This window comes from Emys orbicularis, chromosome 7 (genome assembly GCF_028017835.1).
Source record: "Emys orbicularis isolate rEmyOrb1 chromosome 7, rEmyOrb1.hap1, whole genome shotgun sequence".
NCBI classification, from domain to species: Eukaryota; Metazoa; Chordata; order Testudines; family Emydidae; genus Emys; species Emys orbicularis.
This window is the reverse complement of record NC_088689.1, coordinates 76,216,330-76,495,162: the sequence shown is the minus strand read 5'-3', so window position 1 is coordinate 76,495,162 and position 278,833 is coordinate 76,216,330. Positions and strand designations below refer to the sequence as shown.

At 46.2% G+C, this 278,833-nt stretch overlaps 1 protein-coding gene across 1 annotated transcript; it reads right to left on the bottom strand.

Annotated features, from left to right (window-relative positions):
• Positions 1–58,195: 58,195 nt before the first annotated feature.
• USP54 (ubiquitin specific peptidase 54) lies at positions 58,196–183,518 on the bottom strand. Its single transcript, XM_065407975.1, has 22 exons — positions 183,372–183,518; positions 178,032–178,124; positions 155,421–155,555; positions 145,065–145,178; positions 144,469–144,551; positions 141,360–141,465; positions 125,748–125,894; positions 123,761–123,910; positions 121,546–121,714; positions 117,385–117,555; positions 113,441–113,572; positions 112,840–113,211; positions 101,569–101,800; positions 95,773–95,912; positions 81,307–81,480; positions 76,904–77,023; positions 75,546–75,738; positions 71,619–73,054; positions 64,490–64,608; positions 61,782–61,919; positions 59,973–60,159; positions 58,196–58,851 (listed from the first exon to the last, which is right to left on the bottom strand). Exons 1-22 carry the CDS (start codon positions 183,516–183,518, stop codon positions 58,196–58,198), a joined length of 5,214 nt encoding a protein of 1,737 aa, XP_065264047.1.
• Positions 183,519–278,833: the final 95,315 nt, after the last annotated feature.

Sequence of the window (278,833 nt, the reverse complement as noted above, 5' to 3'; positions counted from 1 at the left end):
CAAATCTGACATCAGGAATCATAACATTCAAAAACCAGTAGGAGAACCCTTCAGTCTCCCTGGTCGCTCAATAACAGAGCCTAGAAGTGGCAATTCTTCAACAAAAAAACTTCAAAAACAGACTCCAATGTGAAACTGCAGAACTGGAATTAATTTGCAAACTGGACACCATCAGATTAGGCCTGAATAAAGACTGGGAATGGTTGGGTCATTACAAAACCGAAACCTAATTTCCCCAATAACAATTTTGCTAGGCAGGAGAGAGCCAGTGGCAGAGGGGATGGGGAGGGGGATGACAGAACTAAGGAGTTCTTGGCTCCACCTTCCCTTGTGGTCAAGCTGCTACACAGCAGCCATGACTTGACTTAGGTGAAGTGGATGACCATGTCACAAGTCCACTTGGCCACTCACTCAACTGCTATGACGGGACCAACTTCCTGGATCCTGTGTGTTTTAAGCCTCTGGAGTCTGAACAGAGTCTAGGCACTGGCCTGGGCTTGGGTGCCTAGGCACATGCTCAGAGTGCAGCTCCTTTTTCTACAAAAATAACAGGAGTACTTGTGGCACCTTAGAGACTAACAAATTTATTAGAGCATAAGCTTTCGTGGGCTACAACCCACTTCTTCGGATGCATATGCATCCGAAGAAGTGGGTTGTAGCCCACGAAAGCTTATGCTCTAATAAATTTGTTAGTCTCTAAGGTGCCACAAGTACTCCTGTTATTTTTGCGGATACAGACTAACACGGCTGCTACTCTGAAACCTCCTTTTTCTAGTACCTCCTCCTGGGAATTTAAATGCTGTGGCCTACTATACAGCACCCTGGAACTAGTGCTGACCCTCAGGCTCCTGCATAGCTTAGATACACCCTCTCCCAAAATCCCACCAAAAGTGTGAGCCTTATGGATCACAGTTTAAGCCTTCCAGGGGGCATACGCTGAAGTGTAGGACACAGCGCATACAGACTTTACACAGGACTCAAACACAGCATTGCTCTTTCTCTAATAGCATGAGGAATACACATATCTATATAAAAATAATAAACCCTGCACACATTTCCCTGCCTCAGCTTTCTCACCACTCCAGAGCATTCTTTGAGTTGGGAATAGGGTCAGTGTTCTTTTGTTGCAGTGCATGGCTTGGGCTCTGAAACATGGAGTCTCCTCTGATCTTAGCCAGTCCATCCCCTACCACGCTGATCTCCAAACTTTCTGTGCGTCTTCCCCATTTTGTATATGTTCCCCTACTTCCAACAATATCTGGCTTCTTCGTTCTGCCTTTGGCAACTTTCACTGCTCCAAACCTCCATCCCTGCAGACCAACTTGGCTGAACCAGTTTCCCAACTAGGGCATCCTCTTTAGCATAAACTATTGTGTGGTCAGAGTACAGGCCTGAAAGTTGACAGCTCTCCCTTATCCCTGGTTGGGGGAAGATATGACACAACCCTTCCCAGCCCGTAGTGGTGTCCACATTTATCTAAGGGCAGTCAATGACACAGCTATTTTCATAGTAACAACTTCATAATATCAACCAAAATTCAAAATGCGTCTGATGAAGTGGGCATTCACCCACGAAAGCTTATGCTCCAATACTTCTGTTAGTCTTAAAGGTGCCACAGGACCCTCTGTTGCTTTTTACAAAATTCAAAAGTTATACATAGGTTTCCCAAATCATCACAGATCAGCACTGTCTTTGGTGTCAGGCATTGGTAGTGAGATGGGTTCAGAATGCAGAGCTGTCATGTCTAACCCTTACATTTAAATTCAAGAGATATTTAAAGCCTTACTACTTCATCCTAGTGGGAACACCCATTATCATGCTATATCTGGACAAGCAGTTCTGTACAATAAATTAATAACAAACCAATAATTAATCTGAAGTGCCCAAGTGCAGTTCACATCACTTTACGTCACACTACTACTAGATTCTTATATTGTATGCATCGCTGTAGTATCTGAGAACCTTTCAGTAGTGCATTAAGCAACTTGACTGACATATCACAGTTTATTATCTCATCTTCTCCCTTGGGGGAGAAGTGTGGGAGTGAAATGTGTTGCTTTGGATTTTATTTTAATAGTAATAGATACACATACATATACAAACACGGTGCTATATGTTTATGTTAGAGAAGGTAAGCTCAAAGAAATGCACCTTGCACTTAGAGTGAAAGGTGGTGAGGTTTGTAATGGTCCTTAGTTCCCATGGAAGTCATTTCACAGTCTCAGGCCTGGTCTACACTAGAGAATTAGGTCAACATAAGGCAACTTACATCGACCTAACTCTGTAAGCATCTACACTACAATGTAGCTCCCACTGATGTAACTTGTCCACTACACCAACTTAACTCCACCTCTGTGAGAGGCATAGCGCTTAAACCAATGTAGTTAGGTTGATGCAGTGTTAGTGTAGACACTGTGCTGCTTACATCGCCAGTTGCTGCCTTTCAGAAACCGTCCCACAACATCCCACACTGGCAGTTAAATCGGTACAAGTGCTCCTGGTGAGGATGCGCACTGCCGACACAAGGAGCATAGTGTGGACATGTAAAACAGATTCAATTACTGCAGAGTCTGTACATCAACGTAACTTAGGTCAACTTAATTTTGTAGTGCAGACTTGCCCTCAGACTGGCCCCTGAGAAAGCCCTGCTTCCTGCACAGATAAGCTTTACCCTTATTGTAGAAAGTTCCATTGTGCCAAAGGTGCGAAGTAATCAGTCACAGTCTTCATGCTAGAGCGTTAGTCAATCTTCTAGATTTTCTGGACCCAGGCCATTGAGCGCTTTGAACATAAGAATTGAGACCTTGAACATAAGAATGGCCATACTGGGTTACACCAAAGGTCCATCTAGCCCAGTATCCTTTCTTCCAACAGTGGCCAATGCCAGGTGCCCCAGAGGAATGAATAGAACAGATAATCATCAAGTGATCCATCCCCTGTCACCCATTCCCAGCTTCTGACAAACAGAAGCTAGGGATACCAACCCTGCCCATCCTGGCTAATAGCCACTGATGGACATATCTTCCATGAACTTATCTAGTTCTTTCTTGATTTGGTATTCTGTGGGAAGCCAGTGTAGGAAGTGGAGACCGGAATGGGGGGGGGGGGAGGGATGCACAATACCCCTGGGAGTGGGGAGATTGGGGTTTGTTGCAGAGAGTCAAATTTGATGTGTTCACAGTGGCCAGTGTTGCGGAGATGTCCTGCAGCATTCTGTACCAGAGAAGGATGGGGTATGAGTTGCTTTTCTGTTTCCTAAGCTCTGAAGAATTCATGTCCAGGTCTAGTGCATTGCTGTTGTGCATCCAAGAGATGATGAAGGCATGAATAACTGAGGCCAAGTCATCGTTTACCAGCATGGGATGGATTTTCTAGCCAATTGGAGATGTTAGAAAATATTATTTGCTATGTGAGAGCTTAGCCCCAGGAGCAATCCTAAGCTACAGACTGAATTGACCAATTGTGGGTGGGAACCTTCAACCAAAGGAGACTTGCACCATGACTGCAAACTCTTAAGAATATTTTCATGTGCCCACCTTCAACCAACTCTTCATCCATGAGCTGACCTTATCCAAGCATTGGCCATGTTGGTGGAAGCAGTGTGGTTGTATGTAGTGAAGAATAGGTAGAGCTGTGTCAGCTGCATATTGCTGACACTTGAGTCCAGGTCTGACCAGTCCACAGTGGCTCCGTGTAGATGTTGAATAGGACCAGAGAGAGAATTGATCCTTGTGGCACTACACAAAAGAGCAATTTAGTGGTGAAGGTGCAATTTCCCGTTAATACTTATTGGATTCAAAACATTTTAGGACATTACCCCGGACTCCTGCTACCTCTCTTAGGCAAGACAGCTGTATCTTATAGTTAACAGTGTTGAATGTTGCAGAGAGGTCCAGCACAAGATCATTTGTAAGTGCAAATAAAGCAATTTCAGTTCCTTGTCCTGACCTGAATACAGATTGTGCTGGGTCTTCAATCTGGCATGTTAGCTTCTCTATGATCTTGCTCAGGAACAGAAGATTTGATTCTGGGTGACAGCTGGCTAGAATCAACATAACCAGAGTGGGTTCTTCAGTGTTGGTTGGACTATTGCATTTTTGAAGGAGGAAGGGCAGATTCCTTCCCGGTATAAGACCTTAGCTATTTTGGTCAGGAGTGGTACCAGTTGCTCATGACTTTCTTTCACAAACCAAGAATGTATGGGTCAGATTCATAGGTGTTGGGTCAAGACTCCTTTGGGGGGGGGTGCAAAATCTCTTGATTTGTGAATGTACTGAACTCCAGGAATGCAGGTGAGCTGTGGGTTGGTGGGTGCAGGCAGAGCAGATGCAGATTGTTTTGGGAAACTTTCCTGAATGTGTATCTTTTTAGCCAAAGAAGATGATGGTTCCTCATAGCACTTGGTACTCTGTTCTGATGCAGGCACTAGACACTCAATCAGCACTCATGAAAGCGGTTTACCATGCAGGATAGCTTCTTGGGGCAGGATTTGGCTTTTTTAAGTAGAGCTGGTCAGAAGATTCTCGTGCCTGTAATACAGTTGAAGCATGGGCTTGGAGGAATCCATTATGTTTTATACTGGCTGTATCAGCCTTCATTTCCCCACATTCAGCACTCAAGTATCTACCCCTCTCTCCACCTACTTCAGGGTGTCAGAAAACCAAGGAGATCCGCGTGTGCAATGGGGATGAAGGGGCTATTTGGGGCCAGCAGTTGATGGCAGAGGCTAATGTACAATTATGATGATTCATTAGATCTTCAACTCCATGTCCTGTGGGCAGAGTGCTGCTGTCTTTTACCATGCTTTGGAATTTGATGGAGTCCATGAGTCTCCCTGGTAGAATCAGGATCATGGACCTTTTCTACATTTATCCTCACGTGATCTCATCTCTGTCCATTACTCATTTGTAACTCCTAAAGACCCTGGCCAAGATTTTAAAGAGTGCCTAGAGATTTCAGGAGTCTCAGTTTTGGGGCACCCAACATGAACATGAAGTTTAACATGTGGGTAAGGTGAGCATCCACCCGCTGAAAATGAAGAGTGTTTAAAAGGTATCAAGTTGGCCACCTATAAACTGAGGCAACCAAAAAATCACTAGGCACTGTCGCACCCCTCCATGACCTCAGTCCAGACCAGGACCCCACTGTACTAGATTCTGTACAAACCCATAGGACAGGGACTGAGCATGTCTCCCAAAAAGCCTACAATCTACTGAATGACAAGACACGACAATTCCAATTCCTATTCCAATTCCATGGCAGCATTTTCTCTTCCTTCCCTCCTGCAAATTCACAGCTGATGTTATATGCCACACAGAATGTGGAGGTTGTTGAGGTTTGGATCGAAACTTGAAATTTCTGTCACACAGAAAATTCTAACATTTTGAAATTTGTTTTAATTCTAAATCAGAATGAAAACAAGAAATTTCCTGTGAAATTAATTTTTTTTGAAAATTTTATTTTGGGTCAATCGGAACATTTTATTTTGACAAAATTGAAATATTTCATTCTACTTTTTAAAATTTCAAAACAAAAAGGCATTTTGAAATCAAAACATTCCATTCCGATAATGTCCCATTCTGACATCAAAATGCTTCATTTAATTTTTGTTGTTGTTGAAATCAACACATTCCCTTGAAATGTTTCAATTTCAGCTAAAAGGCATTTTCTGATGGAAAAATGTTCCACTGGAAAATTGTCTACCAGCTCTAGTTTTTAGGATGCCTTTGGGAAGATGGTGGGGGGAGAGAAGACAGACACACACTAAAACACATTTCTAGTATAAAGTACAAATCAGAGCTCTTTTACTATTTATACTCCAGCCCTCCACGGAGAGGTGGGGCAGTCAGCCTCGGACCACGTAAGGTGCCCCTTAACATCCCGTGTGCCCCCACCCCCATTTCTGCCCAGGCTGGGGGGGTAAAACTCTGCAGATAAACTTTTGAACTCTGGGGCGGCACTGACCAGGGACAGAGACTTTGGGGTTGTTGGACTTTGGGGTGATTGGACTTAAGACCCTGAGGGGAAAAGGACACTGCCAAACCTACTTGGAGGTGGGTCTTTTGCTCATGGTTTGTGTTATGAATCCTGTTTGTGGTGTTTCCCCAACATAATGCCGCATTGTTTCCCTCCTTTATTAAAAGGCTTTTGGCTACACTCAGATGCCGTGCGAGTGGGGAAGTATTGCCTCCTTGAGGCGCCCGGGGGGTGGTATGTAATTATCCCAGGTCACTGGGTGGGGGCTCGAGCCGGTTTTGCATTGCGTTATTGAAACGGAACCCCTAGATACTGAACCCGACTCTTGTTGTTGCCAACTCAGAGGGGCAGAAGGGTTACAAAAACTTCAGACTTATAGCAGCTTTAGAATGACACTGGTTTAACCTAGGGATCCTTTACTCTTTCAGTAACAGACTTAATAGGTTTAGCATCTACTTTGGGGAACAGTTAACACACAGAGACACACACATACACACTGGAGAGGTTGAATTGCTGTATAGAAGGGCTTTCACACCTTCTTCTCTTCAAAGTTTCTAACGCACATGATTGGTCTTAGCTTGTACTCAGGGGCGGCTCCAGGCACCAGCGCACACCTGGGGCGGCCTGCCGGTCGCCGTGAGGGCGGCAGTCAGGCTGCCTTCGGCGGCATGCCTGCGGGAGGTCCGCCAGTCCCGCGGCTTTGGCAGCAATTCGGCAGCGGGTACGCCGAAGGTGCGGGACCGGCGGAACTCCCGCAGGCACGCCGCCGAAGGCTGCCTCACTGCCGTGCTTGGGGCGGCAAAATACATAGAGCCGCCCCTGCTTGTACTTAGGCTGACATTTACCAGTATCTTCATCGATAAGATGTGATCTGCACTTTCGCACATCGTGGGGTTTGTTCTTCACTCCCTATCTTGGTTTCACCTCAGGCTTGGGTTGGTCAGTGTTCTTTACTTCTCTGGGAAGCCAGTCCAGGGAATGGAGCAGGATTCAACTTCAGGTATCTTGCTGGTGCAAGAGAGTCTCTCTCACCTTCTCCACATCCGTTGCATCTTTTGCAGGGATCAGTGATTCCTCTACCCTGCCCGCAGGGACACTTTTGTCCAGTTAGGGAATCCAGCAAGCAGGGCCGCCCAGAGGATTCAGGGGGCCTGCGGCAAAGCAATTTCGGGGGCCCCTTCCATAAAAAAAAGTTGCAATACTATAGAATACTATATTCTCGTGGGGGCCCCTGTGGGGCCCGGGGCAAATTGCCCCACTTGCCCCCCCGGGCAGCCCTGCCAGCATGTTGGTATAGGTCGGGGTGGCCAAACGGTGGCTCAGGAGCCACATGCGGCTCTTTACAGTTAAAGTGCAGCTCTCGAAGCCCTCTATGCCGTCCCCATTCTCAGCCTACCAGACTGTTTAGGGGAGCTCAGGGCTTCTGCCCTGCAGCGGCGTGCTGGGGCTACGGGCTTCTGCCCAGCAGGCAGGGGTGCTGGAACAATGTGTGTAGTGGGGGTGCTGAGAGTCATTCAATCAAATTAGAAACCCTGGATATAATGGAAACCACTTCAAGCCAGAGGGTGCAGTAGCACTCCCCCAAACTCCTAGGTCCAGCACCTATGCCAGCAGGGAGGGAGGTCTTGGGGCTTCAGCCCTGCAGAAGGTGCCTGGCAGGGGTCTTGGGGTTTCAACAGGAGTGGAGCTGAAGGCCTGGCAGGCACGCCCCATGGGGCTGAAGCCCTGAGACCCCCCAACCCCACAGGGCAGAAGCCCCGAGCCCCACCACCTCACTGCAGGGCTGAAGCCCCAAGCCCTGGCAGACATGCCCTGGCTCTCAAACAGTTTGCATATTTGGCAAAACACCAGACTGCAAATAACCGATTGCTATGTTACAGGGATGTGAGCCTACCTATAGTGGAGAGCCTTAGGCCTGGTCTACACTACGAGTTTAGGTCGACTTTAGCAGCGTTAAATCGAATTAAGCCTGGACACGTCCACACGATGAAGCCCTTTCTTTCGACTTAAAGGGCCCTTTAAACCGGTTTCTTTACTCCACCTCCGACGAGGGGATTAGTGCTAAAATCGGCCTTTGCAGGTCGGATTTGGGGTAGTGTGGACGGAATTCGACGTTATTGGCCTCCGGGAGCTATCCCACAGTGCTTCATTGTGGCTGCTCTGGACAGCACTCTCAACTCAGATGCACTGACCAGGTAGACAGGAAAATCCCCGCGAACTTTTGAATTTCATTTCCTGTTTGCCCAGCGTGGAGAGCACAGGTGACCACGCAGAGCTCATCAGCACAGGTAACCATGATGGAGTCCCAGGAGCGCAAAAGAGCTCCTGCATGGACAGAACGGGAGGTACGGGATCTGCTCACCATATGGGGAGACGAATCAGTGCTAGCTGAACTCCGTAGCAGTAAACGAAATGGCAAAATATTAGAAAAAGTCTCCAAGGCCATGAAGGATAGAGGCCATAACAGGGACGCACAGCAGTGCTGCGTGAAAATTAAGGAGCTAAGGCAAGCCTACCACAAAGCCAGAGAGGCAAATGAAAGATCTGGGGCAGAGCTGCAAACATGCCGCTTCTACGCAGAGCTGCATGCCATTCTAGGGGGTGCAGCCACCACTACCTCAACCGTGTGCTTTGACTCCATCAATGGAGAAACACGCAACAGGGAAGCGGGTTCGGGGTACGCGGAAGATGATGATGATGATGAAGACAATGAAGATAGCTCACAGCAAGGAAGCGGAGAAACCGGTTTCCCCAACAGCCAGGATATGTTTATCACCCTGGACCTGGAACCAGTAACCCCCGAACTCACCCAAGGTGTGCTCCCAGACCCTGAGGGCACACAAGGGACCTCTGGTGAGTGTACCTTTGTAAATATTACACATGGTTTAAAAGCAAGCGTGTTTAATGATTAATGATTAATTTGCCCTGGAAATCGCGGCCAGTACAGCTACTGGAAAAGTCTGTTAACGTGTATGGGGATGGAGCGGAAATCCTCCAGGGACATCTCCAGAAAGCTCTCCTTCATGTACTCCCAAAGCCTTTGCAAAAGGTTTCTGGGGAGGGCTGCCTTATCCCGTCCGCCATGGTAGGACACTTTACCACACCAGGCCAGTAGCACGTAGTCTGGAATCATTGCATAACAAAGCATGGCAGCGTATGGTCCCGGTGTTTGCTGGCATAAAGACAACATCCATTCCTTATCTCTCTTTGTTATCCTCAGGAGAGTGATATAATTCACGGTCACCTGGTTGAAATGGGGTGATTTTATTAAGGGGACATTCAGAGGTGCCCGTTCCTGCTCGGCTGAACAGAAATGTTCCCCGCTGTTAGCCATGCGGTGGGGGGGAGAGGTGAAGTGATCATCCCAGAGAATTGGGTGTGTGTGTGGAGGAGGGGGGGTAGTTGGGTTTGTGCTGCATGTTAACCCGGAAACCCCAGCCCCTCCTTTTACATTGCAAACCCATTTTAAATGGCCAACCCAACGGGTCCTTGGTATGGGAAATGAGGGCGCTGCTGTTTGAAACCATTCCCACATGTTATGAAGGTTAAAAAAGCCAAAAGACTGTGGCTTACCATGACTGCCTGCAAGCCAAATTCTGTTGCCTGGTACTGCGTGAGTGATCTCTCACACCAAACCGGCAGGCCCTCAATATAAGAGGAAAAATGCAACCTTGTAACGAAAGCACATGTGCTGTGTAATGTGAACAGCAAAATTTAACGTGAAAGAGTGTACCCATTGTTCTCTAAAATGTGTCTTTTTTAACCACCTCTCCCTTCTTCTCCACCAGCTGCAAATGTTTCTCCTTCGCAGAGGCTAACGAAGATTAGAAGGAGAAAATGGCGGACTCAGGATATGTTCACGGAGCTCCAGATGTCCTCCCACGCTGAAAGAGCACAGCAGAATGCGTGGAGGCAGTCAATGTCAGAGTGCAAAAAAGCACAATATGACCGAGAGGAGAGGTGGCGGGATGAATCGCGGGCTGAACAGAGCAAGTGGCGGGCTGAAGATGATAGGTGGCGTCAGCTTGCAGAGAGAAGGCAAGAGTCGATGCTCCGGCTGCTGGAGCATCAAACTGATATGCTCCAGCGTATGGTTGAGCTGCAGGAAAGGCAGCAGGAGCAGAGACCGCTGCTACAGCCCCTGTGTAACCAACAGCCCTCCTCCCCAAGTCCCATTGCCTCCTCACCCAGACGCCCAAGAACACGGTGGGGGGGGGCCTCCGGCCACCCAGTCACTCCACCCCAGATGATTGCCCGAGCATCGGAAGGCTGGCCTTCAATAAGTGTTAAAGTTTTAAAGTTTTAAACTGCAGTGTGTCCTTTTCCTTCCCTCCTCCCCCACCCATCCCGGGCTACCTTGGCAATTATCCCCCTAGTTGTGTGATGAATTAATAAAGAATGCATGAATGAGAAGTAACAATGACTTTATTGCCTCTGCAAGCGGTGCTCGAAGGGGTGTGGGGAGGGTGGGGTGGTTGGTTTACAGGGAAGTAGAGTGAACCGGGGGCGGGGCCGGGGGGCGGAGGGTTCATCAAGGAGAAACAAACAGAACTTTCACACCGTAGCCTGGCGAGTCACAAAACTCATTTTCAAAGCTTCTCTGATGTGCACCGCGCCCTGCTGTACTCTTCTAACCGCCCTGGTGTCTGGCTGCGTGTAATCAGCGGCCAGGTGATTTGCCTCAACCTCCCACCCCGCCATAAATGTCTCCCCGTTACTCTCACAGATATTGTGGAGCGCACAGCAAGCAGCAATAACAATGGGGATATTGGTTTCGCTGAGGTCTATCCGAGTCAGTAAGCTGCGCCAGTGTGCTTTTAAACGTCCAAATGCACATTCCACCACCATTTGGCACTTGCTCAGCCTATAGTTGAACAGGTCCTGACTACTGTCCAGGCTGCCTGTGTACGGCTTCATGAGCCATGGCATTAAGGGGTAGGCTGGGTCCCCAAGGATAATGATAGGCATTTCAACATCCCCAATGGTTATTTTCTGGTCTGGGAAGAAAGTCCCTTCCTCCAGCTTTCGAAACAGACCAGAGTGCCTGAAGACGCGAGCATCATGTACCTTTCCCGGCCATCCCACGTTGATGTTGGTAAAACGTCCCTTGTGATCCACCAGGGCTTGCAGCAGCATTGAAAAGTACCCCTTGCGGTTCATGTACTCGGTGGCTTGGTGCTCCGGTGCCAAGATAGGGATATGGGTTCCGTCTATCGCCCCACCACAGTTTGGGAATCCCATTGCAGCAAAGCCATCCACTATGACCTGCACGTTTCCCAGAGTCACTACCCTTGATATCACCAGGTCTTTGATTGCCCTGACAACTTGGATCACAGCAGCCCCCACAGTAGATTTGCCCACTCCAAATTGATTCCCGACTGACCGGTAGCTGTCTGGCGTTGCAAGCTTCCACAGGGCTATCGCCACTCGCTTCTCAACTGTGAGGGCTGCTCTCATCCTGGTATTCTGGTGCTTCAGGGCAGGGGAAAGCAAGTCACAAAGTTCCATGAAAGTGCCCTTACGCATGCGAAAGTTTCGCAGCCACTGGGAATCGTCCCACACCTGCAACACGATGCGGTTCCACCAGCTTGTTTCCCGGGCCCAGAATCGGCGTTCCACGGCATGAACCTGCCCCAGTAACACCATGATTTGCACATTGCTGGGGCCCGTACTTTGAGAGAGGTCTATGTCCATGTCAATTTCCTCATCACTCTCATCGCCGCGCTGCAATCGCCTCCTCGGCTGGTCCTGGTTTTGCTTTGGCATGTCCTGGCTCTGCATATACTCCAGGACAATGCGCGTGGTGTTCATAGTGCTCATAATTGCCGCGGTGATCTGAGCGGGCTCCATGATGCCAGTGCTATGACGTCTGGTCTGAAAAAAGGCGCGAAACTGACGGAGGGAGGAAGGGGCGACTGACGACATGGCGTACAGATACAGGGAATTAAAATCAACAAAGGTGGCTGTGCATCAGGGAGAAACACAAACAACTGTCACACAGAATGCCCCCCCCCAAAGATTGAACTCAAAACCCTGGGTTTAGCAGGCCATTGATTTCACGGAGGGAGGGGGAAGCAAATGAATACAGAACAAATCTGGTCCATCTACTTTTTACATCTTAAGCTGGCAGCAGACGGTGCAGCATGACTGATAGCCCTCGGCATCTTCTGGGTGCTTGACAGAAGATACTGTACTACGACTGCTAGCCATCATCGTCAAGACGGTTCAATAGGACTGCCGGCAGGACTGAGTCTCCAGGAGACAAAGCATGTCTGCCCAGGTGCCTCTGATTGAACTGGAGTACGACGATGACGGATACCAGTTGTAATACACCATCTACTGCCAAAAGGCAAGGGGCTGCTACTGTGTAGCAATGCAGCCCCACGTCTGCCGGCACCCAGATGACATATGGTGACGGTGAGCTGAGCTGAGCGGGCTCCATGCTTGCCGTGGTATGTTGTCTGCACAGGTAACCCAGGTAAAAAGGCGCGAATCGAGTGTCTGCCGTTGCTCTGACGGAGGGGGAGGGGCCTGACGACATGTACCCAGAACCCCCCGCGACACTGTTTTGCATCATCAGGCATTGGGATCTCAACCCAGAATTCCAATGGGCGGTGGAGACTGCAGGAACTGTGGGATAGCTACCCACAGTGCAACGCTCCGGAAGTCGACGCTAGCCTCGGTACTGTGGACGTGGTCCGCCGACTTCATGCACTTAGAGCATTTTATGTGGGGACACACACAATCGACTGTATAAAACCGATATCTATAAAACCGGCTTCTATAAATTCGACCTAATTTCGTAGTGTAGACATACCCTTAGAGTTAGCTCAGTGTTCCCAGGAGCCACCTCTTTCCTTCACCTGACATGCAGCTGTGTGAGATGCCTCTCCCTGCTCCTTCCATGACCAGTAGCTTACTTCTCTCACTAGCTCCTGGTCTCCATGTGTTTTCTCCTGATATAAGAAGGAGAGGGGGCGGGTTGTGGCTGCAGAAAGAGGAGAATGAAAAGTTCCTTCTTACTATGATGCTGGTGGCAGGAAGGAGGCAGCTTCTTCCAGGAGCTGACTCAGGCCTCATCTGCTCTAGAGAAATTTTCCAGGCTAGCCACCATGCACTATCGCTTGCAGCCCTGTTGCACATCTTGCATCAGCACAAAGAAGAGCTTACAATAGCGCAAAAGTGTCACTCGTACTGTTTGGATTTGATTTGATTTGAGCAGGACTTACCACCATGTCAGTTTCCACTAGCTCAGTGAGATTGCTAATGTAATAGCTACAGTGAATCAAACAGTCCTCCCTCTATCATCTCACAGTGCTCTGGGTACTGATTAGGTGGCTTGTCTGTACCACCTTAAGCACTCCATTGCACAGGGATCAAGCTGGCAGGAAGCCAATTGCTTGTTAAATTACCAAACAGTTAAGGCTGCATCAAAACCCACCTTGAAAACCAGTTCTTGAAGGCATGGTATGGTATTAACAAGCCAAGGGAAAAAACTTCAGCATAAGAACGGCCATACTAGATCAGACCAAAGGTCCATCTAGCCCAGTATCTTGTCATCCAACAGTAGCCAATGCCAGGTGCCCCAGAGGGAATGAACAGAACAGGTAATCATCAAGTGATCCATCCCGTCGCACATTCCTAGCTTCTGGCAAACAGGCTTGGAACACCATCCCTGCCCATTCTGGCTAATTGCCACTGATGGACATATTCTCCATGAATTAATCTAGTTCTTTTTTGAACCCTGTTATAGTCTTGACCTTCACAACATCTTCTGGCAAAGAGTTCCACAGGTTGACTATGCGTTGTGTGAAAAAATACTTCCTTTTGTTTGTTTTAAACCTGCTGCCTATTAATTTCATTGGGTGACCCCCTAGTTATGTGTTATGACACTTCCTTATTTACTTTCTCCACACCCATCATGATTTCTAGACCTCTATCGTATCCCCCAGTAGTTGTCTCTTTTCCAAACTGAAAAGTCCCAGTCTTATTAATCTCTCCTCCTTATAAGGAAGCTGTTCCATACCCCTAATCATTTTTGTTGCCCTTTTCTGAACTTTTTCCAATTCCAATATATCTTTTTTTGAGATAGAATACATTGGTATGCAATATTCAAGATGTGGGTGTACCATGGATTTATATATAGGTAGTATGATATTTTCTGTCTTCTTATCTATCCCTTTCTTAATGATTCCCAATATCTGTTAGTTTTTTAGACTGCTGCTGCACATTGAGTGGATGTTTTCAGAGAACTATCCACAATGACTACAAGATCTCTTTCTTAAGTGGTAACAGCTAATTTAGACCCCACCATTTTATATGTACAGTTGGGATTATGTTTTCCAATGTGTATTACTTTGCATTTATCAACATTGAATTTTATCTGCTATTTTGTTGCCCAGTCACCCAGTTTTGTGAGATCCCTTTGTAACTCTTCACAGTCAGCTTTGGACTTAACTATCTTGAATAGTTTTGTATCATCTGCAAATTTTGCCACCCCACTGTTTGCCCTGTTTTCCAGATAATTTATGAATATGTTGAATAGGACTGGGCCCAGTACAGACCTGTGGGGGACACCACTATTTACCTCTCTCCATTCTGAAAACTGACCATTTATTCCTACCCTTTGTTTCCTATCTTTTAACTAGTTACCAATCCATGAGAGAACCTTCCCTCTTATCCCATCACAGCTTACTTTGCTTAAGAGCCTTTGGTGAGAGACCTTGTCAAAGGCTTTCTGAAAATCTATGTAGATGATATATATCCACTGGATCCCCCTTGTCCACATGCTTTTTGAGCCCCTCAAAGATTTCTAGTAGATTGACGAGGCATGATTTCTCTTTTTAAAAAAACCATGTTAACACTTCCCCCAACATTTCATTCATCTATATGTGTCTGACAATTCTGTTCTTTATTATCATTTACTATACTTTACTATAGCATTTCTTTAGGCATTGGGATGGAAACAAGGCGGGCAGTTACACTTCACAAAAGGTACCAACTTCCATCACTGATACATATGGAAAAGCAACTCATACCCCATCCTTCTCCAATACACCCCGTCGCACAAAACCTTGATGGTGACTACATACTCTCGTGTCAACAGATCTGACTGGCACATGGGCCATTCATTTGGAAAGTTACTCTGCTTTAACGCTCCTCAGCTCACCAGGAAGGTTTTGCATGACAGACTGAGCTGGATGAGATTGGGGTACATATTATTTTCATTATGTGTTGGAGGTGGAAGTGAATACCCTGTGGCATGTCTTTGCTCAGACCATGCAGTGCCCCAGTAGCGTTTCTCCCCTGACCTGGAAAGGTCCCTTCAGTGTCTGACCCTCCCAAGGTGGAATCCTTAACACAGGTGTAAGGGGTGTATATTTCCCTTCCTGCAGCTAGAGTCCTAGGATGAGGCGCTGAGTCTTGACAGAAGACATCCTGACAACAACTTCTCCAGCCTTCATCCAGTAAATGGAGACCATTGGGACTGGGCAAACACAAACTCACCATTAAACTGAGTGTGAAAAGGAAGTGTGTGAGAGAGAGAAAGGGGAAGATTTCCCACAGTTGAGGGTTCATGTGTCCTGCAGTTTTCATTTCGGTTTGGCTGTAGTGGAAGTGGCACTTGGCACAGAGTTACAGAAGTTTTTTAAGAAAACTTATGTTAAACTGGATTTTCTATAGAGTCCATTTGTAGGGTAATTTCTGATGAGATTCCAGATCATGTCAGGTTTCAGAGTAGCAGCCGTGTTAGTCTGTATTTGCAAAAAGAACAGGAGTACTTGTGGCACCTTAGAGACTAACACATTTATTGAGCATAAGCTTTCGTGGGCTTCAAAAACAGACTCCAACAAGAAACTGCTGAACTGGAATTAAATTTGCAAACTAGATACCATTAATTTGGGCTTGAATAGAGACTGGGAGTGGCTGGGTCATTACTCAAATTGAATCTATTTCCCCATGTTAAGTATCCTCACACCTTCCTGTCAACTGTCTGGAATGGGCTACCTTGATTATCACTACAAAAGTTTTTTTTCTCCTGCTGATAATAGCTCATCTTAATTAATTAGCCTCTTAGAGTTGGTATGGGAACTTCCACCTTTTCATGTTCTCTGTATGCATATATATATCTTCTTACTATATGTTCCATTCTATGCATCTGATGAAGTGGACTGTAGCCCATGAAAGCTTATGCTCAAATAAATTTGTTAGTCTCTAAGGTGCCACAAGTACTCCTGTTCTTTTTGCAGATCATGTCAAAGCTTGTCTCTGGGTCAAGTCCACCCTAGTACAATTCCACTGAGTCAATCTCTCTTTCAGGTATCTTCAGCCAGCTGATAACAGATGAAGTCATGTGCTGTCCAGAGCAAAGCAGTGCTGCAACAAACTGCCATGAAAAATATTATGCTCTTTTCTGGATTATTGCCCCTTCCAGAGCAGTAGAGAGTTCTTCCATTTTTTAAAATCACCTTCCTCCATAAACTATCTGCTGTTTTTATGTCTCTGATAGACACAGTATCAGAACCTGAATAAGAGAGAGATGGAACATAGTCCGATCTCTCAATACTTAGCCTCTTGTTGCAGACTGTTTTGGTGTAAACACTGTCTCCAAGTTGACTCCCAGGGACTTCTGAAGTGCCATTCAAAGACCAAATAAAGCTCATAACTTTAGGGCTAAGGCAAAGCTGATCAACCCCACATATCTAGCACTGGGTGCACTCAAACAATTTGTATTAAAACACACAAGTGTCACAGTTCAGGGCTACTGCACTTGTATTCCCCCTCTATGGTCTAGGAAGGGCACAGACTCAGGCTTCTGGCTCCCCAGCCACTGCCTCTCTTGCGGAGACATGTATCAATCTCCTTCCCGACTGGGATATTTCCAGGCTGCACAGCTCCCTGCCTACCCTGTGAGATCACCAGCAAAGTCAGACTGCCTAAACAAGACAGCTTTACTTTTCTCCTTTGAGATGGTAAACAGTGCCATTGCCACAGTTATGCTACCACCCAGCTCTTTCTAGGCAAGCACATTTATTCTTAAAGTAAAAGCATTACAGAGAAAACATTAAAAACCAATAAAAGATACTACACGCATGCTAATAAGCTTACCAGAGATCATCACCCCCTGACTCCAGCAAAGGCTCTAGCTGGGGAACAGTCCTTCAAACTCACCAGGAAGTTTTTCTGGGGGTTACAAATTCATCACAGCTGTTAGCTCACAACAAGAACACTCATGAATCTGCAGTTCCTTCTTTATACAGTTTGGGGTTTTTTGATCTGTCCTCATGTAACAGGTGATCAGCAGACAAAAGATAATGTGCCTCTCCCTGGGACAAAGCTTCAAAAGGCTGAGTTTTTGCAAAACTGGAGTCAGTGTATTTGTATACCCCTCCTCCTAGAAATTTCCTGGGAAACCTACTTAACTTCAAAACGTCATTCTTGGTTTCAAATAGCCCTTTGAAGCTCATAACATTTCCCGTAGTTTCAGATGTCACATACAATCCCACAATAACACACAAACATTTGCATTTTTAATACGAGCTCCTAAGATACTTAAACTGAATTTAGTAAGATATGTCCATGATACTGCAGGAAATTGCCATGCCTGTCACAAGCAGCACAGGCACATGGGTGTAGACAAAAAATTAGGGATTACAGTAATGAAGGAAACACTGAGTTTGGAACAGAAGCCCATTTTATCTCACTTTATTAAAAGGACAAATTTAGTCATGGTACAAAACTACTCATTAAAATGATATTAAAACAGATATTTTATTTTTTTAATTCTAGATCCCTAAAGTACAAAATTCGTCTACACCCGCAAGCAGGTATTGCAGTTATGTGAATTTAAGAATGCAAAAACATGCCTAAATGTGGCCTAACTGTACAACTTGTGTGTGGCCTTGCCCTCCTGACAAGTTGTCAACACAGCCCTGCTTCCCACAAACTTTGGGCAAATGGAAAAACTTCTGAGACTCTTCCTGAAACTGAGAAGCCATGTTTCACTTCCTATTTAGTGCTGTCACCACATGGCCATTTTATTCCATGAACTTTGATTTGTAATTTTTAAGAATGTCTGTAATTATCTCTGAATCTTCCCTCCTCTGCTTTACTTAATGTTAAATGATTATTTGAACAATAGATGCGCTTTTCTACCACCACTGAAGATCCAGAGAGAAGCTTAGGGTATATCAAGCCAATCCACCTAACCCCATGCCAGTGGGGAAGGAAGGTTTGGGATGCAATTGATTCAGCTCTTCCTGCCCCCAGGCAGAGGCATGGCATGTTTGAGGTGCAGACAGCCATTTGTAAGCTAAAAGGGCATTATGTTAATAAGAGGACCCTCAGACTGAGACATCCCCTGCTGTACCGGAAACAATAATAAATATATTTTGTTTATTAAATATTTACTCAAATCATCTGATTGTGGAATTAATTTTCTCCAGGCAGGATAAGAAATGTGGTTTAGTTTATCATTCAATCACAAGTTGCTGGGTTAAATGCCAGTCTGGTGACATTCTATAGCTTACTTTATGCAGGAAATTAGGTTACATGAACATAATGGTTCTTTTAAAATCTATGTATCTATTACTTGTGCCAGTTTTGCTGTCCTAGAATCATCTAATTATCCAAAGAGGACTTTTAAAAACTTTGAGAAAAAAAGTGAAACACTGAGAGAGAGACATGTATTCCAGATCCCAAGAGACAAATACCCAGAGCAATCCTTACAGTGACAAGCTAGGTCTGACAAGGGAAGCTGAGATAGACAGGAGAGTGATATTGTGAAGGCAAGACTAAAATGAAACATTCCATTCCAGTGCATCTCTGTAAGACCTACCTATAACATTCCTTACTGAGTTTCTGGGAATGGTGCCCCCACTGGTAGAACAATCTGTGAGATTGTCATGGAAGGAGCCATAACTTAAATTTTTTAGACAGTTTGGCCAACACACTCACATTGCTGCATCAGGTTTGAACATACGTACACAGCTGTTTTATTTAGGTATAAAGATTCTCTCAAACAAAGGGCAAGAAATCTCCCTTCTTTCCTATCTATGGTCTTTCTGAGAAATGCTGCTCAAGATGAGAACCTCCATACCTATGGGACGCATCCCAGCAAAGCAGGAAATGTCGTCTCAGTTCAGTTTCTCTGTCATCACAAAAATACTGTCACTGTGACCTGGCCCCCTTGTTGGCACTTTCATCAAAAAAATCAATACACGAATGGGGATGGAGACTGAACACTCCTTACACACCTCAATTCTGTGTAAGGATTGAGGCATGCTGGCAGTGCAGTGTGGAGGATGAATGCCTTGCTGCCCACCAGGTGGTTCTCTGTTATGTTAATATGTGGAGGACTTCAGGCTTCGTGATGGGAACTGGGTGAATAAGGGATTTTTCAGTTCACTGGCAATTGTGAAAAATCAAAAAAAGGTTTGTTTAGTGTTGAACTGAAAATGAAGTTTGTGGTGAATTGAACAGTCATTTGGCCAGGGAAAGAGAGTGAGAATGACTCTGTAGCCTGGTAGTTAGGGCATTCACCTAGGATGTGGGAGACCCAAGTTCAAAGCCATGTTCCAAATGACTATTTATAAAAAGTGGAATAGCTTCAACTGGACAGACTGAGGAAGTCCATCCCAGAGTCCAGTGGCTAGGGAAAGGACAGTTACCTGTTCCGTAACTGGCGTTCTTCGAGATGTGTTGCTCAGGTGTATTCCACTATAGGTGTGCGTGCTCGCCACTTGCACTGGTACCAGAAGTTTTTCCCTTAGCAGTATCCGTAGTGGGGGAGCACCGCTGCGACCCCTGGAGTGGCGCCTGTATATCACGCCATAAAGGGAGCTGCGTGCTCCCCCCACCCTCAGTTCAGTCTTGCCAGACAACTCCGACAGAGGGGAAGGAGGCTGGGACGTGGAATACACCTGAGCAACACATCTCGAAGAACGCCAGTTACAGAACAGGTAACTGTCCTTTCTTCTTCGAGTGATTGCTCATGTGTATTCCACTATAGGTGACTCCAAGCTATCCCTGATGGAGGCGGGAAGGAGTTTCAAGTGTAAAAAATTTTTTAGGGGTTACCCGGGCGGAGCACCGCTCTACCAAACCCAGCGTCATCCCTCGTTTGGGAGACGATCGCATAGTGCGATGAAAAGGTGTGGACAGAGGACCACGTAGCAGCCCTACAGATGTCCTGAATAGGGACATGAGCCACATAGGCCGCCGACGAGGCCTGGGCTCTCGTCGAATGAGCCTTCACTATAGGAGGCGGGGGAACCCCTGCCAGGTCGTAACAGGTGCGAATGCACGAGGTGATCCAGCGGAAGATCCGCTGGGTGGAAACCGGTCGTCCCCTCATACGCTCGGCCAAGGCAATAAAAAGCTGGGGGGGACTTCCTAAATGGCCTGGTTCTGTCCAGGTAAAAGGCCAGCACTCTGTGCACGTCTAACATGTGCAGGCGGCGTTCCTCATTGGAGGAATGGGGCTTAGGACAGAGAATCGGGAGGAAAATATCCTGATCCATGTGGAAAGCTGAGACTACCTTCGGCAAAAAGGCAGGGTGAGGGCGGAGCTGAACCTTGTCTTTATGAAAAACCGTATACGGCGATTCAGAGGTCAGGGCCCTGAGCTCGGAGACCCGGCGGGCTGAGGTGATAGCCACCAGGAACGCCACCTTCCACAACAGGTGGGACCACGAACACGTGGCTAATGGCTCAAAAGGAGGCCCTGTGAGGCGGGAGAGTACCAGGTTTAGATCCCAGAGTGGGACCGGCGGTCTGGTGTAAGGAAATGCCCGATCTAACCCTTTCAGAAACCGGGCCGTCATGTGATGTGAAAACACAGACAGGCCCTGCACCGGGGGATGGAAAGCCGAAATGGCTGCCAGGTGCACCCTGATGGAGGAGGGTGCCAGGCCTTGGGTCCGAAGGGACAAGAGGTAATCGAGGACAAGGTGGATAGGCGCAGAAGAGGGAGAGGAACCTCTATCCCTTGCCCACATAGAGAACCTACACCACTTAGCCAGGTAGGTTCGCCGCGTGGAGGGTTTCCTGCTTTCCAGCAGGACCCTTCTCACATCCTCAGAACACCTCCTCTCCTCCTCATTTAACCACGAAGCAGCCACGCTGTCAGATGGAGCGCGGCTAGGTTGGGATAGAGGAGGTGACCTTCCTCCTGGGAGAGGAGGTCCGGGCATAGGGGCAGCCTGCAAGAAGGGGCCACTAAGACTTGCAGCAGGGACCCGTACCAATGCTGACGGGCCCAGTCCGGGGCTATGAGGATCATCCTCGCCCCGTCTGACTTCACCTTGTGTAGGACCCTGTCTATTAAGGGGAAGGGCGGGAAGGCGTACAACAGGGGCCCCGACCATGGGAGCAGGAACGCATCCAATATAGCTCCATCGCCCTCTCCCGCTCTGGAGCAGAATCGAGGACACTGTCGATTCTGTGCGGTGGCGAACAGGTCTACCTGGGGAGCACCCCACTGTAGGAAGATCCACCTGGCCACCTCCTTGTGCAGGGACCACTTGTGTTGCTGGGAGAATACCCTGCTCAGGTGGTCTGCGAGCGTGTTGCTCCTGCCAGGCAGGTAAAAAGCCCGCAGGAGTATATTGTGGGCTATACAAAACTCCCACAGGCGCTGGGCTTCCTGGCATAAGGCCCGGGAATGCATGCCGCCCAGGAAACGGGAAAGAGGGGGAGGGAGGGAGGTAGCTGAGACCTCATGCTGCAGCCTGCTGTGAATGGAGAGCTGCACTGTGAGTAGGGATACCATATTTTAACATTCAAAAAATAGGACACTCCACAGGGAGGGAGGGTAGCCCCACCCTGCCCCCATCCACTCCCTCCGACTGCCCTCCACAGAAACCCCAACCCATCCAACCCCCCTGCTCCCTGTCCCCTGATCACCCCCTCCCGGGACCCCTGCCCCTAACTGCCCCCCAGGACCCCACCCCCTATCTAAGCACCGCTGCTCCTTGTCCCCTGATGGCCCCCTCCTGGGACCCCCCCCAACTTCCCCTTGGGACCCCACCCCCATCTAAGCCTCCCTTCTCCTTGTCCCCAACTGCCCCCTCCTGAGACCCCCTCCCAACTTCCGCCCTAGGACCCCACCCCTTACCTGTCCCCTGACAAACCCCCAGGACTCCCATGCCTATCCAACCGCTGCCTGTCCCCTGACTGCCCCCCAGCCCCTGACCCATCTAACCCCCCCTTCTCCCTGCCCCTGACTGCCCCCCCGAACCTCCGCCCCATCCAACCCCCCAACCCCCTTACTGTGCCACTCAGACCAGCGTGTCTGGCTCCGCGCAGCGCCAGACACACTGCTGCATACATGCTGCCGTGCTCCCTCGCAGAGCCAGAGCCCCCTTCCCGCCCCCACCTCAGCACCTGCCTTCCAGATTTGAACACCTCAAAATTCAGGCGTGCTCAAGCTCAGTTTGGGCAGCTGTTACTTCATTTCTCCCAAATCAAATATACTGATCCACAGTAACTTGCTGTAGGAAAAGTAGGATAAAATTGAGCAAGAAATGCTTCCCAGTGGTTATTAGGACTGGAATTGCTATTTTCAACAGCCATTGCCTTTTGTTTGTTTGTTTGTTTGTTTGTTTGTTTGTTTGTTTGTTTGTTTGAAAGGAAGACAGTGATGTTGCATTGGCAAATTCCCCATAGAAAGAAAGAGTGGAACAAAAGAATAATAAAGGCACCTCAACTTTTCTTCATTTATGTAGGACAGTCTTATAATATGCATCCAGATATCCTCCAATCACACAAGCTGAAGATTGTTCCACTTTACTGCAGTTCTGTAACCATATGGGAACCAATCCTGTGTTCTGTGTTCTGTGCACATCTAAAATTCCTGCTGAATGACCTGCCGTGGGAGCGAGTTACCAGTGACCCAGGGCTGCGGTGGAAGGAGGGTGCAGGTGTCGGGGGGAGAGAGCCCAGGGCTGGGGCGGCAGGAGCTGTATGTGGGGGGCAATGGTGGGGAGGAATGAGGGAGCCCAGAGCTGGGGCGGCAGGGGGTGTGGTTGGGGGGGGGGGAGAGCCCAGGGCTGGGGCAGCAGGGGGGTGCGGCGAGGAGCCCAGGGCTGGGATGGGGGGCAGCCAAAAATTTTTTTGCTTGGGGCGGCAAAAAACCTAGAGCCGGCCCTGCCACCGCCATACACTTTGTAAATACCCTGGGGGCAGTAGAAAGGCCAAAGGGAAGGACCGAAAATTGGAAGTGGTCCTGACCCACCAGGAAACGGAGGAAGCGCCTGTGACCCTCGAAAATGTGGATGTGAAAGTACGCATCCTGGAGGTCCAGCGCCGTAAACCAATCCCCCTTGTCTAGGGATGGAATAATAGAAGCCAGGGACACCATGCGGAATTTGCAATGCACCAGAAACTGGTTGAGATTCTGCAGGTCGAGGATGGGCCGAAGCCCGCCCTTCGCCTTGGGGATGAGGAAATACCTGGAGTAAAAACCCCTGCCCTGGTATTCCCGAGGCACCCTTTCCACCGCTCCCAGAGAGAGGAGGCACTCTACCTCCTGGCAGAGGAGGAGGGCATGCTCCGGGGCCCCGTCCGGCTGCCCGGACGGGGGACAGTTGGGAGGGTTTGAAACAAACTGCAGCTTGTACCCTTGGGAGATGGTGCTGAGGACCCATTGGTCCGACTTTATATGGGACCACTGCAGTTGGAAGTCCGATAAACGGTTTAGAAAAGGCAACTTTATTAACTGGGTGGGGGGTACACTGGCAACAGGCCCGGTGACCCCCGTCAACGAGTCAAAAACGCCGTTTTCCCTGCCGCTTGGCCTTTGAGGGCCCAGGCTGTGGGGCCGAGCGGGATTGGCGCTGGAATTGAAGCCTTTGATCTCTCTGCCGGTTAGGTGGGGGTTCATATCTGCCCCTAGCTTGCGGAGCAGAAGGTTGAGGCCTGGGCGTGTCCTTGGCAGGCGGGACGTACAGGCCTAGCGTCTGCAGGGTGGTGTGGGAGTCCTTCATCCCGTGCAGACGGGAGTCTGTCTGGTCCGCGAAAAGGGCCTTGCCATCAAACGGCAGGTCCTGCATTATGGACTGGGATTCTGACGACAGCCCCGAAAGCGAGAACCACAACGCCTGTCGCATGGAGACAGCGGTAGCCATCAAACGAGCGGCTGTGTCTGCCACGTCCGAAGCCGCCTGGAGAGCCGCTTTAGCGGCGGTCACACCCTCCTCGATCAGCGCCCGGAACTCCTTCGCATCCTTGTCAGGAATGAGGGGCTCAAATCTGGGGAGGGATCCCCAAAGGTTAAACTCGTAACGGCTCAGAAGCGCCTGATGGTTGGCCACTCTGAGCTGGAAACTCGCTGACGAATAAACCTTTTTCCCAAAGGTATCAAGTCTACAAGCATCCTTGTCCTTTGGCGTGGGCTGGCCATTCCGCTCGTGGTGGTGGAACGACTCGACCACTAGGGAGTTTGGAGCTGGGTGGGTGTAAAGGTACTCGAAACCCCTTGCGGGGACGAAGTACTTCCTCTCGGCCTTCTTGGAAATAAGCCCAAGGCCTGGTCTACACTACGACTTCAATTCGGATTTAGCTGCCTTAATTCGAATTAACGCTTGACCCGTCCACACAACGAAGCCATTTAATTCGAATTAAAGGGCCCTTTAATTCGATTTCTGTACTCCTCCTCGACGAGAGGAGTAGCGTCAAAATCGGTATTGTTAATCCGAATTAAGGTTAGTGTGGCCGCAATTCGATGTTATTGGCCTCCAGGAGCTATCCCACAGTGCACCATTGTGACCGCTCTGGACAGCAATCTGAACTCGCATGCACTGGCCAGGTGGACAGGAAAAGCCCCGGGAACATTTGAATTTCATTTCCTGTTTGCACAGCGTGGAGAGCACAGGTGACCACAGAGAGCTCATCAGCACAGGTAACCATGCAGGCTGATAATCGAAAAAGAGCACCAGCATGGACCGTACAGGAGGTACTGGATTTGATCTCTATATGGGGAGAGGATTCAGTGCTAGCAGAACTGCGTTCGAAAAGACGAAATGCCAAAACTTTTGAAAAAATTTCCAAGGGCATGATGGAGAGAGGCCACAATAGGGACTCAGATCAGTGCCGCGTGAAAGTCAAGGAGCTCAGACAAGCCTATCAAAAAGCAAAGGAGGCAAACGGTCGCTCCGGGTCAGAGCCGCGGACATGCCGCTTCTACGCTGAGCTAAATGCATTTCTAGGGGGGGCCGCCACCACTACCCCACCTCTGACTGTGGATTCCGAGATGGGGATAATCTCATCAGGTACACCTGATGATTCCGTGGAAGGGGAAGAGGAGGAGGAGGAGGACGAGCTGGCAGAGAGCACCCAGCTCTCCGTTCTCCCCAACAGCCAGGATCTGTTTCTCACCCTGACTGAAGTACCCTCCCAAGCCTCCCAAGCCAGCACCCAAGACCATGACCCCATGGAAGGGACCTCAGGTGAGTTTACCTTTTAAAATATAAAACATGTTTTAAAAGCAAGCATTTTTAATGATTAATTTGCCCTGAGGACTTGGGATGCATTCGCAGCCAGTACAGCTACTGGAAAAGTCTGTTAACATGTCTGGGGATGGAGCGGAAATCCTCCAGGGACATCTCCATGAAGCTCTCCTGGAGGTACTCCAAAAGCCTTGCCACAAGGTTTCTGGGCAGTGCAGCCTTATTCCGTCCTCCATGGTAGGACACTTGACCACGCCATGCTAGTAGCAAGTAATCTGGTATCATTGCCTGACAGAGCCTGGCAGCGTATGGTCCCGGTGTTTGCTGGCATTCAAGCAACATCCGTTCTTTATCTTGCTGTGTAATCCTCAGGAGAGTGATATCGCTTAGGGTAACCTGGTTGAAATAAGGGAATTTAATTAAGGGGACAGAGGTGGCCGTTCCTACTGGGCTGTTTGCCTGTGGCTGAAAAGAAATCCTTCCCTGCATTTAGCCAAGTGCAAAGGGGGGGGTGGAGGATTGGCCCAGAGCTTTTCGCGTTTTGCTAGCAGGGATCTTCCCTGATACCAGCCACGCGGTGGGGGGAGGGAGAAAGCACTCATCCCAGAGAATTCATGGCGGGTGGGGGGGGGGTGTTAGTTTGGTTCCTGCAGGGATCTTCCCTGATACCAGCCACGCGGTGGGGGGAGGGAGAAAGCACTCATCCCAGAGAATTCATGGCGGGTGGGGGGGGGTGTTAGTTTGGTTCCTGCAGGGGTCTTCCCTGATACCAGCCACGCGTTGGGGGGAGGGAGAAAGCACTCATCCCAGAGAATTCATGGCGGGTGGGGGGGGGGGGGGTGTTAGTTTGGTTCCTGCAGGGATCTTGCCTGATACCAGCCACGCGGTGGGGGGAGGGAGAAAGCACTCATCCCAGAGAATTGGATGGTGGGGGGGTGTTAACCTTCAGCAGCAGAAAACAAGCTAACAGAAAAACTGCAGCACAACAGGCTTTGCTTGGTATGTGGGAAAGCAGGGCGCAGAAGCCTAAAGACAGTGGCTTACCATGGCAGCATGCAAGGTGAATTCTGTTGCCCGGACCTGCGTCTGTGATCTCTAGCAGCAAAGCCACAGGCACTCAATATTAAGAGGCAAAATGCGACCTTGCACAGAAATCACATGTGCTATGTAATGTGAATAGTATACACCGTGAAAGAGTATAAGCATTGTTCTGAAAAATGTATCTTTTAAAAAAATTCTCTCCTTTTTTCACTCCCTCCAGCAGGTGCAAATGTTTCAAGCCTCCCTCCTCCTTCCCGAAGGCTATCCCAGATAAGGCGTCGTAAAAAAAAGACGAGAGAAGAGATGTTTGCCGAAATCATGCAATCCACCAGGAGTGAAAGAGCTCATCTGAATGAGTGGAAGGAGACGGTTTGCAAGTATAGGAAAGAAGCCAGTGACCGTGAGGACAGGAGGGACCAACGTGAGGACATGAGGGACCAACGTGAGGACAGAAGGGACCAACGTGAGGAGAGGAGAGACGCTCGAGATGAGAGGTGGCGGCAGGAAGATCAGAGGAGTCGGGAAGCAACGCTGGGGCTGCTGCGTGAGCAAACAGACATGCTCCGGCGTCTGGTGGAGCTTCAGGAATGGCTGCTGGAGAACAGAGTGCCGCTACAGCCCCTGTATAACCCCCCTACCTCCTCACCATGTTCCATAGCCTCCTCACCCAGACGTTTAAGAACACGGGGGGGGAGGCTCCGTACACCCTCCCATTCCACCCCAGTGGACAGCCCAAGCAAAAGGCTGCCATTTTTTAAACCTTTTTTTACTGGGCTTTTCCTTCCCGCTGATCCTCCTCCCAAACCCCACTCAGGTTCTCTCCCTCTTTTTATAATCAATTAATAAAGAATAAATGATTTTTAAACAATGGTGACTTTATTTCCTTTGAAAGCAAGCTGGGGGAAGGGGGAGGGTGGGTTCCTTACAGAGAATGAGTCAATAAAGGGGGCGGGTTTTCAGGAAGGATAAACAAACATAAATTTCACACTGTAGCCTGGCCAGTCATGAAACTGGTTTTCAAAGCTTCCCTAATGCGCAGCGCTTCCTGGTGTGCTCTTCTAATCGCCCTGGTGTCTGGCTGCGAGTAATCAGCAGCCAGGCGATTTGCCTCAGCCTCCCACCCTGCCATAAAGGTCTCCCCCTTGCTCTCACAGAGATTGTGAAGCACACAGCAAGCAGTAATAACAATGGGGATATTGGTTTGGCTGAGGTCTGAGCGAGTCAGTAAGGATCGCCAGCGACCTTTTAAACGGCCAAATGCACATTCTACCACCATTCTGCACTTGCTCAGCCTGTAGTTGAACAACTCCTGACTCCTGTCCAGGCTGCCTGTGTATGGCTTCATGAGCCATGGCATTAAGGGGTAGGCTGGGTCCCCAAGAATAACAATTGGCATTTCAACATCCCCCACGGTTATTTTCTGGTCCGGAAAGTAAGTCCCTTGCTGCAGCCGTTTAAACAGATTGGTGTTCCTGAAAACGCGAGTGTCATGAACCCTTCCCGGCCAGCCCACATGGATGTTGGTGAAACGTCCCTTGTGATCCACAAGTGCTTGCAGCACCATTGAAAAGTACCCCTTGCGGTTTATGTACTGGGTACCCTGGTGCTCCGGTGCCAAGATAGGAATATGGGTTCCATCTATCGCCCCACCACAGTTAGGGAATCCCATTGCAGCAAAGCCATCCACTATGACCTGCACATTTCCCAGAGTCACTACCTTTCGTAGCAGCACCTCCGTGATTGCTTTGGCTACTTGCATCACAGCAGCCCCCACAGTAGATTTGCCCACTCCAAATTGATTCCCGACTGACCGGTAGCTGTCTGGCGTTGCAAGCTTCCACAGGGCTATCGCCACTCGCTTCTCAACTGTGAGGGCTGCTCTCATCTTGGTATTCTGGCGCTTCAGGGCAGGGGAAAGCAAGTCACAAAGTTCCATGAAAGTGCCCTTACGCATGCGAAAGTTTCTCAGCCACTGGGAATCGTCCCACACCTGCAGCACTATGCGGTCCCACCAGTCTGTGCTTGTTTCCCGGGCCCAGAATCGGCGTTCCAAGCCTATAACCTGGCCCATTAACATCATAATCTCCAAAGCACCGGGGCCCGCGGTCTCAGAGAATTCTGTGTCCGTGTCCATGTCCTCATCACGCTTGTCGCTGCGCTGCAGTCGCCGCCTCCTCCTCCTCGCCTCTTTTTTCTGGTCCTGGGTAAGCATAAACTCCACGAGAACGCGCGAGGTGTTTACAATGTTCAAGACTGCGTTCTGGAGCACAACGGGATCCATGCTTGCTGCGGAATGGAGTCTGCAGAGTTCACTCAGGAAAAAAGGCGCGAAATGGTTGTCTGCCGTTGCTTTCAGGGAGGGAGGGGGAGGCTGTACCCAGAACCACCTGCGACAATGTTTTTTGCCCCATCATGCACTGGGGTCTCAACCCAGAATTCCAAGGGGGGTGGAGACTGTGGGAACTATGGGATAGCTATGGAAAAGCTACCCACAATGCAACGCTCTGGAAATCGATGCTACTATGGTAGCTTGGACGCACACCACCGAATTAATGGTGCCTAGTGTGGCCGAATACATTCGAATTTATAAAATTGGTTTCCTAAATTCGAATTATATAAATTCGGATTAATCCTGTAGTGTAGACATACCCCAAGAGAGGCCGGGGTCTGCCATAGGCCAGTGGTGATGTTGGCAACTCCCTGATGGAAAGGGAGCGCCACACGCCCCGGTACCGAGGAGGTGAGGACATTAAAGAGGTTATCGGAGGGCTCCTCCATCTCCTCGGCCCGGAGCTCGAGGTTGGCAGCCACCCTCCGAAGCAGCTCTTGGTGTGTTTTAAAGTCCTCTTGGGAAGAGGGAGGCGGTACCGCAACCGAATCGCCCTGCGCCGAAGAGGTGGATGGTGTGGCGCCTTCGGTGGCCAATGGCATCGTGGGCTCCACATCGGGGTTCGGTGCCGGAGTCGGTGCCGGGGGTTCGGCACCCATGGCCTGATCGCGGTGCCAGGAAGGTGATGCGGGTCAGCCTTGAGAGGCTCCCGCCACGGAACGAGGTCCCGGCTGAGCAGGTGCCTGAGGCCACGGTGCTCACTGGCACCATTGTCCCTGCCAGGGCATGGCCTGGAGCAGAGGCGCATCGGGCGCCGGCAGGGCAGGTTGGTCCTGCGGTGTGGTGCGTCCCTGGGAGAGACAGCTGCGCGCCAATGCCGAGGTCCGGGAGGAGTGCACGGTGCCGTACGAACGGCTGGAGCGGTCTCGATCGTGACGGCTCCTGCCCCAAGACTTCGACCTAGAGGAGGTCGAGATATATATGTCCGAGGAGCTGTCCCTGGATTCCTTGCGGCACCTGTGGCCACGGTGCCTCGGTGTCGGGGACTCTTGGGATGCGCCGCGAGCATGGCGTCTGTGACGGCGGGCGCCTGAGTAGGAGCGTCGGTACCGATGGTGTCGCGACCTGTCCCTCTTGGACTCGCTGGAAGAAGAACGGCGCTGCCTCTTGCCACCTCCTCAACGGCGCTCGAGACCGGAGGAGTGGGATCCGCTCCTCGAAGAGTCCGGACGTGGAGTCGACGCGCATCGTGGGGCTCTGATCAGCACCTCAACCCGGGAAGGTGCCTCGGCCTCTGACACCTCCGGGGAGGGCTGATGGGCGCCCAAGGGCGGCTTCCCATGGGACTGGGGGCCCAATATAGGTGGTGCCCCCAGCACTGGAAGCGTTAAGATGTCACGCGTGGCCTGAGCTGCCTCTGGCATCGAAGGCATGCGTATTGCCGGCGAGGCTCGCGCAGACGGGACTGGACTACTCCGCTCAGTCCGAGTCGGAGGACTCTGTCCCGGTGGGGATCGCGGGATGCCCAACTTGGATCTGGCCTCACCCCTGTTCTTCTCTCGGCGCCGCTGAGACTTCCCTTGCTTCTTAGCTGGGGAACAGTGCCGGGACGTCGACAGCGCCTCGCTGCGCACCAAGGATGTGGTACCCGGTTCCAATTCGGAACGGCACACCGGAGGCACTTCGCCACGTGCCGAAGACGCATAGCTCGGCGCAGTGTCAGCTTGACGCGCCGGTGCCGGGGCCAATGCCGACTCCATTAAGAGAGCTCAGAGTCGGATCTCACGCTCCTTTTTCGTCCGAGGCTTGAAGGAGCGGCAAATCTTGCACTTATCACTAACGTGAGACTCGCCCAGACAGCGAAGACACTGATTGTGTGGATCGCTTCTGGGCATGGAGTTGCGACAGGAGTCGCACGACTTGAAGCCTGGGCATGCCCCGAGCCAGGCACTCGCAAAGAAAGTTCAACAAGGAAAGTTCAGTGAAATTGGATACCACTAAGCTAGAAACGCTGCAGCTAAGCTGAGCTGTAGCAAGTTCCGACTACCTTCACTGGCGGCAAGAAGGAACTGAGGGTGGGGGGAGCACGCAGCCCCCTTTATGGTGTGATATACAGGCGCCACTCCAGGGGTCACAGCGGTGCTCCCCCACTACGGATACTGCTAAGGGAAAAACTTCCGGTACCGGTGCATGTGGCGAGCATGCACACCTATAGTGGAATACACATGAGCAATCACTTGAAGAAGAACTCATGTTCCAATCCCTTCTCATCAGGCAGAGGATAGAATTGAACTAAGGTCTCCCCATCCTGGATCAGTGCCCCAACCACCAAGCTAATGGTTATAAGGGAGACCTCCTTCGCCTTGCCCTATGCTTTTGTCAGAATCTAGACCTCCTTTGCTTTTCTCACAATGGCTGAAACCAGAATGAAACATTTCAAGTTGGGTCAAAGCTAAATGTTTTGTTTAGATATTTCTCAAAACACTTCTATTCCTTCAGTTCAGTTGAAACTATTCAGCAAGCTCACTTCAAATTCACAAATAGTTTCTGGTCAACCGAAACTTCATTTTTTGGCAAATAAATTATTGCACCCAGCTTTATTCACAAATTTCTATCCCTTCTTCCATCCTCCTTTCCTATCACCCTATGTCCCTTCATCCCACTCACAGCAAAACCTCTTCTGGTTTGCTATGAACAGCCTATTGCTAGATGGGATGCAATTAGAGTTAATCAAGCAATCAGCACATTCCACATCATATCACAATCAGAGCAGATTGGCCCATGCTGTGTTGCTTGACCCTCACGTTTTGCAGGACTTCTCAACTCACCCCCTCACACATTTATCTAAGGCCTGGCCTATGCTTAAAAGTTAGGTCGACATAGCTGTGGTGTGTGAAAAATCCACACCCCTGAGTGCCATAACTGCGTCAACCTAACGCCAGTGTAGGCACAGATAAGTCAATGAAAGAATGCTTCTGTCAGCCCAGCTACGATTGCTCAGGGAGGTGGTGTTCGTACAGTAATGGAAAAACCCCTTCAGTCGCTGTAGACTGCCTCCACGCTGAGTGGTTAGGTCGACGTAGCTGTTCCACTACAGTCCCCATAGCACAGACATGGTCTAACTTTGCTCTCTAATCTCTGCAGGCATGGTGCCTCAACCTCTTCCAGGGGCTGCTCATAACACTACCCACTTGCTCTGATTTAAGCGTTCTTCCCCTTCTCCCCTTAATATCTAGTTCAAACTTTTCCTTCCTTAGCCTCAGGCATTGATCCTTCTACCATCTGAGACTAAGCAATTCCCTTCCTTCATTTATCTTGCTACCTACAAGGTATTAATAGACTGTAATCCTATCTCCCCTGGATCTCCTCTTCATTACACTGTACAAATTTAGTTCACTCAGATCAGTGCCGGCTCCAGCTTTTTTGCTGCCCCAAGTGGCGGGGGGAAAAAAAAAAAAGAAGAAGAAGAACGCGATCGAGCTGCCGCTGAAGTGCCGCCGAGGAGCAAGACAGCGAGTGAAGGACCCGCCGCCGAACTGCTGCTGATATGGAGCGGGTCGATTGAGCTGCCGCCGAAGTGCCGCCGCCGCCGATCCAGATGTGCCGCCCCGACAATGGACGCACTGCCGCCCCTTTCTGTTGGCCGCCCCAGGCACCTGCTTCCTTCGCTGGTGCCTGCAGCCGGCCCTGACTCAGATGTTTGTTATCCTTCTTTGTATTTTCTCTAGTTTTTCAACAGTCTCCCTAAGCAGGTGGATTGGAACTGAGACAGTATTCAAGATAAGCAGAACTATGCACAGCGGGCATTATCATCTCCCTCGTTAATGTATCCAAGGATAGCAGCAGAAATAACATTTTATATATATATCCCTTTAACAGCACTACACTGCAAGGAGCTCAGGTTTCATTTGCCATTACCCACAGGGCTCTCTCAGAAAGACTTCCCAGGCAGCTGTCCCACATTTGTCTTTATTTCCTTCCCTTAGGTTATGTTACATTCATCATTGTGTTTCATGAATAACATTATGTATATCTGTAGACTGTAGACCTCAAATCCACATCCAGCAGACGCAGGCAGTTTCCAGGTTGAAACACAACTAGCCTGTTAACTACAAACTCCTGGTGAATTTTTTTAAAAGGAACTCCTCCCTCCCCCCCGGATTGATTTACATTTAACTATGGAATGAGTGTTTAGAGTTATCAAATTTGATACTGTTGAGATTACAGAAATCAAACTCTTTTACAAGAAATTAACCTTCTATAAAGAAAAGGATTAAGGGCAGAGAAACAATACTGAGACTTCAGACTACACTGGACGCTCACTAGAATGCGCGTCTATATAGCGCGAATTCGCATACAACGCGGTCGTGGCCATGGACCCCAAATTTAATTACTTTAATTGCAATTCATTGTAACGCGATCCCCGCGTTAACGCGGTACCGTGCATGGATCCCAAATTCCGCATTCTAGCGAGGGTCCGGTGTATTTACAGCCTTCTGGACACTCGAGAGAGCTTTGTTGCTACAAGACTTGAACCATGATGATGTGGTGTTGTTTTTTTAAATAAGGTATGCTAAACAATGTACAAAGGTATGAAAGCTGGACAAAAAAATTTGGCCAAATATTTTTTCCACCAAAAATATAGATTTGAGTTGACCAAAACAATTAGCAAATTTGGATCAATTTCAGCAAATTATTTTGGTTGAATTTTTTTTTTACTACTACTACTTTGGAAATGACAAAATGTTTCAATTCTGTACTTCCAAAACAAAACATTTAGACTTTTTGTTTTTGGAATTCCCTTCAATTTTATTTAAAAACAAACAAACCACCACAGTAAAAACCGCTTTAAACCCCTCGAAATAAAAATTAAACATTTCATTTTAGGTTAAATGAAATATTTTGTTCAACGCAAAACAAATTTTTTTGACTCTTTGGTTTGCCAAATTTTTTTTGTTTCTAGTTGACCCAAAATGAATGTTTTTCCCCCTCTATTTTTCTGTTCAGCAGCCAAAACAAAAAATGGGTTATCCACATAGCTCTAGTATGTATGTTGGATCAAAGACCATGTGAAACATTTCAATAATACATACACAAAAACTTCATTTTGAAGTAGCAGAGACAAACTCACAAAAGCAAAGACGGAAAGTTAAGCCAGCCAATAGCACAGACCCGCTACTCCTTCACTCACAGGCACACACCTTGCCATTACTACAAGTCCTGGACACCACATCCCTAACTCTACCACTCCACAATCCACCCTTCTTCACTGGTTCGCCAAGCTACCCTCTCCCAAAACTATTAGTGGTGGATATTTGGAACAGTAATTTGATTTACTGGAGAGGGTCCTGTGGCACCTTTAAGACTAACAGAAGTATTGGGAGCATAAGCTTTCGTGGGTAAGAACCTCACTTCTTGCATCTGAAGAAGTGAGGTTCTTACCCACGAAAGCTTATGCTCCCAATACTTCTGTTAGTCTTAAAGGTGCCACAGGACCCTCTGTTGCTTTTTACAGATTCAGACTAACACGGCTACCCCTCTGATACTTGATTTACTGGGAGTGGGTGGTTTGGTAAAGGAGGTGATGAAGAGTAGACACTCTAACGTGTAGAACTAGGGTCATGGCTAAGAAATTAAGGTTCTGAAAGCAGAAATGGGACAACCCACGAGACACTCACATGAAGATTTAAGGATGCTCCTGTGGGTTTTGTAGCAAGGACTCAATGGGCAGTTACAATTATGAAACCACAAAAGAGACAACCTCTTTTCTCACTGGACTGTGAAAAGATGCCACATGAAACACAACTTACTTTCTGATTGTAGGAAGAGCTGAGTTGGTTCAAACAGTAGATTGTATCCTGACTGGTCCAAATCAGCTTTTCAAACAGAGAATCTGTCAATGAACTGTTCATTAAAACTAAATGAAATTATCTTAATGCCTTCAGTAAGACCCTCCCATGCATCTGAAAACGCATGGATGAGATGAGATGAGAGCTGAAGGCACTATCTGGCCCCAGTGACACCTCCTATGGATACCAACAAAGAGTTGTCACAGATAAGTCCCTTACTTCCTCTTTATGTGCCTAAGGGAAGACAACAGAAATACCAGAACAAAACTACAGCTGAAATACCACCGTAAACTGAAGCTTTCATCCATCTTGAGAGATCAGCCGTTGCAAACTACCAAAGTGAGCTGGAGAATTTAGTTACTGTATGAGCCAGTTTCACCTGATAAGTAACAAAGTGACAATTTGGTTAGTCTATATTAAATACTTCTGAGAAAGTATGTATCTGAGTTATCAAAATTGTACCCTAAGGGTATACGGCGGGTAGCAATCGATTTATCCGGGATTGATATATCACGTCTCGTTAAGACACGATATATCGATCCCCGAACGCGCTCACCGTCGACTCCGGAACTCCACCAGAGCGAGCGGCGGTAGCGCAGTCGATGGGGGAGCTGTGGCCATCGATCCCGCGCCGTCTGGACCCCAAGTAATTCGATCCAAGATACTTCGACTTCAGCTACGCTATTCACGTAGCTGAAGTTGCGTATCTTGGATCGATCCCCCCCCCCCCTCAGTGTAGACCAGCCCTTAGTTATGTGTTACGAACTTGTGTTTGACTAACAAGTTTAACTCTACCTGTCTGGAAGTAATTTTCAGTCAATCCATGGTTAAGAGTACTAAGGCTGGAAAACTTATTACACTATTTCAGCACAGCACTGTTTAAATAGCAAACGGTTTACATGCAATGAAAAATAGGTGAAAGACTTGTAGCTCTACAGCAAACAGAACCTAGAGATTTTTTTCAGACAGCACATTATTTGTGACACCACACAAACCCAGCTGCTATCAGACAAGAAAAAGAAGCTTGAATTACTTAGTTATAAGTCAAACTAAACAGCACACTATTGTTGTAACATTTAGATAGGATTGCAGGTTACTTGGCATTACCTACTAATTTCTCTTGAAATTCTGTGTGTGTGTGTGAGTGTGTGTGTGTGTGTGAGAGAGAGAGGGGGGGGGGGGAAGGTGGCTACATATTACTGTTTAGAAAGGCAATTTTGAATTGAATTTTCAGTAATTAAGCAGTAGTATACATTTCTTAATTCCAATGTTCAGAATTATTTTTCATGGACAGTCCCATCATATTTGATTGATAAAAGCTTGATCAACAAACTGATAAGAATCCTTAGTTCCATACTGGTTTCAAAATCAATTCCCCACAACAGCTCAGAATTAGAATAAATTTACTTAACATGTGATAAGACTTTGACTTATTTGTGATTTGAGCTATTACTTTAAGTTTAACATCCTAGGTTAAAGTCATTTATTTTAACTTTGTAAAAACTATCATATCTTCATTTCACTTTTTGTATTTAACTTAAAATTCTATTTTGCTTAATAAAATGAATAAATTGATAAGATTTCTCAAGTCTTTACTTCAGCTAAACCATCACAAATTCAAAAGAAATATGGTATGATTAAACTGGTTATTTAAAAGTCACTTAGCTATTCTGTGCTTTATATGGTAAGGAATAGTAATATGCTCACATGATTGAATACTAAAAAAATTGTTAACTTTTGCTTAAATAAAAATGTTCAACTTGCTTTAACTGTGTTTATATCTTTGTAATACTTCCATGAATGCTCCAGCCACTCACTAGCAGAATTTTGGTGGGACCACTGTTCTGAAGTGAATGTTCAGCTAATCTTAGCAGAGGTGTTTCTGTTTGTGTATGGTTTATCATCACTATCAAAGGAGTAGAATGATCTTTGTATTTCTTAGTTTATCATTTTTTAAGTTTTTGAAGGATGCGTTGCATTAAAGATGTGGAAGGGGAAGGGTTTCAGTATATAAGTGAAGATGTGGATTAGTACAGGGGCCTGTCAAGTCATTGTGCCCAGCTGCACCAAGACAGTGTTATTCAATGCGCTTTGGAACTGACTAATGGTCATTTAAACCTAGGCTGTGTCTTCACCAGACTTTGAGGAAATCTCCACCATTGCATTAATACCAGTGCAACTCCACCCCTGGTAGCAACTGTAGAAACACTAGTATAGAAAGAGAACATATGGTGTTTACAACATCTAAACTTGCTCAAAGTGGGTTTTGTTAACACAGTGGCAAAATGCTAGTAGCACGTGACCCTTGTCTACATAAGTGATCCCACTAAGGGCATGTCTACACTACAAATTTAAGTCAACCTATGTTAGGTTGACTTACAGCCCCCGCAGTAATTACTGTGATGGCTGGTGTCCACACTACGCTCTTTCGGTGGGTGGTGTGTGTCCTCACGAGGAGTGCTTCCACCGACTGAAGAGAGGCAGTGTGGGGGGCTGAGAATCAGGTTCTCAGCTCTGCTCGGACTTCTCGCCTCCCTGCTGGGAGTGGGGTGCCAGACGCCCAGGCTTCTTGACTTCCTGAGTGGGGAGCCAGGCAGGTACAGCCCAGCTAGAAGCAGGGAGCATTGGTCCAGCATAGACCCCTGAAATTAACAAGACAGCCAATAGCCGATGTAAGTAACAGTGTCTGGGCATCACCCTAACTACACTGACATAAGTGCTATGCCTCTCATGGAGGTGGAATTATTATGTTGGTGTAACTGTAGTAAGGTACTTACATCAGTGGGACCAGGCTGTAGTGTAGACACTGACATAATTAGATCGAGGTAAGCTGCCTTAGGTTGACCTAACTGTGTACAGTAGACCAGACCTAAGTGGCGCTACACCAGTGGTAAAGCATTTGAGAGAGATTTTCTGAAGGAACGTAGTATAAAAACAAGCAAGTTTATTTTTGCCCCATTTGGTCTAAATACCTACTTGACTTTTACACAGTTTGCCCAAATGTCTCTCTTCACTCATACACACCAAAGGTACATGAGCAGTGTCTCTGTATAGTTTAATTTACAGTGGAACATTTATACTCATTCTAGTGGTATGAACAAAAATATATTAAAATGGATCTATAAACAAGACCACATATTGCCACAATCTGCTGGTCAATCTTCCCTTTTCATAGCCCTATCGGACAGACTGGTGCTAGGAACTTCCTAAATCCCAACTATTTTGAACAAAAGAAAATTGACAATATCCAAGCCCTATGCCTCCTGCAATAAGGTTATGCCCCCAAGTGACCTGCACTCAAGTTGCCTGAAGTGCTTGGGAGAAGCTCACATTGGGGATTGCTGCCAGATCTGCAGAGACTTTAAGACTCGCATGAAAAAGGACCAGGAGGCCAGGCTACGTTTCTGGTCATGGAGGTGGCACTGAGATCTCCATCTCATCATCCAGACTGGTCAGACTCGGCACAGAGTACCTTGGTGTCAGTAAGGAGTGCTTCTCCTACCATACCGGAGTCCCAGCACTATTCACTGTCCCTAGTGCCTAGGAAAAGGCACAAGAAACCGTCGGCCGAGAAGGGTCAATCCCCGGCACTGAAAATGGCCAGGCATGGGGCCAGAGTAGAATGGGACCCTAGTTAAGCCACTCCTCTGCTTCAGTACTGCAGAAGTCGGCACCACTGACTCCCAGCACCTATGCAGGCACCATTAAGTCTAGTACCGGATGAACAATCTACATCTGCGATACAGCGCGGTACCAATACTATCCTGATGCTGACCACGTTGGAGGTGTTTGCTGCAGCCAGAGACCTTCTAGCACTGTCAGTACCAGTATCACCAGCAGTATCAGTGCTTTAGGACAGGACAGAGTGCATTGCTTCAGGTCATCGTTCTGTAGCCATGACAACTTACCCGCCCTGACCCCCTCTGTTACAAGTGAAACCTGATGGTAGTTCACTAAATTATTAAAAACAAAACGTTCCACTGCTGATAAATCACTTCCACCTCAGGAATGTACCCACCAACAGTCACATGGAAAGATAAGCTAATGCTAAGGAATTTTAGGGAGGGACTGGAAAAACCCAAGAACTGGTCATAGATTAGATAAACCTTGGAAAATGTCTTGTACTGACCATCTGGAGAAACAAAGTCACAAAGATAAGCTTTAATACGTAAAGTAATAACTAAATGTAAGACACAAGGGAACTTGCATATGATTGGTTCAGGAAGGACAAGACTGTTCAGGAAGGACAGGCAGGGCAGAAACCAGGGGGAGTTGCATTGTATGTAAGAGAGCAGTATGACTGCTCAGAGCTCCAGTATGAAACTGCAGAAAAACCTCAGAGTCTCTGGATTAAGTTTACAAGTGTGAGCAACAAGGGTGATGTCATGGTGGGAGTCTGCTACAGACCACCAGACTAGGGGGATGAGGTGGACGAGGCTTTCTTCAGGCAACTAACAGAAGTTACTAGATCACAGGCCCTGGTTCTCATGGGGGACTTCAATCACCCCAATATCTGTGCACTGCTGTATTGCTCTCCCAGCAGACAATCCAGGAAGTTTTTGGAAAGTGTAGGGGACAATTTCCTGGTGCAAGTGCTGGAGAAACCAACTAGGGGCAGAGCTCTTCTTGACCTGCTGCTCACAAACAGGGAAAAATTAGTAGGGGAAGCAAAAGTGGATGGGAACCTGGGAGGCAGTGACCATGAGATGGTCAAGTTCAGAATCCTGACACAAGGAAGAAAGGAGAGCAGCAGAATACGGACCCTGGACTTCAGAAAAGCAGACACTGACTCCCTCAGGGAACTGATGGGCAGGATCCCCTGGGAGAATAACATGAGGGGGAAAGGAGTCCAGGAGAGCTGGCTGTATTTTAAAGAATCCTTATTGAGGTTGCAGGAACAAACCATCCTGATGTGTAGAAAGAATAGTAAATATGGCAGGTGACCAGCTTGACTTAACAGTGAAATCCTTGCTGATCTTAAACACAAAAAGGAACTTACAAGAAGTGGAAGATTGGACAAATGACCAGGGAGGAGTATAAAAATATTGCTCAGGCATGCAGGAGTGAAATCAGGAAGGCCAAATCACACTTGGAGTTGCAGCTAGCAAGGGATGTTAAGAGTAACAAGAAGGGTTTCTACAGGTATGTTAGCAACAAGAAGAAGGTCAAGGGAAGTGTGGGCCCCTCACTGAATGGGGGAGGCAACCTAGTGACAGATGATGTGGAAAAAGCTAATGTACTCAATGCTTTTTTTGCCTCTGTCTTCACGAACAAGGTAAGCTCCCAGACTTCTGCACTGGGCAGCACAGTATGGGGCGGAGGTGACCAGCCCTCTGTGGAGAAAGAAGTGGTTCAGGACTATTTAGAAAAGCTGGACAAGGACAAGTCCATGGAGCTGGATGCACTGCATCCGAGGGTGCTAAAGGAGTTGGCGGATGTGATTGCAGAGCCATTGGCCATTATCTTTGAAAACTCATGGTGATCGGGGGAGGTCCCTGAAGACTGGAAAAAAGCTAATGTAGTGCCCATCTTTAAAAAAGGGAAGGAGGAGGATCCAGGGAACTACAGGCCAGTCAGCCTCACCTCAGTCCCTGGAAAAATCATGGAGCAGCTCCTCAAGGAATCAATTTTGAAGCACTTAGAGGAGAGGAAAGTGATCAGGAACAGTCAGCATGGATTCACCAAGGGCAAGTCATGTCTGACTAACCTAATTGCCATCTATGACGAGATAACTGGCTCTGTGGATGAGGGAAAAGTAGTGGACGTGTTATTCCTTGACTTTAGCAAAGTTTTTGATATGGTCTCCCACAGTATTCTTGCCAGCAAGTTAAAGAAGTATGGGCTGGATGAATGGACTATAAGGTGGATAGAAAGCTGGCTAGATCATCAGGCTCAACGGGTAGTGATCAATGGCTCCATGTCTAGTTGGCAGCCGGTATCAAGCGGAGTGCCTCAAGGGTCAGTCCTGGGGCCGGTTTTGTTCAATATCTTCGTTAATGATCTGGAGGATGGCGTAGATTGCACCCTCAGCAAGTTTGCAGATGACACTAAACTGGGAGGAGTGGTAGATATGCTGGAGGGTAGGGATAGGATACAGAGGGACCTAGACAAATTAGAGGGTTGGGCCAAAAGAAATCTGATGAGGTTCAACAAGGACAAGTGCAGAGTCCTGCACTTAGGACGGAAGAATCTCATGCACTGGTACAGACTAGGGACTGAGTGGCTAGGCAGCAGTTCTGCAGAAAATGACCTAGGGATTACAGTGGACGAGAAGCTGGATATGAGTCAACATTGTGCCCTTGTTGCCAAGAAGGCTGTCATAACTATAAAGGGAAGGGTAACAGCCCTCCTGTGTACAGTACTATAAAATCCCTCCTGACCAGAGACTCCAAAATCCTTTTACCTGTAAAGGGTTAAGAAGCTCAGGTAACCTGGCTGACACCTGACCCAAAGGACCAATAAGGGGACAAGATACTTTCAAATCTTGGTGGGGGGAAGGCTTTTGTTTGTGCTCTTTGTTTTGGGGGTTGTTCGCTCTTGGGACTGAGAGGGACCAGACATCAATCCAGGCTCTCCAAATCTTTCTGAACAAGTCTCTCATATTTCCAACTTGTAAGTAAACAGCCAGGCAAGGCGTGTTAGTTTTTATCTTTGTTTTCTCAACTTGTAAATGTACCTTTTTGCTAGAGTGTTTATCTCTGTTTGCTGTAACTTTGAACCTAAGGCTAGAGGGGATTCCTCTGGGCTCTTTAAGTTTGATTACCCTGTAAAGTTAGTTTCCATCCTGATTTTACAGAGATGATTTTTACCTTTTTCTTTAATTAAAAGCCTTCTTTTTAAGAACCTGATTGATTTTTCCTTGTTTTTAGATCCAAGGGGATTGGATCTTGATCCACCAGGAGTTGGTGGGAGGTAGGAGGGGGGATGGTTAATTTCTCCTTGTTTTAAGATCCAAGGGGTTTGGATCTGTATTCACCAGGGAATTGGTGAAGAGTCTCTCAAGGCTACCCAGGGAAGGGAATTAGCATTTTGGGAGTGGTGGCAGCGGACCAGATCTAAGCTGGTAGTTAAGCTTAGAAGTTTTCATGCAGGCCCCCACATTTGTACCCTAAAGTTCAAAGTGGGGAAGCAGCCTTGACAAAGGCTAACGGCATTTTGGGCTGTATAAATAGGAGCATTGCCAGCCGATCGAGGGACGTGATCATTCCCCTCTATTCGGCATTGGTGAGGCCTCATCTGGAGTACTGTGTCCAGTTTTGGGTCCCACACTACAAGAAGGATGTGGAAAAATTGGAAAGAGTCCAGCGGAAGGCAACAAAAATGATTAGGGGGCTGGAGCACATGACTTATGAGGAGAAACTGAGGGTATGTCTACACTACGAGAGTACTTCGATTTTAGTTAATTCGACTATGTGGAATCGATATTACAAAGTCGAACGTGTGTGTCCACACTAAGGACAGTAATTCGACTTTGTGAGACTTTGTGAGTCCACACTAACGGGGCAAGCGTCGACATTGGAAGCGGTGCACTGTGGGCAGCTATCCCACAGTTCCCGCAGTCCCCGCTGCCCATTGGAATTCTGGGTCGAGCCCCAAATGCCTTCTGGGTAAAAAAATGTGTCGAGGGTGCTTTTGGGTGCCTGTCGTCATCCGTCCGTCACTCATACCCTCCCTCCCTCCCTGAAAGCACCGGCGGGAAATCAGTTCGCGCACTTTTCTGATTACTGACAGCGCGGACGCCACAGCAGTGCGAGCATGGATCCCGCTGCGACCATCGCTGCAGTTGTGGCAGTTCTCAACGCATCGCAGCTTCTCATCCACCTTTACCAGAGACAGCTGCAGATAAATCAGGAGAGGAGGCTACGGCACCACCGTGACGGCATGAAGTCGGACACTAGCTCCGACCTCTCAGAAAACATGAGACCCAGCGCCCAGGACATCTCGCTGTCACTGGGTCTTGTGGATACTGTTGAACGGCGATTCTGGGCCCGTGAAACAAGCACGGACTGGTGGGACCGCATAGTGCTGCAGGTCTGGGATGAATCCCAGTGGCTGCGCAACTTTCGCATGCGGAAGGGGACTTTCCTCGAACTGTGTGAGTTGCTGTCCCCTGCCCTGAAGCGAAAGGACACCCGGATGCGGGCAGCCCTGACTGTCCAGAAGCGAGTGGCCATAGCCCTCTGGAAGCTTGCAACGCCAGACAGCTACCGGTCCGTCGCTAACCACTTTGGTGTGGGCAAGTCTACCGTGGGGGTTGCTGTCATGCAAGTAGCCAAGGCAATCGTCAAGCTACTGCTATCAAAGGTAGTGACCCTGGGAAACGTGGAGCTCATCATAGATGGCTTTGCCGAGATGGGATTCCCAAACTGCAGTGGGGCTATAGATGGGACTCACATCCCTATCCTGGGACCGGACCACCAGGCCAGCCAGTACATAAACAGAAAGGGATACTTTTCCATGGTGCTGCAAGCACTGGTGGACCATCGGGGACGTTTTACTAATATCAACGTTGGATGGCCTGGAAAGGTTCATGACGCTCGGGTTTTCAGGAACTCTGGTCTGTTTAGACGGCTGCAGGAAGGTCTTTACTTCCCGGACCACAAAGTAACTGTTGGGGATGTGGAGATACCTACAGTCATCCTCGGGGACCCTGCATACCCGCTCATGCCCTGGCTCATGAAGCCCTACACTGGCGCACTGGACTCAGGGAAAGAACTCTTCAACTACCGGCTCAGCAAGTGCAGAATGGTGGTGGAGTGTGCTTTTGGCCGTCTCAAGGGGAGATGGAGAAGCTTACTCACTCGCTGTGATCTCAGCGAGACCAATATCCCCATTGTGATAGCTGCTTGCTGTGTGCTCCACAATCTGTGTGAGAGCAAGGGGGAGACCTTTATGGCGGGGTGGGAGGTTGAGGCAAATAGCCTGGCTTCTGAGTACGCCCAGCCAGACAGCTGGGCGATTAGAAGATCCCAGCGGGACGCGCTGTGCATCAGGGAGGCTTTGAAAGCCAGGTTCCTGACTGAGCAGGGTCTCCAGTGACTGTTTACTTTGTGGACACAGATGCTGAACCTGCCCCCGTTTCTTTACCCAGTTACTGTTGACTATCCTTCAAGTTACATACCCCCTTCCCCACCTTCCCAACAAATAAAATCTGTTCCATTTTGTTAATGAACAAGGTTCTCTTTCTTACTGTTTTCGCGGGAATGTTTTAAACCGGGGACGCAGACTGTGGCGGGGGGCGGGTTTAGTGTTCTGATGCAAATGATGCTTCTAAACTCCGGGACTGACAGGCTCCGCAGTGCTGGATTGGTTGTTTCAACGGAGCCTGCCAGCAGTCCTGGGCGGGACTGCGTGTATGTGTCGGCCAAGTGACTTTCTGGCAGGGGGCGGAGGGTAACAGACCCCCTGCTGCGTGGCTCTGTGATCCAGGATAAGGACCGCGGCATAAGATCTCTAACTGCCCTCCCCCGCCACAAAGTCACAGATCAACCCCCTCGCACCCCAGAACATGAAAACCGCCTCCCAGACTGACCAGGGTAACTGGTGACTGCACTATGTATGTGTCCTGATGCTGGACCTGCCCCCGCCTCTGTAGCCTGCTAAAGGTGACTGTCCTGTCCAAGTAACAAACCCCTTCCCCCCCTTCAGACAGTATCCCCTCTAAAAGACACTCTCGGAAACAGTACTTAACAGAAACAGATGTTTTATTATGAACCGCACATGAAAAGGGGGGGGAGGAAACTTGGACGTGGGCTTCTGTGAGATGGGTAGGAAAGGACTTTTCAAACTTTGTGGAACGAGAGCCTTACATTGCTGCAGCAGTGTGCAGGGGCTGACTGAAAGTTTTAACGGCCCTTGCCGCCCCTCCTTCTTTGGACTTTTGGTGAGGGGGGTGTGGGACTTGGTGGCAGGGGAGGGCGGTTAGAGATAGACAGCAGCAGGGCTCTGTCCTCCTGCCTCCGGTCTTGCAGAACATCCACTAGGCGCCGGAGCGTCTCCGTTTGCTCCCTCATTAGTCCAAGCAGGGTTTGAGTAGCCTGCTGGTCCTCCTGGCGCCACCTCTCCTCCCGTTCCATGACTGCTCTGTGCATTTGTGACAAGTTCTCCCTCCACTGTGTCGTCTGGGCTGCCTGCTCTCGTGAGCAGTCCATAAGTTCATAAAACATGTCCTCACGCGTCTTCCTCTTCCTTCTCCTAATCTGCGCTAGCCTCTGGGAGTGTGATGCCAGGCTGGGTTGGGAGACAGTCGCAGATGTGTCTGTGGGAATGGGAAAAAGGGAGTGAATTCCTGAGACAGATAAATGAAGTTGCTAACAAAGAACATAGTCTTTCTCTGTGAACAACACCATGCACTGCACCTTTCACATGCGCACTCAGGACAAGGTCGAATTTTCGGCCCTCGCCTTCAGTGCCTGGGGTCTTGCAGTTGCGATCAGAGAAGCGTGGCAGGACACCTCTACTTTTGTTGCAGGAAAACATGGTAAGCCGTAGACTTGTGGCAGCTTAAAAATGTAATAGTAGCACTGGGCTCCTTTCGCACTGAATGCAAGGCCACTCTCTGCTGGCAGCAATCAGGGAAGCATGAGCTCTGCCCCTGTCCCACCACCTCGCGGCTGTCCCCGGGAAAGATCACTGTATGCTGCCCCTCTGCCGCCTCCACCGCGTGGCTGTAAAGCAGTCCCAATACTAACATTCCCCTCCCTAATTTAAAGCAGGGCGTCATGTGCGATATAACTCTAATGAGGATCTCGGAGAGCGAGAGGGGAAGAATGCTTCGGGAGACCATGCAGAGGCCAGGGCCGTATGCCGCCATGCTGTGCCGTGCCATGATCCCGGACTACTTAATGGACTCATGGCGTGGGAACGTGTGTTACCACGGTGGACCGAACAAGATCGCCCTGCCACGGAACCTGATGCGCATGCTTGAGCGGTACCTCCAGGAGAGCTATGCTGAGCTATCCCAGGAGGACTCTCTGTCAATTCCCGGGCACATTGACCGTCTTTTCGTTTAAGTGCAGTATAAGGGACTACAGAGTGGAGCGTCTTGTGGTGGCCTAATCATGAATATCCGGACATTATTTGATTTTTTATACATAGTTAGGACTAAATAGTTGACTAAGCCAAATAAATCATGAACACCAAATTGCTAATAGAGTTAATATTCCTGTTTTGTTATAAATAAAAGTTTCTATGTTTAACTGAGTGAATGAAAAGCCCATTCTTAACAATATAAATATTCCAGTTATGTTAAAATTACATGTTTAGATGTTTAAAGCACTCACTGCTTGATCCTTCCCCTGATTCGGTGTCCGGGGTAACGGCTGTGGACGGTTGGTAGGGGATCTCGGTAAGGGTGATGAAGAGCTCCTGGCTGTCGGGGAAATCAGCGGTGCAAGCGCTGTCGACTGCCTCGTCCTCCTCATCTCCTTCCTCATCTTCCCCGTCCGCTAACATTTCTGACGAGGAACCGGCTGTGGACAATATCCCATCCTCTGAGTCCACGGTCACTGGTGGGGTAGTGGTGGCGGCCGCACCTAGGATGGAATGCAGTGCCTCGTAGAAACGTGATGTGTGGGGCTGGGATCCGGAGCGTCGGTTTGCCTCTTTGGTTTTTTGGTAGCCTTGTCTCAGCTCCTTGATTTTCACACGGCACTGCGTTGCATTCCGGCTGTATCCTCTCTCTGCCATGGCTTTAGAGATCTTCTCGTAGATCTTTGCATTCCTTCTTTTGGAGCGCAGCTCTGAAAGCACGGACTCATCGCCCCACACAGCGATGAGATCCAAGACTTCCCGATCAGTCCATGCTGGGGCCCTCTTTCTATTAGATTGCACGGCCATCTCTGCTGGAGAGCTCTGCATCGTTGCCAGTGCTGCTGAGCTCTCCACGCTGTCCAAACAGAAAATGAGATTCAAACTGCCCAGACAGGAAAAGGAATTCAAATTTTCCCGGGGCTTTTCCTGTGTGGCTAGTCAGAGCATCCGAGCTCGAAGTGCTGTCCAGAGCGTCAACAGAGTGGTGCACTGTGGGATAGCTCCCGGAGCTATTACCGTCGATTTCCATCCACACCTAGCCTAATTCGATATTGCCATTTCGAATTTAGCGCTACTCCTCTCGTTTTCGAGGAGTACAGAAGTCGATTTTAAGAGAGTTCTATGTCGAACTAAATAGCTTCGTGGTGTGGACGGGTGCAGGGTTAATTCGATGTAACGGCGCTAAATTCGATATAAACTCCTAGTGTAGACCAGGCCTGAGGGAACTGGGATTATTTAGTCTGCAGAAAAGAAGAATGAGGGGGGATTTGATAGCTCTTTTCAACTACCTGAAAGGGGGTTCCAAAGAGGATGGATCTAGACTGTTCTCAGTGGTACCAGATGACAGAATAAGGAGTAATGGTCTCAAGTTGCAGTGGGGGAGGTTTAGGTTGGATATTAGGAAAAACTTTTTCACTAGGAGAGTGGTGAAGCACTGGAATGCGTTACCTAGGGAGGTGATGGAATCTTCTTCCTTAGAGGTTTTTAAGGTCAGGCTTGACAAAGCCCTGGCTGGGATGATTTAGTTGGTGTTGGTCCTGCTTTAAGCAGGGGGTTGGACTAGATGACCTCCTGAGGTCTCTTCCAACCCTGATATTCTATGATTCTATGGTTGAAATGTGTTGTTTAAAGGTTCTTAGAAATGTGATAGGTTAAGGTATAGATAAAATAGTAGTAGTTTTACCTATAGAATGTGTGTAAAATAGGAAGCTCCTTGGAACTTAACTCCAGGACACAGCCCAAGACCAGAGTTGCCAGAGCTCAACACCCTGCCAACCATACTGTGCAGAAGCAGGGGTCCTCATATAATCTATTCTTGACTGGCCATCAAGAAAAATTCATCTGCCTTATTGGGAGTGGTGAGCACTGTATGCTTAGCATGTGTATTCTGATGATTACTTGTTAGTAAATAGAGGTTTAAGGATATTACTGTGTAAGGCTTGTTCACTGGGAAAAGGTCCTGGAGACCCATAGTGCCCTGAGTCCACTGGAAGGGGTGTTAGCCCTGAGCTTACAGAGCAGTAAAGTTGGGTCCCTTACTTCCTGAGTACCCAAAAGAGAGGGTAGGGGGGTGAGAGCCCTAAATTGTGCGGGTAACAGTTCAGCAGCAGGCCCTTTGGTATCATCAAAAGGGAAATCAGCTATGATGACCTCAGTGAAGGCACCACAGCACTGGTCTCCGGCACTAGTGGGAACCACACCTCCATGGTCACAGGACAGGGACTCATTATTCTCAGAGTCAGAGGTATGATCATGAGGCACCAGAGGGCGCTTGAGTCACTCCGATGGGTACCACTGAGGGAAAAATTTCCAGCAACTGTGCTCGGGGCACGCACACACAACAAGAGTGAAGTGCACAGGTGCAATCATTCAAAGAACTATTATGTTTGAACACAGTTACTGCTTGGCAGGATTCAAGCACAGTTCCCATGACTTGTGCTAGGTAATTCCTTGCCTTCATACCCAGTAGTAGCCTAGGGTAGTGTTGACACCAGTTCTCACTGTTAAGGCACCAGTTACAGTTCTATTTTAATACAGTCTAGTTTTCCCTTCATGGATGGAACTATATTGTATTATAACCACATTAAGGAAGCACATTACATAGCATGTTTGGTGAATGTGTGCATACTATTTCTAGGAGGCCTGAAATGAAAACATTTTAAAATCTAAACTCAAAATTAATTTTTTTTAATTAACAAACCCCATCCATTTTAATCTCCCTGCATCCAATGGTAAAAAAATGGGAGATTTTAGTAATGAAATCCTATTATGGAGTAGGGCAAAGGCTGCATACCTTTTAGAGTAAAAAAAAAAAAAAAAAAAAAAAAATCAGCCCTCCTGGGAGAAAAGTCTTTCCCTTATAACCATGTTAATCCTCAGCTTAAGCCTTCTCCTCAGGATCCACCTGTCCAAATCCTAGTTCCCTCTGCTGCAGGGCTACTCTCGCCTCACTCATATTAGAACATAAGAACGGCCATACTGGGTCAGACCAAAGATCCATCTATTCCAATATCTTGTCTTCTGACAATGGCCAATGCCAGGTGCTACAGAGGCAATGAACAGAACTGGTAATCATCAAGTGATCCATCTGCTGCCGGCCATTCCCAATTTGCTGGCCATTCCCAACTGGCAAACAGAGTCTACAGACACCATCCCAGCCCACCCTGGCTAATAGCCATTGATGGATCGATTGTTCATGAATTTATTTAGTTCTTTTTAGAACTCTGTTACAGTTTTGGCCTTCACAACATCCTATGGCAAAGAGTAGTACAAGTTGACTGTGTGTTGTCTGAAGAAAAACTTTGTTTTAAATTTGCTGCCTATTAATTTCATTGGGTGACCCCCTAGTTATGTGTTTGAGGAGTAAATAACACTTCCTTATTTACTTTCGCCACACCAATCATGATTTTTTAGGCCTCTATCATATCCCCCCTTAGTCATCTCTTTTCCAAACTGAAAAGTCCTAGTCTTATTAATCTCTCCTCATATGGAAGCTGTTCCGTACCCCTAATCATTTTTGCTGCCCCATTCTGAACCTTTTCCAATTCCAATATATCTTTTTCGAGATGGGGTGACCGCATCTGCACACAGTATTCAAGATGAGGGCATACCATGGATTTATACAGAGGCAATATGATATTTTTTGTCTTATTATCTATGCCTTTCTTAATGATTTCCAACATCTGTTCACTTTTTTGACTGCCACTGCATATTAAGTGGACGTTTTCAGAGAACTATCCACAATGACTCCAAGATCTTTTTCTTGAGCGGTAACACCTAATTTAGACCCCATCATTTTATATGTATTGTTGGGATTATGTTTTCCAATGTGCATTACTTTGCATTTATCAACATTGAATTTCATCTGCTACTTTGTTGCCCAGTCACCCAGTTTTGTGAGATCCCTTTGTAATTCTTCACAGTCAGCTTTGGACTTAACTATCTTGAGTAGTTTTGTATCATCTGCAAATTTTGCCACCCTACTGCTTCCCCCTTTTTCCAGATCATTTATGAATAGCACTGGATTCAGCACAGACCCCTGGGGGACATCACTATTTACCTCTTTCCATTCTGAAAATTGACCATTTATTCCTACCCTGTTTCCTATCTTTTAACTAGTTACTGATTCATGAGAGGACTTTCCCTCTTATCCCATGACAGCTTACTTTGCTTAAGAACCTTTGGTGAGGAATTTTGTCAAAGGCTTTCTGAAAATCTAAGTACACTATATCCACTGGATCCCTCTTGTCCCCATGCTTGTTGGCCTCCTCAAAGAATTCTAGTAGATTGGTGAGGCATGATTTCCCGTTACAAAAACTATGTTGATTCATTCCCCAACAAATTATGTTAATCTATTTGTCTGATAATTCTGTTCTTTACTATAGTTTCAACCAGTTTGCTTGGTACTGAAGTTAGGCTTACTGATCTGTAATTGTTGGGATCGTCTCTGGAGCCTTTTAAAAAAATTGGCATCACATTAGCTATCCTGCAGTCATCTGGTACACAAGCTGATTTAAATGATAGGTTACATACCACAGTTAGTAGTTCTGCAATTTCACATTTGAGTTCCTTCAGAACTCTTGGGTGAATATCATCTGGTCCTGGTGAATTATTATTGTTTAATTTATCAATTTGTTGTAAAACCTCCTCTAATGACACCCCAATCTGGGACAGTTCCTCAGATTTGTCACCTAAAAAGAATGGCTCAGGTTTGGGAATCTTCCTCATATCCTCATGTGACGTTATTGATATAATCTGGAACCATATAGATCATTGTTGCAACCAAGGTCCTGTAGTGGCACCCAAATCTTGTATAAAGGGGGTCAAATGGGGTGTCTAAGACAAGGTTATGGATTACTGGTTATAATTATGCTGTCTATATGTGTCTTTCAGTGTTATAGTTGAAGTTATGAATATTGGCTCTATACTGTCTGTATTGCAAACTTATGCTATGCTTCTGGGTGACATCCCAGACAAGCTGGTGTTAGCTCTGCCTAGCCTGCTTGATGGCCCATTAAGAACCATCAGCTATACAATGGACTCATTGAGAAAAGGCAAATATGCCTTGAGACTCAGCAAAGTATGCAGGGACTGGCCCATGTGACTCCAGACTCCATTTTGCTGTAATTTTCCACAGTAAGAACAAAGGGGTGTTCCTTCACCTGGAAAAGACTATATAAGGCTGATGCCTCATCTCCATTTTGTCTTCAATCCTGCTTCTTACCTCTGGAGGAACTTTGCTACAAGCTGAAGCTTTGAACAAAGGACTGAGGACCCATCCCAGCGGGGGATGTATTCCAGAGACTTGATTTGAACCTGCAGTTTATTCTATCGCTGCTGCAAGCCTGAACCAAGAACTTTGCCATTACTGTATGTAATTGATCCCATTTAACTGATTCTAACTCTCATCTCTATCTTTTTCCTTTTATGAATAAACCTTTAGATTTTAGATTCTAAAGGATTGGCAACAGCGTGATTTGTGGGTAAGATCTGATGTATATATTGACCTGGGTCTGGGGCTTGGTCCTTTGGGATCAGGAGAACCTTTTTCTTTTACTGGGGTCTTGGTTTTCATAACCATTTGTCCCCATAACGAGTGGCACTGGTGGTGATACTGGGAAACTGGAGTGTCTAAGGAGATTGCTTGTGAGACTTGCGGTTAGCCAGTGGGGTGAGACCGAAGTCCTCTTAGTCTAGCTGGTTTGGTTTGCCTTAGAGGTGGAAAACCCCCCAGCCTTGGGCTGTAACTGCCCTGTTTGAGCAATTTGTCATGAGTTGGCACTCTCAGTTGGGTTCCGCCAGAACCGCATTGTCACACCTCAACCGTGCAGACTGATGCAAAGAATTCATTTAGTTTCTCCGCAATGGCCTCATAATCCTTGAGTGCTCCTTTAGCATCTTGATTGTCCAGTGGCCCCACTGGTTGTTTAGCAGGCTTCCTGATTCTGACGTACATAAAAAAAAGTTTGCTATTACTATTTGAGTCTTTGGCTAGCTGTTCTTCACATTCTTTTTTGGCCTTCCTAATTATATTTTTACACTTCATTTGCCAGAGTTTATGCTCCTTTCTATTTTCTAAATCCTCACTAGAATTTAACTTCCACTTTTTAAAGGATGCCTTTTTGCCTCTCACTGCTTCTTTTACTTTGCTGTTTAGCCACGGTGGCACTTCTTTGGTTCTCTATTTTTTTAAATTTGGAGTACACATTTAAATTGAGCCTCTATTATGGTGTCTTTAAAAGTTTCCATGTAGCTTGCAGGGATTTCACTTTTGGCACTGTACCCTTTAATTTCTGTTTAACTAACTTCCTCATTTTTGTGTAGTTCCCCTTTCTGAAATTAAATGCTACCATGTTGGGCTGCTTTGGTGTCCCCCTCCCTCCTGCACAGGGATGTTAAGTTTAATTATGTTATGGTCACTATTACCGAGCGGATCAACTATATTCACCCTTGGACCAAATCCTGTGCTCCCCTTAGGACTAAATGAAGAATTGCCTCTCCTCTTGAGGGTTTCCAGGATTAGCTGCTCCAAGAAGCAGTCACATTTAAGTGTAAAGAAACTTTATCTCTGCATCCTGTCCTGAGGTGATATGTACCCAGTCAATATGGGGATAGTTGAAATCCCTCATTATTATTGATTTTTTAATTTTTATAGCCTCTCTAATCTCCCTGAGCATTTCACAGTCACTATCACCATCATGGTCAGGTGGTCGGTAGTATATCCCTACTGCTATATTCTTATTATTCAAGCATGGAATTATTATCCATAGAGATTCTGTGGCACAGTTTGCTTCATTTAAGATTTTTACTTCATTTGATTCAGGGTGGAGTATGAGCCACAGTGAAGCCAATGACAGACCACTAATTAATCTGCAGGTGTCGATGCCCAACTCAAACACTTGATAACAATGTTCAAAGGATTTATACTCAATTGAAATTACGTCAATTGAATTACATTTCAAGTGATGTTAAGACGGTCAGATCATCAAACGGCATGACTTCCAAATAAAGCGTTTTAGGGAATTGAGTGCCACTTTAATAGAGGAAGCACTGCTTTCCCCCATTAATTTATGTTATTAAATCCATTTCAGGTTCTTTGCGTGTGATTCAAGACACTGTTGGAATCCCTGTTTGTTCATTTCAGCCCTCTAGTTCAGGTTAATAAATTATCAATTTCCCAAAGAGTAATAAACATACATAATAGGTTTTTTTCACCCAATTTTGAATTGAGGTGCCTTCAAGCATGACTGAGGAAGAATGAAGGGATATTTTCCATATGCAGATAAAACAAAACAATTTGGGCACTATAAATGCTAGTATGGTTTAAAACAAATTGCACCAATTCAGAAGCCGTTGCTCTTCATGGCTTTGAGACAATGCAGGAGTATTCCTCACTTTTGAGTTGACAGGAGGAAAAACATGAAACATACTTTTCCTTTTTATTTGCAAATACAGCATACTTTGAACCACTATTTGGAAAGTTGATCTTGGTCAACAAGTTTTGCTTGGCAGATTGTGTTTTTCGGACAGCTGAGCCTAAACTGTCTGAGCCAGAACCTGAGGTCTGACTGAAGCACACAACAAAGGGTGGGGGTGTATGTGTGCAAAAGTGGTATAAAGCTCACCTTTTCGTTCACCTTCTCCTGGGGCTGCAGTAACTTCCTCTGGCTGCTAAAGGCACCAAGGGGCTGAAACCACAGCCATGGATTGGTCCCAACCCCATACCTATCCTCCATAAACTTATCTAGTTCTTTTCTGAACCCTGTTTTAGTGTTGGCCTTCAAAACATCCTCTGGCAAAGAGTTCCACAGGTTGACTGTGTGTTGTGTGAAGAAATATTTCCTTTTGTTTGTTTTAAACCTGCAGCCTATTAATTTCATTTGGTGACCCCTAATTCTTGTGTTATGAGACATAGTAAACATTTCCTTATCTACTTTCTCTACACCAGTCATGATTTTATAGACCTCCATCGTATCCTGTCTTAGTCTTCCCTTTTCCTAGATGAAAAGTCTCAGCCTTATTAATCTCTCCTCATATGGAAGCTGTTCCATACCCCTAATCATTTTTGTTGCCCTTTTATGTACTTTTTCCAATATATTTTTTTTGAGATGGGGTGACCACATCCTGCACACAGTATTCAAGATGTGGGCTTACCATGGTTTTATACAGAGGCAATATGATATTTTCTGTCTTATTATCTATTCCTTTCTTAATGATTCCCAACATTCTGTTTGCTTTTTGACTGCTGCTGCACATTGAGTGGATGTTTTCAGAGAACTATCCACGACGCCAAGATCTCTTTCTTGAGTGGTAATGGCTAATTTAGACCCCATCATTTTATATGTATAGTTGGGATTATGTTTTCCAATGTGCATTTCTTTGGATTTACCCCATCCTCATCCCCAACAGCAGGTTAAGGGAGATTGGGGTAGGCATAGGCGCCAACTTTCCCCAACACGGTGGGTGCTTGCACCCTCCGGCCCCGCCCCAACTCCACCCTTTCCCCGCTCCTGCCCCACCCCCATTCCAACCCCTTCCCCAAAGTCCCCGCCCTGCCCCTATTGGACTCCTTCCCCAAATCCCTGCCCCGGCCCCGCCTCTTCCCCGAGTGCACCGCATTCCCCCTCCTCCCCCCAGCGCTTGCCGGGGGAAAAAGTAGGCACGCGGTGAGCCCAGGGGAGGAGGCGGAGGCAGGGCGGAGGCAGAGCGGAGGTGGAGGTGAGCTGTGGCGGGGGGCTGCCGGTGGGTGCTAAGCACCCACCAATTTTTCCCTGTGGGTGCTCCAGCCCCGGAGCACCCACGGAGTTGGCGCCTATGGGGGTAGGAGCCTCTCTGCCAGCTCTACACCACCAGGAGATTCCCCTTGCACTGGAGTTATCCTCCCATAGTGGGATACGCCAGCCCTATAGCCAGAGTCTGCCAGCAGTGCAGCACAAGATGCTCAACCTGCACCAGAGGACCTGGCTTTTTATGTGTACAATGCATGACACTAATGATGAAATCCCAATCAAGTATTTGCTTAAGACAATGTTCAATGGATTTACAGTTTAGTACAAAGTTCTGAGTGATGCTATTAAAACATACAGATCATTAAATTGGCATGATATCCAAATGAAGGGGCTGTTTTTTGTAAATGGATGTTAACAGAGGAGCATACTACAGAAAAATGTGAATGGCTACATGTGACACAACCTCCAAATGTAGTTATTTTTATCAAAGAGGCATTACAATGGCAAATATTTAGATACAAAAGAAAAAATAGATGACTCCCAAACTCTCAGACAGCAGAAATATTGATAAATTTGACCTCTGTGTTTAGTATAATCCTGAGAAGAGAGAGATGGGAATGAAAATTAAGACATTAAACAAGAATAATGAAGATACTAGACTAAGCTAAACAAACAAGTAGCATTCTAGACACAATTGTAATACGAGTACCTTTTAAAATGAAGCAGTAGAGGGCACTAAAGTGCAGTCTAGGCTTTCCAATGGCTGTTCAGGGGGGAAAAAAAGAATTGGATTTAAAGTCCAACTCTTAATTCACACCTGTTGTAACACACATCTGCCTTTGTTACAATATCTCCAACCCCTCGATAATTTGGCATGCAAGAAACTAGATATTCTGGATATCTCACGGGAAATGGCCAAATCCAGCCTCTTCAGGACAAAACAGAGAACCTGAAGAAAATCCTTACCTCCAAGATGAAGAAACAAGTGTGACAGGATTCAGAGTGGTAGCTGTGTTAGTCTGTATCAGCAAAAAGAACAGGAGTATTTGTGGCCCCTTAGAGACTAACAAATTTATTTGAGCATAAGCTTTCGTGGGCTAAAACCCACTTCATCGAGTGTGAGTGTTCCTAGGCTTAGTGAGCTATTACTGCCATTTGATACCCCACTCTTCACCTTTGACGGACCTCACAAAGAGACAGCACTGAAGCAGCGGATAAGGCAGTGTGAGGAAATCTTTCAAAAGATCAGGGACATTTTGCAGTGGCCCAGAGATTTCTCGTTACCATTTATTCTGCAAACCAATGCATTGAGTGGGCCTAGGAGCTGTATCATCACAAAACGTCCAAGGAATGGAGCACCCAATTCTTTATTTGAGCAGAAAATTCCAAAAGCGAGACACAAAAAAGACTCCCCCATAGAGAAAGAATGCTGGGCTATAAGGTGGGCTGTGATGACAGCAGGAGTCCTGTTTTATGTAATAATGGATCATACTCCCTTATTACAGTGGATGCAGGCAACGAAGGACACAAGGTGATACTCAGCGCTGGATCTCTGTGCTTCCCTAGTACTACAGCATGAGAATGCAGATTTCTTTTCCCGGGCAGGAGGAGATATTAAAATTTGTGATGTGAAGACGAAACCCCCAGGCCCATTCTGCCAGGGAAGTTATGTGACAGGATGCACCAGGCATTTGCTGCCTCCTGCTGGAGACCCTGCTGCCTTGGTGCACCCTGCCATAGGAAGTGTCCCTATAGGAAGAGAAAGGCAGTAATTTTTGGACATCCCGGATTACCCAGAAAGGCCTCCCTGGGTCAACCACTGATGGAATCAACAATACTTGGTCCTTCAATGGTTAGAAGGGCTAAGAGCAGGAAACAGCCAATATGGGCCCAGCAGGGCAAATTAAAAAAAAGGGCTGCTGTCTCTATGAAATGGCAGTTGCTGAGTGTAGCCAGAGAAGGAGGAAGGCTCTTCCCTCTACCCCAGTGGTTCTCAAACTTTCATACTGGTGACCCCTTTCACATAGCAAACCTCTGAGTGCGACCCCCTCTTATCAATTATAAACATTTTTTATATATTTAACATTATTATAAATGCTGGAGGCAAAGCGGGGTTTGGGGTGGAGGCTGACAGCTCGCGACCCCCCATGTAATAACCTCGTGACCCCCTGAGGGCTCCCGACCCCCAGTTTGAGAACCCCTGCTCTCAAAAATCCAGGCCTGGCCAGGGCCTGTTGCTGACCTCACTGTGCCAGCTTTTTGATTTCCTTTGTGTGAATGTAAGGCCTGGGCAGGCCATCCTGAATTAGACATTGGTTGGACTATTGACAACTAGGTGAGCTCGCTCTATGAGACACCATCTGGCTCAGTTGAGCCAGTGACACAGACCGACCATTTCTAGATGACCCTTTTGTAGGAGACTAAAAAGAGCTTGACTATGTACAATACTAATGTGCACATATCCAACATTTTTCTCATCCAGACATCTCAAAATACTTTTCCAGAGAGGAAGGGTACCCCAATTTTACAGGGGAAAGTGAAGTGCAGAGGGGCGAAGCAACTAGTCCACAAAGCAAACAAGTGGAATTGGAAGGGTCAGGAACAGAATACTGCATTCCTGACGCAGTCCTCTGCTCTAATTACAAGTGCTTCTTTATAAACGATTTGTTAATAAATTACCATTATTAACTAACTACCTTTATGTATGAGAGAGACAAGGTGAGTGAGGTAATCTCTTTTATTGGTGGAAGAGACAGGCTTTTGAGCTACACAGAGCTCTTCTTCAGGTCTGGAAAAAGATATTACCTCACTCATCTTGTGTGTCTCATATTTTGAGATCAACACAGCTACAACAACACTGCAAACAACTTTATATGTAGCTTTTATTATTCCAGAGTATTAAAAAAACACAAATCAGAGCTTTCAGGCCAGTTGCTGAGTAAAACCAAATAAAAAATGAAGATGATTCATACACAGGCAGTTAAATAGAACTATTTCATAGATTTATTTGAAAAATACTTACAAAAGCAAGTATGTTTGACCCTAAAATAGCTAAACTTATTCTGTGTTTACATTGGTGTAATTAAGCGTGCAGCATTAACAGTCGTTTCTGTTTGAAGCATTGTTAGTTTGCCTGAAGGAAGTGGGGAAAAGTTCTGGTTTACTCTGGGGCAATGTCTCCCTCTCCCTTCACAGTAGCAACTACAGCTGTGGCCTGTGCTTGAAGTCTCAGCACACTGAATGTTGGGTTTGCCTCACTTACCACCAGTCCTGCCGTGTCCAGATTTGCTGGAACCTGGAAGGTGGATCAGTTTTTCCCCCAGTAGATAACACAAGAGGGAGGCGGAGAAGAAAACAAATGGGAAATAGCATATTGGCTTTGTATGCAATGAATTTAGCAGAACTACGTTTCATGCTTGAGTCCTTTAAAAAGTGGTCCTTTTTGTTAATGGTACATCTTTCTTCAAAATAAACGTGCACCTGTGAGCTTATCCACAGCCAGTGCCCCTTATACCTATTATTGACTATAGCGCTTACTGCTGAGAGGAGCTGGGATCGGAATAGCCGAGAGCTCCCCCCACAGACAGCAATTCAGCAATACAGGAAAAGAAATACAGTGCAATTAGTTTCCACATACCATATAGCTACATTTTAAGACAAGACTAGCAGAGCTACTGACTGAAGAGTTAGCTGCCTTGTTATTAACTGCACCTCAGCAACAGCTACAGTTCAGACAGTCTGCTCACAAGGGGGTTTGATCAATGCTGGGAACACATTGAGTGGAACAAGACCTCACCAGCCACTATTCTGCAGGGTGGCAGCAGCAGCTGCTGCTGCTCGGGCCATCATCCTTTGGTGCACCTCAGAAGCAGAAGAAAAAGTCCCATCCACCACGTGCACTGGCAATGTTCTCCGTCCACCAGGCTGAGGGATAAAGCTGTTCTGACGCCAGTCTTCTTCTGGGGGCATATCTACTCTCCTTGGTCCAGGGGCCTTAGTACACGGGGGAGGCACCGGGCAACCGTGAGAGGCACCAGGGTCCCAAGAAAGCCCCTGTAGTACTCTGAAGGTACTGTAGTCTGTGCTAGGATGTGGCCTGCAATTGATGGCATAGGACTCATGCATTTGGTGTCGGGAGGACTGCTGAAGGAAGCTTTCCTCTAACCCCTTGTCTGGCTGGGCAGTGTATCCCAACTGCAATGTTCGTTTGTCTGGCAGTGTTGCTGTTTGTCTGGCAGTGTGGTTCATCTGCAGCCATTGGCCAGAGATCCTTGATGCTCCACCTCCCATATGCTGGTCAACAAGAGGCCCCTGACCTTGGGAAGAAGAGCATTTCTGTGTGCAAGGGAGACTCCTGTAGCTCAGTGCCATACCTGGGTGGTCTTCACCTCGGAAAGTTTCACCCCGGTCAGGCACAACCAGAAGTTTCTGGACGTTCTTCTGATCTCCTGTGGGGAGCAGTGGGGAGAGTTCAGTCAGTTATATTTTAATTTATTTTCCTCTCAAAACCTCTTTAACTGTGGCCCACAGCTGATATGAATGGGTAAACTGAAGCAACCGTATACCAGGGCACTTACTGACCTACGATTCAGAATGAGTAAAAACTAAGCAGCACACTCCTTGCATTCACTTTCCTTCTGCAACTCAACCCACCCCCAGAAAAGAGCTCCAACCTGTCTTTCTGCAGGTGCTGTCACACGCACTAATGGGACACCAGATTTCCTAAATAGTCAGCACTTTTTGTAACATGTTCAATGTCACCTGAGAAGGAGCCCAACAAGAAAATTAAAGACATATGTTCTAGGGGTTTCTGGATAACTTTCATGGTGGCCTCTCATGCAGGAATTTGTAGCACCAACAGGGATTGTAATTCCAACAGATCTCTCACACACGTGATTTTTGAGGGAATACAGTACTAATAACCAGCTCCTCCTCAGGCAGTCACTTCGCACCCCTCCCACAAACACAGTTAAGTACAAAAAAAATGGGTGGACCTTTGGGTCATCTCTGAGGAATGTGTGCATCATTTATAGCTTCATTTCTTGTAATGTTAAAAACAGTATAATATAGCTAATGACCTAATAGGAATGGTGTGTTATAAGAACATAAGAATGGCCATACTGGGTCAGACCAAAGGTCCATCTAGCCAGTAAACTGTCTTCCGACAGTGGCCAATGCCAGGTGCCCCAGAGGATGCTATAGATGCTATATAAATTAGTAAAAAGAGTTCCATTGGGTTATGCCAGACACTTTTGTTGGCCGGGTACCTCCTCCTGTGTATATGTAATGAAAATATTACCATAACTATTTAATTAACAGCCATACCTCTAACATAAAGACTGTCCCTTTATGTTATATCCATATAGCACAGCATCATTAAAGCAGTGTAGAAGGGACAGTAAAGAAAAAAAAGCAATTTATCCTTCCAAATTTCTGAAGGGATTCAGGCAGTTGATAAAACCATCACTATGGCAGACAAGATCCAAAGACCTGTACTTCAGCAACAGCAGGGAAAGAATCACATACAGCATTTCTGATCATGCAGGAGGGTGAAGAATCCTGTGATTACCTGATGGTCTACGTGCTTTGCCCACCATGCTAGGCATCAGTACATCATGGGACAGGTTCTGCCTCTGGGTTGGGTAGTGGTGGGGATCAAAGGGTAACACAGAAGGATCGTGGGGAAAAGGGAGGGAAGTGGAGCTGGAAGAACGGTGCGTGGTTTCCTTTGGCATTTTCCTCACATTTGATGCTTCCTTTTGACAAAATGAGAAAGGAAAGAAACCACAAATGATGATTAAACACAAAGCTGGGTTCAATCAAGCAAACATGGTGGGGATCCAGGAAGGAGAGAGGGATGAGTCACCAGAACAAGTACATGAATCTGTCTATGAAAGAGAAAGAAATGCAAGGTAACAAAACCCATCCCAGAAAGGTAACCAAACAGCTAAGAAAAAAACCCAACATACCTGCTCAGAAAAAAACCCACCATCATACTCACATCTCAGAATAACAGCAGTAATCTTGTGCAAGAAAAAAAAAATCAATCTGCTCTTTCCAAATCACCTTTTGAAGGACTGGGCCACACATGCCAGGAAAATGTACACTGCTGAAGCCTTTCCCTTGCTAAACACGCTTTACTAAGAGCTAAACAGTGATGTAGGGCAGTGGTCTCCAAACTTTTTTGATCGCGCACCCCTATCAGTAAAAATTTTTGAGCACAACTTTCTGATATGGTAGTGGAGTTTGAGCTTTTGCATCAATGCAAGATTGGGCTAAGGCCCTACCTACAAATGAGAGTTGTACTGGTTTAATTAAATTGATTTGAAAACAAATTTTAGTTAAGTGTTTCCCCTCCTCAAAGAAATCACACAGGTAAACACTGACAGCAATCTGTTCCTGCTTTTCTCAGACTTACAGTTCAATAAAAATCCCTGCTTTTCAATTAAATGAATTTGGGGGAACTCTGAAAGGGGAACATTATTTGGTGCAATTAGACCCAGCAACAGTCTTCATTCCATTAATAACCATGTTGACCAAGGGAAAATACTTTCCCTGCCCTTTGAGCAGGAGGGTCAGCAAGCCAACACCCACCTCACTTTACATCCAGTTCCACTAGAATTTGTTCAGAAATGAAATATAGGCAGGCATGGTTTAAAAAAGTTAAACAAGAAATGGTGTTAGAGTAACTGAACTTTACTTAATCAGATGAAAGGACACAATCAACTTGAAAAAAAACCTTAATTTCTGCCTGAAAATACTGTACATTTTTCAAGTTTCAGATTTGTTACACCTAACCTGAGAGTACTAACAAAGATGATGGAGAAAAACAGTTTCTCTCTGTTTTTAACTTGTTTACTTTGTGCAGCGCTTTGTGTATAACCACTATTTCTTGAGGAAGGTATGCCTTATAAACACTAACAAGGAAGCAAAAATTTCCTTATATATACTGTTAAAGAATTCTTTTGTTAAATCACAGCCCATGTTGTTATGGGGGCTCTATTAAAAACTGGAATTTTTAAGTTAATCAATATTGAAAAAGATAAACTTCAGATTGACTGTGTCCCTTTACCAGGGTTAGCCCTGTTAGCACACATACACAAGCTTTGCTTGGCACAATTCTAGGTGTGGTGACTCTAAAAGCAGATAACTTGGTTGCTGTAAAATAAAAGCTGACTTCTCCATCCAACAGAGAAAAAAGGGAATGATTCACTGGAACCAATGTTCATCCTTCTGAACTGGTATCAATGCTGTTCAATTGCGCGCCTTTTCTGTTTACTACTTGTAGTGGAGTTGATGAGGGAAAGTAGGAGGAAAAGTAGCCCCCAACTCTATCCCAAGCAGTCATCTCTGCAATGCTGAGGTTCATTTTACTTACAAAACTATGAGAGGAGACCAGAGTCTCTTCCCTGTTTGTGATGACTGTCCCACTGAGACTGCGAGCAATGCGACGGAAATTCTCTGCACTGTACATCTCCTCTTCTGGCTCCCTGCTATGGCCTCTGGCATATGCAACCTGCAGACAACGTTACCACATTCAGAAAGATCTCTCCAGGGAAAATTGCATTGCACAATGATTCAGGAGAAGAAGTTGATAAGAATAGATGGATTTAGTGAAATACATTAATCCTTCCTTTTCTTATTCCTGGGGGAATTCTGCACCATTGCGCGTGTGCAAAATTAATGCCCCCCCCCCCCCAGATTTCTTTGCTTCCCCGCAGAAAAATGACTTTCTGACAGGGAAGCTGCAAGAGCAGTTGTGCACCATTCCCTAGCAGTGCAGGTACATTGTTTCAAGCACTCATAGCAGCTGGCAGAGAGGTAAATCATCGTGGGGCTGGGGACACCCCAGCCAGTGGCTCCTACCCTGAGTTGGGATCAGCTACTAGTCCCAGCTGGGCTGGAGGCAGGAAAGAACTGGACTTCCTCTTCCCCTGCAAGGAGTGACTGGGGCTGTGTCAGACCCACCCCCAGAAACCTCCCCCAGCTGCAGGAAGCTCAGCATCCTCCCCTGCTTCCTCCCGCATTGCTCCTGAGTTGTGGGGGGAGGGGTCACTGTGTGGGGGGCTGGCTCCACCATCCAGCCAGCCCCCGTGCATCCGGACCTCCCATACTCAGACACCCCTGCCAAGCCTCACTCGTACATCCAGAACCCCCCTAGTCCTCCATACCTGAACCTCACCCCACTGAACCTCAACCCCTGCAGCTGGAGTCCCCCCTGCAATCAGACTCCCTGCCTCCAGATGCCCACCCCTGCACCGAGCTCCCTGCACTCAAACCCCACCATGATGCCCCACCCTCTGCGCCACCCTGAGCCCCCACATCCAGACCCCCATGCCACTGACCTCCAACTAGCTGCACCCAGACACCCACCCCACCAAGCCCCACTCTCCCAGCACCCGAACCCCCCCCGCTGAGACCCCCACATCCAGACCCCTCCGCTGAGCCCCAACCACCTTCACCTGGAAGCCCCTGCAGAGTCCCATTGCTCCTGCACCTGGAACCCCTCCAACGAGCCTCTGTGCATCCAGATCCCCCCACACCTAGACCCCCCCCATTGAGCTGCCTGCACCCAGATTGTCCCACACAGAATCTTCTCACCCCACACCTGGATCCCCCCACACTGAGACCCTCCACATTTGGATCCTGCCTGGTTGAGCCTGTCTGCCCCACACCTGGTGCACCTGCTGCAGAGGGGCAGGCCCAGGCTTTGTGCTGTGTCAGGGTTGGGTGCAGCCTCACCGCTGAGTCTGTGTCCTGGGGGAGGGGAGCTGCAGGATGATTTCCCACATTCGTGCAGCCAGTGGCCTGTGCTCCCCACTGCCATGCTGGAACCTCTGCATTTATTTACTGACAAATAAAACTTGCAGAATTTAAAAATATTGTACACAGAATTTTTAATTTTTTGGTGCAGAATGCCCTCAGCATCAGGAGTATTTTCTGAAGTCTCTCATTCAAGTCTAACCCAAGAGCATAAAGCAATTGAGTCTGTTAGAGTCTCATTAATAAAAATAGTATTCTCACAATCAGTTTTTCACCTTATTATGTACATTGGCAGACACGTTTAACTGAGATTCTATGTTTTATAATTTCTTAAAGACAGGATTTAAAGCCTTAATGGGATGAGTCTACCCAAGGGACTGCTTGCTGCCTTGTGCTCCATTATAGCAGCTGAGATAAGCAGGGCTGGAATTGATGACTATCCCAAAATATAATCTGAAGAGTGTGGGAGCCTTCTCACAACTCTTCTCACTATGATTATTTGCTTCCTTCCATCTCTGGTGGTGGCTAGCAAGTGGTTTATTCTATGTTGGAGTGGGAAATGTTGGTTCTTTTTACCTCTTTCCTTCTGCTCTCAGCTTGATAAGCAGGTTCCTCTATTTGCGAAAACTGCATTTTCAGTCTTTTTTTTTTTTTTTGAGGTGCCCTGACACTTTCAGATATAGGTACCAAAATATTACAGCTAATTATTTAACTGGCTTCTCTTAGAAAAGCTGTAGAGTATGAAAACTGAGCAGTATTCAAGTGAGTTAGAACATGTGCTCTGAAGGTTCTGGAAACAGCAGCACAAGACAAATTGTAGTGCAGGTACTGCTACCTTCTCTTACTCAGAGTGGACCAAGGAACATTAGAGGTCAGCTATTATTTGTACATTATACTATGTTAAACCCTCTACTTTCAAAACATGCAAGATGACATGATCCAATAAAGGAGACAGTGTCAAAGCAGTTGATATAATATGAAGAGGCAGTTCCTAGGAGTTAGCAATGGAAAATATGTCAGGTCATCCAGCCTATCTCCTTGCAATGCAAAATGGTTCCCTAGAGTCCATTACAGTATAATCAGAGGTACTAACTCTGAAACTGTGAGGCCACATATCCCTGAAGAGGTCACCATTTAGAGTGTAACACTGACCCCAAGTCACCCACTTTCTTAGTGCTCAATCCCAAGTAGGACTACATAAAATTATCTCTTTAAAGTTCAATATGAGTGACCCCACTGCCTCTCATATGGAATTTTCCCCACTTTTCTTGCTGCTAGAATGTCCAATTCCCCCACAACCACACAACCTTCTAGGTGCGCTACCTTGGAGACAGGAGAGACAATGGCTCCATAGAGATTGTGCTCAATCTCTGCTGTTGGCGTTTTCGAGAGACCCATGCCGGCTACAGTGTGCAACTTCCTCACAGTTATGTTTTCAGAGACTGTGGAGGGAAATAAAGAAGTGAGATTAAACTCAAGATCTGACTCTGCACCTGTGGAACAGACCTGGCTCAAACAGAAAGTGAATATCTATATACATAAATGAAGGTTACTTACCAGTAATCGGAGTTCTCTGAGACAAGCCCCTGCACATCCACACTTACAGGATCAATGTGTCTGATCACAAGATCTCAGAATCTCTAGTCAAGAGTGTCCATTGGGGCTATTCATTCCCCTTCCTTTGCCCTCGTGCAGGGTTCTACAGGTTTAAAAGGAGTAGCAGCCCCAATCGCTCCTCAGTTCCTTCTGCTAATTCAGGAATTGTGAAGACCCCAAAGAAATGGGGAAGGTGAGTGAAGGAGTATGAACGTGCAGAGGCTCAACTCAAAGAACTCCTGTTACTAATAAGTAACCTTCATTTTTTCAAGTGGTCTCTGCACATTCTTATTTGTGGGAGTTTAGTGAGCAGTACCAGCTCGAGGAAGGAGGACTGAAGAGTTCTAGATTAATAAGGACTGCAAAATTGCCAAAAATGAGTGCCACGTCATGAGTGACTACAACCTTTTACTCTCCCCAAACAGGCTACAATTGAAAAAAGACACCTGAAAGCATATGTAGAGCTTCAAGTAGCAGCCTTCCAAACTGACTAAGATGACACAAAGACAAGCTATGGAAACCACATTAGGCCTAGCTGAGGCCTGGTCTATACTGGGGAGGGGAGGGAGAGATCGACCTAAGATATGCAACTTCAGCTACGAGAATAGTGTAGCTGAAGTCGACGCATCTTAGGTCGACTTACCTCACGTCCTCACGGTGCGGGGTCGACTGCCGCCGCTCCCCCGTTGACTCCGCTTCCGCCTCTCGCCGCGATAGAGTACAGGAGTCAACGGCAGAGCTATCGGGGATCAATTTATCACATCTACACTAGACGCAATAAATCGATCCCCGATAGATTGATCACTACCCGCCGATCCGGAGGGTAATGTAGACGTACCCTGAGTATATTTTAATACCTTTAGGTGGCTGAACACCAGTCTTGTCATAACAATGGTCATACACAAACTAATGCATTCGGGCAACCTTTGAGCTTTGATGGAAAGATCCCCAGTCCCATCTGTTAGCCACTATATAAAAGTTAAGCATAGTATACACCACATTAATAGGTATGGTATTAATAAAACAACACTATATATATATATATATATATATATATATATAGGTGTTGGGAAGTTATGTTAAGTGAATTTATTATGCTCTTCCCAAAATTCTGTTCACCCATATCAAGCATCCCACAATTTCTTTGCAAAGCTGAAGTCAGCTTTGGCATTAGAACAGCGTTTCTCAAACTGGGGTCCGTGGACCACTGGGGGTCTGCGAGGGTACTCCAGGGGGTCTGCGGGCCCCACTGATCAACTCCTCCCCCTCCCTCCCAGCGCCTCCTGCACGCCAGGGAACAGCTATTCCCCAGCATGCAGGCAGTGCTGGGAGGAAGGGGGAGGAGTGGGGATGGGGTGGAATTATGTCTGGGGCTGTCAGCCCTGCTGATCAACTCCTCCCCCTCTCTCCTGCACACCGGGGAACAGCTGTTCAGCGGCGTGCAGGAGGCACTGGGAGGGAGGGGGAAGAGCGGGGATGGGGCGTGCTTGGGAGAGGAAAGAGGTGGGGAAGAGGAGGGACAGGGGTGGAGTGGGGACGGAAAGAGGTTGGGTAGGGATGGGGCCTTGGGGATGAGCAGGGAGGTCTGGGGGTCCGTGAAAAATTTTAAATCAAAATGGGGGTCCTCGGGTTATTAAAGTTTGAGAACCGCTGCATTAGAAAATAGCATTCATGCATCTTTGGCTTTGACCAAGTACAGATAGGGAATACTTTCATAGCTCATCAACACGCGGAATGTAGTATTCAACACTCGATATGGGAAACTATAGACAAGTACCAAGGACAAAGCTGGCACAAACTTTTTACAAATTTTAAACTAAAACTAAAATTTTGTGTGTAAAGAGTTTTTTAACTTGTAAAATCATACTATAAATACTACTAGCTGAAATACATATCTTTGAAGTACACCTTCTGCATAAAGTGAGCATGCTGCAAGAATTTGCTCCACAGAAGGGGGGTATTTATGTTTCCTTTTCATACTGTACTGTTATGTCTTAAGACAATAAATTTGGCTAAGCTTGGTTATTTGATCTCTTGAACATTTTAAAGAAAAAGCCATGAGTGTAGTCAAACAATTGGCTACATCTTTTAGTAATTACATCCCATATGTCCTTAGTTTTGGGAGGGCCCTTGAAAATGCAATCATTGTCTAAGAGGACCATATCTAAGATCCATGAATATCCAAAGTATGGAATCGGAGTTCCTGGATGTGAATTAAGCTTGGGAAAGTAATGGCTTACTTAGGATGGACACAGGAGACCATCATAGTCAGGATTAAGGGAGAGGATGCAGCAGATAATTAATTTTCTGAATAGAATATGGTGTATGGACAATTAGTCCTTTAGATCTGTATCTTGTTTATTTTCTGGGCTGGAAGGAAGGAAATATGCATGGAGCAGCTCAAATGTACCTGTCTCACCACCGCACCCTCAGCAATGGAAAATCCAGTCTCCTTTGCCACGGCCATTGTGGCAAAGCAACTACCACAAGCAGCCCCAATGGTATACAGAGCAACCACTTCATTAATTTGGTTATTGGAGAGTGAGCAAAAATTGATGTTCTGTGCCCCAGAGAGTGGAAAGCTCACACAACAACAAAAATGCACCTTAAGATAGTCCAAGTTAAAAGCAAGGGAGGGCTGTCCCAAGTCCACTTCATTTTGTGTTGCTCTGATGAATTTTTTCCAGTTAATTGTTAGTTGTACTTGGAGAACAGAAGGGTTTTAACCAATTCCTCATCTGCCATGGAAAGACGGCCGCTGCATTCTCAAGCCATCATTTGTCAATTGCTGTAATACATTAGTGTGGTGTTGTCCATCAGAATTGGGACAGATTTGGATTTAATCACAGGGCTTAGCTCCAATAAACTGATGTGGAGCCTGACATCCTGGAGAGTATGAAAAACAAGTTGAGTATCACTGCAAATGATAAGGGAGCTCTTTTGTCTTTCACAGGTAAGCATCTTGTATGTCCTGAGACGTTGTGGCTGAGGTGTTCATTGCATCAAGAAGGTGCACTGGTAAGGAATCTGTACTCACGCAGGGAAGTTGCAGGTTTGGAGTCTAAGGAGGGCTCCAATGACCCCACCTTTTGTGGAGGGATGAAAGGGAAATATTTATAGCAAATTCCAAGGACTGGAACAACATGCATGTTTCCTGAGGGCCAAACTCTAGCTATATACATGGATTCCCTAACATCTGAGAAAAATAATTAGGATAGTCAGGCAACTGGTGAAAACCCTTTGTGCCACAGAGAGGCCAAAGCCATGTATGGTACAGCTTTATTGGTAGTGCCCTCTCACTGAGGCTCTCAAGTGCCAAGCACAACTGCTCCATCAAAACAAAAGAAGTGCTCAGTAAAGGCAAAGCATGAAAGCTCTCAGAGGTGTCTGGCCCAAAGGAAAGACTCAGAATCACAGGCATAGCAACAGTGGTAACTAGCCAATTCCAGACTCTGGACTGGTGCTGACAAAGTCCCTGTGCTGCTCCCAAGGACTCCTTAGATAGGTGCCCCCTCCATACCAGAGCCACTCTGGACCGGGACGCTGAAGAGTCCCCCTTCTGATTTTGAATTGGAAGCTAGTTGTAGCAGCAATTTGGTAATCCAGAGAGTCACCAAAAGCCAGATGCCTTGTGAGGTGTCATTTAAAAACTCATAATTTGCTGATCAGTAATATCATGGCAAAATGAATGTAGCAGCGTTATATGTGACGTTATAAACATAAGCTCAGATCATGACTAAAAGTATGTTTTCCAGGGAAGTTTGGGGAATGGCCAAACCAGTTCCTCAGAGACAAAGGGCAAACGGACACCTCAGCCAGCTGTAAACAAGGCAGATGGGCCATTACCTGCTAAGTAGTCGTTCTTTGGCAGGAAAGAGGCAGGAGCAAAAACCTACATCTTAGCAAAAAAACAGCATGAAGATTCCTTTCACACAGACTGCCTATCACCTTACTCCCAGCTGGAAGTAAGGAATGCTTCTCAAAGGAGGGACAGGACTCTAAAAAGAAGGGGCAGACACCCCAAGGCATCCCCTCCTCCTCTCTCTCTATCCATTGATTTACTGCATGAGAAAGGACCTAAGCTATGTCTACACTAGCACATTTGTTGGTATAACTTATGTCACTCAGGGGTGTGAAAAAACACACCCCTGAGCAACATAAGTTACACTGACAGAAGCGCTAGTGTGGACAGTGCTATGGTGTGGACACTTGGCTGGAGCGGCTTCTGCTGCTTGTTGGGGGTGGTTTAATTATGTTGATGGGAGAGCTTTCTCACGTCAGCATAGAGTAGCCACAAGGGAGATCTTACAGCAGCACAGCTGCATTAGTAGAGCTGTACCACTGTAAGCTCTCTAGTGTAGACATGGCCAAAAGAAGCAGCCATTAAACAGAATCATAGAATATCAGGGTTGGAAGGGACCTCAGGAGGTTATCTAGTCCAACCGCCTGCTCAAAGCAGGACCAATCCCCAGACAGGTCCCCCAAATTGCCCCTTCAAGGACTGAACTCACAACCCTGGGTTTAGCAGGCCAATGCTCAAACCACTGAGCTATCTCTCCCCCCAGAAGAAGGGATCCTGGCCTAAGAAGTTTGGCCAGTAAGACTGTTGAGAGCATGTGGTGAGAAAAACTTTGCTTTGAATTTAACATAGTTTGTTAAGTTAGGCACTAGTTGTATTTTATCTTTATTTTTCTTGTAACCATTTCTGACTTTTATGCCGCATTACTTGTATTCACTTAAAATCTCTCTCTTTGTAGTTAATAAACATGTTTTATTTAATCCAGTGTGTTTAAACGGAAGTGTCTTGGAAACTCCATGTGGGGTAAAAAGTGTACATATATCTATTAAAGAAATACAGATTTTATATGAATTTGTACTGTCCAGGAGAGGGCTAGGCAGTACAGGACCTACATTTCTGGTGGAAAACCTAAGACTTGGAGAGTGCTGGGGTCACCCTGCAGTATAACCAAGGCTGGTAAGAGCCAAGGTGTGGCTGGCTGGCTGCAGCACACACACAGATATAGCTGAGAGTGACTTGCATGGTGGAGGCTGTTTGTGAGCAGTCCAGACTGGAGGCTACAATAGCAAAGCCATGTAAAGGGCAGCCCAGGTTAGAGGGGAGGAGTGACAGTTACTTATTAGAATGGATTGTACCCTAGGTATGTTACAGTGGCCAGACCCCAAATTAGGATGAGATTCTGGTCCTTTTGAAACTGCAGTTGACAGCACTAGACTTCGTCAATCCAGAGAGCTTGGTTCCAATTATGCTAAGCTCACAGTCAATGGTGCCCTACCCTAGGCATTGAAGTTGGTCAAACTGGTCAATCCATAGACCTCAGTGCCACTCATATGTAACACAAACACTTTAGCAAGTGATTTTCCAGTATCAGAGGTGCTGAACCATTAGTCAACTCAGATTGATCCAGGAACTTCATACTAAGAGCAGAATCAATGATGCCAGGTTCTCAGAACCAGACTAGATCAAGGCATTGAGATCTGGGGTGCTCAGTGCAGATCACGTTGGGCACATAACCACTATTCTAAGTGGTTTCCAAGAGGTGAAGGTGGCAGGTCCTCAGCACTGGACTTAGTCAAACTTGGAAAGATCTGGGGAAACTGAACTACTTTATCAAGTGGATCTCCAGAGTTAACAGTGCTGGATCCTTAGAACAGGATTTGGTCAACCAAGATTGATCCAAGGACTTTCATTCCACTTGCACCAGGCACAGGACCATTCTGGTGAGGGTTATCTCCAGACTTGATGCTGGACTTCCAGATAGACAGATTTAGTCAACAAGGCCTGAAGAGTCTCTCTGTCAGATGAAGTGTCTCTATCATTTTTACAGGTCTAGACAACACCTGTGTCATATTGTCATCCTTCTCTCCACTTCTTTTTCTTCTCTTTCTTAAGAAAAGCTAATTACCTAACTGACAAACTACAAAAATAAAAAAATATAGTCCCTGAAGGGCAGAAGAAAAAAAAACACATTGAGGGATGCATCGAGGACACTGAATGCAATCTGAGCTCATTGGACCTTTGGGGATTAGAAGGAAGTGAAGGGTGGTTGGGATCACTCCCCTTTTTACACCCTTGAAACCCTACCTAGGGAGGGAAGAGTAAGTGGCTCAAATGGACATTGCTCACTAGAAGATTCCAAGAGCTTGAGACACAGATGCCGTGATCCCACAAGTAGGAATGTGCAGAGGGTACTTTGAGGAAAAAAGGTATAAAATATGAACAATCAACATTTTTGTATGACTGTTTTATATCCATTGATACAAATTCTATAGTGTGAAATTTTTAGTCAATAACCATTCTTTCGTGAATGGTTTTAACCAGATGTGATGTACTGTCTACATATACATAAGCAACACAAATATAATACTCGAGGGTGTAAACACTTTTCATTCTTGCCCACTTTAGGTGCATTAATATGGCACCTTACAAAGCATGCCAGAAATCTGTCCCTCCTTCATCCTGATTTGCCATATAGTTCAAATCTGAACTCTTCTCATTCAAGCCAAGGTTTTGTCTACACACAAACCTCCACTGTTTTAACTAAAGGTATGTTTTTAAACAAATGTAGTTAAATAGGTGCAAGTTTCTCTGCAGATATTCTTATTTCAGTTTAAAAGGGAATTATTTTTAGTAAGATAAAGCAAAATAAAATAAAGCAAAATAAGCCATTCTCAAAGTGAAATAAGAATATCTGCACACAAACACGCACCTCTTTCAGTAAATCAGTTTAAAAACACACCTTTAGTTAAACTGGTGGAAGTCTGTGTATAGGCAAGGTCCAAGTCTTGCTTGGGGATTAAACATTACCCAGATGTAACACAGTTCCAGAATTCTCACCTGGCTTGCTCGATGGGTGCCTGGAATTGTCCAGTCTTCCCAACACAGGCCTACCAGCTAGGCTAGCCTGATAGAGGTACTCCAACTCAGAGATCTCCTGCTCTGTGTCTTGATTCCACTGTGGGTGAAACTGCACTGGGGTCCCATTCAGGTCATGTCTGACTGTTCTGTGATCAGAAAGGGGTGGATTCCTCCCTGGCACAGGAAGCCATTCTGTATTTTTACAGTCCAGTTGAGAACTGTAATACCTGGTGACATTGTCCACCCAGCGGTCCACAGGCATAGAAGCACCCATACCAGTGGCAGTTCCATCATCCACCTGTCTCACACCTCTCTCATGAGTGTGCCTTTCCTGGGAGAGTGCAGGGCCAGCTACATTCTGTTCACCTCTTCTACACTGGTCTTCACTGTGCGATCCAGGACTCTTAGAGGTAATGAGTTGAGTGCTAAAACCCTCCATGGAAGCAAACCCATCCCTAACATCTAAGGATGAATGCAACTTTTCGGAAGACTGGGTTCTGTTTTCTTGACTTTGAGGAATTAATTGCCTGTAGCCTGAGGTTGAAGAATTAATGAATGACTCCTGTATCAGCCTTGGAGACTTCTCATCCTGACAGACTGCAGCAGTCCACCCTTTCTCATGTGCACCTTCTTTCTTGGAGACTCCATGCAGTCTCTGAAACTGCTCTGCAAGGGAACGAACATGCCCCTTTGAGCTATGGGTCTTAGATTTGCAAGTCTCCACGTTGCTGAAGTCATCCTGTGGGAGCAGTAAAGTTTCACGGCTGTTTGTTCTAGGGTACCTGTTTGCTGTTTGTAAGGGAGCCAGGGGGCACTGAAGTGACAGGAATGAAGCAGCAGAGATCATGGAATGATAGCCCCCTACCTGATCAATGCTAGTGGGCACTGGAGAGTTTGACAGACTGAAGCAAGGACTATGCAGACCGCTTTTATTGGGAGATGATGCTTGCGCTGGATGGGGACAGGGGACTAGTGTAGGCAAAGACCCAGAGTTGACTGTATTAAATTTAATTTTGTGCTGAGGTGTGAGAACAGCTGTAATGTCATGGACTTCTTCTAATTTGCTGCTGCAGTCATGGTCTTTCAGCCCTTTGGCGGGGGCCCCATCAAGCTCCATAACATGGTGGGCATCATTCTCAGTCTTTGTGGGTCTCTCAGCCAACCCACACCCATACGGAAAAGAGGGAGCTTGGCCATCGAAATCAGCAGAAGTAGCCCGGAAGTTATGAAAGATCCTATTTGGAGGACTGCTTGCAGGAATGGGTAGGGAGGAAGACTCTGGATATAATGATGAATGCACTTCATGGCAGGAAGCGGGTGGGTGGAAGAAAGAACTGGACCCGAATTCCACTTCTCTGTTGGGTTCCAGTGATACCTCCCGGCTCAGCAGTACTTGGAGCGGGCCAGTCTGTTCACTAAAATACACAGAAATGGTAACTAATTATTAATAACTCTCTTCTTTTTTAAAATTATCCCTAAGGTGCGGAACTGGCTCCCCCTTAACATCCACCTCAATCCACTTCTTTGCACAAACACAAATTAAAAACTTCCCACCCAAAAGAATTGCTTTTGTTAATTTGACATCTCCATTTTATTTCCTCCCAACTTTTTTTATTGTAAGTGACCCACTCAATCTATTTTATTCATTTCAAATTTTAAAAGTTATTTTTTATTATAAGATTTTACTGTTATATTTTTACAAATATTGTACAGCACGCTGAGCACTTTGGCTAGGGGCTTGTGTGTGTGTGTGTGTGTGTGTGTGTGTGTGTGTGTGTGTGTGTGTGTGGACATTATAAAGATAAATAATAAAAATAAATTTTAAATTAAGTATTACAAGTTCCCCTCCAAAATCAGCATCTCTGGGAGATTTCTACAAACCATACAAGAGAATCATTATGTTTATGATCTTAACATAAACAGGCAACATTCCACTCAGGTTCTCTTTCCTAAAGTAATGGGAAATAACTTTGGGAAGGAAAGGAATAGAATAGAATGCAATACATCTCCCTCAGTTTCCTTCTCCTCTTTTTTCCCCCCAGCTTTGAGTTATTTATCCAATACATTAAAGGAAGCATTTAAAAGCATTACAAACCGTGCATACATGTCTTGCATAAAATATAAACCGTGCATGTCCTTGGGTCACTTTGTATTTCTTCTGCATTAATTAGCATTATAATATGCAACCAGAAAGTCACATGAGTCAGCGATATGAATAAAAATAGAGGACTGGAAACAACTCTGATAGACAGCTATAGCCCAGGTAGCTGCCAAACTGAAAACTACATCTGCTGCTTAAAGCCGCACTTAGTGTTGGTTAGAGTAATGCTTTAACCTTAATCTGGATATGCAGAATGACAACGCTGTGCAGTTAAACACTGGTGCATAGTTAGGATAATTATTTCCTACAGGGACAAAAAAGACTATTGTGTGACTTCAATTCTACCAGTTTGTCTCCTCATGCAGATCTAGAAATCAAAGCTACCATCATGCAGAAGATCCAACTGAGCATTCATGGGGGAGTATGATCTTAGCTTTGAGTAATAATAGACTTTGTGCTGTTTATAATGCTGATGTATATCAAAGCAAAGGCACAAAAATCAAGATACAAGCAGACATGTCTCACTGACTCACTGCAGTAGAAACTTACTGTACAAAATAATATTTTTCTGATAGGGCTGTTCCTTTAGCAGGGATGGGCACTTATGCAATATATTTGAGTTTGATGTATAGAAAGATATGTTTAAAGGTAAAATGCTTTTTTTTTTTTTTTTTAAACTGCCAGCGTCCAACGTCAGGTTTTGGTGTTTCTCCTACAACTGAGGGCATTGTGGACCTCTAATTAGCACAGGGATCTGCTGTCACTGTACATAATTCAACAGCTTCAAGAACAGAACGGAACCCTGAATTATAGCCTTTTCAGGTATGGATTTCAGCACTTATCTCCCTGCAGTGTTTTTAAAAAGGGACGCTCACATGAGATTCCACCTAGGTATTTGGTCGCACAGCATGTAGTGGGGGAAGTGGGAGAAGGAAAGAAATAGGTGGAGAAGCTGCCAGGAAGCTGGGCAAGGAAGATTCTAGAGGTGGTAGGGGATGGCAGGCAGAAAAGGGTAGAATGGTGTTACAATAGGGAACTAGGATGGGCTGAATAAGATGTGGGAGCAGAGAATCAAATGGAGTATACAGAATGGAGGAGAAAAGTAGAAAAGAAAGTGTCCTGTGGAGGAAACTGGAGAGGCTGCTAAGTCAGACTAGAGGCAGCTGGGAGGCAGAGAATCTGGTTGCGGAATGGAAGTGGCATCAGGAACAGTGGTCAGGAAACAACAGAAAGGTGACAGGGCAAGGATGGGTTATGAATGAACCTTTTTCTCCAAGAGCTGCACCAGTGCACCAAAGAAAAGGTGGGCTAGAAGAAAAGATTCAATGCATTTTTCACTGTTAAGAGCACTGGAAACATGTGACTCCCTCCTCTTGGTAGTTATTTCAGGGCATTCATTATAATAATACCGCTTAACTGAATTGAGCCCTGAAGATATTTGCTAATTTTTCTTTTTTAAAGCTTTTCATTTCACCTTAAAACACACCTCTCCTTTTAACAGGTCACTTATCTATTGCATTCTCTCTCTTGATGCACGTGTCTTTTCTATCAGCAGGTCAGAATTAATTTCTAAAAGCCTCTATTACAGGCCATGTTTTGACTTGGTGCATATAACTTGGCCAGCTAAGACCGTGGATGCACTGAAGTGCGCTCTCCTATAACATGGTATGATCTGAGCATGCCATGAGGAAGAACACTACAGGATCTTGAGTAACCGGGGGAACACACAGTTCACTACTTCTTTCCAGACCATGCTGTTGATAGGTGCAGCTCAGAACTGGTCTACTGTGATATACTTGGACTACCTTGTAGACTGGGTCATGGTGCCCCCCTGTGGTGGGTGGCAGGTTGGCGGCGGCGGCGGCTGCTGCGATGGCTGTTGCTGCATGCGATCCTGGAGGCTCCGTGCTTTTCGGATACTGATTTGTAGCTTCTTATCGACTAGGGCTCTGCTGTGAGTGCTAGAGCTGGCATCATGCATGGCAAGTCTTAGTTTAGCTAAAATGCAAAAGAAAACATAGCAGAAACAAAAAACATAAAAAAAAGACTAAAACTAAAAAAAGAAAAAAGAAAAAAAAAAGATGTAGCAAGAACATAAAACATGGACCATGCAAATGCTGCCACAGATAAGTTTACAGGGATGCTTTCATTTCCATTAATTAATGCACATTCAAGTTAGCCATGTGTCCAAACAGGTTAACTGAAACTAAATCAAAATGAGTCAAAAGAAAAATCTAGTTTTTAGCCAAACCCCTCCTCCCCCTAACACGGGGTGGGTCTTTCTCCAGCCCTCACACAAACGCTATTTCATTCTCAGCCTTCCATCTATACAACTCCTTATTCCCATATCATAGTGCTTTTATGTGCAAGGGAACCTGGTCGGGATTTGAAATCAGGGTATGGCCAGATGGGGTGCAGACTAACAGAGCTTTCATGAGGACTGTATGTTGACCCTCATTTTGTAATACAGAAAAGCCAATTTCTATAAACATATTTTTGCCTTTGCAAATCCATGGTACTACCTGCTCTGTTTGCAATCTTACTAACCAGCAGGTGGGGAATGGAGGTTGGGGTGGGATAGCCAGCCAATTAAATTATAAAATATCAAAACAAAAAAAATGCAATAGCACATAACTCCCATAATTCACAGCAATATTTAGCCCTTCAAAATCTTGATGCCGTCTGTTCCTCCTGAGATGTGAATAAGTACAGCATAGTTCATTCCTTTTCTTGTTGGTGACTGGAGAGTCATCTTCTCTCATGCTCCTTTCCTACATGCTGTGCTGGCAGGCTTAGGGCTTAAACCCTTTGCAAACTGGTCTCTTGATTGGGAAAACTGCTTACTAGGTATAGGAATGCAGGAGAGGGAGTCACCTACCATTTAGCAGCAAGAGGGACAAACTAACATCCCAGTGTTCTTATTGCCATTGCACTAGAGACAACAGCCCAGAGGGAGCCAGGGTGCTGGAGGGGACTAAAATCCAGAAACAAGGGTGCTTAGAAAGAGGAGGTAATAGCTCCAAGCATACTAGTATGGACCAGCACACTCCCCATTTTCCCAGCTGAGAATTTCAGATGACTAGTCAGTAAATTTTACAGTCCTGCTCTGTGATATTAGTAAACTGTCAAAAGCGCAGTAGCTCAGGCAATTAGAGTTACTTACATATAGCTTCGTTACAGAGAGCAAAAGCTGCAGCACAATCTCCCTTCTGTTCCTGATGCAGCGACTCTTCAAAGATTGAGTCTGCTTCCTGCAAGGACCTCTCAAAGCCATCACTCCTCCCTGCAATGGGCAGCACTCTTCATTTCATTTGCATTCTTTTTTTGTTTCTCCTTTACCCTCCCTCCCATTTGTGAGTACAAAACCCTTCTATACAGGAGTCATTTGTAGTAGCCCTTCTGTAGAGGCTGTACCTTTCCCAGACTCTCATTTCCTCTTTAAATATATTATAGGGTGACCAGATGAGAGGAACAACATATTGGGACACATGGGGCGGGGGGGGTAGGGGGGGGAGGCGCCGCTGGCAGAGCAAAAAAAACAACAACAAACGCCATGCCGCTGGCAGAGCAAAAAAATAGAGTGCGAAATATCGGGACACATGGCACCCCGACCAAACATCGGTCGGGATGTGGGACAAACAACTAAATATCTGGACGTCTGGTCACCCTAGGGTATTATGATGTTGAGAGGCACTGGGGACTGCATGAGTCACAAACCTCTGAGACTAGGCATACCCTTCAATTAACATAACTGTCAGGATCAGGTAATCATAAGCACTCCACCTCAGATAAAAGGAGTGTAAACCCACCCAGGAGTTTTACACTGGATGAGTGGAGGGGCTTTTGCTGTAGATTGTTTTGGGTAAAGTGTGTGTGTGCATGTGCACGTGTACATAACAGAGACAGGCAGAGGCAAAAAGCAAGAAAGCCAAGCAATAGCCTATGAGCACAGTGTGGCCCTGGAAAAAGCTAGAAAGAGAGCTTTTGGGACTGGTTTTTGGGTAAACAGGCTTGGGACTGTAGGCTAAGACACTGCTCCTTTTGTTCTTGGTCCTCCTGTGTGCAGAGAAGCAGAACTTTGTACATTTCTTGTAAATAAATAAGACTGCATGAAAGAAAATACCAGACTGTCAACCAAATTCTGTTCTCTGGGCTTGTCTACAGCAGAAAGTTGCACTGCTTTAACATATGATGTGATTTTAAATGGATTTTGTTGAATTGGTGCAAAAGATCAGTTTATTTACATCAATTAAGAATCAATTGGAGGGATAGCTCAGTGGGGGGGATAGCTCAGTGGTTCGAGCATTGGTCTGCTAAACCCAGGGTTGTGAGTTCAATCCTTGAGGGGGCCGTTTAGGGATCTGGGGGAAAAAATCTGTCTGGGGATTGGTCCTGCTTTGAGCAGGAAGTTGGACTAGATGACCTCCTGAGGTCCCTTCCAACTCTGATATTCTAATTTATCCTAAACCAAAATAAGCCACACTTGAACTGAAATAAGTGTGTCTAACACAGAGCCGTGTTTAACTTAGTCTGTTTAAAAATCACATCTTATGTTAAGCTTTCTACTGTAGGCAGGACTCTGATATAACCATGTAAATCCACTGACTTCGGCTGAGTTACTTCCAATTTACACCAAGGTAACAGAGCAAACTTCGGCATTATATCTCCAAATTCCAATCAGTGCTACTTCTACTACTTTGCTGTTGAGATTGCCTGTGGCTAGTCTCTTAAAGTGACTTATTCATGTGATTGTTAACGGAATTTTTTGATTAATTGCTTTTCTGTCAGAACGTGCTGATTAGTCAGAACAAACTTGTTGCAGAAACATATCTATTTCGATTCAAATTTTTTCAGGAAGATTTTTCAGGTCCAGGATGGAATTTCTGGTGAAAGTGACAGAGAGAGACATATCTGCTCCCCGCCCCAGAATAGCCAATAACCACTGGTTAGGGAACTCACCTGAGACAGTGGGGATCCAGCTTCAAGTCCCTGACCTAAATGAGGCAGAGCAGAGAGATGAAGCTGGGTCTCCCCCATCTCAGCTGAATGCCCTGAGCACTGGGCTACTGGCTATTCTGAGGGGGCGTTGGGGAGTGACTGGGTTTTGTGAAAAAATTCAGTCTAGTTTTTGTTCTGAAGGGGAATGAAAACAAATGTTGAAACTTCAAAAATTTTTGGAAACAGAATCCTTTGTTTTATGGCAAGCCCAAAGGCTTGTCTACACTGAAAACACTACAGCAGCATGGCTGTAGCACTTCAGTGAGACACTACCTATGCCGACAGGAGGGGTTCTCCCATGACATAGATAATCCACTTCCCTAAGCAGCAGTAGCTAGGTCGATGAAAGAATTTTTCCATGAACCTAGCGGTGTCTACGCAGGGGCTTAGGTCGTCTTAACAATGTTGCTCAGGGGTGTGGATTTTTCAAAAATTGTCAAAAGCAACTACTGCTGCACAGAGAAAAAACATAGGGTACAATATGCATGTCATAAATTGGTCACAGCATGCTGTGACCAAACTGTGTTACATGCTTACAGGTCCCTTTCCAGCAATTATTTGTCGTCATCTCCTCCAAACTATTCAGTTATCTCCCTCACACCTTTTCCACCTGAAACAATTCAGAGGTGCCTGGGAAATCATATCAGACTCAGCAGAATGTAAATGAATACAAGAGCCTCTTGTTCACAAATGCACAAAGTTTGTGTGCGCGCATTGACAACTGTAAGAAGCCGTTGGAGAGCTGAAGCCCAATGGTCCTGTGGTTTTAGGAGGAGGAGAAGAAAGAGCAGAACACACGGGGAAGGATCTAAGAACGGGGAGAAAAGACCCACAAATTGTTTTTGAACAACTTTGAAAAAAGGGAAAAAAAGAAGGGTGATAACCCCTGAAAACATAAGAAAATAGGCAAGCTCAAGAGAAACTAGGTGTTCTGGCCTAAGGACAACAGGACTAGTGCCATTTATAAGAACAGCTTATAAAATTGCTCATGAAAATGTACCAGCTCAAGCAAAAATCTGCTCATTTGCCCTTTATCATGATGACAGATAATTATAAAAATTAATATTTCATTCAACCAAAAAATAAAGCCTCCTTGACCTGGGTAATATACAATTCACTACCATACACACTTCTTATTTTAAGAACTCCAGAGAAACCTTTTAAATGAGCATGAGCTGAATGTGAAGGAGAAGTCCGGTAGATCAGTAAGTCAACACAGCAGCATCTTCATAGTCAAAACGTGTGGCCTTTAAGGTTAATGAATTGAAGACCAGACTCCAGCATTCTGAACTTGGCCTCCTTTGCATGGGTAAAACCATGTACTGGAAGGGAGAATGGGTCAGGAATGTTCTGGAGTCTTGTTCATAAGGAAGCCATGAAGCCATAAAGCATTGTGGGAACCATCCAGGATGAAAGCAGGTTTAGGAGCCATCTAGCTTCCTTAGCTATCATGCCAGAGGCTATGACCCCTAAGTACTGCATAGCACTCTTTGTTGTTAAGTGCCTTTCTAATATGCTTTGCTTTTTTAAACAAGGAAATGCTAAACAGCTAGATGTTTCTAACAATGTGCTTAGTGGGGCATTACCCAGGGTCGAATTGGGACTGTTCCCAGTGACTCAGTGAAGTGGATTTTTTTAATGGAGGCTGCAGCCTTGTGTTCCAGAATCTGAGTGTTAATTTTTTAAAAAAAGTTAAATCAGTAACTCTTAAGGTTGTGAACAGACACTTAAAACTATTAACCAATCATAATTGATGTAAGGATGCCTGCATGATTCTGTAGACAGTCTGAGAAGATAGATCGAAGAGCTGCAAATTGCCCTATTCATTTCAAGAGGTCATTAGCCAAAGCCTTATGACAACAATTTAGAGGTCAACATTGATAACTATTGCACTGTTGATCGCCATGCAAGAATGGAGAAGCACAAACAATGTAAAGATCTCATGCAAGTGGAGATGTCCACACACTATAGGAACTATAGTTACTCAGATATGGCATCCTAGCTATGCCTGATAACCCTGTAGTGTAGATGTGGTCTACACCAATGGAAAAGGCTTTTCTATCACTGTAGGGACACCACCTTCCTGAGAGATGATATTCTTCCATCAGCCTGGCTGCAGCTACACCAGGAGTTAGGTCAGCATAGCTATGGCACTTAGGCGTTTGAAAAAATCACCCCCCGCCCCCGAGTGCCATAGCTATATCAACCAAAATTTTAAGTGTAGATCAAGCCTTATTTTGGTGTCTCACATGGGCAGAGTTTGGTGTTTGGGCAGAATACAATTAGGGATTTTTTTCTTCAAATTAGATTCCTGGGCATTACAAGTTCACTGTTCTCTTCCTGTTTCTCACATTTCTGATAAATTCGGAGACCGTCTTTTGTCTCACAGACTGGAGAAAGCTATTGAGTAATTGTAAAATTGTCACGGGGAAGAAAAAGCAAGAGACTCTTAATGGAAAAATCAAAAGACCTAAAACACTTTCCCCATCTCCCACATGTGCAACACAGTACTCCAAACCTACATAACCCCCACCCCCATGTCAGCCACATCCAGTCTGTGAGAGTTACCCTGGTTCTGCAGCTCATCTAGGTCCATGAACCTGCTGGGACGGGGGTTAAAGCCCATTGCTGCCTCCAGTTCCTTTTCCCGTTTCCTGAGTAGCTCCTGTTCCTGCGCCCTCCTTGCCACTTCCTCCTGTAACTCATCCAGTTCGCTCTTTGATGGGACAGGCATTTCTCCACCTTCAAACACCAACCAAAGACAGCAATGGGTACTTTCAGTGGGTACCTCATTCCAACATGCATACTTTTCTATATCAACAGCTGAGCTTGTTTCGCTCCCCCTCCCAAATCTTCTTTAAGTGCATTTTAAATAGGAAGCAAGAAAAACCTGAAGACCAAGGCAAGTGCCACCCAGAGCACATACAAGGTAGCACTTAGCAAAGAGTTACTTTATTAATTTTAAAATTATATATTACATATATTTATATTACCGGTAATTTTTCTAAAAGATTTAGAAACAAAAAAGACTACTGGGTCATTTTAGCCTACTCCCTTGCCAAAGCAAGTTTCCCCCCACTATATGTTTAATTAGTGCTTTGTACATTTTATCTGGTTTAATGTTCCAAATGAGAGATGAAGTGGGTGATGTAATATCTTTTATTGGACCAACTTCTGTTGGTGAGAGAGAGACGCTTTCGAGCTACACAAAGCTCTTCTTCAGGTCTGGGAAACTTACTCAGAGTGTCACAGCTAAATACAAGATGGATCCAATTGCTTAGCATAAGTATTTTATCATAAAAGACAAAATATCCATATATATTTTGTATATTGTCATATAAGACAAAACATATCATATTTTTATATTTTATCAGAAAAATTGTATCAAATATTTTCATAAAAGACAAAATATAAAAGACAAACACACCACATTGCCTGTGGGCAAATGCTTTTCACAAAGTGATCACTCTTAGTCATAGAATCATAGGGTTGGAAGGGACCTCAGGAGGTCATCTAGTCCAACCCCCTGCTCAAAGCAGGACCAATCCCCAGACAGATTTTTACCCCAGTTCCCTAAATGGCCCCCTCAAGGATTGAACTCACAACCCTGGGTTTAGAAGGCCAATGCTCAAACCACTGAGCTATCCCTCCCCCCCAATGAAGACCTGCTAAAATAGATGGCAGAGCGCTCTCCGGTCGACCCCAGTACTCCACCTCTCCGAGAAGAGTAAGATAAGGTGACTGGTCTCCCTTCGACTCAGCGCAGTGAAGACACCGGGGTAAGTCGACTAAGCTACGTCAACTCCCAGGGCCGGCCTTCGTGCTGGGCAAATGGGGCCCACGCCCAGGGCGCTGTAGCCAGAGGTGTGCCACAAGAGGCTCGGGCTTCCCAAGGCTGGCTGTGGCCGGACTCCTCTCTTCTCCGGCCCCTCCTCCGTGCTGGGCTGGCGGGCTTCTCCTTGCCCCTGCCCCCTCCCTCCCTCATTCCTCAGCCGGCCGGCTGAGGGCTCCGGCTCTGCCCCAGCCCTGGGGAGCCCAGAGTGTCGCGGCCGGGGCCGGTCACTGGTGGCACGGCCCACTGCTCGCTGCCCAGAGTGGAGCCGAGTCCCTTCCTGCCTGCGGTCCTGCGCTGCTCGGTCTCCGGCGGATGCTGGGGCCAGGAGGAGCGAAACTTCCACGAGTGGGGTGGGGTGGGGTGGGGTGGGGAGCCCGGCCCAGCAGCGGCAAAGGGGGAACTTAAAGTGACAGTGTGCTCACTGTCTCTCAAACTTCCCTAACATACACACACACAGGCTCTCACACCCATATACACTCTGTCTCTCAGTCTCCCAACACAGATTGTCTCACACACACAGTCTCACACTCCCCAACACACATACTGTCTCCCTCACAATCCCCCCCACCGCCCCAGTCTCTCTCTCTCACACACATTGGCTCTCACACCCACATAGAAACAGAGTGTATGTGGGTATGATAGCCAGTCTGTGTGTGAGAGAAACTGTGTGTGTGTTGGGGAGTGTGAGACTGTGTGTGAGAGACAATCTGTGTTGGGGGACTCAGAATCAGAGTGTATGTAGGTGTGAGAGCCAGTCTGTGTGTGAGAGAAACTGTGTGTGTGTTGGGGAGTGTGAGACTGTGTGTGAGAGACAATCTGTGTTGGGGGACTCAGAATCAGAGTGTATGTAGGTGTGAGAGCCAGACTCTGTGTGTGTGTGTGTGTGTGTGTGTGTGTGTGTGTGTGTGTGAGAGTGTGTGTGAGAGACACACACACACGTATTATTATTGTTATTACTGCTTAGTACTTCCTGTCAAAATGCTCGTGGTGAGCCAGGAGTGGCTAGGGACTGCAGGAGGGCAGTGGGCCGTGTCAAGATGCAGCCCCCATGTGACAGCACAAGCCTGCCTTGAGCCGCAGGCCAAACACCAGGCACCACAAGCCATCGCAGCAGCACAGAAGTAACTGTGGCAATACACCATATACCATGCCACCCTTACTTCTGCGCTTCTGCTGACAGTGGCCTAGGAATTTGCTAGTTGTAGCAGTTACTCATTGTGGAGTCCCCCCTCTCCCATTCCCTGATTATCCAGCTTGTTGTGCACACCTAGTAGCTCTCCACCATTGTGTACAACTGCCCAGCCCAACTATGCCAGCTACACGCTTCAGTGCACTCCAGCCTGGAGCAGACGTGCAATATTGGATCTTCAGGAACTGTGGGGAGAAGAGGTACAGCTACTGATCAGCTGTAAAAATGTGGACATCTATGAGCAGTTTGCATGAGGGATGCAGGAAAAGGGGTATGACAGGGATCAGCAGCAGTGCCGTGTGAAAGCGAAGGAATTGTGGCAGGCGTACCAGAAGGCCAGGAATGCTAACAGTCAATCTGGTGCCAATCCACAGACCTACTGCTTTTACAAAGAGTTACATGCCATACTTGGTTGAGACCCCAGCACCACTCTCAGACACTGTAGATACCTCTGAGGAGCCCGAGTCACAGGCCCCTGGCATGAACAGCAAAGAGGAGGAGAATAAGGAGGATGGTGACCACACAACTGGGGGTTCCAGCTGCCATGAGCCAGGACTGTTTGAGACTTCACTGTAGTCCCGTCAGTCAGAAACGGATTAAGATTTATTGGGGCCATGGGCACAAGGAATATTTGGGCCCCCACACTCAGTAAAACATGAATGTATCAAAATGCATGAATACAAAAACTCCATGCATGCCCTTAAAGTTTCACTGTCCTTTAAAAGAGATTACACGTTATTTTGATTCTGTGAGTTGTATCCCATCAAATGTCCTTTTCACCACCATCTATTGAACTGAGAGTAGCTTAGGAAACTAATTACAGCCAGACTTGGCGTACCAGTCCCAGTATCATCTGTGCATAGCAATGGAAAAAATGTGCTACACTTAATATACTGTAAATATCTCTCTTATGTACCCATTACATTTATATTTTAATACTACTATCACATTATGTAAGAAAAATACATATCAAATGGGGGTTCAGAAGGGAGAGAGGAGGATGTGCAGGGGCTGGAGGAGGTTGTCAGAGAGGGAATTGGGGAATATGAAGATGTAGCAGGGTCAGAGGGATTCTGCAGAGCAGGAGGAAGACTGAGGGGTGTGCTGAGGAATGTGGAGGAAAGGTGGTAAGCAAAGGAGGGATGGGGAGCTTGAGGTGTGGGAGAAGACAGAGGAGAATGCAAGAGAATGTAGGTCCAGAAGGGGAGCTGAGAAGGGCAAGGGAGAAGGAGTGGGAATGGGAGGGGGAAGGGAGTGCAGGTGAGTGTAGGGGGTGGTGGTGGGGAACAGGAACCTCTGGGGGACGAGAGAGAGAATGTGAGAGGTTGATGCTGGGAGGGGGCCAAGGCAGTGAGAAGAGCGGGGCTAGAATGGCAGCTCCCCAATCCCACGAGTTAGGGGAGAACAAGTAGCATCACCTCTCCAAGGACCAGCAGGAAGGGACTGCTGGGGGGCACACACCAAAGCAGAATTTAAATCTCACAGACCAATCCACACATTGTATTTATTGAATCCCATGAGTTGTAAACCAAGCTCAGGATTTGGGATTGGCAAAGGGGCGAGGGTGGCAATAGAGACAAGCCATCAGCCTCTCTCTGCCAGCCATGCAGCTTTACTATGGACTCTGTGCTCGGCAGGAATAAAAATTTGACCCTTTTTGGAGGGGCATGTTCTGTGCTCCCTCCATTGCCCTGGGGCTAGAGTAGCCCCACTGGGGATGCTGTGCTCCCACCTCCTACCCATCCACACAGCAAACTATCCTGTGCTCCCACCACCTCTGGCAGAGCTGTCCCTAGCAGATGGCGAATCTGGGTGACTGCTCCGGGCTGCACTTTGGGGGGCCCTGCAGGCTGGTGCGATTGGGTAGTGCCGCATGGAGGGTGGGTGAACTGCTGGCTGGGGGAGGCTACCCCCAGCCCTGCCCCTTCTACCCGAGGGAGAGCCCTGGAGTGCCGGGAGGGGGAGCGCGTGGTGCCGCCGCTGCAATCTCCCCAGCCCTGGAGTGCCGGGAGAGCATGTGGTGCCACCGCAGCCTCCCAGGCCCCAGGAAGGCGGGCGGTGTGGCCCCAGCCCCCTGGAGCCCAGCGGCGCCCCCGAAGCAGGGCCCAGGGGTGGTGGTGGTGGTGGTGGAGTGTGGGCGGGGCCACACCTGCCTGTTTGGGGAGGCACTGCCTCCCCTACCCGCTCCCGGCACGGTCGGTCCCGGAAGTGACGTCACTTCCTTCCCAGGCCTCCACCCCCCTAGGGACTGCCGTGACCACCGGGAACCCTGTGCTCCCCCCTCAACTGACCCCTTCATTGCCTGCCCCACTCCCAGAGGGTGTTGTGCCCCTGCTTGCCCCATACCCCTGCTTCCTCCTCCTCCCCCCATGCATGTCCCTGGTGTACTGTGTCTGCCTCGGTTCCCCATGCCCTGGGCTCAGCTCCAGCACTCCAGGGAGCCCCTTCCTCCCTTCCATGGCACTGCTATGTTCTGGGCTCCGGATTTTCTCCCCCACCCTGACTCCACTCTGGATTCCCCGCTCCAGGTTTCCCCTGACTCCCGTTCAGCCCCACAACGGGTCTCCAGTTTCAGCTGCTGCTACAGGGATCCCGAAGATAGAAATGCTGGGGTTGCCCGCGGTGGAGGCGGCCCAACGCCCAACATGGTGGTGCTGCTGTGGCACAGGCCGTCCTGCCCACTGGCCGCCTGCCCCAGAGGGAACTGCTACCAGGAGCCCAGGGGACATTGACCCGTGTGGTAATCTGCCACTGCCATCAGTTGAGCACAGGCAAGCCCAGTGCAGGGAAAGTGAGTAATGGGATGTGAACATGTGGATGGATGACCAGGTAGCGGTCTGTACAAGGGTTAACCGGGGCTTGACCCTCTCCAGGGCAGCAGGGAGCCACACCGCAGCTAACCGCAGCTGATGTTTGGGGAATTAGTCTGTCCGCAGGGTCTCCCTCGGCAGCCCTTGCGGTAACTGAAATACGCACCGTAAGCCCAGGCCCTGGGTCAGGGCGGGGCAACAATGCGTCAGGGCTGAGCAGTAACAGTACAGTGAGGAGCCCAGGCCCTGGGTCAGGGCGGGGCAACAATGTGTCAGGGCTCAGGCCCTCAGGCAGGGCTGAGCAGTGACAGTAGACCCAAGCCTCCAAAAGGCCTGGGAGAGGGGGAGACTGCCACCCACGAGTTGGGTGGCAGGGGGGGGACGCAGGCCCTCCCACTCCACTGCGTCCCAGCCCGGGGCCCTAGCAGCGGCAGAAGACCCACTGCTTAGTCAGTGGGGATCCGGGCCGCAACACACTGACATGGGCTCTGGCAGTGCTTCAGCCAGACTAGGGTCGGCTGCCCCCGGGCTACTTCCAGACTCCCCCTCAGTTAGTACCTGGGTCAGGGTGTTGTCTTCTGGGGGGTCCAGCACCATAGGTTCCTCGGGGTAGTGGGCGAGCAGCAGGCCCGGCAACTCCTCCGGGTAGTGGGCACAGGGTAGGTCCGGCCAGTCCTGGCGGCCGCCCTGGGCCGCGGGGTTTTCCCAGTCCCGGGCTAGGCTGGAGGCGTCTGGCCTCTCCGGCGGCTGGGGCCTTACTGAGCTCTGAGGGCGAGTCTTTATACTTCCGGGTCGCCGCCTGACCCTCTGAGGGGCGGGCTCAGAGCTCCCCCCACTCTGGCCTCCAGATGGGCTCTTCCCTTTCTGGGGTGGCGGGGAGCCACACAGCTTCACTACACTGTACTGCAAATATCTTGGATTGGCACCTGGGCCAGGAAAGCTGCCGATGAGGCTTGCACCCTGGTTGAATGAGCAGTTACAATCGCCAGCGGTGGCACTTTTGCCTGTTCACAGCAAAAACGGATGCAGGAGGTGATCTATGATGAAATTCTTTGGGCAGACGCAGGGAGGCCCTTCATTCTGTCTGCCACCGCGACGAATGGCTGCGTCGACTTACGGAATGGCTTAGTCCTTTCAATGTAAAAGGCTAGTGCCCTTCGGACGTCTAGAGAGTGTAATCTATGCTCCTCAACAGACTTATGAGGTTTTGGAAAGAAGATTGGTAAGTATATGTGCTGGTTGATATGAAACTGCGAAACTACCTTGGGCAGGAAAGCAGGGTGCAGCCACAGCTGGACCTTGTCCTTGTAGAACACTTTGTAGGGCAGCTCTGAGGTAAGTACCCTAATCTCTGAGACCCTATGGGCTGATGTTATCGCCACCAGAAATGAGACCTTCCATGTGAGCAGAAGAAGGGAACAAGAGGCCAACGGCTCGAAGGAACCTTGACAGTATGAAGTTCAGGACCCAAGGAGGGATGGGATTGAGGACTTGAGTATAGAACTGCTCCAGACCTTTTACAAAACAGACAGTCATGTTGTGAGCAAAGACTGACCTGCCCTGGAATGGAGGTTGGAAGGCTGAAATAGCGGCCAAATGGACCTTGATCGACGAAAGAGACAGGCCCTGGAGCTTGAGGTGCAGAAGGTAGTCCAGTATCGACTGCAGTGAGGCCTGTTCAGGCCAAAGACCTTGGTCCGAGGTCCAACACATGAACCGTTTTCATTTGGCCAGGTAGGTTGCCCTGATGGAGGGCTTTCTGCTGCTCAATGTGACTTGTTGGATACAGGCTGAGCACACCTGCTCGTCCGCAGTCAACCATGAAGCAGCCAAGGCATCAGGTGCAGTGCAGCTAGATTCGGGTGCAGAAGCCTGCCGGGGTTCTGAGAAAGCCGGTCCAGTGAGAGCGGTAGCTGCAGCGGAGCCATCACCAAGAGGTCCAGCAGCATGCCAAACCACTGTTGGCCATGCCAATCCGGAGCTATCAGGATTACCTTTGCCTTGTCCTGCTTGATCTTCATGAGGACTCTTTGGATTAATGGTCCTGGTGGGAAGGCATAGTAGAGCCCCCAACCACAGGATAAAAAAGGTGTCGGACAGGGAGCCTCTGTCGACCCCGTGAATCGAGCAGAATAGATGGAACTTCCTGTTCTGCCTGGATGCGAACAAGTCCACCCATGGAGTTCCCACCTCTGGAAGATCACACTGATCACCTCCAGATGGAGTGACTCGTGGCAAGATGAGAACATCCAGCTGAGGTGATTTGCCAACACATTCCTGGCCCCTGGAAGGTGCGCTGCCACAAGATGAATGGCATGTTGCACACACAAGTCCCACAGCCAGAGAGTTTTTTTGCATAGGGCTGATAACCTTGCTTGTTGATATAAAACACTGCGACAGGCCAAGTGAACCACTCTGAGCTCTCTGACATTTATGTGGAGTGAGCGATCATCCCGAGACCAACAACGCTGCATGCGGAGATCGCCCATGTGGGCTCCCCAACCCAAATCTGAGGCATCACCAGGGTCATCGCTGGGGCCGGGGCTGCGAAGGGGATTCCCTTCAACACCGATTTGGGATTCAGCCGCCATTCCAGGGATGACTGTATATGGTCCGGCATCCTGACTACAGTCTAGATCATGCCTGTTGGGGACATAGACTGATGCCAGCCATACCTGCAGGGGTCTGAGGTGGAATAGCATATGCCGCACCATGTAAGTACAGGCTGCCATGTGGCCTAACAATCTCAGGTATGTGAGAGCAGTGGTGATCGGGTGGGCCCTCACATGTGAGATCAGGTCGGACATAGCTTGGAAACAGGCCTCCGGGAGGAAGGCTCTGACCTGCACGGAATCGAGTACCACTCCTATGAACTCTATCCATTGCACTGGTGTCAGGATTGATTTCTTTTCATTTATTAACAGACCCAGATCGTGACAGGTGGAGCTTACGAGATCGAGGCTCCTTTGCACCCAAGATCATCCCTTGATGAGCTAATCATCGAGGTACGGATAGACCCGAACCCCTCAACACCTCAGGTAAGTGGCTAGTGGCGCCATACACTTTGTAAATACTCTTGGGGCCGATTAGAGTCCGAAGGGTAGTGGTGTGAATTGGAAATGGCGTCGGCCCACCACAAAATGGTGGAATCATCTCTGCTTGGAAGATGGAGATATGAAAGTATGCATCCTTAAAGTTGAGGGCAGTGTACCAGTCTCCTGGATCCAGGGAGGAAATGATGGAGGCTAGGGAGACCATGCGAAATTTCAACTTCTTGAGATATTTATTGGGGTGTCACAGGTCCAGAATAGGTCTTGGGCCCCCTTTCGCTTTTGGGAATAGAACCCTTTCCCCCTCATTTCTCAAGGGACCTTCTCTACTGCCCTCAACTGTAGGAGGTTCTCTACCTCCTGAACAAGGAGTTGCTTGTGAAAAGGGGCCCTGAAGAGGGATGGGGAAGGTGGTGGTGGGGAGGAGGCGACCGAGAACTGCAGGGTGTAGCCCAAGGATATTATATTAAGCACCCAATGGTCTGAGGTTACTCGTGACCATGTCGACTGGAAGGGGCACAGGTAGTAGAGGAAATGATAGGAAAGTGGATCCTGGGATCTGACTGTGGCGCTGACCTCTAGCACACCATCAAAACGCCTGCCTCTGGCCCCAGTGGTGTTTCGCAGGGTCGGGATGTGCGGGTGAGTGAGAGGAAGTGGGTGATGGCGTTTAAACTCTGTCTTCTTCCTTCCTCCTGTAGGCACTTTGTTTAGAAGAATCCCAGGACCTAGGTGGCCCATTGGACCGGAACTGTTTTCTCACCGTCTGCAGCATGTGGAGACCCAGCAAGCACAGAGTGGCTTGGGAGTCTTTGAATCCATGCAGCCTCGCATCCATCAGCTCCGAGAAGAGCCCAGTGCCTTCAAACGGAAGGTCCTGGATGGAGGACTGAATTTCTTAGGACAGACCCAATGATTGTAGCCAAGAGCCGCACCTCATTACCACAGGCAAGGCAACGATTCTGGCAGCTGAATCGGCAGTATCCCAGGCTATCTGGAGGGAGCCCCTTGCCACCGCCTTGCCCTCTTCCCAGATCATGGCAAACTCCTGGCCAAGGTCCTGCAGCGATACTCCTTAAACTTGTTGAGGGAGTCCCACAGATTGAAGTTATACCTCCCCAAAAAGGCCTGGTGGTTGGACACCCGGAAATGGAGACTGGCCACTGAATACATTTTCCTTCCAAAGGGGTCCAGTCTATTGGCATCCTTATTCTTAGGCGTGGCGCTCGCCTGACCTTGCCTGTCCCTTTCGTTGGCCGCAGATACAACCAGCAACCCAGGGGGCAGGTGTGTATAAAGGTATTCAAACCCCATAGCAGGGACATAATATTTCTTTTCTGCCCACTTGGAGGTGGGCAGAATGGATGAGGGGGTTTGTCTTAGCAGTCTTGAGAACCCCTTCATGGACCAGCAACTGCTTTGCCAGCTCCTCAGCCTCCAGTTTCAGGTTGGAAGCCACCCTCTTGAGCAGGGCCTGGCACTTCTTAAAGTCATCGGGAGGGTTAGCGTGGGAGGGGCCTGCCACCGCCTTGTCTGGTGACAAAGAGGACGAAGGCAACATTGGGGGAGAGGCTGTGGCACTTTCCCCCACTGGGCATGGCTCCCTCGGCATTGCCACCTGCTCTTTCAATCCCATGATGGAGTCTGTGCTGTGTTCCGAGCCCACTACCAATGGTGCAGGGAGTCGCTTGTCCAAAGCAGCTAGGGAGGAGAGGAGTAATGTGAATAAGGAACCCGCATCATAGGCACGCCCCATGGGTTCCAACAAGGCCATTGGGCAGGCCAGTGGCCCATCTGCGATGCAGCCACCACAGGTGCTGTGCTGGTCTCCAGAGCTGAAGGTGATCGGTGCTTCCTTGGCGAGGGGCTAAACTCCCACTCCAACTCAGACCAATCACCTTCCGGGGCCCAGGGTGGGGCTGTGGAGTCTTGCATGTGGCGGCTCATTTTTCGGTGTGGGGGACTGATGCCTGGAAGATGACGACCAATGCCTTTCCCAGGAACGGCACCAAGGACCGGTGCCGAGCGGTCCTGCACTGGCGGACACCAAAGTGTTGAGGGCTGTCTAGGGGATGGGGACCTGCGCCAGGGCGTTTGCTGGTGGGAGGTGTTACCGTGCCAGGAATACGGAGACTGGTGCCTTGAATCGGGTGATCCATGCCACGTTGGTGGAGACCGCAAACGTGGTGCCGGGAATCTGGGCCATTCTGTTCTATTAATTTATTACATTTTGAATGTATTTCCTTTTAAATTGCACAGGGTTTTTTTTTGCACTGGTTTTGTTACTCAATTAAATTCTGTTTTTGGAAAATAATTCATCTTTATTAATTCCTAACATATGCTGTAGAATGTCTAACAGTTCTGAAAGCACCCAACTGTTATTGTACAGTGTGACACAACTCATAAGATCAGTGACAAAGTGTGATAATCATAAATGTACAGCAAGAACCACAACATTAATAGGTGCATTGACAGTGTTATAGTCACACACATACACAAAGCACCACACAATTCCTAATAGGCCCTGAAAGAGCACAGCCAGGTAGAGCGCAGTCCATCACAATGTCTTACTATGGCTCACTGTTAAAGCGCTCCTTCAGACCCTTCTTGAGCCGGATAGCCCCGTGTTGAGCTCTTCTAATAGCCCTGGTGTCTGGCTGTTAAGACTCAGCAGACAGCCACTCCACCTCTCCCCTCCTCCTTGGTGGCAACATTTCCTCCTTTGCCTCACAGACATTATGCAGGATGCAGCAGGCAGCTATTCCTTTTGGGACATTTTTCTCATAGAGATCCAATCTTGTGAGTACACTATGGCATCAATCCTTAAATCTACCAAACGCACATTCAACTGCCATTCTGCACCTGCTGATCTGGTAGTTGAATCATTCTTTGCTGCTGCCAAGGTGGCTTGTGCATGGCTTCATGAGCCAAGAGAGCAAGGGGTAGGCTGGGTCTCCCGGGATCACTATTGGCATTTCAACCCCACTAATGATAATCCACTACTTGGGAAAGAAACTCCTTGCTTGCAGCTTTCTGAATAGTCCTATGTTCTTAAAGATGCGAGCATCATGCATCTTCCCTGACCAGCCACCACTGATGTCAGTGAAGCATCCCCAGTGATCCACCAACGCTTGCATAACCATAGAAAAGTAGCCCTTTCTGTTGATATGCTCTGTGGCAAAGAGGGCTAGTGCCAAAATAAGGACGTGCATGCCTTCGATCACTCCACCGTAGTTTGGGAAGCCAACTGCTTCAAATCCATCCTTTATGTCCTGCACGTTGCAGAGAAGCATAGTCTGTGTAGCAGAAGACAATTAGTGGCCCTTGCATTACAACAGCCTCCACAGTGGATTTTCCAGCTCCAAAATGATTCCTCTCTGATCTGGTGTTGCAAGTTTCCACAACGCGATCACCACTCACTTCTCCACTGTCAGTACAGCTCTCATTTTGGTGTCTCTGCGCTGCAGGGATGGGATGAGCTTGGCACTCAGATCCACGAATGTGGCCTTGCGCAGTCAGAAGTTCTGCAGCCACTGCTCATTACCCTAAGTTTGCATAATGATGTGGTCCCACCAGTCAGTCAGTGCTTTTTTCTTGCGCCCAGAAGTGGCACTTCAGTATCTGCAGCTGTTCTGTGAACACCTCCACCAACCTTGAAATGGTTTTCGCTATGTCCCGAATCAATGTGTCCACTACTAAGCTGGCACGTGCCTCACTGATACAGTTCTTGCAGCTCTGCAAATACCAGAAGGTTGTGCGTCCTGTGCTTGCAACACTGATGACAATAGTGTAAAGTTGTGCAGGTTCCATGCTTCTAGCAGAGATGGCGGACAGCAAGGAGAGCCACACAGGTTCATGGGATTTTTTTTTAAGTGTGAAAATTATGGGATACGGATGACAGTTTTTGTTCCTATTCAACTATATTTGTTAGGGGTGTAATTTTAAACCAAAAGAGTTTATTAGGGTATGTCTACATCAGAAACGCTGCAGCTGTGCCGCTGAAGCACTGTAGTATAGATACTTACTACAGTGACGGGAGGGACTCTTCTGTTGCTTTAGTAAATCCACTTCTCCAAGAAGTGATAGCTAGGTTGACAGAAGAATTCTTCCATCAGCCTGGCGATGTCTACACAAGGGTTTAGGTCAGCTAAACTACATAGAATCATAGACTATCAGGGTTGGAAGGGACCTCAGGAGGTCATCTAGTCCAACCCCCTGCTCAAAGCAGGACCAATCCCCAACTAAATCATCCCAGCCAGGGCTTTGTCAAGCCTGACCTTAAAAACCTCTAAGGAAGGAGATTACACTACCTCCCTAGGTAACCCATTCCAGTGGGAGTGAATTTTTCAGACCCCTGAGCGATGTAGTTAGGTCGACCTAACTTTGTAGCTTAGACCAGCCCTAAGTATACCATATGGGAATAAGCTATACTGATATAAGCCCCTTTTTACCAGTATAGCTCAGTACCACATTAGGGAACTGTACTCCATGTATACTGGTTTCTAAACTGATATAGTCAAATGGGTACAAAAACTTATATGTAGACCATTAGTAAGGGAGAATAAGACCAATGAGAGGGATATAACTAACATTAGAAAATAGCAAAATTATGAGATAATATGCAAGGAAATTTTGGAAAATCAATTTTGTTTGTTAAAATTATACTTTTGAAAGGTGGAACCGAGCAAATCTGGATCTAAATATGTTTTTGAACGTAATTAAGAACAGTTGGAAGTATGTTCTAACCCACTGCTCAGAGCTGTGAGTTTCTGTACCACCTTGGCACCAGTAGGTCCTGAATTTCTACTGATAAATGCTGATGTCAGCTGTGTTTATCATCATTCAAACCCTCAGAGCTCAGGACTGACATAAGTGTGATGCAGCTCAGGACTATTGTGATCAGCAAAAGGATCTACTTTTCTAGATGACAAATAGGAAGTTGATCAATTTTCCTCCATTTAGGCTACCTGAAATATACTTAAAAATGGAACCTTTTAAATCAAATAAATGAGCGAAACCAAGATCTAAATGTTATAATCCTCTAAGGATATGACATTTTACTTTGTTTGGCAAAAGGATTGTGTTCCTCCCCCACTTTTGATTCCCAAAAGGCAGCTGTTTCTGCAGTACATCTTGTTCACTTGCAAGCTGGGAGCAGCTTGATCACTTCAATGTAAATTTAGCAAGACTGTGCTGGACTGACCCCTTATCCCTCCCAAAGCTATTTAGTTTCTATTTGTCTCCTCTCCATCAGTGCCTGAGGTAGAAATGTTGCAATATTACTTCGCGCTCCCTTGAAGCACAGCCTTGTCCTTAGATCCATTGACCCAAGAAGCAATCAATGGTATAAGAAGGGAGTCATTTGATGAAGTAACCCTCTCCTAACCCGGTGCACAAACCATAACCCTTCTTACTGTGTTTTTAATTCTCAACTGAGGCTATGCAAAGTTAGCTAGATCCTTAGCTTTAGTATATAAAAGGAATGCCTACATAGATATTGTTTTCATCTGCTTATGCAGCTAGATCAAAAAGGTATATAAAGACTATGTGCCAGGAGTCTTCCAATGTAACCAATCAACAACCCCCTATAGACACAAAAGTCTTGTTTTCAGAAGATATCTTTTCCCCACCCTCGAACTCTAGGATCAATATCTGCTCAGGAATCTTGCATTCCAAAGGACAAACATCCCTAGGAAAGTTGAGCCTTTGTCCAATTACCTTAAATTATCTCTTACCCATTTATTTTTCCTATCTCCTTTTTATTTCTGACAAGTTTGGTTCTAGATGCTGTCGCAAGCTTGCTTCTTAACATGAGATACCAATCCTCTATTTGCACAGTTGGGCAGCTGAAATTATGGGAGGAGGAGGGAGGAGTATTACTTTCCTCTGGTGTATCAGTATGCAGTTGCCAGAGGAAGGATACCAAGCAAGATGAATGAAAGGCATGTTCCAACAGACTCCTGGTGGTACTGACTGGTAATGCTGTAAACCAGAACTGTAGCCAAAAGTTGTACCAGATTCCTGAGTCTTTTTCCCTTTCTTGCATCTGCCTCCACCGTGAAGGCAAAAATACCCAGGGAATAAGTACTTACCTCAATAGATTTTATACTCCACGATCATGGCTATTTGGGGTTTGAAAAGGTAGCTTACCATTCCCAACAGAGTGCTGGCTGCTTGTCCAACCACCAGTCGAAGAAGCAGATTCCACTTCTAAGATGCTGCTGCTGTGCGACTTTGGGATGTTACGCCAGGCAGGAACCAACCCACCTGCTCGCTTCATATGAGAATCCCTTGAAGAAGAGGAGAGAAAACCAATGTATTAACATCTGGCCAATCTTTTCAGGGAATGGAGGGCTATAGGGTACTGGGGAGAAGGACTAGACAGCCCTACATTCTTCCAATCTGGCAGTAACATTTCATCTTCACCTTACTTTCACAGTCTCAAAAGAGAAGGTATTTTAAAAGGATTCTATGGGAAAATCCCAGGGAGGGAAAAGAGTCCACCTCTTCTCAATAAATGATATTTTCTAAAGATTTTATTCTTTGACATAGGAATCTGGGCTCTGTTTCTTGGTCCCCAAGTGTAAGAATTATCTCCCTTATTCCCAAACATACCAAAACTATAACCTCCAGTCAAGCATTTTCTGCAATAGGGATCATAAAAACTGCATCAAAACTTCCAAACACCAGTTCCTCTTGATTTTGGCACTAAGGCCTGGTCTACACTGGCGGGGGTGGTGGTGGTGGAAATCGACCTAAGATACGCAACTTCAGCTACGAGAATAGGGTAGCTGAAGTCGACGTATCTTAGGTCGACTTACCTTGCGTCCTCACGGCGCGGGGTCGACTGCTGCCACTCTCCTGTCAACTCCGCTTCCGCCTCTCACCGCGGTGGAGTACAGGAGTCGACGGCAGAGCGACTGGGGATCGATTTATCGTGTCTACACTAGACGCAATGAATTCATCCCCGATAGATCGATCACTACCCGCCGATCCGGCGGGTAGTGTATACGTACCCTTAGTCCCCTTATTTTACAAAATAGTAAAAAGAGCTCTCAAAAGGAATGATGGCGAATGTGGCTCCCTGCAGAACACAGCTTTCAGAAAATAGCAACTGCAGCTGTCACAATCTGCCCTTTTTCTACAAGTATCACTGTATACATCCTCAATTCCTGGAAACTAGGGAGATACAGGGAATTTCTCTACTGAAGATGACACATCTACCAATGTGATATATGCCATCATGTGCCAGCAATGCCCCTCTGCCATGTACATTGCCCAAACCAGACAGTCTCTAGGCAAACAAATAAATTGACACAAATCAGACATCAAGAACTGTGACATTCAAAAAACCAGTTGGAGAACACTTCAACCTCCTTGGTCACTCAATTACAGACCTAAAAGTCGCAATTCTTCAACAAAAAAACTTCAAAAGCAGACTCCAATGAGAAACTGCGGAACTGGAATTAATTTGCAAACTGGACACCATTAAATTAGGCTTGAATAAGGACTGGGAGTGGATGGGTCATTACACAAAGTAAAAACTATTTCCCCATGCTAATTTTCCCCCTACTGTTACTAACACCTTCTTGTCAACTGTTGGAAATGGGCCATCCTGATTATCACTACAAAAGTTTTTTTTCTCCTGCTGATAATAGCCCACCTTAATTGATTAGTCTTGTTAGAGTTGGTAATAACAACACCCATTTTTTCATGTTCTCTCTCTGTGTGTGTGTGTGTATATATCTTCCTACTGTATTTTCCACTGCATGCATCTGATGAAGTGGGCTTTAGCCCATGAAAGCTTATACTCAAATTTGTTAGACTCTAAGGTGTCACAAGTATTCCTCGTTCTTTTTACTGGTTCCTTAGGAGACCCTAAGCAAGTAATACATGCCAAAACCATGCTCTGGAGAGTTAACTGTTCTGAACAGATTTTTAAGATCTACACAAACAACAACTCTTTTGTAAAACCCTGAGTGTGATCGCCTTTTCTTCAGTAGTCACAGGCACCAGAGATGAAGATTGAAAAGTATATTTATTTATTAGGGCTGTCAAGCGATGAAAAAAATTAATCACGATTAATATGATTAATCACCCTGTTAAACAATAATTGAATACCATTTATTTAAATATTTTTCTACATTTTCTACAATCTCAAACGTTAGAGCCTACAAGTCCAATCAGTCCTACTTCTTGTTCAGCCAATCACTTAGATAAACAGGTTTGTTTACATTTGCAGAAAATAATGCTGCCTGCTTCTTGTTTACAATGTCACTTGAATGTGAGAACAGGTGTTTGCATGCCACTGTTGTAGCTGGCATGCCAGATGCGCTAAAGATTATGTCCCTTGATGCATCAACCACCATCCCAGAGGACATGTGTCCATGCTGATGACAGGTTCTGCTCGATAACAATCCAAAGCAGTGCAGACCGACGCATGTTCATTTTCATAATCTGAATCAGATGCCACCTGCAGAAGGTAAATTTTCTTTTTTGGTGGTTGGGGTTCTGTAGTTTCTGCATCCGAGTGTTGCTCTTTTAAGACTTCTGAAAGCATTCTCCAAACTTTGTCCCTCTCAGATTTTGGAAGGCACTTCAGATTCTTAAATCTTGGGTCGAGTGCTGTAGCTATCTTTAGAAATTTCACATTGTTATCTTCTCTGCATTTTGTCAAATTTGCAGTGAAAATGTTCTTAAAATGAACATGTGCTGCGTCATCATCCGAGACTGTTATAACATGAAATATATGGCAGAATGAGGGTAAAACAGAGCAGGAGACATAAAATTAGAACATAACATAAGAACATAAGAAAGGCCGTACTGGATCAGACCAAAGGTCCATCTAGCCCAGTATCTGTCTACCGACAGTGGCCAATGCCAGGTGCCCCAGAGGGAGTGAACCTAACAGGCAATGATCAAGTGATCTCTCTCCTGCCATCCATCTCCATCCTCTGACGAACAGAGGCTAGGGACACCATTCTTACCCATCCTGGCTAATAGCCATTTATGGACTTAGCCACCATGAATTTATCCAGTCCCCTTTTAAACATTGTTATAGTCCTAGCCTTCACAACCTCCTCAGGTAAGGAGTTCCACAAGTTGACTGTGCGCTGCGTGAAGAAGAACTTCCTTTTATTTGTTTTAAACCTGCTGCCTATTAATTTCTTTTGGTGACCCCTAGTTCTTGTATTATGGGAATAAGTAAATAACTTTTCCTTATCCACTTTCTCAACATCACTCATGATTTTATATACCTCTATCATGTCCCCCCTTAGTCTTCTCTTTTCCAAACTGAAGAGTCCTAGCCTCTTTAATCTTTCCTCATATGGGACCCTCTCTAAACCCTTAATCATTTTAGTTGCTCTTTTCTGAACCTTTTCTAGTGCTAGAATATCTTTTTTGAGGTGAGGAGACCACATCTGTACACAGTATTCGAGATGTGGGCGAACCATGGATTTATATAAGGGCAATAATATATTCTCAGTCTTATTCTCTATCCCCTTTTTAATGATTCCTAACATCCTGTTTGCTTTTTTGACCGCCTCTGCACACTGCGTGGACATCTTTAGAGAACTATCCACGATGACGCCAAGATCTTTTTCCTGACTCGTTGTAGCTAAATTAGCCCCCATCATGTTGTATGTATAGTTGGGGTTATTTTTTCCAATGTGCATTACTTTACATTTATCCACATTAAATTTCATTTGCCATTTTGTTGCCCAATCACTTAGTTTTGTGAGATCTTTTTGAAGTTCTTCACAATCTGCTTTGGTCTTAACTATCTTGAGTAGTTTAGTATCATCTGCAAACTTTGCCACCTCACTGTTTACCCCTTTCTCCAGATCATTTATGAATAAATTGAATAGGATAGGTCCTAGGACTGACCCTTGGGGAACACCACTAGTTACCCCTCTCCATTCTGAGAATTTACCATTAATTCCTACCCTTTGTTCCCTGTCCTTTAACCAGTTCTCAATCCATGAAAGGACCTTCCCTTTTATCCCATGACAGCTTAATTTACGTAAGAGCCTTTGGTGAGGGACCTTGTCAAAGGCTTTCTGGAAATCTAAGTACACTATGTCCACCGGATCCCCCTTGTCCACATGTTTGTTGACCCCTTCAAAGAACTCTAATAGATTAGTAAGACACGATTTCCCTTTACAGAAACCATGTTGACTGTTGCTCAAGAGTTTATGTTTTTCTATGTGTCTGACAATTTTGTTCTTTACTATTGTTTCAACTAATTTGCCCGGTACCGACGTTAGACTTACCGGTCTGTAATTGCCGGGATCACCCCTAGAGCCCTTTTTAAATATTGGCGTTACATTAGCTAACTTCCAGTCATTGGGTACCGAAGCCGATTTAAAGGACAGGTTACAAACCTTAGTTAATAGTTCCGCAACTTCACATTTGAGTTCTTTCAGAACTCTTGGGTGAATGCCATCTGGTCCCGGTGACTTGTTAATGTTGAGTTTATCAATTAATTCCAAAACCTCCTCTAGTGATACTTCAATCTGTGACAGTTCCTCAGATTTGTCACCTACAAAAGCCAGCTCAGGTTTGGGAATCTCCCTAACATCCTCAGCCGTGAAGACTGAAGCAAAGAATCCATTTAGTTTCTCCGCAATGACTTTATCATCTTTAAGCGCTCCTTTTGTGTTTTCATCGTCAAGGGGCCCCACTGGTTGTTTAGCAGGCTTCCTGCTAAATTCTTCCCCAAGGAGTTCACTCACAAATTAGCGCATTATTTTTTTAATGAGCATCATCAGCATGGAAGCATGTCCTCTGGAACAATGGCCGAAGCATGAAGAGGCATATGAATCTTTAGCGCATCAGGCACATAAATATCTTGCGACGCCAGCTACAACATTGTCATGTGAACGCCTGTTCTCACTGTCAGGTGACATTGTAAATAAGAAGCGGGCAGTATTGCCTCCCGTAAATGTAAACAAACTTGTTTGTCTGAGCGATTAGCTGAATAAGTAGGACTGAGTGGACTTGTAGGCTCTAAAGTTTTACATTGTTTTGTTTTTGAGTGCAGTTATGTAACAAAAAAAAAATCTACATTTGTAAGTTGCACTTTCATGATAAAGAGATTGCATGACAATACTTGTATGAGGTGAATTGAAAAATATTATTTCTTTTGTTTATCATGTTTACAGTGCAAATATTTGCATACTATGATGTAACTGAAATCGATACATTTGAAAATGTAGAAAAACATCCAAAAATATTTAATATATTTCAATTGGTATTCTATTGTTTAACAGAGTAATTAATCGCGATTAATTTTTTTAATCACAATTAATTTTTTTTAGTTAATCGCGTGAGTTAACTGCGATTAATTGACAGCCCTATTATTTATGCATGCTCTTTATTCTAAACCACTCAGGAGGCCACAACGAAGTCCTCAAGCAGACATGGTCTCATGTCAGTCCATTAACAGTACAAATGCTCCAGATCAGAGCCTGACACAGGGATTCTCACTGTCAGACAGTAATTTAACTGAGACAAAGATAACAGAGCAGATTAACTCTTGACATGGAAAGCACAGTGACAGACATCTTCAAAATTTAAAACAAACTGTCTCCTTGATGCCAGCATCCTGCAACTTCAGTTTTTGACAGAGCCTAAGGACAGAGCTCTGTATTTACATCCATCTTCCCCCCTGTAGCTGGTTGAGACACCCTCCTGAAATCGTTCCTCTCAATCATGAACCGTACGAATTAATGACCATCCAAAAAGGGAAGACTGCCGTGGCACAATATACCCAGCTTCCTATTTCCCATAATCTACCTGCATCGCAGTCTACAAGAACTGCAGGCTGGGATTGAAGGTCAATACTTAAGTTTCTTATTATAAAACAGTTTAGTTCTCAGAGGTCCTAGTGTACAGGGCCATAAGAGAAGCAAAAGTCCAAGAGTGCACTTTATTAAAATCTACCTGTGTGTGCTTGAGCTCTCAGACAAGGGCATGTCCAGACTGACTGGGCTGTTGCTGTTGCGTTCACTGCTCTCATAGCCAGATTCCATCCTTTGGATCAGACGAGGATGCTGATCCATCAGGTGCTGGGTGCCCCGACCTCGACCCCAGTGCTTATACCTGATGTTTAGTTGGTTTGGCCTTGTTCCTTGAGTTGTTGGTTCCTTCAATTCATCCTCTGCAAATTCCTTGGCTGTCAAGAGAAAAGAATATGGGATGGCAGAAGAGTCAGGTTTAATTCCATCGAGTTACCTGCTAGTATTCTGAATTCTTAACCACGTTTAAACCAAATGTGCTGCTTCTGTGTTCAGGGATCAAATTGTCCAGACAATTTCAAGAAGCCTAGACAATATCTTTATAGCATCTCTAAAAACAAAATAATTTCCAGAGGAGCAAGGGAAATGAAGCTTTAGTCTCATGTGGATTCTCCCCAAACTAATTTCTTTTTAAATACCTGCCATTTAGTGGAACCTGCTTCATCCAAAGGAGAACAAAATCTATGAGCCAGGAGTTCAACTCATCCCTGTCAGGGTGAATATAGTAAAAGCCAGAAAGAGGGATATATTTCACTAGAGGAAGGGAAAGAGAAGGTTACTCACCTTGTGCAGTAATTGAGGTTCTTCAAGATGGTTATCCCTGTGGGTGCTCCACTTTAGGTGTCTTGACGCCCTGCGCTTGTAATTCAAGATTTGTGGTAGCAGTACCAGGCTGGGCTGCGCACGTGCCGTAGCCGTCTCACACCGCTCCAAGCGGTTACATAGCAGCATGCAGCCAACCATCCCTGTTCCCTCTCTACTCCAGAGAATCTACGTGAAACTCTGAAGTAGAGGGGAGGAGGGTGGGTAGTGGAGCACCCATAGGGATACTCATCTCGAAGAACCTCAGTTACTGCACCAGGTGCGCAACCTCCTCCTCTACTTCAAATTAGAGGATTGGGCCAAAAGAAATCTAATGAGGTTCAACAAGGACAAGTGCAGAGACCTGCACTTAGGACAGAAGAATACCATGCACCGCTACAGGGTGGGGACCAACTGGTTAAGCAGCAGTTCTGCAGAAAAGGACCTGGGGATTACAGTTGATGAGAAGCTGGATACGAGTTAGCAGTGTGCCCTTGTTGCCAAGAAGGCTAATGGCATATTGGGCTGCATTAGTAGGAGCATTGCCAGCAGATCAAGGGAAGTGATTATTCCCCTCTATTCGGCACTGGTGACGCCCCATCTGGAGTATTGCATCCAGTTTTGGGCCCCCCACTACAGAAAGGATGTGGACAAATTGGAGAGAGTCCAGAGGAGGGCAACGAAAATGATTAGGGGGCTGGGCCACATAACTTATGAGGAGAGGCTGTATCGTGTTGAGGGCTGAAAGCCAATCTCCCTCCTCTAGTGCCAGAATTATTGTGGTTAGAGTCACCATTTTGAAATGTGTTCTTATGAATTTGTTTATTTTGTGTAGATCCAGGATGGGTCTCCACCCGCCGGTCTTTTTCTGAGTTAGAAAATTGTGTGAATAAAAACCTCTCTCCCTCTGTTGCAATGGTACGGGTTCCACAGCACCTAATTGTACATGGTGGTTTATTTCCTGTTGCAGCAGGTGCTCATGAGTGGGGGTCCCTGAAGAGGGACAGGGAAGGGAGGTAGGTAGGAGGAATAGAAGTAAAGGGGATTGAGTAACCCTTTTAGATAATCTCTAAAACCCATTTGTTTGTTGTGATGATGTGCTAGACTAGGTAATATGGTGACAGACTGTCGCCGAATGGATGGGGGACCATTCCTGCTTCCGGAATTAGAGAGTGTGGACCTCTCATGCCCTCGACCACTCCTTCAAAATTGTTGTCTGGAGGTGGATTGTTGAGACGTCTAAGGCTGATTTTGGTTCTACCAACATCTGTTCTGTCTTTGTTTATGCCGTTGGTTGTGCTGTCTATGGGGCTGAGAGTATGGCGTTGACCTGAATCTCTGAGTGTAAAACCTACTCTGTTTCTTTTTGTTTGCAGGTACTTAGATGCCCAGGGTTTTTAAGGCTGCTTTTGAGTCTTTTAGGGTGCGTAATGACACATCGGTTTTGTCGCAAATAGTTTCTGACCCTCAAAGGGTAAGTCCTCGACCGTTGCCTGGACCTCCCTTGGGAACCCGGAGAGGTGGAGCCAGGATGCACGGTGCATGACCACAGATATCACGATGGATCATGCTGCCATGCATGCAGAGTCAAGGGAGGCCTGTAGGGTCATCCTGGCAATGAGACACCCTTTGGAATTGTTCGCCTTGTACTATTCTTTTTTGTCATCGGGTAAATTTTCAATACATTCTGACATTTTGGAGAACAGATTGTATGTATATTTAGCCAGTAGGGCGCATAATTGGCTATGCGGAACTAAAGTATAGCTGAGGAATAGGCTTTCCATCCAAAAAGGTCCAGCCTTTTCCAATCCTTATCGTATGGGATCATTTGGGACTGGTGTTTCCCCCTTTCGTTGACCGCCTCCACCACTAAGGAGTTTGATACAGGGTGTGTAAATAGAAACTCATCCCCTTTTGCTGGCACATAATATTTTTTGTCAAACCTCTTACATGAGGGTGGTGCTGTAGCAGGTGTCTGCCAGAATATTTTTGCAGGCTACATGATTGCATCATTAATTGGCAGGGCTATCTACGCTGCTGGGGATGCCTGGAATACGTCCATGAGTTTATGTTGAGCTTCTGGTAGCTGTTCTAATGAAATGTCTAAGGATTCAGCTACCCTTTTGAAGAGGTCCTGAAAGGATTTGAAACCATCCCCCATAGTGGAAGGTGGTGGCCTTATGGTTTCGTCCGTTGATGATGATGAGAAGTGAGTAGGTGGCAAAGTGTCATGTTCAGCTATGTCCTCATATGTTCCTCAGTCTCTTCCTCTTGTGTTTCTGAGGGAACTGGGACAGTTGGTGAAGGGGATCGTGCTGTTCTGGACCTGGGCGGGCTAAGGGGTCTGTGGTGTTGGGCCCTATACATTGCCCATGGATCCCAGTATGACCAGTTCGGTGGGAATGGTATGGGGGACGGTGCCCATGGGTGACTATACCATCCTCGCATATCTGCAGGTGGTTGGTGATGAGATAGTCCAGGCTTGGGTGAGGAGTGGCAAGGAGTGTATATTACTGCATCATCCTCTTTTTCCTCATCACTGGAGATAGACGGGGCTGATATGCAGGGAAGAGTCAACTGGCTTGGTTCTGATCTGGCTGAGGTACCCTTGGTAACGAGTAAAGGAGATTCAGGCGTTGAGGCCACAGTCAGGTCCACATGCCTCATGAACTGCTGCAGAACCGTGTCGCTCGGTGCCAGAGACCGCATTATGAACGAGCCAGGAGTATGAATTGAAGCTGCTGGTGCCGAGAATTTAGAGCTGTATGGCATAGATATTGCAGGTGGCACCACTGTACTGCTCAGTGCAGACGTTTTCTTCGGGTCCATGGGTACCAAGCTGGACGGTTTCACTTCACTGTGTAAATCTACATTTGAGCTTGCCCACATAGGGTCTTTAGCTCTTTGGGAACTCTCGGTGCTGGACGTCCCAGTGCCACATGGTCTGGAACACTTGGTGCCTTCGGTACCTGGGCAGATTTTTCCATTGGAAATCGCTTTCTTTTAGGCGATTCTCGGTGTGGGGATGTCTGCGACCGCTTTTTGGTAGCTTTTCTTGGAACAGGCTCCTTGGCAGCTGTTGTTGGAGTAGAACCTCTGTCAGCGGCTGCCACTGGCGACTGTTGGCCAGGCGGTTTCCGGGATTCGGGGTTTGAGGCTGGCCTGAGGGATTTCTCCATCATGAGGAGCTTCAGTTGAAGATCCCTGGCTTTTCTTGCCCTAGCTGTCAGCTTTCTGCAGTGTGGGCACTTTTGAGTAATGTGTGTCTCGCTGAGGCAGTGGACAAACCGTGTGTGGCCATCAGAGACCGGTATGGACTGTCTGCAAGTCAGATAGTATTTAAAGCCAGGTGAGCTGGGCATACCTGACAGAATTGGTCTCTCAGAAGAAAAAACAGGGATAAACCCTGTTTGAGGCTATAGCTGTGTACCTGTCGGAGAGACAGGGGAAGGTAAAAAGGAAAAAAGAATGTTTTTAAATGAAGAAATAAAAAGTTATAGTAGGGCAAGGGAATAGGGTAACTAACTGCAACTAAGCTAACACTATTAGGAACAAAAACCGGTTACCTACCTTTCGTAACTGTTGAGATTTTTGCCTTAGCGGTTTCCGTAGGGTCGGCTGTGGTGCCCTCTAGAGTGGCGCTCCCATATGGAGGTATATCAGGTGCCGCCGACCCTACTCCCTCTCAGTTCCTTCTTGCCGACAACTCCAACAGGAGGAGGGCAGGTAATGGAATGGACATGAGCAACACATCTTGAAGAACAACAGTTACACAAGGTAGGTAACCGTTTTTTCTTCTTCGAGTGCTTGCTCATGTCGATTCCCCTGTAGATGACTCACAAGCAGTACCAGTGGAGGTGGGCTCGGAGTTCACAGGCTTGCTGCTTGCAGCACTGCTCTGCCAAAGCCAGCGTCATCCCAAGCTTGCTGTGTAAGTGCATAATGAGATGCAAACATGTGAACGGACGACCAGGTAGCAGCCTGACAGATTTCTTGGATTGGCACCTGTTCCAGGAAGGCTGCCGATTATGCCTGCACCCTAGTTCAGTGAGCCATCACGATCGCCAGCGGTGGCACCTTTGTCAACTCATAACAGTATCAGATGCAGTCTGTGAGCCACGACGATATTCTCTTGGCAGACACTGGGCAACCCTTAATCCTGTCTGTGACAGCAACGAACAACTGCGTTGACTTACGGAACAGCTTTGTTCTATCTGTGTAGAAGGCCAGCGCCCATCTGACGGCTAGGATATGTAGCCTGCGTTTGTCACCCGTTGCATGAGGCTTGGGACAGAAGACTGGCAGGTAAACATTTTGACCTGTATGAAACTGGGAAATAACCTTGGGCAGGAAAGCCAGGTGCAGGTGCAACTGGACTTGTCCTTGTAGAAGACCGTATATGGCGGCTCTGAGGCAAGCACCCTGATCTCGGACACCTGTGGGTTGAAGTTACAGCGACCAAGAAAGAAACCTTCCAGGAGAGAAGCAGGAGCGAGCAGGAAACCAAGGGTTCGAAGGGAAGACCCAAGAGCCTTTACAGCACAAGATTCAGGTCCCAAGGGGGAACCGGGTCCCGGACATGTGAGTAGAGGTGTGCCAGACCTTTCAAGAACCGCACTGTCATAGGATGGGTGAAAACTGTCCTGCCTTGAAACGGAGGGTGAAACATCGAAATGGCTGACAGGTGGACCTTGACTGAATAGAGCAACAGGCCCTAAAGCTTAACGTGCAGCAGATAGTCTAGGATGTCCTGCAGCGGGGCCTCTTCTGCCCCAATGTGTCGATCTGAGGCCCAACACATTAACTGCTTCCACTTTGCCAAGTAGTAGCCTGGTGGAAGGTTTTCTGCTGCCCAGCAGGACCTGTTGGACACCAGCAGAGCATGCCCAGTCATCCAGACTTAGCCACGCAGTAGCCAAGCTGTCAAGTGCAGAGCCTCCAGGTTCAGATGCCACAGACTGCCATGATCCTGGGACAGCAAGTTCGGCCGAAGAGGCAGCTGCAGCAGGGTGGCTGCCAAAAGACTCATCAGCATGCCGAACCAATGTTGGTGAGGCCACGCTGCGGCTATGAGGATGACGTTCGTTCTGACTTACTTCACCTTTATCAGGACCTTGTGGAGCTATGGTACCTTGTGGATCTAACGTACATTAGCGTTCCCAACCATGGAATCAAGAAGGCGTCTGACAGGGAGCCTTTGTCCCAGCCCTGCAGAGAACAGAACACATGGCACTTTCTGTTTTGCCTGGATGTGAACAGGTCAACCTGGGGAGTCCCCCATCTGTGGAAGATCAGGCTGACCACCTCTGGATGGAGTGACCATTTGTGGCACGACAAGAAGGTCCTGCTGAGGCGATCTGCCAAGACGTTCTTGGTTCCAGGCAGGTGGGTGGCTACCAGATGAATGGCATGCCACACACAAAAGTCCCAGAAGATGACTGCCTCCCAACACAGGGCCGTAGACCTGGTACTACTTTGCCTGTTGATGTAATACATCGTGGTGGTATTGTCTGTGAGGACCTGCACCACCTTGCCTTTTAGGTGTGGCAAGAAAGCCTGGCAGACCAGGCGAACTGCTCTGAGCTCCCTGACATTGATATGAAGGGCTAGGTCATGTTCAAACTAATGGCCCTGGTTGCTGAGCTCACCCAAGTGGGCTCCCCAGCCCAGATCCGACGCATCTGAAACCAGGGTAAGCGACGGGGAAACCCGGGCAGCACCGACTTGGGATCCAGCCACCAATCCAGGGACGAAAGGATATGGTTTGGCACCGTGATCACTTGGTCCAGGATGCGCCTGCTGGGGACAAAAAACGAGGCCAGGCATTCTCCATATTCCTGGGTCACAGGTAAGTAGGCGTCCTTTAAGTTGAGAGCAGCGTACCAGTCTCCTGGATCCAGGAAGAGGATGATGGAGGACAGGGAGCCCATGTGGAACTTCAACTTCTTGAGAGACTTGTTGAGGCGACACAGGTCCAGGATGGGTCTTAGGTGCCCTTTTGCTTTCAGGATTAGGAAGTAGTGGGGGTAGAATCCTTTTCTTTCCATGTCCTGAGGAACCACCTCCACAGCTCCCAGGCACAGGAGCTTTTCGACCTCCTGAATGAGGAGTTGCTTGTGAGAAGGGTCCCTGGAGAGGGATGGGGAAGAGGGTGGGTGGGAGGGGGGGCAGCCGTACATTGCAGGGTATAGCCCCAAGATATTATATCCAGGATCCAGTGGTCCGAGGTTACTCACAATCAAGCCAAATGGTAAGGGCGGAGACGGTCGAGGAAGAGATGGGGAGGATCCGGGTGGCTGACTGAGGCATGGCTCTCGAGTGCACCCTCAAAATGAGCACTTTTGGCCCCCTACATATTTGGCGGGCCCAGGTTGCGCAAAAGAGCAGGAGGAAGAAGGGTGTTGATGGCTAAAACTAGTGTCCCTTCTTCTAGCAGAGCCCTGAAGGGACTGCCAGGGTCTTGGCGGTGGGGGCGTCCGGAAGGGGTTATGAGCAGACTGCGGTGTGTGCATGCCCAACGAGCGAAGGGTGGCTCTAGTGTCCTTCAACCCATGCAGCCTGGCATCTGTCTGCTTGGAGAAGAGACCAACCCTTTGGAAAGGAAGGTCCTGAATCAAGGTCTGCATCTCCTGGGAGAAGCCCGCTGTTTGGAGCCAGGAGCTGCGCTGCATAACCACCGCCGACACGACCACCCGAGCCGCTGAGTCCACCACATCCCATGCCATTTGCAGGGAGCATCTGGCCGCTGCGGTGCCCTCCTCCACCAGGGTGCCGAACTCCTGGACCAAACCCTGCAGGAGGGATTCCTGGAACTTTCTGAGACTGTCCCAGAGATTAAAGTTACATCTGCCAAACAGAGCTTGATGATTCGCCACTCAAAATTGTAAGCTGGCAGTACTTGTGAGTCGAGGAGGTATGACCGTGCTTGTCCCTCTCGTTGGCTGCAGACACAACCAACAAGCCTGGGGGTGGGTGGGTATAAATATATTCAAACCCTTTGGCTGGAACAAAGTACTTTTTTTTGGCCCTTTTGGAGGCGGGAGGAATGGAAGAGGGGGTTTGTCATAGGGCCTTGGAGATCTTAAGAACCTCTTTATGCACGGGTAGGGCGATCCGGGTGGGCATAGAGGCTGAGAGGACATTGAAGAGAGCGTCCTCTTGCTCCGCCATTTCCTGCACCTCCAGCCCCAAATTCTTGGCTACACACAGAAGTAATGCCTGATATTTCTTGAAATTGTCCGGCAGGTTAGCCCTTGAAGGTCCCGTGACTGCCTCGTCCAGAGCCGATGAGGAAGATTGGACCACCAGGAGAGGTCCCAGGGTTTTGACTACTGCTGGAGCGGGAGGCTTAGGGGTGGGCACAGGCTCTTCCACTGCAACCTCTGAATGGGCCCCCGGCACTGAGCCTGGTGCCGTCGGTGCTGCCGACTGGAGTTCCGATGCAGCGAACAAAGAGCGCTGCAAAGGGGGCATCATCATGTCCCACACGCTGCAATAAGGCCACTGCGCTGGCCACTGGCCGTGCTGCCACTGCGGTGCCGCAGACGACGGTGTGGGTTCCGGTGCCCAATCCCACCAGTGGGGCCTAGGCAATGGGCTGAACTGGCCCTCCGTGCCAGAGGAATCACCTTCCTGCGACCAGGGAAGGGCTGTCAATCCCTGGGTTTGTTTACTGGTTGTGGCTACCGGCAACTGATGACCAGAGGTGGGAGACTGGTGTCAGTACCGGGGAGATTGGTACCAGTGATGGGGAGACCGGTGCCGAGACAAGGAACTCTCCCACTGCACCAACGATCAGGACTGACGTTGAGAAGACAACCGATGGGAGGACAACTGGTGCCGGGAATAGTATGGGAAGTATCGACCCCATACAGGTGAGTGACACTGAGGGAAACTGGACGCTAGTCTGAGCGACCAATGACAGGTCTCAGATCCTCGAGTCTCGGATCCTCGGCGTGGCGAACAGGAACGTCACCTCCTCTCTGGTGACCAGCAGTGTTCTGCCTGCCCCTTGAGGGGTCTTGGTGGCTGGCTTGCCTTCTTAGGGAGCCTTAGCTGAGTCCTGCAGCACCAGAGTCATCATCGGAACAGGTGGAGACCTGTGCTCTCTCTGCCCCTGGGGAGCCTGGGCAGATGACAGTGCCGGCAGGGGCATGGGTCCAATACCACTCCCAGGAGTTGGTGATGGACCTTTGAGGAGACTGGGGGCCCCAACCAGGGAGGCATAAGGACGTGGCTCCGGAGTAGCCTGGTGGGTAGGCCCAGGTCCCTTGGCCGTTGACCCTTGGGCCTTTTTGCTTGGAGCTAGGGAGCTGCACTTTTTTGTTTTCTTTTTCGGCACCGGCGATGGCGCTCGGTGCTAGGAGGAACTGGGTGCTGGCGGCGCACTGTGCATGGAGGCCAAGATGCTCGGTGCAACCTGTCATGACGGCTCAGAAGCCGGGTGAAGGGCAGACTGCATCAGGAGGGCCCCAATACGAATATCTCACTCTTTTTGGGTTCGGGGCCAAAAGTTCTTACAGATCTGGCACTGATCCTTAACGTGTGACTCCCCCAAGCACTTAAGACAGTTGCTATGGGGGTCACTAACAGGCATAGGCCTGTTGCAATCTGAGCAGGGCTTAAACCCGGGAGACCGGGACATGCCCCACCTGGGGCAAAGTCCCCACTGGGACCCTAACTAACTACACTTAACAACAACTTAAGTAACACTATACACGAACTATTTAAAAAAGGCCCTAAGGCATGAAAAAACCACTAGCACTTGCTAAGCAAGGAAGGCCCTCCGACTAACCACCTCTGACGTTAAGAAGGAACTGAGAGGGCGTAGGGCCGGCAGCGCCTGATATACCATTGATTGAGTGTGGCACTCCAGACAGCGCCACAGCTAACCCTACAGATACCACTAAGGCAAAAATCTCTGACGACTGCACACATGGGCGCGTACACACCTAGAATGGAATCAACATGAGCAATCACTCGAAGAAGAACTACGAACTAACTGAGGTAAGAGAGGGCACTGCTGATCACTCCAACTCAAGCTAAACGTGGTAGAAAAGGAACTGGGGCATGGTTGGCTGTGCACTGCCATGTAACCGCTCGGAGCGGCGCGTGCATGGCCCAACCAGGTACTGCTACCACAAATCTCTGATTACAAGCACAGGGCGTCATGACACTTTAAGTGGAGCACCTGCAGGGACACTCCTCGAAGAAGAATCTCTCCTTCTGTGTAATTCTCCGCATTTGTGCACATAACTGTTTTGTGTACTAGTACCCACTTGTGCATTAGATAGTAAGATTTTTTTGGAGCAAGGATTTTGTTTTGATTCTCCATTCTCTGCTGATCTAGCTCTTTATGGCACTGTGCATTAAACATTATATGAAATCTATTTTAGAATTTTGGCATTCAGATTTTGATTACATTTTTTAATATAACTCATTATGCTTCTTTTCCTAATTCTTCATATTTTAGTGTTATCCCCTTTCTGATTTTAATGTGCATTCCTATTTGCCTTTGATTGGTTCCCCTCATGCCCCTTTTCTGTCCTTTCCATGAGTAATGGTCTCTCCCTCCTTCCTCAAGTTTTCTCTTTCCTCATTCCCATGATTGCTTCATCCCTTCCAATCCTCCTTAACTTCTAGATTCTCCCCATCAATTTCCTCCATCTCTCTCTCCTCTCATCCCCCTCAGGTTTCCCCAACAATACCTTGGTCATCCATCAACACGCATCCTCTCCCCTACTCATTTCTCAACCATGGAATGGAACTCAGCAGCTCCAGCCATTTATGGGCCCTGGGGAACAGCACCAGAAGGTGTCTGATCGCCAGTCCCTTTGTAAGGCTTAGGGGATTTCTCTCCCCTAACTGGATGTGAACAAGACAATAAAGCTGCATGGATCTTTGTTGCATTCTCAGAGCAGGGGAAGAAGCCGTGGATGTCAGGAGCTCTTGCTTCCAAACAGAGACTTCCCAACCCAAAGCAGTGCAGAGCTGGGCTTTGGCCTCCATCTACAGGTGCAGTGAGAGGCAGGTCCAGGTAAACCATGGGTTGGGTGCTAGGGCTCACGACAGGCACTCAGAATAGAGAATGGTAGCTAGCAAGGGGAACTCTTTCATTCTCTAGTCCAAGACATCATGCTGTATATGCTGTGATTAGCAGGAGGAAGACAGAGGGCGCAGAATATATACACCGGTCAGAGGGAGCAGGCCAGCCCCGGGGCACATGTTTGAGACCAATGCATGAGAACATCCTGCAATACAAATTCTTAGTTGCCCAGCAGCCCAGTCCAGGCTCTGTTTCAGCCGTATACACAACGATGCATCCCTTGTCTTTGCTTCCACAGGAATGGAATTTAACAGAATACAAGACTGGAGAACAAACACTCAAAATAATATATACACTGCACAGTGCATACATATACACAAACTTCATATGAACGCCTCACTATCACCAAAGCAACTACTGTGAAAAGGATGGGAGTGTGCTCAAGAGTGTCAAAGTTTGGCACTGCAGCTACATAGTTTCCATACAGCAGTTGATGGTTATGATTAATTCTGCACCTAACTGTATTTTTCCAGTTACAACCCAACAACATACATCTCTCTCCCCCCTCACCTGCATCTTCAGAGAAGGGGCTGAGCTGCGTGTAGCCACAACGGTTCCTCTTGTCTTTACTGAAGATGCTGTCTATGTTCAGTGACTCCCTTTTGGGTCTCCAGGTCGGACGGTACTTGCTAGATGAACTGGATTTGGATTCACTGCTGGTACTCTCCATTTCCCAGTCGCGAGAATGCACAGGCAAGTTCCTGGGGCGCCGTATCTTTGACTGACCCACTACATTCCCTCCACAAGGAGAGCCTTGGTTGGTCTGGGCTGGTCGGTTGTGGATTATATTGCTGACTGTCTCTTTAAACTCTCTAAGTCTGCTGGTGCTGCTGGATGGCTTAGGGGCAGTTCTGGGGGCTTGTTTCTCCTTCAATGTTTCCCCTGCAGTATACAAAGGAGAAGGCAAGAGGAACAAAAGTAACTTCATTTTAAACTAGCAGCACTATTCACAACATCTTTCTGAAGCCATACAAAGGGAAATCAGCAAAGGCAAGACAGGCCAAAACATAGAGACAGGGAGACACACAGCAAGGGAGGTGCACTTACACACAAAGAATCACAAAAACACATACAGACAGAGTGACGAAGTAATTAAAACAATGACCCTTGCCTTCACTATGGTATCCTGACGACTGTATCTCATCCCCTTTTCGCCGAGACCGGCTAGAACTCCTCTTGCGGTCAGTCAGTGAGCTCTTTTTGGAAATATGCCTCTGATTACATTCACTGTCAGTCAAGTGTCCTGAAAGAATAAGAGAACACAGTTTAGATGACAAGAGTCTTTGGATTGGTTGTTCAACATTCTAAGAATAGTAGGCCCTTCTCACTCTTCCTGAACTGCACAGACACTCCAATGGTAACTGGCAGCTTCTAGTAAGCAAAGTCATTTGCTTTAAATAATTTGTATCTAAAAGTTTTTAAAAATAGTCACAAAAGAGCAACAAAGCAACTCCAGGGACTGTGTTAAATGAGAGAGATCATCCACAGAGATGGGAAGCAGTTGATTGTGCCTTGCCTCATAATGCTCCAGGGAAACCATTATCTTGCAATAGCAACACTCCAGCAGCTCTCGCACTCAAACACACACAGCTCTTAAACAAACATGCCTAGTTTGATTTTCTTCTCCTCACAAATTCTCTTTTGCGCACTACACACAAATCTTTTCTTTGGTTCAATTGAGTTAGAAAATATTTGTTCACAATTTAGCACAGATTTTCCCTGTAAGCATTTGCCCTTTGGTAAGAGTGCCTCATCCTCACACCAATTTATTACCAAGCTAATGACCACAATAATTTTTCTAATTAAGTTTGAAATCCCTTGAAGTGAGATTACCAATAATGGTTACAAGTGTGTAAGCACTCAGTTTTGTGGTTCCTACAGTCTAAGACCCCAAATCTGTAAACACATGCATTTGTGTGACTTTACTAACATGAGCAATCCCATTCCAAATCAGGACTGCTCCCAAGCAGGACAAAGATGGAGTTTGGGAAGGAGATCCAAAGGCTTTCCAGCCTTTCCACCATCAACTTCAATCTGGCATAGGTGTAGTGAATGAAAACTCCAATTCCCTGACAACTGTTCAATGGCCTTTGTGGGAGGAGCTGATGGTCCCAATCCAATTCCTCTTCAGAGGACCCATGTCACAGAACTTGCCATTACAATTAGCTTTTTGAATTCATCTTTTAAAATAAATAATATAAAAATTCAAAAAATATATTAAAGCAAAAGGAGAATTTGCTTTTTAGGTAGAGGTGCTACATCAACAAATAAAGATGTGACAGTGTGCATGCAAGGGCAACCCACCCAAACGGAGGCTAATGAGATTGAAACATCCTGTGTTTCAATTTGTCTGTGAAGCCAAGGAAGAGTGTGATTTTGTAGTAGGTACTCTTTAGAAAGAGGCAATATATATGGAAGTGGGGAAAACAAGGAAAGAACAAGAGAGGCGTCCGAAGGGAAGATTGGGGGGAGTGGTAGGTAAATTAGGACTTAAGTGCCTGAGCAGGAAAGATGCCATGAAGTGGGTTTGGGGGAACTCATTCTTTCACAACATGAGCTTTGGATGCCAGCAGGCACATAATGCTATTCTGTCAGTCTGTAAGGATATAAGATATCTTGTAGCAGTTACCATGGTGATAAAAGAAGCCCATATTGCATTCAGAGTGCACAATTTCTTTAGCTAGCTCTAAAAAAAAAGTTCTTCCATTCTGATAGCAATGATAGGTTAGGGCATTTCCAATGTTGTCACAGCAGCTATTTAAAGAGTACCACTGCTGCTAGAGTTGGGGCTCTTAGACATGGCAAGAATATTTAATATTTATCTAGTCCTAAAATGCACAATTAGCCACTGTGGACTGGGAGGTTGACAGCTTTACCAATACTCTCCTATATTTCCATCCATAAACTGGACAAGGTCACAGTATGTGCCACAGTCTCAGCAGAGGCACCAAGTACTAAATGAGCATGGAGTCTGAATTACCTTGTCCCCCTAACCGCGGTCCTTACAGACCAGGGACAAAGTCTACTAGTGAGGCAGCATGGGAAAAGTTTGCAGTATCTGTGTGCACGCTGTACCTGGGCTGTGAATTTCAATCTCCAGAGCTGTCAATCTAGCACCTTTAATTAATTTTGCTGAATTCGCTAAATTAACAAAACAGGATTTCTCCTAAGCATACAACGAACACATGCAAAATCTGCCCCTTGAAGAGTATTTTTACATACTAGATGCCTCACATTCAAGCAATCATATGGATTAATAGGCAAACAGTGATGTCGATGGAAAGTATCTTTATAGCCCAAAGGCTGGGAGCATGGGGTTAGAAAAGGGAATGAAACCAAATCACTTGAGACAGATCCCAATCCAGCTTTCTCACAGACTGATTCAATAGCAGGCGCAGTTGACAGGAGCGATGGGGTGGCTCCTTTACAGCCACTGGAGTCAGCATTTGATGGCTGAGCTGTTGCGTGAGGCTGGGAGATTAACTTTTTGGGGGAAGACTTGAGTAGGGAGGAAGGAGGACGGAAAAGACAAAGGGGGATGACGAAGTAGGGATTAGCTAATATGCAGGGACTGAATATAGCTGAAGACTAGATCAGGAGAGAGGAGGCAGGTTTGAATTAGGCAGTAAGTGAGGGGTAAGAACTGGAGGAAAAACATGGGATAGAATTAGCAGGAGAAGAAATAAAAGGAGAAAGTCATTACACAAATCATGAAACTAAATATAAATGTTGAATTTCATCTGCTCCTGTATTTTCGTTCCCTCCCCCACCCCTCACCTCTTCTGTCTACTTTGACTGTAAGTGTTGCAGGGCAGGAGCCTCTCTAATTACATCTGTGTCATTTTGGGATATAAATAATGTCCCAGCATCTTAGGTTAACTAGGCTTCTTGTTGCTCTGAAGATCAATATAGGTTTAGGTTTTTCATCATTATCAAATTTTGCCCTACATTTCCCCTTCTGTCTGTCTCTCTCTCATCTAGGACTACTGTAGCAGCCTTATCTGCCAAACATTTAACAAACATTTAACCTGGAAATAAAAATATATCAACCAAAGGCTTCAGTGCCAGTTACTGAATGCATGGTGAAGAATCAAAGAGCACCGAAGAACACCTGTTTGAAATCTACTCTTTCACAAAGTCCGGTTCTTCATTGTGAGAAATACCTTCCCCAACTCTGGTCTGAACTGTAAATAAAAATTTGAACCACAGATGGATACATGTATGCTGTTACAAACAGGAGGGCAAGAACTTGCTGAGTGAAATAGTACCAAAATGTGCTGCTTGGAGAAATTTTGGTGTAACAAGGAGCTGTTCATTTAACAGGTATGCCCCCTTTGTGAACCCTGTTAGGTTTGGTGCACACAAAATTAGTTCAATTTACAGATATACTATTAACAGGTCACCCTTTTGGTATATGGAAAGTTCCGCTCTTTTAACTAGTGTAGTCCTTTATTAGAAATTAATGTCAAAGCTCTGTGCTGCATTCAGGAACAGACTGGCCAGGTCACAGGCTGGATGCTTTGTGACAAGCACAGGCCACAGCTGACAGGGTAGCTCTACACCTTGAGACCTCCACCCTATCTCCTATTAGATTCTCCCACCAGACCCCTCACCCAGCTTCCTCCATAGTATAGATTCTCCTCTCACTCCAGATGCCCACAAACTTGCCTCCACAGTACAGGCAGACAGCTATTCTCTGACCTCTGTCCTCCCCCAGTGCAGACGGATACCCATCCTCACTGCTGTCCACTTCAAGCAGAAACTCCCTCATGATCACATACAGGTCCTAATTGCGTGGGTTCCCTTTCCATATAGCCTCAGCTACTTGAATGCAGGGACTTGCACATGCCACCCACTGACAACGTTTTGAAATAGTGCTTTGTACAGCTGCACCATGCTATAGATTGTGGGCCATAATTCATCAGATGCCAGCACTTCAAAGAGCACCCTTATGCCAATATGCCCTAGGCTGTATTTAAACAGATATTGTTTAACTAAGCTCTACTGTAATCTCCAGATTCACAATGGCTACATGAGCACAAAGGTGTCTGCTACCTGTGTCCCTGCTGCTTTGCGAAGCTGTGTCATTCTCCACATTGTAGATGACTGTCCCCTGCGAGTCAGAAGAGAAGTGACTGACCACAGACTCATGGTGTGAGTGTTTATAGGGATAGCTGTCTGTAGAGGAGTCTGTCCTGGTGTCACTCGAGATGGAAGGCTCCCTCCCTAATGAAGGAAGTAATGGCAAATGTCAGCCTCTATTTGGGATATACAAATCAGGAGAGATTATGACAGAAAACAGAAACAGAATGGAGGAAACTAAACAGAAGCAAAGAAACAGGTTTAGGAGCAAAGGGATATGGAGAATCACCTACACAATATTCATAGATTCAAAGATGGTGGAATTGACTGGGTGGAGACTCATGTCACCTAGTCTGACCCCTTTTCATCTAGGGGAGAGGTCAAAAATATACTTTCCATAAATATGACTATGATGAAAACTTTACCAATCTCCACGTGAACTGTTAACAAATTAGTTAATTTCAAGATGATTTTGTTTTTTATTAACTAACAAGCCTATTAGCATAATTAAACTGTGGAACTGATTGCCACAAGATTGCACTGAGGCCAAAAACTAAGTAAGATTCTAAAAGAGAATTGGAGATTTATACGGATAACAAGAATATCCAGAATTATAATAGTTAGTGCTAAGAACTTTCAAAGAGATATTAAATTTCATGCTTTAGGGTTTAAACCAATCTAACTATTAGGGAATAGGACACATCTGCTTAATGCAAGGTATCTTGCACCTTTCCTCTTAAGCACTGGGTGCTGGCTGCTGTTGGAGACAGGTTCCTGCACTAGATGGACCACAAGTTTGATCGAGTATGGCATTTCTCGTATCCCTAAGCCCTTTAAAATATATATACAGATTTCTCTTTCTGTCCTTTTTCCCTCAACCTGCAGGAAAAATACTTTGAGTAGTTTACAGGGTGTTGTGTAGGTACAACATACCCACCCACACATACCTGTGCACGTGATGAAATTAAAGAAACGCAAAACTGAACACATGAGCTCTCTATTTAGTTATGTAAGCATTTAGTTCCACAGCCACTTTGATTTCTTCTGGGAGCAAATCCAATAGTCTATGTAAAATTTCTGTGAAAGTTGTCTTCTGGACTCTCAAGCCTCCCCCTACTGGTTAAAAGTGTCATTATTCCTCAGAAATGTGGTGGGAGATCATGGTCATGAAAGGAAAGATGATCTTGGGTAGCTAGAGACCAATCCCATGGAATGCTTTGAGTATCAGGGCACGGAGCTTGAAATGGACTCTGTATTCAACAGAAAGCAAAGCTTCACAGGGAGGCATTCACAGTGAGCTTTATGACTATGCACAGAGAGATTTGTAACATTTTGTACCAGCTGAAGCTTTCTCTAAAGAGCGTGGCTTCAGTCCTAGATATGATGAGATACAATGATTAGCATGAAGATCTGCTTCTTATAGGATAGGGTGCAATATTATGGTCAGGTTTGGTCAGTCACAGATGGGCAGATTGATTTAATCAGAGGGAAGAAATTTTTTTTTTAAACTGATGTTGTAGAGGAGACAAGTTCTTTGAAGCATTTCTCTCTTTCTACTAGCACCATATCAGTTTGTCTGGGTTCAGCTTTAGACAGTGCCCTTCATGCTTATTTCAGCTAGGCACTGATAAAGCTGGGAGATATATTATTGATGTTTGACATAAAGGAGTTGCAGAGCTAGATGTCATCTACATTCTGCTGGCACCTCAACCCGTATTGTCTCACCAGCCCTCTCAACAGCTTCATATAGATATTGAATAATGTGAGGGAGAGGACCAAACCTTGTGGGACTCAGCAGTGAGGATTTTGGAAATGGAAGAATAGGTTGCTCGTAATGACCGTCTGCGTTTAGTTTGAAAGAAAACACCTGAACCATTTTAGGATGTTTCTATTCAGCTCTGCAGCTTCTTGGAAGCAAGTCAGGATACAATAGGATCAGATGCTGAAGAGAGATCCAACAGAATGAGTATGGATGTACTTCCCTTGGAGGTCAACCAGAACTAGAAGAACCGTCTTTGTAGCATGTCCCGGCCTGAAACTTGCCAGAGATACTAGCACCTAACAGGTGGCATTGGAGACTCTTTTTTGCAAGGTTCTCAATTAGCTTGCTTAGAAATCGGAGACAAGTCATTACGGGCTTTTCTACACTGGAACTTTACAGCGCTGCAATTTTTTCACTCAGGGGTGTGAAAAAACACCCCCTTGACTGCTGCAAGTTTCAGCGCTGTAAAGCGCCAGTGTAGACAGTGCACCAGTGCTGGTAGCTATTCCCCTTGTGGAGGTGGTTTTTTTATAGTGTTGGGAGAGCGCTACACAGCCACGTTAAAGCGCTGCTGCGACAGAGCTTTAACGTTGCTAGTGAAGACATGCTCTAAGTGGTTGTGTACAAAATCTATTGTTGAGTGATGGTTTCATTAGTATTGATTGGAATGTTGCTCGTTTTAGGGTGCGTGATAGATTCTCCTCATTATATGATGTAATGACAATCTGTTAGTAGAGGCCCCAGATGCTCCCTACATCTTCACCAGCCAAAAAGCACAAGGACCAGAGTCACAGGTGGTGACCATGACTGCCATAACTGCTTTTAAAACTAAAGCTTTATCTACACAAATAATTAGACATGGCAAGTTGGGTTGTGAATATACCCCACACTAGCAAGCCGTGGTCTAAATATCCATATGTATCTGCTGACATGTGTTAACAGTTCATTAGAGCGCTTTGATCTAGTCTCTCTCTCAAAGTGCATTAACAAACTGTTAATGCACATCAGCAGGATGGACAGTTACACTGCAGCAGGCTAGCGCAGGGTAGATTCACACCCAGCTTGCCATGGTCTAATTGTTGTGTAGACAAGCCCAAATCGTGTGAATGGGTAGAATTCCTGGAAGGAAGGTGCTATTTTTCTGGTCCTGCGCTCAGACTGCTGTTCTTGGCAACCTATGAAGCCCTCCCAAACGCAGGTCAGCTTCTCTGTAAATATCCAAAAATAGAATCAGCCTTCCTCGCAATACTACCACAGTGTAAGCTCATGTACAGTTTATATCCACCACCACAATCTCTCTTTTTGATTGCTTTTAAAATGTGCCTCTCAAAATGCCTATACTTCCTCTTCTTTACAGGAAGCTCATCTCACTTCAGTCTGTTCAGTGTCCTAATTTATCCAGGTAATTAACAAATTAGCCTTCTCTTCATGATCATTATTTCAAACATTTAGCAGACTCAGAACTCATTTCTGAAGGCATCTTACTTGACCACATCCTTCCAATCCAATGGAACACCACCGACAGCACTGTGTTTTCTCTCCCTAATCCATTAGTGTATCATATCAGTACTATATTGCTGGATAATACAGGATATTTAAGAGAGAGTATTGGATTGGATGCCTCATTTAAACCCCAAGAGATTCATGTTGGCAGTCACTCTCTTTATGCATTCTGTATGTTCTGTCAAAAGCATTGATCACCTTCTCTTATGTTTTGTGCATCTCTGCTCCTGTTTTTTTCTTGTTAAAAACTCAGGATAATTTTATGAATTCAATCACTAGATAAATCTTATACTGTTCCCCTCTACACAAAGATCCTTCCATATTTTTGTGTCAGTATTTTCTCCTAGATATACTTAGAAAAGACAAATTTCCAGACATTTAAAATGACAGAGACCTTGAATGTTTTGTGCTTAGATGGGTTTTTTGTAATCATTTGGCTGTCTTTATACATTTAAAAAGTAAAATTACATGCTCATCCTCTGGTTTAGCAATAGCATTTGGTCTCTTGAAATTCTGGCTGTCACAATCTGGGAATGCTCCAAAGACAGTGAATTTGCCCTGGATGGAGTAAAAGAGGATGGCTCATCACATTACTTAACGGAAACCTTCCCCAGATGATGTTTGGTCTTAAAGAGAAGCCCTGAAAGCAAGTCTTTCAGGCAGGAGGATGTACTTGTAATTTATGGAGCTGTAGTTTGGAAGGGAAGGTTTAAGAGTTAAATACTGAGGATACTTCTCAGGACTCTAGGTCAGCTTTGATCAGTGACAGAGACCTGGCTAGCAAAGTATCACCCAAAATGAAGCAACATTTTTCTAACAGTTCAGCTGCAATGGAGATGGGCATAAAGTGTACAGTTCAGTCTGTTTACCTGAGTCCTCGCTATCATAGCAAGTCCTGCTATACTGCTGTAAATCCACCTGAGAGGGCAAGTCTTGCATTGACACTGGAGTTCCTCTTGGATCTGCATAAAGCAGCAGCAAAGGCTGATAATGACCCTTGATGCACTTGGTCACAACATCTTTCCACTTTGGACCAATCTGAATTAAAAAAACAACAACAAGAACAAGAACACTGCTCAGCTTTTCTTTTTACTTCTCTCAGGCAAACCAAGAGACTGGTTCTTAACCTCTTCATATGCTGCACTGTACAATCAAGTAACACTCCCTGAACATCTTCCCACCCTCCCCCCCCCCCCCCAAGATTCTTGATGCCCAAGGTGACAAGGGACAAGTGATAAGTGATCACAATAAAGCTGCACTAATTCTTCCCAGAGCCCCACTCTACATTCACACGCTGAAGCATTTCATGCTCGTTATAAACTCTGAAATGTTACTGAAAGTAAAGATGTTAATTAAAATTGACATTTCCATGCCTTCTTCTGACAGCCACCATACTGCAGAAAAGGGACAATTTGTGATACCAGCTGGACGGGAGCCCACTGTCAGCAGACCAGAAACAGTTTATGCCTTGTTTTGATAATTGAGATATTTACTGTTTTATAGTTAAACAAAATTAATGTTTGCTAGAATATAGGCTTAAACTAATATTCTTTCCCATTCAGAGTTTACTCATGCTAAGAAAAACTTTTTACCACATGAAATTTCCCAACACTTCACTGACCAAAATCAGGGCACATTTTTAATGTTATAGCTTTGGTACTAATTAATCTATCATAATTTACAAAATGCATTAAGTAAAAAAAAATCAAACATGCAAACCACAGATTTCCAGCACTGGGATTAATTGAGATCACAGCTAACATTCGGTGAAGACTCATCCAGCATGCAAGGGGTTAAACACCTTGCTGTATAATCATTTCTTCTTCTGAAAGGTCAGCATGACTGTAGTTTCTGTTTTGGTGAGCTGGACTTTAATTCTTGAAGCCAGTATTCATTTGAAAACACTTCCCTGTGTTTTAGTACAGGTTTGCAGAGATGCACAGAACATCTACTCCAACAGGTCTGCTCCTTACACAGGTATTCTGTTACAGCACCGTATTATCCTTAGCAGGGTTTTACTGCAGAGGAACATGACCAAGAACAAGTGGAAGGCTTATAGCTCTCCCTTAGAGACTGTGCTTGGTGAGATTACGGAAGAAAGCTTTCCTTTGTTACTTTTGTGCCTTTGTGACAAGGGGAAATAGAAGGGGAGGGGCATGAGATGAAGCCCAATGAACAAATGAGATGTAGTAACCATGTGCCAAGATCCCAGTGCTGATGGCTTTGGTGCCAAGCATTTCATCCTAGGCGCAGGGGGAAAAAAGGCACTGGTAAGAGAGGGAAGAATGCGCCTTAGGAAACAGCTACTAGAGGGGTGTGGCATCCAGATATTTCTACTCTAAACCTGAGGAGAAGGGACTCAATAGCAACACCATTTGTGAGGAGAGGGCGTGAGAAATACATCCAACGGCACAGGTGAATTGTAGGATTCCAGCCAACAGCATAAAGGCAAGACTGGCAGGCAATTAAACAGAACCAAAGAGAAGGCCTTTGGGCTTTCTGGTACCACTGAACAGTTGTCAGTTTACCTGGTACTGGTTGCCATGCAGGTCTCTGCTGTACAGAAGTCCACAGCTGTTTCAACTTTTGCCATCAGCAGTGCAGGCACCAAGAAATCAAAGAAAGGTCAATGGGAATTAAATAACAGTCTGAGGTGACACCACGAAGATCAGAAATAATGTAGATCGGGGGACCCTCCCATCACATAACTAGAAGGCATCTTTGAATGGAGAAGAAATAGGATCCTGAACACTTTTTCTCTTCTTCCCTTTCCCCTTCCGGCTCCCTCAGACTCTTCACCCTCTCTCCTCTCTTAGGCCTTATTTTTATTTCTTTACGATTCTCCCATTTAAAATGGGTTATCCTCTGCTGCAAAAACAGGTCTTCTGGAGAAAGCATCTCCTCCATCGGACTTACAGAAAGCATTAGTTCGTTCAGAGAAACCTTTAGGAGCAGTGGAGTTAAGTAGGACCTCAGGTGTGAGAACACACACACAGTTTCTGGAAATCTTTGGAAAGCAGTATGGATCTACACCCTCACCAAATAGTTCTTAGCATTTACAAAAATAATCTCCTATTTCCTTACCTCTTTGACATGGGCATCATCAAAGTACATCCACTTGCGGATCTTCGTTTGGAAGAAGAAGGTAGAGTAATGTTTTCCGTAGTAACAGATCATTCCCACCAAATACAGCTCTGACTGTTTTGCTCTGTCATCAGTTACTCTGAAAAAGAGCTTCAAGGGGTGCGGAAAAGGAGAGAAGAAAAATTATATAATAAAATACTGTGTTTCATTTGAAGAGCTAAAAATGCTTTACAGAGCTGCGTTAAGTGTTATATGCCATTTTTTCAGATGGAGAAACTAAGGCACAGAATGGTTAACTGATCGGTCCACGGTCATACAACAAGTCATTGGCAGAGGTGGGAACAGAATCCAGGTTGCCTGACAGCCCACAATTGTCTTGTAAGGAAGGCATTTATATCAATGATGTAATCCCCTGTTAGATTTTAAAGTGTATTTCTGCTCTGAAAATTAATAAAAATGGCACTTTCTTTCTCAACAAAAAGCCTACTCTCTGTATGTTTTCTGTTATATCTTGTGGCTCTACTGAGTGACTTTTAAAAAGCTACTCTTTACCTCTCTCTCTGCACTGCACAGCCAACACCGTTCTGGTATGGAAGAAGGAGCTGAAGTCTGTTCTGGCTCTAGCAAGGACAAATTTAAGTCAGTGGCCTTGTGAAGGTGTAACTGAGGGCAGTAGTGGGCCTCCAGAGTCTATCAGTGGTGGAGGCTTTCAGATCCCAAGTTGATTTGCAGGCCAGGCAGTCAGAAAAATCATGTGTTGACTTTTAAAATTGACCAAATTTCATTTAGAAATCACTGACACACAAAAAAGCTCTTTTGAAGTCACTTTTCAATGCATTACTGCTTTACATTTTAAGGGCCAAATTCTGTTCCCAAGTGATGCATCTGCAACTTAGTGCAGATTCATGCCAAATAGTTTAATTCGTTTCTCAGTGTTAAGTGAGTCACTAGTGATAATTCCTATTATGAGCCACACCAACAGTTTAGACCTCAAATTTAAGTTATTTTAAAAGTGCTGAAGTCTCAGAGGAACTGACCTCCAGAGTCTAATTACAATATAATATAACCATATTCAGTCACTGAGAAATTTAAGATACAACAACAGCCAGTACCTCCCAGTCTCTTGTGTTATCTCTAAAATAACTCCAGAGCTGGGACCAAATCCTTGGATGGGGTTACTTAGGAACAAGTTTTTTAAAAAAAACATAACACATTCTGGCTCCATTACAAACACAGACAGGAATAACTATTGTTCAAATGGAAACCCCCCCCCCCCCCCCCAAAAAAAATATTGGTAGGGAAATAGCTATTTTCAAAAGTGATTGGCCCAAATTAAAATCAGAAAATCTGCCTGAACATGGGAAAAATTTGGATTCAGATCTAAAATTGGCACTTTGAGGCCATTTCCAATTTTCAAGCACCTAAAGTGACATTAAAAATATAAAATTATTAGAATTAACATTTTAAAATATACAATTGATTAAGAACTAAGAATATACAATTAAAAATTTTGTACAAGTGTGCTTGTCAGTGTTCTTTTAAATCTGATCCCAACAGTTGCAACTACCCACTAGTGCCAGGGAAGTAAAATGATTAGGTAAAGGACACACCACCTATCAGAGTAGTGGGACCATTTCCTTCCTCTCTTCTATTCCCCTCAGTATTATGTAGCAGATCTTGTTCAAAGAGCAGAGTACTCACAAAGGGGAGTTACCTAAACTATGGGAGTAAGGAAGAGCAAGGAGACAAATTGTTGATCTGATGCCAACAGTTTTTCACAGGCTTAGTGGAGCATTCACATAGGGCCCAATCCTTGGGTTGCAGGATTGGGATGGTCAGAGGCAAAGGTGGCTGCATGTCATGTTTATGCTCCCATGATCCCAGAATCAGAGGTGAACCTGCATTCTGAATGCATACAAGTGAACAGCACAGACATGTCTTGGGAAAAGGGGATTTTGAGAGATTGTCAAATGTGCAGTAGACTCACATCTCCAAGTTTGAGGCAGGTGCCCAGGCTGTGAATGACATCCTCAGCTAGATCAGAGTGGTCTGAATCCCACACCAGCCCAATGGTGATGATCTGGGGAGAGTTCATGAGCACACGACGTATACGGATCTTTTCCCCACAGTTACTCTGAAACAAAACAAAAATCCGCATAGACATTTTTTATAATTAAAACTGAATGGAATATACAACTTCACAGTTTACTGTATTACCACTGCAGGGTCTTGCCTCTTGCTTCAATATAGAAGGTGGCTGGAGTGCAGCAGATTCTACATGCTCAACATATGAAGATGGAAGAGAGAAGAGCAAACTATGATGACTATGTGATGACTGATATGATGACTGATGCCAAATTCTGCCTGGTATTCACATGTGAATACAGTCAATTCTTCCTCAGATGAAGGATAACGGTTAGGAGATATAATTGCCCCAAGGGAGGCATGTAAAATAGGGAGTATGGGTAAAATTGGAGGGTGCTCAAGACTCCAGTGGGAATTGGAAGCATGGCTCACTTTTTATCACATATTATTGGTATCATTCTCTATTTTCTTTTCATCTGCACCCGTGGCTAAAAAGTACGTTTCACACTGTTGAATCATGAAAGATTTTAGCAAAAATACCAGCTATCTGACTGCACTCCATGTTCTCAGTTTATACAAATCCAGATCAAACTGGATTCATTAAGATTAGACAAATATCAGACAATATTCAGCAAATACTTGGAATCATCCATAATGCCAGATCAAAAAGAGATTCATTTATTTTCTTATAACTTAATACAAAGAAAGCCTTTTATAGAATAGAGGGGAACTTTCTATTTCAAGTCTGTCCCATATTGACATTGGCCCTCAGGTGCTTAAATGGATAACTGTTCTTAACCTGAGCCCAAAAGGAGCTGGGAGAGTTAATGTGGTTAAATTTACCATGTTTGAATTACACAGAGGGATTAGGCAGGGATCTCCATGGTTATTTTTATTTTTTGCACAGATCATGAAACCTTTTGCACAGGAGATACAGGAACAATGAACCTACCTATCACAAGAACAAAACTTGCAGGAACACATCAGAAAATAGCTTTATATGCAGATATTAATTTTGTTTATACAAAAATTGTCAGTATTTCCCTAAAATTAGTTTCTATAGAAATGCATGACTTGGGAAAGCATCTGGATTTAAAGTAAATTATGCCAAATCTGAAAAGCTAGCTACAGATTTGCCAGATTCTGAAAAGTCAATCCTCCAGAAAGCATTTGGATATGAACGGGCAACAAATTCTATAAATACCTGGGAATTCAAAACTCAAACAACCCAGAAGAGCTCTACAGTTTAAATGTTAGACCACTACTTTAGCATATGAAAAAAGATCTGGGATGCTGACAGAAGTATACAATTTCTTGGTTGGGAAGAGCTGCCACAGTCAAAATTAATATTTTGCTAAGGATATCTTTCTGGTTTCAAAATCTTTCTGTGACCATCCATAACACCCTAGCAGGAAAACAGAAGATGTTATCAGAATGTACATGGAGTAAGTAAAGAGCAAGTGTGAGTGCAGATACTTTGTACGGTCCTATTAAACAGGATGGACTAGATCAGCGGTTCTCAAACTTTTTTTTTCTGAGGACCACTTGAAAATTGCTGAGGGTCTCGGCGGACCACTTAATGATCTTTCCAAATGTTGTTTGTACCATTAGCTAACTATTGTAAAGTGCTTTGGATAAAAGCGCTATATAAAAAAACCTAATAATAATTAATAATAATTAACTTTTTTTGTTCTACAAATAAAAGCACACAACTCATTTTCATATAAGTAGTTTTACCTTTCTAATGCGATGGATGTGCCCCCTCTCCCCTGCCGCAGCAGGCCCCAAGCTGGGGCTGGGAAGTGGGGGGGGTCTCTCCCTCTCTCCCCACCGCAGTAGCTGCTGAGCTAGGGCAGGGAAGGTGGGCCGTCTCTCCCTGGCAGCCGCAGCCCTGGAGCTGGGGAAACTTGCCTCTTTCTCTGGCTGCCGCAGCCCTGCACATCCCAAATTCCCCCCAACCTCTCTTCTCACCCCACTGCCCCCTCCCACCTACACCCTATTCCTGCCAAGGCCACCACCTCACCTTACATGTGCATCTTCTCCAGGGTCCAGGCAGCTAATTAGTGGAGCCACGCCTGCACCCTTAATTTGCTTGTGTGCGGCCGCACAGGCACACACCTTAGAGGGAACTATCTGCGGACCACCTGAATGGAGCTCACGGACCACAGTTTGAGAACCTCTGGACTAGATGTTCCAAATATTCAAGGCAGCAGTGGACTGGGAGGCACTCTAACCAGGGCCGGCTCCAGGGTTTTTGCTGCCCCAAGCGGGGAAAAAAGAAAAAAAAAAAGCCGCGATCGTGATCTGCAGCGGCAATTAGGCGGAAGGTCCTTTGCTCCAAGTGGGAGTGAGGGACCGTCCACCGAATTGCCGCCGAATAGCTGGACGTGCCGCCCCTCTCCTGAGTGGCCACCCCAAGCACCTGCTTGGCAAGCTGGTGCATGGAGCCGGCCCTGACTCTAACCTAGACAAACACTGGAACTCTTAGTGACAACTTAGTGGGGCTCCAGAAATCTTCTGGTTCTGGTATGTATATTCTGGTTCACCGAAGAACATAATGTGAGATTTCAACCGAAAGCCAGTGACACACTGATCATCAATATCATTGTGAAATGTATGTACCTGTACCATGCAAGGAGTTATATATCTGTACCAGAAAATTATGTTCTTGAGCATGTATGTTAAAAGCAAGTCACCAAAAGCTGACATGTCTTAGGCCTTGTCTACACTACAGAATTTTGTCGACAAAAGTCAGCTTTTGTCAATAAAACAGTGGAGATATATACACTACCATGCTCCTTTCACTGACAAAAATGTCCTGTTTTGAAGACAAAATAAAACCACCTTGACGAGAGGCGTAGAGCTTTTTGCGGCAAAGTTATATCGACAAAGTATCAGTGTAGACACTGCACTTGGTAATGTCACTGTAAACGCCCTCCAGGAAGTGTCCCAAAAATGCCCATCCTGACTGCTCTCGTCAGCAATTCGAACTCCACTGCCCTCCATCCAGGTGCATAGGCTTCTGCCCCTCGCCCTTTAAAGGCCCTGTAATTTTTGGAATTCCACTTCCCGTTTGCCCAGCATGGAGAGCTCACATTGCATCTTCCCAGTTGACCATGGCAGCTCCACGGCGCAAATGCTCTCCAGCTTGGAGCACACCAGAGTTGTTACATCTGCTGGGTCTGTGGGGAGAGGAGGCTGTGCAGTCCCAGCTCCGCTCGAGCTGTAGGAACTTTAAGAACATAAGAATGGCCATACTGGGTCAAACCAAAGGTCCATCTAGCCCAGTGTTCTGTGTTCCGACAGTGGGAAATGCCAGGTGCCCCAGAGGGAATGAACAGAACAGGTAATCATCACATGATCCATCCCTTGATGCCCATTTGACACCTACAGTCAGATTTTTCATGGCATGTTGAATAAGGGCTACAAAGGGGACAATACAACAGTGCCATGTGAAGATAAAGGAGCTGAGGCAGGCGCATCAGAAGGCCAGGGAGTCAAACCGTCACTCTGGTGCTGCACCAAAGACCTGCCGCTTCTATAAGGAGTTGGACGTCATCCTCGGCGGTGACCCCACCTCCACCGCCCAGGGCCCAGTGGATAGCCAATCTTTATTTGTCTCCTACAGGTGGTGGTTGCTGCTGGAATTAATACACAGTGGCAATTTGATCGTTCGCGGAGTACAAAACAGTCAGGAATCATCAAAATTTTCATGCAAGGCAACAAGTTAACAAAGCATGGCAAGAGTTTTGTATAAAATGTATAAATACATTACTGGATCTTATTGTCAAAATGGCACCTCAAACCCCCCTGATTCATTGTGCCCCTCTAATAGCGCTGGTATCTGGCTGCTCAAAATCTGCCGCCACACAATCTGCCTCCGTGCTCCAGCCCGGGGCAAACTTTTCACCCTTAGCTTCACAAATATTATGGAGTGCACAGTTGGCTGCTATGACCATGGGAATATTTTCCTCATTTAGGTCTAACCTGCCATGAAGGCAGCACCTGTGTGCTTTTAGTTAGCCAAAGGCACATTCAGTGGTCATTCTGCACCTGCCCAGCCTACTGCTGAAGCGCTCCTTGCTGCTGTCCAGGTTTCCCGTGTAAGGCTTCATAAGCCATGGCTGTAAGGGCATGCTGGGTCTCCCAGGATCACTATTGGCATTTTCAACATCCCCCACTGGAATCTTCTGGTCTGGAAAGAAAGTCCCTGCTTGCAGCTTTCCGTACAGGCCAGTGTTCCTGAAGATGCGTGCGGCATGCACCTTCCCGGACCACCCTGCGTTGATGCCAGTGAAATGCCCACGGTGATCTACAAGCGTCTGCAATACCATAGAGGAGTACCTCTTTCTATTGATGTACCCTGTTGCAAGATGGTCCAGGGCCAAAAATCGCAAGATGCCCCAGCAGTCTTAAATCACCATGGTGAGAGGATAAGTCTTGAATTCGAGAATGAGGCTTTGCACTGCAAGAAATCTCATCTGTGGAAGTGAGGCCCTGGCTGCTGTTGAGTCTAGAATGGGTCCAATAAATTCTATTTTCTGCACTGGAGATAATCAACACAGACAATTCAGTCCTATCAGGCTGAGTGCATCAAAGGTGGACCAGATTATGCAGATGCTGGACACCACCTGTGATCTCGATCAACCTCTTATCAGCCAGTTATCCAGGTGAGGGAATCCAGAGGAAAGCTGCTACATACACCGTAAAAATATGAGGGGCAGTCGAGAGACCAAAGGAGAGGACTGTGAACTGATAATGATGGCCACCAACAGTGAATCTTAGAAACTTTCTGTGACCCTGCTGAATTGCCACATGAAAGTAGGTATCCTTTAAATCAAGAGGAGCATACTAGTCCCTCAGCTCCAGGGAAGGAATAATGGAAGCCAAAGTGACCATCCAGAACTTCAGTTTTTTTATAAGGAACTTCTTTAACTGCCTTAGATCTAAAACAGTCTTGAGACCCCCTTTTGGCCTTCAGTATCATGAAGCATTGGGAATAAAACCCCTTTTCCCTGAACAAAGGAGAAACCTCCTCCATGGCTCCTACAAGGAGAAGTGATTGCATCTCTTGCTGATGTGCTCTCTCATGACAGGGGTCCCTGAAGAGGACAGGAAGGTGGCGTAGAAATAAAATGGGAGTAAATTTTCCCACTTCCATTATGCTTAGTGTGGTTAGATGTTTGGCTCTGTGTGTGTGTTCTCCCTGTGCGTTGCTCCAGCTCTGCGCAGACAGCCGACACAGCAGACCTGGAGTGAACCGCCCAATGACCACAAGATCTGTAAGGTGCAAAGGCGCCCGGCCAGGTTTATTGTCGACGAAGCACGGTAATAGCACTTGGCAGACTCTACAAAGATACTAAAACATGTATGCCTGTAACAATGAATACAGCTTAGTAAATGGCGGGACTTTCAATTCCCCCCTGGGCTGGCCAAACATACTCCCTCTGAAATACATCTTTATACCCTAATACAGTGGGTTTCAAACTGTGGGTCGCGACCCAGTACTGGGTCACGGAATGTAAGGCACTGGGTCACAGCGGCTCTGGTCAGCACCACCGACTGGGCCGTTAAAAGTCCCGCCAGTGGTGCTGCCCGGCTAAGGCAGGCTAGTCCCTACCTGTTCCGACACTGTGCTATGCCCCAGAAGTGGCCAGCAGGAGATCTGGTTCCTGGATGGGGTGGGGGACCCATGGGGCTCCATGCGCTGCCCCCGCCCCGAGCACCGGCTCCACACTCCCATTGGCTGGGAACCGACCAATGGGAGCTGGTGGGGGTGGTGCCTCCGGGCGAGAGCCACGTGGAGCTGCTTGCATGCTGGACCTGCTGCTGGCCGCTTCTGGGGTGCAGCTCGGTCTGTGGTGCCAGGACAGGCATGAAGCCTGCCTTAGCATCCCTGCTGTGCCGCTGACCGGGAGCCGCCCGATGTAAGCCCACACCCCAAATCCCCTGCCCCAGCCCTGAGCACCCCCTCAAACCCAGAGCCCCTTCCTGCACTACAAACCCCTCATCCCCAGCACCACCACAGAGCCTGCACCCCCAGCCCAGAGTCCTCACCTCCTCCTGCACCCCACACCCCTGCCTCAGTCCAGAGCCCCCTCCCACACCCTGAACCTCTCATTCCCTGCCCCACCCCGCAGCCCACACCCCTGCACACCAACCCTGTGACCGAGCCCTTCCCACACCCCAAACCCCTCATCCCCAGCTCCATTGGGTCACGGGCATCAACAATTTTCTACAACTGGGTCACCAGGAAAAAAGTTTGAAAACCACTGCCCTAGTACAAACAATTTATGTACTGCCATAGTTAATTATGCCCTCTGATGTGGCTAGTTATCACTCATCACCTTGTACATGTTGGTTCAATTAAAACATTTTTATTACGTACTGTTATCCTGACCGTATCTTTTAGAAGGGGCCAGAGTGTTCCTGTTATCCTTAGGGAATGTTTTTGTACCATCCTTAATATCAGGATGTTCTGGTACCACTTGATATCAGGATGTGTTTGCGTGAGTACTCTGTGCTTAGCACTTCTTAGGAATGTGTATTTCTGCAATATCAGCCTTGTTCTTGCCATATTCTGTAAGCAGGTCCTGCCTCATACCAGGCCTCTAATACAAGGGCTTATGTCTCAGGCTCTCTTCCTACTACACTTAGAATCCAACAGTCTGTTGTGATGCGAGTCTAAGCACGACTGAGTGGGACAGGTAGTTTGCAAAAATTGGAACAAAAAGGGATTGCACTCTCAGAACTGGTAAACCGTTCTTGACCTGCCCATCAAAGCGAGCTCTTGGAAGATTCTGCCCACCTCAATGAACCAGCAGCTGCAGACACAGGAGGCGATGGTGGAAGTTGCCGTTTGTAACCTCTGTTCCTTCTTCTTGGTAGGTCTTGGGCTTGAGGGGTAAATCCCTGAAAATGCTGAGACTGATAAGTGCAGAAAGCCTTCTGTTTCACTGCTGCAGTGTAAATGCACAGGGATTTCAGGGTTGCCCGAGAATCTTTAAGACTATGCAGAGACTTGTCCATTTTTTCTGAAACTAATGACGGCCCCTCAAAGGGTAAGTCCCAAACTGTCTGTCACATGTCTGGAGGGAGGCCAGAAGAGTGAAACCAGGATCAGCACCTCATCGTGATGACAGAGGCCATGCTGTGAGATGCAGAATCTGCTGCATCAAGCCCTGCCTGTAGAGCTGTTACGGAGAACAACTTGCCCTCCTCCATCAAAGTGAGTAATGCTTGTTTTGCCTTATCTGGAAGCCTGTCTTTAAATTTCAGAACTGTATCCCACAGAGTGAAATCACAGCGTCCTAGCAAAGCTTGCTGGTTCACAATGCAAAGCTGTAATAGATCTGGGGAATAAATGTTCCTTCCAAGTAAGTCCAGCTTCTTGTCCTCTTTATTCTTTGGGGTTGAGTCCTGGTGTCCCTGTCATTCCTTTTCATTGGCCCACTGCAAATACAAAGGAGCCTGAAAGAAGATGGTTATACAAGTGCTTGAACTCTCAGGGGGGGACTTAGTAGCTTCTCTCCACTCTTTTAGCCATTGGAGGCAGAGAACCTGGGGTCTGTCAGAGGATCCTGATAGGCTCTAAGATAACCTCATTCATTGGCAGCACTAGTCTAGCTGAAGACTCAGATGTTAGAATGTCCACCAGCTAGAGGGATTTTTCCTGGACCTCCTCTGGGTGGATATCAATTGCCATAGTCAGTCCCCTCAACAGCTCCTGATGGGTCTTAAAATAATTTAAAAAAATATATGGAGATATACCTATCTCATAGAACTGGAAGGGACCGCAAAAGGTCATCGAGTCCAGCCCCCTGCCTTCACTAGCAGGACCAAGTACTGATTTTGCCCCAGATCCCTAAGCAGCCCCCTCAAGGATTGAACTCACAACCCTGGGTTTAGCAGGCCAATGCTCAAACCACTGAGCTATCCCTCCCCCCTCCAGAGATGGAGAAATAGGCTCCGACATAACTGTGTCATCAGCAGATGAGGGAGCGGATGCTAACGGTATCGGGCTGATCCAGCTTCTGGTCCTCTTGTAGCTGCTTGCAAGAGGGATCCTGACTCTGCTCAGTGCCGGGCTCAGTACGAATGCTACGTTTGTGGCAATGATGCTTCCAACGCTCAGAAGATGGAGCCAGCTGACATGGCTGCGGAAATGTTATTGACTGGGGAGGGACCCCACAGGTTCCAGAAGGGCCACTGTATGGCCCCGGACCCCAGCTATGCTTAGACCAAGGGTCCCTCCTGAAAGCGCCCTGCTGGAACTGGGACAGAAACCAGGGCAGGCAGGTGGCATATCCCTCCTGAAGGGACCAGCTATATTGGGACACATAGGAACCTACTTCAAAGCCTGATGATGAGAAGCTTCTCCTTGAGACCAAGGCAGTGCCATACCAGTTGGTATCAGGGAAGGCAGTTCAGACTCTAATGGAACCAGGGATATCTTCTGTGGCTTTCCTCTTGACAGAGCTGGCCTCACTGGTGCCCTGATGGCTGCATCCAGTGGAGCTGGTCGGTGCGGAGATGAAGGCACAGGAGGCAGTACCCTGGGCACTGGTGCTGGGCAAGCCTCTTGAACAACTGGTGACATCGGCACCAAGAGATTCCAACAGCTCTCTCACAGCTTCAAAGGCCTCAGGAGTAAACAGCACCAGGAAGATAATATGAGGTACCAAGACATGAGGTGATGCCAATGAAGGAGCGTTGGGAGTCAGACTTTACAGGTCCCACTGGGCTCTGGAGTCAACAAACTCTCCTGTTTAGAGATGTGCATGGGGGAGTGCTTCCTCTTTGAACGCCCTCTCGACTCCTTAGCAGAGTTCATCCTCTTTGATTCTCTCAACGACCCCAGTACTGAGTCCAGTTTCTGATGCCTCTTCTTCAGTACAAGACACGACGATCTGCTTCTCAATACTAGAAGAGCTGGAGGTGCGTTGACAGACGCTGAGGTGTTCAGTACCAAGGATCAATGAAGAGGGCTCAGATGGAGGCCATAGTGCCAATTCCATGAGCAGATATTTCAATCTGGCTGCCCCATTTTTTTTCAAACAGGGCTTAAAGCCCTTACAAACGCCATACTTATTGCTCACGTGAGCCTCCCCCAAGCACTTAAGGCAGCTAGGGTGAGGATCACTATTTGGCATAGCCTTGCTGCAAGAGTGGCATAACTTGCAACCTGGAAAGCACAGCATACCTCTGGTATTGAGGCTGGTACCCAAACTGGGTGCTGGAATCCACCAAAACAAAAAAACAAAACCAACTTTTTAATATTTACAAACTAACTATACTAACTATACATGGTATTATATACAGTTATTGAAAAAGACTTGAAGTAGCAAGGATAGGGAGATCCAACAGCCAATACAGGTGGTAGGAAGGAACTGGGGAGTATAGGGCAGCTCACCCATTTATGCCTGCACGATGTATGCAAGACAGCAGAGGGCGCTGAAGCAGCCCTGATGGGTACTCCTAAGGGTAAAAGCTTTCCAATTGTGCACTGGAGCGCACAGATACCTGCAGTAGAATGGACATGCACAATCACTCAACGAGAAAATTTATTTAAGATTTTGTTTCAATAATTCCTCACACCAGACAATTTAAAAAATAGAGAGAGATCGAATAGGGACAAATATTGGAGAAACTGTGAAAGAGGAGATTTAATGCACATATTGTGGCTATGTCCAGTCATTAGGTAGTACTTGGATGCAATCTGTAACCAAATATCACAAAGTGTTGGATATTTATTACCAAATGGCCCTTTGGTAATCCTTCTTGGGCTTCTAAGAAGCAATGGGCATACAAAAGAAAATAGAGAATTAATCTCTCATCTGCTAGTAGCTGCTCGGCTACTGACAGCTTCTCTATATAAAAAGAAAAATAGTCCAACCATAGAGGAATGGTTCAAAAAATATGGGAGGTTGTTACGGAAAAATTAGTGCATCAGTTATGTACCCAGCAAAACAGACAGGACAAATAGATTCTTAGATATTTGGTTACCTTTTATTCAGTACTCAGACAAGTATATTCACCTGCAAAATAAAACAGCACACCTGTCCCCAATTTTTTTAAATATTAACATTTGATAGAGATACCTGGTGTGTTGAGTATGTGTAATCAGAGATTTCACTCAATCTAATAAAATCGATGCTCACTCTGTAATATGGTAACACCCTGTTAAATAGAGATTTGATGACTATTTTCCTGTATAATGTTCTCTTTAAACATAAGCTCACTGTTGTAATCATTACCATTTTGTTTCTGATACTTATGTGGCGAGGATTTGTAAACCTATTAATACTTCCTAAATAAATAAATAGTAAAATATTTTTTTGTGCAAGTACACACACACACACACACACACACACACACACACACACACACACAAAAAGGGTTGTGATCAGGAGCATTTTCAACATACTGGAAAAAAGTTTCCCATTCAAAATAAGAGATGACGACTGCAATTCCAACAAGCAATACAAAATTAAAAAGCTTTCTATTTAGCCTTGCCAGAGTCACTATATCACCCTCATCACCCTCAATGTCAAGTCACTTTAGGCTGCTTTGCAGAGATTCTCAGGACAAAAAACCCTATTCATAAAAGGCTTCTCATTGCCAAGAGGCCTGTTTCACCACTGGATCTAATCACGCCTGACACTTTATCCAGGGAATGAAAGATCTTACAGGACCTCTTCCTCTCAACAGCAATTTACAAAGGTGGCTTGCTTTATAAGATTAATTCATCAGGATTCTCTTTGCAAGCTTCACTATAGTATCTTTCAGTCCAACCAACTCAAGAGAGCATAGCTTGAGTTTTCCAAGTCATCTTTTTGGGGGTTAGTAATAAGTCAGCCAAAAGCAAGGTAGTGGGGGTGGGGTGGGGGGAAAGCCTTTTTCCAAACACTGAAATCTGGGATATTTACATCTTAGGGAGAGAGAAGGACACATATATTCAGATATTCTATTTTCCAAATGTCATTCAGGTGGCTGAAGTTAACTACAGGAATTTGTGTGGCCTTCCCTCAGGGCAACTGAATTACCTTACCTGCAATTCTCTTCCTCTCTTCTCCCATCTGTTTGAAGTGCTACTGAGCTATACTGAAGGAGCTCAGCTAAATTCATAACTTTCTGACAGAGAGGAAGGAATGTTGAGTCCTGATACAGTGATTCCTCTCTTGCATTACAGGAGGTGCTACTTTTAACTAAGCCACCTCAGGATGGCTCCCCAGATCGTTAAATAAAGCCAAAAAGTAAGGTGAGGATAACAATAGAGGAAGGAGCAGCAATTAGCAAACAATTTAGTCAAACCAAAGAATTCACATCAGATCAATCAAAGGGCTCTTGTCTTCCACAAAGGCTATATTCTTACTAAATTGTAATTTTTACATATTTATCTACTTTCATTCTCAAAGAGCCGAAGCATTTTTACTCCAACTTTCCAAAAATGAGACATTCACCGTTGGCAGAGACTAAGCATGGAAAATTTCAGTGAGAAAGGTGAAAGTTTCAGAAAGTTATAAGCATGGCTGGCTCCAGCGTTTTTGCCACCCCAAGCGGCGGAAAAAAAACAAAACAAAAGGACGCGATCCGCGGCACTTCAGCAGCACCTCTACTGCCACTGCTTCATTCTTTGGTGGCAATTCTGCGGCAGGTCCTTCCCTCCTAGAGGGACTGAGGGATCCGTCGCCGAATTGCCACCAAAGAGCTGGACGTGCCGCCCCTTTCCATTGGCCACCCCAGGCACCTGCTTGCTGAGCTGGTGCCTGGAGCCGGGCCTGGTTATAAGCAACTCAAAAGCAGAGGGTTAGAATGGAAATGCTGACACAGCCTTGGTTAATGCGGTTGTTACAATTCCTGCTACAATCAATGCCAGTTTCTTCTCCTTCTCCTCACAAAGGTTCACCACTAAACTCCACTGAGGATCTGACAAGACTCGTATTCCAAGACTACACAAAGCTATATTTTTAACAGCAGCAATAATTTACAACAGTGGCTTACAGTCACCAAAATGCATCAAGTAGTTTGCCCATCCTTCTCCTAGCTACTAATTCAGTCCTGACCCTGTATGTGTTTCAAGTTAAGCACATGCAAAAGTCTTTGCAGGATCATGGCCTTAGACTGTAAGCTCTTATGGGTAAGAAATCTCACTCCATTTGTGCTGCAAAACACAGTGTACATTTATAGAACTAAATAAATAGATACCCTAAAATTTCATTCACTGCCATATGTTGAACTTAAAAGAATCCAACTGTATTTTTGTATGGCTTGTGGTAGCACAGTACACGAAGGCTAGCTGGACATGTGCAAAGAACTGCTTTTACAAGGTTAAATACCAGTTTTCCTCAAAACTCCTAATTATGCTTTTACTCCTTCTCCACTCCAAAAGCCCTTTAATGACATGGCCCAAAAGAAAAGCACAGTTCCATTCCTTATACTGAAACATGTGAGCCCAGTTGAAATGAAATCTTACCTATGCACCTAGGGACATGAACAGAATAGAATGGCTGACATGGAAGCTATACTATCTGTGTTATAACACAGCAATGTCAAAAGAATTCTACTGGAAGTAAACTCCTATCTCTTCCCATGCTGCTGTTGCTCATGAAGCATACTGGTATTATGCTGTAAGCTTCACCAAAAGCATCACCATGAGAATTGTGTTAATAGTGGAAATGCTGTCCTAAGCCTAAGATCATAGATGATTAGGGTTGGAAGGGACCTCAGGAGGTCATCTAGTCCAACCCCCTGCTCAAAGCAGGACCAACACCAACTAAATCATCCCAGCCAGGGCTTTGTCAAGCAGGGCCTTAAAAACCTCTAAGGATGGAGATTCCACCACTTCCCTAGGTAACCCATTCCAGTGCTTCACCACCCTCCTAGTTAAATAGGGTTTCCTAATATCCAACCTAGACCTCCCATATTGCAACTTGAGATCATTGCTCCTTTTTCTGTCATCTGCCACCACTGAGAACAACCGAGCTCCAGCCTCTTTGGAACCCCCCTTCAGGTAGTTGAAGGCTGCTATCAAATCCCCCCTCACTCTTCTCTTCTGCAGACTAAAGAAGGCCAGTTCCCTCAGCCTCTCCTCATAAGTCATGTGCCCCAGCCCCCTAATCATTTTCGTTTCTCTCCGCTGGACTCTCTCCAATTTGTCCACATCCTTTCTGTAGTGGGGGACCCAAAACTGGATGCAATACTCCAGATGGGGCCTCACCAGTGCCGAATAGAGGGGAATAATCACTTCCTTCAATCTGCTGGCAACGCTACTACTAATGCAGCCCAATATGCCGTTAGCCTTCTTGGCAACAAGGGCACACTGACGACACATATCCAGCTTCTCATCCACTGGAATCCCCAGGTCATTTCCTGCAGAAGTGCTGCTTAGCCAGTCGGTCTCCAGCCTGTAGCGGTGTATGGGATTCTTCCGTCCTAAGTGCAGAACTCTGCACTTGTCCTTGTTGAACCTCATCAGATTTCTTTTGCCCCAATCCTCCAATATTTCTAGGTCACTCTGGACCCTATCCCTACCCTCCAGTGTATCTATCTCTCCCCCCAACTTAGTGTCATCTGCGAACTTGCTGAGGGTGCAATCTATCCCATCATCCAGATAATTAATAAAGATGTTGAACAAAACCGGCCCCAGAATCGACCCCTGGGGCACTCCGCTTAATACCCGGCTGCCAACTAGACATGGAGCCATTGATCACTACCCGTTGAGCCCGACAATCTAGCCAGCTTTCTATCCACCTTATAGTCCATTCATCCAATCCATACTTTTTTAACTTGCTGGCAAGAATACTGTGGGAGACCATATCAAAAGCTTTGCTAAAGTCAAGATATATCACATCCACTGCTTTCCCCATATCCACAGAGCCAGTTATCTCATCATAGAAGGCAATCACGTTGGTCAGGCATGACTTGCCCTTAGTGAATCCATGTTGACTGTTCCTGATCACCTTCCTCTCCTCCAAGTGCTTCAAAATGGTTTCCTTGAGGACCTGCTCCATGATTTTTCCAGGGACTGAGGTGAGGCTGACCGGTCTGTAGTTCCCCGGATTCTCCTTCTTCCCCTTTTTAAAGATGGGCACTATATTTGCCTTTTTCCAATCGTCCGGGATCTCCCCCGATCACCATAAGTTTTCAAAGGTAATGGCCCATGGCTCTGCAATCACATCAGCCAATTCCCTCAGCACCCTTGCATGCATTAGATCTGGACCCATGGACTTGTGCATGTCCAGCTTTTCTAAATAGTCCTTAACCTGTTCTTTCACCACTTAGGGTTGCTAACCTCCTCCCCATACTGTGCTGCCCAGTGCAGCAGTCTGGGAGCTGACCTTGTCTGTGAAGACCGAGGCAAAAAAAGCATTGAGTACTTCAGCTTTTTCCACATCATCTGTCTCTAGGTTGCCTCCCCCATTCATTAAGGGTCCCACATTTTCTCTGAATTTTTTTTTGTTGCTAACATACCTGTAGAAACCCTTCTTGTTACCCTTCACATCCCTTGCTAGCTGCAACTCCAGTTGTGTTTTCGCCTTCCTGATTACACCTCTGCATGCTCGAGCAATATTTTTATACTCCTCCCTTGTCATCTGACCAAGTTTCCACTTCTTGTAAGCTTCCTTTTTGTGTTTAAGATCACTGAAGATTTCACTGTTAAGCCAAGCTGGTCGCCTGCCACATTTGCTATTCTTTCTGCACATCGGGATGGTTTGTTCCTGCGCCCTCAATAAGGCTTCTTTAAAATACAGCCAGCTTTCCTGGACTCCTTTCCCCCTCATATTAACCTTCCAGGGGATCCTGCCCATCAGTTCCCTAAGGGAGTCAAAGTCTGCTTTTCTGAAGTCCAGGGTCCGTATTTTGCTACTCTCCTTTCTTCCTTTTGTCAGGATCCTGAACTCAACCATCTCATGGTCACTGCTGCCCAGGTTGCCACCCACTTCTACCTCCCCTAAGAATTCTTCTTTGTTTATAAGCAGCAGGTCAAAAGGAGAATGGCCCCTGGTTGGTTCCTCCAGTAGTTGCACCAGGAATTTGTCCCCAACACTCTCCAAAAACTTCCTGGATTGTCTGTGCACTGCTGTATTGTCTCCCAGCAGATGTCAGATGGCTATATGCTAAGAGTGCTCCAACATAAAATAGCCCTCCAGTAATGGAAAACGGCTTCCATGATTGACTATCATTTCTGTTTCTTTGGATGAGATTTTCTAACTCCTGCTCCTCACAATGTCTGCTTTCTTCTCTGACCTCGATCCATAACTTATGTCCCAGCAATTCCAGCTGTCAAAGAGTGGGCCCAGATAACAGCTTTTCTTTTCCCCCTACCCAAAGGGTCATAAAACCTACTGGAAGTCTTACCCACAAAGAAAATTGGTCCATCCATCTCTGACGCCTCTAGCATTGTGATGAGCTAAATCTTTAAAACTCTTTGTAGTCAGAGACACAACAGTAGACACTACTAGCCCTCTTCTGTCTTTTGCTTATGTTAAAAAGTCAAGCTAAGCATACTCACCGGACAGTTTCGCAGGTCTCCCATGGTGCTGGCGTTCTGTAGTAACTCTCCAAACATATCCGGAGTGGGTTTCTCTCGTCTCTCCAGCATGCAAATTGCTTGATTGCTTCAGTTCGAGGACAGCATGGAGGAGAAAAGTTTATTTAAAAAGTTGAATAAATACACATTTTCATTTAGCATTTATGCCACAATTAGAAAGCTGAGAAAGTAAAAACAGCTATCATATTGTAATTGCTTATTTTTGCAATTAATTTTTATTTATTTTGAAAATATTTTAATGTGTAAAACCGCCACGTTTCAGTAGTGGATTCGTGCTTTTTGTGTGACTATGTTGCAGAAAGAAAATGGGAAGTTAAAGAGAGATGACAGACAATTCAAGTTTGGTCTCAAATTTGAGATTTTAAGACAAAATCTAACAGAAATGTTTCAAGGAATATTTAACTTCCAATTAAAACACATTTTTACAGCAAATAAGTGGTTCCCTACAGAATTTGCAACCCAACCACAGCAGCACTATGCTGATGCACAAGACCGTATATAGGTGAAATCGTATAGATGAAATTATAAGCAACAGTGAAGCAGACATTTAATTGTACTGTCCAAGTTGAAAGATGCAAAAAGGAAACAAACAGCATTAGTGGAAAAAAGTAAATTATATTTTAAAGTTAACAGTTTTAGTATAAGCAACGTACATAAAGAACGTACATAAACACAGCATGATTTTTATGTTCATCGTGCTCCTTGAAACGCTACAGTCCCAAATAAAAATTTTAATCTCATTTGAAATTCTTATGACAAACATTAAATATTAATATTTTAAGTTAATAAAACCATTCAGATAAACAATGTCAGCCAGAAAGTTCACCTAAATGGTAGCAGCCACAAGGCGGAATACAGCATATGCTCACAACCTTTTTGATATACTATCAATCATAATTTCCCCCCACTGATTTGCATGACAGAAGCTATTTCTGATTTTCAAGACAGTATCCAAATCCCTTTTCACACCTCCACTGCACGGCTTTTATCCTGGGCAGCAGGTGGGCAGTTAATTTATTTCCATCTCAATCAAGATTTCGAAAATAGATGGTAACCTCAGCCTTTTATCATCTCTGGTCAGTTTCTTGTGGGTAATCGTTTGTGTCACCAGCATTTGGAGAAAAGAAAATGTGCTATTTTCCTAAATGTGTATTCAACAGAATTGTTAGATGGCTGAAGCCAAGACTTCGTGCATTTTTTTCTTTATTTATTTGGAGCAAATATTTTTAGCTATTATTTTTATTCATTCATTCATTCATTCATTCCTTTAGTTTCCTTTTTATTGTAGTCTGTATGTTATATCATAATGACACTAAACCATAACTGATTTACCAAGAGAGGATAATAGGAACACTTAAGAGCCTCTAGATTTTTAGCTCTATTTATTATACAGAATAATGTGTACATAATTTATTTCCTTGCTCTCAGGATAAGACATCTGATTGAATTAAGTCTAAAGTGTTTTCTTATAGTTCCAAGAGAACGTGCCAAAGTAGGAATGATGCTGATAACTTATGTTGTCTACTTATTTAAGCAGGTTATCTGTGAAGTGGTTTTCATCTAGAGGGCTAAGAAGAACAAGTAAACCAGTGTTTAATAATTCAGTGCACCTTCTATGGGCTTAACAAGTGGATATTTCCCCTTTTTAGGGCTTCCTTATGGCTGATATTGCTTTGAGTGTATTTGTTCATCAAATAACTACCGTATATACTCGTTCATAAGCCGAATATTTTTGGTAAAAACGTGACGCATCAAAGAGCGGGGGTCGGCTTATAAATGGGTCTACACCAAAATTTTATGATTTTAAACTCTATGGAATCATTGAATTGAATATCTAATACATTGTCGTTTTGATTACCTGGAGCGTCTGGAGGCATGGAGCCCCTCGGCTCCCTGTGGCCGCGGTTCGCCGTTCCCAGCCAATGGGAGCTGTGGGAAGTGGCGCACCACTTCCCGCAGCTCCCATTGGCTGGGAACGGCAAACTGTGGACACTGGGAGCTGAGGGGCTCCATGCCTGTGAACGCGCCAGGTAAACAAAACGTCCAGGCATGCCAGCGGCTTACCCTAACGGGCCAGGAGCCAAAGTTTGCCACCCCTGAAATATAGGGTCGGCTTATGAAAGGGTCATACAGTTTTTGCTATTTTTACCTAACCATCTTGGGGGTCGGCTTATAAATGAATGGGCTAATGAATGAGTATGTACGGTAATTAGCCAGAAAACTCGTTTGGGGGATTTAAAAAAAATTATTGATTGCTTTATGTGCTCCTGACAGCCAGGCTTCCACTGTTCAACACGGACAGCTCTTAGCTAACTTCATGTGCAGAAACAGCATGAAGCTGCTGTGTGAAGCTAAAAGTTAAAAACAATAACTCTCGGTTTTCCACTTAAATATTTACTGATACATCCTAGTCTAAATGTGGTACTAGGATTTTACAGGTAAATCTCTGTTTAAACGGAAAGCCCTATAATGAGATTGAAATACTGTTAGGAACCAAGATAAAGTAGCTTTGCAGCAGAAACAGTGTTGAAAGAATCTGACAGGAAGGATTTCATGCATATGAACCACAGAAATGCTAATTTAAAAAAATTGGTTTAATGCTCATGAAAGTGAACCTGAACTACCCTTTGATATTTCAGTTCAGCCCACCACACAGTTCTACCAGTGCAATTCAATCGTGGCCTGCATTACTCTTTTCTGTTTCAGTTCTGGGCACCACAGCTGTCAATGTTCTTCAGCCCTGAACTGTAGCACTACTCCTTTCCAGTCTTGTTCCTTAACACAGCTCTTCAAGTACCTGTTTCTCTGTTCTACGTAACTCCCTGCCATAAACAGTCCTCTATCTCTACAGCTCTGTCAATGAACCTAAATTCTTGATCTACATCTACCCTCCATCCTAATCTTCTGTCTCACAGAAGCCTTATGTTCCAGACCACAGCTCTCCTACGCCTCCACTAATAATGAGCAATGTTCTGTACGTTGAATTATGTGACAGTGGAGAAAAATACCATGACCAAGGTGCTACTGTAAACAAGGTAAACTCTTTTTTCATATAAAACCCCAGACTCACCAGAGTGAAGTGGTGGAGATGTAATGTACCATCTGAATAAAAGGCAGAGGGTCAGAAGTGGCACCACAGCTAGTACAGACACACTAAAACAGGAAGGGAAATTAATACCATGAGAAGGCTAAACTGATGAGTCCATGTCACGTATTGCTGTGCCTAGGGTTGCCACCTTTCTAACTGCTGGTAAACAAAACCCCGAGGGCCTGCCCCCGTGCACCTCTTCCCCCCGCCAGGCTCCACCCTTGTCACTGTCTCCTCTCCCCCCTCCCCATGTCACTCGCTGGATCCCGTCAAGGAGCCTGGCTGCAGGTAGGAGGCAGCCCCAGCTGAGCAGGGACTGGCACGGGTTAATGACCCAGCGTGTTCTCCCCACCCCGGGATAAATTAGGGTTGCCAGGTCCCCAAAAACCAGACACCTGGCAACCCTAAATGGCACCTGGACACAGAAGCCAAAAACTAGACTGTCCAGGTAAAAACCGGATGGGTGGCAATTCTAGCTGTTCCTATCTGACATTTCTTCAGACATGATGCCAGATTTCTCAGGAACAAAACCTAAATGGGGAGTGGGTGCTTTGTGTAAAAAGATACCACTATCTCACCTGTTCAAACAAGGTCATTGCAAACTTCTGGTGAGAAATGCAGTGCTGAGCAGTGCAGATGTCCTCTTTTGACTCATCCGCAATGTGGAAATGAATCCGCATCAAGAGATTCTCCTATCCCGAAAGGAGGAAAAAAGTGAAAAGTTGATCATTTGTAATGTAGCCAAACGAAAATGAATTACACATAATTCACTACAGTACCTCAGAAATACTAAAATAAATAATGCTGTGTTAAAAGTGACATTTTACAATAGGATGGAGTGCTCTTGCTAACATTCTAAATTCATTTAGGAACTAAAGAGATTGGCATTTCATCGATATTAAACAAAATAGCTACCGTGTACGTTATCTGGAATGCTACACCAATTAACCTTTTTATTTATTTACTAGCCTATCTGCAGGTTCTATCATTATTTGTTCTGACAAATTCTCAAATGTCAGTGGGTTTGGCTTAAGTGCAATGGGCACAGCAGCTCTGTGGTGTTTAAACAGTGGGCTGACACTGTCTGGAAAACAACAACCTAACTGCAGGCTCATGATCCTGGAGTAACCCTTATTAATTATTGTATAATCAATGGATTTTACACTGTGCACCCAAAACTCTGTATGAAGCAGAACTTTATAACATGAACGAAGAGCTAGACAACTAATGGAGAGGCAGGTGAAATTCTGCAAGACGCAAGAGTACTGAACACAAAGCGCCGGTGTGGACACCACTTCGTCAACGGGAAACGCTCTCCCACCGCTCATTGGCGGTGGTTTTAGTTTCTCATCAGGAGAGCTCTCTCCTGGAGATAAAAACCTAACAATGCCACGGCTGTAGTGGAACAGCCACGCCGTTGTAAGGTGTGCAGTGTAGACATAGCCTAAGTCTCTAGTCCTTACGGTTGCAAAGAAAACCTTGAAAAGGTTAACTGAGTGCAAAGCAATGGAGTGATGTCTGCCCTAGGGCTTGTCCACACAGGAAAGATTTATCAGTTATACTACTATAATTACACCAGTATAGTTAAACTGACATCAGCATCAATGCGGACACCCTTATTGCAGCTTAAGGGTATGTCTACGGGCATGGCTACACTTGTAAATGTAGAGCACTTTGAGTTAAACCAGCCTTCGTAGAGCGCAGGAGGGAAAGTGCTGCAGTCTGTCCACACTGACAGCTGCAAGCGCACTGGCGTGTCCACATTTGCAGCACTTGCAGCAGCATTGGGAGCGGTGCATTGTGGGCAGCTATCCCACAGAGCACCTCTTCCCATTCTGGTGCTGTGGCTTGTGGGAAGGTGGGGGGGCATTCTGGGTCCTGTCCCAACACCCCATGATGCATTGCTTTGCATCCCAGCAATCCCTCTGATTCCGTCCACAAATGGCGCCATCTTTCAATGTTTTTTGTACTGCGCGCTCTATCTTCCCTTTCAATCTGCGGGAATGGAGCCCGAACTGCTGAGAAATATGCTGACGAGTCTCGCCAGCACATCACGTTTGGCTTAAGATCCAAAGTGACAGCGACGACTCCGACGATATAGACTCTAGTAACGCATATGACACGAGATCGCTTGTGGCATTCATGAACATGCTCACCACTGTGGAACGGCGCTTTTGGGCTCGGGAAACAAGTACTGAGTGGTGGAATCACATCGTCATGCAAGTCTGGGATGACGAGCAGTGGCTGCAGAACTTTCTCATGAGAAAAGCCACTTTCATGGGACTGTATGAGGGGCTCGCCCCCACCCTGCGGCGCAAGGACACGAGATTGAGAGCTGCCCTGATGGTGGAGAAGCAGGTGGCTATTGCAACCTGGAAGCTGGCAACTCCAGAAGCTACCGATAGATCGCTAACCAGTTTGGAGTGGGAAAGTCGACCGTTGGAATCGTGTTGATGCAAGTTTACAGGGCCATTAATCACATCCTGCTCAGAAGAACTGTGACTCTGGGTAACGTGCATGACATTGTGGCTGGCTTTGAACAAATGGGTTTCCCTAACTGCGGAGGGGAAAAAGATGGGACGCATATTCCAATTCTGGCACCAGCGCACCTAGCCTCCGAGTACGTTAATCGGAAGGGCTATTTCTCTATGGTTCTTCAGGTGCTTGTGGATCACCATGGGCATTTCATTGACATTAACGCAGGCTGGCCTGGAAAGGTGCATGACACATGCATCTTTCGGAACACTGGCCTGTTCAGGAAGCTGCAAGCCGGGACTTTTTTCCCAGACCAGAAGATCATGGTAGGGGAAGTCGAAATGCCCATTGTGATCCTTGGAGACCCCGCTTACCCTTTAATGCCATGACTCATGAAACCCTACACAGGGAGCCTCGACAGCAGCAAGGAGCGGTTCAACAACAGGCTGAGCCAGTGCAGAATGACCGTGGAGTGTACTTTTGGCCATTTAAAGGACCGCTGGCGCTCTCTGTATGGGAAGCTGGACCTGGCCGATAACAGCATCCCCGCGGTTATATCTGCGTGCTGTACCCTCCATAACATTTGTGAAGGGAAGGGTGAAAGATTCACTCAGGCATGGAACTCGGAGGTTCAACACCTGGAGGCTGAATTTGAACAGCCAGAGAGCAGGGCTATTAGAGGGACCCAGTGCGGGGCTGCAAGGATTAGGGATTGAGGGAGCAATTTGAGGCTAAAAGCCACCAGTAATGTTTGTTGCCCTGCACAGGAGTGAAGTGCAGTGGTTCCAATGTTAGTAGGAATCTGTGTTTACTACATATGATACACTGACTTGCAGTGCCTGTTGCTTTCCTGGGCTAAGGTATCTTTTACGTTATGCAATAATAAAGAATGTTTTCAAAGCAAAAAAAATCCATTTAATGAAAATAAAATGCATTTATTGAAAAGAAACACAACTGCTTGGGAAACACAAAGGGCAAGGGGATGGGGTGCAGAACGGTACAATCACAGGTTTGCGTATGTCCTGTTATCATACTCAGCCTTCCTGTTTGGAGTGCTGTGCAATGAGTGCTGCACTTCAGGATGGCTATACTGCGTGGTGATGGGGGATGAGTGACTCCCTATCGCTCCCCGGAGTCGGAGGCAGGTCCCTGGCTGGGCTAGGGAGTCCGACCACAGCGGTACCCCCAAGAGCCTTCGTTAAGGGCACAAGGCCTAGCTCAGGTTCTTTGCCTTAAGTTCCCTTGTGCAATGCCTGCGGACCAGACAACTTAGACCGCTTCTTTGGTATCGGCGAGGGGGAATGGTGACTGGCGGATCCCAGTGCCGGCGGTGCACTGCGTGCCAAAGCGGAAATACCGGATGTGAAGTCCAAGTGCAAGGGCTCCGATGCGGGCGCAGAGCAGCCTCCATGAGTAGGGCCCTTAATCAAATGTCCTGCTTTTTTGAGTTTGTGGATGAAAACTTTTGCAGATCCGGCACTGTCTTTTCGATGGGACTCCCCCAGGCACTTCAGACAACTCTCATGAGGGTCACTGATGGGCCTCGTCCAGCTACAGTCAGAACATGGCTTAGCGCCTGGGGAGTGGGGCATGCCCCGCTCCAGGACAAAGTCCCATCCAGGAGTCTAAGGCCTTGGCTACACTTGCAAGTTACAGCGCTGTAAAGCCTCCCCCAACACTGTAACTCACTCCCCGTCCACACTGGCAGAGCACTTACAGCGCTGTATCTCCCTGGGTACAGCGCTGCAGGTACTCCACCTCCCCGAGAGGAATAACAGCTGCAGCGGAGTGGCTACGACTCACGGGTGTGAGTGTAAATGGCTTGCAGCACTGCACTAATCACCTTGTCAAGTGGCCAATCCTCTCCATTGTTGTGACCGGCTGCAGGAATGCGGAAGTGCCGGTTTCAAAGCTCCTACCACAGAGAAAAGTAAACAGATTCACTCACTCAAAGCAAGCTGCAATGAATGAGCAGGGGGCCGGGAGTTCGGAACTTGCAAAATAGAGAGATGACATGCTCCAAAAAGCACTCTCTCTCTCCCCCCACACTCCCTGTCACAATCCACCCCCCCCCCCGTTTTGAAAAGCACGTTGCAGCCACATGAATGCTGGGATAGCTGCCCATAATGCACCGCTCCCAACACAGCTGCAAATGTTACAAGTGTGGCCACACCACTGCGCTGGCAGCTGTCAATGTGGACAGACTGCAGCGCTTTTCCCTACTCAGCTGCACGAAGACAGGTTTACCTTACAGCGCTGTACAGCTGCAAGTGTAGGCAAGGCCTAACAACTAAACTACCATTAAAATACTTAACAGCTAACTAATCACTGACTAAATAACAAAGGAGAACGAGCTGAACAGTGAAGAACCGCTAATGCTCTTGCTAAGCAAGACCAGGCGCTCCAACCAACCATCACGGGCAGTGAGAAGGGGGCGTATAAGCCAGCAGCGCCTGATATACCATGGCATGAGCATGGCACTCCAGAGGGCGCCAAAGCCGGCCCTACGGATACCACTAAGGCAAAAGTCTCCAACAACTGTGCACATGGGCGTGCACACACCTAGAATGGAATCAACATGAGCAAGCACTCAAAGAAGAATAAATTTTCCTTCCGAAAAGGTCCAGTCTCTTGGCCTCCTTATTCTTGGGGGTGGAATTATATTGCCCTTGCTTCTCTTTCTTATAGGCCACACAAATGACCAACGACCCTGGGGGCGGGGGATGTACAAGTATTCAACCCCCTTGGCTGGGACGAAATACTTCTTTTCAGCCCTTTTGGAGGTGGGTGGAATTGAGGACAGGGTTTGCTAGTGGGTTTTGGTAATCTTTAGGACCCCTTTATGCACCGGAACCGTGACATCAGCGGGGGTTGATGTGGAGAGCACATTAAACAAGGTGTCCGATTGCTCTGCCATCTCCTCCACCTCTAGGCCTAAGTTCGTGGTCAACCTTCAGAGCAGGGCTTGGTACTCCTTAAAATCGTCCGGTGAGCTATCGTGAGAGGGCTCTGCCACAGCCTCATCTGGAGAGGATGAGGACGGCTGGACCACTGGGGGTGGGCACCTGCCCTTCCACCCTGGCATCCGATTGCGCTTCGTGCACCGAGCCCGGTGCCATCTGATGTTTGTCTGAATCGGCGACCGACTATTGGTGCGAGGGGGACATTGGCATGATTGGCATGCCCCAGGCACTCCACTAGGGCCATTGCGCTGGCAACTGGCCCTGCTGCCAGGATGGCATCGCGGAGGTGGACGCAGCCTCAGGAGCCCAGACACAATGGTCCTGTCTTGGTGAGGGACTGAACTCCCTCTCCGTGCCAGAGGAATCCTTCTCTGGTGACCACAGCGGGGCTGTCAACACCTGAGTCTGATGGCTTACCATCACCGTGTGTGAACGGAACCTTGAATAGGCAGATTGGTGCCGGGAGTAGGGGGATCGGCACTGTGTTGGGGAATGTTCCCATGGTCTAGGCGATGGCGATTGACGTCGTGGATAGAGTCGCCAGAAGGATCACCGGTGCCATCCATTTGGTGACAGGCACCTCCCTCTGGGCGAGTCTCATTGAGAGGGAAGAGACCGGGAGCGAAGTGCCAGTAATCTGAAGCAGCAAACTGGTGACCTGAGCTGATGCGGAGATCAGGGGCGTGGCCACAAAGAGCTTTACCTTGGCTCTGGAGACTGGCGGCGTTCACTCGCCTTCGGAGAGGCTTTCATGGCTGCCATTGTAGGGAGCCTTTGCCGGGTCCATCACAGCATGCGGTGCCAGCTGCGCTGGGAGAGTCCTTTGCTCTCGGCGCCAGGAACGGCTGGGAAGGCGTTGACTCCACCATGAGTCTGGGTCCCATACTACTCCCTGGAGTCGGTGGCGGATCCCTTGGGGAGGGGGAGTAGGAGGTCCCCTAGGGGATGTATCCCCACATAGCTCCTGGGTGGGCCTGGGTAACAGGGTCCTTTACCCGATGCCCCTTGGTCCTTCTTGCTTGGTCCCGATTTTTTGACTTCTTCTTGGGCACCAGCAAAGGGAAAAGGTGCTGAAGTACTGGGAGTTGAGTCCAGCCAAGACAGCTCCAAGGCTGGGCGGAGAGCAGCCTCCATGAGGAGGGCCCTCAACTGGATGTTGAATTCTTTTTGTGTCCTGGGACGAAAGTTCTTACAGATGGGACACTTTTCTTTTATATGCAATCCCCCCAAGCACTTCAGACAGCTGCCATGGGGGCCACTAACAGGCATAGGCCTATTATAGTCAGTGCATGGATTAAAACCTGGAGACTGGGGCATGCTCTGTCTGGGGCAAAGTCCTCACTGGACCCTAACTTACTAACTACAGTGAAGAAGGAAACTACTGACCACTTGTTAGGCAAGGAAGAGAGGCACTCCAACCAACCACCATGGGTGGTAAGAAGGAACTGAGAGGGAGTAGGACCGTCAACTCCTGATATACTGAGGCATGAGCACGGCACTCCAGAGGGTGCCACAGCCGAACCTACGGATACCGCTAAGGCAAAAGTCTTTGACAACTGTGCACGTGGGTGCGCACACACCTAGAATGGAATGGACATGAGCAAGCACTCGAAGAAGAACCTAATTTGCTAATGTAGACCAAGCCCTAGCTGCATCTACAGCGGGGGTTAGATCGACCTAATTATATCATGTAAGGCTTGTAATTTTTCGAAGGCCTAAGTGATGTAGGAAGGTTAGTCTAATGTTTAGTACAGACCAGCCCTAAAGCTCAGTCTACACCAGCAAGTTATGTCATATAACTACGTTGCACAGGGGTGTGGAAAATCCAAAATTCTGAGTGACGCAGTTGTACCAACCTAACTCCCGGTGTAGAGAGCGCTATGTCGAAGAGAAGGCTACCACCTCTCAAGGAGGTGGAGTACCTACGCCAACAGGAGAAGCCCTCCCATCTGTGTAGGTAGCATCTTTCCTGAAGTACTACAGCGGTGCATCTGCTTCAGTGCAGCATTTTAAGTGTAGACAAACCCTAGAAATGGCTTTTTTTTTTGGTTAGCTTAAACATCTTCCGAAGCAACATAAAGCAAACAAACAAAAAAAAGGCTCTCTTGTATTGGAATAAAGAGTGTCCAACACATGGTTACTCCAGTATAACTATATTAGTTTAAATTCACACCTTGGTTTACACTGGTATAACTTTCCCATATTTTGCAAACTCAGTAATGTTCTTTTAATTTTTTATTTTAAAATTCCTTCTGAGTTGGAAATACAAACCCGCCCACACCCTGCCCCCCTACGGCCAAGTTTGCAAACTGCCTACAATGCATTCTGATGGGAATCTCTTGCTGCGGTTGAACCATTCAAAGGGGATGGCTTGTAAGGTAGGTGCTCCCATACAGCTCAGATGCTGCATATTAGCAGCTAATTAAAAACACATTTTAAAGTTGCTATATGACAGTCTGATCTCAGAGTTACATGAGCATCCCAACTTTACATACCTGTCCCAGATGTCTGGCAAGAAGCTCAACACAACTAAGTGTTGTCACAGGCAGAAACTATTGCCCCCTTTGGTCAAGAAAGTTACTCTCTTGAAGCTCTGGGCATTCTATCCCAATTTGTCACAATTTTGCAAGCCAAGGAGTTCTCTACATAGGCCTTGTCCAAACAACATCTGAAACTGTCAGCAGCAACTGAGCACAGTTTCAGCTACAAAAAATGAAGAGAGACTGTGTTTCCATTTCTCACTCATTAGCAATGGTTCCCAACAAAAACACACACCTGAACACTCCAAACTTTGGGACTCAGGACCATCTCTCTTTTATAATACACAATCCCTATACACACGTGGCTACACTGCTCTACAGCCAAAATGCTTCTGAAATAAATGTAGTCAAACTTTACTAATTCTGGGTCACTGAGAACGAAAATGATGCTTAAAATTGTTGATTGGCTCTAGTTTTCAAGATATGCTATTGGGTCAGTATATACGACCCTTGACTTGGGAATGGCGGAGGATAAGTGAGTTATAAAGGGAAGGGATCTCAATTTAAACCAGAAATGACTAAAATACATCTTTGACTGGATCTATGAATAAAACTATGACTGGGTTTGGACAGTACTTGCTTTTTAGGCAAAACAATGAATGATGCAATCTGAAGCTGGTATTGCGTCATACATGATATGAATTGCATCATGTTATTCCTAGAAGTCATGGATGATGCAATCATAACAAAGCTTACATCACTCTGCTGAACAAATTGCCCTATATCAGCTCTAGAAATCATACAGTGTCGTGCTCTCTTATTTGTCAATGTTTGATTTTGCAAAGGGACACATTTCTGTTTAGCCAAAGTGAGCAGAGATGCCTCGTACTTGTGTGAGCAGTGCAGATAACTTCTGCTATGTTTGTGGTGAAGTGACTTTTGCATCACAAAAGCACAGTATAACCACTATGGTTAAGAAAGCCTATCACCTTTATTTTGGCTGCAAAATTGGAGATCAGGACAAGAGGTGAGCCCCACACATATGCTGCAACACTTGTGCAACAAATCTTCGCCAGTGGTTGAACAGGAAAAGGAAATCTATGCCTTTTGCAGTGCCAATGATTTGGAGAGAGCCAACAGATCATACCAGCAATTGTTACTTCTGCATGGTGCCTCCAGTTGGGAAAGGTGTGTCAAAGAAGAAAAAGTGGACTGTGCATTATCCAAACATTCCATCAGCTATACGCCCAGTACCCCACGGAGAAGGACTGCCGGTTCCTGATGCACCAGAATCATTCTCACTTGAGTCAGACGAGGAAGAGGAAGAGGATGAAACTTCTGGTCCTGAACCATCAATATCACCGGACCCACATTTTCTCCCATCCTCCTCCTCTGAACCACACCTCATAACACAAGGTGAACTGAATGACCTTGTCAGGGATTTGGAACTACCCAAGAGTAAGGCAGAGCTGTTGGGCTCCAGACTACAGCAGTGGAATCTCCTGGCAGGTGATGTTAGGGTTTCCATGTTCCGTGACCGTCAAAAGGATCTTGTCCCATTCTTCTTCATGGAAGGTGATCTTGTAGCCTGCAACAACATCGATGGTGTGATGGCAGCCCTCAACATCGTTCACGATCCAGATGAGTGGAGACTGTTCATTGATTCATCAAAGACGAGTCTTAAAGCTGTTTTACTGCATAATGGCAATGTTTTGCCATCGATTCCAGTTGGTCATGCAGTCCATATGAAGGAAACCTATGACAATATGAAACAACTTTTGAGGTGCATAAACTATGACCAACATCAGTGGCAGCTTTGTGGCGATTTGAAGGTTGTTGCTCTCTTGCTTGGTCTGCAGACTGGATACACAAAGTACTGCTGTTTTCTCTGCAAATGGGATAGTCGTGCAAGAGATTCCCACTATATCAAGAAAGATTGGCCACTCCGACAGTCATTGGAGCCTGGGAGGAAAAGTGTTCAGCATCCACCACTTGTTGAATCAAGGAAGATTTTGTTACCACCCTTACACATCAAGCTGGGTCTGATGAAGAACTTTGTCAAGGCCATTGACAAAACACAAGCAGCTTTTAAATACCTCCGTGGAAAATTTCCAAGGTTAAGTGAAGCCAAGATAAAGGAAGGTGTCTTTGTTGGTCCTCAGATTCGTGAACTTCTTCGAGATGATGCGTTTGACCATGCACTGCGTGGCAAGGAAAAGACGGCATGGAAAGCCTTCCAGTTAGTGGCAATAAATTTTCTCGGAAACAACAAGGCAGACAACTACAGGTTGTTGGTGGAAAACCTCCTCAAGGCATACAAAAGCCTTGGTTGCAACATGTCACTAAAGATAAATTTTTTGCACTCTCATCTAGATTTTTTTCCACCGAACTGCGGAGCAGTGAGCGACGAGCACGGCGAGCGATTTCACCAGGACATTGCAACAATGGAGAAACGCTATCAGGGCAAATGGAGCCCATCAATGCTTGCCGACTATTGCTGGACAGTGACAAGAGATGCTCCATTTAATGAATACAAGAGACAAGCCAAGAAGCGCTGAGTAGACACTGAATAGGACTAAACTATGTACAGAATAGTTTTTTGCCTTTTGTTTCATAATAAATTTTATTTATATAACCCTTTTGCTGATTTTTAAAGTGTTACATAAACAGGACAGGTGAAATATTATCATGTAAAGCAACCATAAACACATGAAAAGACCTAGGTTTACAATTTATGATTAAAACTCTACTATCTACACAATATACATAGACATAAAATGTAAAAACTTAAATAACTTAGAAACAGTAGCCAATCAGTTGTTTTAATTGTCATATTTGAATTCAGCACATCAAAATACATAATAAATAGCACATTTTATCTCTGAAGCAGACGACTTCTCAAAAATTGTAGACCAGTGCTACCAGAATCAAAATAACTTAGTGTGGTGTTTTCTATACACCCCTGCAAAGCCAGTCAGCCACCCATATAACTGTGATACACAAACAGCATACTCACAAAACATTCAGCAGCATCATCCATGATGCCCAGCTGGAAGCGCTGCTCATCCTGAAAGGTCTTTGCAAGAGCACTGCGTAGGGCATCAGAGGGCAGTACTTTCTCACTGCTACATTGGAACTGATTGAAGATACCCTGGTGGTGAAAAGAGAAAGAAATGTCATCTTTATGATTATGATAGAAATATTACATATTCACAACTGGTTTAATAAACTTTGGGAGGTAAACATAAAATGAAAGAAACTTCTAAATCTAATTCTCCACTTAGGCCTGGTCTACACCAGAAAATTAGATTGATTTAACTATGTCGGTCAGGCGTGAGTAAAATCCTTGTGTAGACAGCACTAGGTTCAAGGAAGAATTCTTCTGCTGACCTAGTTACTGCCTCTTGGGGAAGTAGACTACTTATTCCCACGAGAGAATCCCTCCCGTCAGCGTCAGTAGCGTCTACGTTGAAGCACTACAGCGGCACAGTGCTTTAAGTGTAGACAAGCCCTTAGTATCTCTTAATCTGCTCTGTTTCCTCCTGCAGGGAGATGAGCAAAGCCTTGTTTACTGCATCAAGTTCAAATTTCTTGTCTTCATCTTCAAGGCCCTTATGTTACTCTGCTCCATTTCCTTCCTAATTTCTTATATCACATCAAACCTCAACCTTCACCAAATGTCAGTCTCAAACTTTACTCATGCTTTCCCACACAATTTACAAGACACGGAATACTACCCAGTTCTGGTCCACTAGGCCACCATGCTAATAAGAAAGGCCATACCAGAACTGACCGGTGGTCCTTCTAGTCCAGTATCCCATTTCTAACAATGGCCAAAATGAGATGATTCAGAGAAAGGTGCAAGGAACCTCTAAATGGGCAATTATGGAATGATATGCACATGGGAAGTTTCTTCCTAATCCCATTAGAGGTTGGCTTATGCCTGAAGAGTGAAGGTTTGTGTGTTTTTTAAATCCAGTCTTATGTAACTGTGCATGTTTTCATTACTCATATAAATGTTCAATCCTTTTTTGGATCCTGCTAAGCTCTATTCTTCGGTGATATTTTGTGGCTATGAGTTCCAGGGATAGGTATGTGCTGTGCAAAAAATGTCTCTGTCAGTTGTAAATTTACTGCCTTTCAGTTTTATTCAAAGTCCTCTTGTTCGAGCATTATAACAGAGTAAGCAGGAGTGACTAGCTTATCATCTCCAGACCGTTCATTATTTTGTACATATCTAACACGTCCTTTCTTCGGGTTGTTGGGTTTAGTGTGCAGGCGTTGGGTGGTGGGTGGTGTTGATGGCCTGACAGACAGGATGATTTGGTGGTCCCTTCTGGCTTTGAACCCTGAGTATTTGGCATAATATTTTTAGTATCCTTTTCCATACCACTCCTTACATAGCCTAACTTTTGTTTTTGCTTATCTTGTCTGCTGCTTGCTGCACACTCAGCAGCAGCTTTCCTAAAGTTGTCCAAATGACACCCAGGTCTTTTTCCTGAGTGGTCAGTGCTGAGAACCCAGCAATGTGCATAAGTAGTTCCAGTATGTATTATTCCTTCCAATCTGGGTTACATTGAGTTTACCAACACTGAATTTCACCTGCCATCAAGCTGCCATTCACATAGCTTTGATAACTCCCTAGGAGGCGCCTCATAGTTGTTGCAGCGTTCCCTTTATTTGTATCCCTTGTAAGAACTCACTTTTTCAATTATGTTCACAAGAAAAGAGTCAACAGTAGTTAAGTAAAATCAGGCCTGCCAATGGGGTGGGGTGCTGGTGGGGGGACAAAGGGGGCCATTGCTCAGGGGCCTGGGCAGGCGGAAGCAGTTGGCACATCCCTACAGTCCCTGGGGAGGGGGTCTCCGCATGCTGTCCCCGCCCCAAGCGCCAACTCCGCAGCTCATATTGGCTGGGCAGTGGCAGGCAGAAACCCCCCCTGGACCCCCCACCACCTAGGAGCCACTGCCAGATGGGTGTGCTGGTCACTTTTGGGAGCCACCTGAGGTAAATGCTGACCCCCTGCCCCGCTCCTGCACCCCAACCCCCTGCCCCAGCCTAGAGCCCACACCCAAACTGCCTCCCAGAGCCCGACCCCACACCCCCTCCCGCACCCAAACTCCCTCCCAGAGCCTGCACCCCCGCCTGCACCCCAACCCCCCGCCCCAGCCTGGTGAAAGTGAGTGATGGTGGGGGAGAGCGAGTGACGGAGGGAGGGGGATGGAGTGAATGGGGGGGGGGCTCAGAGAAGGGGCGGGACAGGGGCATGGTCTCAGGGAAGGGGCGAGGCAGGGAAACGGTCTTTGGGTTTGCGCGATTAGACAGCTGGCAACCTACTGGGCGGGCATGTAGAAACCCTGGCCGTGTCAGAAAAGCGTGCCCAGCAGCACAGCCAGCAGCTCACTGGGCACCAGCCAGCGCAGGCGTAGCACCGCCCAAATGTCAGGTGAACCGCGTCCACGTGGGCGCAGTTTGTGCATGCGTGGGGGCCCATTGACTGTTCTGCCCTAGGGCCTGGAATTGCTGTTAGCGGGCCTGAGTAAAATCAATCATTCCCAATTAAAAATAGCATTATTAAACTAGCCAAATAAGTGGAGAACGGAGGGGCCTGAAGTTGCCAGATTGTTGCTTTGTTTGCCGAGCTATCATCATAGGTCTAATTCCTGTGTGCATACCTTTAAAGAAGATCTATAATCATCTTGGCTCCTGTGCCACTTCTTGCCTTTAATTATAGACAGCTTTTCCCTAGTACTGAGATGCTGCATGCATTGGAAATAGACTGTCTATATCTTATTTATTTTCCAAGTTTAATTACTTTTATTGGTCTCTGTATTATTGTCATTTCCATGAGCTGGTGAATTGGAATAAAGTTTGCTAAGCCCTGCAATCTTGGGTGCTTTTAGGGAACTAAGAAACTGCAACACAAAGCCTCTATGTTAATAGTAACAAACTGGTTCCTGTATGCTACTCCTGCAAAGAGCGGAGGAGATTGAATTACACCTCATTCTCTTCATCCCCTGTGACACACTGGATCTCAAAGTAGCAGCCTGTAACCCCCATATTCACCATTTGTATATGTTTGTGATATTTCATAAAAAAGCATGCTATGTACGATACCATATGAAAGATCACGATCTGCTGAAACTCATTGTTCTGTCAAAATATGTATTGTTGATGTGTAGGAAGTTATGAGATTTTGCTATATGGCTGTTATTGAAATATGTTGTGAGTTTGGGAGATGCCCACTGCTAGCACTCCAATGACTGAGGTGGTGACCCACACCCAAATGGGTGTTAAGCAACCATCACATGCCATTGACCAGTAAGGGAATTTTAAACAAGAGAGTTACAATTCTGCAAGAGACAGTTGTGCAAGTACCACACAAGGAGGATTGCTCAACTTTGTGACTCGGCAAGTCCTACCAGGACATGTCTGGGCCAGTGTCTTTCTTGGGACATGAACTGAGTGTGTAAAATCAGGGACAGTGGCATCATGAGACCAGCTCTCTCCTCTCCCACCTACTTTGAAGGCAACAAGATTGCTGGGAAGACAAAGACTTTAAACCGAAGAGACTGGTCCCAGGCTGAAAAGGAAATTCAGCCTGTGTATTAAGAACTGTAACCAGCCTGCAACATCCAGTGGGGTGAGAAAGGCTGTTTGATTCAATTCTTGCTTAGTCTGAAAGTTTAGGATTTAGACTGTGATTTTATTTTTATTTCTTAGGTAACTATCTCTGACTTTTCTGCCTACCACTTATAATCACTTAAAATCTTTCTGTAGTTAATAAACTTATTTTAATGTTTTATCCTTACCAGTGAGTTTGTCTAAAGTGCTTAGGGAATCTGCTCAGATTGCAACGGTTGGTGCATGTCCACGATCCTTTGACGAAGTGGCAAACTAATTAATGAGCTTGCATTGTTCAAAAGAAGGTCCTAAGCAGTGTAAGGCAGTACATTTCTGGGGTGCAAGGCTAGGGGGATTTGCTGGTGTTTTCCTGTGTATGGTTCATGAGTGGTTTAGAGAGTATTCATGCAACTTAGCTGGATGTGACCCCGCATGCTGTTGACTGAGTGATAGCACCTGGAGGGGTTTGCTGCTTATCACTAGCAAAGCATTGAAAGAGACAGCCCATGCTGGAAAGTTCCCACAGTTCCAGGTTGTACCCTGGGATCCTATCACACCCCCCAATCCTGCTTCCTCCTCTCTCAAAGAGCAATCATATTCTCTTTGGAGTACACCAAGAACATTTAGTACAGAAGAAAAGAGTAACACATTATAGTCCCACTAAACATATCTGAAGCTGGGATTTCTCCAATAGCAAACAAAGATCTGGCAGGACAACGTAAAGGGAGTGGGAGAGTAAATAAGGTTGGTTTCTTGCCACAGTTTCCAAACAAGTCTTAACAGGGAGCATCTGTACTCAAAGTTTTTGCACTGTTGATGTGGCACCAGTGCAGCTCCCCTAGCAGTAGCAGTGCTGGAAACGCTAGTGTTGACAGGGTTGGGCACTACAGTAGTAAAAATGCCTCTTCCCTGTTGACACTATTATTTATTATTTGGTATTGTGGTAGTGCCTAGGGGCCCATTCAGGGTATGTCTACACTGCAATGTAAGCCCAGGGTTTGAACACAGGCTCAAGCCTAAACCCCCTTCTGTCTAAACACAAATTGTGCTAACCCAGGGTTCAGAATGAAGACCTCATGGGGGTTGAGGGTGTGAACCTGAGTCAAGCCAGCCCTATTACTTTGCTGTCCAGATGCAGTCTCATGGGACTCATGCTCTTGGAGTCTGCCAAAAGTATTCCACAATCCCACAGGCTGACTTTCTTCATCCTCTGGAAAGCCAAGTTTGGTGGACAGTCAAGTTTTCTCACAATGCACTAAGAACAAAGGGCAGCCACATTTTGGGAGGGTGCTGGAAGTCTGGGATATGGGTGCTTGGACTTGGGCCTGCATTATGCAGTGTAAACGCTGCAGCTCCAGGTTGGGGTTTATGGTTCAACAATTTCTAACATGGATTTACAAATAAACATAGATGCTCAAGCCATAGGTTAACAAGCTAGGTCTGCTAACTCAAGCTCCACTAACCTTGGGCTTACAATGCATAGACCGGGACACCACTGTGCTAGGCACTGTAGCTCTTCTAATATTGCTACTACCCGTGCCAAACCAATGGTGAGAAAGTCCTAGTGAAGAGAAGGCTACCGAGCCCAAGAGAATTCCCTCTTCACAAGCATCAGGCAGTGCCACACCCTGCTTATCAGTTATGCTTAACGGAAAGATTTCTAATGTACTCAAAGATCACTATGTGGGCTAATTCTCAGACTGTTTTCTGCCTTGGGAATTGCTCTCTGAGACTCAAAGGCCAAAGCCAGGCAGTTTTTTATATCAAGGTGACAGTGCTTCACACGCAAATCTTCTCATTTCAATAGACTGGGTCCCTACCTTGAAAAAACAGGGAAACAAAAACAACTTTGCCCTTCTCTAGCACTTTCTATCAGATAAATGCAGAGCACTTTAAAACCATTAATGAATATGTCTCACAACCACTGAGTCATTGTTATCACCCACATTTTACAGAAGGGGAAATGAAGGCACAGATCAGCTAAGTGACTTGGCCAAGGTCATTACAAGTGTCAGAGCTGATAGAACTAAGATGGGTGTTGGATGTTCAGCAATTTTGGAGAGCTACTCACTTATGGTCTATAAATATGAATTCAAGAGCCTAACTTTAGGTTCCTTAAAAATAAATCATCCTCAGTTTCATTGATTTCTAGTCCTTTAGATGTAGACTTCCCAAAGCAAACTAGTGAGCTGTTGAAACTATTAACCCAGTCTTACAGAAAACTGTCCCAATTCAAACAATAGCAGCAGAAAAGTTATGAAATTTGTTACTCACCAAACCCAAGTCATCTAAGCAATTCATTAACTTCAAAAAGAATTGTGGGGAGCATTTTAACTTTTACTAGGGCTGTCAAGCAATTAAAAAAATTAATCGTGATTAATCGCACTGTTAAACAATAATAGAATACCATTTATTTAAATATTTTTGGGTGTTTTCTACATTTTCAAATATATTGATTTCAATTACAACACAGAATACAAAGTGTACAGTGCTCACTTTATATTTATTTTTTATTACAAATATTTGCACTGTAAAAAACAAAAGGAATAGTCAATTTCAATTCACCTAATACAAGTACTGTAGTGCAATCTCTCTATCATGAAAGTTGAACTTACAAATGTAGAATTATGTACAAAAAATAACTGCATTCAAAAATAAAACAATGTAAAACTTTAGAAGTCCACTCAGTCCTACTTCAGCCAAATCGCTCAGACAAACAAGTTTGGTTACAATTTGCAGGAGATAATGCTGCCCATGGCTTTTTTACAATGTCACCTGAAAGTGAGAACAGGCATTCGCATGGCACTGTTGTAGTTGTCATCGCAAGATATTTATGTGCCAGATGCTCTAACGATTCATATGTCCCTTCATGCTTCAACCACCATTCCAGAAGACATGCGTCCATGCTGATGACGGGTTCTGCTTGATAATGAACCAAAGCAGAGCGGACTGACGCATGTTCATTTTCATCATCTGAGTCAGATGCCACCTGCAGAAGGTTGATTTTCTTTTTTGGTGGTTCGGGTTCTGTAGTTTCCACATCGGTGTGTTGCTCTTTTAAGATATCTGAAAGCATGCTCCACACCTCGTCCCTCTCAGATTTTGGAAAGCACTTCAGATTTTTAAACCTCGAGTGCTGTATCTATCCTTAGAAATCTCACATTGGTACCTTCTTTGCATTTTGTCAAATCTGCTGTGAAAGTGTTCTTAAAAGGAACATGTACTGGGTTATCATCCAAGACTGCTATAACATGAAATATATGGCAGAATGCAGGTAAAACAGAACAGGAGACATACAATTCTCCCCCAAGGAGTTCAATCACAAACTTAATTAACACATTTTTTTTTTAACGAGCATCATCAGCACGGAAGCATGTCCTCTGGAATGGTGGCTGAAGCACGAAGGGACAGATGAATGTTTAGCAAATCTGGCACGTAAATACCTTGCAACGCCGGCTACAAAAGTGCCATGCAAATGCCTATTCTCACTTTTTGGTGACTCTGTAAATAAGAAGCAGTCAGCAGTATCTCCCGTAAATGTAAACAAACTTGTTTGTTTTAGCAATTGGCTGAAGAAGAAGTAGGACTGAGTGGACTTGTAGGCTCTAAAGTTTTACATTGTTTTCTTTTTGAGTGCAGTTATGTAACAACAACAAAATCTACATTTGTAAGTTACGCTTTCACAATAAAGAGATTGCACTAAGCTACTTGTATGAGGTGAATTGAAAAATACTATTTCTTTTGTTTATCATTTTACAGTTCAAATATTTGTAATAAAAATAGTAATATAAAGTGAGCACTGTACACTTTGTATTCTGTGTTGTAATAAAAATCAATATATTTGAAAAGGTAGAAAAACATCCAAAATATTTAATAAATTTCAATTGGTATTCTATTGTTTAACAGTGTGATTAATCGCAATACATTTTTTTAATCGCGGTTAATTATTTTTAGTTAATTGCGTGACTTAACTGCGATTAATCGACAGCCCTAATTTTTACATTAAGCAGCAAAGGCGCCCACATCTATTTTATGCTATGGATTTTACCATGTTTAAGCAACATATTTAAGCACTATAGTGTCAAACTACATTGTTGCGCATTGTCTGTGTGGACAGGAGGAAGAAGTTACTCACCTTGTGCAATAACAATGGTTCTTCAAGATGTGTGTCCCTATGAGTGCTCCACTGTAGGCGTGTGCGCGTCCCCGTGCTGCTGATCGAAGCATTTCAATAGCAGTCCATCCCGCATGCATGGCTTCCCACCTGCCATGAGGCTAGCTAGCGTGCATAGGCATTTCCTCCTCTGTTCCTTCTCTACCGCAGAATCAACCAGTGGAACTCCAAAGTAGAGAGGAGGACGATGGATCATGGAGCACCCATAGGGACACAAATCTCGAGGAACCATCGTTAGGGCACAAGCTGAGTAACTTCTTTTTCTTCGACTAGTATCCCTATGGGTGCTCCAATGTAGGTGACTCCCAGACAGTACTCACTACTTGAGGCTGGGATTTCGGAGTTGAGTCTGATATAGATCACAGTACTGTGACACTAAATTGGGCATCTGTAGCCAAATCCCCCAGGATGGCATAGTGTTCTGCTAAGATATGCGCAGATGCCCAGGTAGCTCTGCAGATTTCTGATATAGGGATTCCCTTGGAGAAGGCGATGAATGTGGAGACTGACCTCATGGAATCCACACAATTGGTAGCAGAGTTTATAATACAGCCAGAGACCCACTTGGAGAGCCAGTGAACTGAGATCGCTGCACCTTTCAGTCTATCCGCAATGGAGAGGAAGAGTCTCAGGAGATTTTCTAAAGTCTTTTTTGTATCCAAATAGAACACCAAGGCTCTTCTCACATCGAGCATATGGAGGATGGTTTCCCTGTTGTCCTCATGAGGTTTGGGATAACATATTGGAAGCTGAATAAGTTGATTCATGTGACATGCAGAAGTCACTTTAGGGGTGAACTTTGGATGTGGTCTGAGTGTGACCTTGTCAGGGAAGAACACAGTAAAAGGGGGATGTGCCATCAAAGCTGCTATCTCCCCTATCCTTCTGGCCAAAGCGATGGTAATGGAATGCTGTGTTTCTGGAAAGGTGAGCTAGTGAACAAGAGGCCATGGGTTGAAATGGTGGTCTAATCAGTCCTTTTAACATTGGATTGAGGTCCCATTGGGGAGCGGGGGGCCGTGGGAAGAGGTTTGCTATGCCTTTAAGAAACCTCTTCGTAGTTGGGTGGGAGAAGATTGAGTAGCCTTGTACCTGCTGAAGGAAGAGACCCAATTTCTTTAAGGTTAACAGGTAGTTTAGGACCACCAGTAGGGTGGCTGAATTAGGGGTGACACCCTTTGGTTGGCACCAGATCTGGAACCTCTCATTTCTGAAGGTAGGTAAAACAAGTAGTGCCCTTTCTACTGTGTAATAGCACCTCTTGTACCTCCTCAGAGCAAGATGTTTCTATGTGCTGATACCATGAAGGATCCACACTTTGAGTTGCAGAACCTGAAGATTGGGGTGGCGGGTGTGACCCTCGTTCTGCGATAGGAGGTCAGAAGTGATCGGTAGAGTCATCAGTAGACATAATGCCAGATGTCTGACTGGGCCAGGTGGGGGCGATCAGAATGATGTTAGCTTTTCCCCTTTTTATCTTCAACAGGTCTTTCAGCAATAGAGGGAATGGGGGAAAGGCATAATGGCGGCCCTTGTCACAAGGAAGGAAGAGAGTATTTCCCATGGAGCGTCGTTTGATCTCTGGCCTGGAGCAAGACTGTGGACATTTCTTGTTCTGGTGAGTGGCAAACAAGTTAATTACTGGCGTACCCGATTGTCGGAATATGTTGTGTAGAATTGCCGACTATTTCCCCTTTGTGGTCGTGCAGGAATTTGCAGCTGAGACTGCGGGCATCGTGTTGTGTATTCCCAATATATAGGCCACTGATAGGATGTTGTGGAATATGCACCAGTTCCATAGCTTCATTGCTTCTACGCACAAGGAATGAGACCTGATGCCTCCCTGTCGGTTTATATAGCACATGCAGACTATGTTGTCTGTCATGACCCTTGTATGCATGTCCTTGATCAGCGGGAGGAAGTGAGCACAAATGTTTCAGACTGCTCTGAGCTCGAGCAGGCTGATGTGGAGGCACATCTCTGCTGGAGACCATTTGCCCTCTACTGTGCGACCACTGGAGATGCGCTCCCCATGCCATGAGGAATGCATCAGTGGACAGGAGAAGGGATGGGGAAGACTGAGCAAACGGGATTCCCATAGAGATGTTTACTAAGTCCTTCCACCGGTCTAAGGATTGCTTCACCCTGGTGGGCATCGATAGAAGCTTGCCTATGTTGTCTCTGTTAGGCCTGTAAATCGAACCAAACCATGCCTGAAGGCATCTCATGCATAGTCTGGCATGAGCTATAACCATGGCCATGTGCCCCAGAAGCTGAAAGAAATGTCTGTCCGAGATTTGGGGACTGAATTGTACTGGCTCTATCAACGAGGAGAGACTGAGAAATCTGTGATGTGGAAGGAGTGCCCTCACCTGAATGTAGCTGAGGTCAGCTCCTATGAATTCTAGCTTTTGAACCAGTGTTAAGGTAGATTTTTGTTTGTTGATCTGTAGACCTAGATTGAGGAACAGGTCCCGCGTGGTCTGAGTGACTCGTTGGGCCTCTGTGTAGGACCATGCCCTGAGCAGGCAATCGTCCAGGTAGGGATAAATCATTATGCCCTGAGAGCGTAAGTGGGCGGCTATTACTGGAAAGATCCTCAAGAACACCCTGGGGACCAATGAAAGGCCAAAAGGGAGTACTCTGTACTGGTAGGAATCCTGGCCCAATGTGAATCTGAGGTAACACCTGTGACTTGGTATGATAGAAATTTGGAAGTATGCGTCACTCTTGAAGGTTGAGGGCCGAGAACCAATCTCCTTCTTCTAATGCTGGGATGATCGTTTATAGGGTGACCTTCTTGAATTTCTTCGCTTTGACTTATCAGTTGAGCCCTCTGAGGTCCAGTATGGTCTCCACTTCCCTTTTTCTTTGGTATCAAGAAGTAACGAGAGTAGAAGCCTTTGCCTCTGAGATGCATGGGAACAGGTTCTATAGCTCCTCCAACACCCACTTGCTGGAGGTTAACTGATCCCAGGTGCTGCGGAACGAAGTAAGGCGATCTCTGAAAGGAGGAGTGGGATTTCCCAGCATAAGGTGGCAAGCAGAGTGTTGTACAGGCGCTTCAACCAACCTGTCAAAACTGTCATTTCGAGCTTGAGGGCTGAGACAAAGTTGGTTGTGGTCTCGAATGCTTCCACTTGGGGAACTTTGATTTCTTTCTCTGTGGCTCATAAGATCTCTGTGATGACCATTGAGGCATGTACTGCGATGACTGGGACTTAAACGGTGGCTGAGGGCTGTATTTTCTCTTGTAGGCCAGCCTGTATATCCCTAGGGAAAGAGGAATTGCCCGAGAATCATTCAATGTGCGAAGAGATGTGTCTGTCTTTTCAGCGAACAGCTTCATTTCCCTCAAAAGGAAGGTCCTCCACCATGGTTTGGACCTCTTTAGGGAAGCCGGACAACTGCAGCCACAAAGCCCTTCTCTCAGCCACGGCCATGGAACTTGAATGTGCCACCACGTCTTCCGCATATAATGCGGACTGGAGAGACGTTTTCACCACCAGCTGACCGTTGTTAATTATGGCCATAAATTGGTCTTTTGGGGAGTCTGGAGCTGATTAATAAAGGAACCTTGTTTCACATAGTTCTGGTAGTCATATTTGGCCAACGAGGCCTGATAATTAGCCACCTGGAACTGAAGAGTGGCTGACGAATACGCTCTTCTGCCAAATAGGCCCAAGCGTTTCCCATCTTGGTCATATGGGGTGGATTTAAACTGGTATTGACAGCCCTTACAATTAACCGCATCCACAATGATGAATTTGGAGGGGGGTGAGAAAATAAAAATTCCGTGCCCTTCACCGACACACAATACTTTTTGTCCGCCCGCTTGCATGTCAGCAGGACGGACGCAGGGGTCTGCCACATAACTCTGGCAGGATCCAGGAGTGCCTCATTAACTGGGAGGGCCACTCTGGTAGAGGTGGAAGAGTGTAGAATGTCCACCAGTTTGTGGTGAGGTTCAGTCACTTGGTGCAGCTGTATTTGCAGGGCTTTCTGAGCTAAGTCCTGGAATGATTTTAAATCATCCACCATGGATGGTAGAGAGGGCATCACCGCCTCGTCAGGTGAGGACAACGAGAGACGAGTTTGAGGGGTGTCTTCCCTTTCTGCCTCAGCTTCAACTTCCTCCCCCAGGTGCTCAGGAGGTTCCGAACACTTTGATGCTGCAGCTGAAGGAGGGTGGCTCCTAGCCTGCTAGTATACCACACTAGGGGCCTGGGAGGCTTGCCGCCTCTGGGCCTGCCAGGGTCCCAGTACAGCCCGTGAGGGTAGGGGGCTTGCGGCTGGTACCATATCTACCCAAACCATGGAGGTTGAGGGTTGGGGGGGGGGGGCACGGTAGGCCTGGTGTCCATGATGAAATTGGGACTCGTATGGTGGGTAGGGCGAGTGGTGAGAACCCAAGTCCTCTCACTTACTATCTGACTCTGATGAGGAAAAAGGTGGTGCACGGCATAGAGATCTCACTGAGTCCAATGCTCTGGGAGAACTCGGCACCGGAGTCCAGTGCATCAGTCACCGAGAGATCTGTTGCGCACCGGAAATCCACCAGTGCGGACAACGTTGGTGCCGAGAGGCTCGTACTGATGGAGTCAGAGACGTGGACCTAGTCATATGGTCTGTGGGTGCCATGCACACCAGGGTCAGTGCTGGTGACCACGTTGACGTGTAGCCTTCACCGAGGCGAATCTTCCATGCTTTTCAAGCCCCCACGGTACAGGTACTTCTTTGCCCGTGCCCAATGGGTCTTTGGGCAGACCAACTTGCTCTGTCAGCTGTCATGTGCTCTGGCTACCAGCTCTAGACAGCTTCAGCGCCGTCCATACCAATGGAGCTGGATATCATTTCCAACTTGATCGGGGCTCGTTATGGGGACTCTCAGACCTTTTCTTGGTGGTCTTGAGCATGGGTGGCGGATATCATAGGACAGGGCAAGCTAAGCCTCCCCTGACCCAGGCTGTACCCTGCCCATATTGCGCCCCAAGGTCCTGCCCTCCCTCTCTACCTGAAGCTGGTGGGGCACCAGGGGCTCAGCTCCCGACGGCAGCTCTGAACTCAGGCCTGTCAGCAGCCAGGGGTGGCACGGTGCAGTGCTGGGGCCAGCCAGAGGGGTGAAGGGGGTCAAGCCAGCAGCTTGGCCCAGCACTGGGGGGGGGAGGGGAGAAGTCAGGCCAGCGCTCGGGGGGGGGGGCGGCGGCCTGGTGCTCGAGGCTCTGGCGGGTGGGGCTTCAGATGGAAGAGGTGGTGGGCTAGCCTCCCCAAATGGGAGTTCACCCGCTACCCATGGTCTTGAGTAAGTGGCTCATCTCCTTGGGATCACCTGCCTTTGACAAAGAAGATTGAAGTGATAACTCCAGGGGTTGAAGAGCCGACTCCATAAGCGGGAGTTTAAGCCTTAACTCTTTATCCTTCCTGGACCTGGGTTTTAACTGATGGCACCAACCACACTTTTGTGGATTGTGCTTTTCCCCCAGGCAGCGAACGCACTGCAATCCAAAAGCTGGGATAGATTCTTTGCAGCTAAGGCACTTTTTGAAGCCTGGAGAGTCAGGCATACCCTTGTCCAGGAGGGTCCCCCCACCACCAGGGTTGGTGGGAAGCAAGCCCCCCCCCCTTTTTTTCTTTTCTTTTCTTTCCTTTTTTTGACATGGCCAATTTAAAACAAACAAAAGGCTTCAAGGGAAGCTAACATTTGCAAAACTTTAGGGAGTTAACAATCTGTGATGGGACAGCTCTTAGCTCTGTCTCTAGCCAGGGGCAGCTGAGAAGGAACTGAGGATGAAATGCCCAAGCACACTGGCTAGCCTCGTGGCAAGCGGGGAGCCGCACGTGTGCAGGCAGGACGGACTGCTATTGAAATTCTCCGATCGGAGACCTAATAAAAGTACCCAATTGGAGTCAAGGGACTTAAATGCTGTCTTTCTGCTTTCCCTCCCCTGTATTTCCCAGGATAGGCTCTTTGCTTACCTTTTCACCAGAGCAAGACTTTCCTGTCACACAATATTAGGTGGAAGGGAGTGGTTTTCCCTGCAGTTTTATCACTTTAAATTATCCAAACTAAATCTCTCTTCTTAATCTCATATCATGCCCCCTGCTTATACTGGTATGATAACCTCCTACTCCCTGGTCTTTCACATACACATCACCCTGCTTCAGTCCATACAAAACCCAGCTGCTAAAATCATCTCTCTTACCCAATCTGACCATGTCAAACACTTCTCTGAATCTCTCCACTTGTTCCCCCTTCTCCACCACATCAAAGTTCAAATATCTTACCTTTGTCTTCAAGGTTCTACATAATTTCTGTCCCTCAATACTCTCTTAGTCTCATATTGCTTCCTGAACCTGCCACTGCAATGATACTAGTCTGGGGGCTTGTACATACTACCACTTATGTCGGTATAACTTATGTCACGCAGGTGTGTGAATAAGCCACACTGCTGAGCAATGCAAGTTACACAGACGTAAGCACAGGTGTGGACAGTGCTATGTTGGCGGGAGAGCTTCTCCCGCCAACATAACTCCACCTCTGTGAGAGGTGGTAGCTATTATGCTGATGGAAGAGCTCTCTCTAGGGTGACCATATGTCCCATTTTGGCCATGACAATCCCTTTTTTAAGCCCTGCCCTGGCCCTCCCAACTTTTTTTTTTTTTCCAAAAGAAGGCATTTGTCCTGTTTGCTCTTGCTGACTTGATCAGTTGGCAAGAGCAAACAGGACAAATGCTCATTTTTATCAAAAAAGTGGGGTGCGGTGCGGAGTGGTGAGCAGAGATGCCAGCCCCCCAGGGAGAGGCGGGGGGGGGAAGCAGTGTTCCAGCATGTGGGCTTCCCCCTGCAGCGTTCCAGTAACCAGACAACAGCTTCAAATGGGGTGGGATGAGTGGTGTCCAAAGAGTTCCAGCGACTGGGCAACAGCCAGGGACAGGGGGAGGAGGGGGGCGGCACAGAGTTCCAGTGACCCGGCAACAGAATGGGGGCCCCCCCACAGGGTTCCATCGATGGGCAACAGCCTGTCCCGTTTTCTCTTTGGGAAATATGGTCACCCTAGCTCTCTCCCACCAGCATGGAGTATCTTCACCAGCTGCACCAATGTAGCGCTTCTAGTGTAGACTAGTCCTGGGTACCTTGTTTATCTATTTCTCTCACAATCTTCTTTGTGCTTTCTCCCACACCATTCCCTGCCCATTAAACACACAAACTTGTATTTTACAGATTTTTGCTACTGTTTTGCCATAGGGTCACAGCCTCATTTGGAAAGAGCACTATAAAGACTTTCCCAACCAATATACTACCTAATTTCTCAGCCACTTCAGGAACTTTTTACAATAAATCTTCACTCTCCAAATATGCACCTTATCAGCACCCTGAACAACAATTATTTCTGTTTCTGAAGGTAATCAAACTTGCTATTGTCCTCAGCTTTCACTTTAGAAAACACTATTTCTACAAAGAAAATTCACATTCTTCCTGCTTTTGTTGTACATGATAAAATTACTAATAAAGCAGCCTCACTGGAATTTATCAATCAATGCAGCATTATTCTTTGCGAACAAAAAACACTCTGTCCTACATCCTGGCACTGGAGCTCACAGTACAATCCCTGGAAGGAGAACAAACTCTTTGTGTCAATCTCAGTACAGTGGACGGATTTCCCCCCCCCCCCCGGAGCTGAGATAAACAGACACCAAAGCAAAGTCATGCACTAGAAACATCAAAACAATATAGAGCACAGCAGACTTCAGCATTAATTATAAATCAGCAAGCTGTTTTAGTGTCACAGCAGCATTACTGTACACTGTGGCAGCTGGGTTAATGAGAAACTTTAAAATATGTCACAGCAACTCAGGTGCATTGTTGGCATGGTGTTTGTGATTCCAGCTGAGGGCCTGCAAGCTGTAGTACAAGTACCTTCTACCTGACTTTCGTAAACGTATACATATCGGATTACATATTGGATTACTTCAAAAGACTGGTTGCCCATTTGTGCGTGGAGTGATTTCAAAATGGATTCCATATCAATTCATGAACAAAGCCAAGTAATATGTGGCAAGAATTAAAACTATTGAAGCTTTAGTTATTAGTTATTGGCAGACATTGCAGGTGGTGTTGGAAGAGAGGGTTGGGCCACGATTGCTGCGTGACAGTTGTCTTTCCTTTCTTTTCTGGCATTTTTCTGCGACCAGGGCAAGGCGATTTTCCTCAAAAGTGGACGTTCCCTCTCTGACAAGTTTTCACTAGTTATCCCTATCCCAGGCTGCTGTTTCCCAGTGTGTGGTGTCGATGCCACATCTCTCGATGTTTATCTTGAGGGTGTCTTTAAAGCATTTCTTTTGGCCTCCCTGTTTCCATTCTCCTTTGGTGAGTTGGGCATACAGCAGTTGTTTCAATAAGCGTACATTAGGCATGCGCACACAGTGCTCGCTTCCCCTCAGCTGGTGCTGGATAATCAGGGCCTCAACACTGAAGATATTGGCCTCTGTGAGGACACTGACGTTAGTGCAATAATCCTCCCACTTTATGTTGAGGATCTTCCAAAGAAAGTGCAGGTGCTGACGTTCCAGGTTTTTCCAGATATTTTCTATAGGTCACCCAAGTCTCACAGCCATAGAGGAGAGTCGGGATTACCACTGCTTTATAAACCAAAAGTCTAGTATGTGTTCTGATGTTGTGATTGTTGAACACCCGGCGAGACAGTCTGCCAAAGACTAGGCTGGTACAGTGAATTCTCTGCTGAATCTCGACGTCTATGTCTGCCCTCTGTGAGAGATGGCTGGCAAGATAGGCAAAGTATTCTACATTTTCCAGTTCTTCTTTGTCGATGTAGATCTTCCTTGCTGGGTCTGATGATTGACCGGGGACTAGCTGGTGGAGAACTTTTGTTTTGCTGATGTTCAGAGTTAGCCCTAGGCTTTCGTAAGCTTCAGAGAAGCAATTAAAGGGCAGTTTGGAGATCCTCCTTTGAGTGTGCAACTACAGCACAATCATCTGCGCACTGGAGTTCAGTTACTGTTGCCGATATTACTTTAGTTCTGGCACGGAGACGAGAAAGGTTGAAGAGGTTGCTGTCAATCGAATATTGGATGCCAATGCCCTGTGTTAGACGGTCTTGGGCTAATGTTTTCATAGCTGCTAAGAAAATAGAGAAAAGGGTGGGTGCCAGTACCCAACCTTATGTTACGCCAGTTCAGATGACAAAGGGCTCAGAGGTAGAGCCTCTACACAAGATGGAGGCAGTCATCTGGTCATGGTGGAGTCTTACAATAGTGATAAATTTGCTTGGGAAACCAAACTTTGACATAATTTTCCACAGAGCCTCATGGTTGACAGAGTTGAAGGCTTTGGTCAGATCGATAAAGGTCATATACAGCTCCTGGTGGTGTTCTTGACATTTTTCCTGGATCTGCCTGGCTGCAAAAATCATGCCAGTTGTGCCTCGTGATGGTCTGAAGCCACACTGGGACTCTGGAAGTACTTCCTCTGCAACAGGAAGCAGGCGATTCAGCAAGAGTCTAGCAAGAATCTTCCCAGCAATGGAGAGAAGGGCAATGCCTCGATAGTTGCCACAGTCAGCCCTGTCTCCCTTTTTAAAAATGGTGACGATGTTAGCATTACATAAGTCAGCAAGGATTTCTTCGGTGTGCCAGATTTTGAGGAGCAGCAAGTGAAGCCTGTTAGTCAGTGTTTCTTCCCCCCCCCCCTTTCAGTACTTTAGCTGGTATGCCATCAGGACCACCGTGGGTTTTTTTTCTTTTTTCATTTGTTTAATTGCTTTGCAGACCTCCTCAGATGTTGGTGGGCTGGCAAGAGTTTCACAGATTGGGTGCTGAGGGATAGAGTCAATGGCATCAGTTACAGTCGATTCTCAATTTAGAAGCTTTTGATGCGGTTCCTTCCAGCACTCTTTGATGGATTTGTTATCTTTAAGAAGGGCACTACCATCTTTGGATCTCAGAGGTGTGAGCCCACATGAGCTTGGTCCATACAGGGTCTTTGTCTCACCAAAAAAACTCTGCATATCATGTCTGTCAGCAAATGTTTGGATTTCTTTTGCTTTGTCCTTCCACCATTTGTTTTTGATTTCTCGGATCCTCCTTTGAACTTCAGCTTTGAGCTGATGGAAAGTGCTCTGCTTCTGACTGGATAGTGGTTGGTTTTGCCAGTCGCAGAAAGCTTTTCTCTTCTGGTCCAAAAGGGCTGTAATCTCAATGTTGTTGTTGTCAAACCAGTCTTGATGGCAATGGGTAGCAAAGCCAATGGATTCCTCACAAACCTCAATGATGGTCTATTTTAGGGCTTCCGAGTCTTCTTCAACACTTGTGTTGTCATTTCCAGGTGTGCATATGGCCAGTTTTTCACTGAAGAGTGTTTGGAAGTTCTCTTGGTGTACTGAGGATTGAAGTCTTTGGATGTTGTATTGCCATCTGTGTGATTTGGATTGCTTTCTATGTTTCGGTACAATCCTGATGGACATGACTGACCTCACCAGGGAGTGGTCAGTCCCAGTAATCATCGTCTCCTCTCATGACACGGGTGATTTGGACATCTCTTATATCCTGTGTTCTTGCAATGACATAATCTAGGAGGTGCCACTGTTTTGAGTGGGGGTGTTGCCAAGTTGTTTTGTATTTGTTTCTTTGTCTGAGGATTGTGTTTGTGATCACAAGATCGTGCTCTGCACATTTGCTGAATAGAAGGATGCCATTGGAATTGGTCTTATCCACTCCTTCCTTCCCAATGGTTCTACGTCATACGTTAGAATCTTGGCCAACTCTTGCATTAAAGTTCCATAAGAGGATTTCTTACACAGTATCTTTACACAGTATTTCACCAACAAAGAACTGTGTTTAGAATGAGAAACAATTACAAGACTTTGGCTTGGATTAAATCTAATCTGGAGTTTCTATTCCCCCACCCCCCACTTTCTTTCTTTCTTGCCAAGTATGGTGCCTTTAACTACATTTAAGGATGTTTCTTGAAGGGAATAATTTACTTACTAAAAATGGTTTAATACATAAACTCTGCTGAGTTTTTAACTCTGCCTCTGGGCTTTCATAATGTATAGGAACACTGCAACAACTGCATGTAAGCTTCCTGAACGGGGTGAAAGAATTTTGGAATTCTGTGTGATGAAAAAGCTCTGATGAAAGCTTGCTAAAGATTGTGGTTAACATAGCATGGATATCAACTTCAGATATGAAACCCATAAACATAGGTATTCTCAATCATACAAAGATGGGAGGAAGAGGACCAAGTGGTGCCTTTCCACATGTTTCTAAGAATAAGCACAGGGCTATAAACTCAGATCTTTTAAGTTTTGGGCTCACATCTGCCACTAACTAGCTTTAACAAACATTGTGAACCTCTACACACTTCACAAACATTTACTTTGTAAACTAAACTCAAATCCTTATCCTCCTTCAGCTATCGACTGCCTTTGACACCAGCCAACCACACTCTTCTTGATGACTCATCTTCCCTTGGTTTTCATGACTCTTTCCTCTCCTGGTGCTCCTACTTCTCAAATCATTCCATGTTTCCTTCAGAGGATCCTCTTAATCCACAGTCCAATATTCAGTGGTGGGGTCCAACAGGGCTCCATCCTGGCCCCCCTCATCTCCCTTTACACAATCTGTCTTGGTGACCTCATTCAAAAACATGTCTTTAACAATAATCTTTACACTGATGACTCACAGCTCCATTCTGGAGCCACTTTTATTCAAACTAAAATCTCAGCCTGAATTTGATTTCTCCTTGTGATGTCCTGCTGTTAGCTTAAAACTCAGCGTAGACAAAACTTAATTCCTTGATCTTTTCCCTTAAGCCCTCTCCCTTCCTCTCATTTTTGATTACCACAGACATCACCACCATCCTCCTTGGCCATAATCGATCTTCAACTCAGCTCTCTCTCTAATCCCATACATCCAAGCCATGTCCAAATCTTGCCACTTCTGCCTATACAACATCTCTAATATTCAGCCTTTCTGCTCTATCCACACTGTTGCAACTTTCATCCAGGCCTTCATTATCTTGCTCCTCAGCTACTGAAACCTCCTTCCTTCCTGGCCTTAACAACAGCATATCTTGCATTCAAGGGAGCATTCAAAATGCTGCTGCAATTATCTTCTGGCTCATTGTTTCAATCACTTCACTTCCTCCTTTTTGTCCCTCCAATGACTCCCTCTTTTCCACCATAATCACAAACTATGTGTCATCCCTAATGGCTTAGCCGAGTTCTACACATCTCCTCTCATAAAGCAGTGGTTTTCAAACTGTGGCCCGTAGACCACTGGGAGTCTGCAGACTATGTTCAATATTTCCAAAGGAGTCCGCACAGCCATTTGAAATTTTGTAGGGTTCTGCAAAAAAGGTTGAAAACCACTGGTATAGAGCCATTGACCCTCACCTCTGTTCCATATCAAATTTTCATGGTCCATGTACACATGGAAAATTTGACATCTTTGTGCTCTCTCCCTTGCTGTCCCTATGCATGGGAGATCCCTTCTGTAAAAATCCACCATGCCACTATACTACCCTCTTTCGAATTCATCCTTTAAACTTGTCTCTGCCATGATGCCTACAAGTCACTCAAAAATGGTTAGACAGCTGGCATATTGTGATTACTACTTTTTCACTTATTATAATCTCACTGTTACCTTGTGCTCCCCCCTGCCACTTTATTGTACCAATCTGTTGTCTCATACTTAGGATGTAAATTCTTTGGAGCAGGGACCATCTTTTTGTTATGTGTATGTAAAGTGCTTAGCAAAACAGGATTAGGACCTTCAGGTGCTACCACAATACAATTAATTTATTTAGGACTTTCAAACAATCGAACACTTAGGTAAATATCACTGCCCCATTTTTATAGATGGGGAAACTGCTACTCAGGGAGGCTGCAGTATACATTTTCAAGTATGTCGACTAATTTTCCTGATTCATAGAGGTCCTGAACATCTGTGCTTCTATTAACTTGAATTGGAGTTGTGGGTTCTCAGCAAACCAAGTGTCTCAAGTTGGGCACCCAAAACTGGAGGCTTCCAAAATTAAGACACATTTGCAAATCTAGGCCTAAGTAATTTACTCAAGGTCACAAAACCAGTTAGTGTCAGAAACAACATTTGAATCCAGAATTACTTACTCCCATGCCTACGTCTACGATATTTAACTACCTGTTTCTCCTCCTGTGAAATAGGTTTAATAATGGTGTCTGCAAACAGGTTCCATAAAGGTGTGTACTATACTCTTAATACTCATAAGGCTGGTGAGAGAAGCCTCTTGAGTCAGCTTTTCCACAGTCCAGTATCATCTCAGAAAAATTCCCCCAACAGTTTTAAACTGAAAAAGACTTTTAGCCTAAAGACTTCATAGGCAAGAGACTCTTTCCACCCAAAACTATATACATCTTTTCTTGTTAGAAACATTTCCACTCTCTGCTATCATTATAACTGACCAACACTGGTGATACACTCATTGATGCTGCATATTCACCTTTTCTCTCTATTACTTAACTCCTGACTTTGAAACTAGTTTCTTAAGCAGCTCTTATGGAAAGGCAGATACTGAGATGGGCACTGACTATGCTGAGAATAATTAAATTAAATCAAAAAGTCAAAATAGAAAATACAACTGAGTTTGAGAAATTAATTAAACTATTCAAATAAGATGGAGGCTCCTGTTAGCTTCACGTAGAACTCCATTATCAGAAGGATAGAGCAGACGCGGACAAACTTTTTGGCCTGAGGGCTGCATCAGGTTTCGGAAATTGTATGGAGGACCGGTTAGGGGAGGGGGTCATGGCCCGGCCCCCACCCCCTATCCACCCCACCCCCCCAGGACTCCTGCCCCTCCAATTCCCCCATTCCCTGACGGCCCTCCTGGGACCCCTGCCCCATCCAACCACCCCTTCTCTCTGTCCCGACTGCCCCAGAAACCCCTGCCCCTGACTGCCCACCGCCACCCTATCCAACCCCCTTCCTTCCTAACAGCCAACCCAGGGACCCCTGCCCCATCCAACCACCCCTTCTCCCTGTCCCCTGCCTCCGGAACCCCTGCCCCTGATTGGCCCCCGCCACCCCATCCAACCCTCCTCTCATTCCTGACTGCCCCCCTCCCCAGGACCTCTGCTCCCATTCAACCTCCTTGTTCCCCGCCCTCTGACTGCCCTGACCCCTATCCACACCCCCGCCCCCTGACCACCACCCCGAATTCCCCTACCCTCTATCCAACCCCCCCCCCCCCCTCCCTGCGCCCTTACCGTGCTGCCTTTGAACACCGGTGGCTGGCAGCGCTACAGCTGCGCTGCCCGGCTGGAGCCAGCCACGCCATCGCCACCACGCAGCACAGAGCACTGGGTCAGGCCGGGCTCTGCAGCGGCGCTGCCCTAGAAGCTCGCAGCCCCGCTGCCCAGAGCATTGCGCCGGCAGTGGAGCGAGCTGAGGCTGCAGGGGAGGGGGAACAGCAGGGGCGGGGCCGGGGGTAGCCTCCCGGGCCAGGAGCTCAGGGGCCCGTCAGGAGGGTCCCGCGGACCGGATGTGGCCCACAGGCCGTAGTTTGCCCACCTCTGGGATAGAGAGTAATTACACATTTAATGGAGGAAACTCAAGACAGAAACATGACATTCTCACACCCCATTGGCTGAATATCCTGAAGGTATGGCATTATATCTTATGACTCTCTGCAGCCTGCATCTAAGTAGATTTACTTTCCTTCTCACCAGTCCCTGTGTCAATGGTTAACTAAATGCAACCCACAAATACAGTCTCTGGTAAACAATTCCAATTTCTCCAAACTGTTTTTCTTTTTTTGCTCCCATCTCTTACCTTAAGAGCACAAAAGATGCAAGAATCTCCCATGCACTTGTGCGTCGTGATCTGTCGGAAGCTGCGACGGAAAATATCCAGGTGCCAAAGAACCTGTAAAGCAAATGGAAGCAGAGGTTATTTTATTAATCTGAATAGGAAAATCTTGCACAAGATTTTAACTAAAATTATGCAATCCAAATATTTCCAGAAAGCACTCATGCCATTGTAACTATTCATTAACAAGACATGCCTTTCATTTTTCTTGCCCTCTGTGTTTCCAGTTATAGATACTAGTTTACTACCCATGCTGTCCAACAGAGCATCCCTCAGCATCTCTCTCACACATTTAACTAAGGCTGTAATTCTCCTGGGGTGGATTCAGATCCCATAACACGTTTTTAAATCTTCAAGCCTTTTGCTGTGGAATTGCTCAGCCACAAGATGGGCAGGCAGAGACTTAGGTGTTTGAGTTGACAGTTCTAGGGAGAGAAGGTGCTAATACTACATTGTATTGCTTGCATACTCCTTTTCTGCCAGCGTATTTATGGAAGTATTCCCAATTTTAGCAGAAGCAGCTGACTTTCCATGCTGGAAGGTGAGTAATATAATGGCAGTAGATAAGAGGAGATTAAGGTTATGTCTACACTATAGACCTTACAGCGGCACAGCTATACCGCTGCAGCTGTGCTGCTGTAAGGTCTCCCATGTAGCTGCTCTATATCGAGAGCTCTCCCGTCGGCATAATTAAACCACCACCAATGAGTAGCAGTGGCTATGTTGGTGGGAGTGTCTCCTGCTGACATAGCGCTGCCCACACCGCAAAGTCTGTCAGTGAAACTTATGTCTGTCAGGGAGGTGGGGGGGTTTTCCACACCCCTGACCGATAAAAGTTTTACCCGCAGAAGTGCGAGTGCAGACAAACTTTTTCTTAGGCTAATCTAAGAATCTAATGTAAGAAAAACTAATCATTGTAACCAAAATGATGGGATGGCCTTTCTTCCAATTCCCAAAGATGACTTTCTCCTGTTTTTCCCCTCATGAGTCTGCTGACCAACTACAGAACCTGGCTGCAAGTGATGCAGGTACTCTGAAGAATGTATACTCTTCACAGGAAAAAATGTTTAATAATTTGTCAGTCCTAATGTTCTGGTTGTGGTGACCTATAAATTACTTACCCTTTGTTCAGTACTTCATCTCTTAGCCTTAGCACTCTGGCTGGAAGAATTAAAGACCCATTACTCTAGGAGTGGCTGCTGCACAGATAAACTGTCTCTTGCTGGCCAAAACTGTACTGTTCTATCTCCACTGCAGCTGAAATCAAACTAGCAACAATCATATTTACACACAGTTGCTACTGGAAATTTTCTAGCCCTGATCAACATGGATGGGTATTTTTCCCCCCCATAGAAATCATGGTATTGACTATTATGTGTTAGCATCAAAAGTGTTTACAATTGGTTGTTGCTAGCATATAGGTTAAATTATAGGCAAAGTTAGGTAAAAGTTAGAACTGGGTTTTCTTCCCAGCTCCGACACTGAAACAATTACCTTGGGCAAATCACTTGACTTCTGTGTCTCAGTGTCCACCTCTGAAAAACTGTGATAATATTGACCTTTCTGAATGTTTTCAATCCTTTGACTAAAGACATTATATAACAAACATTATAAATAAATATGATTGTTGCTAACTAGCTTAATTTCAACTAATTGGGCCTTAGTGCATACCCAGCACTCAATATCTAACATCGGGAGGCATTATCTTTAAGGGCGTGTGCCAAAAGAAGCTGGACCCAAATTGCATTGTGCATTTAACTGACTAAATGCTTCCATAGCATATGCACAGGCAGTGCACATTTTCTTCTTGATTGATGGCCCAGGATAAAAGTTTACTGATCCTGAAAGCATTTGTACTGGTCTCCCAAAGTGTTTCCAGTCCTAGCAATTTGTTAAGTAATGGGCCTTAGAGCACAAGTTTACAAGTGTTAAAGTATTTTTTTCAGGGTGTATAAAAATCAATGATTTTTTTTAAATGGGATTTTTTTGATAAAATGCTTTTTAAGGAAAAAAACCTATCTAAAGATAGTTTTAATTAAGATACATTATAGCTCAAAAATATCTCATCACGGAATAGGGATTATAAATTTTAATTCTATAGTATGAGACAATATATTCATGTAATGTCTAAGAAAAGTTTTGTAAATGAGTTCCAATAGTTCATGGATTAGGGACCCAATTTTATGGGGTTCCACAGGCTTCTGTATAGATTATTTAGGTTAATCTTTCTGTCTACCCAATGGGACTCCGTACTCAGTTTAGAAGATACCATCAGAGATGCTTAGTTTCGCAGTTCTCAAACAGTGGATTTTTGTCTCCAGAGGTAACGTGCTTGTTAACAGCAAAAATATTTTCAAATAAATAAATAATATATAGAGATGAGAAATAACTGACCTCAACTCTATTGTCCCTCTGCAAATTTGTGTACACAGAGTCAATCCCTTACCTCTCTCTAAAAGTGCAAAGTTTCAAAAAATTCAATGAATAGAAGATTGTTGGGGGTGAAATAGGTTTGGACAAGGAGAAAAAGTCTGGAGATGAATGTGAAGTGAGGGACATATGCTTGTTTTGTTAAAATACTATACGTTTGCTGTTGAAGAAAAAAATCCAGAATGCATAACGTCGTTGTTTTAGTTAAATAAAACAATTTAACTGTCTGTCTGGTGATGTTCTCCTCCTAATACAGCATGTCAAGAAAATCCTCCAAATATAAATGATCAACCTGTTGAATTGGAGATAGTTCACCTCCCAATGACTTCATAAATATCTGCTTCAATTACCTTTGGTAAATGAAATAACCAATCATTCATTTTCTGATATAGCAATAAAACTAATCTGAAAAGTTTTCAAAATAAAATCACTGTTTAAAAATGTATAGTGTGTACCTTCAAAAAATGAAACCTACATCTATCTCTGAGTTGTGAAGAATATGTATTAAGGTTATAACAACCAACAAGAATGCACTTTTATGTAGAAAACCATAATTAAATCAAGTATTCCTGACTAGTGATTTAAATAATGATTTGAATCAATTTGATTTAAATCAAATCCACCCTGTATTTTTTCTTATATGTTTTTATTATATATTGTAGCCCATAGGCCTAGCTTGTCTTTATTATATTTGTTATTAAATTTGTGAAACTTCCCAAAAGTTCAAAATGTAAAAGTTAATATTTGTACTTGAGTTGCAGCCCTTCCTGTGAGACTGGGTAAATATTTGCAGCTCCTCATGACATACAAAACTCACGAAGAGCTATGACACACTGAACAAAAGGGAGAAAATATTGTGTTTAGGAAAGAATCCAGTATTTTTTTAAATTTAACTGCATGAGGTAATTGTTGCTCCTCTCGAATGTAAAAACAGGAACTATCTATATCATAAACAGCAGCAATAATTCAAACAGTCTCAGATTTAAGTTTAAATTTTACAAATTTAACATTCCACAATAAAAATATTGAAAAAGCTATTTTAATGAAATATGAGATACAGCTTTAAAATCAGGTCATTCTGATTACCATCTTGCTTTTTATATCCCACTTCAATATTTTTAGCATCTCTTTTGAGCCATTAGAGTTTAAAGATTAACAGAGTATGCTATTTGAAGGGTAGGATCCCAAGTTTTCAGACTGGTGTACAGCATCAAGCACTAAAATCGGGTGAGAATTGAAGTTTGGGGAGGAAGACGGTAATTAGTGCGCTACGAATGTAATGCACAAAATCTCATGACCCAAAAGAAATGAAAATATATGCCACTGGTAATCTCATCTTTCCAGTGCTAGATTCCATTTGTTTTGAGCCCTGGTATTTCATAGGATATTAGGCCTGTAAACTATTCACTAGGCCTTCCACTTATATTATTTATTTGTACTACAGTAACATCTAGAGTTGCCAGATGAGTTAGGGCCCCATTGTGATAGCCACAAAACATATAGTAAGAGACAGTCTCTGCCCCCAAAGAGAATGTAATTTTAAAAGAATAGACAAAAGGTATGAGGAAAAGGTGTTGGTCCTGCTTTGAGCAGGGGGTTGGACTAGATGACCTCCTGAGGTCTCTTCCAACCCTAATCTTCTATGATTCTAGGAAGGAAATATCTCCCTTTTACAGATGGGGAACTGAGGCTCAGAGAAATTAAGTAATTTGGCCAGGTTCACATAGGAAATCTGTGGCAGAATCAGAAACTGAATCTAGATCTCCTGAGTTCAAGCCAAGTGTCTTATCACACAACTTCTTTGGCATGGGATCAGAATTTAATATGGCAAATCTTGAATCTCAGGCCAGTGAAATTTTCAATCTTTGATGTGCTAAGTGTATAGGCATTTAGGTCCTATCCATACTGCAATTTAACTGTGCTGAAACTGTGTCCCCTGAATCAATTGTAGCTGATGTACAGACAGGGCCTTAAGGAACACCTTCCAATGAGAAGAACTAAAGTCCTGAAGACTGGCATTCATAGTGTATAAGTGGTCACAATGCAAATATTGTATTACCTATATAAATCTACTAAGAACTTAACTTCTGACTTAGCCTTGACCTGGAAGGAATACCTCCTCTAGGGAACTGAAAGCAGTTCCAGGGAAGAACATTTCTTCGTCTCACATGAATTAAAGAATGATAGCTGGACATGAACTATGAACCTAACTTATTTCACTCAAACTGAACTCCCACAGACAAAAAGTCAGTACTTCTCTCATCAAGTCACCAGCCTGTGATCTCTAATTCAAGAGTCAAAGAATACAGACTGTACAAAAGGGATTTTAAATGGACGCTATCAACTGAATCTAGTCATTTAAAAAAATTAGTTAGTTTCAGGAACTAGACCTGCCAGAAGCCCTGCCAATTTTTGTGGTTTCAAAATCAGTTTCCTATTTCTTAAAAATATTTTTCTTCTCCTGTTGCTGTAAGAAAACCCATATAAACAAAAGGAATAATTGACGGTGCACCACATAAAACTGAACATAAAAAATGAAAAAGCAGGTTTCTCTAATCCTTCAGTTTTATTCATTTTAAATTAAAAAATTCAGACAGAAGTGTAATTTTTAAGTTGACTGTGTACCTTTAATACACTTTCATCTTGGAAAGTCTAGGGCTTTTGCCCAGTGATGGAACACAGTTAATCTACAGTACAAAGTGGAACTGTATTCTATCTGGTGTCAGGAGACAATGGTGTTGCAAAAGTCCCCTAATTTGGTTGTATTTGTTGTGTAGATAGATCCTAGAAGAACAAGTTAGCAACAGTAAGAATGTAAAGCAAAGAGAAAAAGGTGAAATACAAAGACAGACAAACTGTATACAGCATCCTTACCTGCAAAGCACTATTCAAGAAGCAGCTATTCTGTCCTGGTTCATTGCTGAGGCCCTTACTGGGTGCTATGGAAGTTGTATTACGTGGAGTAAACATCCCCTGCACGCCACCCCGTCCCACAGAAAAATATGTCCTTTTCAAAGACATCTTTCACATTTAGCTCTATAATATGAAGAAGGCTTTTGTATCTCTGTTTGCCTGAAAGTCTTTCACTGGACAAGATCCTTTACCCAAAGTGAAAATTAAGGAGTACAATCCAATCCTCTTAAAATACAGTTTAAACAAAATTTCTCCTTCGATGTGGACACATGGAACTCATGAGTTAGCTATATATATATTTATTTTAAATCCAGAGCAGGATGCTATCATTCATCTGCTGATGATGTAGGGATGATGATGCTTTACAGGCAATAGAACAGAAGCAAGCAAAATGAAGGAATCCATGGTCTTTCAAGTGCAACTGCTTTGCTGTTACATCCTTCTTCTGAACAGACTGTCACTTCAATAGAACTCTCTTGAAGACAGTGTAATTGCTGAAGTCCAGCAGGGTCCAGGACAAGTAAAATGCAAGACTTCTGTTAATACTTTTATAATCCTCCCACAGAACATAGAGCAACCCAACTAGTAAAAAAGCAGGCCCACCAAAACCAAAATAAAGCCTTGCTTCTAATGGAAGTGGTGAAAAGATATCTTCAGTTCTGAGAGGGATGAAAAAGGAGAGATTCCGGAACTGCGCTGGGAAGTGCTTTTATTTTAGGTAGTAAAACTTTAACAGAAAAGTTCTTCTAACTCTCCGTGCAGATCTTTAGAAGTTTCTTCTCCTGTTCCTTCTTTTGCAACTGGAATGCCCAGCCGTGCCAGAAAGTTTTACAGAGAAAAAAATAATCAAAGACTTGCGTCATGTAATTACTCTCTTGGTTTTGTGGTGTTCTGCCAAGACCAGTGTTGCCTCACCTCCCACTATATGCAGAACCTTTTGAAACAAAACAAAAAATACAAAAGCACATCCCCAAAATGAAATAAGAAAGAACAAGAAGCAGAGGAACCCGTGGGCATGTGTCTTGGGGAAACATGGATGAAATATGCTGTAAGGGTGAAGTTAATTTTAATATTTTTAAAAGCTACACACAATTTTATATGAATAGGCTACAGCACATCATTCTCAGCACATACTCCTTGAAGTGTTAAATTAGCCAGTTTCTAACAAAGATCTTGAAAAAATACAAAGTATATTTATATATGCATATTTATAGTATTATAAAATCATGTTTACACTTTGGAAGAGGGGATTATGTAATCTGGATTTGGGGCTTTGCAGCAGTGCTAAACCTAGGCAAGAGGGCATGGAAACGTAGCTGCATTTCCTTGTGGTGGAGTTACTGTCCAGGACGCCTTTGTCAGAGCAGAATATTCTCCCACTTTCTTATTTAGAGAAGATGCTAGTCATCTGCAGGACAAGGAATTTAATCCAGATATGGCGGAATCCATCTTCCAAATGACATTGAGAGCCTACAAATAGAAACAAAAGAATCATTAAGAGGAAGATGCACTTTTCATGAGTGAATTTAAACAATCATTTAGCCCTGATATATGAGGAAATGTGGGGGGGAAATTCTCGTCTCAAATTCTGTTCTTACCCACATGGGATGAATAATGGGCATGGTCCTTCAGGAACACTATTTCAAGGATTTATGATAAAACCTTTTGCACAGTAAGTTCTTATATAATCGGTCCACCTGTATTTATATCACAGCCATACTGTGAAAGTAGTTAGCTAATTAGTTTTTCTACTGACATTACAGGGGTTTCTGTAGTATTCTCCCACTATCTATACATAACCTAGAAATCAATTCCATCAAGAACTAGCTAATGTAAGCCAAATGATCACAGATCATCTGATTCAAGAGTACAGCAACACTGTACTACACAAAGAGAAGCAGACAGACTCCATATATTAGCAAAAAAAATAATTGATGGTGGTTATTTTTACTTCTTAGATAATTGAGAATGCCATTAACTATAAACCTCTTTTTACCCATCAAAACATAGCTAGAATTTCTTAAGTACCTAAAGAAACAATCTCTGTAGGAGCCTCACACACCCATTCCTTTCTAAGAGTAATTTTTTGCACTTCTATTAGACTTATCTGAGGATCTAATAGTGCTCTACAAATTTGTATAATACAAATATTTGCCTACCCCTGTGAAGTAGGCAAATCTCTCTGTTTTATAGGGGAGTAGACCTGGTTTACAGTCTCCTGCTCTAACCATTAAATCCTACTCCCACACAGAGCAACATCAAGCCGGTTGTGCAGCATTCCTAAATGGTGAAAGGTGTACAGAAATCATTGCAAAGCAACTTCAAATATCAATTCCTCTCTTTGCTCAAGGCCTTAATGAACTATCAGCCAAAATCACTTGGGATAGTTCAGTTTCCAGCATTCATTTATGGATCTTTGTAAACCAACCCTGCTTGTGATAGATATACTGGCCAGGCTTGAGCATGAACAAAGACCAGAGTGCTACTTGGAATGACAACTCATGCAGAATAGTGATGATGTAATTCTCACAAAAGAAAATGAATCAAGGCACCCCTCCCCACTCTTTCCCACAATGCCTGTTATTAGGAGTTTGAAAGGCTGGAGGGTGAAATCCAGAAGGGCACAGTGCCAACAAATTCAGTGAGCAAACACCTAAGAAATGTTTATTGGACTTTTGTTTTCATCTTAAAGTGGGGATATTAAAGAAGGATTGCTACAAAACGGTCATTGTGAGGTTCCAAATGTATTGTACATCAGTGGTTTCCAGATCAAATGGGCTCAGCTATTCCATAAGAGCATTTTGCTAGCTGCTAATGCTGTAAACTCATTCTGGGATCAGAAAGTCAAGCTGGGCTCTTCCCATTTTGCATGTCTCCACAAGAAATAAAGACTCTGCACACCAAATAAGGTGTTAGCAACACTCTTGAATGCCCATTGCCCTCACAAAATTTGTACAGGTTTAGCCAATTGGTTTATTTACATTCCATTCTATTACTGTTGCACGAGATGGAATAAACTCAATTTGATCTCTCTTAGCTATGTTGACTGTACAGAGTTAACAGGAATAAGAAAGCAATAAAGACTCATTTTTATCATTAAACAGCTATGTCTGTGAATGTACACAAGGAAAAGATCTGTTGAGAAAAATATCACCATCTTACATAGCCACACTTTAAATTTTGTAATTCCAATGTCTTCCGAATGGAATTCTAGCTAAATTTAACTTTCCAAATATTTGAGACAACACTCACTAGTCTCATTTACAGGTTCCCATTTACCTTCCTCCTCTGCTCATTGCTTTCACACTAAAGAAAAAAAGGATTTCTTAAAATTTTACTGTAATGCCACAAAAAGGTAGAGCCATTGCTTCCACCATTTTTATAGCAATTTACCCATCGCAGAACCATCAGCAAAAGTTCCGATCCAAACATAAATATCTACATACACACACTAACCCATTAACCACAACATTCTGGAAAAGGAAAGGATGTTAGCAGTGTCCCTTTTAACAGATTCAGGTGTTCCACAGAGCTTGTTTTTTCTTCTCCTAAACAGAGTGCTATCTTGTAAACAGTCCCAGGCACAGCATCAAAGTAAAGGTGTGCAGTTTTCTTTGCTGAAGTGAAGTCAAGGCAACACTCTGATATAAGGCAGAGGCCCCAGAGAACATATAAATATATTATAACAACACTGAAAATACTCCATTCATTTTGAGCAAGAAAAAACATTTCCATATATTATTTCTCTTAAAAATGCGTAAGATTCTACACTCATATCAAGAGACTACAAAAGGCAACAGCTTTCTAACAATGTAATGGACTGCCCCATGACTGTATTGCTGATAGGATTTCCAGAGCTTTGCAGCATTTCAATGCTACAGGCTCACAACAATTCCAGCTTCATGCTTCTCTCATCATTTTAAAAACTCCAAGCACAATCAAAAATCAGATGACAGACTCAGGAGCCACATGCTACTCTATGGGCTAGTGACATATTGACAGGACTCCAGCAAACAGAGTTTGAAATCAAAGAGATAAGCATTATCAGAGCTGCTCTCACAGAGAAAAATCTAGAGTTGACTTATTGCTACCAAAACCATTACTACACAGATAGGATCAAACTAGAAAAGTGCCATGTCTGACTCAAAGATCACCAAGAATGTAGCAAGGATGTTAGCTATGTTACCCAACATGTTACACTAGACACTGAATTCATGCAGAAAGCCTATAAAAGTTTGAAAATATGTGCATTTTGATTACTATTTTAGTAGTGACTGGAATAAGCTACAAGTGGCCCACACAGCACTCCTGACAATCAAAGGCTGATTAATCCAGCAACTGTTGTTAGAAAAAGGTCAAAGATACCAATGGGAAACAATACTGAGATAAATTGCCTAAGGAGGTTGTGGAATCTCCATTATTAGAGATTTTTAGGAGCAGGTTAGACAAACACCTGTCAGGAATGGTCTAGATAATACTTAGTCCTGCCATGAGTGCAAGGGACTGGACTAGATGACCTCTCCAGGTCCCTTCCAGTCCTATGATTCTATGAAAACGGAAATCCAGAATGGCTCTACAGCTCCCCCACAAATAGATTTAATCTCTGTGTTATCTGTCAAATGCTCTACTTGGGGAGCATGTACCCTGAATCACAGAGCCATGCTCAACGTGCAAGAGAAGAGGATACCAGGGACACTACTTGTAGAGTACCTCTGGCAGTTCATCCACAGAACAATTTCAGCACATTCTTCTGGCCTGAAGAAACGCGACACGTTGAGAGCCATGCTGAGAGCAAGAGAGAATGAGAGAGCATAGAGTGCTCTAAAAGACATTTGCCACAGAAAAGTTTAAGTTGCTATTTATTCACATCCACTTTGTAAATCAGCCATTGGTACTAACAGAACTAAACTGAAATATTGACTTGGTGTTTTATCCCTCCTCTGACGATGAACATATTACTAACCTCCACCTCAAGATTGGAAGTCGTGGTGTCTCCCTGTCTAGGGTCTTGATCCCTGGGCTTGCCCTGGCTTAAGGGCTTAATTACAACAGCCAAGTTAGCAAGGTGGATGCTTCCATCTTATCACTACACATGGCTAAAACCACTGATGTTTGTGATGACATTATTAAATAATGAGGTGGGAGCTGCGGTTATTTAAAGGACCTCCTAGTTTCATAACAAACAGACAAAAACTTAAGTTTGGTTACTTTTTATGTGTTCGTAGTCAGTAAAATCTCCGTTTCCCCATTTAAAAGTGTGTTTTTGTGCCCTTTCAAGCCATATCCCACCACCACTTGATTTTGAAATGCAACAACAATGACCATAAATGATTTCACTGAAAAGCAGAAAAAATTATTTATGAGAGAGAAATCCCTCATTTAATATCTTTCATAATAGTAAAATGAACAAAGATAAATGTTAAAGGAAATCCATTTATTTGCAATTCAGATAATGCACCACAAAACCAATGATATACCTGAGATATCTTGATGGTATTTTAATCCTCTGGACAGACAACGTAAACTCTCTCGTATTTCCAACCACAACTTCAACCACCAGCACCCATCCATTAAACTCTCTCTAGAGCACTCCCACACTGGCATCAACTTCCTGGACACCATGATCAGCTTCAGCAATGGAACTGTACAGACAACTATGTACAAGAAACCCATGGATCACCACTCTTACCTTCACAAATTGAGTAACCACCCCAAACACACCAAGAAATCTTATCTAGAGACAGGCACTTACATAGCACAGAACATGCTCAAGGAGCAAGTTTGGGATACATACCTTAAGACACTTAAAAACACCTCCACCAAATAAGGACACTCCACCAGGTAAGTAGATTGCATCATGGCCACCCAAATGCCCTGAGAGAACCTGCTTCAATACAGAAAATAAAAAACCCTTCGACCGCACATCCCTAGTTGTCACTTACCACCCCATACTGGAATCCATATGGGGTATCAAACAATTCCATCCCATACTTGACAGGGACCACTTCCTGAAAGAAATCTTTTGCAACCCTCCTCTTCTGGCCTTCCAATAACAATGCAACCTCATCACCAGAAGCAAGCACCCCACAGATCAGGACTCACCAACTCAAAGCAGCACCAGACCCTGCCATAACAACAGATGCAAAACCTAAAGATCTCTCTCTCTCTCCTGCTACAATGATCAATACCCCGCACAACACACCTTTCAAGATCCATGGGACCTACATATGCCTATCATAACATGTGGTGTACCTCATCCAGTGCACTAAATGCCCCAACAACTATGTGGGTGAAACCAGACAATCAAGCCTTGTCTACACTATGAAATTAGGTCAAATTTATAGAAGTCCGTTTTTTAGAAATCGTTTTTATACAGTCGATTGTGTGTATCCCCACACAAAATGCTCTAAGCCCTGGTCTACACTACGAGTTTAGGTCGACTTTAGCAGGGTTAAATCGAATTAAGCCTGGACACGTCCACACGACGAAGCCCTTTCTTTCGACTTAAAGGGCCCTTTAAAACGGTTTCTTTACTCCACCTCCGACAAGGGGATTAGCGCTAAAATCGGCCTTTGCGGGTCGGATTTGGGGTAGTGTGGATGGAATTCGACGTTATTGGCCTCCAGGAGCTATCCCACAGTGCTTCATTGTGACCGCTCTGGACAGCACTCTCAACTCAGATGCACTGACCAGGTAGACAGGAAAAGCCCCGCGAACTTTTGAATTTCATTTCCTGTTTGCCCAGTGTGGAAAGCACAGGTGATCATGCAGAGCTCATCAGCACAGGTAACCATGATGGAGTCCCAGGAACGCAAAAGAGCTCCAGCATGGACAGAACAGGAGGTACGGGATCTGCTCGCCATATGGGGAGACGAATCAGTGCTAGCTGAACTCCATAGCAGTAAACGAAATGGCAAAATATTAGAAAAGGTCTCAAAGGCCATGAAGGACAGAGGCCATAACAGGGACGCACAGCAGTGTCGCATGAAAATTAAGGAGCTAAGGCAAGCCTACCACAAAGCCAGAGAGGCAAACGGAAGGTCTGGGGCAGAGCCGCAAACATGCCGCTTCTACGCGGAGCTGCATGCCATTCTAGGGGGTGCAGCCACCACTACCCCAACCGTGTGCTTTGACTCCGTCAATGGAGAAACACGCAACAGGGAATTGGGTTCGGGGTACGCGGAAGATGATGATGATGATGATGAAGACAATGAAGATAGCTCACAGCAAGGAAGCGGAGAAACCGGTTTCCCCAACAGCCAGGATATGTTTATCACCCTGGACCTGGAACCAGTAACCCCCGAACTCACCCAAGGCGTGCTCCCAGACCCTGAGGGCACACAAGGGACCTCTGGTGAGTGTACCTTTGTAAATATTACACATGGTTTAAAAGCAAGCGTGTTTAATGATTAATTTGCCCTGGAAATCGCGGCCAGTACAGCTACTGGAAAAGTCTGTTAACGTGTATGGGGATGGAGCGGAAATCCTCCAGGGACATCTCCAGAAAGCTCTCCTTCATGTACTCCCAAAGCCTTTGCAAAAGGTTTCTGGGGAGGGCGGCCTTAATCCGTCCGCCATGGCAGGACACTTTACCACGCCAGGCCAGTAGCATGTAGTCTGGAATCATTGCATAACAAAGCATGGCAGCGTATCGTCCCGGTGTTTGCTGGCATGCAGACAACATCCATTCCTTATCTCTCTTTTTTATCCTCAGGAGAGTGATATCAATCACGGTCACCTGGTTGAAATGGGGTGATTTTATTAAGGGGGCATTCAGAGGTGCCCGTTCCTGCTCGACTGAACAGAAATGTTCCCCGCTGTTAGCCACGCGGTGGGGGGGAGGGGTGAAGTGATCATCCCAGATAATTGGGTGTGTGTGGGGGGGGGGTAGTTGGGTTTGTGCTGCATATTAACCCTGAAACCCCAGCCCCTCCTTTTACATAGCAAACCCATTTTAAATGGCCAACCCAACGGGTCCTTGGTATGGGAAATGAGGGCGCTACTGTTTGAAACCATTCCCACATGTTATGAGGGTTAAAAAAGCCAAAAGACTGTAGCTTACCATGGCTGCCTGCAAGTCGAATTCTGTTGCCTGGCACCACGTGAGTGATCTCTCACACCAAACCGGCAGGCCCTCAATATAAGAGGAAAAATGCGACCTTGTAACGAAAGCACATGTGCTGTGTAATGTGAACAGCAAAATTTAACGTGAAAGAGTGTTCTCTAAAATGTGTCTTTTTAAACCACCTCTCCCTTGTCCTCCACCAGCTGCAAATGTTTCTCCTTCGCAGAGGCTAGCAAAGATTAGAAGGAGAAAACGGCGGACTCGGGATGATATGTTCACGGAGCTCCAGATGTCCTCCCACACTGAAAGAGCACAGCAGAATGCGTGGAGGCAGTCAATGTCAGACTACAGAAAAGCACAATATGAACGAGAGGAGAGGTGGCGGGCTGAATCGCGGGATGAACAGAGCAAGTGGCGGGCTGAAGATGATAGGTGGCGTCAGCTTGCAGACAGAAGGCAAGAGTCGATGCTCCGGCTGCTGGAGCATCAAACTCATATGCTCCAGCATATGGTTGAGCTGCAGGAAAGGCAGCAGGAGCACAGACTGCCGCCACAGCCCCTGTGTAACCAACAGCCCTCCTCCCCAAGTTCCATAGCCTCCTCACCCAGACGCCCAAGAACACGGTGGGGGGGCCTCCGGCCACCCAGCCACTCCACCCCAGAGGATTGCCCAAGCAACAGAAGGCTCGCCTTCAATAAGTTTTAAATTTTTTAAGTTTTAAAGTTTTAAAGTGCAGTGTGGCCTTGTCCTTCCCTCCTTCCGCACCCCTCTCAGGCTACCTTGGCAGTTATCCCCCTAGTTGTGCGATGAATTAATAAAGAATGCATGAATGTGAAGCAACAATGACTTTATTGCCTCTGCAAGCGGTGCTCGAAGGGGGCAGGGGAGGGGAGGGTGGTTGGTTTACAGGGAAGTAGAGTGAACCGGGGGGGGGGGGGGGGGGGGCGGAGGGTTCATCAAGGAGAAACAAACAGAAGTTTCACACCGTAGCCTGGCCAGTCACAAAACTCGTTTTCAAAGCTTCTCTGATGCGCACCGCGCCCTGCTGTACTCTTCTAACCACCCTGGTGTCTGGCTGCGCGTAATCAGCGGCCAGGCGATTTGCCTCAACCTCCCACCCCGCCATAAATGTCTCCCCCTTACTCTCACAGATATTGTGGAGCGCACAGCAAGCAGCAATAACAATGGGGATATTCTTTTCGCTGAGGTCTGAGCGTGTCAGTAAGCTGCGCCAGCGTGCTTTTAAACGTCCAAATGCACATTCCACCACCATTCGGCACTTGCTCAGCCTATAGTTGAACAGGTCCTGACTACTGTCCAGGCTGCCTGTGTACGGCTTCATGAGCCATGGCATTAAGGGGTAGGCTGGGTCCCCAAGGATCACGATAGAATCATAGAATCATAGAATATCAGGGTTGGAAGGGACCTCAGGAGGTCATCTAGTCCAACCCCCTGCTCAAAGCAGGACCAATTCCCAACTAAATCATCCCAGCCAGGGCTTTGTCAAGCCGGGCCTTAACCTCCAAGGAAGGAGATTCCACCACCTCCCTAGGTAACGCATTCCAGTGCTTCACCACCCTCCTAGTGAAATAGTGTTTCCTAATATCCATCCTAGACCTCCCCCACTGCAACTTGAGACCATTGCTCCTTGTTCTGTCATCTGCCACCACTGAGAACAGCCGAGATCCATCCTCTTTGGAACCCCCACTCAGGTAGTTGAAAGCAGCTATCAAATCCCCCCTCATTCTTCTCTTCTGGAGATTAAACAATCCCAGTTCCCTCAGTCTCTCCTCATAAGTCATGTGCTCCAGACCCCTAATCATTTTTGTTGCCCTCTGCTGGACTCTTTCCAATTTTTCCACATCCTTCTTGTAGTGTGGGGTCCAAAACTGGACACAGTACTCCAGATCAGGCCTCACCAATGATGAATAAAGGGGAACGATCACGTTCCTCGATCTGCTGGCAATGCCCCTACTTATACAGCCCAAAATGCCGTTAGCCTTCTTGGCAACAAGAGCACACTGTTGACTCATATCCAGCTTCTCGTCCACTGTGACCCCTAGGTCCTTTTCTGCAGAACTGCTACCTAGCCATTCGATCCCTAGTCTGTAGCAGTGCATAGGATTCTTCCGTCCTAAGTGCAGGACTCTGTTGAACCTCATCAGGGTTTTTTTGGCCCAATCCTCTAATTTGTCTAGGTCCCTCTGTATCCGATCCCTACCCTCCAGTGTATCTACCACGCCTCCCAGTTTAGTATCATCTGCAAACTTGCTGAGAGTGCAGTCCACACCATCCTCCAGATCATTAATAAAGATATTAAACAAAACCGGCCCCAAGACCGACCCTTGGGGCACTCCGCTTGAAACTGGCTGCCAACTAGACATGGAGCCATTGATCACTACCCATTGAGCCCGACGATCTAGCCAGCTTTCTATCCACCTTACAGTCCATTCATCCAGCCCATACTTCTTTAACTTGGCGGCAAGAATACTGTGGGAGACCGTATCAAAAGCTTTGCTAAAGTCAAGGAATAACACATCCACTGCTTTCCCCTCATCCACAGAGCCAGTTATCTCATCATAAAAGGCAATTAGGTTAGTCAGGCACGACTTCCCCTTGGTGAATCCATGCTGACTGTTCCTGATCACTTTCCTCTCCTCTAAGTGTTTCATAATTGATTCCTTGAGGACCTGCTCCATGATTTTTCCAGGGACTGAGGTGAGGCTGACTGGCCTGTAGTTCCCCGGATCCTCCTTCTTCCCTTTTTTAAAGATGGGCACTACATTAGCCTTTTTCCAGTCATCCGGGACCTCCCCCGATCGCCATGAGTTTTCAAAAATAATGGCTAATGGCTCTGCAATCTCATCCGCCAACTCCTTTAGCACCCTCGGATGCAGCGCATCCGGCCCCATGGACTTGTGCACGTCCAGTTTTTCTAAATAGTCCCGAACCACTTCTTTCTCCACAGAGGGCTGGTCACCTTCTCCCCATACTGTGCTGCCCAGTGCAGCAGTCTGGGAGCTGACCTTGTTCGTGAAGACAGAGGCAAAAAAATCATTGAGTACATTAGCTTTTTCCACATCCTCGGTCACTAGGTTGCCTCCCTCATTCAGTAAGGGGCTCACACTTTCCTTGACTTTCTTCTTGTTGCTAACATACAGAAACCCTTCTTGTTACTCTTAACATCTCTTGCTAGCTGCAACTCCAAGTGTGATTTGGCCTTCCTGATTTCACTCCTGCATGCTCGAGCAATATTTTTATACTCCTCCCTGGTCATTTGTCCAATCTTCCACTTCTTGTAAGCTTCTTTTTTGCGTTTAAGATCAGCAAGGATTTCACTGTTTAGCCAAGCTGGTCGCCTGCCATATTTACTGTTCTTTCTACACATCGGGATGGTTTGTTCATGCAACCGCAATAAGGATTCTTTAAAATACAGCCAGCTCTCCTGGACCCCTTTGCCCTTCATGTTATTCTCCCAGGGGATCCTGCCCATCTGTTCCCTGAGGGAGTCAAAGTCTGCTTTTCTGAAGTCCAGGGTCCGTATTCTGCTGCTCTCCTTTCTTCCTTGTGTCAGGATCCTGAACTCGACCATCTCATGGTCACTGCCTCCCAGGTTCCCATCCACTTTTGCTTCCCCTACTAATTCTTCCCTGTTCGTGAGCAGCAGGTCAAGAAAAGCTCTGCCCCTAGTTGGTTCCTCCAGCACTTGCACCAGTTTTCGTAGTTTTGAGAATGCTTGGTGAAGATCTTATAGGTGTTGGTCTCTGTCTGAGGGGTTGGAGCAGATGCGGTTGTACCTCATGCCAACATTTTTATGGCTGACCTGGAACAACGCTTCCTCAGCTCTCGTCCACTCACGCCCCTTCTCTACCTACGCTACATTGATGACATCTTCATCATCTGGACCCATGGGAAGGAGACCCTGGAAGAATTCCACCATGATTTCAACAGCTTCCACCCCACCATCAACCTCAGCCTGGACCAATCTACACGGGAGGTCTACTTCCTAGACACCACAGTACAAATAAGCGATGGCCACGTTACCACCACCCTATACCGAAAACCCACCGACCGCTATGCCTACCTTCATGCCTCCAGCTTCCACCCCGGACACACCACACGATCCATCGTCTACAGCCAAGCGCTGAGGTACAACCGCATCTGCTCCAACCCCTCAGACAGAGACCAACACCTACAAGATCTTCACCAAGCATTCTCAAAACTACGATACCCACACAAGGAAATAAAGAAACAAATCAACAGAGCCAGACGTGTACCCAGAAGCCTCCTGCTACAAGACAGGCCCAAAAAAGAAACCAACAGAACTCCACTGGCCATCACCTACAGTCCTCAGCTTAAACCTCTCCAACGCATCATCAGTGATCTACAACCCATCCTGGACAATGATCCCTCACTTTCACAGACCTTGGGAGGCAGGCCAGTCCTCGCCCACAGACAACCCGCCAACCTTAAGCATATTCTCACCAGCAACCACGCACCGCACCATAACAACTCTAACTCAGGAACCAACCCATGCAACAAACCTCGATGCCAACTCTGCCCACATATCTACACCAGCAACACCATCACAGGACCTAACCAGATCAGCTACAACATCACCGGCTCATTCACCTGCACGTCCACCAATGTTATATATGCCATCATGTGCCAGCTATGCCCTTCTGCTATGTACATTGGCCAAACTGGACAGTCACTACGCAAGAGGATAAATGGACACAAGTCAGATATCAGGAACGGCAGTACACAAAAACCTGTAGGAGAACACTTCAACCTCCCTGGCCACACAATAGCAGATGTAAAGGTAGCCATCTTACAGCAAAAAAACTTCAGGACCAGACTCCAAAGAGAAACTGCTGAGCTCCAGTTCATTTGCAAATTTGACACCATCAGATCAGGATTAAACAAAGACTGTGAATGGCTATCCAACTACAGAAGCAGTTTCTCCTCCCTTGGTGTTCACACCTCACCTGCTAGCAGAGCACCTCACCCTCCCTTATTGAACTAACCTCGTTATGTCCATACTGATTTATACCTGCCTCTGGAGATTTCCATTACTTGCATCTGAAGAAGTGAGGTTCTTACCCACGAAAGCTTATGCTCCCAATACTTCTGTTAGTCTTAAAGGTGCCATAAGACCCTCTGTTGCTTTTTACAGATTCAGACTAACATGGCTACCCCTCTGATACAGAAATGCCTACAGTTATCCTCGGGGACCCAGCCTATCCCTTAATGCCATGGCTCATGAAGCCATACACAGGCAGCCTGGACAGTAGTCAGGACCTGTTCAACTATAGGCTGAGCAAGTGCAGAATGGTGGTAGAATGTGCATTTGGACGTTTAAAAGCGCGCTGGTGCAGTTTACTGACTCGGATGGACCTCAGCGAAACCAATATTCCCATTGTTATTACTGCTTGCTGTGCGCGCCACAATATCTGTGAGAGTAAGGGGGAGATATTTCTGGCGGGGTGGGAGGTTGAGGCAAATCGCCTGGCTGCTGATTACGCGCAGCCAAAACCAGGGCAGTTAGAAGAGTACAGGAGGGCGCGGTGCACATCAGAGATGCTTTGAAAACCAGTTTCATGACTTTCCAGGCTACGGTGTGAAAGTTCTGTTTGTTTCTCCTTGATGAACCCCCCCCCCTTGGTTCACTCTACTTCCCTGTAAGCTAGCCACCCTCCCCTCCCCTCCCACCGTCGATTACCGCTTGCAGAGGCAAAGTCATTGTTGCTTCACATTCATGCATTCTTTATTAATTCATCACACAAATAGAGGGATAACTGCCAAGGTAGCCTGAGAGGGGTGCGGAAGGAGGGAAGGACAAGGCCACACTGCACTTTAAAACTTTAAAACTTAAAAAATTTAAAACTTATTGAAGGCGAGCCTTCTGTTGCTTGGGCAATCCTCTGGGGTGGAGTGGCTGGGTGGCCGGAGGCCCCCCCACCGTGTTCTTGGGCGTCTGGGTGAGGAGGCTATGGAACTTGGGGAGGAGGGCTGTTGGTTACACAGGGGCTGTGGCGGCAGTCTGTGCTCCTGCTGCCTTTCCTGCAGCTCAACCATATGCTGGAGCATATGAGTTTGATGCTCCAGCAGCTGGAGCATTGACTCCTGCCTTCTGTCAGCAAGCTGACGCCACCTTTCATCTTCAGCCCGCCACTTACTCTCTTCAGCCCACCACCTCTCCTCGCGTTCATATTGTGCTTTCCTGCACTCTGACATTGTCTGTCTCCACGCATTCTGCTGTGCTCTGTGTGGGAGGACAGCATGAGCTCAGAGAACATTTCATCCCGAGTGCGTTTTTTTCGCCTTCTCATCTTCGCTAGCCTCTGCGAAGGAAAAACATTTGCAGCTGGTGGAGGAAAAGGGAGAGTGGTAGTTAAAAAGACACATTTTAGAGAACAATGTGTACACTCTTTCACGTTAAACCTTGCTGTTCACATTACATAGCGCATGTGCTTTCGTTACAAGGTTGCATTTTGCCTCTTATATTGAGGGCCTGCCGGTTTGGTGTGAGAGATCACTCACGCAGTGCCAGGCAACAGAATTCGGCTTGCAGGCAGCCACAGTAAGCCATAGTCTTTTGGCTTCGTTAACCTTCATAACATGTGGGAATGGTTTCAAACAGCAGCGCCCTCATTTCCCATACCAAGCGGCCGTTGGGTTGGCCATTTAAAATGGGTTGGCAATTTAAAAGGAAGGGCTGCGGTTTGCGGGTTAGCATGCAACACAAACCCAAATATCGCCCCCACACACACACCCAATTCTCTGGGATGATTGCTTCACCCCTTCCCCCACCGCGTGGCTAACAGCGGGGAACATTTCTGTTCAGCCACAGCCAAACAGCTGAGCAGGAACGGGCACCTCTGAATGCCCCCTTAATAAAATCACCCTATTTCAACCAGGTGACCATGAATGATATCACTCTCCTGAGGATAACACAGAGAGATAAGGAACGGATGTTGTTTGAATGCCAACAAACACCGGGACCATACGCTGCCATGCTTTGTTATGCAATGATTCCAGACTATGTGCTACTGGCCTGGCGTGGTAAAGTGTCCTACCATGGCGGACGGAATAAGGCCGCCCTCCCCAGAAACCTTTTGCAAAGGCTTTGGGAGTACATGAAGGAGAGCTTTCTGGAGATGTCCCTGGAGGATTTCCACTCCATCCCCAGACATGTTAACAGACTTTTCCAGTAGCTGTACTGGCGCGAATGCCAGGGCAAATTAATAATTAAACATGCTTGCTTTTAAACCATGTCTAATATTTACAAAGATACACTCACCAGAGGTCCCTTCTCCGCCTTCAGGGTCCGGGAGCACGTCTTGGGTGGGTTCGGGGGCTACTGGCTCCAGGTCCAGGGTGAAAAACATATCCTGGCTGTTGGGGAAACCGGTTTCTCCACTTCCTTGCTGTGAGCTTTCTTCAATCTCTTCATCATCATCATCTTCCTCGTCCCCAAAACCCGCTTCTGTGTTGCGTGCTTCTCCATTGACTGAGTCAAAGCACAGGGTTGGGGTAGTGGTGGCTGCACCCCCTAGCATGGCATACAGCTCATCATAGAAGCGGCATGTTCGGGGCTCTGATCCGGAGCAGCCGTTTGCCTCTCTGGTTTTCTGGTAGGCTTGCCTTAGCTCCTTAATTTTCATGCGGCACTGCTTTGCGTCCTGTTATAGCCTCTGTCCTTCATGCCCTTGGAGACTTTTTCAAATGTTTTGGCATTTCGTTTACTGGAACAGAGTTCAGCTAGCACGGATTTGTCTCCCCATATGGCGATGAGATCCCGTACCTCCTGTTCGGTCCATGCTGGAGCTCTTTTGCGATCCTGGGACTCCATCATGGTCACCTCTGCTGATGAGATCTGCACTCACCTGCACCTTGCCACGCTGGCCAAACAGGAAATGAGATTCAAAAGTTCGCGGGCCTTTTCCTGTCTACCCGGCCAGTGCATCTGAGTTGAGAGCGCTGTCCAGAGCAGTCACAATGGAGCACTCTAGGATAGCTCCCGGAGGCCAATACCGTCGAATTGCATCCACACTACCCCAAATTCGACCCGCAAAGGCCGATTTCAGCGCTAATCCCCTCGTCGGAGGTGGAGTAAAGAAATTGATTTAAAGAGTCCTTTAAGTCGAAAAAAGGGCTTCGTCGTGTCGACGGGTCCAGGCTTAAATCGAGGTAACGCTGCTAAAATCGACCTAAAATCGTAGTGTAGACCAGGCCTCACTATGCTCTCAAATGAACTTACACAGAAAAAATGATAACAGACAAGACCACCACATCACCCATGGGCGAACACTTTTCACAATATGATCACTCCATATCTGACCCCTCAGTCCTCATCTTCAAAAGAAACCTGCACAACACCTTCAAAAGACAAGCCTGGGAGCTTAAATTCATAACTTTGCTAGACACTAAAAATCATTGTTTTAATAAAGACACTGGATTTATGGCTTATTACAACAATCTGTAACCCACTAATCCCTCTTTTTTGTCTTATTAAAAAAATATTAACAGTCCACTTCAGCTTGCATGGTTGCTTATAATGTGTGTTAACTACTTATGCTAAACATCTCTTCCATCTTGTATTAGCTGTGATACTCTGAGTATCTTTCCCAGACCTGAAGAAGAGCTCTGTGTAGCTCAAAACCATGTCTCTTTCACCAACTGAAGTTGGTCCAATAAAGATATTACCTCACCCACCTTGTGTCTCAGATATCCCAAAGGCCATTTGGATGTGCTCTTCAGCCTTCTACCGCATTAACTGTATAGGGCCTGATTTATTTCAAAATAAGAGGTACCTTCAAGGGATGCTAAATATACAGGGATTGAAAAATTTACCAGTTGCCTACCAGCCAAAAGGGAGACATGGAGGACAGTGATCAGAGTGGTTTTCACCAGGGAGGGCCAGAGGCAACATGCTGGAGGGAAGCCTACTTCCCCTGCCATCAGCTACTGCAAAAAGGAATGGTGGTAAGATTTCTACCAGACTACTGTCTCTAGACCCTGCCTTGGGGGCTCCATCTTGCGGATCAGCCTCTAGCTAGGAAGGTATCAAATTCACACTATTCCCTCCCCTCTCACAACACAGACTCTAGAGCAGTGATACTCAAGATATGTCTTCACTACCGGCCGGATCGGCAGGCAGCGATCGATCCAGCGGGGATTGATTTATCGTGTCTAGTCTAGGCACAATAAATCGATCCCCAAGTGCTCTCCCGTCGACTCCTGTACTCCAGCTCGGCGAGAGGTGCAGGCAGAGTCGACGGGGGAGCGGCAGCAGTCGACCTACTGCAGTGAAGACATCACGGTAAGTCGATCTAAGTACATCGACTTCAAACGTTATTCACGTAGCTGAAGTTGTGTAACTTAGAACGATCCCTCCCCCCTCCAGCATAGACCAGGCCTTAGACTGTGGCTCACAAGCGGCTCTTTAATGCATCTCCTGAAGCTCTTTGCAGCACACAATATTAAAAGACTGATTTAATTATTAACCAATCTAAGTTATTAACCAATCAAGTTATCAACCTGCACTTATTTGCTGTGAGAATAATAGATAGATAGATATAAAAATATAAAAACCCTAAATAATTCCCTGTACTACTTTTAAATATGAATAGTACTACAGCAAATGAAACAATGGATTCACATTACTGTGGCTCTTTTGGGTAATGTTGATCGCTAATTTGGCTCCTGAACCACTGAAGTCTGATATCACTGCTCTAGAGGATAGCTACTAAAAGGAAGCTAATGCTTTCTGTCATTCCGCCTTTTCTTTCCCTTCCCCCACACCCCAAGTTATGTCTACACTGTGCTGCAGGGTGGACTATGGGAGTCATTTGGACCACATTAGCGCAAACAAGGTACCTTTAAGTTTGCACCCCAGCAGCATCCACAAGGCCAGGGGCAGTTAGCAAGCAATACTTTGGTACACTCAGCAATTAACACCTCTGTAGTATGCATTGCAGCACAGTGTAGACAAGCTTAGTGCCTGCTGGCTGCTGCAAGGGAACAGGGCAGGAAGAAAGGTTTTCTGCTGTTCCACCCCTCCCCAATGTCCTGACCACTATGAAGGGGCGGAGGTGGAAGAAAAGGTCTCAGCTGCTCTTCCACTTCCCAGCCCCCATTTATTGGATCTTCCTCCACAGCAAGTAATTCCAGTGCCTGCCTTTGCTGCTGCCTATAATTATGCCAAGCAGTAGCAGGATGAAATAGACATGATTCTTGACAGTTTCACTGTTGCCTGCAGGATTCTATCAATCTTGTTAATTTCACTCTGTCCTCATTGACAAAGATATAAGTAGCTATAGTAACACAAAGAATTGTCTAGTTGCAGGCTAAGGCCCTGTCAACATGGGGGAAATTGACCAGTATAGCTAAATTATACTAGAACAATGCCATCACATGGACACACTATTCTGGAATAAAGCCACTTTTATTAGAGTGTCCACACCGGATTCTGGAATAGCTATTGTGGAATGGCTTATTCTGGTCAATTTCCCCGTGCAGCCAAGGCCTCAGGATTCCTTGGTTTTATACCTTTGGAAAGTTTTCTTTGCCATCTTCAGAGCTAGTAATATTTCTCCCTTTAAAAAAATAAATCAAGCTCAGAGTCTGCATAAGTTAATGCCAAAGGTTCCCTCACTCACCCCGGAAAACTTTCCACTTACAGGGAAATGAATGTTTCAATACTGTTATGCTGAAAGGTGCTAAAGGCTGTCATCAAGGAGGTCTTGAATCTAAAGACAAGCCACAGAGCTCATTAAAGCCCAGGAGTGCGCCAAGCACTCTCTTTCAGGATCCATAACAGGAGCAATTAAGCCCCTTTATGTAGTAAATATGGCTGCAGAATAACGGGGGCTACTGCTCTAGGCACTAGGCCACATGACAAGGGCAGAGCTAAACAAGGTAGATTAACATAGGTATGCAAAAATAACAGGAGTACTTGTGGCACCTTAGAGACTAACAAATTTATTAGAGCATAAGCTTTCGTGGGCTACAACCCACTTCTTCGGATGCATGGGAGTATGACACTGGTTGCAGGCTGTGTTTTGGAGAAAGCAAGCCAGCCAGCAAGCAGAAGGAGTTGTGATTGTGAGCATGATCCAGGAAGGAAGCAAAGAGATAGAGCTGCTTGGTGGAGCACCACACAGGGATTTCTGAGCAAGGAAACAAGATTACATCAAAAATATATTGGATTCATATAATTAATTTCTCATCCAAAGACGGAAACAACCCTGAAAATCCCCAATTGTACTGAAAGGACAACAATACTCCTGTGTCGTCGCTTTTTGTTTGTGCACTTCTGCAATAGTCTACTAGCTGCTGAGGTGAGGTCCAGTTTTACTTTCAGGTAGTGTAATTACCCTTTCAGGGCAAGTAGTTTTCTAAAAGTAATAATCCTTTGCCCTTCTACAGCCCCTTTTGTCCAAGGACCTCAGAGTATTTTATAAACAGTTTTCAAATCTGAAAACACCCCTGGGCGGTGGGGAAGAGATAGATGAGCCTCCTTAAACCACCTCTGAAATGCAAGCAAGCCAATGGAGTGAAATACAGCAATCATTGTGTATAATTCTCCAACGTAGTCAAACCTGAAAATTTAATATCTCAGGGCTTTGCATCAATAGACGTAAACCCTTATTAAAAAAAAACTAGGGATGGGTCACTAGAAGGCAATGAGACATTCTCCCACCCAGGGAATCAGTGTGCCATCTTCACATTGTTCCAAGCCCCAGTCTGGTCCAGAGAGGAAGAATAAATGTCCCAGACAAAGATACAATACCCTAAGACCACTGCAGAAATACCCCTCTCTTTCCATTTTCACCTGTTTCTACCATTTCCTCCTCTGCATTGCACTTGTACTGCTCCAGCCAACAGAACTTCCATACTGTCACAGCGTAACCAACACAATTCTTGACAGTTTCACTTGGCTTCTGCGACACTTCTGGGGAAGCACTTAGGGGCAGAGCAACATAGATATGATTCTCCTTTGTGGGCTATCCCACAGAGGAATTTTAAAAGACACTAACTTTTAAAACATGGAAGTGAGGGGGAACATATAATTCTTATAGTCTTCTGCCAAATTTAAAACCTCTGGAAAGTGCTGAACAGTTCAGAGTACAAGAGGTAGAAGATAACTCCCATCTATCTGATGGGAAACATTTTGTTTCTGCCAGTCACAGCCATATTCTTCTTTTGAAAAAGAGCATCATTTGTACTAGTTACAAAGAAAGAAAAAACAATCATCTTTTCATGAAGTGGTGGTAATCTTTCTCTCCAATATTAAAGGTTGGTTTTGAACTGTATAAAAGAGTATCCAGTGACAGTGATGCAGCTGGAAATTTCCACATAAGCCCAACCCAACAGAGAATCATTCTAGGACTCTACTCACTCGCCTGTAGATGCTTCTGGGCGGTTAACAAAGGCAGCCTCACATAAGGCATTAACTTTCACTTCTGCAGTTTTCCCCCAAAGCAGTATCAGCTGATGCACCCCCATCCTTTATTCAGACTTAATATTACATAGCCTCTCTTGAGAGAGAGGCTGAGACAGAAAATGTATACTGCTCATCCCATAGAGATACAATAGAGCCACAGGCAGGCTTTCATAAAATTTATGGGCTGCAGAGTCCAAAGAAGCCAGATGGCTCTTACTCACTGGTCACCAGACGGGAAGAGAAATTAAACCCCATTGCAGAAAGTCTTTTATAAGCCAATTCCTGATAAACAGCTTTACAATGCAACACAAACTCTACACCAACACAGACCTTACTAAGACAGAGTTTGCAGTGTCTAAAAAAACCCTGCAAGTTACTTTTACCAAACAGATCTTCAGCTAAGATGGCCCAAAGAGTGGAAAGCTGTTTTCTAGATGAAAATCAGTCTTTGATTATAGAAATTAATATAAAGCAAGGCCTTCTTGGGTAATTTAACAAACAAACAATGAGAGACACGAGTCCATAACTACAAGAACAAAAGCCACATTATTTGTTCTCCAAGTCACTTAACAAACACACACAAAAAATGTACTCCCCACGTAATATCATTATCCATATCATACAACATATTTAATAAATATTGTTTAAAGAGTCAGCCTTTGATAACCCATTGCTCTCATGGACCATAGACAGTTACTGTATACAGATGTGTGTTAACAGTCCAAAACAGTAATGTTTATTTTTTGCAAAAGAAAGCAACAGCTGCACTCAAATGCGGCCACTAGGGACTTTGCTTGTAGCCACAGCCTCCTGGGTGGTGAAGGGGGGAGGGCAAAGCAGCAGCTCCTCCCCCGGGGCGACCAACAGTGGCTGGCCTCCGCCCCCTTCTGGAGCCAGAAACACTGTACAAACAGGTGACTAGTGTGAGTTCCCACCTTTGTAGGGGTGGTGGGGCTAGAGCTTTGGGCTTCAGCCTTGGGGTGGCGGGCAGCAGGATCTGGTCATGTGGCGGTGGGCTCCGTCCCCAGCCACAGGATTTTGGGCTCCAGCCCTGGGCTCACCCCGACCCCTCCCCACATCGCCTCTGGCCCCTGCTGCCTCCTCCAGCCCCTAACCATGCAGCAGGACCCAAGGCTCCAGCCCCAGACTCACCCCTGCCACGGCCTCGATCCCTGCTGCCTCCTCCAGACCCTGCCCCCATCTCCCCATGGCCCCCCCTCCTCCTTACCTACCTCCTCATCCAGGGCTTAATTTGTCCCCCAGCTTGCTGGTACTGAGTAAGTCTGCTGCGAAAAGTGATATTAACAAATATACAAATATCACTTTTCACAATAGCAGACTTATTAGCTAGCAAGTCTAAAAAAAAAATCAAAATATTCAAAGCACCTTATATGTGTTTCTATTCTGTTTATGTCCAGTAAAGAATAGAGACATCTGTACATTAGTTTTATTATTCAGTCTGCAAAAAAAACCCTACATAAATAAATTACAATGATTTGGACATGTATATGTGTATATTTATTTGTTTTTCCTAAAGTTAATGAAGTATTTTAGGAAAAATTGTCAGAGTGGCCACCAGCAAGAGTTGGGGGGCTGTGTGGGGCCCCAGGCCTCTACGGGAGGGAGTGGGGAGGGCTGGCCCCAGGCCTCCTTGGGGGGGCTGTGTGGGGTCCCAACCCAGACCTCCGCGGGGGGTGGGGGGGGCTAGCCCCAGGCCTCTGTGGGGATGGGGGCTGGCCACTTCCTGCAGGAAGTGGAGTGACCCAGCCCCAGCCTACTCGACTCCCCTGGCTCCCAGCTGTGCCACTGGCGAGTGCTGGGGGGCGGTTCCCCCTCCCCCCAAGGCTGGGAGCCAGGGGGCCCGGGGCCCCAGGCTGCTCTGATCCCCTGGCTCCCAGGCTTGTGGGGAGGGAGGAACTGTCCCAGCACTCGCCAGCGGCGCAGCTGGGAGCCAGGAGAGCAGAGCACGCTGGGCCTGGGTCGCTCTACTTACCACGCGGTGAGTTCAGGGTCCGGCCTGGCTGCAATCTTCATGGGAGTGGGGGCAGAGCAGGGACGGGGCTGGGGCAGGGGCAGGAAGGGGTGGAGCAGGGGCGGGGGCCTGGGGAAGAGCCAGAGCAGGGGCTGGTGCCCCAAAATTTCCTGGTGCCCTACGCAGCTGCATGCTTTGCATATGGGTAAGGATGGCCCTGTAGCATATCCACAACTCTTTATTCTGATCCTAGAATCTTCTAGCACCCCCATTTTTATCAGACTAATTTTTATGCTTCAGTTTTCAATTAACTTCAATACTTTTTGCTATAGCTCTCAATATTTTTTTACCTCACAATAAGATGGCAAGGAATAAATACATGGCAGTAAAAAAGTTAGACTCTGAACTAATCTGGACTAAAAATGTTATCCCAAAAAGGACACAAATTATAATAATGTGTAAAGCACTTATCTAGATTTTCCCTTCACAACTGCTCAACTCATTGTATTTAAAAATTATTATTAAAACATGTTCACTAAAAAAAACAAAAACAAAAAAACAACGGTTACCTACCTTTTATAACTGTTGTTCTTTGAGACGTGTTGCTCATGTCCATTCCATTTCAGGTGTATGTGCACCCACGTGCATAGTTGTCGGAGACTTTTGCCCTATTGGTATCTGTAGGGTCAGCTGTGGCGCCCTCTGGAGTGCCACGCTTATGCATCAGTACAGGGGTCGGCAACCTTTCAGAAGTGGTGTGCTGAGTCTTCGTTTATTCACTCTAATTTAAGGTTTTGCGTGCCAGTAATACATTTTAACGTTTTTAGAAGGTCTCTTTCTATAAGTCTATAATATATAACTAAACTGTTGTTGTATGTAAAGTAAATAAGGTTTTAAAAATGTTTAAGAAGCTTCATTTAAAATTAAATTAAAATGCAGAGCCCCCCAAGACCCGGGCAGTGTGAGTGCCATAGGTTGCCTACCCCTGCATCAGTATATCAGGCACTGCCGGCCCTTTGCCCTCTCAGTTCCTTCTTGCCGGCAACTCTGATAGAGGGGTAGGAGGGCGGGTAATGGAATGGACATGAGCAACACATCTCGAAAAACAAGTTACACAAGGAAGGTAACCGGTTTTTCTTCAAGTGCTTGCTCATGTTGATTCCATTCTAGGTGATTCACAAGCAGTATCCCTGGAAGTGGGCTCGAAGTTCATGGACATGCGGCTTGCAACACTGCTCTACTGAAGCCAGCGTCGTCTCGGGCTTCCTGGGTAAGTGCATAGTGAGATATGAACATGTGAATGGACGACCAGGTGGCGGCCCAGCAGATATCTGGAATTGGCACATGGGCCATGAAGGTTTGCGCCCTAGTCAAGTGGGCAGTTACAATCACCGGTGGAGACACCTTCGCTTGATCATAGCAAAATCAGATGCAGGCAGTGATGCATGATGAAATTCTCTGGGTAGACACCGGATGAACTTTCATCCTATCCACCATCGTGACGAACAGCTGCATCGATTTACGGAATGGTTTTGTCCTTTCGATGTAGAAGGCCAGTGCTCTCCTGACGTCCAGTAAGTGCAACCTACCTTGCTCCTCAGACTTATGAAGCTTTGGGAAGACGTCTGGCAAAAATATGTCCTGGTTCATGTGAAATTGCGAAACAACTTTGGGCAGGAAAGCTGGGTGCGGACGCAGCTGGACCTTGTCCTTGAAAAGTACCATATAGGGCAGCCCCGAGATAAGTGCCCTAATCTCAGAGACCCTTCAGGCAGATGTTATCACCACCAGGAATGACACCTTCCAGGAGAGCAGAAGGAGGGAACAGGATGCCAAGGGCTCGAAGGGAACTCTCATGAGCCAGGCAATCACCAGATTCAGGTCCCATGGAGGGACGGGGTCTTGGACATGGGGTAGAGTCGCTCCAGACCTTTCAAGAACTGGACCGCCATGTCATAAGCGAAGACCAACCTGCCCTGGAATGGGGGGCGAAAGGCTGATATGGCAGCTATTTGGACATTAATCGATGAAAGGGACAAGCCTGGAGCTTGAGATGTAGAAGATAGTACAGGATCAACTGCAGCGAGGCCTGCTCTGGCCTACCCCCTTGGGTCAAGGCCCAGCACATGAACCGTTTCCATTTCACCAGGTAGGTTGGTCTGGTGGAGAGCTTTCTACTCGTCAGTAGAACCTGCTGGGCACGGGCTGAGCACTCCTGCTCTTCGGCATTCAGCCACACAGAAACTATTAGGTGCAGCACAGCTAGATTCAGGTGCAGAAGACTGCTGTGGTTCTGGGATAGGAGATCCGGCCAGAGAGGCACCTGCAGTGGGGCCATCACCAACAGGTCCATCAGTGTGCAGAACCAGTGTTGGCGAGGCCAAGCTGGGGCTATCAGGATCACTTTGGCCCTGTCCTGCATGATCTTCATGAGGACTCTGAAGCAATGGCACTGGTGGGAATGCATACATTACCATGGGAGTAAGAAGGTGTCTGACAAGGAGCCCCTGTTGATCCCCCAAAATGAGCAGAACACGTGGCATTTCCTGCTCTGACAAGTCCCGAACAATTCCACTCGGGGAGATCCCCACTTCCGGAAGATCATGCTGACCACCTCGGGGTGGAGTGATCGTTTGTGGTGAGACGAGAAGGCTCTCTTGAGGTGATCTGCTAATACGTTTCTGACCCCGTAGAGGTGCGCTGCTACAAGATGAATGGCCCAGCCCCAAAGAGCTTCCTGGCAAAGGGCCAACGACCTGACTCCGCTCAGCTTGTTGATATAAAACATCGCAGTGGTGTTGTCCGTCAGGACCTGAACCAACTTGCCCTTCACGTGAGACCAAAAAGCCTGACAGGCCAAGCGAATTGCTTTGAGCTCCCTGATATTTACGTTGAGGGAGCAGTTGACCCCTGACCAGCAGCCTTGTGTACTGAGTTTGCCCAGGTGAGCTCCCCAACCCAGGTCCGAGGTGTGGGAAACCAGAGTTAGCAACAGGGACGGGGGCGTGAAGGGAACTCCCTGCAACACCGATCCAGGCTCCAACCACCATGCCAGGGATGGCCAGATGTGGTCTAGCACCTTGACTACCAGGTTTAGGTTGTGCCTGTTGGGAATGTAGACTGATGCCAGCCATGCCTGAAGTGGTCAGAGGTGGAGCCGAGCATGACGGACCACGTAAGTACAGGCTGCCATGTGGCCCCTTACATGGTCCAACATGGCTTGGAAACGAGCCTCCGGAAGGAAGGCTCTGGCCGTGGAGTTGAGGATCGCCCCTTAAACTCTATTCGTTGCACTGGTATGAGGGTCGATTTCTTTTCGTTCACTAACAGGCCCAGGTCGCGACAGGTGGAATGCACCAGATTGAGACTGTTCTGCACTTGGTCCCATGACCTGCCCTTGATGAGCCAATCATCGAGATAAGGATAGACCTGGACTCCCCGATGTCTCAGGTAAGCAGCTACTGGGGCCATAGATTTTGTAAATACCCTTGGGGCTGAGGACAGGCCAAAGGGTAGCGCCATGAATTGGAAGTGACGTTGGCCCACCATAAAATGGAGGAACCATCTGTGTCCTTGGAAGATGGAAATATGAAAATAAGCATCTTTCAAGTCAAGAGCGGCGTACCAGTCTCCCGGATCCAGGGAGGGGATGATGGAGGCCAGAAAAACCATGTGGAACTTCAACTTCTTGAGATCTTTGTTGAGTCGCCGCAGGTCCAGAATGGGTCTTAGGCCCCCTTTTGGCTTCGGGATTAGGAAATAACGGAAGTAGAATCCTTTCCCCCTCATTTCCCGAGGGACCTCCTCCACTGCCCCCAGCTGCAGGAGGTTGTCGACCTCCTGAACGAGGAGTTGCTCGTGAGAAGGGTCCCTGAAGAGGGACGGGGAAGAGGGATAGGAGAGGGGGTGGCTGAGAACTGCAGGGTGTAGCCCAGAGATAAAATTTCTAGCACCCAACGGTCCGAGGTGACCCGTGACCAGGCTGAACGGTAGGGACAAAGATGGTTGAGGAAAGGATGAGGCGAATCCAGGGAGTTGACTGGGGCATCGTTCTTGAGCGCACCCTCAAAACGCATGCTTCTGGCCCCTGTGATGTTTCGCCGAGCCAGGTTGCGGGGTGAGCAGGAGAAGAAAACACGGCGACGACTAAAACCTGTGTCCCTATCCCTTCTCCTTGCAGACCCCTGTCAAGACAGCTAAAGCCTTAGTGGCGGCGGGGGAGGGGGATGGGGAAGAAACTGTTTCCTCACTGACTGAGGCGTATGCAACCCCTGCGAGCAGAGGGTGGCCTGAATGTCCTTCAGTCCGTGCAGCCTCGCATCCATCTGTTCTGCTAAGAGAGCCCAATCCCATCAAATAGGAGATCCAGGATCAAGGAGTGCATCTCCTAGGACAGGCCTGTGGACTGAAGCCAGGAACTGTGCCTCATGACCACTGCTGAGGTGACCACTCTGGCCGCCGAAACAGCCATGTCCCATGCCATTTGGAGGGAACACCGAGCCACTGAAGTACCTCCTTAACAAGGACCCGAATTCTTGGGCCGCATCTGGGGCATGGAATCCTTGAATTTATGGAGGGAATCCCATAAGTTGAAGAAATAGCTTCCCAAAAGAGCCTGGTGGTTTGTGACCCTGAACTGAAGAGTGGCAGTAGAATAAATTTTCCTTCCAAAAAGGTCCAGTCTCTTGGCCTCCTTATTCTTGGGGGTGGAACTATATTGCCCTTGCTTGTCTTTCTCGTTGGCTGCAGAAACAAATAACCCTGGGGGCGGGTGAGTGTATAAGCATTCGAACCCCTTGGCTGGGACGAAGTACTTCTTTTCAGCCCTTTTGGAGGTGGGTGGGATTGAGGATGGGGTTTGCCAGAAGGCTCTTTAGGACCCTTTTGTGCACCGGAAGTGTGACACATGTAGGGGTTGATGCGGAGAGCACATTAAACAAAGTGTCTGATTGCTCTATCATCTTTTCCACCTCTATGCCTCTATGTTCGTGGCCAACCTTTGGAGCAGGGGTTCATGCTCCTTAAAATCGTCCGGTGGGCTAGCACAAGAGGGCCCTGTCACAGCCTCATCTGGAGAGGATGAGGACGACTGGACCACCGGGACAGAACCCGATGTATCATCCCCCATAGGGGAAGGGAGTCTCGGGGTGGGCACCTGCCCTTCCACCCCAGCGTCTGCTAGCACTTCACACACCAAGCTCAGTGCCATCGGTGCCATCCGATGCTCGTCTGACGTGGCGACCGACGACTGATGCAAAGGGGGGATTGGCATAACCAGCATGCCCCAGGCATTCCACTGGTGCCATTGTGTTGGCCATTGGCCCTGACGCTAGGACGGCGTCGCGGAAGTGGACGCAGCCTCAGGAGCCCAGTTGCGATGGTGCTGTCACGGCAAGAGGCTGAATTCCCTCTCTGTGCCAGAGGAATCTTCTCCCAGTGACCATGGCAAGGCCGTCAATGCTTGAGTCTGGCTGCTAACCATTGGTATGGGTGAACGGTGCGTTGAATAGGCACACCAGTGCAGGGAGTAGGAGGAGCAGCACCACACTGGGGAACGTTCCTGTGGTCTAGGTGACAAAGGTCAACATTGTGGAGAGGGTCAGCAGGATGACGTCCGGTGCCGACCATACGGTGACCGGCACTGCCCTCTAGGCGACTCTCAACGAGAGGGCAGAGACCAGGAGCGTGTGCCGGCGATCTGTGGAGGTGAACCGGCGACCTGGGTTGATGCAGAGACCAAGGATGTTGCGACAAAGAGCTGTGCCTCAGTTCCAGAGATTGGCGGCGTTCACTCATCTTCTGGGAGGCTTTCACGGCTGCCCTCGTAGGGTTTTTTGCCAGGGCCATCCCGCCACACATGGCGCCGGCTGCTCTAGGAGCGTCCTTTGCTCTCTGGATGCTGGGAGCTGGGAAGGCGCTATAAGTCTGGGTCCCCTACCACTTCCTGGAGTCAGTGATGGATCTCTTGGGCGGGGTGGGGGGTAGGAGGTCCCCTAGGGGATGTGCCCACATATGGCTCCAGAGTGGGCAGACAGCCAGAACAGGATCCTTTACCCGATGCCCCTTGGTCCTCCTTGCTCAGTGCCGGGTCCTGCTTTTTCAACTTCTTTTTGGGCACCGGCGAAAGGGAACAGTGCCAAGTAGAGCCCACTGCCGGGGGTGCACTACACACTGAGGCCAAAGTGCTGGGAGTCGCATCCAGCCGAGATTGCTCCATGGCCAGGAGGAGAGCAGCCTCCATGAGGAGGGCCCTCAAACAGATGTTGCGCTCTTTTTGTGTCCTGGGAGGAAAGTTCTTACAGATTTTTATGTGGGATTCTCCCAGGCATTTCAGACAGCTGCCATGGGGGTCACGAACAGTCACTATTACAGTCAGCCCAGGACTTAAAACCCAGAGACCAGGGCATGCCCTGCCTGGGGCAAAGTCCCCACTAGGACCCTAATTACTAACTACAATACTTAACAACTAACTTACTAACTAATTACAGTAAACAAAACTATTTACAGCTCTAATACATGAAGCGAAGAAGGGAAACCAATGATCACTTGCGAGGCAAGGGAGAGAGGCACTTTGACAAAACACCAAGGGCAGTAAGAAGGAACTGAGAGGGCATAGGGCTGGCGGCACCTGATATACCGACGCATGATATATCACAGCCGACCCTACGGATACCGCTAAGGCAAAAGTCTCTGACAACTTTGCAAGCGGGCACACACAGACCTAGAATCAACATGAGCAAGCACTCAAAGAAGAAATGGTTTTAACTTTCATCTTCTAAAGCTGTAATGCAGATAGGGCATGTTGTATTTTTAAAAAACAGCTACCTTCCTTTTATAACTGTTGTTCTTTGAGATGTGTTGCTCATGTCCATTCCATTCTAGGTGTGCGTACACCCATGTGTGCGGTCAATGAAAAATTTTGTGGAGGGGGGGGTGGAGCAGGGGCGGGTTGGGACCGGGTCACTCGCTGCTGCCGGCGCCAGGCCCCATGCTAACTCCCCAGGCCGCCCTGGACCCTGTGTCCCCCTGAAGCGTGGGACCCCCCAAAGCATGAGGTCCGGGGCAGCTGCCCTGTCCATCCTATGGACAGAATGGCTCTGCTTGGACCCGCTCTGGGCACCACCAAAAATTATACAAACCTGGTGCCCACGGGTCTGTTTGGAGACCGCAATCATAGGGGAGCGGTGCCCGGAGCGAGAAGACTGGTATTGATAGCGTGGGGACCGATGACGGTGCCGGGGGAACCAGAGACGGGACAGAGAAAGCTCCCATGGCGTAGGTGACCGGTGTCAAGAAGGCAACCGGCGAGAGGGCGATTGGTGCCAGTAGTAAGAAAACCAGCGCCTCCCTCTAGGTAATCCACGTCGAGATGACAGGGACAGCGATCATGGTGCCAACGACTGAGGACAAGCCCCAGACAATCTAGGCGGTGGCTCCGGTGACCTGTGGCACGGAGGTGGAGACCATTGTTCTCTCGGCGCCAGTGGAGCCCATGAGGACATCAGTAGCAGCAGGGGTCTTGGTTCGATACCGCTCGCAGGAGGACCTTTCACAGGGCTAACGGCCCTGACCGAAGACGGACGACTGCGTGGCTCCGGAGTAGATGGGCAGCCTGAGCCGGGTCCTTTGCCCAGTGACACCTGGCTCTTCTTTCCCAGCACCGGGGAGACGGCTCAGAGGCTGGATGGAGGGCGGACTCCATAAGGAGAGCCCGTAATTGAATATCCCACTCTTTCTGCATGTGGGGCTGAAAGTTCTTACAAATGCGGCACTTGTCTTTTACGTGTACCTCCCCCAAGCACTTGAGACAGCTGCCGTTAAGGTCACTAACAGGCATAGGCCTGTTACAGTATGCGCAGGGCTTAAACCCGGGAGACCGGGGTATGCCCCTCCAGAGGTGAATTCCCTGCTGGGACTCTAGGTGCTAACAATTATCAACACTTAACAGCTACTTAACGCTAACTGCTAAAGAATCAACAATAGAAAAGGCCTTAAGGCTCAAAGTCAGAAGACGAAAACCACTAGCCCTTGCTAAGCAAAGAAAGGCACTCTGACTAACCACCACGGGTGGTAAGAAGGAACTGAGAGGGCATAGGGCCGGCAGCGCCTGATACACCAGCGCATGAGCGCAGCACTCAAGGGGGAGCCACAGCCGGCCCTACGGATACCGCTAAGGCAAAAATCTCCGATGACCGCACGTGTGGACATGAGCACACCTAGAATGGAATTGACATGAGCAAGCATTCCAAGAAGAACATGCTGGTATTAGCTGGCATACTGGAGCCTAAGATTCACCTTGACAAGCTAATAAATGTTAAAATACAACTTGCCCTATCTACATTAAAGTTTTATAAATGATGTTGAACACTTTGCTGACCCATTTTTAAGCACCTTTTCCCCTAGTCTAGACAGAACTTTTGGGTGTTGGACTTCATAGGGGGATAATAGGGCAGACTCATATGACATGACTGTAAATCTAGGTTGTTTAAAAGCAATAAAACATTGACATTTGGTTTTGTCTTATACAGAAAATCACAACATATAGAGTAACAAGGCAGATGCCAACCATACGGCAGAATGGACTGCACTAGTTCTACTATAGTAAATGCCCGTTCAGCCTCCTGCTGCTGCTGATTTTTCTACCTCAGTTAGGGTCTTCTAGCCTCAAGATAAATCCTACACTAGTTTCAATCTCCTAGAGTAATAAACAAACTCGTAGTGCACAATTCTATCTTTTCCCAGGTACCAGGTATAGCAGCAAGATTTCAAGTTCCTTGTCCTTCACAAGGATACATTTCTATCTTTTCTTCTGTGTAACATTATTGACCTTTCAAAAAAAAATATTTATTTATTTTCATCACAGTTGAGGTTAGGAGTATTTCCAGGTGGCCTGCAAACTTCTATTCCCCATTAATGAGAGACAAGGTGGGTGAGGTAATATCTTTTATTGGACCAACTTCTGCTGGTGAGAGAGAGAGAAGTTTTCGAGCTTACACAGAACTCTTCTTCTTTGAAAGCTTGTTTCTCTCACCAACAGAAGTTGGTCCAATAAAAGATATTACCTCACCCATCTTGTCTCTCTAATATCCTGGGACCAACACAACTACAATACAGCATATCCTAATAATGACTGCCAGATCCAAACTGTGGGATTTTTATAGTGCCCAGCAACATAGTATCCAAAGGATTGACTAGCACAGTCTGATCACTGAACTTTTTAAGTCCCAAGGACTTTTTATTCTGACCCTGCTCCCTCTTGCTGCCAAATTGCATCACAAAACGTTTACCAGGGATGTGGAATGTTCAGCCTCTTCTAACACTACTACTTCACTGTCATCATGAGCTGTCCAGTACAATCCTCAAGTGTTCTTCCTTCATCGGAGCAGAAGTCAATGCCCACTCCTGAAACACAGATCTTTTAATAGGCCTTTCTAGTGTGTCAGGCCAGAGCAGGGCAGCTCCCATAGGCACCACACAAAAATATATCTGAAATTCATTAGCCACATGTTTTTTTTGGTTCAAACACACACACAGAAAGTGAAGGAAAGGAAGAGATTTCTTTGGGGGAAAATACCTACATAATACCAACATACTTTGACCAAACAGATGGATAGCCTTAGAGTGGGAAATAATTGTGATGTTATTGACACAAACTGGGGACTGTACAGATCATTGTTGCAACCAAGGTCCTGTAATGGCACCAAATCTTGTATGAAGGAGGTCAAATAAGGTGTCTAAGACAAGGTTATGATTTGCTGGTTATGATTATGCTATCTGTATGCATGTATCATTTTTGTATTTAAAGTGATAAAGTATTGGCTCTATACTGTCTGAACTTCAAACTTGTGCTATGCTTCTGGGTGACACCCCAGACAATTTGGCATCAGCATTGCCTAGCCTGCTTGATGGCCCATTAAGGACCATTAGCTGTACAACAGACCCATTGCGAGAAGACAGGTGCACCTTGTGACTCAGCAAGGCATGCCGCGACATGCCTATGGACAGAACTCTAAGGTTTTTCTATGCCATGTGCTGGATAGCTTGTGTTTGGAACAAAGGCCTGGTCTACACTATGAGTTTAATTCGAATTTAGCAGCGTTAAATCGAATTAACCCTGCACCCGTCCACACAACGAAGCCATTTATTTCTAAATAAAGGGCTCTTAAAATCGATTTCTGTACTCCTCCCCAACGAGCGGAGTAGTGCTGAAATCGATATTGCCATTTCGAATTAGGGTTAGTGTGGTCGCAATTCGATGGTATTGACCTCCGGGAGCTATCCCACAGTGCACCATTGTGACCGCTCTGGACAGCAATCTGAACTTGGATGCACTGGCCAAGTAGACAGGAAAAGCCCCGTGAACATTTGAATTTTATTTCCTGTTTGCTCAGCTTGGAGAGCATAGGTGACCACAGAGAGCTCATCAGCACAGGTAACCATGCAGGCCGATAATCGAAAAAGAGCACCAGCATGGACCGTACGGGAGGTACTGGATCTGATCGCTATATGGGGAGAGGATTCAGTGCTAGCAGAACTTCGTTCAAAAAGACGAAATGCCAAAACTTTTGAAAAAATCTCCAGGGGCATGATGGAAAGAGGCCACAATAGGGACTCAGAGCAGTGCCGCGTGAAAGTCAAGGAGCTCAGACAAGCCTATCAAAAAACAAAGGAGGCAAACGGTCACTCCGGGTCAGAGCCGCGGACATGCCGCTTCTACGCCGAGCTGCATGCAATTCTAGGGGGGGCCGCCATCACTACCCCACCTCTGACCGTGGATTCCGAGGCGGGGGTAATCTCATCAGCCACACCTGAGGATTCTGCGGACGGGGAAGAGGAGGAGGAGGAGGACGAGCTTGCGGAGAGCACACAGCACTCCGTTCTCCCCAACAGCCAGGATCTTCTTCTCAGCCTGACTGAAGTACCCTCCCAAGCCAGTATCCAAGACCATGACCCCATGGAAGGGACCTCAGGTGAGTTTACCTTTTAAAATATAAAACTTGTTTTAAAAGCAAGCGTTTTTTAATGATTACTTTGCCCTGAGGACTTGGGATGCATTCGCGGCCAGTACAGCTACTGGAAAAGTCTGTTAACATGTCTGGGGATGGAGCGGAAATCCTCCAGGGACATCTCCATGAAGCTCTCCTGGAGGTACTCCAAAAGCCTTTCCACAAGGTTTCTGGGCAGTGCAGCCTTATTCCGTCCTCCATGGTAGGACACTTGACCACGCCATGCTAGTAGCAAGTAATCTGGTATCATTGCATGACAAAGCCTGGCAGCGTATGGTCCCGGTGTTTGCTGGCATTGAAGCAACATCCGTTCTTTATCTCGCTGTGTAATCCTCAGGAGAGTGATATCGCTCATGGTAACCTGGTTGAAATACGGGAATTTAATTAAGGGGACAGAGGTGGCCGTTCCTACTGGGGTGTTTGCCTGTGGCTGAAAAGAAATCCTTCCCTGCAGTTAGCCAAGCGCGGGGGGGGGGGGGGGGGGGAATTGGCCCTGAGCTTTTCGCGTTTGGCTAGCAGGGATCTTCCCTGATACTAGCCACGCGGTGGGGGGAGGGGTAAAGCGATCATCCCAGAGAATTCATGGCGGGGGGGGGAGGGGTGTTAGTTCGGTTCCTGCAGGTATCTTCCCTGATACCAGCCACGTGGTGGGGGGAGGGATAAAGCGATCATCCAGAGAATTGGATGGGGGGGGGGTGTTAGTTTGTTTTCTGCTGCTGAAGGTTAACAGGAAAACCGCAACACTCAACGGGCTTTGCTTGGTATGTGGGAAAGGAGAGCGCAGAAGCCGAAAGACAATGGCTTACCATGGCCGCATGCAAGCCAAATTCTGTTGCCCGGACCTGCGTCTGTGATCTCTAGCAGCAAAGCCACAGGCACTCAATATTAAGAAGCAAAATGCGACCTTGCACAGAAATCACATGTGCTATGTAATGTGAATAGTGTTGTTCACCGTGAAAGAGTATAAGCATTGTTCTGTAAAATGTATCTTTTTTAAAAATTCTCTCCTTTTTTCCCTCCCTCCAGCAGCTGCAAATTTTTCAAGCCTCCCTCCTCCGTCCCGAAGGCTATCTCAGATAAGGCGTCAGAAAAAGAGGACGCGAGACGAGATGTTCGCGGAAATCATGGAATCCACCCACAGTGAAAGAGCTCATCTGAATGAGTGGAAGGACACGGTTTCAAAGTATAGGAAAGATGCCAGTGAACGTGAGGACAGGAGGGACCAACGTGAGGACAGGAGGGACGCTCGAGATGAGAGGTGGCGGCAGGAAGATCAGAGGAGGCAGGATGCAACGCTGGGGCTGCTGCATGATCAAACAGACATGCTGTGGCGTCTGGTGGAGCTTCAGGAACGGCAGCAGGATCACAGACAGGCGCTACAGCCCCTCTATAACTCCCCTCCACCCTCACCATGTTCCATAGCCTCCTCACCCAGACGCCCAAGAACGCGGGGGGGAGGCTCCGTGCACCCTCCCATTCCACCCCAGTGGACAGCCCAAGCCAAAGGCTGTCATTTTTTTAACCTTTTTTTAGTGGCCTTTTCCTTCCCGTCGATCCTCCTCCCAAACCCCACCCGGGTTCTCGCCCTCTTTTTATAATCAATTAATAAAGAATAAATGATTTTTAAACGATAGTGACTTTATTTCCTTTGAAAGCAAGCTGTGATTGAAGGGGGAGGGTGGGTTCCTTACAGAGAATGAGTCAATAAAGGGGGCGGGTTTTCATCAAGGAGAAACAAACAGAAATTTCACACTGTAGCCTGGCCAGTCATGAAACTGGTTTTCAAAGCTTCTCTGATGTGCAGCGCTTCCTGGTGTGCTCTTCTAATCGCCCTGGTGTCTGGCTGTGCGTAATCAGCAGCCAGGCGATTTGCCTCAGTCTCCCACTCCGCCATAAAGGTCTCCCCCTTACTTTCACAGAGATTGTGGAGCACACAGCAAGCAGCAATAACAATGGGGATATTGGTTTGGATGAGGTCTGACCGAGTCAGTAACGATCGCCAGTGACCTTTTAAACATCCAAATGCACATTCTACCACCATTCTGCACTTGCTCAGCATGTAGTTGAACAGCTCCTGACTCCTGTCCAGGCTGCCTGTGTATGGCTTCATGAGCCATGGCATTAAGGGGTAGGCTGGGTCCCCAAGAATAACTATTGGCATTTCAACATCCCCAACAGTTATTTTCTGGTCCGGGAAGCAAGTCCTTTGCTGCAGCTGTTTAAACAGAGTAGTGTTCCTGAAGACGCGAGCATCATGAACCCTTCCCGGCCAACTCATGTTGATGTTGGTGAAACGTCCCTTGTGATCCACAAGTGCTTGCAGCACCATTGAAAAGTACCCCTTGCGGTTTATGTACTGGCTACCCTGGTGCTCCGGTGCCAAGATAAGGATATGGGTTCTGTCTATCGCCCCACCACAGTTAGGGAATCCCATTGCAGCAAAGCCATCCACTATGACCTGCACATTTCCCAGAGTCACTACCTTTCGTAGCAGCAGCTCAGTGATTGCTTTGGCTACTTGCATCACAGCAGCCCTCACAGTAGCTTTGCCCACTCCAAATTGATTCCCGACTGACCGGTAGCTGTCTGGCGTTGCAAGCTTCCACAGGGCTATCGCCACTCGCTTCTCAACTGTGAGGGCTGCTCTCATCTTGGTATTCTGGCGCTTCAGGGCAGGGGACAGCAAGTCACAAAGTTCCATGAAAGTGCCCTTACGCATGCGAAAGTTTCGCAGCCACTGGGAATCGTCCCACACCTGCAACACTATGCGGTCCCACCAGTCTGTGCTTGTTTCCTGGGCCCAGAATCGGCGTTCCACGGATAGAACCTGACCCATTAACAACATGATCTCCAAAGCACCCGGGAATTCTGTGTCCATGTCCATGTCCTCATCACTCTTGTCACTGCGCTGCCATCGCCGCCTCCTCCTCGCCTCGTTTTTCTGGTTCTGGTTCAGCATAAACTGCACGAGAATGCGCGAGGTGTTTACAATGTTCATGACTGCTCTCTTGAGCTGAGCGGGCTCCATGCTTGCTGTGGTATGGAGTCTGCAGTGTTCACCCAGGAAAAAAGGCGCAAAACGGTTGTCTGCCGTTGCTTTCATGGAGGGAGGGGTGAGGCTGTACCCAGAACCACCTGCGACAATGTTTTTTGCCCCATCAGGCACTGGGATCTCAACCTAGAATTCCAATGGGCGGGGGAGACTGCGGGAACTATGGGATAGCTATAGGATAACTACCCACAGTGCAACGCTCCGGAAATCGACGCTAGTCCCGGTACATGGACGCACACCGCCGAATTAATGTGCTTAGTGTGGCCGCATACATTCGACTTTATACAATCTGTTTCCAAAATTCGAATTCTGTAAATTCAGATTTATCCCGTAGTGTAGACATACCCAAAGAAAGCAGAGGCCACATAGCAAGAGACTATAAAAGGCTGCTGCAACTCCTCCATCTTGTCTTCAATCCTGCTTCTTACTTCTGGAGGAACCTTGCTACAAACTAAAGCTCTGAACAAAGGACTGAATGACCCATCCCAGCTGTGGATGTACTCCAGAGACTTGATTTGAGCCTGCAGTTTATTCCATCATTGCTACAAGCCTGAACCAAGAACTTTGCCATTACTGTATGTAATTGAGTCCATTTAACCAATTTTAGCTCTCATCTATATTTCTTTCTTTTATGAATAAACCTTTAGATTTTAGACTCTAAAGGATTGGCAACAGCATGATTTGTGAGTAAGATCTGACTTGTATATTTGGAGATATCCTATCTCCTAGAACTGGAAGGGACCTTGAAAGGTCATCGAGTCCAGCCCCCTGCCTTCACTAGCAGGACCAAGTACTGATTTTGCCCCAGATCCCTATGTGGCCCCCTCAAGGATTGAACTCACAACCCTGGGTTTAGCAGGCCAATGCTCAAACCACTGAGCTATCCCTCCTTTGACCTGGGTCTGGGGCTTGGTCCTTTGGGATCGGGAGAACCTTTTTTCTTTTACTGGGGCATTGGTTTTCATAACCATTCGTCCCCATAACGAGTGGCACTGGTGATGATACTGGGAAACTGGAGTGTCTGAGGGAATTGCTTGTATGACTTATGATTAGCCAGTCGGGTAAAACTGAAGTCCTCTCTGTTTGGCTGGTTTGGTGTGCCTTAGAGGTGGAAAACCACCAGCCTGGGGCTGTGACTGCCCTGCTCTAAGCAATTTGTCCTGAATTGATACTCTCAGTTGTGTCCCACCAGAGGCCGCATCGTTACAATAACCTAGTCAAGTGGTATGAACTTAACATCACATGGCTCAATGACATGATGCTCTCTCTTCTCTACACAGTTCCTGAGGGGAACAAGACACCTATTCTCAAGAAAGTTCTTGTTGCAGGAAGGATGATATAGTAAGTAACAAAGGGTTAGCCATAACTAAACACCACCACCACTTACAAATCATTAAGAGGACTTATTTATTACAGCAGCCACTAGTGTGCACCTCAGAGTACATATAAAAAGACAGTCTGTCCCTGCCCCCAAAAGCTTTCAATCTAAAGTGAGAGCAAATGAACAGTAGGGAGGAATTGGGGAAAGGAATGAGGAGGTTACAAAATAAGGTCATGCCATAGATGAAGTATGTCATGGATACATCTTGAAGATTTTGGTGGGTGTTTCAGCATGCATAGAACCCTGCGGCCAGGAACCACATCAACTCGACAGCCACCAAAATAGTCCAGTCCATCTCATGACGATCCCCTTTTGGTTTTAACAAGCATTGGTCATCCATGCTGTGTAGCTATAAATAATTCTACAACAGAATCATGGGTGCACCCAATGTAAAAAACAAACAAACAAAATAAAACAATGACAGAAACAATCTGCATTATATTGTCAACTCAAATAGTAACACCACAACAGGTTCCAGTCAGATTTTGGTGACTCAAGCTTCGTTTTCATGTTTAGACAAACTTGTTTTTAAAAGGATCACTATTAAGTTTTGAAGACAACATACTATTAGCAAGAATGAGGAAACTACATAGCTCCATTTATGTTCATTTCAGCTTTGTATATGGACTTACAGCATTGCACTGCAAAACCACTGTCAGCTCTAGAATGGACTAGAAACCCCTTGGCTTGGAGGTGGGGTGAAGGGGGTGGGGCTGAGAATGAAAAACTTTTGTTTTCTATAGAAACAGAGATAAGATCAGATTTTCAAACTGTATCTGATGAGAGGCATGTGAGAGGAAAATATCTGACATGCTGACCTAATGAAACTAAAGTTGGCACATTATCCGTTTCACATTCCAGGTAAATCAGGCAACCAACTTCATGCTGCTAAACATCAAGATCGGGTCAAGATCACATAGTGGTCTCTGAACATAGAAAAGGATTTCGCCTTTACAAAACTAAAAAGTACAGAGCATCAGCTACACCACTTGAAACTATCTTTAGAAGTCCCTACCAATTGGAAGGCAAGGTGTCAAGGGCCCATCCTGTCTAACATACTGGTGAAGTCCTGACATTCCACTGACATCAGTGAACAGTCATTAAAGATAACCAGAGAGAGCTCTCATCTTACATCACCTTGTCCACACACAAAACTATACTGGGTACAACTGCCCTAATGCAGACACAGCTCTCCTAGTACAAAAGTGCTTTATATTGGTGCAGCTTACCCCTATACCAGAAGGGAATAAGTACTTTTATACTAGCATAACTAAAAAGCAACAGAGGGTCCTGTGTTACCTTTAAGACTAACAGATGTATTGGTGCATAAGCTTTCGTGGGTGAATGCCCACTTCGTCAGATGCAAATTATCTCACGCGTCTGACGAAGTGGGCATTCACCCACGAAAGCTTATGCTCCAATACATCTGTTAGTCTTAAAGGTGCCACAGGACCCTCTGTTGCTTTTTACAGATCCAGACTAACACGGCTACCCCTCTGATACTAGCATAACTAAGTCCTCTCTAGAGGTTGGACCCAACTACTTGTTTTGGTTAAAAAATATTACCCCTCTACCTGAAATAGTAATACCAATACAAAAATCTGTGTGTATAGACCAAGCCTCAGTCTTAAAGCAAACATTACACCCTCTTTCACTGTGGTAGAGTGAAGCGAGTTGCAGAGAACAGAGATTGTCGTTGCTAGTTTTCCACAGAAGAACTACTTGTGACAAATTATTTCACTCCTTCTCTAAATGAGCATTCTGTCTAAACATGTATCGGGGGAGTTTGCCCTTCCCTTGAGTTAGAGGTATCATGTATCCATAAACCCACTTCCCCTGAAACACAGATCCCTTCACTTTCAACTGAAGTTAGAAATGGACTAAAGCCATAAAGTCCAGATCTGAACTTCTCCAAAAAGTCAGGGTTATTTGAATTCAGTATTCAGGCTTAAGCCTCTCTCTAACTAAGAAAGATGAAAATGAAAAATTGCATTTCAAAGAAAAAAAATTCATATGCATACTACTATGCACCTCGTCACTTACCAGCACCAAGTCTTAACATCTCAGGTCCAGTTACACCTAAATCTAAGGTCGACCTAGCTACTACATCAGTCAGTGAGGTGAAAAATTCACATCCCTGGGAGACATAGTTAAGCCGATCTAAGCCCCGGTGTAGACACCACTAGGTCAATAGAAGAGATCTTCTATTGACCTAGCTATCACCTCTCAACGGGCTGGATTAATAACAGCAATAGAAAAAACTTCTTCTGTCACTGTAGCAAGTGTCTACACTACAGCGGTGTAAGCTGAAGCATCACATCTGTAGTGCTTGTAATGTAGACATGCCCTAAGTCAGGAAAGGAAAAATACTACTCTAGTTCACCTTCCTTTGGTAACGTCACTGAACAATTGATCTTTGGAAAAGAGGCATTATTAATTGATTTCTATAAAAAGCAAAAGTGCAATAAGTGCAAAAAGCAGACGTGCAATAAGTTTTTATCAGAAGCAACTTTACGAGGACGTATGTTGCTCAGAGTGACAACTGTTTTTCATTCACAAAGAATGAAATTATCTTCACCTGCAGTACTGTAAAACCTCTGTGTGCAAAGGGTTTGTTCTGTGCCCTGGGACCTTAAGAAATTCACAAAGCATGAAAGACGTTTTTGTTAATTACAAGTGGGGTCTGTCTGTGAATGAGTCACATAAGCAGAAGTACTGTTTATACACAGTTTAATACAAACTGAACATACAAGTTGGTGGTGGATGGTTGAGAGAAAGAACGAAGTCAACAGCTTTGATGGATTTTTTTCCCTTTGCTTGGAGATTAATGACAGTACAGGACAGCACCAGAAGCAACCTACAAAAACCATGCATTGCTGAAGAGGAGGAACATGTCTTGAAAGGAGCCTTACCACACTATGGGTCTTGCTGGTGAGTTTAATAATGGATTTAATTCTGTTGTGGTCCAACCAAGTTCTAATACAGTTTGCCATGCACAGTGTGGGCATATGTGGGATTACAAACAGGCTGTTTGTGTGGTGGGGAGAGCTTTAGCATGCATGAAAACGTGGGCTGGCCCAACAGTGTTATAAAGCACTTGAGCCACAAAGTTTAAAGTCACTTGTTTTGGCAGTGCAAAGTGAACTAAAGAAAAAGCAGCCTTGCTAAACTTCAGACAATAGGATTGAGTTTTGAGTGTAAATGGAAGAAGGCACATCACGAAGGGCGTGCCTGTAAGAAGTAAATTCTTAACCAATTTTTCAGCAATAGTTCAGCTACACCAATGCTACTAAGCTTTACTGTAAATCAGGCACAGGCACTTCTACCACTGTCTCATCTAACCCTGCACAGCTTTAAACATGATCTGTATCCAAATACAACATGTATCTGGGCCTTTTTCCAGAAAAATGTCCAAACTGCTACCACCAGTGCCACTTTGCTAACAGCAGCAAGGTTGGAACACTAGCAGACAAGTGTTATATGGCATCTGGCATTTTATCCATGTCTCATCTAGCCCAATCCAGGACTTCTCAGTTGGTAGCTGGTCGGAAATTTAAAGTGAAGGCAAAGCCCCAGAGGCCTAAGATGGCATATGGTCACTTTCCAGTAACCAGTTCACCACACTCTTTTGCACTGTAGATGGGAATTTGTTCAAGAACTTCTGGCTGAGTGCTCCTCTGTCTTTGGAATGCCTGGGCACTAGGAAGAGGATGGCGTAGAGCCCTACGTCGTCTTGTTCTTTGGAAGATCAATTACCCCTGTCTGAAGCAGATGACATACTGCAATCTTCATACTCTCATGTTTCCTTCCTGTTGGAGGAAGAGGGGGATGACAATAGGCTTGGTTTTGGAGTTGCATTTAATGCTAAAGTGTAAACTAGGCTAGACATGTCTGCCTAAAATTCATTCTACTGATGTAGCCCAAAATTCATTCTTCTGATGTAGCCTTGAACCAACACTTTGAAAATTCCTTCCACTTGCCCCCATTTGGGGGACCACCTCACACATGGTCATCCTACAAGTTTGTCCATGTCTGGGCTGCTATCCCTCTCGTCCCTCCATAGGGCTGGCTGTATGGAGGAGAGTGAAAAGCAGCATGGCCCAGCCAAGCCGCAGCACAAGCGTTTCACCGCTTCCTAACAATTTCTCAATTTCTCTGGTTGCCTGTTTGGTGTCCCTGCCAGAAAGGCCCATCCAGACATACTGCACTGGAAGCTGCTGGAGCCAGCTACCTCAGTATCAGAAGGGGGTTTTCCAAATAGGGTTGCCAACTTTCTAATCGCACAAAACCGAACACCCTTGCCCTGTCCCTACCCCTAGGCCCTGCCCCTGCTCACTCCATCCCCCTCCCTCTCTTGCTTGCTCTCCCCCACCCTCCCTCACTCACTCATTTTCACCAGGCTGGGGCAGGGGGGTGGGGTGAAGGAGAGGGTGAGGGCTTCGGGATAGGGCCAGAAATGAGGAGTTTGGGGTGCAAGAGGGGGCTCAGGGCTTGGGAGGGGGAACCGAGGGGTTTGGAGTGTGGGAGGCAGCTCTGGGCTGAGACAGGGGATTGGGGTGTGGAAGGGGTACAGGCTCTGGGCTGGGTGTGCAGGCTCTGGGCTGGGTCCAGAAATGAGGGGTTCAGGGTGCGGGAGGGGGCTCTGGGCTGGGGCAAGAGGTTGGGTTCAGGGGTGTGGGAGAGAGTTTGGGTGCAGGAGGGGCTTGGGACTGAGGCAGGGAGTTGGGGTGCATGAGGGGGTGTGGGGTGCAGGCTCCTGGAGGGAGTTTGAGTGCGGGAGGGGCCTCAAGGCTGGGTCAGGAGGTTGGGTGTGGGAGGGGCGCGGCATGCAGGCTCTGGGAGGGAGTTTGGGTGAGTGGGCAGGGGGTTGGGGTGCAGGCAGCGCTTACCTCGGGGGGCTCCCTGAAAACTGCGACATGTCCCTTGGCTCCTAGGCAGACAGGCAGCACTGCACGCTGTCTCCGCCCACAGGTGCAGCCACCACAGCTCCCACTGGCCGCAGTTCCCAACTAATGGGAGCTACGGAACCGGTGCTTGGGACGGGGGCAGTGCGCGGAGCCCCTGTGGCCACGCCTCCATCAAGGAGTCGAGGGACGTGTCGCTGCTTCCAGGGAACCACGCGGAGCCAGGTAGGGAGCCTGCCAGCCCCACCAACTGGACTTTTAACAGCCCGGTCAGTGGTGCTGACTGGAGTTGCCAAGGTCCCTTTTCGACGGGGCATTCTGGTCGAACACCAGACACCTGGCAACACTATTTCCAAGCAATCTTGCCCAGTAACAGTTAAACAATTCAATACCTTTTTGGTTGTTTTATTTTCTTGGTTCTCTGAGCAAGAAGTTCATTAAAGCCTCCCTGCAGCTACTAGAAGCAAGTCACAGTGGCAGGCTGGGTCTTCAGGGGTGTGGTCACATGCAACCTGCTTTGATCGAGAGCCTGGTTTCTCACCCCTCTACTGTTCCCACCAGCTCTACAGCATCCTCTTCCCCTCTCCATCCCTATCTCCCCCCTCCTCCCACCAGCACAAATCAAGATCCCATAGCCACACTCTCCTCTGCCTCTTCTTCCTCCTCCTTACTTCTGGTGCCATTTGCCTCAACCCTGGCCTTCCCTCCATCCCCATCCTCCAAGGAGCTGCAATCAGGAGTAAAACCACTGTCATGGATCAGTGGACTTTCCCAGAGAAGAAGATATAAGCACAACTGTTTATACACCAGAGCCTTTTAAAAAGGCCAGCTGCTCTGTGATGAATCTCTAAAGAGTCCAAAAATTAGGAAATAACTTAAGAAATAGCTGACCAGCAGGGGGAACTGATGCAAACCTCATAAATCCACTCTTCCCCCAGTGTCTTCTCCACCCAGATACTCCCAGTGGTGAAGCCTAGTCACCTTCTTCCCTCTTCCTAGGAAAACACACTCCAGCAGCCTGGCCAGGTCAGGTGCTGCTGTCCCTTTCCCTTCCTATGCCTACACAACATTTTTGAAGCTTTTCTTTGTAACCTTGTCCATCTGCCATTCACCCACGACTCTCACCACACGCCTCGGCTGCATCATACCATCGATCCTCCTCTTTTCTCCCCATCCTTGTTACATTCACCTCTCTACTGTTCCTACCAGCTCTACCTAATCTTCTTCCCCTCTCCATCCCTATCTCCCCCTCCTCCCACTAGCATAAATCAAGGTCACACATCTACACCTCTTCCTCCTTGTCAGGTGCTGGCTTCCTCTGGAGCCTGGGGGTGCTCAATTCCCCACCCCCAGGTCTGCCCCCACCTGCCCCCTTTTCCCAAGCCCCCACCCCAGGCCCTGCCCCCCACACACCCCCTTCCCCCAAGCCCCCTCTATGCCTCTTTCCTGCCCCATCTCTTCCCACCCAGTTCTGCCCCTTTCCCTGCTCCTCCCCCTTTCCCCGCTCCTCCCCCTTTCCCCAGCGCCTCCTGCACACCACGTAACAGTTGATCGCAGCAGGCAAGAGGTGCTGGGAGGGAGGGGAAACAGTTGATTGGCGGGGCCACAGGCAGATGGGAGGCGCTACTAGAGGGGGAGAGCTGGCTGCTGGTGGGTGCTAAGCACCCACTAATTTTTTTCCATGGGTTCTCCAGCCCTGGAGCACCCACAGAGTCAGCGCCTATGGCCACCGGTACCTCTCTTGCCAAAGCCATCCCTGAGTGCTCCTCCAGGCTCCAGCACCAGATGCTGCTCTTCCTGTCCCCCCGACCCCTCCCCTCCCGGTGGCAGAGGCTGGTTACTTGGGGTAACCGGATTTGTAGTGTGCGGGCGGATTGGACTGGGACTGGGTCGGGGCAGAACTGGGGACAGAGCAGGGCGGTGGTGCTCCCTCCCCACCGCCCGGGGGCTAGCCCAGGCCCATTGTGCTCCCCCGGATGTTCCTCGGCACCCCCCCAGGGGCCCGCCCCACAGGATGGGGACTGCTACATTAGAAAGAAATGCCCAGTAGGTGTTCTGCCCAATAACTGAAAAGGAAATTCCTGACTATCTTGCAGAATAATGGGCAAGCAGGAAGAATATTCCTCCTCTCCCCCTCCTCTTTTTTTTTTTTTTAAATCCTTGCCTTCCTCCTCTCAGTTTCCCCTCACCCAATGTAGGAAATGAAGTCAGCATTTCACTACCTACACATTTATTTATACTGAAATGACTCAAGAGAACTAAGCTTAAACTTCCTGACAAGCCATCTAGGAACAAAGTTTGCTGAGCAGAGAAGTGCTTGCATTTTGTGCCAAGTTGAAGCACGGGGGGGGGGGGGGGGGGGGGAATTCCATAATTCACAGAATAATAGCTATTTATTTTAGAAAAGACATTTTACGGAAGGAAGGAGTCCAAGAAGCCCGCCAAGCAACTCTTTACTTTTAGAAATAAGCAAATTTTTTTAAAGCCCTGGAAAATCTGCTTTTACTAAGCCAAGTTTGACCTTCAAATACTAAACTCAAGAGCAGCAGGTTTCAGAGTACTCCTGTACTCCAGCAGCAGGTACTATATGGAACAAAACTGTATCTAACAATCTGTTTATGTCTATCTACACTATACAATATCCTAGAGTGGGAACTGAATTGCCAAAATCCACATGTTTGGATAACAAAGTAGCAAATTGAAATCAATAGATTCTGATAAAAAAAAAATCCCAACTTTTAAACCTGCAAAACTGGCTTCACCTTAGTGTTTATAAGGAATGCTCTCATAAGTCAAAGTATGGGATGAAAGTCCAGAGGCATCTTTCTGTTTAGAAAAAATATTTTAAAGAGGCACAACAGCACACAAATGAAAATGTGCATAATTAACAAAGTTAACAAAGAAGTGGCATTGTCTACCTATTAGTGCAATGCAGAAGAGAATTCACGTGAGTGTCTAGAGTCAAGCAAAAAAAAGGCAACACAATCCCAGTAACACTGAAAGAAAGAACAAACATCTTCTCATTTCACAAGTCCTATCTTCTGAAGCCAGAAGGATCTACTACATAGATCCCATGTTGGTGTTATTACAGTTGTTGCTGGTTGGAGGGAGACTGATGAAATGCACACATATTACAATCACTGTACAAAGTAACACAACTTCAAGTAATAAATGCATAGAAAAGTGATTTAGGAAGGAGCAAAGAACTAGAATAGCATGGGAGAGTACAATTCACAGTTCCAAACAATAGGAAGCTGTTAAAAGAAAAAACAAAGGTGTTCCCTCATTACAGGAACACCTCATTGGAAAGGCAACCCCCCCCCCCTTGCCACCTACTAGGAATGCAGCTCTGACAACAGAGATAAGGTAAAGAAAAGCCAACCCCCAACTTTACAAACAATAAGTTCCACAAACTTCTATCAGAGGCCATAAAAAAAAAAATCTCTCTTTTTCTAAACTAGTAAGACTGATTTGAATGGACTGTTCTTCATCACAGCACATTCTTAATTGCAGCAAACCCTTCCTAGTAAAGTGTGACAACTGAGTTGGCTTGTTTCCTGAAAATTGTTTAATTAAACATGAAGGGCGTTTTCTCACAGGAGGGGGATGGTAACAGGATATGACAACAACTACAGATAATCATTTAACAAAACAATACTGAAATCAAGGAGCATGCCCCTTTGAACCCTATATTTAGAATTCCACGGTTGCAAGGCTAAATTTAAAAATTGTTCCTTCATAAAACAATTATTCCAGAACAGATCCTGGTAAGATCACATGTCTCTCAAAGTCCATGTCACCAGCCAGGAAAGATAAGGCTGTCTATGAAGACAACTTCATGCACAAAAGATAACATCCCGTCTTCCAATACTAGATTCAATTATTTAAAACTTGAAGCAGTGTCCAAGGTCCTGTCTATACACAACTATGTCCAAGTCAGTAATCTGTTACAATATGGTTCTTCCTTGATCCTCTTTCAGCACAGCTATGGGTACCCTGGAGTGCCAACCACACTGTGACGTTGCACCCCATAATGCTTTATAGAAATATGCTTACGAGTGTAAAATAACTGGAATATGTTTTATGCTAGATATGCCATGTAACATATCTCTGCAAAGGTCATGATCTACTGAATATATTCATTCTATTTGTATGCATGTATCATTTTTGTATTAGAAGTTATGAATACTGGCTATGTACTTGTTTGATTTTAAGTAGCCTCAGTGAAGCATTTGGTCTGCTTCTTGAGAAAAGACTATTCTCAGTAAGTGCCCATTCAAGAAACACTTAAGCTAACAATGGACGCCAATCCACATCTGAGCTTTCCTGGGAACGTCCTGTAGAAAACTGAGTCATGCATGGACATGTGCCCATGTGACTCCAAAACTCCATTTTGTAGCTGGATTCTACACAGGGGGAGAGAGGGGTTTCCACCCACAATAGAGACTATATATGCCCCTGGGAAAACCCCTCCATTTGGTCTTCAGCTGGCACAAGAGATAGCCTCTCCACCCCAAGGAGATACCTGAAAGAAACCGGAACAGAGGACAGTAACTACAGGGGTGTGAGTGATTGCTGGACTCAGACTAGGAGGAAGTCTAGTCTGTACAAGAGGCTTATTGGAACATCTCTGAGGGTGAGATTTACTTGCATTTAGTTTTTACTGTATTAGGGTTACACTTGCGTGTTTTATTTTATTTTGCTTGGTAATTTACTTTGTTCGGTCTGTTATTACTAGAACCACTTAAATCCTACTTTTTGTATTTAATAAAATCACTTTTTACTTACTAATTAACCCAGAGTATGTATTAATACCTGGGGGGGGGGGGGAGCAAACAGCTGTGCATATCTCTCTCTGTTACAGATGGTGAACAATTTATGAGTTTACCCTGTATAAGCAAAACGGTTTTATTTGGGGTTTGGTCCCCATTGGGAGTTGGGCACCTGAGTGCTGGAGACAGGAGCACTTCTTAAGCTGTTTTCAGTTAAGCCTGCAGCTTGTGGGGGACATGGTTCAGACTTGGATCTGTGTTTGCAGCAGGCAAGCATGTCTGGCTCAAACAAGGCAAGGTACTGGAGTCCCAAACTGGCAAGGAAAATGGGCTCAGAGGTAGTCCCAGTACATCAGGTGGCAGTCGCAAGGGGGTTTCTGTGATCCAACCCGTCACACACACTATGAATTTTAACCTGTTGAAACTGGATAGAGAACAACCATCTCTATCCAGGGCGAAGGGGCCCTGTATCTATAGTTTGGGAATGGAATCATGTTTGACATCTGAATAGTTTGTCTCTTAGTGATAGGTGAGGCCAAACTCTATTAACCACCTGATGCAGAAAGTGTGGGAAGCTCAGACAGAGTCAGAGAGGCTTGCTTAGCAGAATGTATCAAATTGGCTTTTCCCAATTATAGCTGCTGTGTGGTTTTTACTGGTTTAAATTGAATTTCAGATATGATGGACAGCAGCTATTATTTTGTACTGGGGAAAGCCTGTGTAAAGACTCTCACGCTCTACCTCATGCCCTTCATCCCAAGGATAAAACAAAATGACAAAATTACAATGGTAAAGCTCAGTTAGAAGGTCACTAATAACAGGTATGTTGTCAGTTTGCTGAAACTCATGGCGATTTCAGAGGAGCACTATCCTCGTGGGTGGCAGTGGACCCCGGGCCCCGCCCCTTCCGCATGAGGCCCCACCCTCCGCGACAGGAGCGCTGAGCCCCTTCGCGCCCCCATGGCCGGAGAAGCCCCGGGCCGGCCGGAACCCTGAGCCACATTCACCCACCCTCGCCAGAGGAGCCCTGGGCTGGCCTCAGTCATGCTGGCCGGCCCGAGCAGCCCCAGCCCAGCGTCCCGCGGCTCTGCCTTCCCTGGCCTATTACACCCGCCGCCCATGACTATCCTGTGTAATACAGACTGGCAAATCCCAGTTATGTCTCAGTAGCTGAGAGTCTGTGGACTTTCTTGTTTAATGCTTTGTTTTACTCCAGCTTTGCTTGTCGCTGTTTAGACAGCTAACAGAATCCAAGCATTGGGTACTTTTTGAAGAACTGGTCTGCTGCCTTTTTACGTTTTAGTTTAGGTCCTGTTTATGCCTGATGGGGAATTCAGTGTTTCCTGTTGCTGAACCACTCCATTGAGCAGCCGAGATTTCTTTTGCTATATTTCTGTCCTTTAATTTCATAGTAACTTGGAAAACTAAGGCCTTGTCTACACTACAGAGTTAAGTCAACTTAAGTTACATCGACAACCCTATGCTGCTTTAATTACATCGGTTGTGCACGTCCACACAACACTCCTTGTGTCAGCAGATCGCATCCACAGTTGGTGCTCTTCCATTGATAGAGAGAGCATTGCCTCATAGGTAGCTAATCCCCTGTGTAACTCACCGCTCTCTACTGGTGGGAAATCTGGGAACGAATCTCAGTGCATCATGAGGGCGTGCTCACAGTCCCATGACACAGTTCTTTCCGTCCCATCATTCCATGGGCTTCCAAATTTGTTTTGTTCCATTATTTAACAGCCCCTGTAAACCTGTGCCCACCTTCTCTGCCTGAAAGCATGGATCCTGAACTGCTGACCAGTCTGGTAATAAGCATTATGAACACAATGTGGCTGGCCCTGCCATATTTCAAGAGCTGAGAAACAGAAAGTGAATCTGTGGTGCCTCCCCTGCAGTGTGTAATGGAAAGAAACAATTCAAGATTGCTGCTGGCATTCATGGAGCAGTTGTACATGGTGGATCATTGGTACTGGGCTCAGGAAATAAACCCTGAGTGATGGTATCACATCCTGATGCATGTATGGGATGATGAGCAGTGGTTGCAGAACTTTTGGATGTGCAAAGCCACCTTCTGGAACTGTGCGCGGAGTTCACCCATGCCCTGCGGTGCAAGGACACCAGAATGAGAGCTGCTCTTGCAGTGGAAAAGTGAATTGCAATCACTGTGTGCAAGCTGGCAACTCCAGACTGCTACTAGTCAGTCATGAATGAGTTTAGAGTTGGAAAGTCCACTGTGGGGGTTGCGGTGATGCAAGTGTGTAGGGCCATTAATCGCCTCCTGCTAAGAAGGACCATGACTATGGGTAATGTACAGAAAATAATTGATAGCTTTGCAGCAATGAGATTCCCTAACCTGCGGCAGGTTGGTAGATGGTGCACACATCCCAATTTTGGCCCCAGACCATCTTGTGACAGAGTACATCAACCCCTCGGGGGGAGGGATAGCTCAGTGGTTTGAGCATTGGCCTGCTAAACCCAGGGTTGTGAGTTCAACCCCTGAGGGGGCCATTTAGGGATCTGGGGCAAAAATCGGTCTGGGGATTGGTCCTGCTTTGAGCAGGGGGTTGGACTAGAGGACCTCCTGAGGTCCCTTCCAACCCTGATAGTCTATGATTCTTTGAAAAGGGCTACTTCTCCATGGTCTTGCAAGCGCTGGTGGATCACCGAGGCCGTTTCACTGACATCAATGCGGGTTGGTCAGGGAAGGTGCATGATGCATGCATTTTTAGGAACACTGGACTTTATAGAAAGCTGCACACTGGAACTTTATTTCCAGACCAGAAGATTCCAATGGGGGATGTGCAAATGCCCATAGTGATCCTGGGAGACCCTGCCTATCCTTTACTCCCGTGGTTCATGAAGCCTTACACTGGGAACCTAGACAGCAGCAAGGAACACTTCAACAACAGGTTCAGCAGATACCAAAATGACAGTTGAATGTGCCTTTGGCAGATTAAAAGGTTGCTGGCACTGCCTTTTTGGCAGGTTAGACTTCAAGGAGTAAAATATTCCGATGGTCATAGCAGCCTGCTATGGGGTGCATTTCCTGCATGTATGCAGCTTCAGACTGGGTCTGTATGCTGCTTGCCTGTGTGCTGCTTTGGTCCCCGCAGAAATTGCCATTTGATACGACAAAGTTTCCTACAGCAGGGGGGGAAAACAAGGCAGCTCTGCCAAGGAATCTTGGGCAGAGGATTGCAGAGTATCTATGTGAAAGTTTCCTAGAGATCTCTATGTAGGATTCCCGAGACATCCCGGTGTACATTAACAAACTTTTCCCCTGGGCCCCCACTGTATAGCTGCATAGGGTTTGTTGTTAATTTCTATTCCTTATGCCTCCTCTACTATATAAGAAAGTAAATGAGACCTCAATCTCCTATCACTGTGCAGAATCAAAGCAAAATATCTGCTTACTAGAGCTTGCCTCTCCTGCTTCGTGAGTGCTGGAGCTGGAGTGCTAGGACTGGCTAGAGTCAAAAATAGGTCCTGGCTTGCCATGCCACCGAATGACCTTGTCTCATCTCCCACATCCTCCTCCAACTACACTTCCTCATCCACCACTTTGTCCTTGGAGTTGGTTCCACTGGCTGCTGCCTCCAGTCCCCCTGAAGTATCCATGGGACTCTTTTTGGTGCCAGTGAGGTCATCACTGAGGCTGGCATGCAGCTACTTGTAAAAGCGGCATATCTTCAGCGCTGCACCAGAGTGACAGTTGCCCTCCCCTGCCTTCTGGTACGCCTGTCTCAGCTCCTTAATCTTAGCACAGCACTGCTGCATGTCCCTTTCATGTTCCTTCTCCTGTATGCCACAAGCAATCTGCCTGTAGATATCAAAGTTCCTATGGCTTGAGCAAAGCTGTGACTGCACAATCTCCTCTTCCCCCAGATCCAACAGCTCCAGTGTACTCCATGAGGGAGCGCGTGTTTTTGTGGAAAGCCAGCATGGTCAGCTGGGAAGATGCTTTGTGAACAGTACATACCGAGCAAACAGGAAGAGGAATTTCAAAAATTGAGGGGGTCTTTAAACTGGAGAGAGTGCATGCCTATCTACATACAGGGCAGCAGAGTTCAAACTGGCAAGGTTGGGTGAGTGAGGCTCAGGGTTCTGGCCGGCCCGGGGCTTCTCCGGCCATGGGGGCACAAAGGGGCTCAGCGCTTCTGTCGTGGAGGGTGGGGCCTCGTGCGGAAGGGGCGGGGTCTGGGGTCCACTGCTACCCATGAGGATAGTGCTACTCTGAAATCGCCATGAGTTTCAGCAAACTGACAACATACCTGTTATTAGTGACCTTCTAACTGAGCTTTACCATTGTAATTTTGTCATTTTGTTTTATCCTTGGGATGAAGGGCATGAGGTAGAGTGTGAGTCTTTACGCAGGCTTTCCCCAGTACAAAATAATAGCTGCTGTCCATCATATCTGAAATTCAAGTTAAACCAATAAAAACCACACAGCAGCTATAATTGGGAAAAGCCAATTTGATACATTCTGCTAAGCAAGCCTCTCTGACTCTGTCTGAGCTTCCCACACTTTCTGCATCAGGTGGTTAATAGAGTTTGGCCTCACCTATCACTAAGAGACAAACTATTCAGATGTCAAACATGATTCCATTCCCAAACTATAGATACAGGGCCAGATCCTCAGCTGATGAAAATCAGTATAGCATAGCTCAATTTTTGAACAGGAAGCTACACCAGGTTACCCAGGCAGAGGATCTGGCCCACAGGTATTCAGTGGTAATCTTTGTAGTTTGTGTACAAGAGAAAAAAAAATACAGGATATATTTGCATTCCTCCAACATCCTTTTGTCATCACCTAAATTAGGACAGAAAAGCAACCACCAAACAGCTCTGGTCAAGTACTGCAGCCCTTGGGGCTACAGGAGCTGACAGCAATGCTAACAATTATACAACCATCCACACAGCTTCCTCAGACAGAAGTGAGGCAGACAAACACAGCAAGATGGAACAGCACAACAGAGCATTGAATATTTCTCTCCGCCTCACTTTTTTGGTTAGCTTTAAAGGCTTAACAGCGTAAGCAGCAAGGGTATATGCAGACAAGTTGACCATGCCTCTTACAATTAGCTTGATGCAGAAGCATGTATTCCCATAACCACACATTTTAACAGTATAGGACAAAAATTTTCTATGGAAAATGACAGGAGTGGATGCGAACTAAGAGGTTTTATTTTACAGGTCAGGAATAAGGGAAAGTAGCTGCAGCTGCTCCTCCTATATCCTCCCTATTGCCATTCCTACAAATTCCAAGAGTGAAAAGTGACCGTCTTCAGCAAAAAGGCAAAACTATGCCATGACAGCCAATTTCACAACACATACTGTCCATGCTGAGGTTAGATGAACAGCAAAGATCATTTGTCTTAGGCTGTGTCTACGTTTGACAGAGGTTGACAAACAGCTTCCCACTAGCTCTCCCTCAATGAATGTTGAAAACAGCTATCCCTCTGGTATGGATGAAGTCAGCCAAGCTCTGCATCAGTTGTTGCAAAGCATATAGTTACTTCTTAGCCACTGTCTACACTACACTTTGGATATGCACCCGAAGAAGTGGGTATTCGCCCACGAAAGCTCATGCTCCTATACGTCTGTTAGTCTATAAGGTGCCACAGGACTCTTTGCTGTCTACACTAGTCTTTTTTCTGAGACATTTTCCACCATAATACTCCCACTGTTGAAGCTGTAAATGTAAACATAGCTCCAAGCTATTACAAATTAAAAAAAAAAAAAAAATCTCTATCAGCTACCCAGTCAGGTCTACGCAACACAGTCTGTGCTAATGCTCCTGCTAGTGGTGCTGCATTAGTAAAATAGCCTAGTGTAGACAACTTTAGAATGAGATGTTCTAAAATGCTGTGTTAGAATATATGTTGAACTCTGTTGACCCCGTCCATATTGCATGGGAATTGTTTTCAACATTGGCTGAAGGGGACTTCTGGGGGAAATCTTCTTTTATTCCCAGAGTCAGGCCTGGTCTACACTATGACTTTAATTCGGATTTAGCAGCGTTAAATCGAATTAACCCTGCACCCGTCCACACAACGGAGCCATTTATTTCGAAATAAAGGGCTCTTAAAATCGATTTCTGTACTCCACCCCGACGAGCGGAGTAGCGCCAAAATCGATTTTGTCATTTTGAATTAGGGTTAGTGTGGCCGCAATTCAATGGTATTGGCCTCCGGGAGCTATCCCACAGTGCACCATTGTGACCGCTCTGGACAGCAATCTGAACTCGCATGCACTGGCCAGGTAGACAGGAAAAGCCCCACGAACATTTGAATTTCATTTCTTGTTTGCCCAGCGTGGAGAGCACAGGTGACCACAGATAGCTCAGCTCATCAGCACAGGTAACCATGCAGGCCGATAATCGAAAAAGAGCACCAGCATGGACCGTACGGGAGGTACTGGATCTGATCGCTATATGGGGAGAGGATTCAGTGCTAGCAGAACTTCGTTCGAAAAGACGAAATGCCAAAACTTTTGAAAAAATCTCCAAGGGCATGATGGAGAGAGGCCACAATAGGGACTCAGATCAGTGCCGCGTGAAAGTCAAGGAGCTCAGACAAGCCTATCAAAAAACAAAGGAGGCAAACGGTCACTCCGGGTCAGAGCCGCGGACATGCCGCTTCTACGCCGAGCTGCATGCAATTCTAGGGGGGGCCGCCACCACTACCCCACCTGTGACCGTGGATTCCGGGTCGGGGATAATCTCATCAGCTACACCTGAGGATTCTGCGGATGGGGAAGAGGAGGAGGAGGAGGAGGAGGACGAGCTTGCGGAGAGCACACAGCACTCCGTTCTCCCCAACAGCCAGGATCTTCTTCTCAGCCTGACTGAAGTACCCTCCCAAGCCAGTATCCAAGACCATGACCCCATGGAAGGGACCTCAGGTGAATTTACCTTTTAAAATATAAAACTTGTTTTAAAAGCAAGTGTTTTTTAATGATTACTTTGCCCTGAGGACTTGGGATGCATTCGCGGCCAGTACAGCTACTGGAAAAGTCTGTTAACGTGTCTGGGGATGGAGCGGAAATCCTCCAGGGACATCTCCATGAAGCTCTCCTGGAGGTACTCCAAAAGCCTTGCCACAAGGTTTCTGGGCAGTGCAGCCTTATTCCGTCTTCCACGGTGGGACACTTGACCACGCCATGCTTGCAGCAAGTAATCTGGTATCATTGCCTGACAAAGCCTGGCAGCGTATGGTCCCGGTGTTTGCTGGCATTCAAGCAACAGCCGTTCTTTATCTTGCTGTGTAATCCTCAGGAGAGTGATATCGCTCATGGTAACCTGGTTGAAATACGGGAAATTAATTAAGGGGACAGAGGTGGCCGTTCCTACTGGGCTGTTTGCCTGTGGCTGAAAAGAAATCCTTCCCTGCAGTTAGCCAAGCGCAGGGTGGGGGGAATTGGCCCTGAGCTTTTCGCGTTTGGCTAGCAGGGATCTTCCCTGTTACCAGCCACGCGGTGGGGGGAGGGGTACAGCGATCATCCCAGATAATTCATGGCGGGAGGGGGGGCGGGAGGGTTAGTTTGGTTTCTGCAGGGATCTTCCCTGATACCTGCCACGCGGTGGGGGGAGGGATAAAGCGATCATCCCAGATAATTGGATGGGGGGGGGGTTAGTTTGTTTTCTGCTGCTGAAGGTTAACAGGAAAACCGCAGCAGTCAACGGGCTTTGCTTGGTATGTGGGAAAGGAGGGCGCAGAAGCAGAAAGACAATGGCTTACCATGGCTGCATGCAAGCTGAATTCTGTTGCCCGGACCTGCATCTGTGATCTCTAACACCAAAGCCACAGGCACTCAATATTAAGATGGAAAGTGCGACCTTGTACTGAAATCACATGTGCTATGTAATGTGAATAGTGTTTTTCACCATGAAAGAGTATAAGCATTGTTCTGTAAAATGTATCATTTTAAAAACTTCTCTCCTTTTTTTCAAACCCTCCCTCCAGCAGCTGCAAATTTTTGAAGCCTCCCTCCTCCGTCCCAAAGGCTATCTCAGATAAGGCGGCGTAGAAAGAGGACGCGAGACGACATGTTCACGGAAATAATGGAATGCACCCGCAATGAAAGAGCTCATTTGAATGAGTGGAAGGACACGGTATCTAAATTTAGGAAAGATGCCAGTGAACGTGAGGTCATGAGGGACGCTCGAGATGAGAGGTGGCAGGCTGCAACGCTGGGGCTGCTGCGTGATCAAACGGACATGCTCCGGCGTCTGGTGGAGCTTCAGGAACGGCAGCAGGATGACAGACTGCCGCTGCAGCCACTGTATAACCTCCCTCCCCCCTCACCATGTTCCATATCCTCCTCACCCAGACGTGTAAGAACGCGGGGGGAGGCTCCGTACACCCTCCCACTCCACCCCAGTGGACAGCCCAACCAAAAGGCTGTCATTATATTGAATTTTTTCAGTGGCCTTTTACTTCCCTCCTATCCTCCTCCCAAACCTCACCCAGATTACCTTGTTGGTTCTCTCCCTATGTTTATAATCATTTAATAAAGAATACATGATTTTTAAACAATAGTGACTTTATTTCCTTTGAAAGCAAGCTGGGGGAACGGGGAGGGTGGGTTCCTTACAGAGAATGAGTCAATAAAGGGGGCGGGTTTTCATGAAGGAGAAACAAACAGAAGTTTCACACTGTAGCCTGGCCAGTCATGAAACTGGTTTTCAAAGCTTCTCTGATGCACAGCGCTTCCTGGTGTGCTCTTCTAATCGCCCTGGTGTCTGGCTGCGCGTAATCAGCAGCCAGGCGATTTGCCTCAGCCTCCCACCCTGACATAAAGGTCTCCCCCTTACTTTCACAGAGATTGTGGAGCACACAGCAAGCAGAAATAACAATGGGGAGATTGCTTTGGCTGAGGTCTGAGCGAGTCAGTAGCGATCGCCAGCGACCTTTTAAACGGCCAAATGCACATTCTACCACCATTCTGCACTTGCTCAGCCTGTACTTGAACAGCTCCTGACTCCTGTCCAGGCTGCCTGTGTATGGCTTCATGAGCCATGGCATTAAGGGGTAGGCTGGGTCCCCAAGAATAACTATTGGCATTTCAACATCCCCAACGGTTATTTTCTGGTCCGGGAAGTAAGTCCCTTGCTGCAGCCCTTTAAACAGAGTAGTGTTCCTGAAGACGCGAGCATCATGAACCCTTCCCGGCCAGCTCACGTTGATGTTGGTGAAACGTCCCTTGTGATCCACAAGTGCTTGCAGCACCATTGAAAAGTACCCCTTGCGGCTTATGTACTGGGTACCCTGGTGCTCCGGTGCCAAGATAGGGATGTGGGTTCCATCTATCGCCCCACCACAGTTAGGGAATCCCATTGCAGCAAAGCCATCCACTATGACCTGCACATCTTCCAGAGTCACTACCTTTCGTAGCAGCACCTCTGTGATTGCTTTGGCTACTTGCATCACAGCAGTCCCCACAGTAGATTTGCCCACTCCAAATTGATTCCCGACTGACCGGTAGCTATCTGGCGTTGCAAGCTTCCACAGGGCTATTGCCACTCGCTTCTCAACTGTGAGGGCTGCTCTCATCTTGGTATTCTGGTGCTTCAGGGCAGGGGAAAGCAAGTCACAAAGTTCCAAGAAAGTGCCCTTACGCATGCGAAAGTTTCGCAGCCACTGGGAATCGTCCCACACCTGCAACACTATGCGGTCCCACCAGTCTGTGCTTGTTTCCCGGGCCGAGAATCGGCATTCCACGGCTATAACCTGCCCCATTAACCGCATGATCTCCAAAGCACCGGGTCCCGCGGTTCGATAGAATTCCATGTCCATATCCTCATCACTCTCGCCGCCGCGCTGCCGTAGCCTGCTCCTCCCCGCCTGGTTTTGCAGGTTCTGGTTCAGCATAAACTGCACGATAAGGCGCCAAGTATTTACAATGTTCATGACTGCTGTCTTGAGCTGAGCGGGCTCCATGCTTGCCGTGGTATGGCGTCTGCACTGTTCACCCAGGAAAAAGGCGCGAAATGGTTGTCTGCCGTTGCTTCCTGGAGAGGGGGGAGGATATACCCAGAACCACCCGCGACAATGTTTTTGGCCCCATCAGGCATTGGGATCTCAACCCAGAATTCAATGGGCGGAGGAGACTGCGGGAACTATGGGATAGCTATGGGATAGCTACCCACAGTGCAACGCTCCAGAAATCGACGCTAGCCCCGGTACATGGACGCACACCGCCGAATTAATGTGCTTAGTGTGGCTGCACACATTCGACTTTATACAATCTGTTTTCCAAATTCGAATTATATAAATTCGGATTAATCCCGTAGTGTAGACATACCCTCAGACAACAGCTCACTTTCCTAAGGTAGACACAGCCATAATGCTTGACCCAGTCACACAATGAAAATCTGCAGAGGAGCGGTATTGCTTTCTCTACTTACGTCTCATCCACTCTTGTATTAAAATCATGTTACCTAAAACCATTTTAAGCCAAGTCTTAATTGCTTCCAGCTAAAACAGTGTGGCCTCCCCCTCCCTCACAACTCATTCAGAATATAAAAGAGTATGTATAACATGGCTTTGCTAGCAATTTGGATAGGATTAAGCCATTTTTAAAGACTGCATTAAGATTTTTACCTAGTTTCATACTCTTAAAAAGTGGTCCTAACATATTTTGTTCCCATTTGACCCCAACCAGATAAACACACAAATTTCATTTTAATATAGTTTTGATTTATAAAGTCAGCCCCATTTATCATATTTTAAATAAAATGGACTAAAATATAAATTTTTGTCTCATATAAAAAAAAGTATATGCCTCCAAAGCACACTATCCTTCACTAGCACAAATCTTCCCTTCAGCAAATGCCTGAGAAGAGAGATGAGACTTCAGTCTGTGCAACCACCAGGGAAAGTAGATTTCAATGTCTGGGGTCCCAGATGACCCCAAATGTACATGAGGAGAGAAATGATCATCTCCAGGATAGCCAGAATCCAAGGCAGAGGGCTATTTATAGATCAACACAAAAACTGTGAATAACACTCTGAAGCCAATAGAAAACAGCTATAAATGCCAAAGAATTGTGTTTCTTGTTCCTAACACCACCTACTGGACAGGCAGATGCACTGAAGAACAGTCAAAAGCCAGAGTGGTAAACAACAGTAGCTGCAAAACACAGTACATTTTACTAACCCAATCTATGCCTTTATGACTGCTACATTAACGTGAGGAGGACCAGTCCTAAAAGAACAGTTTGCAGATGCTTTGCCAGATAGAGATGGAAAAAGGCCTTCTTGGGTACTGATGCCACTTGAGGTTACAGGAGCAATCAGAGGACCAAAACCACCAAACTAAACTTCTTTATCTAAGTTTGGACAAACCCTTTCAACTATCAGCCTGTAGTGATCAAAACTGAGTTTACAACAACTAATGGTTTTAATACAACTGGAAATGGAGCCTTATGCTGTTCTCTTTATCCATAATTCAAGTTCTATTCCAATAAAGGGGTTTACCTTTAAAAAAATGTTTTGATCTGCAGATTATTTGCCAGAGAAGAGGCTTCAGCATAGATATGCAAAAGCAGCAGCAATAACCCCTGAAAAGGTCATGGAATCATAGAAGATTAGGGTTGGAAGAGACCTTAGAAGGTCATCTAGTCCAACCCCCTGCTCAAAGCAGGACCAACCCCAACTAAATCGTCCCAGCCAGGTCTCTGTCAAGCCGGGCCTTAAAAACCTCTAAGATTGGAGATTCCACCACTTCCCTAGGTAACTCATTCCAGTGCTTCACCACCCTCCTAGTGAAATAGTTTTTCCTAATATCCAACCTAGACCTCCCTCACTGCAACTTGAGACCATTGCTCCTTGTTCTGTCATCTGCCACCACTGAGAACAGCCGAGCTCCATCCGCTTTGGAACCCCCCCTTCAGGAGGTTGAAAGCGGCTATCAAATCCCCCCTCACTCTTCTCTTCTGCAGACTAAATAAGCCCAGTTCCCTCAGCCTCTCCTCATAAGTCATGTGCCCCAGCCCACTAATAATTTTTGTTGCCTTCTGCTGGATTCTCTGCCTCTGCCAATCTGCCCTGGAGGAAAATTCCTTCCCGACCCCAAATATGGCGATCAGCTAAACCCTGAGCATGTTGGAAGACTCACCAGCCAGACACCCAGGAAAGAATTCTCTGTAGTAACTCAGAATCCACCCCATCTAACATCCCATCACAGGCCATTGGGCATATTTACCGCTAATAGTCAAAGATCAATTAATTGCCAAAATTAGGCTATCCCATCATACCATCCCCTCCATAAACTTATCAAGTTTAGTCTTGAAGCCAGATATGTCTTTTGCCCCCACTACTCCCCTTGGAAGGCTGTTCCAGAACTTCACTCCTCTGATGGTTAGAAACCTTCATCTAATTTCAAGTCTAAACTTCCTGATGGCCAGTTTATATCTATTTGTTCTTGTGTCCACATTGGTATTGAGCTTAAATAGTTCCTCTCCCTCCCTGGTATTTATCCCTCTGATATATTTATAGAGAGCAATCATATATCCCCTCAGCCTTCTTTTGGTTAGGTTAAACAAGCCGAGCTCTTTGAGTCTCCTTTCATAAGACAGGTTTTCCATTCGTTGAATCATCCTAGTAGCCCTTCTCTGTACCTGTTCCAGTTTGAATTCATCCTTCTTAAACATGGGAGACCAGAAGTGCATACAGTATTCCAGATGAGGTCTCACCAGTGCCTTGTATAACAGTACTAACACCTCCTTATCTCTACTGGAAATACCTCGCCTGATGCATCCCAAGACCGCATTAACTTTTTTCACGGTCATATCACGTTGGCGGCTCATAGTCATCCTGTGATCAACCAATACTCCGAGGTCCTTCTCCTCCTTTGTTACTTCCAACTGATGCATCCCCAGATTATAACCAAAATTCTTGTTATTAATCCCTAAATGCATGACCTTGCACTTTTCATTATTGAATTTCATCCTATTAGTATTACTCCAGTTTACAAGGTCATCCAGATCTTCCTGTATGATATCCTGGTCCTTCTCTGTATTGGCAATACCTCCCAGCTTTGTGTCATCCACAAACCTTATTAGCACATTCCCACTTTTTGTGCCAAGGTAAGTAATAAAAAGATTAAATAAGATTGGTCCCAAAACCGATCCCTGAGGAACTCCACTAGTAACCTCCTTCCAGCCTGACAGTTCACCTTTCAGTATGACCCATTGTAGTCTCCCCTTTAACCAGTTCCTTATCCACCTTTCAATTTTCATATTGATCCCCATCTTTTCCAATTTAGCTAATAATTCCCCATGTGGAACCATAATGCCTTACTGAAATCGAGATAAATTAGATTCACTGTGTTTCCTTCGCCTAAAAAAATCTGTTACCTTCTCAAAGAAGGAGATCGGGTTGGTTTGGCACGATCTACCTTTTGTAAAACCATGTTGTATTTTGTCCCAATTACCATTGACCTCAATGTCCTTAACCACTTTCTCCTTCAAAATTTTTTCCAAGACCTTGCATACTACAGATGTCAAACTAATAGGCCTGTAGTTACCCGGATCACTTTTTTTTCCTTTCTTAAAAATAGGAACTATCTTAGCAATTCTCCAGTCATACAGTACAACCTCTGAGTTTACAGATTCATTAAAAATTCTTGCTAATGGGCTTGCAATTTCATGTGCCAGTTCCTTTAATACTCTGGATGAAGATTATCTGGGCCCCCCGATTGAGTCCCATTAAGCTGTTCGAGTTTGGCTTCTACCTCGGATGTGGTAATATCTACCGCCATATCTTCATTCCCATTTGTCATCCTACCATTATCCCTAAGCTCCTAATTAAAGACTGAGGTAAAGTATTTGTTTAGATATTGGGCCATGCCTAGATTATCCTTAACCTCCACTCCATCCTCCGTGTTTAGCGGCCCCACTTCTTTCTTTGTTTTCTTCTTATTTATATGGCTATAGAACCTTTTATTATTGGTTTTAATTCCCTTTGCAAGGTCCAACTCTACATGGCTTTTGGCCTTTCTCACTTTATCCCTACATGTTCTGACCTCAGTAAGGTAGCTTTCCTTGCAGATCACTCCCATCTTCCACTCCTTGTAGGCTTTCAGCTTTTTCTTAATCACCTCTCTGAGATGCTTGCTCATCCAGCTTGGTCTACAATTCCTGCCTATGAGTTTTTTCCCCTTTCCTTGGATGCAGGCTTCTGATAGTTTCTGCAACTTTGACTTGAAGTAATTCCAGGCCTCCTCCACCTTTAGATCCACAAGTTCTTCAGTCCAATCCACTATACCTAACTAATTTCCTTAATTTTTTTAACGTTAGCCCTTTTGAAATCAAAAACCTTAGTTACCAATCTATTTTTGTTTATCCTTCCATTTAGTTTAAACTGAATTAGCTCATGATCGCTCAAACCAAGTTTGTCCCCTACAACCATTTCTTCTAGGAGGCCCTCACTACTCACCAAAACCAAATCTAAAATGGCATCCCCTCTTGTTGGTTCAGCAACTACTTGGTGAAGGAATCCATCAGCTATCACATCCAGGAAAATCTGAGCCCTATTATTATTACTAGCACTTGTCCTCCAGTCTATATCTGGGAAGATAAAGTCTCCCATGATCACACAATTCCCATTAGTATTTACTTCATTAAAAACATTATAAAGGTCTCTATCCATATCCAAATCAGATCCCAGTGGTCTATAGCACACCCCAAGCACTATCCCAGGGGAGGCTCTAGTAGCTTTCTTCCCCAATGTGATTTTTCCCCAGACAGACTCTGTCTTATCCATTCCATCCCTTATTTCTTTACAGTCTACCTCATCATTGATATACAATGCTACTGTACCACTTTTGCCTTTATTCTGTCTTTCCTAAACAGCACATACCCTTCAATACCTGTATTCCAGTCATGACTACTATTCCACCATGTTTCTGTTACCCTTTAATATCTGGTTTCACTTAGACTCATAGACTCATAGACTTTAAGGTCAGAAGGGACCATTATGATCATCTAGTCTGACCTCCCACATGATGCAGGCCACAAAAGCTGACCCACCCACTCCTGGAATAATTCTCTCCCTTGACTCAGCTGTTGAAGTCCCCAAATCAAGATTTAAAGACTTCAAGTTGCAGAGAATCCTCCAGCAAGCAAACCCTGCCCCATGCTGCGGAGGAAGGCGAAAAACCTCCAGGGCCTCTGCCAATCTACCCTGGAGGAAAATTCCTTCCCGACCCCAAATGTGGCAATCAGCAGAACCCCGAGCATGCGGGCAAGATTCTCCAGCCAGACCCTCATTGACCATTGTTACTAATTACCAGCGATGGCACGTTATTGACCTATTGACTAAAATCACGTTATCCCATCAAACCATCCCCTCCATAAACTTATCAAGCTTAATCTTAAAGCCAGAGAGGTCTTTTGCCCCCACAGTTTCCCTCGGAAGGCTGTTCCAGAACTTCACCCCTCTGACGGTTAGAAACCTTCGTCTAATTTCAAGCCTAAACTTCCTGACGGCCAGTTTATATCCATTTGTTCTCGTGTCCACATTAGTACTGAGCTGAAATAGTTCCTCTCCCTCCCTCGTATTTATCCCTCTGATATATTTAAAGAGAGCAATCATATCCCCCCTCAGCCTTCTTTTGGTTAGGGTAAACAAACCGAGCTCCTCGAGTCTCCTTTCATACGACAGGTTTTCCATTCCTTGGATCATCCTAGTGGCCCTTCTCTGCACCCGTTCCAGTTTGAGTTCATCCTTTTTAAACATGGGAGACCAGAACTGCACACAGTACTCCAAATGAGGTCTCACCAGTGCCTTGTATAACGGAAGCAGCACCTCCTTATCCCTACTTGAAATACCTCGCCTACTGCATCCCAAGACCGCATTAGCTTTTTTCACGGCCACGTCACATTGCTGACTCATAGTCATCCTGCGATCAACCAGGACTCCGAGGTCCTTCTCCTCCTCCGTTACTTCCAACCGATGTGTCCCCAGCTTATAACTAAAATTCTTGTTAGTCATCCCTAAATGCATCACCTTACACTTCTCACTATTAAATTTCATCCTATTACTATTACTCCAGTTTACAAGGTCATCCAAATCTCCCTGCAGGATATCCCGATCCTTCTCCGAATTGGCTATACCTCCCAACTTTGTGTCATCCACAAACTTTATCAGCCCACTCCTACATTCAGTTCCGAGGTCAGTAATAAATAGATTAAATAAAATCGGACCCAAAACCGAACCTTGAGGAACTCCACTGGTAACCTCCCTCCAACCTGACAGTTCACCTTTCAGTACGACCCGCTGCAGTCTCCCCTTTAACCAGTTCTTTATCCACCTCTGGATTTTCATATCGATCCCCATCTTTTCCAATTTAACCAGTAATTCCTCATGCGGTACCGTATCAAACGCTTTACTGAAATCGAGATATATTAGATCCACCGCATTTCCTTTATCTAAAAAATCTGTTACTTTCTCAAAGAAGGAGATCAGGTTGGTTTGGCACGATCTGCCTTTTGTAAAACCATGTTGTAATTTGTCCCAATTGCCATTGACCTCAAGGTCCTTAACTACTTTCTCCTTCAAAATTTTTTCCAAGACCTTGCATATTACAGATGTTAAACTAACAGGCCTGTAGTTACCCGGGTCACTTTTTTTCCCCTTCTTGAAAATAGGAACCACATTAGCTATTCTCCAGTCTAACGGTACCACCCCCGAGTTTACAGATTCATTAAAAATTATCGCTAACGGGCTTGCAATTTCTCGCGCCAGTTCCTTTAATATTCTCAGATGAAGATCATCCGGTCCGCCCGATTTAGTCCCGTTAAGCTGTTCGAGTTTGGCGTCTACCTCGGATACGGTAATGTCAACCCCCCCTCCTTTATTCCCCTCTGTCACGCTGCCACTATTGCTAAGCCCTTCATTAGCCTCATTAAAGACCGATGCAAAATATTCGTTTAGATGTTGTGCCATGCCTAGATTATCCTTAATCTCCACTCCATCTACAGTCTTCAGCGGTCCCACTTCTTCTTTCTTTGTTTTCTTCCTATTTATATGGCTATAAAATCTCTTACTATTGGTTTTAATTCCCCTCGCAAGGTCCAACTCTACACGGCTTTTGGCCTTTCTCACTCCATCTCTACATGCTCTGATCTCAATAAGGTAGGTTTCTTTGCTGATCCCTCCCCTCTTCCACTCTTTGTACGCTTTCTGTTTTTTCTTAATCACCCCTCTGAGACGCTCGCTCATCCAGCTCAGTCTAAATCTCCTGCCTACGAACCGTTTTCCCTTTCTTGGGATACAGGCCTCCGACAGCTCCTGCAACTTCAACTTGAAATAATCCCAGGCGCCTTCCGCCTTTAGATCCATAAATATGTTAGTCCAATCCACTTCCTTAACTAGTCGCCTTAATTTATTAAAGTTAGCCCTTTTGAAATCGTAAACCCTAGTCTCTGATTTAATTCTGTTAATCCTTCCATTTAGTTTAAACCGAATTAGCTCATGATCACTCGAGCCAAGGTTGTCCCCTACATCCATTTCCTCAACGAGGTCCTCACTACTCACCAAAACCAAATCTAAAATGGCATCCCCCCTCGTTGGTTCAGCAACTACTTGATGAAGGAATTCATCAGCTAGCACGTCTAGGAACATCTGAGCCCTATTATTGTTACTGGCATTTGTTCCCCAATCTATATCCGGGAAGTTAAAGTCTCCCATGATTACACAGTTCCTATTAGCATTTACTTCCCTAAAAACATTAAAGAGTTCTCTGTCCATATCCAGGGTAGATCCCGGCGGTCTATAGCACACCCCAAGCACTATCCCAGGGGAGGCTCTAGTAGTTTTTTTACCCAATGTGAGTATTGCCCAGACAGACTCAGTCTTATCCATTCCATCACTTATTATTTCTTTGCAGTTTACCTCATTATTGACATACAATGCTACTCCCCCACCTGTGCCGCTGCCTGGCTGGGTGGCCGCTTTTATAGGCCCCCTAATCAGCCAAGCTCCGCCCCCTAATCAGGGCTCGGCTGCCCTCCCAGCACATTGCCCCTACAGGCCTCTACACATACAAGCACTACATAGACAGATGCAAGTACAGATACCTTCTCCTCCAATGAGACTCCCACTCAAACTCCCCTGTTAGCAGCCCTGTTTGCCGGCTCCTGCACCAGTAACTCTAGTTCCTCCATTTTGTTACCTAGGCTCCTCGCATTGGTGTACGAACATCTTAATTTTTGCTGTTTGGCTTTGCTCACATTCTTTACCCAATTAGGCCCAGACATTCTACCGCCAGTATCACCTATTAGACTTGTATATACACTACCCTTCCTCCTTATGTCCATTCTCCTACCCACGGCTGTATCCTTTCTTACTTCGTTTTCTTCCCTCTCAATGTTAAAATCCGGCTTGGAGATTACCTGGACATCTCCCAACCATCTCCCCCCAATTCCTAGTTTAAAGCTCTCAATCAGTTGTGCCAGCCTCCATCCTAGAAGTCTATTTCCCTTCCTACTCAGGTGAAGTCCATCCCGAGAGAACAGTCCTCTGTCCATGAATGCCTCCCAGTGGCCATACATCCCAAAGCCCGCCTTATAACACCACTGCCTGAGCCATCTGTTGATCATCATAATCTTGTCACGCCTTTGTTGCCCTTCTCTAGGAACAGGCAGAATCCCACTGAAGATCACCTGAGCCTCGATTTCCTTAAGCGTCTTCCCCAGCCTGGCATAGTCTCCCTTGATATGTTCCAGCGAGAATCTAGCCGTATCATTTGTTCCCACATGAAGGACAATCAGTGGATTCTTTCCCGCTCCCGTTAGGATCCTCTTCAGCCTCAGGTCCAGATCCCACATCTTAGCACCCGGCAGACAGCACACCCTTCTGTTCTCCGGATCAGCTCTGGTTACAGACCTGTCTATTCTTCTCAGTAAGGAGTCCCCAATCATATAGACCTGCCTTTTCCTGGTGATTGTGCGATTCTCCGGTCTATCCGCTGTTCCCTCTGGCTGCAAGTCACCTCGATTTCTATTCTCCCTTGCAATCCTCTGCAACCCATCCTGTATCCTCCTGGGGCTCATATTTGGTGTTGTTATCTCCATTGACTCTTCCTTCTCTTCTTCCTTGCTGTAAAGGAGCGGACTCACCCCTGCAGCGCCTCCTGCTGGTGACTTCCGGGAATTAGCTCGTTCCAGCTCTGGAGCACCCTCTGCAGGCCAGTGATCTGCCTGTCCTCCGGCCCCCGTGTCCCTCCCTAGACCCTGGTGCCCTTGTGTCACGGAGTAAGGGGGGACTCAGGGCCCTGCACCCCCGGCTTCCTGCGATTCACCATGACTCTCAGCCAGCCAGTAAAGCAGAAGGTTTATTTAGACGACGGGAATACAGTCCGAGACAGGTCTTGCAGGCACAGACAACAGGATACCCCTCAGTTAGGTCCATCTTGGGGTCCTCGGGCATCCCAGCCCCCCTCCAGAGGTCAGAGCCCTCCCTGCCTGCCAGCCACCTCACCAGCCAGCTTCCCAGAGTCTGCCTTCAGCGACCCCTCCCACAGCCTTTGTTCAGTTTCCCGGGCAAAGGTGTCACCTCGCCCCAGCCCCCTCCTGGGTTCTCATGTTACAGGCTCAGGTATTTCCCTTCAGTCATTCTCCCATCCCCCAATGGAGACCATCCCGGCCACACTCCCCTGTCAGCACTCACAGACCACAGTAAGAACAGTCCCAGTTCGTCACACCTTGTACCTGGGGTGCTGCCCCCTAGTAGTAACCATTCAGTCTTAGGGTCTCCCCTCCCTGGGGAACCCCCACCCACTATTCCCACCTCGCCGCAGTATAAGGCTACTGCCAGTCATCGTCTAGCCCCACGCCCTGGGGCAGACTGCAGTATCAGCCTACTCATCACTGGCAAGGTTGGGTTTGGACCTGCTGCCTTGGCCTACCCCTGGGCTGCCCTCTGCAACCCCCAGTACCCCTTGGCCTTCTACTAGGCCGCAGGCTGGGGCTTTCCCAGCTGGAGCTCCCCAGCCTGTCCCCAGCCCCGCTCCACTCAGGTACCCTGTCTCTAGCTCCCTGCAGCCAGGCCCATCTCCCTCTACAAACAGAGAGAGACTGCCTGCTTGAGCTCCTGGCTCAAGCCTTTATAGGGCCAGCTGGGCCCTGATTGGGGCGGGGCCCCAGCTGAGCCTGCTTCCTCCCAATCAGCCCAGGCATCTTGCCCTTCCACAGCCCTCCTCCAGGGCTGTTTTAAACCCCTCAGGTCAGGAGCGAGTAACCACCCCGCTACACTTGTCATCTCACCTTCAGCGACCACCTGCTGTGCCCCTTCTTCATTTTCCAACTCCACAAACCTGTTCCTGAGCTCTATTTCTCCTTCACTAGCCTGTCTTTTCCTCTGCCTGGTTCTCTTAGTCACATGCTTCCACTGTCCACTTTCCTCTCCCAGCAGTCTCCCCTCAGAGTTCCTTGGTCCTGCTTTCATCTGCAAGTCTGAGCTTTTCCCTTCAGACTCCTCATGTCTTTGCTCCATCATCTGCTCGAACCCCCTTCTAAACTCAACCAGAGTTTCCACCTGCATCTCCAATCCTCGGATCTTTTCTTCCATCAGCTCTATCAGGCGGCACTTCATGCAGACGAAACTCTTTTCAGGTATCCCCTCCAGGATCATGTACATGCCGCACCTTCCACATCCAGTCATCTTCATTGTGTCTTCCACTGCTTGGGTCACTACCACTGCTGTCTTTGTATCTGTCATAGGCTTCCCACCTAAATCCTGTAAATTCAGGAAACAAACCAAACCACAACACCACCACCCACAGCAAAACAAACCCCCAACGAGCACCAAAACACTGCCAGAACACCCCACACTCCCTTCACTAACCTCTCTGTTTCTCTGCCTGCCTCTTAGTCTTCCCTCCAAACTCCCCTTGCAAACTCCCCTGTTTACAGCTCTGTTTGCTGGCTCCTGTGCCGCTGCAGCTGTCTGCACTTGTCCTTGTTGAACCTCATCAGATTTCTTTTAGCCCAATCCTCCAATTTGTCTAGGTCACTCTGAACCCTATCCCTACCCTCCAGAGTATCTACCGCTCCCCCCAGCTTAGTGTCATCTGCGAACTTGCTGAGGGTGCAATCCAGCTCATCATCAATGAAATTGCTGAACAAAATCGGCCCCAGGACAGACCACTGGGGCACTCCGCTTGATACTAGACATTGAGCCGTTGATCACTACTCATTGAGAGATCAGAGAGCTGTAATATTATATGAACACGTGTCTTTAGAGCCTAGTCCTAATAGAATATAACTGCTAGGGTAGTGCTATGATGCATCTTTAAGAGGCACAACACAAAACTTGCAATCCAGTGGGAGGGAAGAGCAATAGTGGCTTTAAGGCTGATCCTGGACTGCTCAAGGGCCTGGAAAGGAACCTGGCATTAACACAGGGCTTGTGTACACAGGAAATTTTCCAGCAAAATTCTACCATTCTAGTTATATAGCTATAACAACCCAGGTAAACAAATATCAGAGGGGTAGCCGTGTTAGTCTGAATCTGTAAAAAGCAACAGAGGGTCCTGTGGCACCTATAAGACTAACAGAAGTATTGGGAGCATAAGCTTTCGTGGGTAAGAACCTCACTTCTTCAGATGCAAGTAATGGAAATATCCAGAGGCAGGTATAAATCAGTATGGAGATAACCTCGTTATCGTTAACGAGGTTATCTCCATACTGATTTATACCTGCCTCTGGATATTTCCATTACTTGCATCTGAAGAAGTGAGGTTCTTACCCACGAAAGCTTATGCTCCCAATACTTCTGTTAGTCTTATAGGTGCCACAGGACCCTCTGTTGCTTTTTACAGGTAAACAAACACTCTTATTCCAAAATAAGAGAATGTCCACACAGGGAGTTATACTGGTATAACTAGAGCGGTAATTCTGCTGATAAATTTCCCTTTGTAGACAAGCCCGTAGACTGCCCTGTGGGACCTAAATTACAGCAGCCTCCACATGATGCTCTATAGGTGGCAGAATCTCTGCAGTACTACGTGCTGTGGCCATGGCCCCGATACTATCAGCACTTGCAGGGGGGTCTTCCGAGGGCAGTCTTATGGCTGTCTGCTGTAGTGTCTGCACTCTGCACCAGGGGAAACCTCGCCCAAGCAAAACTGGTGCTTTTAAGGACCCTTTATGCCACTCTGGCCCTTTTACCAGGCATAAGAGTAGCACAAAGGGTTTACGCCTCATCCAGAGATGACCCGTACATGCTGACAGTTGGCGGCAGAGTGAGGTCAGCAGCTTCAGCAGATATTACTGACCATGGTCAGTTAGGGTGACCAAGTGTCCGATTTTCGACCGGAACACCCGGTCAAAAAGGGACCCCGGCAGCTCCAGTCACCGCCACCGACTGGGCCATTAAAAGCCCGATTGGAAGTGCTGGGGAGCTAAGGCAGGCTAGTCCCTACCTGTCCTGGGGCACAGCACTGCACCCTGGAAGCGGCCAGCAGGTCCAGCTCCTAGGTGGGGGGGTCACGGGGCTCCACATGCTGCCCAAACACAGTCTCCGCACTCCCATTGGCCGGGAACCGGCCAGTGGCAGCTGGGGGAGCGATGCCTGCAGGCAAGAGCAGCGCGTACCACGGAGCCTTCTGGCCTCCCCACCTAGGAGCCGGACCTGCTGGCCGCTTCCGGGGCGCAGCACGGAGCCAGGACAGGCAGGCAGCCTGCCTTAGCCCTGCTGCACCGCTGACCGGGAGCTGCCCAAGGTAAGCCCGCACCCCAACCCCATCCCCATCCCAGCCCTGAGCTCCACCCAAACCAGGAGCCCCCTCCTGCATCCCAAATCCCTCATTCCCAGCCCCACTCCAGAGCCTGCACTCCCAACCCAGAGCCCGTACCCCCTCCTGCACCCCAGCCCTGAGCCCACCCAAACCCGGAGCCCCCTCCTGCACCCCAGAGCCTGCACCCCCAGCCCAGAGCCCTCACCACTCTGCACCCCTCATCCCCAGCCCCACCCCAGCCTGGAACCCCTCCTGCACCTCAAACCCCTCATCCCCAGCCTCACCCCAGAGGACGCACCCCCCTCCCACATCCCAACTCTCTGCCCGAGCCTGGAGCCCCCTCCCGTACCCTGAACCCCTCATTTCTAGACCCACCCGAGCCCACATCCCCATTTAGAACCCCCTCATGCACCTCAACCCCCTGCCCCAGCCCAGTGAAAGTGAGTGAGGGTGGGGGAGAGTAAGCCACCAAGAGAGGGGGAATATAGTGGGTGGGGGCGGGGCCTCAGGGAAGGGGCAGGGCCTCAGAAGGGGCAGGGCTAGGGTGTTCGGTTTTGTGCAATTACAAAGTTGGCAACCCTACGCTCAGTCCCTGGGAGCAAGGGGTTGGTCCTGCTTTGAGCAGGGGGTTGGACTAGATGACCTCCTGAGGTCTCTTCCAACCCTAATCTTCTATGATTCTACGCTCAGTAGAAGCGAAGCAGCAAATCTGGGGGGGGGGCACATAACCCCCCCCCCCCCCACGCATCGCTTCTGGCCCCATCTCAGAAAATTTACCTCCATCAGCACTGTGCCAAGATGAAAGAAAGTTTCATAAACCATTTTTTCTACCCATGATTGATCATCTCCTTTAAGACCTTAGTTTCTGTCTAACTACCAGTTTACTTTTATATTAGTTATCTTAAATTTACATTAGAAAAGCTAAATCAAGAAACAGAGGTTATAACAAATTTATTTGGGTTCAAATTAATCCTATGTTATTTTAAGCTTCTTGAACTAATTACTTCCTTTTGTGCCTTATTTTTAGGGTATGTCTACACTACGAGGGTAGTTCGATTTCACTTAAATCGAATATGTGGAATCGATATTGCAAAGTCGAACGTGTGTGTCCACACTAAGGACAGTAATTCGACTTTGTGAGTCCACACTAACGGGGAAAGCGTCGACATTGGAAGCGGTGCACTGTGGGCAGCTATCCCACAGTTCCCGCAGTCCCCGCTGCCCATTGGAATTCTGGGTCGAGCCGCCAATGCCTTCTGGGTAAAAAAAATGTGTCGAGGGTGCTTTTGGGTAATTGTCGTCATCCGTCCGTCACTACCGCCCTCCCTCCCTCCCTGAAAGCGCCAGCGGGAAATCAGTTCGCGCACTTTTCTGGTCAGTGACAGCGCGGACGCCACAGCACTGCGAGCATGGATCCCGCTGCGACCATCGCTGCAGTTGTGGCCGTTGTCAACGTCTCGCAGCTTATCATCCACCTTTACCAGAGGCAGATGCAGATAAACCAGGCGAGGAGGCTACGGCACCGCGGTGAGGGCCTGAAGTCTGAGAGTAGCACAGGCCTGTCAGAAAGCACGGGACCCAGCGCCGAGGACATCACGGTGACAATGGGTCATGTGGATGTTGTGGAACGGCGATTCTGGGCACGGGAAACAAGCACGGACTGGTGGGACCGCATAGTGCTGCAGGTCTGGGATGAATCCCAGTGGCTGCGAAACTTTCGCATGCGGAAGGGGACTTTCCTTGAACTTTGTGAGTTGCTGTCCCCTGCCCTGAAGCGCAATGACACCCGGATGCGAGCAGCCCTGACTGTCCAGAAGCGAGTGGCCATAGCCCTCTGGAAGCTTGCAACGCCAGACAGCTACCGGTCAGTCGCGAACCACTTTGGTGTGGGCAAATCTACCGTGGGGGTTGTTGTGATGCAAGTAGCCAACGCAATCGTTAAGGTACTGCTCTCAAAGGTAGTGACCCTGGGAAACGTGGAGGTCATCATAGATGGCTTCGCCGCGATGGGATTCCCAAATTGCGGTGGGGCTATAGATGGAACTCACATCCCTATCCTGGGACCGGAGCACCAGGCCAGCCAGTACATCAACCGAAAGGGCTACTTTTCAATGGTGCTGCAAGCACTGGTGGACCACAGGGGACGTTTTACCAACATCAACGTCGGATGGCCGGGCAAGGTTCATGACGCTCGCGTCTTCAGGAACTCTGGTCTGTTTAGACGGCTGCAGGAAGGTATTTACTTCCCGGACCACAAAATAACTCTTGGGGATGTGGAGATGCCTACAGTGATCCTCGGGGACCCAGCCTACCCGCTAATGCCCTGGCTCATGAAGCCCTATACTGGCGCCCTGGACACTGAAAAAGAACTGTTCAACTACCGGCTGAGCAAGTGCAAAATGGTGGTGGAGTGTGCTTTTGGCCGTCTCAAGGGGAGATGGAGAAGCTTACTGACTCGCTGTGATCTCAGCGAAACCAATATCCCCATTGTTATAGCAGCTTGCTGTGTGCTCCACAATCTCTGTGAGAGCAAGGGGGAGACCTTTATGGCGGGGTGGGAGGTTGAGGCAAATAGCCTGGCTTCTGATTACGCCCAGCCAGACAGCCGGGCGATTAGAAGAGCCCAGCGGGACGCGCTGTGCATCCGGGAGGCTTTGAAAGCTAGGTTCCAGAGTGAGCACGGTTACCAGTGACTTTTCAGTTTGTGTACAGAGAAGCTGAACCTGCCCCCGTTTCTTTACCCAGTTAATGTTGACTATCCTCTCCAGTTACATACCCCCTTCACCCCCTTCCAAAAAAATAAAATCAGTTTTATTTTGTTAATGAACACCGTTGTCTTTATTACTGTTTTCGCGGGAATGTTTTAAACCTGGGACGCAGACTGTGGTGGGGAGCGGGTGTAGTGTACTGATGCAAATGATGCTTCTAAACTCCAGGAATGACAGGATTCGCAGTGGTGGACTGGTTGTTTCAACGGAGCCTGCCAGCCCTCCTGAGCGGGACTGCGTGTATGTGGGGGCTATGTGACTTTATGGCAGGGGGAGGAGGGTTACAGATCCCCTGCTGCGTGGCTCTGTGATCCAGGAAAAGGACCACTGCATAAGATCTGTAACTGCCCTCCCCCGCCACAAAGTCACAGAGCAACCCCCCCCCCCCCCATAACATGAAAACCACCTCCCAGAATGACCAGGGTAACTAGTCACTGCACTGTGTATGTGCCCTCCTGCTGGACCTGCCCCCGCCTCTGTACCCTGCTAAAGGTGACTGTCCTGTCCAATTACTAAGCCCCTTCCCCCCCTTCAGACAGACTCTCCTCCAAAAGAACATGATGGAAACAGTAATGAACAGAAACGTATTTTTTATTAACAACCACACATGAAACTGGGGGGGTGAAACTTGGACGGGGGCTTGGGTGAGGCGGGAAGGAAAGGACTTTTCAAATTTTGGGGAATGACAGCCTTCTGGTGCTTGAGCAGTCTGCAGGGGTGGAGTGAGAGTTTTCACGGACTCTGCCGCCCCTCCTTCTTTGGACTTTGGGCGAGGGGGGTATGGGACTTGGTAGCGGGGGAGGGCGGTTACTGATAGACTGCAGCGGGGCTCTGTCCTCCTGCCTCCGTTCCTGCAGAACATCAACAAGGCGCCGGAGCGTGTCCGTTTGCTCCCTCATAAGTCCAAGCAGCGTTTGAGTTGCCTGCTGGTCTTCCTGCCGCCACCTCTCCTCACGTTCCATGTGTGTCCGGTGCATTTGGGACAAATTCTCCCTCCACTGGTTCTGCTGTGCTGCCTGGGCTCGGGAGCAGCCCATTAGTTCTGAGAACATGTCCTCTCGCGTCTTCTTCTTCCTCCGCCTAATGTGCGCTAGCCTCTGGGAGTGTGATGCCAGGCTGGGTTGGGAGACAGTCGCAGATGTGGCTGTGGGAAAGAGAAAAAGGTAGTGAATTCCTCCGAAAGATAAATGTAGTTGTGAACAAAGAACATAGTCTTTCTCTGTGAACAAGACCATGCACTGCACCTATCACATGCGCACTCAGGACAAGGTCGAATTTTCGGACCTCGCCTTCAGTGCCTGGGGTCTTGCACTGCCGATCTGGGAAGCGGGGCAGGACACCGGAATTTCTGTAGCAGGCAGACATGGTAAGCCGTAGACTTGTGGCTGCTTAAAACTTTAATAGTAGCACTGGCCTCCTTTCACATTGAAAGCAATGCCAGTCTCTGCTGCCAGCAATCGGCCAAGCATGAACTCTGCCCCTGTCCCACCCCCTCGCGGCTGTCCCAGGGAAAGATCCCTGTATGCTGCCCCTCTCCCGCCTCCACCGCGTGGCTGTAAACCGGCGGTTACAGTTCTGTAAAGGAACGGGCAAGCAGTCCCAATACTAACAGTCCCCTACCTAATTCAAAGCAGGTCATCATGAGCGACATCACAATCATGAGGATCTCAGACAGCGATAAAGAAAGGATGCTTCGGGAAAGCCTGCAAAGACCAGGGCCGTATGCCGCCATGCTGTGCAAGGCTATGATCCCGGAGTACTTGAGGATCTCCTGGCGCGGAAACGTCTCCTACTTCGGAGGACCCAATAAGGCCGCTCTCCCCAGGAACCTGATGAACAGGCTTTCCAATTACCTCCAGGAGAGCTTCCTCGAGATGTCCCTGGAGGATTTCAGCTCTATCCCCGGACATATAGACCGCATTTTAATATAGCTGCACTGGCAGGGACTAAAGAGTGGAGCGGCTTGGGCAGCAGAATCATGCACAACCGGACACTGTTAGATTTTTTTAAAATAGTTGGGACTGAATAGTTAAGTGCCTAGGGCAAACAAATCATGAAAAACACATTGTTCTTATTGTTAATATTCCAGTTCTGTTAAAAATAAATGTTTAGATGTTTAAAACACTTACTGCTTGATCCTTCCCCTGAATCTGTGTCCGGGTTAAATGCTGGGGACGGTTGGTAGGGGATCTCTGTAAGGGTGATGAAGAGATCCTGGCTGTCGGGGAAATCAGCTTGGTAAGCGCTGTCGACTGCCTCGTCCTCCTCATCTCCTTCCTCATCTTCCCCGTCCGCTAACATGTCCGAGGAACCGGCCGTGGACAATATCCCATCCTCAGAGTCCACGGTCAGTGGTGGGGTAGTGGTGGCGGCCGCACCTAGGATGGAATGCAGTGCCTCGTAGAAACAGGATGTGTGGGGCTGGGATCCGGATCGTCCGTTTGCCTCTTTGGTCTTCTGGTAGCCTTGTCTCAGCTCCTTGATTTTCACGCGGCACTGCGTTGCATCCCGGCTGTATCCTCTCTCTGCCATGGCTTTAGAGATCTTCTCATAGATCTTTGCATTCCGTCTTTTGGATCGCAGCTCGGAAAGCACGGACTCATCGCCCCACACAGCGATCAGATCCAAGACTTCCCGATCAGTCCATGCTGGGGCACTCTTTCTATTCTGGGATTGCACGGCCATCTCTGCTGGAGAGCTCTGCATCGTTGCCAGTGCTGCTGAGCTCGCCACGATGTCCAAACAGGAAATGAGATTCAAACTGCCCAGACAGGAAAAGGAATTCAAATTTTCCCGGGGCTTTTCCTGTGTGGCTGGTCAGAGCATCCGAGCTCGGACTGCTGTCCAGAGCGTCAACAGAGTGGTGCACTGTGGGATAGCTCCCGGAGCTATTAGCGTCGATTTCCATCCACACCAAGCCTAATTCGATATGGCCATGTCGAATTTAGCGCTACTCCCCTCGTTGGGGAGGAGTACAGAAGTCGAATTTAAGAGACCTCTATGTCGAACTAAATAGCCTCGTGGTGTGGACGGGTGCAGGGTTAATTCGATGTAACGGCGCTAAATTCGACATAAACGCCTAGTGTAGACCAGGCCTTAGTCTTTGTCCTACAACTGAACCTTGGCACATTGAGAAACATGGAGTCAGGATACACAGAATGCAGCTATGAGACCATACAAGTCTGGTTTGTAAACTGCATGACTGAAGGACCGAAAGCAACTCAACGACACAGATACATGAACAGTCACTCTAATCCACTGAGAAATCAACCCAAATTTAACTTCATTCTGAAGTGTTTCAGAAACAGGTCTTTTGTCTGGAAATGCACTATCCCAAAGAAGGGAAGCTATAAAATTTCATGCAAGTGTTGTTTCTCCTTCCTCCTTTGAAAGTCTTCTTTACAGTGATTTAACAAGAAACACAGTGAAAAAAACAACAGCTTTATACCTGTAGGTACCAGCAAAAGCTGAACTGGATTTCTAGAATACATTGACTATTCCCATCTGCTGGCTAGCAGATGGATGAATATATAAAGCACAGTTTGCCATATCTGTTAGATTTACTGTTTTATTTCACAGTGAGTTGAAATTAAGAGATTTGCCCAATTCATCAAAATATAAGGAAGCTCCAAGTAATATATTTTCAACAGGGGTGGAAAAAATGTATTTATAACAAAGCAGTTGAGAGGGTTCCCAAAGGAAAGTTTGGACAACTCACATTAATTTGTGACAACCCGTATCTGTCTTGACAATAGGTGCTACAATGAAAAAATACACACACTTAACAGTTAAAGACATTAACAGATAGAAGAGTAATTTACCAGATTTCGCTCTGTAGCCTAATCCCAGTATGTCCTGGATTCTTGACTTGTTCACCCCAGCCTAGAATCGTAAAGCATCTCACATCTCTACACTACAAAACTGCTTTTGACAGGATACCGAGTGTGGTAAAATTCACCTATTAAACACTAAAGTGATGCAACATACACACACCCCAGTTTCCTCCAGGAGATGTGGGTGCCTCAGACAGAAAGCATGAGCATGTTTAACATATCTAAAAATGAAAGTATCCTTCTGATCTCATAAACCCTGCTAGACAATCACCCTGTATCCCCAAAGAGATTTCAGTGTTAATGAAAGCTGATTGGATTAATGAAGATCTCATGATGGGGGTCTGTGTGGCCGGTCTATATATGAGAAACACAGTGTATATGTCCAGTACAGAAAATAATACAGAACACTAAGTTTAGACAATCACTGCATACTAATTGGGACTATAACATTACCCTCGCAAATGGCCAAGGAAGTAGTTGTTAAAAAGGATTGCTTCACAGATACCAGCATAATCCTACAAGTAATGTAAAGATAATACATAATATGAATGTAGGTAAATGTATCTGCACTGTAAGTGGAGTAGCCACAGAACCCTGTTCTATAGATTTAGAGGGCTTGAGTCTCCAGATAGAACTTGGGCATGGTAGAGAGGCAAAGTTGACAAGCCTTGCCATAGATTTAGGCTGAAGAAGAAAACTTTAATTCACACTGCTAATGTAATATTCCTGAGGGAACCTTAACTAGGAGGGAATCAGGTGTTGTGGAGCCTTGGCTCCACCATGCTCCTTTCCGTCATACCGGGACCAAGGTTGCAGAACAGGAGGTGGTGGAGTCAGGTGGCAGAGCCCCCTCCTCTAGCTTTACCCCTGTTTGAGATCCCCCCTGAGCAGGGGGATCTCTCCAGCACCCTTTCCAGCCATTTTAAGTTTGCTTTCTGCAAAACAAATTTTGCAGACCAGCGAATCCAGCTTAGAGACTGCACAGAATGCTCAAAAAGACCTAAATACAGTAATATATTTAATAAAGTGATAAGTTAAGTGAACGCCTCAAGAAAGGTTAAGAATGGAATGCACACCTCATCCTTCAAGTATAGTGTCTTATATGCTGGGGCCCAGAGCCTGGGCCACACACACTGCACTATTTCACCAACCACACTGGCCCAAAACATAATAGATTTGGAGGATCTGGCCTGAGCATGGGAGACTTTGGATGAAATAGATGTTTTATGGGTTTTTTTATACCCCCACCTAACCTTCAGGTGCCAGCATAGAGGGAAATGATTTGGAGAAAGGGGTGTGGCCAGGACTCTCCTCCACGCAGATATCTACAAGTTGCCATTGGCAAATGGGTGGGGTCCAGCCACTGGACAAGGGGAGTGAGAAAGTCACCTCTGCACCCCCTCTCCCCCACTGCGCTGTGTGTTCCTTGCCCAGAACTGAGGAACTGGTTCTGCATTTTGAGTTATCTTGGTCTATCAAAATATAATACTTTACATTACATATAGCAACTTTTATCTAGGAGCAGAAGGTCCTACGTATGTTTCAGTCTCATAAGAGATCACACACCTCTACGACTGAGTACCGTGTACATTTATTAGTGCTAACAACTGGTGTACAGATTAAAATTTAAAAGATTCTGCACATTTTTAAGAAAAATGCTGCAGGAAAAAAGTCAATTTCAATCTGCAAAGAATCAGTGTATAAAGCATATTTTCTAATGCAGTTAAAGAGACCATCATCTTGTTCTGGGTTTGTACAGCACCTAGCACAATGGGGTCCTGATACATGACTGTGGCTCTGAGGTGCTACAGTAACAAACAAACAAAACAACATAAGTGTTGCATTACAAGCAGGAAGTCTCCTCTCCCCCACCTGGCTTCATGCCACCAGCAAATGGGTTAGGAAAAAGCCCACCCCTCTTTACAGGACCCTCTTGAAATCTGGAGATATAAACAAAGAAAAATCCATGGCAGTTTCGGGAACCGTACTCTGCACATGTTGTTGTTGTTGTTTGGTTATCATAGATACTGGCACCAGCTTGGTCACTTCTTCCATCCTGGGGTTGGGGTCTATGTTAAGGATACACTATATCTAGTAATATTTCCCATTTGAAATATAGGGAATCTCTCTGAAACCTGTTGCTACCTAAAACTAGAATGACCTTTTAAAGAGCACCCATGTTCCTTAGAAGTTCACATTTTTTGTTTGTTTGTTGTTGAATATTATTTGTCACTGGTGATACAGAATAGTCGAAGGAAAAGTGACTCAGCCATGGTATACGTTTTTAGTTCAATGTGAATTAAAATACAAACCATAGTAATGGTACCATACAGAGTTTCTTTCACCTTAATACTTTGGCATCCTGTATGTTCTTAAGTCAGTAGAGAAAATGGGAAGAAGATAGTTATATTAGAGTAGTCCTCAGAGGCTCAAGTCAGGATTGGGGCCCCCATTGTATTAGGCGTTGCACAAAGAGAGACAAAGACAGTCCCTGCCCCAAGAAACTTACAAATCTAAGGTTTCAGGTTACTATGCACACACTTGCCTTCTCACTCTCTTCCTCACCTCTTGCAGTACCAGCAAAATATTAAAATCACAAAAAAAATCTTATGATCTCTCCATAAGTCAAGCTTTTCTTACCTATTATTGATACCTGCTTACATTAGTTAAATCATTTACAAGATAGCAATGAAAGACTGAGGTTATCAGGTAGTCTCTGAGGACCAAGAATCCACTCAGACTTTAAATAACGATGGTGTTTGTCACACACACTACCACACTATACCAGAAGCAAATGTTACCACACTGGTTCTTTAAATGTAAGAAAAAAGCCTGAATCCCTGAACAAACCATCTAGCTTGCTCCCTGTTGCTGAAAGAAGAGGTCAATAATATTGTCCATGAAAGCTTATTAGGAAGCAACATCCAAAGTGTTTGCTGCATGGGATGTTGGTAACGGAAGAATCTCCTCAATACTTCTATCCTGTCCACAATTCTCAACTTAGAATGAAGCTGTGTGTATCACCTTCAACCTGCAGTTCACTGCTTCAGATTTCAGAAGATTTAAGCAATAGTTCTATATTTGATACTCACAAACTGCCTCAAGCTCTGTCAGTTTCCTCCTCCTCCCAACTGGAAGCCAGTGTTAAGGAAAACATTCCCTCCTCTGCATCCGTCTCTCTCAGGCTAGTCTAGTAGAAGGATGACATCATCGCTCCAGACATGCACCTGATTCTCAGGAAACTGCCCCTCCTCCAACAGACAGGTCATTGTTTTTTTTAAAGTGACAGAGACTGCCCTTCCCAGTATGTTCCTAGCATTGCGGAATGTGCTCCCCCTAATCATTCTATTTCTGTGTGTTCCCCCCATTCTACTTCACATTGCCAGAACATAAAAAGCTCCCTTGGAGGAGCCACAGCAAAATTCATTTTCAGCTGAAATGCAGGTCAAATATTCACTACTGCTACATGCCAGTGATGCACTGTAAGCAGCACAGTTTGTTCTCACATCTTTTCTGCCCCAGATTCAGAAGCAAAAATGATGCCTTTCCCCTTTTTATTTTATATGTTAAGTTTTCCAACTCACTTTATTCAACTCTAATTACTCTTTACCCACCTCATCCCCCTTCGTGTCTCCCATGTTTCAACATGCCTTTTCTTGCTCTGACCCCCCACAACATACAACACACTGCCTACGATCTCACTAAACATTATTTGTGCATTTTGGCAAAGTATCTTTATTCAAGACTGCTGGCAGGTAAAGTACTTCCTGTTAACTCCAGATACTGTACAAACCACCAGAAAGTTATACAATCTTATAGTGATACAGTGTCTGACCCAATCAATGATATATTCCTGGGGTTCTTCCCAACTGTGAGGCAGTAGCTATTAAGGTGAGGGAGAGGGGTAATGCAAGTGGGAGTTTGTAGGGAGTTGTAGCATTACTCATTCAAGGCACCGCCTACATGGTGTGGTCATTTTCTAAAGTTTTCCCCACTGTTCCCTACTCTGGTTCAGTTCCACCAATGTTAACCAGTTTGGGAGGCCCGCTGTAAAGTTCACTGCTTCTGGTGTTTATAACATCAGGTTATTCACAAGTGCTCTGAGCAGAATTACATGCCATAGTGCTAAATATGCAGCCACTTACAAAAGGCTCCCAATGTTAATCACAGAGTTGGTGCTGAACCAGTGTTGTAAATAGTGGAAAAATTACAGTAAGTTTCCTTAGAATAGACAGAGCCTTAGTGAGAGGAGACAGTTTAATGGTCAATATATCCAGGTTGGAATATCTAAACTCCTCTCAAACTACAGGCCAACCCAGCCTTTCACCCTTTTGAGGTAGATACAGTTCAAGTTTTCTGACCAAGGGCTTCTTTCAGAACACACGGGACTTGATTTTCAAGGTCTTCTCTTACATATTAAAAAACAAACCAAAACAAAATCATGGCATTTTTAATAGCAATTGAGCTTTGTCCCAGCATTCCAGACCAAATTTCTCTCAGAACCTCCAATAACGCACTGATTGCCTCCTGTTCTCCACTCAAGTGGCTGTATTTCAATAGTGCTATTTGTATACAGAATTTGGAAAGTGATTTTGACAAATAAGACACCACGTACTATCATGAGAGGGGCTTTATAAGTGTACTCCCTACATTTTTCCCTTCTCTCAGAGCCCCTTAAGAAGGCTACGCAGACCAAAACGGTGTAAGACAAGACTCCCCTGCTGAGGTTCTACTTTATTAAATTTAAATAAACTTAAAATAAAAAGTCTCTCTTCTCATGCGTTCTGGGGTTGTACATGCCCCCTCCTTGGGGTCTGTGATTCTCAGTCCTGACATCTCTATAGTCTCTCCCCTTGGGCTCAGGGGTAGCACAGCCCTCCTCAAGGCCTGTGGTTCTTAGTTCTGATCCCTCCAGCCTGTGGTCTCTCCCCTTGGTTCAGGGGTTGCATAGGCCAGTGGTTCTCAACCAGGGGTACCCTGGGGGTATGCAGAGGTCTTCCAGAGGGTACATCAACCCATCTGGATATTTGCCTAGTTTAACAGCAGGCTACAGAAAAAGCACTAGCAAAGTTAGTATAAATTAAAATTTAATATAGACAATGACTTGTTTATACTGCTTTATATACTATATCAATGTTTCTCAACCTGGGGGCGGGGTCACAATTTATTTTATAATTATATGGTAAAAATGAGAAAGTAAATAATGTTTCAGTATTAGTGTGCTGTATCACTTTTGTATTTGTACATCTAATTTTTTAAGCTAGTAGTTTTTAAGTGAGGTGAAACTTGGGGTATGCAAGGCAAATCAACCTCCTGAAAGGGGTACAGTAGTCTGGAAAGGTGGAGAACTACTGGCATAGGTTTCCTCCTTGGAGCTGGTGGTCAATTGAAGCTTCTCCCTGAGCACCTCTCTTCAACTGAGCCCTAATGTCTTTTATGTTCAGGTGCTCATTATTCAATTACTATCTAGATAGGCTCCTTCTCCTTCAATTAGCTCAGCATGGATAGCCTGGGATCAGACTCCCCTTAAAGGGGCCAGCAACCCCATGACATTCTCTGAGAGCTCTCTCCGTTTTTCTATAATTCTACCTCCAATTTTAAAAAAAAGGTTGGAACACTACCACAGACAGCATACATTACTGTGGCATATTGACTGAGCAAGGATTCCTAAGAGCAGTGATTCCTGGACTCCCTATTGCACAATGGCTGTGAATTTCACCTCAGCAATGCAATGCCCACTCCAGCTTCTGCAGTCCAGAAGTCTCAAGGTCACCTATACACTCACTTAGTTCTCTGAAAATTGCAGTATATTATTTCTGTGTCACGCAATTCATTGACTATCATCCCATGTCGGCTTCCTCCAGAATGACAGACCAAAACATGACACAGCATATACCTTACAATTACCTGGATTGTACCACCTAAGTTTTACAAGTGTAAGAGATTCAGAATCTGGATTGGGTTAAACCAAACAGTTGTTACTGTTCTGTTCCCTAGCCAAAATCAATTGCCCTCCTAGTCTGCTCAGTGATCTTTACTATAAAAATTATGTGCCTGGAGCAAAAGACCATTTCATCATCATCATCACTGAAATCATTTCCACACAGCTGGACAAATATCAATATACACTGGGGGAAGAGAGGGGAAGAAAAGTGAAACAATTCACATTAATTTAACCCATTCTGAACGACAGTTAGGGCTATGAATCAGAGTACATCCCTAGTGCTAATTATCCCTCTTATTTAGGTTCAGACTATCTTACTGACAAGATTTTATTACAGTACACTCAGTCATGAAACCCACTGGCTTCATGATTAGAGGGAGGAGATTCTATGCCCCTATCTACACTGAGAATTTTCAGCAATTCCCAGAGACCACTGCTCTAGTACCTCTGTATCTCTTCCAGTACTTGCAGTAGCTTCCAAAGTTATCACCATGTCATCTAACCAGTTGTGCAACTTTGAGCAAGTCACTTCACCAGTATGTGCCTCGGTCTCCCCACCTGTAAAATGGGGATGTGATACTTCTCTTCCTCGATATGGCACTCTCTCATCTGAAGGTTTCCGTACTAAGTATTGCTTTTATCTTTTCTTATTGTAATGCCTTCTTCAACCTTTGAAAGTAACATTTACTCCCTTCTTAATACTTCAAGTTTTATTCTTCATAATTTCACAATAATTTCCCCCTTATTGATTTTATTCTGGACAAGTTCCCTTTTGTTTACTTCTTAGAGTGTGCCCCAATGTCAATCAGCACTCGTTAAGAATGGTGCAGAGATCACTGGTTTGTTAGACTGCATGATTCAGAGTAGAAGGGAAGAGATAGCATTTGGCATGTGTCATGATTACAGCATGAGCTGTGCCTTAGAAACCCCTTTGAAGTGCCTCTTGAATGCACCACTCAGTGACAAGTTTCATTACCTTCACCCCGCCTTGCGGGGAACCCTGCAATTCTATAACTTTTAGACTGGATGCCTGGATTGCAGCTCTCCTGTTTTCCAACCAGGATAACTCAAAAGGCCCAACTGTATTTGGCACTTGCAAGAAACTTCCCTTCAGGAGGCCCATGACCAGGGACTGATTAAAGAGACTCAAAACAACTTCTTCAAAACAAATGTATTGTTTATACATAGCAAACAGAGAAAATAGTTAAAACAACAAAAGCCTATAGTATCTGACCTTATTGAAACATTATTTCTTTACATGTTTTGGTAAATTCCATTTAATCCAGGTACCTCTAGCTTTGGGTAAGGAAAGAGAAATAGACTGCAATGCTGCAGTGTCTGCCCTTCAGTACTGACCATCAAGCTGTGGCTGACCATTCACCCCCTCCCTTTCCTTAGGGATGGTGGGTTGGTTCCTTTTAACCATCTAACATTCTTTTAATTGCTAGGCTCCCAGCTTCATCAAAATAGAATAGTACAGTGGTGGGCAACCTGCGGCCCATCAGGGTAATCTGATTGTGGGCCGCAAGACATTTTGCTGATATTGACCATCCACAAGCACAGCTCCTCGCAGCTCCCAGTGGCCACGGTTCGCCGTTCCCGGCCAATTGGAGCTGCAGGTGACATCTTCCTAAAAATTATTACAGATTAACCCAGATCAACCCCCCAGTCTCTATGATGTGTCATACCAAAATTATATTTAGGCATTACTCTAGTTTTTCAGCTACAGAGCACTGGTATTTTTTTAAATGAGTGCCTCCAGGAAGCTTTTTCCACTAAATTCTAACTTTTATAAAGGTAAGAGAAATTAGGGGCCTACATAAATTAATAAGGCTCTTTGAAGAATGCCAGCACAAATGTCTAACTTGTGACCTTTTGGCCTGGTACAACTAAACCTAATATTTTTATTGCAAGAAGAAAGAGTTCAAACTCCACCTTCTCTCAAAAGTGAAAATGGATGTGTTGGGTTTCACTGTCCCCATTTGTGCACATCATAAAAACCATTCACCTAAAGTGTGCTGAACAGCAACAGATTAATACAGTTTGGCATTACTGCAGTCTCTACTCAAGAAACACAAAAGGACTTGAATATCATGAATATTACAAATCAGGACCAACCAGCAGAGTAGCATACAGAATTGTAACTGCCTCATGCTAGTCCTTCACTTTCACGTGAAATCAAAATTATTTTTAAACAGCTACCATCTTGTAAAACAGATAAGCCATGACTAAGTTTGGGAATATTATATAAGCTTCAAGTGGGATGCTAAATTTAGGGGGGGACTTTCTCTTGCTCCCCCCAAAGCTAAATTCTAGTACCTGTTAGGAGAATGTGAAATAAATAAAGTAAAAACTAAACAATAATAGTTTTGCAACAATCTTGCTTTTGGCCTTGCTTTTAGTTTAAACAGAATGCAAGTGAAAGCACAAGGCTGCACTCTCTTCCTCCCCACCCCTCCCAGCTGGTAGCCTTGGCTTTCAGTAACAAGAGAAGATAAGGGACTAATCAAGCAGAGCAGTGGGAAGGTGTAAGGAGGAGACATAGTCTGCAAGAAAGTGACCATATCCACAAGTAACCCCGCTCCTTATCCCTCCCATCAGGTACAAAAAGAGGTGGTCTCATTGCCCCTAGACTCAAGACCCCCCAAAACAGAACATGACCATATACTGGAAGGGGTTGTACCAGGGGAGGGGCACTACAAGTATAATTAAGTTTGCCAAGAAGAGGGAGCTCCATCAGCGTGTGGAGCTAAGGGTCAGGAGAAGAACAGGGTTCTATTAGCATATAGAACAATAGTTAAGGGAGGGGGGGGAAAAACTGTCAGCACATAAAAATAAGCCCAAATAATAAACCCAGAGTTGTGAGTGCAATCCTTGAGGGGGCCACTTAGGGATCTGGGGCAAAACCAGTACTTGGTCCTGCTAGTGAAGGCAGGGGGCTGGACTTGATGACCTTTCAAGGTCCCTTCCAGTTCTATGAGATAGGTATATCTCCATATACCTTATATAAAAAGCTTCAAAATATGCTTGCTTGTTTATCCCCAATAAACCCATCACCAACAGTACCTGCACTTTAGATCTACTAAATCATCATGAGTTACAAACTGAGTTTTCAGAACTTTATGCTACTTTCCCAAATACCAGACCCACTTATTGGAGCTTTATAAATTGTGTCATAGAAGGTACACCTCTACCCCGATATAACACGGCCCTATATAACATGAATTTGGATATAACGCGGTAAAGCAGCGCTCCGGGGGGGCAGGGCTGCGCACTCCAGCGGATCAAAACAAGTTCAATATAATGCGGTTTCACCTATAACACGGTAAGATTTTTTGGCTCCCGAGGACAGCGTTATATCGAGGTAGAGGTGTATTGCTTATGGAAATTATTTAATTTTCAAACTCTACAAAAGAAACCAAGCAAGCAAGCACCATCCTATATATTTTAAAAGAAAGGTGTCTACCAGTCTGAGCCAGCATTCCATTGACAGAGACACCCTACCCAGACAGAACTAATAAAATAAAGCAAAAATAATTTTTTATCTGTTAAGAAGAAGCAACACAGAGTAGTTGGTGACAGAGGAAATGAATGACTGGCTATATGAGCTGAAGTATAGAACCTGCAAAAAGATGCACTGCAAATGAGAAGGAGAATCATCTGTGCTTATTGAATAGAATTTTTAAGAGTTCCTAAATGACTTAGGGTCCTAAGTGCCATGAAAAGTCAATGGGACTTAGGTGGTTTAGAAAACAGGACTTTATGCATTTGTGAGAAATGTTCTGTTTTCAAAAGCACCTAAATCACATAGGCACAGATTTATTTATGAATCACCTTGATTCCCCACCACCATCCTGCCAACAACTCCCTGGCCCCAAACATTGCTACCATAAGGTAAGCAGATGAAGAACAGGGTAAGTGCAATGCATATTTCCAACATTACTCAAACAGAACTCTGGTTACAAAAGTTGGTTTACAACTTTCTAAGCAGTAGCTTCCATGGTTTACTTTTAAAGTTGTCTATTTATTTAACTAAAAGATTAGATTTTTTTAAGTCTCTAAGCTGGGACAAAAATCATATCTTTGCTTTGTAAGAATTACAATTTTGTTAATTATTTTAAGCCCCAAATTTAACAATCTCCCATTAGTATGCTACTCTGAATAAACTGAAGGGGTTTTTATTTTATTTTTTATTAGTTTTGTCCCCCTAAACTGGCCTCATGCTTAATTTTTTTGACACTATTACTGATTTGCCCTTCCCACCGTCTTCCATTCACCAATATGACCCAATTATTCTGCTTTTGCCGAGTGAAGGCAGTATCAGCGGATTCGCTAGATGGTTCTCATTGCTCTAGGAGAGTAGTATGGAGAGGTTTGGCTGGATAGGCATTTAGTGAGATGTTGAGGTCCCGCTGGGTGGTTTCTGAGGAGAGGCTGGTCTCGCCAGTTGAGGTACCTTCCAGCACAGCAGGACAACGACCAGCATCAGGATCCTGGGCAGTGGAGGAGATGGGAGACGTTCTCCTTGTGGCATCCTTCTCCTGAAGAGCAGGCAAAATGCTGTTTGTCCTGGCTGTGATGTCCCAGAAGGCTGTCCTCGAGGTGCAAGATCTCCCTGCAGCAGCATCTCCATGGGTTTTCTTCAAGGAGGCGCTGCTTTTCCAATTGATGCTGCTCATCTGCGATATCCTGGAAAAGCACTGAGGATCTTCTTAGAGGCTGTTCCCTGATAGGCATTCCGTGGAGCAGCAGTGTTCTGAGCACCAGTTGAAGATTTCTGTGGAATCAGCAAGGGAACGATCACCTTCTCAGTCTGTCCTGGAGTCTCTGAAGCAGCATGAAGATTTTCTTTTGAAGCAGCGGCAGTAGAATTAATCTTCAAAGCGGTAGTCTTCCTCAGGATAGCAAGTCAAGTCCCCTCTGCTCCTCCCCTCTCTCTCCCTACAACACTCAGCCTGGGAATGTGCAGAGAGAGGAGTGAAGAACATCAGGAGATCCAGGAATAGCAGAGGTGAGGCAGGGAGGGGGGAAGTAGAATTAATTGGTGGGAAGGGGAAAGAGCAGATGTGGGGGGTGAGAACTCTTGCATCGGGGGACAAAACCACCTTAATAAATTTGGTAGCATTGGCAACACTAATTGTCTCACACAGAGTGGGTGGGTAGGGGGAGTTCAAAATCAGAAGACAAACCAAAGCCACAGTCTAATTAAAAAAAAAAAAAAATCATCTCTTGATTTTTGGGGTCTGACTCATGATTTTTGAACTGCCGAGGTTGGCAATATTGTAACCAGATCCCCTCACACAGTAGTTACAGTGCTGACTGGACCTAAATGAAGAAAGGCCAGCCAGTAAAGTCCACCCGCATGTTTGCTGTGGCACCTCTAATGAAGGCAAAATACAAGATTTCCCAGCACTGAAAGCTCAACATATTTTGCAGGCCCTCAGAAAAGCACCTTCACACTGAGCTCTTTCTTGTCAGCTGATGATGCCAAAGAAACAAATTTCTATCAAAGCTCAATTATGCCGGTTCTTCGCAAATTATTACGACTTGTTCTACTTCCTCATTCCATGCACAACAGATCCTAAAATCCTTTTCAAAGCAGTGACACAAACAACCCATTTCCTTTGGGTGGGACTCTGCAGAGCAACAATAGTGAGAGGATATGATGCCATTGTTATTTTATCACCAATGTAATGGTCAGCTGATAAAATAAGGAAAAGGCAAATAGAATGATGATCATATGCGGTCTCACGGTATATGTCTTTTAAAATCTTATATGTATTTTAACTAGGGCTGTCAAGCGATTAAAAAATTAATTGCGCTGTTAAACAATGATAGAATACCATTTATTTAAATATTTTGGATGTTTTCTACATTTTCAAATATATTGATTTCAATTACAACACAGAATACAAAGTGTACAGTGCTCACTTTATATTTATTTTTATTACAAATATTTGCACTGTAAGAAACAAAATAAATGGTATTTTTCAGTTCACCTAATACAAATACTGTAGTGCAATCTCGATCATGAAAGGTGAACTTACAAATGTAGAATTATGTACAAAAAACCTGCATTCAATAAAACAATGTAAAACTTTAGAGCCTACAAGTCCAATCAGTCCTACTTCTTGTTCAGCCAATCACTCAGAAAAACAAGTTTGTTTACATTTGCAAAAGATAATGCTGCCTGCTTCTTGTTTACAATCTCACCTGAAAGTGAGAACAGGTGTTCGCATGACACTGTTGTAGCCAGCGTCATAAGATATTTACATGCCAAATGCACTAAAGATTCATATGTCCCTTCATGCTTCAACCACCATTCCAGAGGACATGCACCCATGCTGATGATGGGTTCTACTCTATAACAATCCAAAGCAGTGCGGACCAACGAATGTTCATTTTCATCATCTGAGTCAGATGCCACCAGCAGAAGGCTGATTTTCTTTTTTGGGTGATTTGGGTTCTGTAGTTTCTGCAGCAGAGTGTTGCTCTTTTAAGACATATAGAGTATGCTCAACACCTCATCCCTCTCAGATGGCCGAAGCATGTGAGGCCTATGAATCTTTAGCTCATCTAGCACATAAATATCTTGCGACACCAGCTACAACAGTGCCATGCGAACGTCTGTTCTCACTTTCAGGTGACATTTTAATTAAGAAGTGGGCAGCATTATCTCCTGTAAATGTAAACAAACATGTTTCTCTTAGCGACTGGTTGAATAAGAAGTAGGACTGAGTGGAGCTGTAGGCTCTAAAGTTTTACATTGTTTTGTTTTTGATGCAGTTATGTAACAAAATAAACCACATTTGTAAGTTGCACTTTCATGATAAAGAGATTGCATTATAGTACTTGTATGAGGTGAATTGAAAAATACCATTTCTTTTATCATTTTTAAAGTGCAAATATTTGTAATAAAATAATATAAAATGAGCACTACTACACAGAATACAAAAGTATACAATTGAAATCAATATATTTGAAAATGTAGAAAAACGTCCAAAAATATTTAATAAATTTCAATTGGTATTCTATTGTTTAACAGTGCGATTAATCGACAGCCCTAATTTTAACATTTTCTGATTTTAGATTTAGCTGTAAGTTTCTTTATAATACTTTTGGGTTTTTTGTGGACCAAGGCTATTGCGATTAATAAACTTTGTTCTGTTCGTGGTTGCTTCAGTTCCTTTCAGATTTCAAATGAAGAAAATAGTGACAGACTTATTAGGATAAGAGCTGCGTTGATAAACTATGTATATCTGTGAGACTAACTTCACCTTAATGAAAAATGGTCCCCTTCACATCTACATAGATAAAAGCCAAACTCTAAAGAAACACTGACTTCATCATCCAGAAAACGTTTTTCTTGCATGTAAGCTGTACTTCATATTAGAAACAACCCACAACCCCAACCTGCACACACCACCTTAGTAGAGAGTCTGGACTATTAACCCTGTGACACGTTGGACCCCCCTTCGGGGATGCCATCTGATGTATTGGGATTTCACTGAGCCAGCCTGCTCCACTAGCCTGGTCTCCCTCTCCCTGTTTTGCTGAATCAGGCTCTCCAGCCTCTGGCAGCACACATACACTGGTAGAGAACATCAGCTGTAGAAATACACAGAGGCTGCAAACAGCTCTCTATGGGAAGGTTCAACTAGGAAATTGCCCAACACTCAAGTGTAGCTTCCCTCTGGAAAGTACACCCAAGATAATATTGTCTTGCGCTGTATAGAAAGAGCTGCACAGCACAAATTCATAAAAATTCACCCTCTCCCTCAATATGAAGAGAGATATGCACAACTTCTCCCCCCGCTCCAGTTATAAATTGCACAAACTGGGTTATGTTATAAACAAGAAATAAGTTTATTAGCTATAAAAGGTAAATTTTAAGTGATTATAAGAGATAGCAAACAGAACAAAGCAGATAACTAAGCAAATAAAACAAAACACGCAAACTAAGCTTGATTCACTAAAGAAACAAGTTACAAAATGTAATTTCTCACCCTAAATGTTGACTTTAGGCAGGATGCAGAGTTTCTGTAGCTTAGATTTCCAGTTATTTCTCTTTACGGACTAGAATCCTCCGTCTCAGTCTGGACTCAGCCCTTGCCTTTCCCTCAGCTTAGTTCCTGTGTCTCTTCAGGTACTTTTAGCGGTCTCACTTCTTGGGTGGGAAGGAAGTGAAGGCAGAATCCTGTTTGCCTTACTCCCCAGCCTTAAATAAGATTTACATAAGGCGGGAATCTTTTGTTTCCCAGTCTTGACCTCCCCCTCCTTTTAGGGGAAAATTACTAGAAGTCCATGATGGTGTTTAGTACCAGGTGACAGGACCACCTGATCTAGTAGTGTCACAACTATGTCCCAGGATGCCTTTCAGGAAGGAGAGAGATTAGTATCTTCACAGTCTTATTGTTTCTTCCTAATGGCCCATCAAAGCTGATGGCCTGTTGTCTGGTGGGTGTCTCCCAAATACACACACAGTTGTAATTGTTACATAGTCAATATTATTAACTTTAGATACAGAAATGATACATGCATACAAATTGGATAAACACATTCAGTAAATCATAACCTTTCCAATGATATCTCTCACATGACCCATCTTGCATAAAACAGCTTAGTTATGCCATATTCATATCATCATATTTCTATGAAGACTATGGAATGTAACATCACAAACCCCTTTGCAATTATTTCTAAAACACCAAGTAATGCATTCTGGGAGCTCATTCAACCACTTGATCTTAGCCAATCTAGTTTCTTTAATGAATTTGTGTAAAGAAAGCTTTTGATTGTTTAAACACACACACTTCTACTTTAAATGAGCTGGGTGTACCTTCATTGCTAAATTGACAGTGTATAAACTTTTAAAAAAATTCACTTCGGATGAGGAGAATCTGTATTTCAATATGATAAATAACTAAGTGAGATAAGGGGAAGAAATCAAAATACCTAATTTTTCAGGACTCAGTTTTCTATGCTTATTTCAATCAGTGAGCCATTCTTCTGGTAGAGGATTTGAGGGACAAATTTCACAATTTTACTTTCCTACCAATTTTTGAGTTACTGGCTTCCAGACAACAATGAAAAATATCTGAGTTTAAGATGTTTCTTTGCACTGAATTAGAAGAAAGCCTTGTTTCAAAGTCTTAAATTTGGCACACTATTAGCCCAATTTTATTAGCATTTCTTGGCACATTACATCTGAAAGAGTATTGTATTATTAGATGCTGCTCAGCAATGGCTGGGGCCCTGTGTATTCTTGCTATGGCTTGCGCTCCATATATTTCAGAATTCGCCACAGAATCAAGCTCATTTCATGAATTCATGCAGCAGGTTCTAAGCTTTCACTTTAAATGAGAGTTTCTAGTTCTGGCTCTTATGGCTACAAAGAAAACCTTCTAAATGTGATCTAATACAGTGTTATCTTCCCAAGTCTGTAAAGAGACAGACTGAAACAATAGCTCTGGTTGTGAACTGTTCTCCTTTTATCTCTATGGGGTTTTTAACTCTGAAAGTTAATGACAACAATTTAAATGTCAGCGTTGCTAACCACTTTCACTGCCAAAAATTTTAATAGAAATTTCCAGCTAATAGACCAGTGGAGTTTCACCACTAGAGGACCTGAAGTCCACAGAATTTAGGCCAGTATGCTTATTCGTCATTCTTGGATGCACTGGCAGATATTGGGACAGGCACAGCAAAACAGCTGCCTGCTCTCAAAGACAGGCAGGAGAAAAGAAAAAACGATTACTCACTTTCTCGTAACCAGCAACAAAAGGGTCCTGTGGCACCTTATAGACTAACAGACGTATTGGAGCATAAGCTTATAGACTAACAGACATGTTGGAGCATAAGCTTATGCTCCAATACATCTGTTAGTCTATAAGGTGCCACATGACCCTTTGTCGCTTTTTACAGATCCAGACTAACACGGCTACCCCTCTGATACTTTCTCGTAACCGTTGTTCTTCGAGATGTGTTGTTCATGTCCATTCCAACCAGGTGTGTGCGCGCCGCGAGCAAGCCAGCCAGAAGATTTTCCTTTAGCAGCATCTGCAGGGTCGGCCTGGAGTGGCGCCTTCATGGCGCCCAATATAGGGCCCTGCCGACCCTCCACCCCCTCAGTTCCTTCTTGCCGGCTACTCCGACAGAGGGGTAGGAGGGTGGGTATTGGCATGTACATGAACAACACCTCTCGAAGAACAACAGTTACGAGAAAGTCAGTAACTGTTTTTTCTTCTTCAAGTGATGTTCATGTCCATTCCAACCGGTGACCCAGGTGACTTCCTACTGCCTGACTTGATCCGAGCAGATCAGTTCCACGGTGTTTACCATGGAGCATTCAGGCCATGAGGTGAAGCGACTCCAGGTTCGGGTGCTGGAGGCAGCCGTGGTCCTGCGTGATCAGGTCCAGGATCAATGGTAGAGTGAGCGGGGTCGCCACAGACATTTCCAGGAGCAACATGAACCAGTGCTGGCGCAGCCATGCCAGCGCTATCAGTACGACCCGGACCCAGTCCCTGCGGATCTTGAGGAGCACCTTGTGGACCAGAAGTATTGGTGGGAATGTGTAGAGCAGGCTGCTCCCCCGCCCCCCATGGAAGAAGGAAGACATCTGCGATGGACCCCAGGCTGCAATTCCTGAAGGAGCAGAACAGTTGACATTTTCTGTTGCCATGAGTGGCGAACAGGTCTATCTGGGGAAAACCCCAGAGATGGAAAATTGAGCTCGCTAGATCCGGCCGGAGGGACCACTCGTGGCCGTGAAGGCTCTGGCTGAGATTGTCCACCAGCTCGTTCTGCACTCCTTGGAGGTATGACGCCTGCAGGTGTCTTGAATGCTCCACGCAGAAGTCCCACAGTGCGAGGGCTTCCTGGCACAGGGGACAGGAGTGAGCACTCCCGTCTGTTGATATAAAACATCGCCAAGGTGTAGTCTGTGAGGACTGAACACATCTGCCCACTATGAGGGTTTTGAAAACCTGGCAAACCACCCTCAGCTCCCTGACATTGATATGCAGAGCGAGGTCCGCCTGAGACCAGAGGCCTTCAATTCTGAGGTCTCCCAAATGAGCTCCCCAGCCCAGATCCGAGGCATCTGTCATCAATGAGAGAGATGGCTGAGGGCTGACGAAGGGCATTCCCGCACAAACCGCCTGCGGGTCGAGCCACCACAGGAGGGAGTCCAGTACTTGATGGGGCAGAGTTATGATGCTGTCCAGAGCGTCCCTGGCTGGCCAATAAACCAACGCCAGCCAAGACTGGAGTGGGCGAAGTCTGAGTCTGGCATGCTGGCCTACATAGGTGCACGCAGCCATGTGCCCCAGCAGTTTCAGGCAGTTCCATGCTGTGGTCGCGGGGAACTGTCTGAGGCCCCGTATAATGTCTCCTAGTGAGCGAAACCTGGTTTCCGGGAGGTACGCCTTGGCGTGGGTCGAGTCCAGGACTGCGCCTATAAACTCTATCCTCGTTGAGAAGGAGACCTAGTTTGAGGAAGGTCCTTCTTATGAAGTCGACCTGACCCTCCACTTGGGCTCTGGAGCAGCTCTTGATCAGCCAGTCATCAAGGTATGGGAAAACCTGTATCTGGCGCTTGTGCAGGAATGCCGCAACAACTGCCATACATTTGGTGAAAACTCAAGGAGCTGCTGACAGGCCAAAGGGGAGGACAGCAAACTGATAGTGGCCGCTGCTCACCACAAATCTGAGGTAGCGTCTGTAATGTGGGACTATTGCGATGTGGAAATACGTGTTCTTCAAGTCGAGGGCAGCGGACCAGTCTCCTGGATCCAACGAGGGGATAATGGAGGTTAATGAGACCATGCGGAACTTGAGTCTTTTTACAAACTTCTTGAGCTGCCACAGGTCCAGAATGGGTCTGAAGCCCCCGTTGGCTTTTGGTATTAGGAAATACCAGGAGTAAAACCCCTTGCCCCTTAGCTCATGAGGAACCTCCTCCACTGCCCCCACTGAGAGGAGGGACTGCACTTCCTGAATTAGAAGTTGCTCGTGAGAGGGGTCCCTGAAGAGGAACGGGGAAGGGGGTTGGAGGGGAGGGAGGGCACAGAATTGGATGGAATATCCCCTCTCTACCATGTGGAGCACCAAGCGATCCGAAGTCGTGGCACATGTAGGTACCAGTGACATAGGGAAGGGTAGATGAGACGTCCTGGAGGCCAAATTTAGGCTGCTAGGGAAGAGACTGAAATCCAGGACCTCTATGGTGGCAGTCTCAGAAATGCTCCCAGTTCCACATGCAGGGCCAGGTAGGCAGGCAGAGCTTCAGAGTCTCAATGCGTGGATGAGACAATGGTGTAGAGAGGAGAGGTTTAGATTCATTAGGAACTGGGGAAACTTTTGGGATGGGGGAGCCTATACAGGAGAGATGGGCTCCACCTAAACCAAAGTGCTGGAACTTAACATTAAAAAGGTTGCAGAGCAGTTTTTAAACTAAGAGATGGGGGAAAGCCGATTGCTGCAAAGGAGCACGTGAATCGGACAGAGACTTCTCTT

Bases quoted from the DNA above. Each gene is read 5' to 3' on its own strand.
- USP54 (XM_065407975.1), bottom strand. From the start codon at position 183,518: ATGTCTTTGAAAAGGACATATTTTTCTGTGGGACGGGGTGGCGTGCAG. The intron at 101,801-112,839 runs GTGAGGGGGGAG...TTCTCTTGACAG, and splicing joins CCCCTTCTCTGAAGATGCAG to CCAAGGAATTTGCAGAGGAT. The intron at 60,160-61,781 runs GTAAGTAAAATG...TTTTGTCAAAAG, and splicing joins TGGTCTCCTCTCATAGTTTT to GAAGCATCAAATGTGAGGAA.